A 283,016-nucleotide genomic window follows, 5' to 3' on the forward strand; every position below is an offset into this window, starting at 1 on the left:
GGTCAAGGTCAGGGTAGAGCCAAGGGAAGGGCAGGGGGATCTCACCATGACCTGTTGAGCTCTGGAAGAGCCAAATGCTGAGATGCAGCCGGTGTGTTCCCGACCAACCTTTACCAAGTCCAGGACACATGCAGAGCCCTTGGCTGATTCTGCCTCTATATCCCTTTGGTTTTCAATCCACAGGGTTGCTGGAGAGGCTGTAGGGGATCCATTCCCAGGGTACAGGGGTAGAAGTTGCCCAGGGGAAGTGTCCTGGAGAGCACAAGCAGGGGAGCTGCTCGAGTCAGCTCTGGGGAGAGAATGGGCAGTACGAGGTGTCCCCGTGCTCCTCACCATCCCGTGTCCTGCTGAGGGGGTTGCTCCCCATCCTACCTCTCCCTGCCTCTCTGCCTTTCCTGCTGTTGGGATCCCTTCTATCTGCTCGGGATTGCCCTGGGCACGGGGAATCTCCCTTCCCCTACAACTGTGTAGTTGTGTGCAACCCACAGCAGCAGGTGCAGTGGGTGGAGCAGCGCTGGCAGAGCCCTGATACCATCACAGACCCTTCCCCAGGGCCTTCTATCCTGATCCTCGTGGGAATTCCCTGCCACCCACCAATTCCCCTTCTGATTTACATACAGCTGCCGCTCACAAAAGGGCTTCCTGGGACGGAAACCTCCGGCAGGATTTCGGGGTGGGAAAGCATGTGCAAACCTGCCACAAGGGGCTGCCTGCGAGGCAAACGCCTGCTCCTCCAAGGCTCCTTCACTCCCTGGATCACCACCCGGATCATCCGCAGCACCTCGGCCGTCGGAGCCCCGCGATGTTGCTGACTGTCCTCCCGCTCCCTGGGGAGTAAAGCTGTTCCCAGGGCTCCTGCCTGGCCACGGGCACCAGGGACTGGGGCACATCTGAAGCCTGGACGTCAGGATGGCACACGGTGGATCAGGAGGCACAGCTCTGTGGATCCGTGGCTCATGTGCCTACTGGGTCCCTTCCACCCTCCTGTCTGGGGCTGTGTCCCCTCTGTGGGATGAAGGCTCTCACAGGAGCATGAGGCACTGCAAGAGCTTGGCAGAGCCTATTCCCAAGCTGAGGAGCAAGGGAAGGCACCAGGGCTCAGCAATTCAGCACAAGATCCCCCAAGGCCACTGTGCAATCTTGCACAGCCAGCCAAGGAATGGCTTGTCTTGGAACCCAGGAACCCAGGAGAAGTCTGGGAACACAGGAACCAGGGCAGGTGGAGGTGGTTCATGCCTCGCTCTGCCTCTGTGTGGAGAAGCAAAAAGGTACCTTTGGCCCCCTGTGCACACCCCGGGGTGAGATAGAGCTCACACTGAGGTTGCAGGAACTCCAACCAAGCCTTCCCTGAGGACATGGGCTGTCAGGGTCTGTCTGGGAGATCAGAAGCAGAAAGAGCCCTGGAATTCAGGAGAAGAATGTTCCTGTTGTTTGTTTTTTCAGTAATGTGTTCTGGGTTGTGGCTAAATTCTGTTGGCAGAGTGCTGAGCCTGTTGTGAGAGCTGGGAGCAACCTGCACCCCGAGGCAGGAGGGGGAATCCCACAGCACATTCCTGCTCCCTGGGCAGGCAGCTCTGTGCCCCTCCTGCTCCCCCTCTGGGAAGGGAATTTCTCCAAGGACTGAGGATGGACCTGAGAGCCCCGGGGCAAGTGGTCCCAGCAGGTCCCCTTGGACATTGGGGAACAGATTCACAGCAGGAACGGGGCCTGTTCCTGCCTGAGACACCTCCCCAGCACTGCTCCTGGCATGGGATGAAGCTGGCTGGAGCCTGAGCTCCTGGGATCACAGTTCCAGCACACTTCCGTTTGGGATTCCATTTGGGAATCCATCTGGAAGCACAGGAACTCTCTCCCCAGTTTTCAGAGGGTGCTGAGCCAAAACACATGCAAAACCAGCCCTGCTGTGGGTGGGATCCTGCACCGGGAGCTCTGCTGCTCCCAGGGGAGTGGGAGCAGGAGGTGGCAGAAGGTTCGTGTGTTTTTAAGTGGGGATGCCATTTATCATCCTGAATCAATGCTCTCATTTTCCCAGGGACCCCAGCAGTGACATTTTCAGTGCACATTGTTTGCCAGGTTGCTGGGCTGGTCCCAGGGAGGACACCCCTGCCCAGCCTTGTCCATCCTCCAGGGGCACATGGCACCACTGTCCCATTGCTGGTGTGGGGCAGCCAAAGGGAACCATCCTCCCTTTGCTGCTGAGAGGCACCTCTGTGGCCACAGAGGAGTCCTCCTGGAGTCATCACAGCCCACCCCACTCTCACCAGGGCTGTGTGACGTGATGGAGCAGGGAGGAGATTGTTATAAGTTACTTTTTCTCTGGAATTTTGAAGACGGCAAAAATACCTGCAGGACAAAGAAATATAGCAAGAGATTTTTATTGCAGTGCTGGGTACCCATTTCCAGCACTGGGTGCACCTTTGAATCATGCAAAGAGCACACCGCTGTTTGAAAACCGCGCTTTTTGTACCCTTTGATATCAGTTGTTGAATATTCATTTTACTGTCCACTTGTTGCCTTAAAAGGTAATTTCTCTGCTTTGGAAGTGGGTGTTATCTTTTGGCTGGTTGCAACATACCTCCCTTGGGCTCGTACAGGGGGGTCTTGCATCATCCTCTCATTGCAAGGCATGGAGGGTCTCTCTGTGTATCCACATGGCACAGAGGAATACATTTTTATTCATAATTTGTTCCCTGTTCCCGGCCGCGAAAGATCCCTAGTGAGAGGTCCAGGTAGGACCCTTCACCTTACAGTCTCCACGGTACGCCTATAAGTTAGTAAATATACAGAAAGAGTTCTTTTGTTAGTACCCCCTGTTCATTTTAATTTGCTTGGAATAAAATCAGTTCTTCAATTTTTCACAGAGATGACCCAGGTTCATGCTGGGGTTGCTCTGCTCCTCCCTGTCCAGCACCTGTGAATCCAAGGAGGGTTGCAAGGAGCTCTGAGAGCTGGAGAGGGCAGGGGTTTCCCTGGGGACGGTGCACTTCTCCAAAGGGATCTCCAGGGTCATTTTCTATTGAACAAGAGCTGCTTTAGCCAAGCCACCCTGGATATGGACACCTACCAGGCCAGGACACCAACCTGTGCTGGGGCACAGCTGCTACAAGCCCTGGCCTTGGAGAGGGTCAGATACTCACCCCCACTGTGCTCCCCAGGTCGGGGTAGCCAGGCATGACCAGGGTTCCCAGGTTGGCCCAGCCCCAGCACCCCCAGGAACTGTTGTGCCACCTCCCACCCCTGAAATTCCCCCCATGTTTGCTTTTTGCAGCTTTTCCTGAGGGACACCCACTGTGGGGAACTGGATCCCTTTTCCAGCTGCAGCTCAGGGGGGCACCCACACCACATGTCCCCACATCCCCTCAGCCCCACCCCACAGAAAATCTCCATGAGGCAGAAAACCCCAGGAAAAAGACTCAGGGAACCATCTTATAAACTGTCCAGGGCCTTGTTCCCCTCTTCCCTCAATGTGCCAGGACTCTTGCAGTAAATCCAAGGGTTTTCCCAGCACAGCACTCCTGCTGCCAGACCGAAGCGCTCCACTTGTGCTTTTGTCTCTTGTTCTCAATTCCTTCCCTCCTCCTTTGCTTCCCCGTGGCCTTTGCTGGGAAGTTAGCACCGTTTTTGTTGGGAATGCATCAGCAGTGCTCCCTCAGAGCCCCGTTCCCCACAGCTCCCATCACTGTGTGTGGGACTGCACGGCTGAGGGTGGGAAAGGCAGGTGGGTGCTGAGGGCACTGGCTCCGAGGAGGCAGGAATTCCCAGGAACAGTGGCTGAATTGTCCAGTTCTGCCTTCAATCCCCATGAGTTTTTCACCTCCTCTGGTTTGGGGCATTCAGGCATCCTCCATGCCCAGCCTGGTGTTCCTGCCAGCCCTGGGGCAGGGTGAGGGGGCTCTGCAGAGCTGCCTCAGGCAGGACAGGGGGCAGGCAGGGAGGGCTGAGGTTGTCCCACAGACTGGGAGGCAGATGAATGCTTTGGGGTACAATCCCTTCCCCCCTCCAGCTTCCCCCATGCAGCAGCCAAGCAAAGTTTGCAGCCCCACAGCTCCAGATGCACAGCACAGGTCCTGGAGCCAGTGGTCCCCTCCAGAATGAAAAGGGACCCCAAGGGTTGTCACCCCAGGACACCAAGGGACAGAGCAGTCTGTGCTTCAGCACCCTGTCCTGCATCCCTGTCCAGGGTCCTGGGTGCCCTGCAGGGACAGAGGGCACAAGGACAGCCTTCCCTGGACTCAACCACAGCTTGAAGCTGTCCATGAAGTACCCAGTGTGTTTCCTCTGGGGCTGCTGGGGGGCATCCACCCTGCTCTGAACCCTGTATCCTCCTGGGGTCTGGAGAAATCAGGCATGGAGAAGTGGATGGGCTGTCTGAGGTGACAGCTGAGTCCACCAGTGACAAGCCAGTTGTCCCCATGTCCCCAGACCAGCCAGGCCTGCTGGTCAGCTGCTCCCAGCAGGGAGCATTCCTGCTCCCCGAGAGCCACTCACTCCTGCAGTCTGTGGGGAGGGAATTTGCCTCCACATTTCCGTGTTGGCAGGAAGAGAGTTCGTCTGAAATAGTGCAGGTAGAAATCCTCACTGAGGGTGGCATCCTTGCCCAGGACCTGCTGCAGCTCCACAGTGCATGAGACAGCAGAGGAAATATTTGCTTCTGGGAAAGTGTTTAGGTCAGCCCAGGTGAGGGCATGGTCATGCCCAGACAGTCCCTGCTCCAGGGGTTTGTCACTGGAGAGGGAAGCCAAAGAGTCGGGAAAGGGGCACAAGAGGAAAACTTGGAGCTAAAGCCCTCAATCAGCCCTGCCATGGCTCTCCAAAATCCGAGCTCTGACAGCAGCAAAGCTGTGCAGGTAGGAAAAGGAGGTTGGCTCTGGAGCACAGCAGCTTTGCAAAGTAGAGGTTGTGCGGGAAGGCCCCACCATCTGCTCTCTGCTCCGCCCAGGAGCTGTCCCCAACCTCTGCCTGGGTTTGTGAGGAGAGGGGGCAGAGAAACCACGGCAGAAGCCAAACAATCTGCTGTCCCAGGTTCCTCATTTGAGGGGCAGGAAAGAGACAACTCTTGGCACTGCAGTTCTTTGTCATCCCTTGGGAAGGGCTCTGACACAACATGACAGAACCCAGAGCAGCTCCGAGTCCTGCCTGGGTGGGTGGCAACAGCCTGGCTGCTCCAGCCCCACACCAGCAAAGCAGGCAGAGGGCAGGATTTGATTTTCCCATCCCATGGACTGTTAATACCCCACTGAGGAGGTGGCTCTGGCCCTGGGCCTGCACACCTTCTCCTCCAGCAGTGGCCAGCTCAGCCTGGGCAGGCTGACCCAGGCCAGCTGACATTCCATGAGTGGATCTGGTACCCCCTGCCCTTCCCCTGGGTGCTCATCAGCATTTCTGAGGAACAAACACAGACCCCCCCTGCCCTGCCCAGGGGCTCTTCCTCACTGCAGCTCTGCCACTGGAATGAATCCCAGGTGGCAACAGCCCAAGAACTTCAGACACCTCAGGGGACGCACAACAGGAGGGGTGGTGGCCACGATGGTCCTACAGCAGAGGGGAAAAATCCACCACAGGCTCCAAAGCAGCTCCAGAGTCTTGGAAAGCTGGCAAGATGGGAAAAGAGTAGGAGATGCAGACGAATAGGGTGTGCTGGATTTCTTGCTATTAAATGGTAAAGCAAAGCAAAGCAGTCAGTGTTTCCATCCCACTCGGTGTCCTGCTCATTTGGCTTGGCTTTTCATCGCAAAATGGGATGAAAATAGGACTTACTGCTGCAAGACTGCTCATGTTTTTCCAGTCAGAGAAGAGTGTTGAGACTCATTGATGCTGAACTGGTTAAAGGCAAACCATGCCTGGTGCCCTTCCTCAGACAAGGGGCTTCTGAGTGGTGTGTGCCAAGGTCCCATCATGGTCCCCATAGAGCACTTGTGGTTCCCAGGAGACTCGACAGATGCAATTGAGGAAGACTGGAGAGCATCAGGAGAGAGAATTAATTGTACCCCTCTATATGGCACTTGTTGGGACACTTCTGAACTAACTGGGTGCAATTTGGGGGGGTCCGAGAACAAGAACAACACTGACAAAGTGGAGAGAGCTCAGTACTGAGGCCTGAGAAGGTGTGGGACATGTAACACAGGTTGGAAAGGTGGATTTCCTGAGCCTGGAGCAGGTGAAGGGAGGTCTGGTGGCCATCTGTCTTCAAACCCCTCATGGAAGTGTGCAGGGACAGCAGCAATGATCTCTCTTGAGAGGTAAACAGTGAAAAAGGCACCAGGCACAAGTCACAAACACAGAAATTCTGATGACATTTAGCAAAAAAATCCCTTTCACCATGAGGGTGGGTTAGGGTTAGGATTAGGGGAGCTCTAAAAGGACCTGCCTCTCCTGCTGACTTCTGTGGACCTCCCAGAGGCCAGGACTCACAGGTGGAACAGCAGAATTCCTCTCTGGGAGCTTCCAACAGCCTCTGGTTGGAAAGGTCTAGGATGGTGCCTCCTCACTTGGAGATTTGGGCTGTGACTCCCTGGTTGGGTGTCTGGCTATTGAGAGCCACAGCCCCAGAGCAGGTGCTGGCCTTGAGACCAGAAAACCAGTCATGTTTCACGGGACTCATCCTGCAGAAAAGGCCCAGGGCCCAGAAGTCCCATTTAGCAAAGTGTCCTTCCCACTGGGCTGTGACTGAGCCCTTCCTCACTTCCCAACAGCTCTGCCCTGTGTGTCCACAGCTGCTCTTTGGTGTCCCTGCTGCACAGCAGATGGTTCAGGCAAAGGAATGGAGCAGGCTTTCACCCAGCCTTGCCAGGAGGTTGTCCCCAAGACAGAAAAGGCTTTCATGTATTTCCTAAATGCAGACCTCAGCCAGAAGAGATGGCAGCACTCAATTCCTGGGGTCCAGAGAAGGAAAAGGCAGAGACTCAGCAAGGGGCCACAGTAAATACAGTCACATCCTCCCATCCTGCTCACACGTGGGATCTTCCTGCCTGCCTGCAGATCCCCACGTCCTGCACGGGGCTGGCTGCTCTCTGTACTGCCCCAGCCCTCCCTGGGGGAGCTGGACTCATTCCAGGGGACAGCCAAGCCTGCTCCGGCCTCACAGCTCGGCTTTGCTCCTTGGAGCTGCCTCTCCAGCCCGGCCACAGGCAGGCACTCACCTGGACAGGGCGAGGGGGTCACTGCCTGGGCACGTCCCAGTTGCTGTAGCTCAGGTGCTCTCTGGGAGCCCAAAATCCATGGCTTCATCCCAGGAACCACTTCCAGCCACCACGTGGCTCTTTGCAGATCCAGGGAGACAGGAAACATCTGCACTGTTGCAGCTGGCGGGTCCTCTGTAAACACAGGATACACCCCCTGAACAGCGCGTTCCCCCAGCACCCTGACACCACACTCGCTCTGTGCTCAGCTGGGACAAGTGCAGCCTCCACCAGCCCCACTCCAGCATTTCCTCACACATGCCCTGGCCAAGGGGCTCTGCCAGGGGGGCAGCCCCTCGGTGGGATGGGCCCCTCAATGTGTCAGCCCAGGGTGGGAGGGGGCTGGGGCTCAGAGCACTCCCTGTGCCCTGGCACACTCAAAACTGGGCTCTGCAGCTGCTTCCCTCCAAGGGGGACATGGTTGCTATTGGACAGAGAGTGGACCAGGGACAGCCCCCAGGGAATGGCTGGAGCTGTGTCAGGGCAGGCTCAGGGTGGATCTCAGCAAAAGGTTCTTTCCCCAGAGGGTGGTTGGCACTGAACAGGCTCCCCAGGGCAGTGGGCACAGCCCCAAGGCTGCCAGAGCTGCAGGAGGGTTTGGATGATCCTCTGGGGCACAGGGGGGGACTCTTGGGGATGGGTCTGTGCAGGGCTGAGGGTTGGACTGGATGATCCTTGGGGGTCCCTTCCAGCTCAGCATATCCTGGGATTCTGGGATTCTGTGACAGATGGACAGAGGTCCCCACTGCTCCTACGTGGCAGAGACCTCACCTTCAGTGTCCCACAGCACTGAAACCCCTGCCCAGACTGTTTTGAATGGCCATTCACAAAGGAGACAGCAAAGGCTGGTAGAACCCCCCACCCTGGACCTGAAATGACAGGTCAAGAAAGGCTTTGCATTTGTTTTCTTCTTTGGACTTGTTTTTAGTCTGCAAGGAGAAGAAAATGATTTCACCACCAACCACCACTCCAGTTCCAGCAAATGTCTCCTTTGCCCCCAGAGAGAGTTCCTGCTGTCTTTAATGTCACCTGGGAGTCCCTCAGGGAGATTTGCCTATGGACACTCCATGGCAGAGGGTCCATGCAGGGCTGGGGGCTGTGTGGCATGTGCTGCTCACCCTCTTCAGAGCTAAATGGAGGGCTCTCAGTGCTCAACTAAATTAACCTTGAAAAATTCATTTCACAAATGACTGCAGCAATTAGCTGCTTTTAATGAGCTGCTTCACCCAGGCTGATGTCTGAAGGTCCTGGAGGAAATCAGCATCTCCTGCTCATGCCCCTGACAGCTGATGGCTGATATGAACTGGCAGCCCCTCCTCACCCTCTTCCCAGGGAGGAATTCCCACATTTGTGGCTCCACTTTTCTGCTCACAGCTTTATAAGCCCGAGTGCTCTGAGGAAGGCTCCCAAGCCCAAAGCTTTGCTGCTGTGCCCCCGATTGCCAGAGGAAGAGGAAAGACACTCGTTTTGTATCAGATGTTGGGGAAGGAGAGAGCAGCACAGAATTTTTGTGTCAAATCCGAAGGGAAAGAACAAAGAAAACAGTGTTGGAGCTGCAGCCTGATGCAGGGATGTGCCCTGCCCCAGCCCTGCAGGACCTGCTGGGACCCCCCAAGGGACTTGCCCAGGGAGGAGGAGGGAAGCCTGGTGGGCTGCAGGGTGGGCTGGCTCGGAGCAGGCTCCCTGTCCTGCTGCTCATCCCTGCTGCTCTCGGCCCTTGGATCCTGCTGAGGGGGATTAGCTTCCCTGGGACACCCCACACCACACTGTCCCAGGGCTCTGCCCTGCTGGGAGATCCCTCTCCATGACCCAGTGGAGCCTGTGTTGCTGAAGCAAAGCAGCAGCCTCGATCCTGGGGGTATGGAGAGACATCAGGCCTTGCTGGCTGCCCTGGAGAGCCCTGCAGAAGACATGACCCGCTCCCTGCCCTTTTTCCCACCCCTGGGAACACTCTGTGCCCTCCAAGGGGGATGCAAAGCACCTGCACACACCAGGGACCTGCAGTGGTTTGGGATTGCAGAGGGTGCCAGAGTGTCCTGCTGCCCTCCTGGGTGGGACATCAGCTCAGTGACCCTGGTGGGTCCCTTCCAACTCACAGGGTGCTGTGATCTTGTGACTCTGTGACCCCACCAGTGGGGAACAAGCACCTGTGATGTTCCTCCCTCCTGTGAGGAGCCGGAGCCACATCCTCCCCTGGTTCCAGGGAATCCACGAGCCCACACAGCCCCCAGCACTGCTCTGTGGTTCATCTGAAGCCACTTGCAGGCTGCAGAGCAGCTGAATCGGATGCTGGCCCAGATGTTTGGCTCATCTTCCCCTGCTGGGGGCTGCAGCTCTTTGCTCCCACACTGCACTTCCCTTCCTGCTCCATCTGGGCCCCATCCCACCCCCCTGGAGGGAGCTGGGATTTCTCACCCTGTCCCTTGGAGGCAGAGCTACCCTGAATCAAATCCTACACCCAGACTCAGCCCTGGAGGGCTCCTGTCCCTGCCCCTAGGGCTGTGTTTTGCTTTGGGCTCACAGCAGTGACATCATTCAGGTCCCACTGTGGCTCCACCTGGGACTTGCAGCTGCAAGATTTGCTCCCACAAAAGCCCTGCTTTACCCCAGACCTTGCATTTCGCTGTTTGCAGGCCCAGGTTAGACCTGATTCTTTCCCTGGGCCTCCCTTCTCTCTGTGGCTCAAATTAAGCACTAATAAATCTAATGTGGATTTTTTCAAGTGTAGCCTCCTCTTGTGCATGACCCCAACGTAGCACAAAGGTTCTCAATGTTCTGTTTTAAAAGCTACAACCCCACAAAACCTCACAACAGATTAATATTTACCCATTAACCGCTGGAAGAACACCAATGTTTTATTTTATTTCCTTTTCCCCAGTGCAGATTGCTCAGCTCTGAGAAGCCCCTGGAATGGAATACTCAACACCCTGCTATTCCTACCATGGGCAGTGGGTACTTCATGTGGCTACAGCATTTAGACAAATCTTTTCCCACTGGAAATGGCCTTATCCTGCAACTTCCCAGGCAGTGGCCATGCACAGGAATCAGGAGCAGCAGAGGACAAAATATCATCAGGGCAAAAATACCAACTGTCAGGGGGGAGCTTCTTTCTAAAATCCCCACGTAGCTGTCATCTGTAAACTGGAAAGTGGTGTCATCCAAACCAGATCCCTCCAGCACGGGGCAAACCTGGATGTAATCGAGCCTTGGAATCTGCTGCGTTGTCCAATTCTCGTGCCAGAAGTGTCAGAGAAACAAGAAAAGCTGTGGCAGGATGTTGTAGGGATTTGCTGTGATTCAGCATGAAAAAAAATGTATGCAACAGTTTGATACGTGCCCAGCCAGGATCCAATCTGTTTGTTTTTCCAGAGCTTTGTCATTTCCCGGGCAGTGTCATTAAAGAGGGATTAAAGTATTCCAAACCCACTCCAAATGGGGCAGATTTTGCAATACACCCCAGAGCTCTTTCTAAGTATGCACTTGGCAAGCAGAGTGCTCTGAAAAAGCACAAATTCTTCTAGGTTTGGCATTTTCTGCTCAGATCTACTTTTCAGGAGTTCCTTGCCCACTGCACCACTTCCCAGCGCATTCCTCTCGGGATGGTGTGGCCTCAGGAGCTGACAGTGGCTGAGCCCAGGAGGGATGTGCCTGTGCAGTGGGAAAGGCTGGGGCAGCACATCTGGAACCAGCTGTCATCCCTCACCAAGGCCTGGGAACATCTCAGCTCCTGGGCTTGAATAGACCCACAAGTCTCCTACTTGTGCTGTAAAGTCCTCCTGGACTGGAAATGAGCAAGACAAGGCTGGATCCAGACTGGGTCCAGCACCTCTTTCCTGCAGTTTGACTTGCCTTGAGTCCAGGTTGGTCCCAGACTGGGGAAGAGCCACTGGTGACTCAGCTGAGTGGGCTCTGCACGAGGGGTGGCTCCTCAAAACCAACCCCTTCCCAGTGTCCCAGGGCTCTCCTCCAGGCTGCAAAGCCCCTCCTGGAGGGGGGGGGTTCTCCCTTCTCCTGGGCTGCAGCATGACCTGGGGACCCACATGTCCCACCTTGACCCCTGCATTCCCACCAGCTGCACCACTCCCAGCCCTCCTGAACCCAAGGAATCCATGCCTGCCTTCTTCTGCTGCATTTTGTACCTCAAATCACCTCTGATACATGACTTATTCTTCCTTTTTTTGTGCATTTATTCAGTGTCTGGCAGTGGAGCTGAGCTCACTGGTGACTTTCTCTCGATGGCAGCCTGAGTGTGGGTCTGGTCTCTCCTTTCCCAGATTTTCTTGCAAGAATAAACCATTTTTGACATTTTAATGTCTCTGCTGAGGCTGGAGGAAGTGGTCAGCGTATTCTAGCTGACTGGAGGCAGCAGACAGGCAGGGAGGGAAACAGCAGAACACTTTAAGCCTCTGCAATAAAAGTGTCTTTGCAAACATTTACGAAGAAATTCTCCCTCACTCAAGTTTTTCCAGATCTTGCATTTTTTTCTGTCATAAAAAAAATAAAATTGTGCCCTTTATGACAATAAATATGGATTTACTAATCATTTAGGCTCTGAGCTGCTGGAGGCAGAGTGGGTTTCCTAGTTAGGGAGTTTAGGACCAGGAATAATCAATAAATCCCTTTGTTTGACCTCCCACGTATAACCGCTGTTGGTCCTGTGTTGAGCTTGTAGCTTGTCCAAGGGTTAAATCACACCCTCAGGGAGGTACCCAGGAGCTGGTGCCACCTCCACGGGCACAGCAGAGGGACCCAGGGGTGAACCTGGGGTGAGTTTCCCTGGCACAGGATTTGTGCTGTGCCAGGGCCCCTCTGGCTCTGTCCCTCTGGTGTGAATTGCTCCTGAAGGGAGCTGTCCCAGGCTGTCCCACCTCCTTTTCTGGTTGTGGTGGTCCCTCACTTGGGCTCCAGAGACACCCCTGCTCTAGTCTGGAGGCTCCAGATATAAATCCAGCTGAATTTTCTCTGGGATTATCCCAATAAATTGACCCCAAGCCTTCCTGGCACCCCAGATGTCTATGAGACCACTTGTTCCCCCCGTGCTCCCAGGGGCAGGCAGCTCCAGGCTGTGCCTCTCCCTCTTCCCTGCAGGTCCCAGTCTGCCTTTCCAAAGGTCTCCCGTGGCTGGAGGGTCACCCCTGGCCATGGGATGGCTCCAACAGGCACCTCTGGCAACGGGAAAGTCACCACAGATGGTGTGTCTGGAGGAGGGGAAAGCTCATAAATGAGCTGCTGTGACATCTGACACTGCAGAGGGACAGAGGGGATGGGATGGGATGGGATGGGATGGGATGGGATGGGATGGGATGGGATGGGATGGGATGGGATGGGATGGGATGGGATGGGATGGGGTGGGATGGGGTGGGATGGGATGGGATGGGATGGGATGAGCTCTGCCTGGACACAGCAACAAGCCAAAGGCTGGGCTGCACAGCCTGGAGCTGAGTCTGCTCTGCTATCCCAACCCCTCACACCATGTGTGGACCCACCAGCACCTCCTGCAGAGCTCCAAGAACATTCCTCAGGAATTAATCATCCTGAGGTTCCCAGGGGAGGGGAGAGAGAGGGAGGGGAGGGGAGGGGAAGGAGAGGGAGAGGGAGAGAGAAAGGGAAAGGGAAAGGGAAAGGGAAAGGGAAAGGGAAAGGGAAAGGGAAAGGGAAAGGGAAAGGGAAAGGGAAAGGGAAAGGGAAAGGGAAAGGGAAAGGGAAAGGGAAAGGGGAGGGAAGAGGAGGGGAGGAGGAGGGAGAGGTTATTTATAAGGGCTGAGGTCAGGATTGCTGGATGGAGCACACTCATTTCTGCTGCATGTTCTAAAGGATCCAGAGCTCCAGGGCCTGAGATCAGCCTCCAAATACAGCCTGGGCCCTGGGGGCACTGGGCCACCACTCCAGCCTGGAGTCACAACCTCCTCTCACCAGGGCTTGCACACAAAGGGGCCTTAGAGACAGCTGTGGATTAGACCAGCTCCCAGGGCAGTGGGACAGGAGCCAGGCCCTCAGCTCCAGCCGCCCTGTTCCCAGCACAGTCCTGCCCAAAGCCATGGAAATTCCATTCCCCAAGTGATTCTCTCGATGGTTCCCTCACTGGAGGAGGAGACAGGAGCTCCACAATCCCTGACCCAGCTGGGACTTGGCCATTCCATGAGGAGCAGGGGGCTTCAGGGCTGAGCCAGCTTCTCCCAGCACCAGCAGAGCTCCAGGCAGATCCCTTGGTGAATTCCAGATATGCCAGGCAGTGAGATTCCGTGCTCCCACCCACCCATCTCCTCTGCCCAGCAAAAGGCAGGTGTGGGGTGAGATGAAGCAGAACTGAAACGCTGCATTAACACAGGCTGGTGCTTATCAAGAGCTGATGTTGCACAGCCCGACCAACAAACCTCACCAGGGACCTGTGGGAAAAATGGGATCCACATGGCAATTCACACTCCAACTGCTGCCTTATCTCCTGGAAACGTTATCTCATGCAAGCTGGAGCTATTTTCTTTTCAGCTGAGTAAAAACTTGTCAGTTTTATATTTATATATTAGGCCACGATCCCATGGGAAATTAATTTGCCCAACAGCAGAAATTCTGTCATCGCACGCATCAGTCAGTCTGGGAATGGGGATCTCCAGACCAGGGCCCTGGAATCAGGGGAAGGGCTTAAAATAACAACCACGGGAGGATGTGGGAGCCTGAGCAAATTACAAGAGCTCCTTCCTGACTGCAAATGGATTTTGAGGGTATTTCGTGGTCGGTACAGAAATGCAGAGCTGGGGGGTTGGTGTGATCCCTGTCTCAGTGGGTTCTCCACGGGGAGGAAGGGTCTCAGCCCACACACACCAGGTGGTGGTGGGGGGGGTCCCCAGGCCCCTGGCACTGGCCCAGCTGGGTGTCCTGGGTCTCCCTGCAGACTCTGGGCAGGGCACTGTGGGTCCTGGGCATCCCTGCATCCCCCCCACTTGTGGCACAGCAGCCTTTGGTGCCCCAGAGAGGCTCATCCCACCCTTCCCCAGAGCTCCCACCCACAGTCCAGCCGGGTCTGGGAGCCAGAGGGATCATCCAGCCCCACTGGGACCACTTGGTGGAGAGGGACAGGGACCCCCTTCCCTTTGGAGGTGGCTCTCCTGTGACACCACCACTGCCTTTCTCTGCCTCCCAGCTTTGCAGATAAACTGCTCTTCTTTGTTCAAATCCACAGGCTTCCCTGAAGCCTCCAAATGTTCCCGGGAGCCTTTATCCTTCCCTCCCTGCTCCGGCCATGAGGAGCACACGGGCTGGGCTCGGGCACCATTATCTCATGGGTCAAGAACAGACAAATCCCTCCAGGTTCAGTGAATGAATCCAGCCTGTTTTCTCATGGAGACACTCCCACCATTGAAAGCACCCAGGCTGAGCTGGCAGCAGCCTGATTAACAGCCAAAAACACCAAGGCCACCCCACAAAAACACCAAGGCCACCCCAGCCTCTTCTTCTCCTCCCCTTCTTTTTTTTAAGAGCAAACCCATCCCGGGCACTGAAGGGGAATTGATACAGAGGGAGGCTGGGATGTGCTGATGCTCCTGTTGATACCAAGGCTCTGTGGAACCCCTAAGTTCAAGTTTCACACGGTAAATGGGGACTGGCAGAAGCTGGAGGCCAGAGCAGTGCTGGGAGGCTCAATCCCGAGCTGCTCCAAGGGTGATGTAAGAGCAGCCCCGAGCTGGCTTGCTCACCACATACCTAATTTTCCCATATAAGGCCAAGGAGAGCAATAACTCTCCTGGCAAGCAGATCAATAAAAACAGATGGTGGGCTTACAATTAGAGATTAAGCACATACCAATCCAGAACAAACAGGCCATAAATCATACGTGAAGGAGGGTATTTATAGTTTAGATCACATTCCTTAATTAATTCAAAATGGCCCAGAAAAGAAAATAATACGAAACTGCTCTCTTTTTTTTCTTTTTTTTTTTTCTTTTTTTTTCTGCTTTGTTCCTGCCTTGCTTTTGCAAGGCTGAATTCTTTCCTCGGGGGGTGCAGGGGATGGGGCAGCCACGGGACAGACACAGGGATGGTCCAGCCTGCACTGCTGGGGGAGGAGAGCGAGGGGTTGGAGTCTGGGAAGGAGCCACAGATGAGGCAAAGTAGGGTGAGCTCGATGGTGTGCAGGGAGAGGGTTGGAGCACAGCTGAGCCCTGAGTTTGTCTGCACACTCCTGGGCTCATGGTGCCTCCTCCCCCACAAGCACATCACCAGCACCGTGTCCCCTGACACAGAGATGCCACACACAGGAACCAGCACGGCCAACACAAGTCCTACCAACAGGGCATTTGACCTTTCAAGCAGTGGCCAAGCATGTTTCCCATGCAGCAATGACTGCACTAAACTGACTTGCTCTATAAAATGACAAGAAGCTCGTGGCTCTTGGGGGCACTGCCAGGCTGGAGGCAAACGTGATGTGACAGAGAGAAAACCCCCACCAAGACTGGTTAGTTCTGGACAGGTACCTGGGCCAGAGCTGTGGAGGGTCTCAAGCTTTCCAAAGCACCTCTGTGACTCCAGTCCAGACCTTTAGGATAGTTAGGAGTTATTAATTCTAATGGGAACTGGATACCAAGGGCCCTGGGCAATCCAGACTTCAGCAAGTCCCATTCAGCTGCAAGCCTTGCTCTTAACCTGAAACTCTGTCAGGAGCATGGAGAGGTTTCCTCTTGGTGAACACAAAGGACTTCTCCACCTGACTGTGGGAAGAACTGTGTTGAGCAGAGGATGGGGACAGCGGGGTGACTGCTGTGTAGCAGCACACTCTGTGCCCAGAGAGGGACATCTCCCCATCCTGCCCCCTCCTCTGCTCTCCACCCTCCCTCCCAGCACATCCCCATCCCACCTGCTGACCTCACAGCAAGCTCTCCCCATCTTAGCTCACAGGGTTAGTCTTCTGCCAGGCTCCTGGTTTGACTCAAACTTGGTGGTGCCCACACTGATCCAGGCTGCTCTCAGCCACGGCCTGAAACCCCACTGAGCGGCAGAAGACCCCAGGACACCCCTGAGCAGAAGCTGAGCCCCCACACCCACCTCCTGCCCAGCCCAGGGGCAGCAGGGCTGTCAGGTCACAGTGCAGTGGGAGCAACTCTTGCAGAGACCTGCAAATATAAACCAAGCCCTCTGAAGGTTGTGCTTCCCTCCCTGCTGCACTGAGGCCCTCCAGGACAAGGAGTGAAGGAGCAGAGAGCACCTGATCATCCACCAGCTGCCTCAGCATTTCCCTCTCCCAGCAGCCCCGGTGCCTTGTGAATTGGGAAACAGCCATAAAAGGGCTGTAAATGGTCTATCCTTGCCTAGAGGTGATGGGGATCTGCATTCATTTGCATGAAAGAACCCCATTAGCACAGCCCAACCCAGGAACATCACAAGGGGGTCCACCCTGGAGAACAAAATGGGCCTGTCAGGTCATGCAGAGAGGATCCAAACATCTCAGCCCTGTTGAGGTTCACAGAATCATTAAGGTTGGAAAAGACCTCCAAGATCACCAAGTCCATCCTTTGACCAAACCCTGCCCACTAAACCATATCACAAATTGTCCCATCCGCTTGTTTTTTGAACAGTTCCAGAGGTTGTCACTCCAGCCCTTCCCTGGGGAGCCTGTTCCAGGACTTAACCACCCTTTCAGTGGAGAAACTTTTCCTAATATCCAACCTGAACTTCCCCTGGTGCAACTGGAGGCCGTTTCCCCTTGTCCTGCCTGTCTCTCGTTGCCCGCAGGAAGAGCCCGACCCCCACCTTGCCACAACCTCCTTTCAGGGAGTTGAAAAACTCCCTCCTCGGACAGGGCTGGTTGAAAAATCTCATTTCCAGCCTCCTCCCCGCCGTTCCCGTGTGCCGGGGCTGCAGTGGGGCAGTGCCCATCCCCTGAGGGATCCAGGATTGCCCCGGCACGACCCTCTTTGTTTCCCTGCCACAGCCCTGAGCTCTGCGGGCTTAGGGGGTTGCAGACTCAAAGACACGAGAAGCAACCCCAGCTTGACTCATTCCGCACGACAGCGATCCCCAGGCATTCCCTGACGAGCTAATCAGCACCGGGAGCAGCTCGTTAGCTGCCCGCTATCTCACCGATCTGTTGACAGGGTGGGTTGTGTAATAAATCAGGACTCCGGATCTGGGGCTGGGATAGTCCCTGCTCTCTGCTGCTGGGGCGTTTCAGGCAGCCCAGCACTGACATTCCAGGCATTCCAGACCCAGGGGTCTCCTGCCATCGAGGGCCACCGAGGTGGCTTCATGTCAGACACAGTTCAGCTCTGCACTGAGTCTCCCAGGGGGCTGCACGGTGAAGGCACTCCCTGAGGAGCAGGTACAGGATCCCCAAAGCAAGTGCTGGGGGCTTTCCCATGGGCAGCCAAGGTATCTTTGAAGCCAAAGCCATCCCTGGCCGTGCCTGGTGCTGTGCTTGGAGTTGTGCTTTGCCCCACAGAGGAAGTGGAGATGGCTGTGGTGGATTTCAGAACAGGAAAGTGCTGCCACAGAAGCTGTCCGTGGTTTCCTAGGGTGTCACACCCCGCTGAGACCCGGCAGAAGTGCCCTGGATGACAGGCAGGATGGACTGATGGATGATGTCTGCCCAGGCTTTTGCAATGCCACTCCCATCCCAGCCCATTCCTTCAGCCTGTGGAGGTGGATAACTGGAGTGAGGAGCTGTCAGCGACCCCACCAAGCAATATTTAACAATCCCCAGTCCTGGAGACACAGACAAGGTGTGAAGCTTTGCTGTTTTGTCTCCTTCCACAGCCCTGGAGTGATCCAGGCCCTGGTGATGCCTCAGCTCTGGAGTTGTTCCCTGTTTTCAGCCTCCCCAGCAGAGTCCCTGCCATGGCTTTCACTCAGGCAGACTTTGCTGAGGGAAATGCCACCCATCCCATCGGCACCGTCACGGGCTTCCTCTGCAGGCTCAGATGAACTTCCCCTGGGGAATTCTGGCAGGGAGAGGAGGTCCTGTGCCCTGTCAGTGGCTGTGGAGAGCAGAAGAACCCCCTCCACCCAGGGCAGTGGCGTTGGTGTGACCACCCTGCACAGCCCACCTCCCCCCTCACAGCGTGGGTTATTCCCAGGCTGGGTGAATTCCACGGACACCACACCAGGGATTAAACCCGACCCCTTCAAGTGAACGGTGTGAATTGCTGTGGCAGAGGGAGGGAGCCAGCCCTGCCCCCTCCCAGGGATGGAGCTGGACAGGCTGTGCAGCAGCCTGTGCTGCCCCGTGCTCTGTGTCAGCTCCGAGCAGACAGACAGGTCTGTCAGACGTGTCCCAGTCAGCAGGAACTGTGAGCTCGTCCCTGCTCAACACGCTGGCTGGTGGTGACTGTCCACTCACTCCCAGGGCAGAGCAGCTCCTATCTGGCTGCTCTCATCTGCTGTGCAATCACTCCAGGAATTCTCCTCCAGCGGTTAGTCATCCTCCCCCTCCCTCCCGGAAAGGAAAAAAAAAAAAAAAAAAAAGCTGTTTTGTCAGTAAATGCGATAAAAATCTCCCCTTCATCGAGATTCAAGGTGAAGTTAATCAAAATATTTACACAATCCTCATGATACTGCACTCCCAGGGGTTTTGTGGTGTCCTGATTGCAGCAGGTGCCCCTTGAGCATCGTCCCAGCCCAGAGGAGGAAATCCCGAGGGGGTGCTGGCACCTCACATTGCCCCCCTGTCCCTGTCCCACCCTGTGCTGCTGCCTGCAAGGAGCCACCTCTGTCAGCAGCTGGAAGCCTTGCACATCCATGGGATTGGGGCTGGGGAGGGTGAGTTCTCCCCCATGGATCTGCACATCCCTTGCCCTGCTGAGCCCCTGCCCACCTTGCTCAAGGGGTGTGGATACCCAGCCCCTGGCACCTGGCTGGGTGGATGTTGAAACTTTCCATGGCAGCGTCCCCTGGGCAGGTGCTTGGGCGTTCCTTCCACCTCTGCTCACACTGACAGATTGCAGAGATGGAAGGAGCCACATCCTGGCCAGAGGTGCTGGCAGGGAGTGCTCCCCACTCACAAACAGTGAACCACAGCCATGCCAACCCTGAGCTAGCAGGTAGTGCCCAAGGGGATCTGCTTGTCCCCTCTGGGCACCAGCTCTCCTGTGGTCCAGGAACTCCATCCATCCCACCTCGTCCCACCACACCCAAAGCTCTCTGTCCATCCCACCTTGTCCTGCCCAAACATTCAGCACCTCCCATGGGTTGTGTTTGTTGCCCAGGACCTTCCTGGATGAAATGCCTGACTGCCCTGGTGGCCCCTTCCTCTCAGATTTGCAGAAAGGGTTGGGAATATTTTAGGTCATCCACCTACAGAAGTGAACACGGGCTGCCTCCTGCAACACCCTTCACATGGGCATCATTGTCTCCAGGGAGACATGACCAGGGATTTTTCAGGAAGCAGTGGCAAATCCTGGCTGAGACTGGACCAAGACCTTGTTTTGCCTTCACTGGCAGTTCACACACCTCGTGCTGACTGCAGCACTGGGGTTGGACAAGGTTCCTCAGCAGACAGGAGCTCCCTGCACTGCCACCAGTGTGTGATTCCCCCACAGGATCACAGCCTGGCTCCTCACTTTGCACCCATTTATGGAGCTGTGGTAATGAAGATTAAATGCTGTGTTTCCATTTCCACCTTTCACTGCTTAACTGTGTTAACACTGACAGGTGGCCCAGCCCCTGCTTGGCCAGGTGAGCCACATCCACCCTCAGTGCTTTGGATTTGCATCCTCAGCAGCTGTGGTGGAGGTAGTGAGGCTGCTTTAGACAGCTGAGAATAAAGATCTAGAACAAGGTCATCTTTTTGTTTTACTGTTTTGGGGGTTTTTAACCAGGCAGTACAAAGAAACCTGTGCTACTTTGCTGCTGGAGATAAGCTTTTCCTGCACCATTGTTCCAGGCTGTTTTCCTTGATGTACTCTATTTTTGGCACATGCAATAAGCCCTAACGTCCTTCCCTATCTCTATGTTCACTGGTTTGAAATATTTCTGGCCTTTAGCTTAGATTTTCCAGTGCTGAAGCAACACCATATATCCTTTAGACCATATTTTTGGCTTATGAATCACCAACCTCCAAACAAGCCCCTACTGGGTATAAAGAGCCCCTGCTAAACAGCCAGCAGTGCTGGGGTTATGAGGTAGCAGCTCCCTGCAGTAGCTCTGGCACTGTCTTTGCATCCTGCCAGAGTCCAGACGAGTGTTTCTGCTCCAGCAGAGAGGTATTAGCTCAAGCTCTGGACTTTGCTCCCACACACTTTTATCAAACGCTCTGGGAAGTGCATTTGGAACCACTAAATCTTCTCCTGTTAACAGCCCGTTTGCAGATGGGAAAGGTATTTCTGGAGCCTCGTGGGGGCAGTTTGTCAAGCGGGTTTCATTAATACTGGCTGGCTGTAAATAAAGGCAGGAAGGATTCCCGCTGGTTTCTCCTCCTCTGGGGATTTTGGTGCTCCAGCACCGGGTTGGGCTCGGGGTTCAGTATCGGTGTCCTGGGATCTCGGTGACCGACGGCTCCTGGAGGCATTTGCTCCCCTCTGCAGAAGAACAAAAGGGAACTGTCCATGGAGAAATTCCCACTGGGAGGTTAAAGGGGGTGCCAGCTCCTGTGGGCTGTCACACGTAGCTCCTCGTGGCCCAGGAGGTGCCCCCCTCTATTCCTTTGCATCGTCTCAGATCTCCCTGGGCTGAGACAGTGCAATATCCCTGACCCTTGGCAGAGCCACCAGGCCTCAGGCAGAACCTCCTTTGCCTAATTTTGGGTACATCTGAAACAGGAGGTTGTCCAGGAATGGGAAGGGGCAGGACAGGACAGGAGAAAAGAATTCCAGGGAAATCACAGGTGAGGATGGCTGGAAAATCACAAGCCACAGGAAGATGGGGGAGGAGGAGAGAATGAGGGCAAAGGAGGTACAAGATTTGGTCCGCAGCTACGTGGACATGCCCTCCTGGCAAGGCCCAGGGCAAGATAACCCCTGCCTTGGTGCTGGTCCCAACATCATGGGGACCCCTCATCAGCCCCCAAGCACCACTGGGGTCACTGCAGCCTGGAGCCACTGTCACAGCAGCACTGGAGGGATGAAATAAAGAGAAAAACACTTCCATGGACCCACATGCTCCACCAAAACAGGTTTGCTGATCCCACCCTGGCATAGCCTTCAGCCCCCAGCTCTGCCCAAAGGCCACCCCGCTCTGAGTGAAGGCCCATCACGTGCCACGATGTCTCCTTGTTCAGGAAGAGTTTCAGCTCCTGGAAGAAACAAGTTGGCTCTTTCTTAATGTATTAAACTTAACAAGCTTGGACAAAGCAGCTGCAGGTTTGCCCTGGGGGGATTCAGAGGTGATTTATCGTGTAGAACCTGCCTCCTGTCCCCTGCCAGTGCTGGCCCCCCCTGAGGCTCAAAGTGCTCCTCAGCTCCACGGTGGCTGCCCTGAGGCTGGGCCAGGACCACAGCATTGCTCAGGGGTTTTGTCCCTTCACCCCAGATCCCCAAAGCTCTGTGCAAATATCCCTCACCCCTCCAAGGCACAGAAACTCCACTGCCATTTTAGAGAATAAAACGAGCCACGGGATGCTGAAGAGACTCGTCCGTGCTCATCCTGGAATGGGTCCAGCCAGACCTGGGATACAGGAATTATGGGGGCCCTCAGTTCTGAGGTTGGAGATGGAATTTCAGGATTTTGCCCCAATTCCTAAAGGTTTTCCAGTAACGGAGTAGTTCTAATGAGGCAGGCACCAACTGGGTGTTCAAGCCAGGGAGTTATGTGAAATCCCTGCCATTGCTTCTAGATATTTTTCTTGCTGACCCTGTACTTGTTTCAGAGCTCCCAGGCTGCACCTGCAATGAGTGAAGTGCACTAATTACTAACCTGAAACTGGTTGTGTTTAGGATCATGAATTTATGCTGCAGGGTCCTTTCAAGTTAACTGTAACAGTCTCAATTAATCCTTTATTTATGGAAACAAACGGAGGGGAGGAGGAATGGAGACACTTGGGTTTGGTTCCTTGCTCTTTACCTCTGTCACTGACCCCAGACACGACTTGGCAGAAGAAGACAGGCCTGGTGGGGAAGACTCAAATGAGATTTAGGAGATCTGCATCCACCTCCTGGCTTTGCCGCAGATTCCTTGGGTCAGGTGAGACTCCTGCTTAAACCTAAACCCACACAGCAGCATTTCCAGGATCAGGGTGATCACAGAATCACAGAGTCAGTTAGGTTGGAAAAGACCTCTGAGATCATCAAGCTCAACCACTTTGTCAGCTAGAGCAGAGCACTGGGTGCCACGTCCAGTCATTTCCTGGACACCTCCAGGGATGACAGGGATGAGAGGGATGACTCTCTTATCAGGGGTGAGGCCAATTCTCTGCCTTCCCAGCATTTGGGCAAGTACATTTTGGCCATGCAGACAGAGACCCCGTGGCTGTCTGAGGAGTCCTGCTGCCAATTCCCCAGCTGCCCTCTGGATGAGCATCCCGTGTCCAGCCCCGGGAAGCAGAGCAGTGCTGGGCTGCCAGAGGTGTTCCAGGGCTGCCACACACAGGGGATGCTTTGGATTGTGACTGGGACACTGCCAGTGCCCAGCAGGGGTTGTCACTGGTGAGAAGGTCTCTGTCCTCCCTGGCTGCACTGCCACAGATCCACGTGTGCACAGGATCTCCCCGGTCCCAGGCTGGGCTGGAGCTACAGTGTAGGAGCAGAGCAGGCAGCAGCTCATCCCACATGAAAGCTGCTGCCAGCAAAACCAGAAAATACAGTTGTCTCGCCAGCAACCAGAGAGGCAACAGCCAAACCAGCCCAGCTGGATGGGAACCGGTCAGGCAGCCCTGCTCAGCCCAGTTAGGCTGGGCTGGGAGCAAGGAACGGGCAGGTTTAGGAAACACTCATCAAGCTCCTTCCAGATGCCTCTGTTTGCACAGCCAAAGGCGCTGGCCACGGGCAAGGACGGTGTGTGACCCCTCGGCCCCGAGCCCAGCAGAACTGGCTGCAGCTCCTGGAGACATGGAAAGTGCAGCTTTCTCCCCTGCCACTGCTCCAGGTGCTGGTTACTCCAGGGGCTCAAAGGTGATGGCAGAGCGAGTTTGGCTTGTGAGGCTGCGGGGTGAGGAACAGCAGGAACCCTGCACATGCTGGACAAGCACTGAGGGACACCTACAGGCCCCTGTCTCACAGGAGTGATGGTCTAGGTGGCATTACCAGCTGGGTCTGCTCGAGCAACGCTGGGCTAGAAGGCCTTTTCAGTTTGGTTTATCATCCAGTGGTGATAAAAGTGATGGACATCATCATTTTGGATGATGACTCGTCTTTAGTCATTTGCTGACTCCTGAAACAGCAGCAATGCCACTGGAGCTGTTCAGCCTGGATCAGAGGGGGCTCAAGGGTTTGGAGAACTCAAGAGTTCCCCCTTAAAAATGGAGAGGATCTACTGTTCACCACCTCCTCCATTCCAAAAGCCAAGAGGAGAGGTAGGAGAAACCAAACAAAGGCCAAACAAAGGTGTGGTTCACCCCATGGAGGTGGTGGATCAGGAGAACACCTTGCCAAAGAAGGGGCTGCAGAAGGTTTAGATGGATTCAAGGAGACACTGAATAAGAGATCTGTGGAGATTTGCTAAACCAACAAACCACATCAGGCTCAGAAAATCTTGCAGGGCAAAAGAGGTTGGAGGCTGGGAAGGTGTCCAGGGGACAAAGTGTACCTGCTCATCCTGATCTGACTCTTCCCTGGTCATTTAGGTCCACTGTTTCTACTGGATGTCTCCTGAGGGCTGGGTGTCAGCCCCCCCATCAGTCCTTAAATCTTCCTCTCCTCCCCCAAAAGGGGGTCTTCACAAAGAGAAAATGATGTGATTTTGTGGGATGGCAAAGAAAAGGAGAAGTCCAAAGATCAAACCACTTAAACGGGGGACCTGGGGTGGGGAGACCCCAAGCTAAGTAACCCCCACAGTACCCACCACCCTCAAAGGCTCTGCCTGCAGATGTGGGTGGAAACAGGCTGCACAGTCAGTGGGATTGCCCTGCTGAGCTCCCTTCTCCTGTGTCTGGGGATGGCCAGCCTGGCCAGGGCCAAGGAGCCAGAGAAGATGGTCCTATAATACATAAAAAATATAAAATATTAATATTATAGTAGACAAAATACTATTAATAAAATAATTTTATATATAAAGATGCATATGGATATATATTTATGTATAAATTTTGTTTATAGATAATAACGTATAAAACAATATTTTAAAAATTATACTATAGAAAAATACATTTCAAAATATGGTCCTTCCAATGGGCATGGTACAAATAAAAAGGTGAGGAGAGCTGCCAAAAGGCTGAGATGGGGAAATCAGACATTTTTCTGAATCAGTGTAGCCTTCAGGACATAAAAATTATCCCACACCTCCTGTCACCAAACCCCCCCACACATTGAACTTGCCTCAATCAAACACGTGGCAAGCGAAAAAAATCCCCCCAACCTTCAAGTGCCCTCCTGGAGAGGTGGGTCCAGGCCAGGTGGCAGCAGCACAAGGGGCTCTCTGTGCAGGGCAGGTCCACCAGAGTGGGTCTCCAAGCACAAAATGCTGAGGCAGGGTTGGATGTGGACCCTTTCATCCTGAATCATTTGTGTGGTTTGCTGCTGCCCCCACGGCTAACGGGAACCACCCCCGAGGACAACTCGGTCCCCCTTTCATCTTTATTAGAGGGGCTGCTCAAGAAAACAGCTCTCATGTGTTACAACAAAAGGAAAACTGCACCTCTGGGCACAACCAGCTCTGTGGAGCCCTTGTGGGAGGGAAGTGGGACCCACTCATCCCCACCCCTTGGGCTGGAGCAGCGGGGAAGGATTTGGGACAGCAAAGGGGCACAGGGGTGTCTCTGAACCCCTGGGTCTGCAGAGCTGCCCCTGTGCTGTCTGTCAGCCACAGGATGAGCAAATGCAGCCACGACACCAAGTTTGAATCTTTTATTTCCCATTCAGCAGAAAATGAGGGGAAACGCTCCAGGTTCCCTCAAAAGAACCCCCCATCCATTGTCTTGCCCACAAGACCATTTCTCTCCCATCTGCTACCCCACTGAGATGCAGGAGCTCAGCTTCCTTTTCCAGCCCTGACCTGTCCTTCTTGCACTGGTGGCACTGGATGTTCTTCCAGCTCTTTGCAGGGTCCCCCACGAAGCCCCTGGTATCCCTGGGGTTGGCAGGAGGGTGCAGGGGACCAGTGGCACATGGAGCCCTTCCTGCTGACCCCGGAGGATCTCAAAAGCCCAGTGCAGGCACACGGGACCTGAGCTGGGAACCAGAGGGGTTGTGAGGGGTCCTGCTTCAGCTCGAGGGATTATTTCACTTCTTTTAGCTTAATAGTCATCACTTTTAACAAAAATCTGAAATAGAGAACATTTTCTGTGAAAGGAACCAAAGGAAAAAAACATTTGGGGACAAAACTGTTCTTAGTGGAAAAGCTTTTGCTCTGCTCTGGAAATTGGAGACCTGGCACAACTGGAGGGAACTGATGGGGAGTAACAGGGCAAAGGGGAAGGTGAAAACACCCACAGCCAGGGGAAAATATCCACTCCCAGGGGTCCTGGCTGCACCCCCGTGGCCATGTCCACATCTTCCAGGTCAGTGAAGGTGGGCAGCTGCAGAGGTGGGAGGAGTGTGGAGGGAACCACCCCCCTCTGCCATCCCCTCCTTGCACAGCCCAGTGCCTGGCACTCCTGGCTGCCAGAGCTGGGAAAGCTTGGGAGCTGTTTTCAAGGACTGCAAATAAAATCAGGCCTGTGCAGTCACCCATGGCTTGCCTGACAAGGGATTCCCATTTCAGAGTGGCTGCAAACTGTTGTTTCTGGGAAACCAGGGCAGGGAGCACGGAGCCACCAAAGTGGAGAGGGGAGAATGGCACAGGAGGGACAGAGAATCATTGACAGGCACAGTGGGGCTGCCAGACTGCTGGGAAATGTCTGCTCTGTGACATCCTGCTGCAGCCTGGCCAGGAGGTTCCTGGAGGGAGATTCTGACCACCAACTGAGAGCCTGGGCCAAGTTGAAACCAGCTTGGGCAGGTGGTGCTCAGGTCCTCACTGTGGGGTCCCATCCCAGGAGCTGAGCACAGCCTGGAGGTCTCAGCTGGGAAAACAGGGCTTGTTTGTGCAAAGGGCATTTTGCTGGAAGGGAAGGGAGGCCAAGCTCTCCTCTGCAGGGACTCGGGGCACTCAGTGGTGTGGTTTCTCCTGGATGACCCTGGTGTTCCTGGTCAGCAGGACATGGAGTTTTCACAGCCCCAGGGTCTCTGTGAGCCCCAGGGTCACCTCGAGGTGGGGGCTGCCCACCTGGGAGCCCAGGCACCAGGGCTGGGTATGCAGTGGGGCCACACCCAGGGAAGGCTGCTGGGGGCAGGAGAACCATAGAATCATAGAGTCACAGGATCATGGAATCAGCTGGTTTGGAAAGGACCTCTGAGATCATCGAGTCCAACCCTTGGGACTTGGATTGTGAGAGGCACCAAAACGCCTGGTCCTGGGCAGCAGCACCAGCTGGGCTCCTTTTGAGGCTGGGCAGGGTGGGACTGGGCAAATCCTGTGCCCTTCTGGTCCAAGCTGTCCCCCAGGCTCTCTACAAAGGCCTTTTGGCCACATGCAGAGAGCCCACCCCGCCCTCACAGGGCTGCCCAGAGGTAATGGTGGCAATGGGGAGGTTGAGGCAGCACCCAAGCACGGCCTCTGCTCCTGTGCAGTGGCTGCACAGCTCCAGGATGGCTCCTGGGCACGACTGCCAGCTCTGGGCATCAGCATCTCCTCCTCCTCCCCCCCACCTGTGACCCTCCAGCACGCCCCTGGCAAGGCTCATCCCTGAAGGATCATCCCAGAGGAGGTCAGGGGGGCTGAGCTGCAGGCAGGGCCAGGGGGCTGCTCAGACTTGCTCTCCTGCAGAGGTCCCTGCCAGGGAAGCGATGCCAGCGATAGGAAGCGGCTGAGTGAGCAGGGCAGGGCGCGGGGCAGGAGGGGCTGCTCCCTGACTCAGCCCTGGGCCTCATCCCGCTGGTTTTCCACCCAGGCAGGGCAATTACTCCTGATGTGGGAAAAGGGCAGGGCTCAGCCACGTGGTCCCATCCCAGGCTGGGAGTCAGTGGGGCAGCCTTCCCTCTGCCACTGCTCAGACCACCCCACAGCCTCCATCTGCCCTGGGCACAGAGCCAGCAGGAACCACTGGACCTTCCCCTGCCAGGACCAGGGTGGGAGCTGAGCCACACACACAGAGAATCCCAGAATCCCTGAGGCTGGAAAAGCCCTCCCAGACCATGGATCCCCCCTGTGCCCCATCCCCACCCTGTCCCCCAGCCCAGAGCACTGAGTGCCACGGCCAGGCCTGCCTTGGACACCTCCAGGGCTGGGGACTCCAAACCTCCCTAGGCAGCCCCTGCCAAGCCCTGACCACCCTTTCTGGGAAGAAATTCTTCCTGAGAAGAATTTCACACATTCCACACATGGGTATTTGCCTTCAAGGAAACCTTTCAGGTTTCCACCCTTTACCCACCTGCCCTGCAGTTATTCCCGGAAAACACAACTTTTACAGCAGCAGAGGCCAGATTTTCAGCTGGCATAAAGTGACACCTTCCCAAGCAGCCTCTGGAGCTGCTTCACACCTGCTCACCATGTGGCCCTAGACCAGTATTCTCAAGAAGAGCTCTGCACCACAGCTCAGCAGCTTAAACATATTTAAGGGACTCCTTCAGTGCCAGGAAAGAAAGAGCTGATGGCTGGGAGTCAGCCAGAGCTCCCTGGAGGCGCAGGCTGTCCATGTGGGACTGCTCGTGGCCATGGGATGAGGGGTCAGAGGGCTGGCTGGGCTGGAGGGTGCTCAGATGCCTTTCAGGTCTGCATCCCACCAAGCTGCAGAGCCATGTGTGTGAGGGGAAGAGATTTCTGATTCAAGTCAGTCTTTTCCACTCTAGATCTGGGATATCAGATGAGCTTGAATACAAAGAGAGAGACAAAACTCTGGGGGTTGATTCGGCCCCCGTAACAAATGTGTATGTCACATGCAAAAAGGGTATTAAGCTGGAGTTATGGAGGGGATCAAATATCAGTAGTTTGGGGTGAATAATTGCACAAGGTCACGGCTATTAAGCTAAACCCAAATGTTATAAATCCAGGAAACTCGGAGCTGAGGTTAAGCATCAGGGAATTTCAGGCACGTCAGGAATGCAGAGATCAGGCACAAAACACCTGTAGTGAGACCAGGGAGGGGAGAAACGAAACAGGTCTTTAAAAGTGGGTTACATCTAATCCAGCCACAATGGGTGTATCATTCCCCCGTGGAGCAGGGATAGCACCTCCAGCAAGGCACGGGGAAGAGGAGGGGGGGATACGAGTGTGAATTAACAACTCCATTTGCTCACAGCTCCTGTGCTGGTTCTGTGTGGTCGAGCCTGCCTGCACATGTTCCTCCCCCTGCACAGGCAGCTTTTGGTTATTCCTGAGCAGGAGTGGGGATGTTTTAGAGAACCAGAGAGCCAGGGGACTGAAAAAGAGAGAAAAATTAGGTTTTGTGCTCATGAAGGGAAGGCTGAAGACGTGATGGAGATGGGGGTGCTCTGGGCCCTGGAGTGGCTGGGGTGTCAGTGGGAGGATCACTCCTACTGGGGACCAGTCCTGGCTTCAGACTGGCTGCATCCATGCCCTTTCCCATACACTTCTCATCCAGGGATGCTCAGGGATGAGTGTTCCTGTTGCAGGAACACGTTTGGTCACAGCAGTGTTTGTCACAGTGGGGACTGGCCCAGTAAACACCAGTGGGAGCTGGGGCCAAGCAGCCCATGTTGGGCAGACTGGGGAAGTTCATGGCACTGGCTGGGCAGGGGAGCTGCCAGCCCTGGGCAGGAGGAGCATGTGGGTGTGCAGCCAGGCCCCAGGGACATGGGACAAGTCCAGTGGAGGGGGAGAGTGCATGGAGAGGTGCTGCAGCTGGAATTCCTCTGTGCCCTGCACTGAGGGCATTCCCAACACGCCTGAGCACCCCAAGAGTGATGCCAGGAGGGAAGGGCTCAGTGCAGGCCAAAGATCCAGCACCAGCCCCCGGGACAGCAGCCCCCCAGCACAGCAGGACACACCAGCCAGCAGTGCCTGGGAAGGGGCTTCTCCCATAGACACGTCCCCACTTCCAGCTGTCACCTGCTGTTTGTGTCCAGCCCTGCTCCCAGGGGAGCACCACATGAAGCCTTTGGATCTGCAGTTAATCCCTGGTGACAGTTTTCTCCCTGGATGTGGGAGTGTTAACCCCCCTGGTGGTGTGGCTCCGTGCTGGCTGGGCAGGTGGGCGGGTGGGGGTGGGTTCAGTCAGCACAGCCCCAGTTAATCAGATCGGAATCCGCTTTAATTGCAGGTTTGCCTGTGATCCTTGATTCCTGCTCTTACAAAGTGATGGAAAATGACAAATATTTATCCCCACTTCTGGCAGCGGCCCTTCATCTTCCCACATTGCCATCAGGCTTTTCCAGCCCAGCTTCCAGGAGGGAAGAGTGTAAGCAGATACTATATAAGGGTAAAAGCTGGTTTGGGCAGCTGTCAGCTTTTGCATTCGCAGCATTCCTGGGAGGAGAGGCTGGGGGAGGAGGTGTGAGACACCGAGGTGGCTCATGGACACCCAGGTGCTGCCAAAGGACTTCCTGGGGTTCCCCCTGCCCAGGGTCCCCACGGGCTGGGAGGAGGAGTCCAGAGAGCACGGCAGAGTGGGAACCTTTGGATGGGCACAGAACAGGGGGGAGCAGCTCCTCCCTGCTCAGGGAGATGTGTGTGAACCCTGAGTCAGGAATGGGATAGCCTGCAGTCATCCTCGAGCTAGGGAAAGCTTTCCTGGCTGTTGTGCAGGGATGTGGAGAGGTGAATTGTGCTGCTGCCCCCAGCCCTGCAGTGGGCACAGGGTGGGGTTGTTGGGGTGTCCTGTGCAGGGTCAGGAGCTGGACTTGGTGATCCGATGGTCCCTTCCAACTGAGCATATCCTGTGATTCCATACTGGGAGCACACAGGAAGGCAGAGAAAAATGCCTTTGGGAAGCACAGGCAGGGAAGAGCGAGGCAGGAAAGGAGCTGCAGCACCACACAGGCACATCCTGCTTCAGGTACAGTGGCACTGTGACCATGGCCATGGGCTGTAACGGAGGCCCAAGCCCTCACCAAATAAACCAGGATTTCTCCCAGAGGAGCTGCAGTGCTCTCAAGAGAGGCAGTCACAGCCTGTTCCTGCAGCCACAGCATGTCCTGGGATCCCTGGGGCTTCTCTCACCCCATCTCCCCGACCCCTGTGATCACCAGTGCATCCAGTCCCCGGGGTGCTGAGCCTGGGAGCCCCGATTTTGGAGCTGGAGGCCAAGTGGGATCTCAGACTGCTGCCATTCCCCAGGTCTTCTGAAAAATCTACCTGGTTGCCCCCTAGCTGCCCAAAAGTGAGGGGCTGAGGGGCCATGCCCTGACCCCTCTGCAAAGCCGCTGCCCTCCACTGCTCTCTGGACACAGGGGTGGGTGCAGGGAGAGCCACTGTGCTGCTCAACAGGGTGCTCGTGGGGCATTTGACCACACCACTCCCACTCAAGCACTCCAGGCAGGGGGTCCCTCCATGGACATACCTTGGGAGGGCTGCTGGAAACCCCCTTTTTAGCTGCCTCCTTTGGGAACACAGAGTATGAAACCACCTTCTGCTGAACAGGACCTGCCCAGCCACACCAAGCTCCAGATTCCCCCCCCTCAATTAAAAAAAAATAATACACAGGAGGATTTGAAATCTCACCAGATGCCTTCAAGTAAGTGCATTTTTAAAGATGAGAAACAAATAAATTGCATTCTGCCTCCCAGGGGTCTTTTGGCTACAAGAGCTCATCAGCCTTTCCCTGATTATGGATTGGGATATTACCCCGAGTGGGTTTGTCTCCCAGACATCCTGCAGAATCTGAGCTCCTGTCAAGCTCTGCCTTTCTTTCCTGCACGGTGCTGAGCCCTGGCCAGCAGCCAGAGTCCTTCCTAAAATGTTCCCAGAAGGGCTGGCAGGGATTCAGCCCGAACTCCTTACGGGTCCTGCAGACGTTCGGCTGAGGGGGTGAAGGTTGGGCCTCTTTTGGGACGCTGACAGAGCATTTAAACTGAAAGGGGAGGATGGAGAGGAAAGAGTGCTATGGAAAAATGAAATCCCTGATGGGGATGTGGATCCTAAAGCCCTCCACTGGCTGTGATTCCCGTTGTGTTCCCTGCAGCATCAGCTGCCACTTTTTAAACAGCTCTGGGAATTGCAGGGCTGTGCTGATGACGTGGTTACCCCAGGCCTGCTCAGCCTGGGGATGGTGGGGGCTTTAACTCCCTAAAATAGCAGCTTTTCTCCCCCCGGGGCAGTTCCATCCCCCCAGCTAAGGCAGCAGAGCTCAGAGTGGCCCCTGGGTGCAGGGATTTTACTGGGGATTCCTCATTTCTTTGCTGCAGGGCTGAAATGAGGGGATTCCTTCACCTCAAAGCTTTACTCGTTTCTTCTGCGCTGCTTCATCTCCTTTGGGGTTCTTTGCACCGTGCAAACCCATCATTGCTCAGCACTGTTGAGACACTGCCCCTCTATGCCTATTTCCACAGGATTTTGCATTGAAAAAAATCCCTTGTCTCTCTGTCCTGGAGCCACAGCAGCACCTGAGAGGTTGTTCCAGTAGAAAACAACACAGAAAAGGACTATTTTTTATTATTTTTAGAAACCTGGTTTTGTTTCCACCCTGTTGGTGATTGAATAACAGCACACATACAAAATCACAACTGAGAAATAATAAATAAATAAACCATGACAAAAAAGTTGAGCTACTAAAGAGCCATTGTCGTGGTTTTGTCTTGGCTCAATTTACTTTTATATTCCCACATACAATTATTATCAGTTGAGAGAAGGTTTATGCAGACAAAAAGAGACTGAATTAAAAAAAGTATGAGTATTTATTATTAACAAACTAAAACTAAAGAATTATATTTACAACAATTCTACTTAAGTAAAAGGTATTATGTATTTACAGAAGATGCTTTTCCCCCCACTTCCCTTTATATCAGTCCAAGGAGGAGAAGTAGTCTTTTTCTGTTCTCAGAATTCCAGCTCTCTCTTTCTCCAGTAACTCTGCAGCACTTTCGTCGCAGCTGGAATTTCTTTATTTCTCTCTTATTCTGTGTTGGCCTCCAGGGCTGGGCCTACCCCCCTCCTGGGTTAAAACCGAAGGCTGAGGGTTACCCAGGTCCTGAAGGGTCTCCTTCCATAGACTTGCAAGGGGACACTTGCTTACTATGGATCTTCTTCCACAGGGTTACAGGGGATAATGGTTTAAGAGTTCACCCCTGTTTCCCTATGGAGGTCCCTCCCCATGGGAGAACAGTCTTTGATTGACTTCTCGGCATGGGTCTAGTCTGGATCCCTTACTCAGATCCCAATATCCCACCTGAGCCATTTTCTGCTCCAGCGTAGGTTCTCTCTAGCACCAGCAGCACGGATCCCACACATGGATCCCAACATCCCTACCTGAACCGTTTTGTGTTCCAGCGTAGGTTCTAACACCCGTCAGGGTCATAAATCTTCAACAGCAGCAGCATGGATCTCTCACTGAGATCCCAAGCTTATCTGAGCCGTCTCGCTCCAGCATAAGCATCGTTCCCTTCGAGGGTCACAAAGTCTTTAACAGGACTCTGCCTCATCTGAGCCGCTTTTACTCCAACATAAGGCTTTCTCTCTGTTAAAATCACAAATCTCTGGTGCATCCACAAGCTCCTCTGTGAGCCGCATGGGGGTCTCTTCACCCCAACAAACTTCTACAGGTGGCAGGGTTTTGTTTTTCAGTCTTTACCCTGCTGAAGGGAGGGAGAGTGAAAGGGAGGAAAAAGCAGCTCTCCCCCCTTCGAACTTTTCTTCTCTCTCCTGCGACTGCAGCTTTGACCTTGAAAGTCTTGTTATCTCATGGCTGGAATTCTTCTACAGCGGTTTTTCGTCTAAGCAGTTCGTCTTTTAAACCTTTTTTTTTCTTCACTCTCTCACAAGAGAGAAGAGAGGCTTCAGTGCTACACCTACCCCCCACCCCCGGCCCAAACCGGGGGAGGAGGGGGTCTTGGCCCTCCTCGGGCCCACTACCCTTCTACATGGCTGCTGTTCCTAATTTCAACTGCGCCACAACCTTCTCTTCCGTTTTCTTAAAGATGTAATTAGCAAAAGCGTCACTGAACTTTTTGATTGGTTTTTTGTCCAGAAATCACCTGGACAAAACCATCCTCAACCCCAAGAATGGGCTGGTGGGCAAAACCACGACAGGCATTCATTTCAGCCTCTTTAAACCCCAGGGTGTAAATACAGGAGGAGGAAGGCAGTCTTTGTTAAATATTCAGCACCAAGATCGTTCAGCAGAGGTGGGGGAGGTCGCAGTGGCTTTGTCTCCAGGTGACCTTAAATTCCCGGGCCAGATGGGTTCACTAAACTGGTGCCACTGGGCTATGTGGGCTCTCCCCAGCCGGGCTGTGGGTGATTAAGTGAAGGTGGTTGCTGATATGTGAATACCTGCCCCGGTTACCTGAACCCAACAGGGTTCATCCTCGAGGAAGAGCAGACCTTCCTACAGTGCCTTCCAGCAAAGTCAAAGACAACCAAGGTGAACATGCAGGATAATTAATAGCCTCTTTGTTTGTTTTACAAACAACCTTTTCAGGTGCCCAGACCAATCTCATCCATCTTAAATAGGTGAGGAAAGGCACGAGTCCAATTAAAAACAAAATCAGTGAATCATTTGCAAATCACCCTTGTCTTCCTCGTCCTAAAGCTCGACCAAGCGTCACCTCAGTGGTGCTCAGCCCTCCTCTGTCTGTGAGCAGGGAGTGTGTGCCCCTTTTCTCTATCCCCCTGACATGGGCTGCACCCAGGCCAAGGTGGGAAATGGGAATGCTGCCTGTGTGGGAGCAGGGGGATGGTCATGGGAATGAGGGTGGAGAGAAGACCACGTTGGGAGAACCCTGCTTCCATTATGCTCTGCCCTCTCAGCCCCAAGGGCACACTGTAGGAACAGGAGTTTGCATTTCTGGTACCCATTTCTGTGGTGCCCAGGAGCTCCAAGCTCTGGGCTGTGGTTCTTCCCATGGCAGAACCCCCGTTTTCCACTGACAGAGCTCGAACCGGCACCATTTGCAGGGTGTGAACAAGCACTGGGGGTATTTTAGAAGTCATCTCGTGGCTGAGTCGTCCCTGCTGGGGTTGTAGAGGGCTTTCAGTGCTCTGCTCCAGCCCTTTGCCGATGCTGGGATTGCTCAGGGTGTGTAGGGGAGAACTGGAGGTTTCCCCACCCAGCCCAAGCAGATGCTTCAGGTCCCCACCTCCCAGCTGGGGACACTTCACCACATCTCCACCCTTCCCATCACCAAAGACATTCATACACAGGAGTTCCTGTGTCACCTGCTCCAGGTGACCCTGCCTTGGCAGGGGGTTTGGACTGGGTGATCTCCAGAGGTCCCTTCCAACTTCAACCACTCTGGGATTCAGTGATCCTTTGGGATCCTTTGGGAGCTGTGGCTTGGGGACAAGGGACACCCAGCCAGCACAGAGCCTGGAGCACTGGACACTGCCAGCAGGCTCCCAGTGCTCAGGCCACAAAGGGGGGAGCACCCTGACCCTAACAGGGCTTTGGAAGTTCGTTTTCCCTGTGGCATCGGGCGAGGTGCTGGCACCCATGTGAGGATGGAGCGGAGTTCTGCCGTGCTGATGTGCTGTGTGGGCTGTGCCAGGGCTTAACTGCTCCTCACCCTGCTCATCCTCACCGCCCGAGGGAGTTTGTTCTGTTTGCTGGGATAGCTGGGATCGATCCCCCCCCTCCTCCCTCCCCAGCCCAGGGAAGGGCTTGGCATATGAGTTACAAACTGAACGACCCGCTGATAGCTGAGTATTGGCTTGTTAATTAAACCGGGAGGGTTCAGTCAATCATCAAATTGGATTGAATGAACTGAGTTAGGTGGGGGCTGTGGGCTGACATTCCAGGGCCAGCCCGGCTGCCAACGGGAATCCCTGTGCAGTGTATCCCTACAGGGATGGGATGGGAGGAACACTGCCTGCTTCCCCTTGCAGGAACTTCCCTCAGGAATGATTTATCTTCCATCTGCTGGGTTTCCTGGGGAGAGGGTTTCTCCAGCTGGCAGAACCCAGTGTCTGGAAGTTGGTGTCCACGAGGCCTGACCCTCCTGCTTCCCAGCCCAAGATGAATGCCCAGGGAGGACACTTGTAAAGGCCAGTGGGATCCTTTGAGTGGAATATGATAAAACAAACTGTGTGTGATAAACTGACAATTTATCAGCCCAGCAGACCAGAATGCCAACTGAATCCTGGACCGCATCAAAAGGAGCATGGCCAGCAGGTAGAAGGAGGTGATTCTCCTCCTCTAGCCTGCTCTGTGAGACCCCACCTGGAATACCATCCTGGAAGGTTGTGGAACTGCTGGATCAAGTTCAGAGGAGGCCATGAAGTTTGTAAGAGGACTGGAGGACTTCCCTTTGGAGACAGGCTGAGAGAGCTGGGGCTGTTCAGCCTGGAGAAGAGAAGGTGGTGTGGAGACCTCACAGCACCTTCCAGTGTATGAAGGGGCTCCAGGGAAGCTGGAGAGGGACTGTTCATCAGGAACTGCAGTGACAGGACAAGGGGAAATGGGTACAAACAAAAAGAGAGGTAATTTAGGTTAGATATTAGGAAGAAATTCTTGGCTGTGAGGGTGGGCAGGCCCTGGCACAGGTTGCCCAGAGAAGCTGTGGCTGCCCCATCCCTGGAAGTGTCCAAGGCCAGGTTGGACGGGGCTTGGAGCAACCTGGGCTGGTGGGAGGTGTCCCTGCCCATGGCAGGGGTGGGACTGGGTGGGCTTTAAGGTCCTTTCCAACCCTTTAACGTTCTATGACTCTGATAACAGCAGGAGACCACCCTCCCCTTTCAGGCACACATTGCCATGGCCCTGCACGGAGGGGAACTGGACCAGGACAGAGATCCTTCACACCCCTGAGACCAAGAAGATGGAAAAGCTGAGCTGCAGCATGAGATGCATCCTACAGCCACTGCATCTCTCACAGCCTCTGCTGGCCACAGGGCAGTGAGAGCAGCTGGGACATGCTCCTCTCCGAGCTGTGCTGAGCTGGGAGTGACTGGGAGCTCAGGGCAGGTCCAGCCTGGACCGTGCCTGCTGTTCCACAGCAAGAGCTGCATTTTGCACCCTGGAAGGGCGAAAATCTCCAATCAAAAACCTCAAGACCAACCTTACAGGACAGCAAAGCCACTGATGATCCCCAAAGCAGTGGCTGAACAGTGCTGGAGCTGCTGAGCAGCAGGAGTGGCTCCCTGACCTGTCAGCCCAGACAAACCCCTGCCCTGGTGTTCGGGTCTGCTGAGGGTCAGCTGGAGCTGCTCCCGCTGGCCCCGAGGGTGAGAGGGAGCTCTCCAAAGCCCCGGGAGGAGCTGTGGTGCCAGGCTGCTCCTGAGCAGGCAGCAGCTATAAAAAGCCCTTGCAGTTGCCTTCCAAGCTGGTGATTCAATAACAAAATGCAAAAGTAATATTAAAGCTGCCTGCTGTGCCAACTGCTGGCTGTCTGCAGCAATAAAAATGCCGTAAATCAGCCCCAATTAAAGGCTGCAGAGTCGAACAGGAGGCTCCAAGTGAAGCTGGGAAAACCCCCAGTGCACCAGAACTGCCTGGGCAAACCCTGCACGCCGTTACTTGCCACTTGCAGGGGACTGGGGCTGGTCAGAGGGTGCAGGGCTGAAGCCTGGCCCTGCAAAGGCACATTTTAGAAATGTTGAGAGGGTTCTACAAGGTCAGGAGAGCTGGCAGCACCTGTGCCCCATGTCCAAACACGAGGCAGGGCTCGGGAATGCTTTTCTGTGGTTTTCTAAGCAGACACAAGCTCTTGTGGTCAGGTCTGAAGAAACTGGAGTTGCTGCTGGCCCTGGAGACTGCTGGCAGTCTGATGGGACTTGTTGATGGGCTTGACAATGTCTGTGCCTTCCTCAGGCGGACCCTGAGGAGTTCACACCTTCTCACAAGGCAGGGAGACCTCCCAAATGCATTATTTGCCTTAAAAATGGACCCCAGGCTCCCAAGATACCACAGCAGGCACCAGATCTCCACTCTTGGTGGAAAGTTCTCCCCTGTGGTCTGTGGCTCAGGTCTTGGCTGTTTGCTCCTCACAGTGGACCCTGGGTGGTTTTCTCCTCTGTGGAACATTGGAAGACCCCCCTGGACAGGTGTGTGGGGCTGGGATGTGCAAGGATAGGCTTGGTTGCCACTGTGGGTCTCCTCCTGTTCCAGCTGTATGTGGGCTGGGGGACACCTGGGGCAGCCCTGGCCCAAGTGTCCCCTCCTCCCCCAGCATCCCACCCACCCTGGCACGGCCCTGGCACGTTCCCCACTCCTGGCTCTGCTGTGCCTTTGCTCCTTGTGCAATGGGCACAGCCAGGGCTTCTACCAAGGGGGGCACTGGATATGCCCTGATGGGAACTTTTTTTAGCATTGTTTCCTCTTTGTTGATCCTTTAATTGGCTAAAAATTGGATGGTTTTAGTTAAGTCTCCTCCAGAAAGGAGTGATTGGTCTTGAAAGCAGGTTCTGGCCCGAGAGGAAGGATTTGGTCCCTTCAGCCCAGCCTACAGGGCTACAAATAAACCCCAAGGCCCAAATGTGAGGAGGGGAATCTTTCCCCTGGGGAAAGGTATGTGTGACATGCTCATCCTGCTGGCATCCACACACCTAATCCTGCAGTTGTGCTGAGTAAAGGCCAGTTCTGGACCAGACAGAGGTCCCCAGGGAATGTGCCCTTTGCAAGTGGCTCTATGGGAAACCCCCACTGTTTTCTTTATGTCTTTTAAGCCTACAAACTCCTAGTGAGGTTGAACTAGATGATCCTTTGTGGTCCATTCCACCTTGACTTACCCTCTGATCCTAGGATGCCTAATAAACTTCCTTCTATGAAATGTATTGAAATAGAAAAGCTGTGTGGGAAAAGAAAGGAAAACAGGATTGTTATCAATCAAAAATGATGAAGATTAGAAGACAAGTCCATTTGCTATACTTTAGGATCTCTGAATTCACCCAAAGAAGCCTTTGGAATTTACAGAAACCTTTTATAATACAAAGATGACCCATCACTTACGGGTGTAGCTGCAAGGTTGAACTACTTGCTTGGTCTAATATTTACCATTTACCTATAGTATCAGTTACCAATTCTGATCTCGTTTTCAGTTCCAATTTACATCAGCTGACATCAGCTCCAGTGAGAATGCTTACTGCTGCTTAAAGCTACAGTTCTGCTGACTGAAGGATGTCTGGCCAGTAAGACCAAGTTAGTTGGTCCGTCCTGTGCTTTACTGAGATCTACACTTGGTCTTTCTTCTGGCTTTGCTACTCTATAATGGCTAAATCATTTCCCTTACAAACAACATTGCAAGCAAGAAGTGCTTCTGCAGTGCCAACTGGTGTAACTGGGATGAGAATCCAGCCCAGTTAGACAGAGGTAAGAGGGCAGCTCCCCAAACCTGCCACCAGTGCTTTTCTCGGGGACTGTTTCTGATCCCAGGGTGTGGTGAACGGGGCGGGGGAGGACAGATCTCACAGACAAGATCTTGCTTAGAGGGGGAAAGGGAGGTTCAGATTCCTGGCTGTTTTTAGGCAGAGATTTGTGAATGAGCCCTCCTTTTCCTTGAGGGAAGAGGTACTCATGCCAACCCTTGTGTGGAGGGGGGAAGGCTTGGTTGCGAAAATCCTGCTCTGCCTTCCCAGTCTCCACTCCTTCCCAGCGTGGTGGGTGGAGGAAAGGGGAAGGAAGGGAGACAGCAAGGAGCAGGTGAGCACAGGTCCCCTGTGCATGTCCAAGTCTTGCTCCTGCATAGCTGCAGCGTGATCCAAGGTGGATCTCATCCTGGGTCCTTCACTTCAGCCTTTCCCATCGAAGGGGCTCGAGATGCTCTGTGGGGTGTCTTGGCTTCCAGCACGACCTGTGAAGAAATGTCTGCACGGAGGTGTGCTCAGAGAGAATGCAAATCTGTCACTCTGCTGCTCAGGCCTTGACTCACCCACTGCAGAGGTGGCTATTTCTGCTGATCTGACATCAGGTTCACTGCAGCACGGCCAAACAACTTTTGTGCGACCCCCTTCCGAGAGGAAGGAGCAGACTTTCCATTCCTGATTTAGTGAACTTTTTAAACTACCCGGGACTGAAATATATGCTGGGTGAGACAATGAAGCTCATGTTTGGTGCTGATCCCTGCATGGTGCCCTGGAGAACACCTCCTGTTTTGGAATGTTTCCTATTGACACACGAGATAAAATAACCAGTTTGGCCCTGGAGGACAGTCTGCTGCAAGAAATAAATGTAACCTCATCTTACTGTCATTTAGCACAGCTTGGAGAGCTTTGAAACTCAAGCATTAAGTATGAGGCTTGAATTTCCAATTCCTTTCAAGCTTCTCACACAGAGAAATGTTTATTGTAAAGTAATTTTCTGGTGGAATAATTTATCTTTTATTCCTGCACTTCTCTGTTTTGATCCCACGCAGCAAAGCAGGCAGTTGGTGCGTGAGCAATTCAACCCTTTCCTCCACCTTCCTTCGGAGGGGTCACAGCACGTGGCACAAACGTGACCTCATGTCTGCCATGGTAAATGGGCACAACCAAGTCTCTTCCCTTTGCAGGGTGAGCGAGGGCAGGGGAGGTGCCACGACTACCCAAAGTCACAGCAGGTCAGGATTTGAACTGGAAACTGAATCCACATGGATTTTATTTATGTGTCCCCGAAGCACAAACCTTGTCTGTGCGTGTGCAACTTCTGCGTTTAAATATTTAATTCTAAACCCTGGCTCAGAATTGTTCAAGACTTGAAGTTACGACGAACAAATGTGACCCAGAAAGATGCTCTGCAGTGACATGGGGCTCCTGGGGGAGGCCAGACCTGGGTCTGTCAAACTCCTGGAGATGCCCCCAAAAGCTGCTGCAGACAGGAAGCAGGGCAGGGAGGCACCAGTCTCTGCAGGAAGCAAAAGTGCCAAATAATCAAGGAACGAGGGTTGTTGGGAATATTTGTGGATGCTGGTGGGGACATGGGACAGAACAACCAGCTGTGGGGTTCAGGGTTGTGCTTTCCCCTTGCAGAAGTTCATCCTGCCCAGCACTGTCCCAGGCAGTGGGATGAAGGTGCACATCACCCAGGATGGAAATGAGCTTTCCAGTACATGTCACCAGTAGTAAGACCTCTAAATTAGAAATGAATGGAACATTTTTTTGCCTAAATCCTCCGTGTTGTTTTAAAAATCCCAAGTGCTGCTTTAGCCTTGAGTGGTTCTTATTTACCTGCCTGGTTCTAGCTCTGGAAACACTCACAGGACAGGCTTTGTCTTAAGCAGTGCAGGCCCTAGTAGGAATGGTATTATGAGCCTCCTGTGTAAAGGTATGGAAACAATTTTAGGATTAGGGACCAGCTGAGTTTCTATTTCAAATAAAAATCCGATGAGAAAAATGTTTCTTTTTGCTCTTTCCAGTCTCTGCTCTTTCCAGTCTCCTGGGGAAGACTGAAATATCATCTTTCCCTCCACGGGTTAAAGACATTTAGTGGATTTGGGGAATTCCTTCCTAACACCAGCCTGGATAAAAATAATAGTGTGATAAAAATAATAACCCAATGCCATAACCCTGACACGCTCCACGTGGCATCTACAGGATCCTCCAAGATTTTCCATGGAAATTATTTCCTACAAGAAACTAAACCCTTCAAACAGCTTGTGTCTAGATTAATGTTTTCAGGGTGATGTTTCTATTTCTCTTTAAAAAGTTGCTGTATGCCTAAAAATGGAAGTTTTCTGAGTGAAGCTGGAAGCAGTGTCACGTGGAGGTGTTGAGGTGTGGATGCTGCTCCATCTTTGGCCTCCTCGAGAGGTGACCGTAACTGGTGATGATGGCACTCCTTGTGTCCCACGTCTTTCCAAAGGGAGCAAAACACCCATCAGGCTTCTCTGTTGCAAAGCCTTGGTGCTGCTGAGGAGCTGGTATTGCTCTGGTGAGAGTCTCCTCTCCTGGAAACCTGACGGCTGAGCAAGGAAAAACCGTGAATGCTGGGAAATGCAGCATGCTGGGTGTATTCAGGTAACCCAAAGTGCACGTGGTGCTGGTCTGGCCCTGCTGCCTGTGGCTGCTCCGGGCAGTGGCCACAGGAGTGGCACAGTCCTTGCACAGCGAAACACAGGGGAGGAACCAGTTCAGCCTTTGGGCTTTCATCTGCCAGCGAGTCAACACCCTGATTTTTCGGAGAAACAGGATGTACGAGCCCTCCCACTGACATGGTAATTAAGAGGGAGCTTTCCACAGAAATGCGAGTGCCAGGAGCTGCTCCTGAACTGATTTGTGTGCAGGATGAGCGGAGATGACCCAGTGATTCCCAGCTCCCTGCCAGGAGCCTGGCTCCCCACGGTTTGTCTCCTTTTGAACCGAGCAACCCGTCCAAAAGGGCCAAGTTGCATTGGAATGGCAGGTACTGCTTTGAAAGACTTGTTTGTGCAGGTAATCCAGAGAAAGCCCTGCTTCCTAAGCACAGGAAAAATGGGATGCATCCTTTACTCCTGTCCCCAGCCCTTTCCAGCATCTCCCACTCCAGGTTTGCCCCAGGACAGGTTTGATGCTCCCTCCTGCCGCTTCCCTCTGCTCCTCACCCCGCTCCCAGTCACAGCGATCTCACAAAAGTTCCTTCCACCAAAACAGCTCTAATTCCTGAGCCACCCGTGCGTGTTCGGGCCGGGCAGGGAAAGGCAGCGCCGGCAGCTCCGGGATGGGAACCCCCGAACTCTGGGATGGGAATCCTCGAGGTCTGCGATGGGAACACTTGAGCTCTGGGATGGGAATCCTCGAGGTCTGGGATGGGAACCCCCGAGCTCTCGCCGGCCGTGGATGCGAGGAGGGGCTGTGCCCGCTCCCGGCAGGCTGAACGCACCACGTGTGGTCCCCGGGAAGCTCAGGCAGGGAGGAACCACAGGAAAGGCTTTGGAAAAGGCCGGGCGAGGCCATCACGTTGCTCGAGTCTCCATCCCAACCTCCCCCGCTGCAGCAGGGCTGGAGCTCCTGGTCCCGCAGCCCCCGAGCTGCGACCCCCGAAACCCACCCGGCCCCAGCGAGCCCGTGAGACCCTCAGAGGGGCAGCAAATGGCCCCTCTCCCGGTGCTGCACCTCCTGCCTCCCCACCCGGCCCAGAGAAGGTGCCGGGCAAAGGGCCGAGAGCCCCAAACCCCTGGGGGTGATGTCTGAGGTGGGGAAGAGCAGCGGCTGCGGCGGGCGGGCCGGGGCAGGAGGGGCCGCGCGGGGCCGCTCGGGCGGGACCCCGCGTGTGCGTGACCGTGCGGGGAGCGAGGCGGGAGCGCTCCCGGGGTGCTGCGAGCGAGCGGGGCCGGGCTAGGGACCCTTCTGCCCGCCCGTGTCCCCGTCCCTGTGCCCGGGGCCGCGCGGGGCGGGGGCGGCTCTGCCCGTGTGTGTGTGAGGGGATGGGGGGGGCGGGCGCGCTCCCGCCGCCCCGCGCCGCAGCGCCGTGCGCGCGCCCCCGCCCCGCCCCGCCCGTGCTGCAGCGGGGGGCGGAGCCCGCGCCCCGACGGACGCGGCGGGCGCCCAATGAGCGCGGCGCTGCGGGGGTGACGGCGGCCAACGGGAGGCGAGAGGGGGCGGGGCGAGGCGCGGGAGGGGCGGGCCCCGCGGCGCGGCGTGCGGAGGTTGCTATGGCTGTGGCCGCAGAGCGGCCGCGCCGCGGACCAATGGGAGCGAGCAGAGGGGCTGACGGGCGGGCCCGCGGGCCAATGGGCGCGCGGCGCGCGGCGCGGGGGGCGGGCCCGGCGCGCAGGGGCGGCGGTGCCGGCGCGGCGCTAAAGGAGCGCGGCGGGCGCGGGGCGGAGCGGGCGCGGCGGAGCCGGCGGGAGGGCGGGCGGGCGGCGGCCGGCGCTGCACAGGTGAGGCGGCGGGGCCGACCGGGGGCTCCGCGGCGCTGGGAACCGGCGAGTCGGGGTGGGGGGGAGAGCGCTCGGAGGGGCCCGCCCGCGGCGGGGGTGTGGCGGGGGCGGCGGGCCCGCCACACAAAGACCCCCTTGTGGGGCCGCCCGCCCGGCCGGCGCTGCCGCCGAGGGGAGGGGGCGGTTCGCGGCCATTTTCTGCTTTCTCCGCCGCGGGCGCGGGGCGGGGGGCGCGGGGATGCGGCCGCGCAGGGCCCCGCCGGGCCGAGCCCGCCGCCGCCTCTTTGTCCTTCGGGCCCGGCGAGGCTCCTCGGGCCGGCCCTGCCCTGGGGGCGCCCCGGCCCCGATGTGCCTCCCTTTCCCCCCCGCTTTGTGTCGGGTTTTTTTTTTGGGTGTTTTTCCCCCTTATTCGCACGTCGGCTGCGGGGAGTGCTGGATTCCTGCATGAGAAATGCGCTCATTTGTGTGTTTCATTTGAATGCCATTGTTAGCGGAGCAGCCCTGGGCAGGGTGAGCTGGGGCTCGCTCGGCTCCTGCGGAGGGGATTTTGGGATGGGCTTGGGGGGTTTGGGATCCCGGGGGCGAGAATGACCCTGGGGCCGCCTGTGATCCCCCGATGTTTTAGGTCTGTCCCTCAGGGACTGGGATAAAGCCAGTTACCCCGTTCATACGTGACGGGTGCCTGCAGTTATGTATGAGCACATTCATCTCACTCCTCAGCCTTTAATTCCGCCGGGGGAACGGTAATGATTGATTTGGTCGTGTGAGCTTTATTTGACCTTCAGGTTTCGCTGCCTCTCGGTGTGTAAAAAGCTAGTCTGAGCCTACCTTGGCTGCCTTTGGCTGTGTCACACCTGGCCGGGAGCGCTCGGGACCCGACACGGAGGTGCTTTGGCACACCAGGGTGGCACCGGCGTTCCAGGGCTTTGTTGGAACTTGGGCTGTGCTCTGGCACAGTCGCCTTTCTCTTTTGGGGTTGGAGGCTCAGCTGTTAAATCTATGGGCTCCTTGAGCCAGGTGTAGCCTTCCTCGACTAATATCTTTATTTCCACGGTGGAGGAGTCCAGCTATGGCTTAACATGTCCCCTCAACGTTATTCCTTCTTTCTTCGTGGTAATTTTCTCTCAGAGGCTCTTCTGAAATACTTTTAATGTTGAGTCATCGCATCTTGATTTGAATTAAGCCGTCTGTGGTAACCGGGCTGCTCCTCGCACCTCGGAAGGGTTGGGTGACTTCACGTCGAAGTTGGACAATGTAACAAATCTCTCTGCCGTAGATGGAGACACAATTACCCTCTTTAATTACATGCCCTTCCAAGGAGGATTGGGTTGCAGAACTCCCATCAGGGCGCGTGCCACAGTAGGAAAAGGTGACAAATGCCATGTGGGAAACCTCCCTGGCTTTCTTCCCAAGCTGACCTTTAGGTTACCTGCTGGAAAAGGCTGATGTAACATTCTTCAGCAGAAGAGATGTCGTGTGTGTGTGTGTGTGTGTGACAAACCAAGATATTTACCGTGTTACCAACCAAGATGTTTAATAGCCTAAGTCTGAGGGTTCAGGCTTGACCTTTCTGCTCCTCAAGGAGTTCCAGGTGAACCCTCCAGCTCTGAGAATCCTGGTTGTGACAGCAGAGCCCAGGGAAGGGGCAGGACCCTCTCTTGGATAGAGGCAGGTAAAATGAGTGTGCAGGGGCTCTTGTCAGTCAGCAGTTTTTCTTTCCCCTTCAAATTACCCTGGAGCTGTTGGAAAATCCAGCATCAGCCCTTGCAGTGTGTTGAGCCTCAAGGTAAACTTGAGATCTGGAGACATTTTTTTTGGAATATGGTGATGTCAGCGCTCAGGACTGAGAACAGGAGCAGGCTGTGGAAATGCAGAGTCTCGTGTTTTTCAGGATGAATATGATCAAGGTTTAGCTGCCCTAATGTCTTGCAGAAGCTCCAAGTGTCCCAAGTTCTTGTCTGTAGTTGAGAATCCACATTTTAAACCACATTCTGGTTTCTGCAGCCAGCCACCCACTGAGCAGATTTATGGCTTTGTATCTGTCTCTGTGTTTTTTTTTTTTTTCACTGTTCCGTTGCAGCTGTTAAAATTTTTACTGACAAAATTCTGCTCAATTTGCTCTTCTTCCTTATCTCAGCCCAGGGCACAGGGGTGTGATTTTCCTGCTTGCAGCTCTGGCACGTGCTGGTGCACAGTTAGAACCAGTTCATGGCTTTCCTGCACTGGGTTTGGGTGATACTTGACAGGTCATTTAAGTTTTGTCTGGCAGTTGGTTTATGCTGTGTGAACAGGGGCTTCTCCAGACTCTGGGAGAGATAATTGATGTTGCTTTTTCCAGGGAAGGTGCAGATATTGGTGATGGATCATTTGACTGCTGTGCATGGTTTGTAACGTGCTCTTTGCTTTTCCCTCTCCCATCACAGGGTAACTGAGAGAGGACACCTTCGCTTCCCACCATGGCACAGAGGTTGGGACAGGAGGATCCAGAGAGGTACCTCTTTGTGGACAGGGCTGTGATCTACAACCCTGCCACCCAGGCCGACTGGACTGCCAAAAAGTTGGTGTGGATCCCCTCGGAGCGCCATGGCTTCGAGGCAGCCAGCATCAAGGAGGAGAAGGGGGATGAGGTGTTGGTGGAACTGGCAGAGAATGGGAAGAAGGCACTAGTCAATAAAGATGACGTTCAGAAGATGAATCCTCCCAAGTTCTCCAAAGTGGAAGACATGGCAGAATTAACCTGTTTAAATGAAGCCTCTGTATTGCACAATTTAAAGGATCGCTATTACTCTGGGCTCATCTATGTAAGTACTAATTAGTAGAGTCATTCTGGGTGCTAATTCAGCTGAACTGTCCTGGTTCCCATCCCTTTACTGGGTGAGACAGAGGGGATGGGTCATACCTGTGATTTGACAGCCTAAATACTTGTGTCCCTGCCATTTACATTAGTCCAGAGCCTTTTCCCATGCTGTGTACGGGTCAAGAACTCTGTCATAAAACAAGTGATATAATTCTGTGAGTGTCTTCTAACAACAGGATGTGAAATGGCAGCTCCAGGGGCTCTGCTTGTGCTGCTCCTTGGAGCACTTGTCTCACGTGCTGAGCTGAGCCAGTGAGCAGTGGCAAGTTTGTGTGAGCTGAGGGAGATGGCAAACCCTCACTTTGCTGAGCTGCTGTGTTCAGTTGCTCCTGTGAATGAGCACATGTCGTGTTTTAACTTGCTGCATGTTAAAAGTGGCAGTAAGAGGCCCTGCTGTTACTTAAAAGCCGAAGTTGGAGAGTGCCGGGCGTGCAAAATGTCTTTCTGGAACTGAATATCAACACAGTGGCCAGGAAAGAATGTGTTGGAGTGCTTAAAATAAACCAATAAGATAAAGCTTTTTTTTTTTTTCCCAGTGGTTTTGAAGCACTAGCTGAACATCTGGCTTATCACCATCCTGCCCTAGAGTTGGGAATCAGAGCACTGTTGGTGCTGTCTGACCCTGCTCCTCCCTTGGACACCATCCCAGGTCTTTCCTGTGCAGTTCAGAGCAGCTCCTGGTCTCTTGGCAAACTGATGGCACAGTGATTTGTTGGGTCAGGGAGTCATGAAAATCTACAAGGAGACTTTCTCTCCTAAAAGAAACTGGAACATCTGCTTAAGTGCGTGGTTCACTTTAAAAACACTTGTCCTGAAGCTTAAATCCATTTTACTTAGTCCTGCTAGTTGGCTCATTTTTCCCCTCCATCAAGGTATTAATGGAGGCATCATTTAATTTTTTGCTTGGTACTGTTTGGACTTACTAAAAATTATATGGAACTTCAAAATCCTTGGTTTTATATTTGTTCTTCTTTGTCAGCTTCCTCTGTGGGTTTTTGGTTTTTGCCCTTCCAAGGCCTTACACCAAGGTGTTTACAGCAAGGCTCAGTGAAAAATACTTCTGGAATGATTCCTGCATTAGGAAACTAATTGGATAATGAGTAGGGACTAGATTGAAAACTAAAAGTAAACAAGGTTGATAGGTCAAAAGTTTTCAGTCTATGTATCAATGCTAATGATGGCTGTTATGAAGTTCATTACAACTGTTATAGCCCTATTTCATTGTGAAGGTTACAAGCTGAGGGCCTTAAATGTCACAGCAAGCTCTAGTCCAAGGGCTGAACAGAGTAAACACAGCCAGAAATGCCTCTGGGGGGTGTGAGAACCTGTCACTGGACACACACAGGGGATCCAGGACTGTCTTCCTCTGGGGGGCTGACAAACCTCCCTTTGTGAAGGGCTGGCTGATCATATATGTGGAGTTTGTGGTACTCTGCAGGTGATTTACCTTTTTTCTCTTCCCCCAGCACTTCCCAAAAGGTGCTCCCTGCTTTCATTCTTTCCCTGTTGAGGCAGACTCTGAAACTTGGTTCCTTGGCCTTGTGATGCTGCTGCCACAGAGGAGGATTAGTGCATCTGACCTCCCTGCCCCCAGGCTGGAGGGAGTTGGTTGGGATTGAGGAGCTCATGGATTTGTTGGCCTTTATTGGAAGCCTGAATTCCAGGGACATTGCTGGGGATGCTGCTGTTACCAAGTTCAGGGCAGCTGGAATAATGGCTCTTGTCTGAAATTAAAGCTCAGTTTCTTTTTTGGAGGTGGAGGAAGAGCAATGTGGTGAGAGGTGTTGGAGTAAAGGCTGAGTGCTGCACAGATCCACAGGCCATGGACAAACTTCCTCAAGAACTCCAGCTGGTGGGGTTTTTAGTGCAGTTGTGTCAGGGATCCCTAAACTCCAGGAATGTGGCACTGCCATTGCTGCAGCAGCTGGCACAGCCCAGAGCCATTGCCTGCAATTCCTGCTGCTGTTTGCCTGGTGTAAGGAAAAGAGCCAAAGTTAACTGAGCTGAAGTCAGTTCTGGTGGTTTGGCCGTGACACGAGCTGGTTAAAGGTGTGGTTTGATTTCCACACAGTACTCCCATAAAAACCAAACTGAAATCTCACATTTTGGTGTTGGTCTCGGGCAGTTGAAGTGGAGGGTGGTGAACCTGATTTAAATTTGCCAAAAGGCGGAATGCAGTGTTGCCTTTCTGGGAAGTGGCAGGTGAAAGAATGTCAACTGAAGTAGACACAGGTTTCCTTTCAATCCCTAGAAAGGAAACAACCAGTTGAGGGAATTGGCCAGTGGGCCCAGTCATCTGTCTGTAATCTGCTGCTCCAGGGTGACTCTGCTGGAGGAACAGGGAGGCTGACTAAAGCTGGCTGGTGACCTGGGCAGGGATGCTCATTCCACCACCAAGTTTCATGTGACATCCAAGTAGGGATGGCCAGGAGCTTCTGGAACTTCTACCATCTCCCACGTCTGCCAAGTGACCTGATCTGGGGCTCTGAGTCTCGTTACTGTGCTGGGGGAGATGAACACAAATGGAGAACGTGGAGGATCAGTGGCTTGTAAAAACATATCAGTGCCTGGTCCTGTCTTTCTGTGCTCTGTTCATGACAGCACAGGAGATGTAAAGGCAGCAGGACTCGTGTAAGAACTGCTGGGAAGGATGGTTGTGTGTAAACTGTAGTGATCCCAGTTTTGCTTTGGAGGTGAAATAATTTCTTGCTCCACTTTTAACATCACCTGTTCTGTTGCTTGCCATGAGGTTTGAGTGTAACAAGAATATGTTAAAAACATTCTTTCCTAGAGAAGCTGCAAATCCTTTTGAATATATATATTCTCTCCCTATATATATTTTAACCCCCGAGAATGGGTAAATCTGTTGTTATGACTTTGTCCACTTGGACCTTTCTCCTTAACCTGTCAGTGAATCTGAGTCCTTGAGATCTCTGCTCATGTTTGAGGCTTGGTTTTCATCCAGCACAAAGTGCTGGTTCTGTGAAGGTGCAGCCACCTACAGCATGTATTTTATTTGTTTTCTCATTACTTTTACCTTGGCTTGGAGTTCTCACTCTTCCTTGTGTTTCATAGCTGAACTTTCCCAAATCTTGAGCTTTTCTAGGGGTATGAGCATTTCTTATGCATCATTTGAGTCACTGATGCTCTGAATTGGTCTCATATCTTGCTGGAGTGGCAGCTCCTTGTGTATTTTGGTTACTGTAAATGCCTGTGAACTGTTGATTCTTCAACCTCATGTAAAACTGGACTTTTCTGCCTACCCTGCTTTGGAGCGGCCAACATTAATTTTAAGGCCATATCCTTCAGCTGTAGGTCGGGAACTGGGGGTAGTTCACTGGAAGGGCACTCAGGAGGAATTCCCAAAGGGTTTAGGAGGTCCTTTGAAGATTTGGAATAAACATGATTTTGCTCAGACTGGTTTGGTGGTGGTTGTTGAATATGCCATGATGAGCTGAGTTCCAGATGCCTTTCTGGGGTGTTGCTTTAAGAGAGCGGTCTGGTCCTAGTCAGAGGTTTTGGGTCACCGAGGGCTGTAGCCTGAGTGAGGAAACATCTCTGTTTTTACAAGATCTGCGTGTAAAATGCCACTGTGGAGGCTTCTGGGTAGATCTGGATTTCTACTTAAGTCAGCAAAACATGATTTCATGGGTGGGGAATAATCTTTGACTCAGACAATGAACTGGGGAAACAAAATCCCCTGGAAGGAGTGGATGTCAAGAGTCCCTCAGCCTTGGAGGCTGCTGAGTTTTCAAGACCCCACTTGACTTGCTGCTTTGTCACAGGCTGTGGTCAGACAAGATTGCTGCTCCAATAATTCTCCCTGTCAGTGCTTCAGGAGCTTTGGGGGTTTTCATGAAGCAGCTTCCAAGCTCTTCCTGGTCCAGTGTGGCTTTGGAGTGCAGGGGCTGGGATTTGCAGCCTGCTGTGCTGGGAGCTGTGGAGGTTCAGAGCAGTTCTGCTCTGGCTCACAGGTTTGGGGCAGGCTGTGGGGAGCCCAGGGACTTTGGCTGGCTGAGCCAAAACTGCCTCCCTCCTTCAGCTGCAGTCCTGGGAAAAGGGAGACGCTTCCTGTGGGTCTCTGGTGTTGGTGGGAAGGGTTGGGAAGTGGCACAGGAGATAAGAAGGAGGATTTAGTCTGAAAATAGAGTACCAGGAGGACAGATGCTGCACTTGGCAATGTACAGGGGAGAGATACTTGGGGCCTTTGGAGAGCTGCAGATAAAGTCTGAGAGCTGTAAAGCAGTTTTTGGTGTAGGAAGAGGTGTTTTCTCCATCTTGATACCTTTGCACTTCAATATTAACAATGTATTTATTGGCTTCAGTCTGTTCAGAAAAGCAAAGCTCATGTACAGGCATGTCAGTTATGTTCAAAATGAAGTTTTTACTCAAAGTTTACTACCTAATTTGACTCATGGCTGATCTGAAGGAAGGAATGGTGTCAATAATTTTTAAAAATATGTTTAAGTAGTTTTTTACCATTTTGTTTGTGTGGGACTGTCTGGTTTGTGTGCAACTTGAGAGTCCTCTTCTTTCACTTCAGAGCAAGATGGTTCTCTTTTCTTTTTGAATGTAATTTTGACACAGACTATTCCTCTTCTAGAGCTGCAGAAAGCAAAGTTGTTCTTAGTCACTCTGATATTTCAGTGCTTTGTTAGAGGCACCATTCTGAATTTTGAATTTCTAAGCCATGAAACATGAGACTGGTTTGGGTTGGAAGGGACCTTAAATTAAAGCTCATCTCTTTTGAACCCCCTGCTGTGGTCAGGGACAACTTCCACCAGTCCAGGTGGCTCAGAGGCCCCATCCAACCTGGCTATTAAGAAAGTCCATGAAAAGCAGGGTTTTTTGTTTGTTTGTTTGTTTGTTTTGTTTTTTTTAATCAAAATACAAGTAGTGGATCAGGAATGTAAATACCTCATTTCTTCTTAAATGGAAAGCAGCTTGTTCTTGGTACTGCAGACCCTGGCTGGAATTGGAATGAATAAGCTAATGACTGTTAATACTGCTAAGTCAGGGCTGGGTGACACTTTTCCCAGCAATTCAAAGCTCTGGTTTTGGTCATCAGCTCTTTTGATGGCAAGAAAGACCCTTCCATTCCAGTTTTAAAGCATATTTTAAATTGAAAAACCATAAACTTACAGATATCTTGTTAACGGAAGTATTCTGGCAAACCCAAATGGATGCTCTGGCACACACTGGCAGGGTGGGTCCTGTGCAGGTTTGACACCAAGTACTGATTTTCCAGAGAAATCTTGACATCCAAATTGCAGATGGCTGTATTTTAATGGGCTGCCTGGTGAGTGCAGGTGAATGTCTGAAAAGTTCTGGAATACACAGGATTTTGCCCACTCAGTGGGTCTTATAAATGTTTGAGTTTGATCTTTGAAAGAGGATCTGGGAGGATCTGAAGTCTTTGTTGTGCAGTCAGAAGTTCCCACTCCTGTGGCCACTGCAGCAGGATGGGATGAAGGAATTGCTCACTCAAATGTGGGGTGTAATGAAACCACAGTAAAAATTAAGATATTCAGAATCCAGTGGGCTTTATAAAAAGTTATTTAAAAGAATGTTACTGTTGTCACATCTGTCCTAGGCCCAGCTTTCCTGGAGGAAGTCCACAGTTGATGCTGTGGCTTTCTGATACCCCCATAAATCACTGGAACTGCTCCTTAACTGCTTCCTGACCTCATTCAGTCAGGAGGATTAAAACGAGCGGGATTTCTCCACCGCTTGAGTTGTGTTCACCTGTGTCAGGCTCCAGGTGGCCCCTGGCACGTGTGAGCGGTGTGGGGTGTTGGGGAGCCCCTGACCTGAGTCTGGATGCTCAGGTGGACAGTGTGAGGTGGGGACGTGGACCTGAGATGTGTGTGCTGTAGGGGAAGCCGAGTTAGAGCTGAGTGGTTTTGCTGTTCCTTGAGGAAGGATAAAAAGCTGGTGAAGCCCCTTGAGGAAAGGGTTACATCCAGCTCCACACTCCAATGAACTGTGCATTATCTTCCCTGCCTACTCCTCCACATTTATTTTTTTAGAGACACATTGGGAAAAGGGCTTTGAAGCTGTTTCTGTGAGGCTGAGAGCTCCTGGAACCCTCCTGCTGGTTCCTGCTCTCCTCGCAGATGACTGCTGGGTTTTCTTTCCACCAGCGAAGAGGAAAACGTGCTCACTATAGTGCAAGTAAAAAATACTCCAGCAGGTATTTTTCTGATAATTGCAAGTGTTACCTCTGTAATTGGCCTGCAGTCCTTTTCTTTCATTTTTTTTAATGTACTTTCCATTTTACTGGAGCAGAAGAGGGAAAGAATGAGAAATATGCCCCAGTCCCCAGTTCCAGAGCCTGCTGTGGGTGGGAGCTCTGGTAACACTGCACTTGAGGGGCTGTCTATAAGCTGTTCCTTCTCTTAAGCTGCTGCCTCCTGTGAGGCCAGGGTGTAACCTAGAACAATCTGTGGCATTATATAAGCTTCTGTGTTCTAATTGCTTTAATTTTCCTGCTGGTCCAGTTGGGAATGTTTCACGTTACGGAGTGTCAAAGATTGGTATTGAAAGAAAACTTCAAGAAATAAGAGTTTGTTGCTTGATTTCATCTTTTCCTTACCACAAAGCAGTCACTGGGATCTAATACCCAGCATGTGGCAGAAGAAATGCTGGGCTTCACACTGGAGGTGTTGCTTTGACACAAGAGCTTGTTTTCATATTGACTCCTGATTTTTGGAAGACTCATAAATGTGATTAAGTTGAGGGAGCTCTTTGCAGGGTTTCAGTTTGTTAGGAGTGTCTGAGGGACTGAAGGGAAATCAGTCAATTCCCTCCTTGCCCTGAGGCAAGCAGAGCTATGAAAAAGTGCATGTTCTTGTCAAATATTCAGTTTCTGTAAAAACAGGTAGCTTAACATCCTGAGAAGGAGCAACAGTTTGGGTTCTGGCCTCCTGCTGAAGCGCTCAGTGGAATGCTCTGTGCTGTGTGCCTGCACCAGAACTCATGGCAGCCTGTGCAAAGCTGTCTGTAGAGCAGTCAAGCTCCAACATGCAGCTGTACAGGAGCCCTGTGGAAGGATATTAATACTCCTCTGGCCCTGGTGCAACCTCAGATCATGTTCTAGCTCTGAGCAGTTGCTGTGGCCGAGGCCGTTCTGTCTGAGTGGCTGTGACCCTGAGCCTGTCTGGGAGAGCTCACTGGGCAGGGTAGAACCTGCACTGCTGATCCAGTGTGGGGTTTTCTCCCTCCAAACACATCTCCTGGCAGCTGTCAGTGTGGCAGTGCAGCACTGGTGAGCCTCTGTTCAGCTCCAGCTGTGGAGAATATCCACAGACAAGTCATCCCCAGCGTGGGCTGAGCTTTGTCATGAATAGCTGATGTCTGTGTTGTGCTCCTTCCCTTTCTCACTCTCTTCCTCAGTTTTCCTGAGTAACAGTGGCTCTTGTTCCCCAGCCTCTCTGACCTGAGGTTCCACAGGGGATTCCTTACCCTGGATTCCAACTTTGTGGGTACTGTTGTTTGTTGTGGTTGGTTTTTTCTGTTTTAATCCAGCAGTTTGGGCTTGTACAGAGATGTCTGGGTTATTTTCTAGGTTCTTATCTTGGCTGTGCCCTGGCCAGGGAGACTGGGGGTGGTGTTTGGGGGCTGCCCCTGCCCTGAGGGCCAGCTGGGTTGGAGCTGGGCAGGGGCAGAGAACATGTCCCACCCCAGGGCACAACCTCACCTTCCTCCTCCCTGAGACTCAAGAGCTGCCTGCCCTTCTTTAAGGCTTGAATTTAAGATTGGATAACTTTAGGGAGAAAAGGTTCTTCGTGGGAAAACCATGTCCAGCTCAGAGAACTCAGGAGGTCCTGCAGTGTGGAATGGGAGTCTGTAACCTCAGGAAGGGAAACCAGGCAAGAAAATGCTACGGTGAGGCAATTTATCAATCTGCAGAATGTGCTCTACTCCAGTAGTTACGGGATACTGCTTAAAACACGTATTGCTTGCTAGGCTGGAAACTGCTGGTTTCTATTTCAGGTAATAATAAGAGATGTGGAGATGTTTACTTACTTCAGCTTAATTATTGATGTGGTGATAGAGTAAATCTGTCACTTTTTATATCTGAAGAACTGGAGATAAATGTTGAGCCTGCGTGCTCAGGTGATGCAAACTGATTGCTGCAAATTCCAAAACTTTACCTGCATCTTTCTAATGTGGTGCTTTAAAGGCCTTTTGATGTTGTGGCAGAATAAACCAAGCTAACAGTCCTAACAGCATGTTCCTGGATGCAGGAACTGCAGAGCTGAGCTGTTAATCCAAGGAATCATCCCAGGTTCCCTTAGCACCTCCATCTGTGTCTGCACAGGGAAGGTGTGGTGTGGTTTGAAGGGAAGACAGGCCATGAAAGCCCACAGTCTGGATTTAGAGCCTGAGCTCCCACCTGCTTTCACCTGGGAATCACACACTCTGCTTGCCAGTTGTTCATTTAATCCACTCTCAGACTGTGGGAATAAAATGGAGTTTTCAAACAGACCAGGCCAGGAACCTGAACTCTGCAGTCTGGGACAGCTCACCAAAACCCATATTACTCAGTGATAAACTACTGGATAAAGGCTGGGAGCATCTGGAAACCTTCACACTCCACACTTAGTGTCCTGAAGGACAGCTCGTGTAGCAAACCTCTCCTTTACTGGAGCCTTGCCTGGAGTTTGCATTCACAGACCCACAGGGATCCTGGAGTTCAGCTCTGAAGTGAACAGCCCAGGAGAGGATCAAACCCACACCCCTGGTGTTTTAGCATCCCTCTCTGAGCAGCTGAGCTCATCTCAGGTTATTCCAGCATGTGCTGTTGCTGTTGGTTGATCCTGCCTGCATTCCTGGCTAAAGCAGGAATGTGTTTCAAGCAACCAGCTTGTTCCCAGCTGACCCCATGAGCTCAAGGTGAATCAGCATTTTACTTGCCTGTCAATTCTTAATATCCATGTCAGCTGAAAAACAAATGAAGCCTGGTTCTTCATCCAGACTGGGTGGTTACTGGAGCTTGTGAGTTCTGATCCCAGCTCTGATTCCCATCAGACAGTTCCATCAGAGTCCATGTGCTGCTGGAGAGTATTCATCAAATAGGGTGTCCATTTATTTAAGCACGTGTGCAAGTTGTGATAATTCTTCCTTATGACTGCTCACCAAGAAGCTTTTTGAGGGGTGTAAAACAATCTCAGCCTACTTTTCATGTGTTCAGTTTGCATGCAAAAAGCCTTTGCCTCCAATCTGCTGTCTTGGGTACGGTGATGTACTGTGAGACTTGCAGTTATAAAATAGCTCCATAAGATTTTTGTGCCATTTACCTCCCTCCCAGTTAAATTTGGCTCAATAAAACCTTCTCTTCTGTGTTTCTGTGCCTACCAAGCCATGAACACAGCCCACCAATATGTTCAGACCTTGCTTTCTGCAATAGATGACGGTCAGGAAATGTGGGAGCTGTGTGAGGAAAGCTCAGTTCCATCTTCCTTTGAATAAATTAGGGCTGTGCAGTGTGGTGGTGGTTTGGAGAAAGTGTGATTTTTTTTTTTTTTTAACTCTGCAGGGAGAATGAACTGGGTAGCAGCTGTGAAAGGAATCAAGGTGTTGGAGTTCAGGGTGCTGTGTGTGAAGACCTGTGTCATGGCACAGGCTGAATGGTCTGGTATAAAAGCCCCTCCTTTAGGTTTAGTTTCAAATAATGAACCCCAACACTGGTGAAATGGAGAATTTTGTGCTTCATAAGGTCTAATTTGGCCCTGTTCAATATAGAGCCTCTTAAATTAACCTTTTTTATTTGCCCAGGACATTTGCTGGTCTCTAGATTGGCAGAGTTATGTTGGAATGGTTGGGGCTTTGCTTGTTCTGGTCATTCCGGATTCACAGGTCCATCCAATTCCTGCTTCAGGAGAGAGTCTGGAAAGGCTCCCAGGTTAGGGATCATCCATAGGGGTCTGAAGGATTGTTAAGTTTATTTTTACAAATTATTAATTCTTTTTGTAGCTGAGTATTAGCATTTACTTTATATCTGTACTGGGGAAATAAAATATGCCAAAGTAAGTGGGGGGAAGAGAGAAGGATCATCTTCAAGCAGCTGTTCTAGCCTAACACTTAAGGTTTGTTTTTTTTTTAAATTACTTATCAGATGAGTTTATTTGTGTTGGGGGAAGGGCAGTGATTTTAGGTATAAAACAACAGCTTTCTGTTGGGAACATAAAATGCCAAAACAGGTGGTAAAAGTTTTGGATGAATTTGCAGAGCAACAGAGGCTTTTGAAAGAGTGACTGCAATATAGCTGGTTTATTCAACACCACCCTTGCAGATTAACCAGCCACTGGTTTGGGAGTTCCTGTCCTTGGTAAGATGAGGAACAGGTAAGTTGGAAGTTTTTGAAGTTGAGTGGGTGAAAACCAGAGCAGGGCTCAGGAGTGCTGTGGGATGGGAGCCCAGAATCATCCCAGAGGTGTCTGCTGGATTCTGCACATGTTGGTGCCACTCCACTGGTCAGGGGCTGTGTGGGGACAGGTCTGAAGTGGAGTCTGGGTGTGGGGATTCCTTTGTCTGGACAGATCTCCCCCAATAACTGTGTGGCTGCGCTGCAGGAGCACGGTGGAGGTGCTGCTCAGTGATCCTGAGCTGGGCTCAGTGGACTTGTGCCTTTTTCCTGGTTGTCCTTATTTGAAGGCTGGACTGCAAACCAGGCTTGTGGTGGTTCTTGATGCCTCTGTGTCACCAGCAGTGATGACAGATGTGTGTGGGTGACCTCAGCTGAGCACAGGGAGGTTGGCTGGCCAGGGATGGAGGTCCAGTGCTCATCAGTTAATTGGCTCCTTGGCTGGTTGTACCACGCTGTTAAAATAACTGTCCTGCCTTCTCTCTCCCTTTCAATATCACCAGTGACCATGAATAAGTTGGGGCAGGGAACTGATTATTACCAACCCTTTCTTTTTGAAATTTGTCTGCAGTTGTATCCAGCTTGCTCAGTTACTACAGAGGTGCTGATGGTGGCAAGAGGGACATGGGTAGGACCGTGGAAAGGAACTGCTCACTTGCCAACAGCCCCTATGTTGAGTTAATGACTGATAAGTTGCTCCTTATGCTTGGATCAGTTGACCTGATAACATCTGTTTCCTTTCTCTTGGGGAAATAAATACCTTATTTAGATGGTAAGGCCCTGCAGTGCTTGTCATCCAGCAGATCTGCCCAAAGCACAGGGAGTATTTTCCTGTAAGGACATAAAATGTCCCTATGTCAGGACATCTGGCATAAACCCAAGTTCTTTTTCTTTGCTGATGGTGCTCCTGGCTCAGCTCAGAGATCACCTTATGTTTGTCTTTCCAGAATCCTTTGTAGGTGCAGAAAGAAGAGGGCACCTTTTCCTTCAACTAAAATCTTTTACTCTTAAAAAAATAAATAAAATAGGCAGATCAGAACTTTCAGCTACTGTGATGATACAAATGTAGCAGAAATACTGTTTAAAATTGACTAATATTATAAAAATCATGAGTTATCTGCTCATTCTGGGTTCTCAAGAGATGTTAATGATTTCTGCTTCATTCCTTCTCTCAACCTGCAAAGGTAAGAAGTGTGGTTTTCCTGACATTTAGAGAGATACCTCCTATTTCTGTCAAACCCGGTCTGTCTTGCCCACGTTCCTGAGCTGGGAGTTGCACTGGCCAGAAAGAACACGCTGCCAAAGCACGTGATGAGATAACGGTGAATGGAGAGATTTTGCTTTCTTTAGAGCCCTCGGTTTTGGTGGCTGCTGAAAAGGCAGAGCCATCCAGATGCCTTGGATTAGGGAAACACCCCGGGTGAGCTCTGGTGTGTGCGGGGTGTCTGTCTGGGAGCTCAGCCTTTGATCCCGAGCCAGCCCCTGCTGGTCTGTCCCTCCCACATAACCGAGTGTCGTGGCTGCCTCTGTGAGTTCTTCTGCCGTGGATGTTTCTGTGAGAGCTGCCTTATAACTAACTCGTGTGGAGCAGAGCTGGAGCCACTCTGGAGGAGGCTCTTATGCTTGGATCACAGGGAAGTGTGGCCCTGTGGGCATCTCTTCAGTGTGGACTCAATTCTGGAGCACCTGAGGCATGTTCTGATTCAAAAAGTGCCTCAGTGAGAGTCAATGGAATCAGCAGTGTACAACCTGTGCTGTCCTGGATATTCTGGGAGTGCTGGTACCTTTGTGGAGTGTCAGCTCTGAAGGCAGGGTGTGAAATGTCTGCAGTGCCAGCTGCCAGGCTGTCCATCAGCTGGGCTGGGATGGGGAGGGAATGACTCCCCCCCCCCCCCCGCCGTGGGATTGAGAAGGGCTGATGAGCAGGAAGGATGTACAGATATGAGAAAATAACAGCAGGAACAGTGGTGGTTTGAAATAGGCTTTTCAGATTATTTACTAGAGCAATGGAGATTATCAATTCCTTCAAACATGAAAATACCCTGGAATGCACGTTTTACTGAAGGAGTTGAACATCAAAAGGTGTCCATAAACCCTGAAACTTGGCAAACGGGAGGGAGATTTAAATGTCTGTGGGAAAGAGATCAGATGCTCCTCCTCAAATTTACCTACGCTTATTATCTTTAAATTACTTTTTATGCAGGTAATTAAAGAGCTTTTTAAGAGAACTAGAAACCAATAATTTGAATATAGCATGCACTTTGAGTTGCTCTACAAAAAGGACCTCAATTTTGTTTTCAGATAAATATTACAGAACCTGCTAAAAAATCTTTTTGTTCTTTATGACTCTATTTCAATACTGTTTACTAACAGAAACGTTTTGTTTTGTTTTGTTTTTTTTTTTTCCCCCAGACCTATTCAGGGCTGTTCTGTGTAGTTATAAACCCTTACAAGAACCTCCCGATTTATTCGGAAAACATTATTGAGATGTACAGAGGGAAGAAGCGCCACGAGATGCCACCGCACATCTACGCGATCTCCGAGTCTGCCTACAGGTGCATGCTGCAAGGTAAGGGCCAGCTAATGGGTGCTTAACACTTAATTGGCAACTCTTTGACGATCCTACAACCCTTATCCAGCTACACAGTAATTTTTAACACAATCAGGATATTTTTTTAGTGCCTAAAGGGACGGGGAGAGAAGTGTCTCTGTGTGACTGGGGCACGGCAACAAAGTGACGCTGACTTCGCTCCGGAAGCTGTAGCTGAAATGCTTTGTTCTTAAAAAAAAGAGGGGTTAAGGTTCATGTCAAAAGATGTGAGTGCACTGGCTTGGGGTGAAGGAAGAGTGAAGAAGTGTGATTGAAAAGGGAGAGCTATAGAAGTGCTGTTTTGGCAGCTGACGATCTGAAGTGACAATGGAACAACGGTGTGTTTGAGTTCAAACAGAGGTCGAGGAAATGCTTAACCTTGAAGGAGATTTTTTTTTTCTCCGAACTGGTATATGTCATGTCTATAGTTAAATAGAGAGTGAGTTAATAGAGAACTCATGCTTCAAATTTTGGCTTTAATTTTGTGCTGGACAAACATGAAAACTGAATCTGACGTGATCTAAATCTGTTGAAACAAACACCTGTTGAACTTGCAAGGTTGCACTTCTGACACAGTGTTTTGGAAACACAGCTCATACTATCCAGCATTGATTCATTTTAGGGGCCTGCTTACAGATGTGGGAACACCAGCATGTTGTATGTAGAAAAGTGTGTGCAGAGAGGCAGGTCTGTTTTCTGCTGTAGGTGTAGGTGGACTGGAAGGAAGGTAAGAGCTGTTTGACCTAGTTCACACAAACTGAGAAAAAGCTGTTTCTGCTACCAGGTTAAGCAGCCATTTAAATGTTCATCTTCTTTTTTAAAGGCAGTTTATGTCTTTAAATAATTCACCTAAGTCTTTCTTTCTTCAGTTGTGGCTTTGTCTCTGGGGCTGCTTAATAATAAACTCCAGGTTGCCGAGTGCTCTTTCACCCCAGGAGAGCTGGGCCATCCTAGTGGGGTGATGCAGGGTCAGGCAGCAAATTGGGGCCACCAAGAGCTGTCCTGCTTCCCAGTGGATATGTGGGGCTCTGTTTGCATGTGTATGTGTGAAAGAAAAACTCCAACATCTTGACAAGAACAGCTCTAACAGCTCAGGTCAGAGGACCCCTATTAACAACTCCACGTGGAAGAATAGAGCAAACCTTCAGATTATTTTACTGTAGCAGTCTCAAGTGGTCTGTGGATAAGGGCCTCCCTCTCTGGAAGCACAGTATCTCTTGAAATTATCTCAAGAATGTTTGAGAAGTTCTTGAGACCAATGTCCTCTAAAAAAGTAAGTCAATGTCAGGAGTTACCACACTGCAGGTGCTCTCTATATTTGCTCACATACTGCTGGTACTGATTTGTGTCTCTGGGGATCTTGCTACATGGGCAGATGTTGCTATTTTTGGAAAATGGAATTAAAAAAAAAATTGTCATAGTGGTATATGTTTGGTTACAGTCCTCTTTTCTTTCCATACTCATGCATGGAGGTTTATACTTTGTATCAAATCTTTGTGCTTGCTTTCTTCTTGATTCTTGATAGTCTGAATTCATTTGAAAGAATGAAGGCGTAGACTGAAATAAGAATAGATGAAACCCATGCAGTGAGATTCTTTCATTAGGAAATAACTTGTTTAAGCTTAACTAAATCTGTGTTTCTAGTGCCCTTCACCTGTATGGAGCTACTCCCTGTTTATTTTAGGGAATGTTTGCAGGAGCCACTGGAATTCCCACTGATGATTTGTCTCCACAGTTGCATTGCAAGGATAAGTTCAAACTCTGGAACAGGCGTAAATGGGTCATAGTGAGGGTGACTGGTGAGTGTTTGTATCAGGTGGGATGAGTGGAGAGCCCTGACCCTGCTCCAGGCAGGTTCCTCTGTGCTTCCAGAGCCTCTGGATGGGCCCTGATGCAGAGAGAGACACTTGGGCACCTCAGGGAGCTGAACTGAAATCTCCATATAAATAGAACTTGCAATTACAACAACTGAGGTTTTCTGGTCATTAGAGCACCAGAGAATGCTCGTCTTAACAGCAGCAGGTTTTTTAAATATATGGAAGAATTTTTTTCAGGGAGCATCTTGAATGTATGAAATGCCTTTGATAGGCTCAGCTTTGATGTGATTTGTGACCTGGTCAGTAGTATCTGTGACAGGGTAAGAATTTTGTTGCCCATAAACTGCCAAACAGTGCATATTTCTGTGTGTTGGTAGATGGCACTTTTTGAAATACATTCTTGCTCCTGTAAAAACAAATGCAGTGTCTTTCGTTGCAAATCACCACTGGGAACAGTCCCATGAAAGCTCCTCTGAGATGCTGGTTCCTAATTTTTCCTGAAGTAATTATGGCTTTAAATATTTACTCTTAAGCACATCACATTATTCCACTGATTTTCTGATCAGCAATGGCAACCCAAGGTCAGCTGCTGATGGTAAGCAGAGATGGGTTTTCCCTGCCAGCCAAGTAACTAACACAATGTACAAAATGACTTTAATCTTCTAATTGTGCCTTATGTTTTACCAGGCATTCAGTCCCTAATGAAACAGGTGTATCAGAAACTTTTGGCTGGTAGAAATAGGTCTCTATACCAAGAAGTAGCTGATTAATCAAAAGGCTTCAGATTGAGTCATCAGAGATCTCTGCAATCATTTATTTGCAGCGCAGTCCTCGATCAAAATGCTTTTGCTGATAAGTTACTAACACGTATTTATAAAGCTGTTCCACAGCTCTTATCTGTGTTTGTAGCTGCTTTGGGAGATAGAGATGGGATGGTAAAGAGAGGAATGGGGGAGATGAGTTTTTCCAGTGTTATTGCAAGTCATGTGTTGCTGTTACATTATATTCATAGGCTGCTTTTGATATGGATGACTTGTGTTTCCAGTACTGGACATCTGAAGTTTAATTATTAGGATTCAAACCTGAAGTTGAAACCATAGGAATGCAATTCCTTTGGATAATATGACCTTACTCTTATAGAAATATTTTGGCCACTAATTTAGATTAATGAAAGTGGTTGGCTGGATTTTCCTGGCTTGTTCAGTGGTGTTTTCTTCAGGATAATCATGTTTACTTTCCTTGCAGCTAATCACAAACTACTCATTTTCTGGGTGTTTGTGAGCTTTGTTTACAGTGATTAACAGGATACCTGGACCAGAGCTGTGACTCAGAGCAACCAGATTCCTTAAAAGACGATTTTTCTGTGCAGGGAATCGGGCACAGTGAGTAAAGTTTCACTCAGTGTCTTGATGATTTCATGCATTGAATTCAGAGCACTGATGGTCACAGCTCAGCTTCCAGTTTCTGCTAACAAATAACATAATATTTGTGTTTAAACAAGAAAATGGAGATTTCTGTTTAGATTATGAAAGAAAGGGTTTTTTATGTGAGCAGAAACAACTGATCTCAATAGTTATTCCTTGTCTTAAACATTGCTGGAAACACTCCATGTTCTGAAACACTCTTTTCTGTAAGACTTGTATTAAAAGCTGGGTTCAACGTGGTCTTATTTAAAACAAGCACGACTTAGGCTGCATTCTAGTTATACCAGTCAGGATTTCTCTCCAGGAAAAGAGTCATTACCCAGTGCCTTGACCGCACAGATAATAACCTGCAGTTCAGCTTTACAGGCTGGATTTCCCCTCTCTTCCCCCGTGTAATTATTTTTCAAAGGGCTGTGGTGGGAGGGTGTGACTTCACAGGTGGTTTAGTGGATTTCTCCTGTGCTTTCCCTTCATTTCCCTAAGGAGATGTTGGAGCAGTGAGTACCCATATCCCAGAGGCTCCAGGGGGGATGGATTGCTTGGCCCCAGGCAGGGATCAAGCCCAGCAGTGGGGAGGGCTGGCCCTGGCTCCACAGAACATTGCTAGGCTGAGTTTCTCACAGCTCCTGGACAGTTGACATGGTCATAAGGAATTGGTGTCCTAATCCCTTGACCTTAATTCTGTTTGGTAATACAATTTGCAAGACTTGCTGGTGTTCTTCAGTCCTGCAAAAAATGATTGTCGGTAAGAATTTGCCGTGGATTGGGATTTTCTTAAAGGAAAGGAATTCTGTAGGGCTGATAGCTCAGCTGTGACTGTATTTTACCAGCAAGGGAGACTTGATTGTGCAAAAGCAGCACTAATAAATGTTTGTCTCCCTTTACCATACTTCACTTTCACTTTTCCCTCTTCCCCTCCAGCTTCCCCACTGTATTTCTGGAGGAAGTGTGGCTTTGTTTCATGATGCCTCTTTATTCATTGATATGAAAGTGCTTTGGAAGAAATATTGAGGGAAAACTTGTTGGCTTTTTGCTACTAGAGACCAACTTGCCTGCCAATATGACTCTTGTATAATTATGCTTAGTCTCTCCTTTTTATCCTGTTTCCCTGAGGACATCTTGATGAGCACCAAATTAGCACTGATATTTTGGGACTGCCTTTAATCCTGTTGCAGAGAAGGTTTATCGGAAACAGCGTAAGGCACTTGGTGTTGGAGGAGCCAGAACTGCCTACAGGTGCAATACTTCCCTCTCAAACACATCATATTGATCTATATTTGTAGTTAATCTTGATTTAAGCCCTCCCTTGGGGGTATGTCCACCCCCCCAGGTATGGACAATAAGAACCGAAACTAAAACATGACAACTCTTTTCTTTAAAGGCCTCTTAAATCTTCAAATGGAAGAGGAAAAAATTGCTCTGAATCTAAAAAGCCTGGGAGTGATGGCTGACATTCTCTGTGTGAGGAGTATGTGCAACCTGATCTATATGCCATTAATATTCTTGGTATTTTCATTACATCTTGGCTTACCAAAAGGGGTCCCCAAGGCCTTTTAGCTGGTTGCAAAGTGCAGGAGAACCATCTCAGCAGAACTGGCTGCTTGGGAAATGTCATGGGAAGGCTTTGTAGGTCTCTTTATTGTTGCACTCCGACTTCTGGGTTTTCACTTTGTCCAGTCAGGCTGTGTGGAATATAAATACTGAGGTAGCAGTAACATTAACACCAGGAATGGCTTCTGTACAACAGCACTGTAACATGTAGTGACTGGGTGGAGGGAATAGGGTTCTTGAAGTAAGAAACCAAGTAGAAAAAACCTGAAACACTCCCCTGCCTCATTATTTTTGAATTTGAAATAAAATGAGAAACACCTCTATCAGCTGAACTTGTTTTGCAATATTCCATCTCCTTCCCCTTGCTCTTCTGTTCTGTCTCTTGACATTAAACCTGGGTGCTCCAGAGGCTGAGTTATTGTCATGATTTAAGTGACTGCACCTTGCTTGGCCATCTGTGAATGGCATCAGTGGAAGTTCTTAGTGGACAGACTCAATAGAACTTAATTTCTAGAACTAGGTTATGGTACTCTATAATTTCTTTTTTTTTTTTTTTTTTTTAATTGTTGGAAAAGCTTAATGCTTTGTCAGTACCTGACAACAGATACTGACCTTTGTCCTTCTCTGGGTCAAAATGTGACTGGATCCCTGTTTGTTGGGCTTCAGCCTCAGGGCTGGGCACTTAATTAGGCATGATGATGATATTTACAGTGAGCAACTCTCTCCTTAAGGCTCAGAAGTGTTACTTGAAGTGGCTGACATAATTTGTTTTTTTGTCTAACTTCAGTAACTTTCTTGTATTTAAAAATGAGGCAGGAGTGACAGTTACATAAAGAATCCTTAGTTTTTTGAGTGCCTTGGCTGTTTTCTCCCCACTTGTGAAGTGCAGCTCTGAACGGAGGAGCCAGTTCCATGGGGGTTTTTTTGGTTGATATTTTGGGCAACCGGGGATGACTTTAATTTTAAAACTTGCTATGCAAGCTGGCCTCATAATTGAATTGTGACTGTGCCTACAGACAGGAATTCAAGCCTAAGTGCATCCAACTTGGGAAATCATTCATGAGATGAATCATTTCGTGCGATTACTCAGCCCAGCACCTGCTTCTGCACCAAAGCTTTAGTTGAAATTAAACTCCTTTTATTTCTAGGTAGTTGTGAAATGGATAATTTGCTTCTGCTTGGCTTAAGCCTTCAGATGTCATGCACAGGCAATAATGCCTCGATGGAACAAAAATTAAATGTGTTCTAATCCTGACAGCACGTTGGCCTGTGACAGACACTGGTGTCTGCATTCCTCTGGGGTGCTGAAATAAGGGTAGCTGTGCCATAACTGCTGCTGCCAGCAATTGCAGGAGCTCCTTTTTCCTCCCCCTTCCCCTTGACTTGCGTGTCTTTGTTCTACTCTGGGAAGGAAGCGACAAGCAACAGAGTGATGTTCATCCCTTAGCAGGTGGAGAGAACTGGGGAGAGGCTTTGACCCCGGGATCACATCACCAACACAATGCCAATTTATATCCCAGGATGTCTCCAGCTTCCTTTCTTTTGTCCTGACTTGATGCTCTCAGGTATTTGACTGCTTGGGGACTCCTGGCAGACTTTGTGTGCCTTCCCCAGCTGTTCAGCGTTGCAAGGTGTTCATCTTGAGTACTGTTTCATAGCTCGTGGTGAATAAAAGCTCGTGGTCTTTCTCATTACTCTGAGGCATGAAAATTATTCTTGTTCTGGGGCTTTTTCAGAGTGATGGTAAAGCTAAAGTGTTCATGGTATTGGAGCTGTTACTGCTTGAGTAGGAGCAGTAGGGATGAACCAGATCTGTGGAGATCTAAATGCAACCATCAGCCATGGTTGTAAATGTATAACAAGATAGTACAACATATTACATTCTTTCTGTTTTTGTAATATATAGACTGACAATACACCCCAAGCACAGCTGCCTCCAGCCCTGGAGAACAGCACAGGAGGGGCATGGAGCTGCTGGAGTGAGTCCAGAGGAGGAACCAAGATGATCAGAGGGATGGAGAGAGCTGTGATTGTTCAACCTGGAGAAGAGAAGGCTCCAGGGAGACCTTAGAGCCCCTTCCAGTGCCTAAAGGGACTCCAAGAGAGCTGGAGAGGGATTTGGGACAAGGGCCTGGAGTGGCAGGACACAGGGAATGGCTTCCTGCTGCCAGAGGACAGGGTTAGATGGGCTAGTGGAAGGTGTCCCTTGGCAGGGGGTGGAATCTCTGAGGCCTTTTCCAACCCAAGCCATTCTATGATTTTATCTTTATCTGCACTTTGTACAGCCCTGCCCTGCTTTGGGTGCAGAGGAAATGGGACAGGACACATTGGAAAAACAACCAAAATGAATCAAACTCAGTAAGGAAATGATAATTCAGGTCAGATGTAACTGAGGTCTAAATCTGAAGTGGCACAGGGAGAGAGGGTGATCTTCCCCCACCCCATCTCTTCCTATGCAGGAACAAAGAGTCATTACTTGAGATTTGCAAATGACATGTTCAAAACAACAAAAAGAAGCAATTTTTGTAATAGCATTGCTGAAGTGTGCTAGTCTGTGCCTCAGGATACAGTGGGGGCTGAAAACCTGTGTGAGGAATACACGAATACACGAATTCTGAGGTTAATGGATTGGGAAATTGCAGGGGAATCTGATGGCTGACATGCAAGTCTTGTGGGGATCATCCTTACTTGCTATTTTTGGCCCTTGCTGTTGGGGTGAGATCCTGATTCCCATTCTATGTGGTTTGTCTTGCCCTGTGAGTAACTTTGTTTGTAACCTGTGCATAAAAGAGAAGTGGGTTAAATGGTCATGGCCGGTGTGTTCCTAACACTGCAGGGTTGGGGGTGGGATTGGTTCCTGTGCCCCTCCCTGTGCATGAGGGGACAGGTAAGAGTGCAGGAATCTGCTGCAATTGGCTTTTTGGAAGCTGTTGACACTTGGAAATTGTAGCACAGTTGTTTATTATGCGTGCATGGAGCTTAATTAGTCTGTATTGGGTGCTTTCCACCAGTGGTATTTCTGAAGTGTTCCACAGGCCAAGGAGAGGCAACTGGTAAAATGTCATTGTATCTCTTTTTAAAGCAGCAGCTGATCCTGGTGACATTCAGCATCTCAAATGAAATACAGTTAAAAGATGGGGTGAAGGTTTTCTTCACAAAGCCGTGGGGGAACGTTGCCTTCAGTACAGGAATGAGTTCACAGTAGTTACTGGGTCAAAAATTCCTACAGTGATTATCCTCTTTCCTGTATCCTTGTTTTTCACATACTTGGCTGGAAGAAAGGTGACATTAGGTGCTGAAAATGGGTGGGGAAGGGTTGTTGGTGGGGAGGTGCTGCTGCTGTTTCCCTCCTGCTTCAACAGGGAGATGTTACCTCCCCTTAGTGCAATACACACTTGGTTATTGATGGAAACATTATTAAAACGACAATCAAAGGCATTTTGTAACCAGTTAGGGTTTCTGAGGGAAGGATTCCTTCAGTCACCAGCATATCTGTGTGAAACTGCTGGGTGGTTAGTGCTTTGTACCTGCAGGCACTAATGTTTGTGTCAGGCCTGTGTGCTTAAGAGAGAGAAAAGGGGATTTTAAGGATTTCCCCCCTGTAAATAACATAGGGAGTATATGATGCTTGTGTTTAGATGGCAAAAGGAAGAGGAAAATGTTTGTGTGTGTGTGTGTGTGCACAAGTGCATGGGAGTAAAAGCTCCTTTGACCTTAAAGAACTAAAGGTCAACACCTTTCCTCCAAAGGAATGGAGATCTGAATATACCTGTGACTGTTCCTTAAAGGCTGATGGATGGATTTATGTTGTGCAATTTCAAATTGTTGTGCTGAAATAGAGTTTGAGCACTCAGTGGTGATTCAGGCACAGGAGGGTGGGAATGTGGTGTTTGTCCTCTGACTTGTTGAACTTTAAAAGCCGTGCTGACTTAAACCTAAACCAAATCTGTGTCTGAAATATAAGAAAGAGGAATCAACTTGGGTCTTCTGAGGAAAGGGTTTTAGTGTTTTGAGCTGTCTCATTTGAGATATCCCTCCAGATCTTAATTGTAGACAAATGTTCAGCTTGACCCACACACAGCACATGAGGTGGGTTGTGCTGAACCTTCCCACACTCTGTGTGGTGGCCTCAGCTGTAAAGTGAAGGAAACTCATGAGCTTTTCTCTCCTGAGGGCTGTTAACAGTGGCTTTTGCATGTTCTCTTGGGAAAGTGTTTTGGAACTTCTTATGGTACTCAGTGCTTGGAAAAAGTAGTAACTTGACCCCAGTGCTGAAGAGCAGAGTGTAAGGAGCTCGTGCAGCAAATCTGTGACTGAAAGTATTTTCACATAACCATTTTCTGTCAAAAAGCTTGCTGTGAGACTGAGAAAGTATCCATCAGAAAAATGCTGACAGTGTTCTCAGCCTGGGTATTGCTGGGTGGTGTGCTGGAATCACGGGTGGATGTGGTGGTGGAGTGATGTGGGAGGTGATCCAAGCCCTGTCCTGTGTGTGACTGAACAAAAAGCCAAACCACTGCCCCTGCTGTGTTGAAGTTAAAAAGCCTGGCTATGTGCTGCTGTCAGACTTGCTGTCTTTCCAAACTTGTGGAGTTCAGGCACAATCAAACAGCTTGGGAAAGAGGCCACTGCAGTGAAAGTAAGCTTCTGTCCAGTTCTGTTAAGTGGTTTGTGTTTGCTTATTTGTTTGGGAAGGAGAAGAGGAAAAGTTAAATGCGTGAGCTTAAATGGCAGATCTTACAGTTGAAGGACCTCCTTGAATCATTGTTTCAGTTGACAGTGTAATCTTTGTCTAAACAAAGTTATACTACATGGGAAGTAGAACAACTTAAGCAGGATTGATGGAGGATGGAAACCACTGCTATGCTGAATGCTCAGTAGTCCAAATAAACCTTCTGCAGCCTCTGGCTTGCCAGCTTCTACTAATCTTAGGTTACTGCTAAGCAGAATAGAAATAGGAGTTGAAATATAAGCATAGGGGTGGCCTGTGCTCATTTCTCCTGGGAGCTGCAAATCAGGAATGTGTCTGTGTCGGAAGCTCAGGATCCCTGAGGGAGCAGGTCCTGGCAGCTCTGGCTGAGCAGTGTGAGGAGGTGCTGCCTTATGGGTTGTTACTGCCCTTGAGCTGAGCTGCAGGAAACCCTGGTGTGTGAGCCAGCCCTTGGCTGGGACGCTGGGGCAGTGCCCGAGCTGTGCTCGTCCCTGGGCTGGGGACATCGGCAGCGCTCCCACACTCCCGGCTCCGTCCCTCTCCTTGTGCTGGTGTTTGCACAGCTCAGCTGCCCTTGGATCCGTGCTGGGGATGGGGCAGTTCTCTGTGCTGATTTGTGTGCTCTGCTCATCTCAACTCCAGCAGTCACCCCCTTCAAAAGGCTGGATAAATAAACCCATCCCCGTTTGGATTTGTTAGGGCAGCAACGTGTTAGCCATTCACTGCTGCTCACAAGTGCAGCATTCTGTTGTAATTTTTAAGTTAGACCTGCTAAAGCTTCTCACTGATTGTTAATAGAGGTGGTCAAAGACAGAGAGTGAAAACTAAACCATATTTAAGCTTCTTCAAGCTTATTGAGCTTGAAGATGAAATAAAATTCACGTTCTGTCTGGCGTGTGATGGAGAAGCTGCCCCCAGTTTCACTGGGTGGGCAGGACATAGTCCAGTTTGCTTTGTCCTTCTGTGCTGACTCAGCCCTGGCTGGCAATGCCGAGAACGTCATAGCTTCTCCTTTAGGAATTCGGGGAATTTCAGGCTAATGTTGCAAATGCCTCACTCGTGATTTCTAAAATAGCCTCGATTCATGGCTTGGCTGGTTCCTCTGGTGTTGGGGCTGGGCTGGGACTGAGTGAACAACGAGTGTGGTCACCTCATCTGCTGCAGACATGCAAGAAATCCCTGTGTTCAGTGCTGTGGGTCACTGTACCAAGTCCCAGGGTGAACCATGACTGGGGTTTGAGTGACCTCTGCTATGCTTCACTGGTAATTATTAACTTAATGCCCTCAGCCAGGGAGCGTGGCTGGGATTTATCTCAAATCTCACATCTTCCAGAGTAAGGGATAGAACCACTCTTTGTCTTTAAAAAAAAAAAACCCTTTTGTTATTTTAATTTCACAGATAGATAGCAGGAACATATATAGCATGTTTATCCCTCCCACAGTGAGGAGGTGCTTTATTAGCCCTTCACTACAGGCTTGGAGATCTCTTGCAGTAATTAGACAAAGTAAAGAAAGAGGCAGGGGTGAGATACTGGTTTGTCAGACCAGTGGCAGCTCAGCCTCACAGTTCTCAGACAGGCAGTTTCTGGGCAGAGGAAATGTAGTAGACACTGGCTGTGTCTGTCCTGTATCATTCCATGTGGGAAATACCAGGTGAACAGACAGAGCTGGGAATTGGTGATTGATTTAAAGCAGCACTCTCGGATTTGGCTTTGAAGTGGATGGTGTTGGGCTGCAGGGAGAGGGTTGATGTAATTCCCCATGGAGTGATGTCTGAGCCAACTTTGGGGGCTCTCAGTGTTCTGTGGAAAAAGTGTCTGAGCACTGATGAAGCAAAGCTGATAAATATTATTATTCTGAACCTTAAAACCACTGGATACCCACTAGGAGCAGAGTACACCTGAATTTGGTCTTACTTCTGGTATAACACAAATGTCCTACACCTTTTAGGACAAAGTGAGAATTTCTGCAAGTTCATTGCTTGGCAGTTTCAGAGAATAAGACTTGGATATAAAATCCACCCAACATACAAATAAGCTGATGATGGTAAGGCAAGAAGAAAAAGATAAATACAGTTTGAAGGTGCACCAAGAGAGATGGATTCCCCTGAAATGTCCTTGATCATTTCTGACCTCCAGAGGCTCCTTCCAGCTTTTTGGAAGGATAGTGCAATGATCCTGCTCACCTTTCTTGAAGATACCTGGGATGTTTCCATGCTTTGAGTCACCTGAAACCTCCTGAGGAGAGTAGTAACCTGACAGTGATACTGTCCAGCTGCTTCGGGTGTATTGCATCAGATGCTTTGGGCATGTGTAGGTTCAGTGTCCTTAAGCAGGTGAAATTCAGGTGTTAAAACTTGAAATGTCGACTTTAGCAGATTCCCTGCATTCTGCAAAGGTCCCTGGGGTGTTTGATGGGTGACTGTTGGCACAACAGCTCCTGCAAACTGCCCTGTCTTTGGGAAGGTAAACTCCACTGAGGAGTGACTGAGCTGTCCAGGGAGGTCATTGCACAAGTGCAGGTGGAGGTGAAGTGTTGGATAAACAGGAATCTCTTGGTGACCATAAGTGTGTCAGGGAATATTTGGTGTCCCAGCAAACAAACTTGTGCCTGTCACTCTTCCTGTTGGCCCTTGTTAGAGATGTTTGTCACAAGTCACTTTGCAGTGCTAAGTGTTTGATGATAGTTTATGGGGTAACCAGGCAACATTTTAGAGACAAACAACAAAATAAAAGGCGTGCTTCGTCTCTGTAACCGGATCTCTTCCCGTGCTTATCAGTCCAGTAGGAAAAGAGGAAAGAGGGAAAAAAAAAAGTGACTGGGAGCTTGGAATTGAAGACTGGCAGGTTGTCAGGCCACCTGTGTGCTTTCCATGTCACGGAGCATTTCTGCCCCAGCCCTGTGAGTGCTCTGGCAGCAGCAGAACCTGTGCTGGTGGGAAGGTCTCTTTCCCCAGGGCACTGACCCGTTTTCGCAAAACTTGTCAGGAATTCAATTTTCAAATGTCCTTGAACAGGCGGATATCTGAGCCTGTTCACCTACAGCAGAGGGCACATACACACCAGCCCTTTGGAGCCTGCATCCACAACAAACAAGGCTGCCCACCAGGGAACAGAGCTGTTCCTGGGCTGTGCTCTGGGGCACCTGGGCATGAAATATTATCTACATATAAACAAGAACCCTCCGTTCCCCCTGCATGGGAGCCTCTTCTTAGAAACCCAACAATTTCTCCTATTTAAGAAATATCAAAAAACTTACCTCCTCCATCCCTAAAAAAGCAGGAACTGTTATGGTTGTCTGCTCCAGAAATGGGGCTGGCACTTGACCACTACTGTGGAGAGGGAAAAGGAATGGGTGTGCCAAAATGAATGATCCACAAGAACAATGTTCTTGGGCTTGGGGAAGGACAACCCTTGATGTACCTGCAAATAGAACCCTTTTCCTACTGGCAGGATGTGTGGTAACCCATAGCTTTTCTTCTGGGAAAGCAGGTTAAAACTCTATACATCCATTTTCACTGCTTTGCTAGGTTTAACCTTTTTATCACTTACTTATTGTGTGTTCTTAACTTAAATAATGGGGTTGTGAGACAGTCAGTGTTTGCATGGAAGTTACTGTTTAAGAACTGTAATCAGAGATGGGTTCAAGCTGAAAGCAGGGTCTGTGAAATTCTTTTCATAGATTTACAAATTATTATTAAGTCAAAAAATGCCTTTCTGGTTGGGCAGTCCACTCTGTGGGATAGCTCCAGATAGCCTTTTCTGCTCATTCTGAGTCAAATTGTGAGAGATAAAGGCAGATCTGGGCATTTGCAATAGTTAAAATACAGTAAATTGCAGTACAGTAAAGGGTAGTTGGAGCAAAGCCGGTTGTAGGGGCTGTGTCAGTGTGCTTGTAAGGTCTGTTCTGTGATAAAGTTTCTGTGCTTGCAGTGTTGCTGCCTTTGAGTTTTGGTGGGAAACTTGAAAAGATTCTTGCTTTTCTGTTTAATTGTCTTATATCAATTTATAAGTTACTAGAGTGTGACCAGAGCAGAACAAAATCGTGCTTGTAAAGTTGCCTTTAAAATACAGTAGTTTGTTTTGTAGACAGAGTATAACTTTGAGCTACAGCTCTTCACAGCATCCTACCTAAGCCAATTGCCCAACAAATGTTTGATGTGCATCTGGAGCCTTCCTTGGAGTTACCAGGGGTTTGGCAGGTAAAGTCTTTTGGGGGGTGGGAAATCTAGCTTGGTGAGAGGAGGGATGTGGAGTCAAATGTTTTGTGTTCTGACAGCCAGAACTTCGTGCATCTTGTTCCATCGTCAGGATCTGCCTGTTCTTAAGGAGTTTCAAACCAGAAAACATGGCAACCTTTCTGCAGCCAAGCAACAGGTTTGTCTGAGGAGCTGCCCACTGCTGCCCCCACAGCATGTTCCTGTGGGGAGGCGGGAGCAGAGGAGGGAAAATGGCTTTCTTATTATTCTTGTCTTGTTTTCTGGTGTTCTCCTCGGCCTCCTCAGGGTGTTTGTTCCCTGCATGTGTGGTGTGATGGGTTTAACGTGGCTGCTGCTGCTCCGTCAGTGGCTTTGGCTCCACAGCAGCTGATCCTCCCCTGGGGTGAGATCCTGCCTTTGGGTGGGGGTGAAAGGAGCAGGGGAGCAGGAGTGAAAGAAAGGCTTCAGTGCCTGAGACATCCAGCTGGAGCTGTGTATGAATATATTGTGTGACACAGGGTACGCTGATCTAATGAACAGCCACTTTTGTCTGATCACATATTTTGCCAGGGTTAGTTTTCTGCTGGGATCACTCACTCCTTGGGTCATCATAGGTGAGTGCCAGTGCTGGCTCATGGGAGGCCTGGGAATGTACACCAGGCATGGAGGAGGTGGCACCTTCGCTGGGCAGGGTCTGCAGCTCCCCTGGGCCAGGGAAGGTGCCTTTCACAGTGGCTTTGGGGTGCCCAGAGTGTTGGTAGCTGGTACAAGAGGTGGCTTTCATATTCTGTGTGCTAATTCCTGTGTTACAGACTGCACCAGGGAGCTGATCTGATTGAGCACTAGATTTTGGTAGTTCCTCAGCTACAGTGCAGCTGCTGATTCCAAAGGAGGAATGCCCAGTGTCAGGTTGTATTGCCTTCATGCTTCCAGATTCTTCCATTCCATAGGACCTTTCAAAGCTTATTTCAGCAGCATGAAATCAAGTTTTGTTTTTGTTCACAGCCTCTCCATAACTTTATTTTCAAGTTATTGTAGTAAACCTTGTCTGTGCAACTCGAATGTTTTGGTCTTCGGTGTAGTTTGAAGACCTTGGGCTATATTTAAATCCAAGCTGCAGAAGTGAAGTGGTAGATTCCAATGGGGTTTTCCTGTTGATTTAAAACCAAAGGGGTGTTTTATGATGTAGCTTGAATTAAGAGCTTGGTCCTGTTAGTTCATCCCCACTTAAACATCCTTGCTAACATTCATCTGGTTGGGTTGAATTTGGTTGCTGAGCTGAGTTTAACCCACGATCTGCCAAGCACTGGAGTCTGCTCAGGGGAGTTAGACCTTTCTTCCTTACCCCAGATGACAAATCTGTCAAGAGCCACACATGGGCTTGGTTCTTTCAAAGGCAGGCTGGTGGAAATGGAGGTCCTGCTCAAGGAGCCTTGAGGAAGGGAAGCAGCTGCTTGGAAATCAAAGCTACAGACACCTGGAGTTATTTGGGGGAGGAGGAAATCAAAAGAAACCAACCATAAATAACCCTTCCATTTAGTCATTTTGGGGGTGTTCTTCAGAATGAGACAAAAGGCATCTGGCATTTGACAGCACACAGAGCATCACCCTGAGCTTCACGCTGTAGTTTGTGTTATTGTTCAGGGCTGGATGCTGGAACTGCCCATCAGAAGGCAAAACTTGAACCTTGCTGTTGTCTCACTTCCACTTTGGTAGTCTGTGATGTTCAGAGTCCAGATGGACCCAGAAAAAAGGATTTGGGGGTAACATACTTGAGTTCAGATACTTTTCTTTATAAGGTCTGTGTCAATTCAGACTCCTGGACAGAGAAAATAAAAAAGCTCAGCTGCACTTGCTGGAGTTTCTGGCAGTGAGAAATACATGTAAATGTCTGGACTTGTAGACTTTCTGTTGGACTAATTGGGTAAGAACATTCATTTATCCAGTGTGCAGTGCGTGCTGTGGCACAGTAGCATTGCTAGTGGTAAATGGACAGGTAAAATATGATACAAAGCACTGACAAACACACATTGTCTTCAACTAAACTGCTTTAAACTTCAAGGCAAATGTTGCCCATGTTCTCAAGTATTTCAGAAGTGCTAAACTAAAGAGCTCTGGTTTGGAGGAGACTGTTTTTGGATGAAGTGGCTGAGGTACAGTGACAAAATTAGAGTGACATTATCCCTGGGGTGTAAAAAGGCAAAAATCAAGTTGTAACTTTAAAAAAATGCCCCAATAAATACATAAGCTGGGAAATACTAACTTTAAACTCTACTCATGGTACCAACTTGGCATCTATTCAGCAGTTCCTTCTGGAAGAACAAATGGTTTGTACTGTCCTGCATCACCTTGACTTTTGCTGGTGCAGGGAGTGGTTGGGAAGTGCCTGAGTCACTGTGGTGCCCTGGGAGCAGGGCAGGGGCAGAGCTGTGCCTCTGTCTGTGCTGACAACTGGGCATGGAGGACATCCAGCTGGGCTTGCTCTGCTGCTGGTACCAAAAAGTTATTTTTGATGGGCCTTGTAAGTCCAGGTGCCAGGTATCAAAAGGAGAACATAAACTTTATAGAGCGCCTCCTTAAGGTTTCTCTCATTATACTCCCACTGCTTTTGCCTACTCTCAGCTTTCATTTCTTGCAGTCCCAGGTTTTCCCCTTACTCTTTTTGGTGTGTCTGTACAGGAGCAGCTGAGGGAGCTGGGGGGGCTCAGCCTGGAGAAAAGGAGGCTCAGGGGGGACCTTCTGGCTCTGCAATCCCTGACAGGAGGGGGGAGCCGGGGGGGGGTCGGGCTCTGCTCCCAGGGAACAGGGACAGGAGGAGAGGGAACGGCCTCAGCTGTGCCAGGGGAGAGTCAGATTGGACATCAGGAGGAATTTCCTCATGGAAAGGGTGGTCAGTCCTTGGCAGGGGCTGCCCAGGGAGGTTTGGAGTCCCCAGCCCTGGAGGTGCCCAAGGCAGGCCTGGCCGTGGCACTCAGTGCTCTGGGCTGGGGGACAGGGTGGGGATGGGGCACAGGGGGGATCCATGGGCTGGGAGGGCTTTTCCAGCCTTTATGACTCAGTGATTCTCTATGTTTTTTTAGATGCTGCCTCTCTGAAGTTGAAATTCAGCTTCAAGACTAATAGTTACACCATGAACTCAGCTTATCCCATGGGGAGGGTGATGGTTTCATACAGTGTGGAAAACTGGCAGGGACTCTGTGTAGTCCTGAGCTTTACACATGAGCAAAACAAAGCTTGGTTTTATTTATTATAATGTAATTCATTACAAATTACCAATCAGAACAGAAAATGTGTTTGAAGTTCTGAGCTTGCAGGAGACAATTGTGTTTTCTTGGAGCTGGTGAGAAACAGCTGAAGTGTAAAAACAAGATCTTTGTGATGCAGATTTATGAAAAAGATGTTGAACTCATGGCAAACCTGGCTCAAACAGGGCAGAAAACACCTTCAACCAAAATGCTTTCCTCACTGCAGGTGGATTTGAATGCTTTGATATATAATTTTTAATCTAGAGTGTGTGCTGCTGAAATATATTCTGGGAAGGTCTTGTAATCCTGAAATGCCCCTTGCAGGGTATCAGTGCCCTCCAGGCAGTTCTCTCAGATGGGGAGCACAGCAGTGTCACAGAAGTGCTGAGCCACTGCTGCAGCTCTGGGCTCTGTGCAGCCTTTCCCTGCATGTCCTTTGGACAAGGCTCTCATGAATAAGCTAAATTGTGGAGGCACTTCAGGCCTGCATGTTAATGTAAAAAAAAAAGAAAACAAAAAGCTGTGGAGTAAAGCACTTGTTTGCTGGGGATGTCATTGTTCTTTCCAAGGGTCTGGTTGTCAGTGTTGTGTACTTGAGGCTGTTTTTCTTCTCAGTGAAGGTTTTAAATTCTTTGTGCGTACAGAATAAAAAATGTTAGGTCAGCTTTGTCTCAAAATATGGTTAAAAAGATTGCAGTGGATTATTATTTATTTTAACCAAAATTTTGAATTTTTCTATCTGAAATGGCAGTACTTTAAGCCAGCTTTATCTGAAAATGTAGTTAGGAAGATTACAGTGGGTTATTATTAAATTTAACCAATTTTAAACTTTTATTATCTCAAATGGCAGGACTTGTAGGAACAGCTGATTTTTTTTGGGGGGGTGTGTGAGAACTGGACATTATTAAAATTGCTTTAGAGCATCCTTAGATGAAAAGGTGAATTTTAAAAACACTCATTTAAAGGAAAAACTATATTATAAATTACAGGGCAATATAAACCAAAACCTATAACCATGTTTGTTCTTGTTTTGCAGATCGTGAGGACCAATCAATTCTCTGCACGTAAGTGGCCGCTTTTCATTTGGGCATTTTTGGGAATCTGTGCTGAAGGGGCTCTTTGATACATCTGTGATAGTCAAAGCTTGGTCTCTAACCTTGGCAGGCTGTGGGTAATGATTAAAAATGTCACATAAAGTGATATTTAATATGGGGGTATGGTCTTTTAATACTGTACTTGCCATTATTGCAAGTTTTCCAGGCATGTGCTATTTAAGAAATGCAGTTCAAAAATGTCAGTAAGAGAGATCTGAATCTGAACCACACTGCTTGAAGTTCACACCTCCGAAATGCTGTGCTGTGACTGCTCAGGGGGATGAAGCCTGAGGGAGACAGGACCCAAAAGTGGCTCTGGAGACCAACAGCTTACTTTGGATCTGCTGCAGACAGGGGATCTCTGAAGAAAGTTGACACTAAGGTTCCCTTTTACCTGAACTTGCCCCACCCAGGAGCAAGCTTCTCACCTCAGCTCAAATTTCCCTGGGATCTGGAACTGCAGTGGTTGGGAAGTCAGAATACAAATGCACTTCCGGGTTTATGACACTCCTGAGCTCATCTCTAGGAAATAGGAAAGAGGGTGGGAGGGAGAGATCAAGCAAATCATCATCAGCACCCGTGGATCCAGCGATGTCCTGTTGGTCCTTCTTCACCCTGGGCTTGGAGATGGTGGTCCCACACTTGCTCTTCTGGAGTCACCACCTTTATCCAGTCCAAGCTCTGGGTATCCATGGGATGGTCACAGATGTCCCCATAGCTTGGGGTACCTTGTCTGGCAGCAGTTCTTCCTTTCCTCCAGTTTACCACAGTGGGAGTTTTTCTCTGGATGGATTAACCAGGATGTGCTGACCAAAGCTACCCTCAGCTAGGCCTGGAATCAGTGTCTCTCTGTTGTAAATGTCTCTCTTCTGTGCTTATCTCAAGTTCCCACTATGGTGGCTGATCTGGCAGGTTCCTTCTGTGGCATTGACAGTGTTTTGAGACAGGCAACTGTGTTCTTCAAGTCCTTCCAGCAGGTACAGTGCCCTGTGTGCCCTCTGCCTGGGGTGTGTGACTCCCTGGCCCTGCTGTGTGCCAGGACATGCTTTGGAAGCTGCTTCCTGAAGGAGCTCAGTGGTGGATCAAGTGCTGGAAGGAGTCCTGGGTTCAGTTTCCTTCTTTACATGAAGGGATTCAAATCTGTTATCTTCTTCATCCTGCAGAAGTGCCTTGACTGTCTGAGTCTGTGCAAGACTGAAGGTGGATCCTTTCAAGCCAGGCTTTTCTGCACTGTGGATACCATAAACACAAGATTCTCAGGGCCCAAGGACACAGGAGCAAACCCAGTTCTGTAGTTAAAAGTTGATCCAGTTAACACAGGCTTGTCTAGGTCTGTGGTTCCTGCCCTTAGTGGGACTCCTCTTTTCCTGTGATGACTATTCCATGTGCAATGCACCAGGTAGCCCTCAAAGCAGGGATGGGATCCCAGAGTGAGAAGAAATGCTTTGTTCTCGTGTGTTTGTGGATGCTTTGACAGTCTGTGCTTGCCCCAGGTGAATTTTTTTGAAGTAGCTTCATGTTTTGTGTCTGTGCATGAACCTTTCCCTCCTTTGCATGGTCAGCCGAGCACACAAAGGTTGGAATGACAGTGCTGCAGAATTTGGTGAATGTCTGATCTGTTGAAAGATTGGAAAGCCTCTAGGCTCTCTGGCCTTCATTTTTGTTATTACCTCACCTCTCAGGTTACCATAAACTTCTGATGCTTCTGTGCTGAACAGATACTTGACCCCTGTTTTGCATCTGGTTCAGCACAGTCCAACATGGAATTTGTGGATCTTCTGCTGGGTTCCACGTCTTGGCTGGGCTTGCTTTGCAGAGGAGCTTGAGTCCAGATGGTGGGAGGTGGGGGTGGACACAGATCCTACAGCCAGACCTCAGGAGGACGTGATCACTTCCAGTGTAGAAGTCTGGAGCTGCTGGGGACTGCTCTGAGTGCATCCCAATATTGAGACCTTCAGAGATGGCCTGGAGGACATCTCTTCTGCTGGAAGAAGTGTGAAATGCTTGGTGACAAATCTACTCCATGTAAAATTCCCGAAGCTGGTGCTAAGAGGTTTCCTCACTGGCTGGGAAGCATATCACAGAGCTGGGTACTGAAAGTATTAGTCCCATGACACGAGATGAGTTTCAGCACCTTTAATTCAGTGCCTTGGTTGTATCAGTGTTAAAGGCTCCACAGAACAGAAGTGTGGCAGTCTTAATAAATCTGAGTTTCTGAGCATAGATTCCAGGCTCTGTTGGCTGTCCTGCAGCTTCACCTGGTGTTTCTTGCTGAAGTACTTACACAGCAGCGTGAATTGAAAAGACCAGTGTCACTGAACGCAGTTCTCAAGAAAATATGGATTTCCTCCATAATGGGGAAATATCTGTGGCCTCAGAATTTCTAAGGGCGAGGCATTGTATGTCCAAACTGGATGTACAGGATTAAGAACATCCACTGTGGGTCGTACTTGTCAGAACGTGAAGACACGTGAGGTGATAGATGATGGGATCCAAGGTATTTCTGCCATCCTGGAGTTGGACACCAGAGTTGCACCATAGCCCAGGAGACCTTGCTCACACTGTCTGATGAGCAGCACTGTTTACATGCTGAGGACAAAAAAAGATAGAAGAGGCAGCCAGGTTACTAAACACTTTCCTCTTAAAATCAGTTTCTCTTAGACTGCTTTCCAGCCCTGTGTTCAGGAGAAGTGCCATCAACCCATTAGTACTCCCCTGCATGTCCCTTTTGAACAAATAAAGCCAGCTGTCTGCTGTGGCACTATCCCAGACTGTTTTCCCTCGTGGACTGCATGAGAGAGCCCTGTTATTTTGCAGGTCTGCACTATAAACTGATTTTTGGGATGTTAAATCTGCTTTGTGAGTGGGACAAGGCCATGGCACAGACTCTCTACCTCCAGAAGAAGGTCCCATGTTTTGACCAGGAATCCTGTTTCTCTGTTTTGACCTGGTGTCCAGGACTCCTGTTGCACTGCTGATTCTGGGGAAGAGGTAAACTCTGTGTTTCCCCTCATGCCACTGGTTTTACAGGTCTTAGACTAAGGCAGGAATAAATAAGGTGGAAGGAGTGTGTCTTAACCACACAGGAGGTGGTTTCAGAAACTCCTTTGGCAGTTCATGAAAGGCTTGAGATGTCTTCTCATCCCAAACTTGCTGTCTCAGGACCTGGATCACCTGATTGACCCTGATCTTTAGTAAAGCTGGAAGTCCTCAGAGTACTTTTTAATTTCTCCAGCAGGAGTGGTTCAAACCAGTGGGAGAGCAAAACACCCCTTGCCTTGTGCACTGGGGTGAGTGGACAGTTGTGGTGTGCCTGTCATTTCCCTGTCTCCAACTGCCTTGACCATCATTGTCTGGAGAGAAGTCTCTCCCACTGCTTGCTGAAGGTCCAGCTGGGCAGCACCTTCACCCATCTCCCCCAACCTCTAGTTAACAAAGTTTCCTGGCTTTTTACCTTCCATGGCCTTTAGAGGAGTGGTCAGATCAGTTCTCCAGTGAGAATATTTGAACACCACCTTCCCAGGCCTCTGGATCCAGCCCCCTTTTCTTCTTGACAGCCAGGAGTGCTGCTCTTGAGGGTGTTCTTTCCACTGCCCACCTTTTAGGGAGCCAAATACAGACAATTGTGTGGTTGCAGAGAGTGGCATGGTCTCTGTTTCATTGTGGCACCTCCTTCCCCATCTGTTTGTGTAAGCTGGTGATTACCTGAGCCCAGGGATGGAGTTTGTAGGAGAAACTTCTTGTTGAAATTACTTATTACAGAAAGGCTTTTTTCAGAGTGAACCAAAAGTCCTTCTCCCACATCCAGGAGGACTCTGCTGCTCCATGGAGTCACCCTGATTTCCTCAGGTAGTGATGGGATTTCTTCTGGGCCCTTTGGCATTTCACCAACTGAAAAACCCAAATATGTGCAGAGGCACACACCCCTACAGCTCCTGAATCCACTGGACAATCTGTCACGTGGGTGAAAGCCAGATTATTGCCTGGCTAATGATGAGATGGGAGGAGCTGAACGAACAGTAATGGTGGGAATGTCTGTTCAGCTTTGAAGTTGGATGGTTTAATCTTGGGCTTTAACCACTAACAGATGGTTAGAAAGGTTGCTGGAGCTCTCTTCTGCTTTGTAGTTTAGTTCATCAAGCTTTTCAATGAAAAGCAAACGAGCAGCCCTTAAAACCAGCACTTCTGTGGGAAGCTGGACTTAACCAGCTTCCTTCTCATCACTCCCCCTTGATTGGAGTGCAGATGGAAGTTGATTTTGGAACTTGTGTCTGCAAATTCTTAGTTTGCTGAAAAGAAAGGACAGTACATGTAGTTCCAGCAACTTCATTTCCTGAGAGCTTATAAGTAATATATTATGTTATATTTTATATATATATATATGTATATATAAAATAAGTAGCTCTCAGCCGGTGTTAGCCCAGCATCCATAAGTGATGTGTTACAGAAAGTAGTGCCAGCACTGCAGTGTGCACGTGTCTCCCTGCACATTTCCCCATTTTTGTGGGATGTGAAGCTGTACTGGAGAGACTCTGAGGCTTGGTTTCCTTGGAGAAGCTGCAGCTGCTGATATTTGGCTAAGTTTTGGTGTTTGGCTCTGTTACTGCTGCCTGTTAGTGCTCACTGGCCATGCCAGGCTGCTGGAGACTGGTGACCAAGATGAAGAAATTTGTGCTGTGGTAACCAAGAATCTGAGAAATATTCCAACCTCCCCTGGCTTCAGGCGACTCTTGGGAAGTCAGCTGTGAAAATGTGCTGCTCTGCACTTTCTACAGTGTTTCTGAAGTGGAGGATCTTACCACAGACTTCTGGTGTTCTCAGAACTGGGCCTGGGCTTGATGAATAGGCGTTTAGCTTGCAACTTGCAGCCCTACAAGGATATCTAATCTGAATTGGCTTCCGTAGGAGTGGTGGGGTGTGGAGGGAATAGAGGCTGCTTATTACAGGACAACAGCAGCAAATACCAAGCATTTTTGTATACAACCTCTGGCTGGAGTCCAGCTTGTAACATTCCCTAGGCAAGTGGTGTTGAGATGATGGGAGGCATCAAGAGGGAAAGGAAGCAGCTCCGAAGCGGCCACGTAAATAGTAAAGCCAATTAATGACTCTCCTCCAAACTATCAGTTATACCTCTTGCAGAAAATAAGGCAGGTGATTAAAACATCCTTTTAATTACAGGTCTTGCCTGTAAATATCTGTTAATTTGTAACTGGCAGATGATCTGCTCGGCTGTGTCTGAGAATAAGTGTCTCTTCTGTTCTTTGCAACTGCTGTTGTGAGAGGGACAAAAGCCCATTGTTGGGGCTCTTACATACGCAGTTACTTTCTCCTACAGGCAATTTAAGTGCACATTTCCATGGTTTGGGGCCTTGGGTAAGCGGCTGCTTTAAATGGAAGCTGTGAGTGGCACTGAGAACTTGCCCAGGTGTCAAGGGAGTGGTGCCACTTCTCCACAGGAGGACCTTCTGCTTGCAGGTGAACTTCCCATCCCAGAGCTTGCTACTGATCAGGAAGGATAGAATTAGACTGAAACTCCTAGGGCAGGGAGAGGGTTTGAGTGAACCAGGCACCCAGCCTGTGAAATCTGGGTTATTTGGGTTAGTTTTTCAGTAATTGAAATCACAGAGATGATCTGCGGCGGGACAGATGGCACCAGCTGCATCTGACCATCGTCCTGCATTCCACGTGCTTATCTTCACAAACACTGTCAAGTCAGCAGCAGGCTGTGCACAGGTAGCAAAGTAAAGAGAAGCCTGTCTTTGAATTTCAAAGTTTCTCTGGAATTGTGGGGCTCTGTGTCCTCCTGTCCTGTGTCACTCTCAGCACTGCACTTTGTACCTGCCGGGAAGCTCCTGCTCTGCCCATGGAATTAGTGGCTCTCTGGGTGGGGGTGGAAGGAGGCCTGTCTGTGCAGTGGCACCTCAGTGAGCAATTTTAGACTCATTTGGCTTCCCTAAAATCCATCAACTCATTTGCCAGGTCGGGAGGAGGTGCTGTCACTGTCACAAGGGGTGTAAATGCTTCAAACCTGCTTGGCAATAAGGACAGCAGCTGTTTCCCTGCTGTTTTCCTTCAGAAGCGCTGCTTCCTCTTAGAGTAGGTCTTTCCCAAACAGGTACTTGACCTGTTCCTGGAATAATAACTGCCATTATAAATGGGTTGTGTGGGAAGAGTGCACTGTTCTTCAGGAATTTGGAAGACCAGCTTCCATTCCTGCTTCCTGCCTCTTTGCTTTATGAATTATAAGTCCTGTCCCACTATGTTTTGCCTGTTTTCCAGATGAGAATCTATTCAGCAGTGGAAATGCCTTTTGTACAAAGATTTGGGCTCAAGTTGCTCAGGGAAAAAACTGCAGCTGGTTGAGTCAGTCCTGGTTTTTGGTAACCAAATTGTAACTGGGATAGATTTGCCTGAAGACTTGGCTTTGCTGAAAATGACACTCCAGCTTTACATGCAGTGAATTTCAAACCATGTTAAAGTGCTCATGCTGGCTAAGCTTTTCCTCTTTTAAATGTGCATGGAGCTGCTTCAAAGCAGAAGCTGTTCCAGGGAAAAGCATGACTTGAGATACTGCATAAATTTACCGGGACTGTCAGACTCTCTTTGACCTGTCCCTGCTTCCAAGGGAGAGATCCCTCAGTTAATTGATGGAATAACTTTATACCTTCAACTGGAGGCTATGGCTGAGGAGGATTTGCTTTTTTGGGAGCGCTGTTTGGCACAGCCCGTGACTGGAGCTCATGGAGTGTTTCAATTCAGTCTCATTTTTGATTCTACAAGTAGTGGAGCTGAGGCTGAAATGAAGAAGGTGAAATAATGACCCTGTTGAAATCATTAGCAGAGCTGCCACTGACTGAGGCAAGGCTTTCTCAGCCCAAGGCTGTAGTTGTTTAATTTATGGTAACATATTGAGTTGTATTAGAACAAGGTTTTGAAAAAGTTAAGCTTTAGGTCTGTGACACCATCCCCTTTCCATAAATATAGTACATGGTGTTACTGAGAGTTTACCTTTTTTGGGCAGGTTGATAGAGGTAGAAGATTTTCATTTATTTTTATAATCCATATGTTTGCACTCCTGGGAACGAACCAAAATATGCAGATGTCATTATTCCTATAAATGCAAAGGACTTTATCCTAAATCTTTTCGTTCTTTTGTAGGATATGGCAGCAGAGCTATCTGACACTGTGCTGCAGGAAATATTTGGCATATTTGTAAGCTCCAGGGAGCAGAACTGGGATGATAACATCCCTTAGTGTTGCTTTTGAATAAGAACTTGCTTAAGGACTTCTCTCTAAAAAACTAAAGGCTTTTTAGCAGGAGGAATGTATTGCAAGCTTCTGCCCTTCCTGTGCTTGTGCAGCTTTACTGGTTGTGGCCACAGGAGCCTCTTCCCAAACCCTGTGCTGCCCTTTCCCAAAGTCAACATCTGGGCTGTGTTTATTGTACCAACTTCTCCTCAGTGCACATTGTAGATTTTCCTCCTTTAAAAATTTAATAAACTTTTTTTTAAAATAAATAAAAATTAATTTTAAATAGAAATATTTTTCCTCCTTCAAAATTTAATAAACTTTCTTCTTGTAATTTGACATTAAAGATTATTTCTCTAGTTTTAAAGGCACAGCTAATAACGTGTTCCCAAGCTCTGCTGACAATAAGAACAAATTGTATTGTTTTAAAATGTAAATGTATATTTTGCTGTGCCTCTTTTCTTACTTCTCTTACCTGCTGGAATAGTTTTAGCATTAGCATATTTTAATACACATCTAGAAACAGGCAAAGCTGCTTTTATTATTGCTTGTGGTCACAAATTATGTTAATGGCAACACTGCAGTAAAAGGGAAATGAGAAATAAAGACTTGAGAAGCAAGAGTTGACATCTGATGGTTTGGGGTGTGTTTTCTTCTTGTCAGTGTTCACATTTGTGTTGTATGTGGAGTCTCTGGGCTGGGTAGAAATGGCATTTTTCATGAAGTCGCAGGGTGTTGTTCCACTCGTAGCGGTCCCAAAGTACAGCCAGTTTCTGTGTTGCACATTGATGGTATCTTGGCAGAAAGGAAGCCCAGTTATCCATTAGCAAACTCTGAGTAATCTCCTTTCCAACCAGCTTTTCAGGTAGGACCTTCCAAGCTTCTCCATGCACTGAGCAAAGCCAGCCCAGCTGAGGAGTTTCAAGGGAACTCCCCTCTCTGTCTCTGGAAAGCCTTGAGTGATTGAGTACAGTGACCTCTCATCTCTCATATTCTCTGTTTTTTTTCAATGACTGGGAGGAAAAATGGTCTGAGGCTGATGTAGTTGTTTCTGAGGAGCAGATGCCACCAGCAGAAGAGTTAACCCTTGGTTTCCCCTCTCGTATTGGAGGCCACAGTCTGGTAACCGAGGCTGTGCAATATCCCACAGTATCTTTGAAGAATTATTTGTCCAGTTTTTTCAGTTAAAGACTTTTCCCAGCAAAACCTGGGGGCTGCTGCTGTTCTTCAGGTCAGACAGAGGCTGTTGTACCTTGTGAGGAATTCAGTGAACTGCTGTGAATGAAAGAGCTGCTTCAGCCCCTGTCACTTCTTGCTCCTGGATGGAGAAATGGCCATCCTGCTGCCCCTGGTCCCCTCTGCTGGGGCCATTCTCCTGGGGGGTTTCCATGATTTAAAAGTGTTGGAAGGTGAGAAGAAATGAGAGTTTGAGCCCATTCTCCTGGAAAACCTCTGAAAATCAATATCCTTTCTGTAAAGGCAGAGTTAAATTTCAAGTGCTGTATCATCTCATTTTTGCAGTGGTTGAGTGCAGTGTGAGGGTGCTGCTAAGCTCTTATCTGATCAAGAAGTGTAGGTCTGAAGGTACTAAATCCCTAAGCAAATGCAGATTAGCTACAACACTGGGATGTACAGCATGCTGGAGGAAGGTATTTATGAAGACAGCAAAAGAATGTGCTTTAATTCCCCTGGAAAATGAAGATTTCCATTCTAAGTAGCTTAGTGGAGAAATACCCAAGCACAGAGAATGTGTGCTTGTCATTCTTACGAAGGGGTTGGCTTCCAAACTGTTAATTTCTGAACAACTCCTGAATGACAGGAGTGCTTTCACTCTTTCCATGCAAATCCCCACAATAAAATCCTTTTTAGCTTCCCACACCTCAGAGTTGCTCGAGGCAGTCGCTGTCTCCCTGGAAATGGCATCTTCCTCCCGTGGTTTGCAGCCTTTGACTCATGCCTAAGTCAGGCCTGAATCCCTTTGGGCTGTGGATTTGTCTGAAGACCAGACTTAGCTTAAAAAAACCATACCCCAACTGTCATTTTCGGGGCTGCAGTAACATCATTTTGATGGCAGGGATGTGAACTTGGTCGCATTATTACAATTCTCATGTAAACTTCACAGTAAATACTGTCTAAACATATTCTGCCTTCAATCCACCTCTGGCTTAACAATGAGATGTGCATGTGCTGTCCTTGTTGTCTGTGAACTCTCCCACTCTGCACTGATAAACTCATTTTTTAATGAATTCATGTAGCCCCGTGGCCTTAAATATATTTTTTAACCTTGTGAAGAGTCTGAGTGGAAAGAATCTGCTTGTTTAAAGTGTGTCTTACTGCACTGTGAAACTCCTCAAGGTACTGAGTGTTTCCATCAACTTGGTAATTCCCATAACCATATCCTGGAATATAAAATTAGGCTAAATATAAATGTGTGTATATATATGTCATGACTTAAAAATATAAATGTAACTGCACCCTGAAAAATTGTGTCTGCAGTGGTCAAGGCAGGGGACAAGTGTTTCATGTTACTTTGGGTGGCAGAGGAGTTCAGGCAGAAAGCCAAAAGCTCTTCATCAAACTGATGGTCCCCGTTGTATCAACATCTCGGTGCTGCAGAGATCTTTGGGGTGAAGAAAGTATTTTAAACAAATACCTCGTAGGATTTGTTTAAAAATCCCTGCAACTTCAGTTTGGTTTGAGGTGGTTAGTGAAGGTCTGTTGCATAGTTGAAGCCATAAATGGAATGAACTGAGCCTGCTGTAAACAAAGGGTTGAGAAGTTGTTGAAAATGAATTTTGAGGGAAATGTCTGAAATGTTTTGCAGGGGTGAATCTGGTGCCGGGAAGACTGAGAACACTAAGAAGGTCATTCAGTACCTTGCTCATGTTGCTTCCTCCCATAAAGGAAGAAAGGACCATAATATTCCTGTAAGTTGGGGTATTTTCTCAATTTTTTAATTGCTTTTTTTGAAAACTACCATCTTTGCATTAAAAAATCATGACTTTTTTATTAAAGATAAGCTGTAATGTATAATCCATGTAATTTTGTCTCAACCATTATTTTCTCTTTAGCAGTGGCTGAAATGAGCAGTTACACTAAAATTTCCAGTCTGTGTCAGCTGTTAAATTTATGTTGTAAAATTAAAGGCTTTATGCAAATGGTAGTAAAGCTTTCTGAGATAGCAAACCCCAGTTTTCCAAGAATTCAATTAAACTTGGGCAGTTCTTAGTGAATTTAGTTCCCACTGGATGCAGTTTTTGGTGCTACATTTACGAACAAGCTTTTTGTTCTTGGAAAAATTAACTTGCAAATGGGAAAAAATTAACTTGTAACTGGGAAAAACCATCAAGCTTAAAAACTGCTGTAGATTTGCTATATCTAGAAGTCAGCATCTAATAAAAAGCTCAGATTTTATTACACTACAAACAGAGAGTATACACTTTTATGTCAGAGAATATTGAATTTTTTGGTAACTTGAAACCAGCTCTGATTTATGTAGAACTTTTTTCAGTTTTCCTGCCAGGCTTCAACATTTGCACTGAATTTTTAGCAATTCTTTGCTTTATAAGAATACAAATGGGTTTGAATATCTGTTGTTATGAGCACTGGGATCTCTTTGCAGTGAAGTCCTAGCTCAGCTTTGCTACAGGCAAACAGCTTGGTGGAATCAGTGCTGGTTTTCCAAGTAATGCAGGTGTCTGTGGTGGGTGGAACCTTCAAACTCCATCAGCGGACTTGGGGAATCATAGAAAATACCTTCAAAATCAAGTCCACTCCCACTAAACCATATCACCAAGTGCCACATCTCCTCGTTTTCTGAGCACCTGCAGGGCTGGGGACTCCACCACCTCCCTGGGCAGCCCCTGCCAATGCTTGACCACTCTTTCAGGGGGAGAAATTTTTCCTGATACCCGATCAGAACCTGCTCTGCACAACTCAGGGCCATTTCCCCTTGTAGCTGCAACAACTTTTAATGCACAGCACTTAAGGCCGAGACATTCTTGATTGTGTCAAGACTGAAAACTCCTGGAAGAACAGGAGATGACTTCTGAAAAGTCTGTGAAGGAAAAAAAAAAAAAAAAAAAGCAAGGATTTGGAGTGGGAGAGAAGGAAAGACTGCAGGTGAATCTGGAGAAATCCCATGAAGTGTGTGAGAAAACTTGAGGCTTTGCTTTAATCAAGAGCAGGTAACATGGGCCTGTGCATTGATATTTGTTCAAACTGGTGCTGGTTTATCACACAGAAGAGATGAAAATTAGTCTTTCTAAGTATTTCCTGAGCAGTCTGAGTGTGCTGCAGTTGTGGGGGGGGGGGGTTACAGGCCTCACAAGGAAGTTCCTTAGGAGTGTTGGCAGCATTAGGGGTGTTCATGGCACTGTCAGGTGTGCTGGGAGGACACTATCTGGGGCATCATCCATCAGAAGTTCTGTGTAGTGTTTGATTTATGAATATGCTTAGCTTTACCACTGCACAGCCTTGAACAAACCCAGTGTTGTGGGTTTTTTTGGTGTGTTTTTTTTGTTGTTTTTTTGTTTTTTTGTTTTTTTTTTGGGGTTTGGTTTTTTTTTCCCAATTTTTTCAATTTTTTCAATTTCTGCAGAAGTAAAATTGCCAACAGGCAATTTTGGAGAGAAGGGAATTGTGCCCTTTTATACCAAGTCCTTCTAAATATGCTATTGACAACTTGGAATAGCTCAGGCTGGAAGACACTTCTGGAAGCCTTTTGTCCAGACACCTTTCAAAATGTGCCTCCCTTCAAAGTGAGGTTACATTGGCCAAGGCCTTGTAAAGCTGAGTTTAGCTCATCTAAATCTTGAGGGATGGAGATGGAACAGCTCCTCTGTGAGTCTGTTCTAGTGCTTCACCACCTGAAGCCCTGGTTGTACCCTGGGTGTGTTTGGCCTTCCCTGTGCTGTGCCAGAAGTACCCTCATGAGAGATTTGTCATCACAGCAATTCCTGGGGCCACTCACTGGGTTTGGAGGCTCAAAAATAATGTCCAGAAGAAGTCCATCTGACCTCAAATGGAGCAAGTTTCCTCCACTGTCTGTGTGGCTGCATCAATGGTATGAAGTGAAGGCACAGAAAAGATGGGATTGGGATGGGGAACATCAGTGAAGGGCAGGATGAGGTGCCCTTTTCAATGCAGTGTTGGCTGATTCCGTTTAAGTCTCTGGTTAAACTGCAGCCTTATTTTCTACTGACCAGTGGGATCTGATGGGGTGGTGATGGTCATCTCAAGAGATGGATTTTATAATCAGCTGCTTCATAAACCATTAATGACTATCATGATGAAGACCAGAAAAGTTCTTAAAACACAGTTTAGACACACAGAAAGAGTAGGGTGGTGTCCTGAATAAAACTCTGATACTTGGATTGTGCACATCATTCAATGCAGTGAGCACTGAACTAAGTACATATCCCTGAAAAATGCAGGATATTTGTGTAACCAAACCACTTTTGAAAGTAGGAATGAGTGTCCCTAGTTCTGTAACAACTACTTTTTATTTCTGTATTGCAAATAACGGATGTCTAACCTGCACAGCTCACGTTGGAAAGTGTCAGAGTAGGGGTTAGAGGTGCAGCCCTAATTTGTTCCTGTTTGCATATTCATCAGAGAGCTGTAGAGGCTGGTGGTGATTCTCAGTCCCTATCTGCACAACTGTGCATTATCCTGTGCACAGGAAGATGCTAAACAGGCTTGTTAAATTAATCCATGACTGGCAGTCTGTGTGTACCCATCCTGTTACAGATAATTATCAGTGTCATGCATATTTCTGAGACTGTTTGAATGCCACATTGATTAGTTTTTTTTAAAGCAGCAATTTGTATGCTAAATCTAGGGTTAAATTTGTTTTCCCTGGCAGTGCAGTAAAAGTCTTAACAAGCAAATGTAGCCCCAGTTTGACACCTGAGAGCAGCACTGCTGTTCTGCCGTGTCACACGTGCTCCCCAGGGACATTTTCCAGCTGGGATGGTGGGGGAATGCTCAGCCTGTGTGAGGAGCATCATGTGGGAGCTCTGCCCATCTCCTGGACAGCCTCGTTCCTTGTCCATGAGGCTTTTCTTTCCCAACAGCTCTTTGTTCCCAGCTGGAAGAGTCCTGCACAGCCCTTGGAATGTCGTCCCTGGTCAGGTGGGGAATTAAGCCAATAACACATGGCAGCCACAGGAGCTGGAATTACAGTGCTGGCCAGCCTTAAAACTGATGATTCCTGATGTTTGAGTGTTGAATCTGCAGCCCCAGTGTCTCATTTCCTGTCTAATCCCGAGATGTTGTCCTGGGCACTGCTCTCGGAAGTGTGGGGAGGTGCTGCTGGTGGTAAAAACGTAGAGGAGAAACTTTAGTGATTGTGGGATTTGGCAGAGCCAGGTGAGACCGCAGTAATTCCTGAAATTGGGAATTGGGGCTGGGCTTTCTAGAGCCAATCAATGGAGGGGAGGGAGAAGTGCTTGGCAGTGAGTTCTGAACATGAGCTTTTCTAAAGACCGAAGGTGGGGTGAGAGTAAACCTGAATTCTTGGCTGCTGTGTGCTTGGCTGAGTGGCAGGACTGGCACAGGGACGGTCCCTGGTGGATAGCAAGGGATGGAAGATGGAAGGTGTCTGTTGGAAATAAGTGAAAGTTTCACATCCAGCAAATCTGAGTTCTAAAGGATATGAGGGGTTGAGGTGGTAACCAGTAAAGCTGGATTTTTGCCAGTAATGCTGAATATTTTGCCTGCACGAAGGGGGCTGTGTTTTATTCAGTTGTTAACCTGCCACACGTGGACCAGCTTTGTACAGACCAGCACTGAGCTTTAGCTTGGGCACCTCAGCCCAGAGCTGACCCTCACTGGTGTCTGCTGGGCTGCTCAGCTGTCCCAGGCTCCTGGGAGCCTCCCTCAGCTTCACTCCCAAGGATTCCTCGGGAGGCTCAGGAGCTGCTTTAGTTTACAAACTTTGTGGGTTTGGATGGAGAGGGAAGTCAGTGCAAGATATAGAAAAAAATAATAAAAGAATTACATACATGATTTTCCAGAAGAAGTGCTGGTTGTGCCCTACTGCCCAGGGACTGCCAAGACCTTGCATGTTGTGGAGGCTGGGTGAGTTTGGGGGATGCCCTTTTGCTGCTTCTCTGGGCTGTGGAGGTACCTGGGCCCGATTCATGGTCAAATACATGAAAACAGTAGAAGTTTTCACTTGTGGGAGTGTGTGGAGTTGTTGAGTTCTATAAATAACTTCATCCATGTGCCAGTGCTGTCTGCACTGCCAGTTATCCTGGTTCTGTGTGCCCCTGGTTTGGATGAATGGAACCAGACTTCAGTTTGATTCACAGAATTATGGAATGGGTTGGATCGGGAGGGACTTAAAACTCACCCAGTGCCACCCCCTGCCATGGGCAGGGACACCTTCCAGGGATCCAGGGGTAGCCACAGCTTCTCTGGGCAACCTGTACCAGGGCCTGCCCACCCTCACAGCCAAGAATTTTTTCCTAATATTCAACCTATCCCTGCCCTCTGACAGTGGGAAGCCATTCCCCCTTGTCCTGTCACTGCAGGCCCTTGTCTGAAGTCCCTCTCCAGCTCTCTTGGAGCCCCTTTAGGTACTGGAAGGGGCTCTGAAGTCTCCCCAAAACCTTCCCACCCCAAATTGCCTCTGTTTTCACTAAAATCCAGCTTTCACTTTGGTGCTATTTTAAACTTTAGAACTAATTACTGGTGCTTTCAGGTTAATGATTCCTTCCAGTGGCTGCGTTTGCCTTGGTAGCTGAAATGCTAAATTGTTTAATTTGTTTTATTAATTTCTAAAGAAACAGAATTAGTCTTGAAGGACAGAATCATGGGGAAGTTCACTCAGGCTGAAACTCCCCTTAGTGGGAGTTTCCCAGGGGAGCTTTATCTGCCCTGATTTAACCACAGAGAGTTCAACACGTGTCTGATTGTGCTCAGTTCCGTTTCTAGTGAGGACAGGAATGGACACCCCGAGACTGCAGCTCATCTTCCATGAAGGGAAGCAAACAAAATACCTCTGAGGCTGCTGGGTGTGCCTGTCTTGCTCCATGAGTGCAGGAGTGGTATTTCCATACTGAAATCCTGAACCTTCTTTAGCTGCCCAGGTTTGTTTTCCTGGCAGGAATGGGGCAGCTTTGAAAATTCACATTACTTACCTGAAAATTCACATTACTTACCTGAACAAGCCAAACCTTTGCCCGCTGCTTTCCAGACCTCTGTCAAACTTTGTTATTCTGCACTAAACCAGTGCTGGTTGTTTAAAATAAGAATCATAAACAGGGGCAGTGCATCTGGTTTGGTATAACAATGTCTTGTGTGTTTCTTCACAATATTTGCCCCTGGGCTCCTGATATGAAGCTCAAGATTATTAAACTTGCAGTTTGACCCAGGGAAATAATAGTGGATTTGAAAATTTCTGCAGAAACTGTGCAAATTTGTATTTTGAAGGCATTTTATTTTACTTTATTACATTCGTGTTCCCTTTTCCCTTCTTGCTGGCAAAATCTGAAGATTTCCCAGTTCCTTAAGGTTCTGCTCATGTGGAATTAAAGAAAGCAACAAAGCTTTGGTCTTGATTGTGGGCTTGCATTTCTTAAATACTTGTAGTGCAGTGCAAAAACAACCCTCAGACTCTTTAGGTGTTGCTTCCCTCTCTGTTCTCTCATGACCTCTGTGATTGTTCATCCCATCCATACAAACCACCTGGCAGTGCCCAGGGCTGAGGAGAAGGAGACTCAAGTTCTGAGCTTAATTTCGTTACTGTTGTTTGGCAAGACTGGAGAGCTGTGCCCAAGTAGTGAAACTCTTGCCCTTTTCCCTGCTGCTCAAGAGGCATCTGTCACCTTGGCTTTAATCTGGAATTAGTCCTTTGCATAAACACAGGTCTCAGTATTTTGAGCATGCCATAACTTCTTTTCTAAGCTGAATTTGAAGGGTTTCTATGAAGTGAGTGTTCGGTTAAACTAAACCTCTGACAGTGATAATGTGGGATGTGACAGCTGGAATTCCTTGCTAACTTATCATTTGTTTGTTTGCAATGAACAGCCCGAATCACCCAAACCCGTGAAACACCAGGCAAGTGTGGTTTTTTTAATGCTTTTAAAGTTATGTAGGAGAACTGATGTGTATTCTTCTGTTTGCATTTGTGGTGTGGGAAGCCTTGGAGTGGTGTAGAGCTAACAGTGAATTTAGTAAGTATTTAACTGGCTTTGGGAGAGTGGACTACCGAGCAGCTTATGAGTTTCTCAGCATTACAAAGGACTTGTCACCACTTCAAAGTGGTGTTACCCTGTCCTGAAGTGGGAGGTTCACCCTCTCTCTAGCCAACCATCTCCAGGATGCTGTGTGTGTACTGGGTAATGTGCTGCTGAGAGAGCTCAGAACACTTTTTAAATATTAAACAAAGTGGTAAATAAGAGATGGATTAATGGAAGCTACAAAATCCTTTTGATTAACATACTGTTTTGTCTGAATATTTTTATAGTGTTGCAGATAACTTGATAAAGACTTTGATCTCAAGTGTCAAAGGCTTGGCATAACCAACATCTTCTGAAATCAAGTGTTTCCCCTGACTTTCTAGTCCAAGTGGTGTGAGCAGTGTGGGATCTGAATTAATGTTTCCTCATCTGAGCTTCAGCTGCTCTTACTCAGGTGCTGGAGCCCCTGTGCAGATAATTCTGCCCTCTGTCCCTGGGGCAGCAGCACTCGGTCTGTTCTATCCCACCTCCCTGTGAAAGAGTTTTAGTACTTCCAGTGCTCTGGAATCTACCTGAGAAGGACCTTAAAGAGGAGGGTTAGGTGGTAGTTGAGGACAAGACTGTGGAAAGAGATCAGCAATTGTTGCCATGTGTTCTGCAGGATAAATGCTCTGCTCTAACCCGAGCTGGTAAGTGGTGCCTTTGTCCTGAGCACCAGCTTTTAAATAAAGAAAAAGCTCTGGCATGGTGTAACCAAGGCTTGGAAACCGAAGAAGCTGCCCTGAGTTAGTTTAGCTGGTTGTGTTCTTCCCTTACATTTCTGAGAGATGACTGGTGCAACATGAACTGTAGTGGAAAGGGAAATGGTAAAGGAGCTTTCAAGCAAGTCTGGTATATTGGAAGCCAGAAGCGACCCCTGGACAGCTGCGATGCCTCTGGTAGTGTGTGTTGAACCTTGTTAAACCTCTGTAACCCAATCATGTGTCTGAGCCCATGGTCTCATTTTCAGAATAAGTCACAGACATTCTTAGCATTTAACTTAATCTTCCCTCCTTGCAAACACCAGTCCAGTCTAAGGGTTTTTACTGAAATATTTCTCAGTTCCAAAATCAGACGGAGCTTTAACCCTCCCTTTGCTCCGAGTGTCAGGGTTGACATGAACCGTTTGTTGGCAAACATTTGAACTGTGTCCGTGGCAAAATGCTAATCCAGAGCTGTTGATATTGCATAAACCATGGAATCATTAACATCTCTGTTTGATGTCATTCTGAACTCCAGAGTGGATCCCTGTTGTATGTGAGTAGCATGTGGCCTCCCCTGCCTCCCCCAGGCTTCGCTGCGAGACACTCACTGGGATGCTGGTTTTTTCTGAAACTGAGACAACAACCTGTCCTTGTCTTCATGTTGCCCTGCATGAACTATTGCATGAGCTCACTTTCCCCACAGTGCTGCCACACTGCTTTTTCCAAGGTCTGGTGAGGTGCCCACGCAGGAGATAAAAGCCCACAGGCCAAACTGGGGCGCTCCTTCCAAAACACTGAATGCTTCGAAAAGAGAGTTGTTTTGGGCTGTAAAGCTGTCCATCTAGACGTGAAAAGTGCCCAAGCAGAAGCCTTTTTCCACAGCGTGAGAGGTTTCCCCACGGTGTGAGGTTTGCTTTGCTTGGGGATGGCTGTGAGGAGTTGGTGTGGGCTCGTTCCCATGGTGTTCACCCACAGTGAGGATCCAGCTGAGTGATTCCATCAAATCCTCATTGTAAAAACGAGCTACTGAGTCCTTTCTGCCTTCACTGGGAGAATTTGAATAAATTCTGCAGAAGTTGCTCTGCACAGGCCCAGGCCAGGCTGTGGCCTGTGGGTGCTCCCTGAGACACAGCGATGTCCATGGAGGAGTCGGTGTGGAGTCCTTCACATTTTGCAGCCACAAAGAGGACTTTACTCAGTCTACTTTGTCTTTGCACATTATTGCAGGCAAGTGTTTTAAAAGGCTTTACTCTCAACATTCAAATGCTGAGGAATCTTGTGCTTTTAATATGATTACAACACAGATTTTTGAACAACTGCAAGAATGAAAATGTTACATCTACTAACCAATTTGTCTTTAAAAAAAAACAAACCTACAAGAGATACTAATCAGTAGCAAGTTAGATTGCTTTCCAGTACGAACAGGCTTGAATTGAACAGCTCAGACCTGGATCAGGATATTACAGTGCAGAGGTGTCAGTGTGTGAAGTGCCAGCAGCGCACGAGCCTCCCTCCTGTCCCAAATAAGCTGTTTTCCTTGTCCCAAAAGATGATAGAGATATTTATATTCTTCCAGAAGAGCTGTAGAGTTTGCCCTGTAAGCTGTGACAGCCCTGCTGCCTTTCCTGTACACCCTGGGGTTTATCCCAGGCTGTGCACAGCAGGGTGAGGAGCTTCTCCCTTTCATCTTGGTGTGTTTGAGGAGCAGCGTGTGGGGAGGGGGGAGTGGGAGGGATGGTGGGAAAATTCCCACTCTCTGATGTGTTTACATGGAAAACTTGGAGAATATCACTTGCAGACAGCACAGAGTGGGTATAACAGAGATCTAGTTTTATTCCAGCTGTGGATTTTTTTCTAGTTTAAAAGTGCTTCTGAGAACAGTAACCTTGGCAGAGCTGACAGTGCGCAGCCCCTGCAGCCTCAGCAGTGTTTAGTGTGCTCTGGGCTCACACTCACATTTATTCCTTCTTCAGTTACTTCAGAATCCGGAGAATTTGTGGTCCCAAAGGGAATGTATGTGGAAGTAAGCAAGTTTTGAGCAGATAACTTCAGGTCACATTAAAGCAGGAGCAGCCATTAATATCGAGGAGGGCTTGAAATACATTTAAATATACAAATAAAAGCCTCTTTTAGGTGTTAACTGGTGAATTTTTAGAATTCCTGTCTAACAATTGACCTCATGTGGAAGCCTTAAGAGACTTAACATTTCCTGTTCTTTGATGCTCAGTCTGGGACCTTTATTCATCAAGGCTATAAATAATTGGAAAAAGCAGGTTTATGAACACAGACATCACATTTTGAGACTACATTCCAGACAGCTTCACTTTCTTTTTTTGGTTGGTTTTTTTGTTGGTTTTTTTTTTTGTTTTAAACCATCCTTCAGAGCAGGAAGACAGTATATTTTCCTGTGTACATTCATGCCTCCTGGGCTCTTGGAAGCAGCACAGACTTTTTTTTGTTCCCAGTCCTCCTCATGGACAGCAATTGTAAAAGCTGTTGTGCAATTTCCTTAAGATAAGCACTTTGATTTCTAAATCCGTTGGCTTGAATTTACAGAAACATTTTAAAAAAAAGCATTAAACATACTGAGCAATGTTGGTGGGATTGAGCAATTTGAAAGCCATGTTTGTATTTGGGGTTGCTCAGCTCTGCAGTGCCGTGCTGGCCTCGTGCTCAGGTGTGGTCAGGTCAGATGTTGCAACGATCCCGAATTTCAGTCTGGTTGACTGAGGGGGGAGGGTTTTTCACTGATTTGAAAGTAAGTTTGAAAAGAGGTATTTGTGAGTTTAAAAACAGGTGTTCCAAAGTAGCTGTATTGCCAGGTCACTAAACCTGAAGTTTAACTGCTCTAAAATCTTTAAACAGTTAAATTAGTTTCTGCTCTGAAGCACTCAAGGTCTGTGCCTAATTTCATCAGCCCTAAATGTGAATTTTCTTTTCCATCTTCAGTGACTGTCAACATCCATCAGGTCTTGTTTGGTCACTGCTGTGTTTGTGTGTGTGTCTGTGTGTGTTCTAATAAACAACCCCAAACCAAAAATCCACCACCAAAAGCCCCGCACTGGATGGAGGAGTCTCGGCAGATTTAGGAGTGAGGGGAAGGTTGACACCCCCCTTGTGAAGGTGCTATCACTGCCACAGCCAGGGGAAAGGACTGTCAGGAAGAGGCAGAATACAGGAATACCCTCAGTTGCAGGTGCTCTGTGCTCATATCTGTTCATTTTTCTGCTTGTGTGGTTTTTAGGGGGAGCTGGAGCGGCAGCTTCTGCAGGCCAATCCCATCCTGGAATCCTTCGGGAACGCAAAGACAGTGAAAAATGACAACTCCTCCCGCTTTGTGAGTAACTCCTTTTCTCTTTAGAGTCTGTAAATCTGCATTATGGAGAAATTACCTTTTTAGGAATTTATGGAAGTGGTATCCACAGCTTTTCCTGTTCCCTTCCTCCATGAATCCAGGTTCTCTTACAGTACCTCCTGCGATGTGTTGGGATTCTGAAGGCACATCCTCACTTGGATCTTGGCGAAACTTTCATTTTATGCAGTTTCTGACTTCAACAACCCTTGAGCTGACAGTTGTTTATAGTCTGACAAATACAGCTGTGCTCTGGAGCTGAGCTCTGACTTGTGTGCACAAATCACTGCTGAATTGCTATAAAGTGGAAAAGACTGTGGCACCAGCTTGGACTTGGGCACAGTCTGTAGGCTTCTTGTCAATAGCTGTGACTTTATCAACTGCCTGTTTAAAGAGAACATCCTGAATTTCCAAAAAAAGCACAGAGCTTGCATATAAAAACCTGTCTAAATTTACTGATTGACTGCAGGGAAGTCCAAAAGCCAATGTGACCTATCCCAGGTGTCAGGCACTGCCGTAGCTGGTTGATGTTTTTGTTGGGTAAGTGCCTTCTGTTCACAGAGAGTTTTGGTGGCTGATAATCACTTCTGATGGGTTCTGTTGTTTTAAAAATCATGGGGAATAAATAGCTTTTTGCCACTTCTTAGAACTTCCTTTCCTTTGAAGGGAAAAAAAACATCTCCTGTTTCAGGGGGAAGATGTTTTCAGTATAACTTCAAAACTGTATAGGAGGTATTAAATCTTTTTTTTTCTGGCGAGAACAACACTAAAATTTACAGAACAAATGAAAGATTTCTGGTCTGCCTTTGACATTTCAACAGTTGCTTGGATTTATAATGCATGAACTCAACTGCAGTGATAAGGACTCTGGAAAACTCCATGACTAAGTCCCTTAGCCTTTCCAGTTGGGAAGGGAGAGCAGAGTACTGTGGATATTCAGCTTTGATAATTTTATAGCCATGTTATTTACAATATTGATGCTTATGTAAGTTGGGTATAGGATTTATAATATGAACAGGTTTCACTGTACAATAATTCTATCTTGAATCCATCAAAGGCTGGACTAATTTAATGAGGATACTTTTTCCCTAAAAGATGTCAGCATCTGGTTTGTGTTATTTTTGAGGGCTGCCTTGCCATCATGAACATAATCACTGCGATGGCTCCAGCCCTGTTTTTATAAAGGAGCAAGCATAATGCATTCCAGATGGTCTCATCTCATGCAGAAAAAAAATAATCTTTTACAGCCATTTTAAAACCTGACTTAAAAAAAAAATCTATCCTCCCACAAAGTGAGAAGTGCTGTTGTTCAGCCACATAGGCTTGACAGGCTTCACTGTGCAGCACGAGGCTGCCAGCCTGTCCCTGCTCACTGACAGCACCAGACAGGGCTCAAATAAGGCTGGTGTCCAAAGAATTTCATTTTATCCCCTTTTTTCTTCTACCAAAGGCAGTGTTTCAGGAAATAAAATCTCTGGTTTGCATTGGATAGGGCAGTGGCCTTGCTGCATTGACATGGCAGAGCTAATTGCTTCCTTCTGATGTGGTTTTTCCAAAGGCTGATGGTGGCAACAGAATTCAGCCCTTAGATGAGCACCACTGCAGTCTAACTGATAAATTAAAGATTTCATAGCAAGGTTTGCCAGTGCCAGCTGAAAGGATCTATTAATATTGTGCTTTTAAGAAGATTAACTAGACAAGTGATCTCTCTAGTCCAGACTCCAGTGATGCCTGAACTTTGAAGCAGGGAGCGTGTGGGTCCCCTCTTCTGATGTGTAATGACTGCATTTCCTCTCAATTATTTTTGCTCATGGAATTGGTAACTTGACAGCAGAAGCTGAGTAACTTTTAAGAGCGAAACAGTGTAAAGTGGTTCCAAAATATGTCTGAAAAAGCCACTGCCTAGAGCTTCTGTAATGGTTCTTGTTTGTTTTCACACGTGACAAGGCAAGTTCAAGGCAAGAAGGCTCTGTGGTACCAACTCTGGGTAAAAAGTCTGCTGCCACTGTTGACATGCTGACATGTGCATCATATATCTGCTCTGTGGCCTGAATTTCAGTAAAATGTCATTTCATTCTTTGTGCCAGTTATAAAGAGAACTTTCTGGAATTGTTCCTGAGCAGAAAGTCTAAATGCTGCAGTTACAAACTGAGCTGAGGGTGTTGTGTCTCTGCATCCTCAGCAATCTGTGTGCAGTGCTGCTCCCTGACAGGCCATGCCTGGAAACAACCCTTGCTCCTTGGCATGGGGGTTTTAGTGCCAGTGGCTCAACAACCACACTGGAACAGTAGGGAATAACCACTGGAGCTAATTTAAAGTGTTCCACCAATTTTCTTGCAACCCAGAGACCACACTTTGAGCTGAAGCTGCACAACCACGGTCCTGGAGCAGTGGCTTTGCTCTGAGATTGAGTCAGGGTAGGGCTGGTGGGGAGGTTGTGCCTTTCCCTGCATTCACTGAGAGGGCTGGGGGGAGAAACTTGGTCTTGTGCCCATAAATCTTGATCTGAATGGGCTTTATTAGGGCAGGGAGTTCTGGTAAGGAGCTGCAATAGCACAAATGTAGCAGTTTGTTCAGCCTGGAAATGTGCCCCCCAAATTATACACCGACCAGGTTGGACCATTCCTGTCCTTCCTGACCCTACAAGCTTGGAGAGTAGAATATTTAATCAGAAAATCAGCAGCACACTCCCTGAGCTGAATGGATGTGCCAAACAGGAGTTCACTGGAACATGCTGATAGCACTAATCAGGCTGCAGATAAGGGAGGGTTGGGATCCAGGTTGTAAAAGCGCTTTCCAAAGGGCTCCATAAAAGTTATCAGTAGGTGGCTTTGTGCAGGTGCCACCAGAAGTGTTAGGACAGGTGTTAGCAAACTTCTGTCGTGCTCCCTGATCTCCAAACCTGTTTGTGTGTGGATAAAGGACTGTGGAAATTGGGTGCAATGAAAATGGAGAGCCCAGTGTCATCACTGGGAATTCCCACACAACCAGGGCAGTGCTGAACAGCTCCATGAGCACACACTGGAAATTCAGTGATGGTGCAGATTAAATGGTCCAGCTCCAAGCCAGTTGTCCTGCTGGGAATGACAAATCAGATGGGGGAACTGATGTGGCTTAAAAATGATGTAATATATCCATTGGCAACCACCTGCTCTCCAAGAGCTGCTCTGTATGTGGGAAGTGGCTCTTTATTTGAGATGTAGGTGTGAGAAATGAGTGTATTTCTTAGTTCTTTCTTTACCAACTGCTGGAGAAGAGAGGCCATAAAAGAGAGCAGCCAGCCTGGTTTGGAATGGAAGGGGAGATGTGATGGGCTGGGCAGAACCTGAGATTTGGGATTGCTGCAGCTGGAGCACCTTCAGGCACTGATAAGTTTGCTATGGAAATGTGCACATGTGGAATCTCAGCATTTCTTCCAACCTCAGTGTGAGGAACTGAACCTCACGTTCAGAGAAGTTTGTCCTAAATCTGGATTACAAACATATCTGGACTAAGAGTTCCTTAATCCCTAGAGTGTGTTTGTGTGCTCCACTGAAATGATGGCTGAGCACATGGATGGGCAGTGATTTCATTTGATCTTGGGAAATGCTTGATCCATTAATGCATTTGGATTGTATTTTATATAGACAGCATTGTTTAATTAAAAAAAATAGTAATCATGAAAAAAATCTTCTTTCCTTTGCAGGGCAAATTCATCAGGATTAACTTTGATGTTACTGGTTACATTGTCGGGGCCAACATCGAGACATGTATCCTCCTTCATGCCACATCCTTGCAAAATGCAAGTTTCCTGCTTTGTTTTGCTTTTAACCCTAGAATTCATTGGAATGCAGTGAAAGGACATTCCTTTGACAGCATCCATCTCTTCCTTTGTTTCAAAATAACCGATCGAATATCACAAATTCAGCGGCTCAGAAATCCTGCACTCCCCAGCTCAGCACTCTGAAACCTGCTGGATTTTCAGACTGGCCTTAAAAACAGGGTGTGCTAAAAAGGGAAACCCTGTAAAATGTGCTTGCTCTGTGAACATTTCTGAAAATACCCCACCGCCTTCCTAATCAGAAGCTGAGCCTCTGCATTGTGCCAAGAGCTCGGAAGGAGCTGATGCTCCTTATCAAGTGACAAAGCTGGGCCACCTTCTGCCTTCTTAGGCCTTCTAGACACCCATGTGGGTTCAGTAACACAAGACCTACCATTGTAATTAATTAATTATAATGAATACCGAAGCCTGATGCAGTTTTAGCTCTGAGGTTCGTTCTTATTTGTGATGGTGCAAGAACAAACACTTGCACTGAAAGCCCTTCTTTGCAGTTGTTTTCTTCATACTAAAAATGTGTGTGTAATTTTTAGTGTAGCCTGTTTTCTGGGGGAATAGCAATAGGGTGGTCATAAAATGATGAAACTGGAAGTCTTAGTAAACAATATGAAGTGGGTATTGATCATAAACAATGCTGCAGTTAAGCTTTTGTTCTGCTTCATCTGAAGTGCATTGAATGTTTGGAACTCTCACAAAGTATAATTTCCCAATAAGGCTGGGAAAGGTCTATAGTTATTCAAAATATGCTTCAGTGATAAATGTTTTCCTTCATTCACCACAGCACAGGAATGAAGGCAGCTTTTAGGAAAATTCAGATGAATTGTTTTGCCCAGAGCTTTGTGAAAACTGAAGGATTTAACTCCTAGGGAATTTTTTCTTCATCACAAGAACTCATCCTCACCAGTGACCTGTGTCATTGCAAATCCCTGTCCTGCATTTGCATTACAACATGGAATATCTAGAAATAAAAGAATTAAATAACATTACAGCTAATTAGACACTACCTGCTGCAGGAATTACAACTGGGAGCTGTTTAGAGGCAGTGGTGATTGTGTGGAAAAATGCAGTGCTGGGGAGAAATGACAAATGCACTTCAGATGACAAAGTATCTCTGAGCTGAGCAGCTGCTGGGGTTTTGGTAGTAAAAGTTCAGCTATGCCCTTAACAGAAGAAGGATGGCAGCTCCTCTTCTCACCAAAACCGTGGCTGATCCATTCCAGACAACTGTTGGCTGCACAGAGCAGGGAACTGCAGGGAAATGCAGGCAACAGGATGGGTGTGCTGAGATTAATGAGTTTGCTGAGATTAAAAGTGGTTTTCTACCAGTCTGAACTGGAAATCTCTCACTGAAAGTCACTAAAGGTACATATTGGGTCTGGTCATAGAATCCCAGAATGGTTTGGGGTGGAAGGGACCTTAAAGCTCACCCAGTCCCACCCCCTGCCTTGGGCAGGGACACCTCCCACCAGCCCAGGTTGCTTCAAGCCCCGTGCAACCTGGCCTTGGACACTTCCAGGGATGGGGCAGCCACAGCTGCTCTGGGCATTACTACTAAAGTTCTGTTTGGTCTTAAAGTAATTCCATAGCCTGCTTGGGAACTTTTGTTTGCACTGGACCCTTTTAACCAAGAACTGTAGCTGATCCTTGACTCCAGTTGTAATCCAGACTTGTTGGAAAAGTCTCGTGCTGTTCGTCAGGCCAAAGACGAGCGGACGTTTCACATCTTCTACCAACTACTGGCTGGAGCAGGAGAGCACCTCAAGTGTAAGCTGAGAGTCTCTGTGTGCTGTGTTTGTTATTTCAGTTTAACAGGGTTGGGTTGGTCTCAGTCACCAAACAGCGAGTTTTAAACTAAGAAGGAAAAGCCAGGTGGCTTTGGTTGGAAATAACTCCAGTGCTTCTTCAAATGTGCTGGGAAGCCACTCTGGTATTTCAAGCAAATGTCTCCCCCATGCCAAAGCCCAGTTTGGGCAGTCTCTGGCTGGAAATCCCTGGATAGAACCTGCAGTGTTCCCTGGGGAGAAAAGCAGCCATTTAACCAAAACACAGTTAAAGCTCAGTGGCTTTCTGCACCACTGCAGTGCTGTGGTGGTTATCTCAACTCTGTGTGAGTTTTTTCCCCCTCCTTGGTAACTGGGAATTTCTGTTGGGTTGTGATAAGTGAAACTAATGAAGATACAGACATCAGAGAGTCGATCCCCTCTTTGTTCTCCTGTGTTAGATAAGCTGGTGTTTGGCACCCTTGATGTTGGTGATTATCAATTCCCAACTCCATTTCTGCTTAAGCCTCCTATTTCAGTAGAGATCCTCCTTTTGGGATATTCCAGATGGGGATTTGAGGTGGTGGTAGATCTGAGTGGGGTAATGCTCTGTGTACAGAGATGCATTAAAGAGCTTGTGTAGTTTGATACAGAGAGTCTGTGAATCTGCCTTCAGCTTGGAAGGCACACCTGTATTTTTAGGGGTTTCATGAGCTGCTGTAATGGCACATCTGAGGAACTGTTTTCTTGAAGCAGAGTTTGGGCATTTAGAGAGAACAGAGTATGGGTGGGTGTGAAGAGCATTCCTTTATCTTATTTTTCTGTCTCTTCCTTCCCCCCAACACAGCTGACTTGCTGCTCGAAGGATTTAACAATTACAGATTTTTATCTAATGGCTACATCCCCATTCCTGGGCAACAAGACAAGGATAACTTCCAGGAGACAATGGAAGCCATGCATATCATGGGGTTTTCACACGATGAGATCTTGTGTAAGTTATTGAGCCCTTTGCATCTTCAGAGTGTGCTTTTCTCTCTTACACACCACACACTTGCTAACTTTATGTCACCAAATTTAATGTTGCTTCAGTGTATTGAGAGCCTGAAGAAAATATAATATTTGCTTAACTTCAACTAGAGTTGAATTAAAGCCAGTTGCCCAAAGTACAGTGCAAACTGTATTTCTTTTCGGAGCTCCTGCTTTGAATTTGGAAGGAAAGTGACACAAGTAACAGAAAAAAAATTTGCTAAGCTGAGCCCTCTTCCAATAAACTGATGCACATGTCTTTTGTTAACACAGCAATGCTGAAAGTGGTGTCTTCAGTGCTGCAATTTGGAAACATTTCCTTTAAGAAGGAGAGAAACACCGATCAAGCCTCTATGCCAGAGAACACCGGTGAGTTGATCACGTCTGTGTGGCTTCCTCTGACTTGTGCTGGAGTTTTCTTCCTGCCATTTGTCCTGTGCATATCTTGAAAAACACAGAGCAGTCTGCTGAGCATCCCTGATAGTGTTCTGTGCCAAAATGGGGCCAGGGCTGGGGTGAGAGGAGCCAACAGGCAGTTACTAAAACTCCCCTCTTGCATCCTCATCCTGCAGACAGATGTAAGTGTCCATCAGGGGGATTGAGTTAGTGCATGGCTGCTAAGCCTGGAACACGTATTTCAGTTGTAGTCTTGTTTATTGCCCTCTCCGAAGATTAAGCCCTCGGAAGGAGTCCACGCTTCAATCAGTCTGTTTGCTTTGGTTCTTGGCAGCGGTTTTGTTGCCAATGATAAGAGCCCTGGAGCCAAGCACAACTTCCCCAGAGCAATGGCAGAACACAGGAATGCTGCATTTAGAACAAACTGATTCCTGGAGTGGCCTGGCAGCGTGGCTGGGCTTGGCTGTGTCAGTGCCTGCAATGCAATCACCATGTGAGGAGGATAGATTTTCTTCACCGAAAAAAAAAGCTGCTGAGGTTTTTATTTAGTATTTAGTACCTCAGTACCAACCTTTTAAATGCTCTCATGGAAAGTCAGCTTGGAGAACTTGGGAACCCGTTCATTCACAGGAGCTGCTGCACGTGCACAACTCAGATGCTTCTCTGTCTCACTTTGGAATTGTCCCAAATTGGTGTTCATGGAGATCCCTTGCAGTGTCCCAAATTGTTCTCATTTCTGAGGTGAAGGTCAGGAGTTATTGGCTTGAGAACTGGATTTTTGCTGTGAGGGAAAGAGGTTGGGTGAGGGATTAGTTTTTTAGGCTTTTCCTGCTGGCTTAGAGAACTCATCTGAGTCCTGGTCCATGTAAGAAGATAAAGATACTTTTTGCTTCCTGACTCTCTTGGTTTCACTTGTATTACCATTGGTTTTTGGACTTAAATTTTGAATTGTAATGCTGGCTATAAATATTCTGATCCTGTTGGGTGTTTATAGTGCTGGATACAAAATGCTGAATTATAAAGCAAAGACGGGGCAAAGCTCAGGTCATAGTTAAAACGTATTTCTGTCCTCTTGTATTTTAAAATTGGGATTTGTGGTCTGTTATTGCATCTTACTGAAGACACTGGGTGTGACTGATCTCTCCCTTGTCACCTGTGTTGTCACATCTCACTGTGAGAGGTTTCCCTGCATCCTCTGCAGAAATCAGCGTCCTGACAGGCATTCACCTTTTAGAGGTGTCTGATGTAGGCCAGGTTATTGTCTCCAGGGATGGGAAGGAGTTTGTGTGGGTAGTGGAGATGTGACCTGAGTCAAAGAATATGGAAAGCAAATTCTGCCTTGTAGATTATAGATGCAGATAAACAAATAATGGTTTCAAGGACAGATGCAAGAGAAGGCAAAGAAAGAAATAGAACCTTTGTGTATGAAGAGGAGGGAGAAACTGTACTTAAAAAATCATTTCATGCTCACCAGATTTGGAAGAAATCTTTCTGCTGAGAGGGCAGAAGTTCATAAGCAATCTCATAAAGCTGCTGTTCATCTGCGATGGGAGGTTTTCAGTATCTTGGCTTTGTAATAATTCAGGAAGTTATATCAAAAACCCAGTAGCAGTAAAACGAGTCAGGATAGTCAGGGCTTTGTCCAATTACACCTTTTCAAGAGTCTTTTCTCAGTTATAAACAAGGTGCCCCTGCCCATGGCAGGGGGTTGGAACTGGATGAGCTTTGAGGTCCCTTCAAACCCAAACCATCCTAAGATAAATGATGCTTTTTTTTGAAGTGCAGGATGAATGAAGCTGAAATTGTGTGACCCAGTCCTGCCCTTAAAAGTGACAGAGCTTGGACTTGAAAGTGGGTTAGTTTCCTTCAGGGGATCCTCAGAAATGCTGTCTCCAGCCTCCTTCAGTGGCTTAGCAGATGGGATTTTTAGTTCTACATCTGCTATGGTTTACTGTTGTTATTCTTACCTAAACTACAGTTTATTACAGACTGGAAGGGCTGGGGCAAAAATTCCACACTACTGGTTCAGGAAAGGAGCTGAGTGTGGTTTTGAAGCACTTCAGGGGGGAAAAAAACCCTCCTTCCTTAAACTGTAATATCCTTTATATCGTATCCATTGTGCCACTGTACCAAGCTGATGCTCATGGCTGCTTAATATTTGCAAGTTCTTTGTTTTTGGTTTTTTTTTTTTCCAAGATCCTGATAGCACTTATTACTTGACCCCTAAGATAGTAAGTTTTATCTGATGTGCTGATGTATATTTTTATCCTCGAAGCACAGAAATGCTTCTGTATGTAGCTGAAGTGAAAGGAGGGCTCAGTTTGTGACACCCCCTGATTTCACTGATCATGTGTCAGTTCGTGAACCCCTCTAATGAATGTGTGGCCAGTGAGAGAATCTCAATATTAAGAGCAAATAGAGGTGTTTTTAATACTTAAAAAAAAAAATGCGGAGGAAGCTTTTATAAACTGGTATGAAATTACAGAATCTCACAATCCCTGAGGTTGGAAAAGCCCTCCCAACCCATGGATCCCTCCTGTGCCCCATCCCCACCTTGTCCCCCAGCTCAGAGCACTGAGTACCAGACCTTCCTTGGACACCTCCAGGGGTGGGGACTCCAAACCTCCCTGGGCAGCCCCTGCCAAGGACTGACCACCCTTTCCAGGGGTAAATTCCTCCTGATGGCCAACCTGAGCCTCCCCTGGCACAGCTGGAGGCCGTTCCCTCTCCTCCTGTCCCTGTTCCCTGGGAGCAGAGCCCAACCCCCCCCAGTCCCCCCTCCTGTCAGGGATTGCAGAGCCAGAAGGTCCCCCCTGAGCCTCCTTTTCTCCAGGCTGAGCCCCCCCAGCTCCCTCAGCCCCTCCTGCTGCTCCAGCCCCTTCCCAGCTCCGTTCCCTTCCCTGCACACTCTGTAGCACCTACTGGAAAATTCTTATTTTCCAATGCTAATTTGTAAAAATAGGTGGTTTTTTTCATTTTGACAGTAGAACAACAAGCTGTCAGGTTACAAGGGGCTAAGCAGTTACTGAGGACTGTGGAGAGCTTCCTGCTAAAGGGCAACACTTCCCCAGCCCTAAAAATACCTTTGGCGTCACGTTCATTTTTAGAAATGTGGAAATCATAACCACCCAACTCCTGGGATGTGCGTTCAGAAAAAGGGGTTGATGCAACAGGAATGTGTAGGGATGGCGTGGGTAATGCACTATTTAAATAATAACACGGCATCAGGAGGCTTCTTGCTGTTAAAGACAGTGCACTGCTGCTGGGGTTGTTATTCTGTATGAAATACTCAGAATCACACACTGGGCTGGCTTGGGAGGGACCTTAAAGCTCATCCAGTGCCACCCCCTGCCATGGGCAGGGACAGCTTCCACCTGGCCTTGGACACTGCCAGGGTTGGGCAGTCCTCACCTCTCTAGACAATATCACAAACCTGTGTTTTACATTGTTTAAGTGACACATTTGGGCATTACACTGGACACCTGCCTGAATTGAAGCATGTTTTAAGCACCCTTCAGTATGATGGCTTTGATGTGTGATGTCATCAGGCTGTACTTTTTCCTGGGGATAAGAAAATGGATGTTCCCTTGTAAAGTAACTAAATGGGTGCTTGTACCTGAGCTGTGGGCTGTGACATGACCTGCAGTCCCAGGAAATCCAGTGTTTTCCATGTTCCCCCAAGGAAATCCAGCTGTGTCTCTCTGGAGAGGTCCATCAGCCTTGGGGTGTGATGGGGTCTGTCCCAGGGCTCGTGTCCGGCTCCCCAGGCTGGGTTCAGTTTTCCTCTGGCCCAGGACAGCCTCTGTCAGCAGCAGCAGCTTTCCCAGGCTCTCTGGCTGCTGGGGAGGATTGCAGTGCTCCTTTTCATGTGTTCTTTGCTCTCCAGTTGCACAGAAACTGTGCCATCTGCTGGGAATGAACGTCATGGAGTTCACCCGGGCCATCCTGACTCCCCGCATCAAAGTGGGCAGGGACTACGTGCAGAAAGCCCAGACCAAAGAACAAGTAAGTTTGGGTGTTTTAAAGATGAAGCTGGGCCTCATCCTGATTAGCTCCTAACAAAGAAAATTGGGATGAAGTGTGTGCTGCCACTGACTCTGATTAAGCTTTGCTGTCTTTATGGAATGTTCTTTTATGGTAAAAATCGGTTGTAAAATAGAGGAAACCTTTCCCTTTCCTTGACCTTCTCCTGGTTTTCATCCTTTGTATCACTGTTGTGACATTATCAAATACTCAGAGACCTTTTGTTTTTATGGAACAGTTTAAAAAGAAATTTTTCTTACCATTAATCAAACTACTGCTTCTACTGCTTGTTTTCATTCCTCACTGGTATGAACTCCATCCAGCTTCTTCTTTTCCTTAGTTATTTGTGATAACATCCATGTCTGTGTTCTTTTGATGGCTTTTCCAGGGTAAATAAATTTTCCTGTTTGGATTTTTCAGGCGGACTTTGCAGTGGAAGCTCTGGCAAAGGCCACCTACGAGCGCCTCTTCCGCTGGCTCGTCCACCGCATCAACAAAGCTTTGGACAGGACCAAACGTCAGGGAGCATCTTTTATTGGCATCCTGGATATTGCTGGATTTGAGATCTTTGAGGTACTTGGAAATCCTGCTGGTCAGGTTTTTCTTTCCCCTGGTAATGTGTGATCAGGACCCACTGCAGAGCCGCTGAATGCAGCGTGTTCCAAGGCTGCAGGAGGGGTTTGTTTGGAGCATAAAAAGGCTTTGACAGCCCAAAATTACAATGCCAAAAAGTCATACTTTAGTCTAAATCCTTCTTTTAAGTGTGGTGGTTGTTCCTACTATGCATTAGTTTAATTATATGTAGCAGGGAACATGAGAGATTTGTGTAGTTGTTTTCCAATTTTCTCTCCGTTATATTAGAACTTTGCAGAGTTTTGGAGAATTTCCTTATAAAGTCAAATTTTTTGACTTCCAGATACGTGATATCTTGTCACTGACTCATTCTTGCATGCTGATGTTATTCTTGTAGTTGAACTCCTTTGAGCAGCTCTGCATTAACTACACCAACGAGAAGCTTCAGCAGTTATTTAACCACACCATGTTTATCCTGGAGCAAGAGGAATACCAGCGAGAGGGGATCGAGTGGAATTTCATTGATTTTGGACTGGATCTGCAGCCTTGCATTGACTTAATTGAAAGACCTGTAAGTTTGCACATGAATAGTGAGGTTGGACTGCTGAGTTTGTCTTTTACTGCCTGCAAATTAGATATTTCTCCTGGAGCTGTCATTAAAAGGGAATTAACCAGAATGCTCAAGTCCAAAGTCTAAAACACTGTGTATTATTAGCAAAACGATTAATCCTGAGGGGATTTTGCCCTGATGTTAGTGTAGAACACTGAGCTCAAGATATGGAGCTGCTATTTTTATACTTTTTTCCCCAGTACTAATGAAGTCACTAATCCTGTCACTGTCACTAAACTGTGCCATTGTGGGCTCGGATTGAAACCTTTTCAAGACTTGGGGTAAACTTTTTTCATTTGAAAGCAATAGCAAAATTCCTGACACTTCCTTTTTTTCCCCCCACAAATATGCCTTGTAAATGGAAAGCAGTGTCTTAAAAGTGGTTTTAATCACTTTGCTTTTAACTTACTCCCCTGGCTGCTCAGTTTAGGGAGGCTGAAGAGCCCTTCAAAGAGCAGGAGGAGCAGAGGGGGAGAACAAGGATTGTTAACCCAGAAAGTTTATTGTTCTTTGCCCCTCTGAACCTCTTTTAAATTCCCCCTGGGGCATTGCAGTTACTCCTCCCTGCCTTTCTCTGTGTGCTCTGGAATACAGGTGAGCTGCCAGCGATGCTGGGCACCCTCAACAGCTGAAAAGCCCATGAGCTGCAGCCTTGTTTTCCTTTGAGAAAAGGGGAAATCTTGTCTCAGTTTTCAGAGGTGTGTGGAACTTCAGAAAGTTCTGCCACCTTGGAAGGTGAAATCTCCTCCAAAAGCCTCGTGGGGGCACGTGTGGGTGCCTTCAGTGTGCACACGTTTGGGTGAACATCCTGAAATGCGTCATTATTTGAAAAACAAATCTCAGTACCTTCACAGTTGTTCTGTAAATGTGATACCAGGTAGTAGAAACATCTCCCTTCAAATGTGTGGGCTTTGCTTTCCCTAGGAAGTTTTTAAGGATAGGTCTTTAAATTTTAAAGTATAACTCCCTTACAGCCCTTTTCCATTGCTTCCCTTTGTACTTCAGTGTCTCCTCTGAGGAAAGTAATCCTGACAGATGATTCTGCAGCTGTAAAACACAGACACTGGTTGTTCCCTGCTTCATTTTAAGAAAATATAAACTTTCAAAGAGGGTGCTTAAATTCCATGGGGAGAGGCAGTGTACAAAGCTGTGCTGGATCTGGGAATGCTGCTGGATACCCACCCACGGTTTGGCAGGGGAGGCTCAGTGGCTCCACAGGAGTGTCCAGGGGCAGGGAGGGATCACTGGTTGAGTTTGTCTCACATTAAAACAGGACATGACCCTGGAAATGTGGATGAGCTACTGTACCTGTCACAGAAATGTTGGGAAGGTGACTCTGGAGATCATCCAGTGCAGGCCCAGCTCAAAGCAAGGCTCTGGTCAGCACTGGATCAGGTCATGTCTGGCTCCACAGACATGGCAATGAATTTGTTTGACCTGGGCTGCCCCACAGCTTGTTTATCTGAAATGTAATTTAATCATTTTAGACTAATTTTATTGTGGCATTCAGTGGTGTGTTGTAAATATTAAACTTTTAAATATATGTATATAAAAATATTCACAGATTAAACCCAACTGCATTTCAGGCAAATCCTCCTGGTGTGTTGGCACTGCTGGATGAGGAATGCTGGTTCCCTAAAGCTACTGACAAGACATTTGTGGAAAAGTTGGTCCAAGAGCAAGGAACTCATTCCAAGTTCCAAAAACCAAGACAACTAAAGGACAAAGCAGACTTCTGCATTATTCACTATGCAGGGAAGGTAAGGATTAAATGTAAAATTCTATTGATTTGGGGAAATTGCTATGCAGTATAGCATATTACATTTTTATATATATATAAATAAATATATCTATGCATATATTATTCAGTATAGCTACCAAATTTAGAAATACTTTTACCTCGTTTAATTTTCTTGAACATATTCAGGAGAGCTTTTATAGAACTTGTGTTACCAAATGAACAGAACTGAAAATTATGAATTACTATTAGATAAAGCATATATTTTGGTTTCCTTTACCTTTTTTTGCCAGGTTTTACAGGTGGAGTTTTTTTTTCAGGACGTTGTTGAAAGGAATCTCTTGCATATCTGGGTTGTTAGGTTGATGGTAGTGCTTGAAGCAGGGCTGTGTCAGTACCATCTCCACATTCATCTTCACATAACACTTTCTTTTAGAGTTAAGATGGGACCTTTTAATTTTTGCTGTTGGCTCAATCCTCAGTCTCCTGCTGCAGGGACAGAGCTCAGGTGCAGCTTCAGGAATAACTGCAATTCCTGTACTTTGCAGATCATCCATGATAACCAGGGATATTCTGTAGGCCCTGCTTGTAAATATTTTCATAAATGGTTAAAACTTAATCCTGATTTTTTACCTGATAGTGAAAGAATCAGATTATGTGAATGATTCAGAGCTCTTCTTCAATTTTCACTGCAAGTACTCCTGGCTTGTTGTTACCTTGTTGAGGTCAGTGCTGCCAACTAGGTACTTGTAGCAAAAAGTGAAATAAATTACACATTTTGTTGTATCAATATTTCAAACAGTTACTTAGGAGTAATGCAGACATCACTCTTGCTGCAGTTAATAGATTGCCTTTGAATAATCAAAGGAGAGTAAAGCAGCTTGGTGTCTGGCTACTGGAAATGATTGTTCCAAAGAATGGTTTATTTCTGCCAAACTGAGTGGGCATCTTTGGAATACTGGCATTCCAGAGCTTCCTCTGACAGAAGGCATTTTGCAGTTTCTGGTCAGAATGTGTTTTCCTTCAAAACTGGAATAATTTCCTGCAAGAACTCCTGAGATAATGATCTGTTTTGGTTTGGGATGCTGGAAGTATTTAAATGTGTCTTTTCTGCCAAAGCCTTTATCCAAAAATAGAGAACTTTTGGTTTGATTGAAGCAAAGCCATGCTAATCTGTACAGAGGTTTTGGTGGAATTAGGGCATTTTAGGGCTCTCTTTTGGGTTGGAATGAAACCCCTGTTGCTCTCATTGAGTTTTCAGCTGCTGAGCTGTGGTTTAATTGGAAACCACGGGTTTGGTTCTTTCGAGATAAGAGCTTTGTTTTCCTTATAGAACAAAGTGTTTAAATATAACTATTATGGGGAAATTAATTTATTCTCTAGTGATTTAGATAAGTAAAATTAGGATCTATCCTAGAGTTGGTTTTATGTCTTCACAGTCAGCCTTACAACACCAGGCTGCAAATGTACACCTGGCTACGAGCAAGCAAAAAGATTGCTGGATTTTTAAGAGAACTCCCATTTACTCTTTCAAAAGAATAACAACCTTTTGTGGTACTTTGAGCTGTTCTTAAGAGGCCAGCTATGGACACCCGAGGTTGGTGTGGGCAAGCAAGGCTGGACTCTGACCTTGGACCTCTTTTCCAACCTTAATGGTTACGAGCGTTGAGAACAGGAGAAAAACACCGCTGTGTAGTGATCTGAAAGCTGTTCCTGGTGCTGGCCAGTACCAACCTGCAGCTGGTTGTCCCTCTGACCCTGCAGGTGGACTACAAGGCAGATGAGTGGCTGATGAAGAACATGGACCCCCTGAACGACAACGTGGCCACGCTCCTGCACCAGTCGTCCGACAAGTTCGTTGCTGAGCTCTGGAAGGATGGTAAGAGATGATGCTCTGAGCACGTGTTGGTAGTGATTTAACCTTGCTGGATGAGTTTTAAGTTTTTTTTGTGCCTCCTCACCCTCCACCCTCTGCACTGTAAATATCTACAGCGTTTTCTCTCTGATTTCGTGCCAGAAGTAGGACAAGGAAGTTGGGTTGCACCTCTGGTCCCTTGCACATGTACCATTTCTGAGTAGCTGCTTCTCATGTTCATTATTTGAACTGATATTCACTTATTACTTGTTACTCTGAGTTGAATTTCATGTAGAATCCTGTCCAAAACTCTTGGTTGGGACTTGCTGCAGTAGAGTCCTGAATGTGAACAGCTGGAGTGGTTTTTCCTGTTAATAAAACATTGTCTTATGTGAGCACCAGCACAGTTGTTTCATGTGCAGTGGTGGGGGATGCCCTGGAAATCCACATCTCCTAAAATGAATTCCATTAACAGCCATAGCAGTGCTGAGCTATTACATTTTAAAATCAAATGCAGTGTATTCCTGTTTTAACTGTGCACTGCTGTTCAGCCAGTTTACCTGCACATCACCTGAAAGTATTTATCAATACTTTTACCAGAATACTCCAAGAAGCAGAAGTAGCCAAATAAATACTTAACAGGGACTTTTCTAGTTTTAGCACTACAGTGTGTTAATTGGAGTATATTTACATGTCACAGTATATAAATCCTGTAGTTTGTTATTTGAGGAGGAAATGAAGCTTGTAATAAAGATGATGCCGTAGGTTAATACTGAGTTTCCTTCTTTCTTGCCTCAGTCACAGAGATCAGCTTTAATGAATAGATAAAGAACTTTTTGGTTGGGCATCTGCATCTGCTCCTTTCTTTTTGAGTACCCACACAAGTGTTTTGGTCCAAATATTCAAAAGCTGCTTCCACAGATAATTGAAATGTGCATGGAATATGTTGTGGCCTAATTGCTTTTGTAGCACAGTTAAGTCTGTTTGCAATTGATGAACCTGTTGTTTTTACTAACTGAAGTGTCTTGTGTATCTGCTCTTCTGTCTTTCTGTTTCTGCTGTTTCTCTGCCTTAGAGATTCAGAATATTCAGAGAGCCTGTTTCTATGACAATATTACTGGTCTTCATGAGCCACCAGGTGAATGGATATAAAACAGTAGGCCTACTAAAGGCAGGGCTGTTGTATCTACAGGAAAATCCATTTTTGCTCGTAGGCTTGCATGAACTTCTCATTTCATGCTGGGTTTAGGTAAAACCCCCACAGGCCAGCAGTCCCTGAGTGCTCCTGTCCAGCTGCTGCTGCAAACACACATAGCATCTCCAGTTATGCATTGCAGATGACAAGGTTTGTTGCTTCCTAGTTCCATGGGGAGATGTAGAATTGCTTCTTAAGTGACAATTCTGGTAGCTCCAAGCATTTGGGAGAATGCATAAGCTTTGTAACACTTATCAAGCTTCTTTCTGCAGTCCAACATTGACAAAACTCTGCAATGTTCTAGAACGTGGCTGTGTGCTTTTGGGAGGAGAGCTGAAGAATGTGTTGAAGTATCAGAATGAGTGCTGCAGTTGTAGTGGGGGTAGTAAGTGAAATAAAACTTCTTCCAGACTTGTTGGAATTGTTCTTTTATTTAAAAACCTCCTAATTTTAATATTCCCCGTTGTATAAACAGCACGTGTTTTTTGAGGTATTGAGAAATCAACAAACCCACTTGCTTGGAATGTCTTTGAATACACTTTCAATATTTTATACAACCTCCTCATCCTCCTTGTATTCCTCTCCCCAGGTTTAGAAATATTGAAGGTTGTGCCTTCAGACTTTCAGCCTTTACTTGGGTTTATTTTCCACTGCTCCTGGTACATCCCATCCCTGAGGAGGCTCATGGTGTTCCTAAAGTCATTCCTGGAGGGCTCAGTTTCGGGGCCTTCAGCCAGGGGATGATGGTCCAGCCCTGCAGTTCAGGGACTGCTCTTAAACTGTAGGCAAAGCTTAGATTTAATAATCCTGGTGGGAATAGAAATGACCCTCTTCAAGCTGGAGCACAGAGGGGAGCAAAACAAAAGTGCACAAGGATCAGATCACAAGATCAGACCAAATTTCAAAAGTACCTCCCAAACCAAAGCTGGGGGTTCCAGCCCTTAGTGGGGCTGGTGGGGGCAGGTTCCGAATATTCACAAGCTGTTATCCTTCTCTGGGACTGACTCCCATTAACTTCTGTCCCATGTCTGATTTAGAGCAGAATTCTGCTTCAGAGTAAAAATTCGGGATATGATTTATGAACACCTTGCCACCTACTTATTTTTCCAACTTTTATAAACTGTAGATTCTTGTGTTCAAAACCATGTGGAGGAGCTGGGCTCTGCTCTGTACTCCAGCCAAGACCTACAACTGATTATTCAAACTTGTTGCCCTGTGTTTTTCTGCTTTTAATTTTCTTTTTTTATTTTAATAGACTTTTGAAAGCCAGCTGAGTACAAGGAGGAAATAAAATAGTGTCACTTACCTGTCAGATACAAAACTAATTCTGGTAGCAAAGCATAACTGCCTCTGCTTTGGTTTAAATGATAAAATAACTTCACAAAATTGAAGCTGTAGCCTACAAATAGCTGCTTGTTTCTGGCTGGCCAGTTTGGATTTCATTGGGAACCCACATATTTTGGGTGTTTGTTCAGTATTAAGAAGCACCAGCAATAATTATTAAAGGTGTTAAGCCACCACTTGTACCTTTTAGTAAACTGTTTATATAATTCATGGCATGCACCTGGAATCACCTTCATGTTTTTGGCCTTAAGGTTTTAGTGTTGGCAGTCAGATTTCGAATTTGTGCTTCTGAAGAATGAACTGTAGGGATCCTCACCCAAAATGTTCAGAAAAATCAAAGAAAAATCTCCACTCTGATGCTTTATGGCAGCTTTGAAGTGCTTTGGTGTGGAGTGTTCCCTGTTTGAAACTTGTTTTTTTTGACTAGGGATTTCTTTGTAGTTGTAATAAAATGGAAAGAATTCTTCAAAATAGCAGCCCAGCACAAGTCTGCCAGATACTTTTCCCCTCTCATCATTAAAGTAACAGTATTTCCAATTCTTCTGTAAATTTTTATGAAAACACGTTTGAATACTCAATGAAACTCAGATTTAATCTATAGAATTGTCATAAGTGACTCTTCACTTGAAGCAAATATACACAGATGTGCCATTCCAAATGTTCAACCCAGAAATATTTTGCATTGTGAGAATTCCAATAATTGCCGGTTTCCAGGCAGCTTTATTTTATCTCCGTAAAGCTGACTTAAGACAAAGAAAATAGCTTCTCTGGTCATGTAGAACTGCAAGTAAAGAGCTGGATATTTCAGTCTGTACCTACTAAAGCTACACTCTTCTGCTGGATAAGTTTGTGGCTTTTGTTCCCAAAGCTTGTGCACAGCGTCCCTCGTCCCCGCCTTGCCTTCCGACGGCACCTCTGTCATTGTCCCGCAAAGCTTCTGCTGCTGCACTGTCGCTCCTCCTGCCACCTCCCTCTCCTCCTGGCAAAGCTCAGAGCCCCCTGAACTCTGTTCTCTTGTCCTTCCCAGTGGATCGCATCGTGGGGCTGGACCAGGTCACTGGGATCACGGAGACGGCCTTCGGCTCGGCCTACAAGACCAAGAAGGGCATGTTCCGCACCGTGGGGCAGCTCTACAAGGAGTCCCTCACCAAGCTCATGGCCACGCTCCGCAACACCAACCCCAACTTCGTGCGCTGCATCATCCCCAACCACGAGAAGAGGGTATGGGCTGCACACCCCTCCCCTGCTCCCTGCTCCTTGTCAGTCTTCACCTGCCTTTCCCCCTGGGTGTGGCTCTGGGAAGGCTGGAAGGAGGAGGAGGAGGAGTCTGGGTCTTTCTTTTGAAATCAGAATCCACAGATCTCACACTGATGAATATCCTCTTGGTATTCCCTGCACATCCCCTGATTTAAACCATTGTCTTTATGGAGAGTAGCTTGAATCACAGAATCATAGAATCAGCCGGGTTGGAAAGGACCTCTGAGGTCATCAAGTCCAACCCTTGATCTTCTACCACTCTGGTTCCCAGCCCATGGCATTGATGCCACATTCAGTCTCATCTTAAAAACCTCCAGGGACGGAGAATCCACCACTTCCCTGGGCAGCCCATTCCAATACCTGATTACCCTCTCTGTAAAGAATTTCTTCTTAATATCCAACCTAAACCTCCCCTGGCAGAGCTTAAGACCCTGCCCTCTTGTCTCACTGAGAGCTGCCCTATTGGAAAAACAAAGTACTGAGATTGTCTGGGAGGTGTGAGACCCCAGGCTTGGTGCTACGAGCTCGTCAAAGGGCTTTGACTTAAAAAACGTATACAAGGCCTTGAGTTGGGCCAATCCAATAATCAATATGTAATAATTAATATAATAATAAAATTATAAAATAAGTCAAAGGTTGGACTTGATGATCTCAGAGGTCTTTTCCAACCTGGTTGATTCTGTGTGATAATCCAGTGCCTCCCAGGAGGTAATTGGGTGGCTCTGTTCACTGTGTGCTATGCACAACTTGCCAGTGGTTGAAGACAGACTCGTTGGGTGAAGGCACAGGGTCAATCCACAGCTTGGCAAGACAGATCCCTGTGTATACATCCTCTAAAGGTAAATGTCTGGTGCTTAAGGAGACTTTAAAGATATTTTCTGCTGAATCTCCATGAAAAAACATATCACAGAATCCCAGAATGTGCTGAGCTGCAAGGGACCCACAAGATCATGGAGTCCAACTCCTGGCCCTGCACAGGCCCATCCCCAAGAGTCACCCCCTGTGCCCCAGAGGATCATCCAAACCCTCCTGCAGCTCTGGCAGCCTTGGGGCTGTGCCCACTGCCCTGGGGAGCCTGTTCAGTGCCCAACCAGCCTCTGGGGGAAGAACTTCTGTCTAATCTCAACCAGTTCCAGAGCAAATAAAGGATAACGTTCACTTGGATACAAGTCAGGTGGCAAATACCACTTGCTATCCTGGTTCCTATTAGGGGCAAAACATCTCTCAGTAAATGACCTGTAAAATACTTGTGCCTCGTAGGAAGTTCTGGTTTCAGAAACTTGTGTACTAAATGTTCATTATTGACAAAAATCAGTTTTGATAACATATGGAACTTGTGAACACTTAGTTGCAACCCAGCTCATTCCCAGCAGAGTGTTAATGATTAAATTAAAGCAGATGTCCAAGTATTCTTGTTAAATGATGTTGTGGCACTGTCTCTTTTCCTCTAGGGTGGTGCTCTAGAGGTATCCATTTATCTTGATGCACAAAAATAGGAACAGTTTGGATTTCAGGTGTCAGGCTTTTGTTACCCCAAGTGTGTCAGATAGCATGTCCACCTTCCACCTGCTCTGAGCAGTGTTAAAAGTTAGGAGTTAATTTTTCACTAATATGAACTGAAAGACTAAAAATAATGCTTGTTTTGTTTTGTCCAGGCTGGAAAACTGGATCCACATCTGGTTCTAGATCAGCTCCGGTGCAACGGTGTTTTGGAAGGAATAAGGATCTGTCGACAAGGATTTCCAAACAGGATAGTGTTCCAGGAGTTCAGACAGAGGTAACAGCAGGAACAGTCTTTTGAGTTATTAGGAACTAAAATTCCTTGTTAAATAATTGAAGAAACCCCACACTCCTCCCTCCTCCCCCAACCCTCCTCAAAGAAAATCAAAACCCATGTGGGAGGTCAAACTTGAAGCAGTTGAATACTCCAAGTTTATTTTGAAGGCAGTAGGGGAAGGGGAAACAAATCTGCTGGAAAAACTTCCTGGAGAAATTCCTTACCCATGCACTTGTCACTATAGCCTTATGCTATACATTTATACTATAAATAATACAGCTTCTTGTTGAATGTAAAAGTGCTTTTTCATTTGCCTTAAAGGTACGAGATCCTTACTCCCAATGCAATTCCAAAGGGTTTCATGGATGGCAAGCAAGCCTGTGAGCGTATGGTAAGTGTTTTTTACCTAAATATTGACGAAGCACTGAAAAGTTGTAACAAAAATTGCCCTTTTCGTGGTGTAACAACAATGTGCTCGCCTGTCCCATTTAGATCAGAGCCTTGGAGCTGGACCCCAACTTATACAGAATTGGCCAGAGCAAGATCTTCTTCAGAGCTGGTGTCTTGGCACACTTGGAAGAAGAGAGGGATCTGAAGATCACAGACATCATCATCTTCTTCCAGGCAGTGTGCAGAGGGTACCTGGCCAGGAAGTACGTGTGGTTTGATCTTCTTTTGGGTCTCCTAAGCCTCTTTGATAGGGAGCTGTGCATCCAAACTTCCATTTCAAGAGAGATTTTCTTAAATGTCTTTCCTGATAAACTGTAGCTGTGTTCAGGATATCAGACAGTTTTTACCTAATAAGAATTTGCACCTTCATTCCTTGGTATCTCCTTTCCTCACTCATGTGACACATGCAGCTCTTTACAGTGGCTGCAGAGAAAGCCTCTCTTCCCGTTCCACTGGAGGTTCCAAGAAATACTCTGGAAAGCTGCTTTTTTTGAAATCAAAGTGTCTAATCCATCCTGATTTAGTCTTTTTTTTTTTTTTTTAAGAAAAAAGCCTGTTAAGAGTAAGAATAAATAGCATTTGTGGTTGTTGTTCTGGAAATGGTGATTCCAGCTCTTGCTCTGACTCTTCACAGGAGTGAGAACCCAAATCATTGTAACTCATAAACAAGCCTGTTCATGGTCTGCAAGTTTTCTAGAGTTGGGACACGTGATCAGCTTCATTTAACACAAACTTTTTGCTCTGTCCATCTTTCAGGGCCTTTGCAAAGAAACAGCAGCAGCTGAGTGCACTGAAAATCCTGCAGAGGAATTGTGCTGCATATTTAAAGCTCAGGCACTGGCAGTGGTGGAGAGTCTTCACAAAGGTTCCTGATGTTCTCTTCTGTTATATTCACCTGTAAATAGGTGAGTGCAGGTTCTCACTTGTTCTTCTCAAATCTTTGCAGGTGAAGCCTCTTCTTCAGGTCACTCGTCAGGAAGAAGAACTTCAAGCCAAGGATGAGGAGCTCATGAAGGTGAAAGAAAAACAGACAAAAGTGGAGGCAGAACTTGAAGAAATGGAAAGGAAACATCAACAGGTTGGTGCCTAAGATCAGCATTTGATATCTAGGACATGAGTGATCCCATGGAACCATGTTGGGAGACACTGGGGAGCAAAAGCACTGAGAATCAGGAGAGCTGAGTCCTTTCACAGTCACCAGGAATATGGAATAGGAAGATACAGCATGAGCTGTTCCTGCAGGGGTGCAGAAACATCCTGTTTCCTGGTTTACAGGAGAGCTTCAGTAGCAGTGTCAGCCTGTGCGTGGGCTGGGTGAGGAGTGGGGAAACACTTATGACAACTGTCCAAACCTGGTGGTTTTGTGTGGTGGGGTTACAGTCTTGGTGGAGAAGGGAAGAGCACCTGGTGTCATCTACCCGGGCCTGTGCAAAGCTCTTGACACGTCCAGCACGACATCCTTGTGTCTAAACTGGAGACACATGGATTTGGGGGGTGGACCCCTCACTGGATAAGGAATGGGCTGGATGGTGGCACTCAAGGAGTTGCAGTCAACAGATTGATGTCCAAGTGGAGGCCAGTGAGAAGTTGTATCCTCAGGGGTCGGGATTGGGACTGGCAGGAAGTCATGTGTTCCATGGCACTGCTCTGCCACTGCAGGGATGAGGGCAGGGAACAGTCCAGGAAATGGGCAATTCCTCCATCTTTTTGCTGCTGGTAGAACAGGGAAGGTGGAGGAGGTGCAGAGAGATTTGTTCCTTAAACTGGGAGGACAAGCAGGGAATGTTGCTGTAACCTCATTGCCACAAGTGGTGTCTTCTGAACTGCAGCTAAAATCCCATCTGAAAGTGTTTGGTTTGGGATGTTGACCAGGGAGTCAAAAATCGGAGCAGAACTTGGTCTTTAAGTAACTTTATCCTACGTATAATCTCTCACGAGAGACATTCAAGTGTCATTTTTAAGGTTTTACTTCATTTGTGTGTGTTTGCAGCTTCTAGAAGAGAAGAACATCCTCGCAGAGCAGCTCCAGGCTGAGACAGAGCTCTTTGCAGAAGCTGAGGAGATGAGGGCTCGCTTGGCTGCCAAAAAACAAGAGCTGGAAGAAATTCTCCATGATTTGGAGTCCAGGGTTGAGGAAGAAGAGGAGAGAAACCAAATATTGCAGAATGAGAAGAAGAAAATGCAGGGCCATATTCAGGTATGGTTCTCAGGAGCTGGAAATGGAGTTAAGGGTGGGGAAGCTCCCTCAGCACCTTCACAGAGTGGAATAAGTGCATTTTTTTCTCCTCTCCCTGTGTCCAGTTTGATGAGCTTCATGTGTCTCTAGATATATGAGGGTGAGGAGAGGAAGAAAAGTCAGGATGCCCTGTTGGTATTTAAAGGAGGAATTCTTTAAAGAAGAATTCTTTTAAGAATTAAATTCTTTAAAGATCTTTAAAGACAGCAAGTGCTTCTGACAGGGAAGGAACCAGGAATGACCAGACTGACCACATGATGTCACTTCTGAGAGAAATGTTCCTTTTTGACTTAAATCCAGTGAATATCATGAAGAATATTCCTCATTTGACTTTTACAAAACTTCAGACAATGTCCTCTCTTCCAAGTTACTTGGTTGGGGTATTTTGTGAAGATCATATAGATGCTTCCTCATGAATAACAGGGTCTCTGAAAAAGGGAGTACCTGAGAACTTACCTGTCTCTTAAAATACTTGTCATTAATTACATTTTTAACATTTTATAATTGGAATTAAAAAGGTGAAAGGCTGTTGAAATGGGCGTGTGTTTCCTAGACAGCACATTTCAGTCAAAGCTGAAATACAGAGCATAAAAAATTCCATGTGTATCACAGGACCTTTAATTTCATTCCCAGATCATCGATACTGCAAATGAATCTAACAAAGCAAATGTGGTTTTAGTGTGTGGTTGGGCAGGTGGCTTTTTAAAATAATTCATCTTTGTCACTAAGTTTAAAAAAACCAAAACAAAAAAAAGCTACCATATGGATAATGCACAGATGCTGTTGCCTTTCTTCCCAGGATCTGGAGGAACAGCTTGATGAGGAGGAGGGAGCTCGACAGAAGTTGCAGCTTGAAAAAGTGACAGCTGAGGCAAAGATCAAGAAGATGGAGGAGGAGATCCTACTGCTGGAGGACCAAAATTCCAAATTTTTGAAGGTGAGACCGCTGTGCATGGTGGAGAGACTGCACACAGGGAATGGTGGTGCCAGGTGCCTGCTCTCAGTTGGAGCCTGTTGTGACATTATCTGTAAAGGATGCACCTGAAGACTTGTGGACACTGGAGATTCACTTGAACTGACATTCCCAAGGGAATTATTTGTCATGCACTCTTTCCAGTTTCGTGATTCTTCCAAATCCAAGAGCTGGAAACTATCACAGCTGCCATTTTTCTTTGCAAACAGGTTTCCAAAAGCTGTCGTAAAACCAGGCCTGCCATGAGTTAAATTCCAGGTCTCTCTTGGAACACAAATGTTTGTGTTTCTAAACAATTCCACTCAATCTTTAATATTGATAATCACTTGGAATGAAATCTGTATGTGCTGCAAGAGACCTCTCTGTTGGTTTTGTATGCTCAGGGCCTCTTCAGGTGATGTTTTACAAGTTGTTCTTCCCCTTCCTCCCAACCAGGAAAAGAAGCTGATGGAGGATCGAATTGCTGAATGTTCTTCTCAGCTGGCTGAAGAAGAAGAAAAGGCCAAAAACTTGGCCAAACTCAAGAACAAGCAGGAGATGATGATCACTGATTTGGAAGGTTGGTTCTGCCTGGCTTTGCCTGTTAACAGCCTGGCCATTGTGCCAGGAAGGGATGGATCCCCTGGGACGACGTCTGCAGTGTCTGCTCCGCTCTGGGAAGCAGAGCTGTATCTGCAGATACCTCACAGCTGGTATTTGGAGCCAATTCTTGGAGGAAATTTGTGTCTTCTGTAAGACATGTGGCATCTGGCTGCTCAGTCTTTCTCCTGTTGAACTTGTCAGGTTTTTGTTTTTGAGAATCCATTTCATTTACAGAGAAATTTAGAAATCCCTGTTGTTCCCTGCATCCTTTAGGACTGAGGTAAAACATCTTGGGAAGTTGCTTCACTTTTCAGAGCCATGTATTTCTGGAAGAAGGGCAGCAGGATTCATTAGACTTACCCATATTTTATTTTTTTTAACAAGCAAGTCTCCATTTTTTTGCTTTTCTTAATGGTTTATCTGCATTATACTTCTATAAATTATTTATTTTATCATTGAGCAGCCTGATCTAGTGGAAGGTGTCCCTGCCCATGGTAGGGGGTTGGAACAAGATGAGCTTTAAGGTCCCTTCCAACCCAAACCGCTCTGTGATTCTCTCTAAAAGAGTTCCATTTCTTCATCCATTTATTTCTTATTGTTTTGCCTGTGTTGTCACAGGCTAGACCTGCCCCATGTGTAACCTTTCTTCATTTTATGTTGTTTCTTTTTCAAATTGCTTATTGTTGTAAATAGACATTTTGCAACGTTAACGAACTGCCAAGTCAAAGTTGCAAAATATAAAGCAAAGTTGCTCTCTGTGCCCTAATTTGGAAATAGTTTTTGCACTTTGTGTGTTATGGCCTGTCTTGCTGCATATTTTAAAGCTGATGTGCTTATGGAAGAACAGCAAAGCCTTATCAGTATAGGAAAGTATTGGACTGATAGGGGTAGTAAGTGACTGATGTACTTTGTCTTTAACAGTTGTATTCAGAGACCTTAAGATGGGTCTAAGTAAGCTTTACTCACTGGAAAATAATGCTTGAGTAGCTCGTGCTTAAATCAGGACTAGAGACCTGACAGATGTGTTTGGTTACTGTGCCATTCCAAGACTGATGACCTTAGAAATGGAAATTAGAGCTTAAATATAAGGCATGCAATTTCTTGGCTAGTAAGGCCCAGTAAAATGATATTTACACTTGGAGATGGTTCAAGAAGCTATTAAGGTCTCTCTGCTGGAGTCTTGGCACTGCTAGGCAGTGATATTTGGGGAAAAAAAAATTAATTCAGTTTGCTAGGAACTTTCTCAGTTACAAAATTGGGTCTTGTGACACTGCTCCAACTGTCACTGACCGGGAACAAAATGGAAAAACAGAGGGAAAAGTGCTCTTTTTTTGGAATGAGAAACTGTTTGGAGAAGAACAGTGTTACTTTAGGGTGTCTGGAAAATCCCAAATAGCCCTGGGTGGCTGTTAAGAGGTGATTCTTGACCATGATCCTGATCCAGTAGCGGGCTTAGGAAGGGTGTGAGAGAAATCTCTGCACTGGGGATCCACAAAGTGTCAAACAAGTGTAATAACTCCAGTTTATGCCACTGCATTTAGAATTACGTTAATGCTCTGCTGAGCAAAACCTTCCTGGGACTTAAATCTCTTCCATCCCTGCTCGTTAGGTGACTATGAACAATTCAGCCAGGAATTGTCTCAATCAGACACCAGGCAGGTCAGCTGAAGGTGCTGGATGGCACTTGGGTTTTCACAAGGAATTCCTCAGGGCAGGAGTGTCTTGGCCACGCGAGGAAATTACTGAGAGGAAGCTCCTGGGGTTGCAGAGTCTTGCTAAATATCCCTGGGATGTGAGTTAGTGGCACAAACACTTGGAAAAATGGTTTAGCCAAGTTTTCTTTAAGCTGTACTCTTTTCCAGAAGACCTTTTGGAGTCTGGCCTAGCTCTTCCAAAGCCATTTTTTTCCCAGCCCATAGTTTATCTTCATCTTTGAATGTTGATGTCTGTGATTATCTGGCCTGACAACTGCTCTGTTAGATCCTGCTCCTTTCCTACCAAGATGAGGTTATGTTTCTGTTCCATCATCTCAAATTTTTTTTGTCCATTCTCAGGCTTTTCCTTGACTTTTTGACTCAATCACACAGTTCTGTGTTTCATTTTTCTCGGCCTGGAGAAAGAATTGAGACAGCATAAAATAAACTTCCCACCCTTCCTGCCACCCCATGGCCCTGCCCCCAAACCTTCTGAGGGTGACAGGAGAAAAAAATTATTTATCAATAATCATCCTTTGCTTCCTCAGAGCGCTTAAAAAAGGAGGAGAAGACCCGCCAGGAGTTAGAAAAAGCTAAAAGAAAACTGGATGGTGAAACAACAGACCTGCAGGACCAAATAGCAGAGCTGCAAGCCCAGATTGAGGAGCTGAAGATCCAGCTGGCCAAGAAAGAGGAGGAGCTGCAGGCTGCTCTGGCCAGGTCAGGGCAGGGGCTGCACAACTGGGGGGAAAAATCTGCTTTGAACCAAAACTTGCTTGGCTGCACGTTGGAACTGGGAATGTTGGCCCAGGAGCCAGTTCTCATTCGTGCTGGAGCATCTCTGGGCACCTGTGCTGTGAGTAGACAGAGCCAAATAAAGGAATTCAGTGCTCTCTCAGCATCCTTGCTCTGCAGAGCTGCAAAAAAACCTCCCCAGAAGTTTCACCCCAGTGTAAAACAGTTTTTGGGCTCTGGAAGCTTTTTAGTCTCACAGAATTCAGCCTTAGGAGGAGAAAAACGTGCAGTTCTTAGTGTGTCTTCCTTTAAGAGAGTTCTGTCAGACATTTAGCAGGACAGGCTTTATCTGCATTTCTGGGGTGGTGCTGCAGTCACATGTTATGATGTGAGCTAAACATCTTTTTTTTTGAGGTTGGCAGTTTTGTGGGAAGAGAAAATTGTACAGGTGGAACATTTTTGGGACAGTGTTGAGATCTACAAAACTGGAACATTTGAGTGTAAACTAAAGCTTGATCATTCTGAGAATGCACCTGTAACCTGCAGCATTGTGCTTGAGAGTGGGATTTTATCTACCATATCTATTACCTATCCCTGGAAGTGTCCAAGGCCAGGTTGGACAGGGCTTGGAGCAACCTGGGCTGGTGGAAGGTGTCCTTGCCCATGGAGGGGGGTGCATTGGAGTTTGATGATCTTTAAGGTCCCTTAACCCACATCATTCTGGCATTTTTTAGAAGGTCTGTTTTATTCTAATGGAAAATTTAAGATCTCGTTTATGCAGATAATTTAAATAGATTGTTCTGAGAGCAGGTGAAATAGCATTAATTGTTGGGCTACTATTTACCAGAGGTGATGAAGAAGCAGTTCAGAAGAACAATGCACTGAAAGTGATAAGAGAGTTGCAGGCCCAAATTGCAGAACTGCAGGAGGACCTGGAGTCTGAGAAGGCCTCACGTAACAAGGCAGAAAAGCAGAAAAGAGATTTAAGTGAAGAGTTGGAGGCTTTAAAAACTGAACTGGAAGATACTTTGGATACCACTGCAGCACAGCAGGAGCTGAGGTAGGAGCACATGTCTGTGTAAGAAGGCACCACTGAAATTCATCTTTAAAAAAAGGACTGAAAGGCTGAGTTTTTTGCTAACCCTTGGTGCTTCCTCTAGGACAAAACGTGAGCAGGAGGTGGCTGAACTGAAGAAAGCAATTGAAGAGGAAACCAAAAACCACGAAGCACAGATCCAGGAGATCAGGCAGAGGCATGCCACTGCCCTGGAAGAGCTCTCTGAGCAACTGGAACAGGCCAAAAGGGTGAGAAGAAAAGGAATTTTCTGCTTTAGGAGTTTTTATAAGTACCAAAGGTGGTGTGGTCCCTTCCATGCTACCTGCAGAGCTGAGTTGTGTCTAGTTTGTGAAATTATAGTCTGGGTCATTCACAGATGTATGTGGACAATTCATATCCTGTAATAATATTATTTATGTTGGGAATATTTCACAAGCTTCATTAGTATTTTAAACTGAGAAATGTAGCAGTTAAACTCTGCTTTTCACCAGCTTTATTCACCTGAAGATCTCATGCATGTCTTCTGCTCCTTATTCATTAAATGTTCTCAATGAGAGCACAAAAAAATGGAAAAACACCCTGCAATCTGAACAAAGGGTCCTGTGACAAGATGATGTCAGTTCTGGGGATATAGTAAGAATCACACTTTAACATCCCTTATGCCAGTTACTGCTTTTTAAAAAAGCTTTTTGACAAATGTCAGTGCAGTGCTGAGAAGTGCTTTGTTCTGCACTTCCAGGCTGCTCTGCCTACTCAAATCAGGGCAGCTTTGGTTCATATCTTCCCTTTTATTTCTGTGAGATGAGCCATGCTGAGCTGGTAATAGGCACATTCCTTCCCACTTACAGTGCTGCTAAAACAGTCATTTTACAGCACTGAAATCCCATCTTGTATCTCCTGGTCCTCCCTGGTACCTGTGATGTGTGAGAGCAGAATAACTTGCATTAACTCATCCTGGGCTGACACACACACAGAATGTTCCATGGCAGCATTTTAAACACTCCCTCTGCTTACAACTTGCTGAGCACTTAATTTATCTCTGAACTTGCAAACCTGATTTGCAGAACAGTTTGTAGCAGGAAATAGCCACCTGTAGCAGAGGATTGAATCTCTTTTGTCTTTCCCAGTTCAAAGCAAACCTCGAAAAAAACAAGCAAGGCCTCGAGTCCGACAACAAGGAGCTGGCCTGTGAAGTGAAGGTGCTGCAGCAGGTCAAGGCAGAGTCTGAACACAAGAGGAAGAAACTCGATGCTCAGGTCCAGGAGCTGACTGCAAAGGTCACAGAAGGGGAGAGGCTCAGGGTGGAGCTGGCGGAGAAAGCCAACAAGCTGCAGGTAAGGAAGTCCTGAACTGCTGCAAAATGGGCAGGAAGCTAAAAGCTGTAGCCATGTGCAGAAATGGCCTGCAGGGGACATGGCAGGTCACCTCAGACTAGAGGGGCCTCAAAGTGGTGATGTACCTCAGGTGGAGAGAGCTGAACAAACTGTGATGTTAATCCTGAACTTGCTGGGCTGTGTGAGAGTTAAAGTGGCTTTTAAATGGCTTCCACCCCAGAGAGCAACTCCTGTAGGAAGCCCAGCTGCTGACAGCTGGCCTGCAAGTTCTTTGCTTGTGGAATTGAGTAGATTAGGCTGAGCTTTTCCATAGGTATAACCAAAAATGATTGATGGTGGCCACAAGTTTGCTTTTGTGCTTCAGAGGTGGGAGCTTGACAGGTAGGGATTGCAAGGACAGGCCCAGTTTCCTGGGAAATGGAGAAAACAGGCAAAGTTGAGCCATGGCTGACATTTAAACCCAGCAGTGTGTACTTTAGGTAAATCCAGCTAAAGTACTTCAAAAGGAGAATGGCCCAGTTCTCTTTGGAGGAAGGTTTCAGGCTGTATCTCACTGTATATAAGAGTAGCATAGCCTAAAATACTAAGACTTGGCACCTGGCAGTAACCTTTTCTCTTGCTGCCACCCTGGTAATCCCTGGATTAATGATTTCATAAAATATATGGACCTAGAATTAAAAATAGCCTTGAAGTATGAATGCAGGTATCAGAATGTGCTGTGCTAAGTAGCTGAACCTAATAAGATAAGACTTGTTTTGTGGTATCAGTTCAGGACTGACATTCAACTTGAAGTTTCTGGCCAGACTTCAGTATTTTTAGCTGGTTCTCTCTCTGTTTTGGGATCTGTTGTTGTCTTGCCATACCTGGAATTTGTTGAGGTTTTGTGTTCTGCAGTTCCAGCTCCCAGTGGGCTTTGAGGCAGTGCTCACCCCTTACCTTTACACTGCTTGCTTTGCAGAATGAGCTGGATAATGTCTCCAGTCTCCTGGAGGAAGCAGAGAAGAAAGGCATCAAGTTTGCCAAGGATGCTGCCAGTTTGGAATCTCAGCTTCAGGATACGCAGGTGTGTGTTCAGCAGAGCTTGAACTTGGCACTGGAGCTTTGTTCCTCAAGGAGATGCTGCCTGCCAACAGAAAATACATTTTCATTCACGGTTTGGAAAGTCCCTGGGGTAGAAGCTGCATTTCTTGTCAAGTCCAGTGAAAAGTGATGTATAATGATGGCTCAGCTACACGTGGAACCAGTTTTTCATTATCTAGACTTCACTCCCTGATAGCTGGTAGCCTTTCAATTTCTCTTTTATATCTAAGTCTGTGTGGGAGACAAGAAACAAATAAAAAACCCCTTTCCAAGTAGAATATTAATGTCAATAATATTCTTGGGGTATATGGAAGACATGAGGAACAATACCCTGGGTCTTATACAGGGTAGAAGTTCTTACTGTTTTAAGTTCAAACTGTCAGGTTTTGGTTCTGAATTTTTAAAAAATCAGCTTTCTGCAGGTATTTATCACTTCTATATACTCTGTTTTCCCTCTATAAAAGTGGCCACTTAACTACAAAACTCCTGAATATTGTTAATCACAATTGGAGAGGTTTACAAGGAGCAGGATGGGGGACAGGGGATGGGATGTGGTTACACCTTCCATTAATTTTTGCTATGGCAAAAGTTTTCACTGCCATGTTACAGCTGCCTGTAAACTGACCTTTATATTTAAACAAAGCAGAAAAACTTGGAAGCATGCTACCACTGCAGGATTTGCTGCTATATGTTCTTCCCAGGTGTTTTAAAACAGAGGGTCTATATGCTTGTCTGAAGGTGCTTTCTGTGCTTGTCCTTTTAAAGACAGAAAAATTAATTTATAGCACAGCCCCTGGCACGGATTCCCTGGTCAGAAATATGCTTTATAAAGGTTTCAGTGTGCCCCAAATGAATGATCGGTGTCTTTTTGAAAACCCAGATTACAGATGTCTTCATAAGCTTGTTCTTGTACCAAAATCTGGGAGAAAAATAATCAAACCTGGAGGTTTCAGGTGCCAGCTCCTGCCACAGTTACCACACTGTGAACAGGCTGAACTCTGACTGTGCCTGTGTTCCAGGAGCTGCTTCAGGAGGAAACACGCCAGAAACTCAACCTCAGCAGCAGGATAAGGCAGCTGGAAGAGGAGAAGAACAACCTGCAAGAGCAGCAGGAAGAGGAGGAAGAGGCCAGAAAGAACTTGGAGAAACAGATGCTGGCCTTGCAGTCACAGGTGAGCTGCTGTGAGTGGCAGGACTTGTGTAAGGCCTGCACGCCCCAGGTGAGATGAGTTGGTGTCCCACACCTTCAGGAAGCACATCATGTAACTCACACATGTGCCAGACCACATTTGGGAATAAAATACCCTGTGGTCTTTCTCCCTTGCAGTAACGAGTAGGATGACCTGCAGCGGGCAGGACTTTGCCCTGCTCCCAGTTTTTGTGTTCCTTCAGCTTCCAGTGACATCTGTTCCTGGTTCTGCACTTTGGACCCCGTGCCTTTCTCTCCCTCTTGTGATGCACTGAGGGACGTTCCTCTCTTGTGTTAAATTTCAGTTGGCCGATGCCAAGAAAAAGGTAGACGATGACTTGGGAACCATTGAAGGCTTGGAGGAAATGAAGAAGAAGCTGCTGAAGGACATGGAGTCCTTAAGCCAGCGCCTGGAGGAGAAGGCACTGGCTTATGACAAACTGGAGAAGACAAAGAACCGCTTGCAGCAGGAGCTGGATGACTTGATGGTGGATCTGGATCATCAGCGCCAGATTGTCTCTAACCTGGAGAAAAAGCAGAAGAAGTTTGATCAGGTACTCCAGTTCCTGCCATCTTGCTGCTTTCCACAATTTTTAAGTGGCATCTTGTTTTGATTGTCACTGAGCCTTGTACAAAGAAGGGTCTGACTGCTGTGGTGATTGATAAATCTTTGGTGAGGAGTTGGCCTTTGTTAAGAGGAACTTCTCACTTCCAGTTTCAGTGAGCTAAACACCATCTCTGAGACTTGTTAGATCAAGTAATAAGCTCTTCCTGTACAAAAAAGAAATTATTTTGGAACAAATCCTTTTGAGTATTATTATAATCCCTTAAGACAGACTAAGAAAGGATCTGAAGACTGAAAGATGGAAATAATATGAAACTTATTACTAGCTTGCTCTCCTCCTCTCATCTCAGAGTAGCTGTAGCTGTTTTCTTACTGGCACTTAGATCAAGACTGAGAGACTAGACAGCTTCTGGAGGCCAGTTAAACTTAGAGCATTAGCCACTAACTGAATAAAACACCTGAGGCAGGAAGGACCTGATCACAGAGCTTAAGAGATGGATTAATTGTTTCTTCTGTTCAGATGCTGGCAGAAGAAAAGAACATTTCTGCCAGATATGCTGAGGAAAGGGATCGTGCTGAGGCAGAAGCGAGGGAGAAGGAAACCAAGGCACTGTCTCTGGCTCGGGCCTTGGAGGAAGCCCTGGAAGCCAAGGAAGAGTTTGAAAGACAGAACAAGCAGCTGCGTGCAGATATGGAAGATTTAATGAGCTCTAAAGATGATGTGGGCAAAAATGTGAGTATGTTTGCACACCCTGTTTTGTTATAAACCTCATGCTGGGAACAACACGGGAAACCTCCCTGGCTGGGGAAGTGTGTGTGGCACAAGGATAGTCATTCCCAAGGTGACTTGTGACCCAAAATGCTGAGGAATTAATGCTCAGAGTAAGGGGGTGATCCTTATTAGCATCAGGCCTCTTCCAGAGTTGTATTCTCACCCTCTGCATGAAGGATTCCAAATGTGAGTTTTACACTTTTGCAGCAATGGAGGTGGGACTGGGGCCAAACATAACTGGTTACAGGTTGCTGCTGTCACAGATGGAGGGGCAGCCCCTTCATCATTTTCATCTTGGTGGGTGTATTTTTTCATAAGTTAGTGAGGGATAATGAGGATTTCTGTTACCTTTGGTCAAGCTGAGTTCCAAGCCGTGGTTGAATCAAAGGCAGGACAGAGCTGACCCTTCAGTGTCCTCCCTCCTTCCACTGGGGCAGCAAAGATGGCCTGACCTTCGCTGAGAGCCTTAGCTCCCCTCCCCCTGTTACAGCCCCACAGCACTGTCTCCTCCAGGAACCAGATTTACACTTCTAACAGGCCTGGGTAAGGGGGGTGAGCGTGCACTGAGACAGCACTGGGTGTGAGTGAGGCCTCTGCTTCACCCCAGACACCGTTCAGTGGTAAAGCCTTGCCTGATGGTGCGAGCTGAGCTCAGGTGCAAGTGGCTCAGGTCAGGTTCCTGCTCCACCAGCCTCATCAGTGCTGCACAGCAAGCCTGGCCGCTGCCCACAGTGGCTGGTGGCACCTGCACTGGAGTTAAGGGCTTGCCTGGCTTACTTTTATTCACTACTCTTTCTGTGGCACTGCACAGTTCACCTGCACAGATGTTTCTTGGGTTCTCTGATACAGACTTAGAGATGCTGCTCTGCCTGTTCTGATTCATTGCCCAGCCTAGAGCATCACACACTGCACTGAGTTCATACAGTGACTTGTTCTGCTGTTAGAAATTGCTGATTTGAGGTACCTGAAGGAGAGGGTCTGACCAGTGTTTGTGGCTTAGGTCCATGAGCTGGAGAAGTCAAAGAGAACCTTGGAGCAACAGGTGGAAGAGATGAGGACTCAGCTTGAGGAACTGGAAGATGAACTGCAGGCCACAGAAGATGCCAAGCTGCGTTTGGAGGTGAACATGCAAGCTATGAAAGCCCAGTTTGACAGAGATCTGCAAGCCAGAGATGAGCAGAATGAAGAGAAGAAGAGGATGCTGGTGAAACAAGTACGTCTGTTTTACTTGTGCTTCATGGGCAGAGGGGGGTGAGGGTCTTTTGCCACAGCTCTGTGCCTTCTGTGCTACCAGAAAAAAAAAACTCTTTGCTTAAAGATTCCATCCTTTAAGAAATCCCAAGCCCTGATCTTAACAAACCATAGAATAGTTCTTGCTGAGGGTTGACCACTCCTTGTGTCAGGCTGCTGCTGGTGGCCTCCAAAACCCCTCCCCAGGCAGGCAGAGGTTTGGCTGTTGCTGTCTGGGTGTATTTCAAGGACAAGGGTATGTTATTTGCACTTTCAAGCCAGTCCTCTGATGTCCAGGAACGAATCCATGGATGCCGAGATAGACTCAAAAACTGTAATTAAGTGAACAGTCTCCTAAATGAAAATTGTGGCAGAGCTTCCAGGTTTGCTAGACTTGAGAATTCTAAAAACACAGAGCAGGCCAGAAGAGACTCAAGAAATGACTTTAGAATGTCATGCTTGGAAGAGAAAATAGTTCTAAATTGACATTGAGTGTTGAGGAATAAAACACACAATATTTCAAGATTTATCACAATAAAACAAAAACATGCAATGACTGAGAATCACCAATATAGGGGTATAAACATTGCCTGGAGAGCTTTTGAAGCATTTTCACTGCAATGCACAGTTGCTTTTATCCTGCACTGGACAAGAGCTCCTGACCCTGCACAAGGAGGGAGATTGCCTTCAAAACAAAATATATTCTTTCATGTTGGTAACCTGGTTTATTTTTGTATAGATTTGGCTCAGTCTGTGTTCACTTGCTGCCTACACACACTTTTGTTTTGGGAAAAGTTGTTGGTGAATAAATGCCAGTAGCAGAGCTGTTCAAAGGGAATGGTTTTATTGTTTTCTTGAGAAAATAAGGTGATTTTACATTTTATTTTCCATCAGAATTAGTGGCATCTTCCCTAGAGCCATCCCTGATGGTTAGTGGGTGTGCTGGGCAAGGGGCTGGGATGGACACACTTCAGAACACCGAGTTTTACCTTTGGTTTTCCATTTGGCCCCTTCAGACATCTCTGCTTCCAGTTTGGGGATTTGGTCTTGCCATCTGCAGTGCCTTCCATAGCCTTTTCCCCATGTGTTAGCCCTGCTCTGTGGAGGCCCTTTGGAGTCACCAGCCCCTGGTTTGGGGTTGTTTGCTGCTGCAGGACTGAGCCTGTGCCCTGCTGTGTTCCCACAGGTGCGGGAGCTGGAGGCGGAGCTGGAGGATGAGCGCAAGCAGCGGGCGCTGGCGGTGGCTGCCAAGAAGAAAATGGAGATGGATCTGAAGGACCTGGAAGGGCAGATTGAGGCTGCAAACAAGGCTCGGGATGAAGCCATCAAACAGCTGAGGAAGCTCCAGGTGGGCACAGTGGATAATGGAGCTGTTTCCTGTCCTGGGACATGGCCCGGGGTGTTGCTTTTCATTCAGTGCGTCTGGAGCTTGAAGGCAAAAGGAGAATTGGACTCCACTGATGTGTCAGAGGGTGTCTGGACACAGATATCCCCTGCTCAAAACTCCTCTCATCCCTTTATAGAATCACTGAATGGTTTGGGTTGGAAGGGACCTTATTGCTCATCTTGTTCCAAACCCCTCTGGCCACAGGCAGAAACACTTTTCACATCCCTGGAAGTGTCCAAGACCAGGTTGGGCGGGGCTTGGAGCAACCTGGGCTGGTGGAAGGTGTCCCTGCCCATGGCAGGGGGTGGCACTGGATGGGCTTTGAGGTCCATTTCAGCCCAGGCCATTCTAAGATTCCACTCTGATTCTGTGGTGAAGTGATGTGAGGTGAAGTCTTAAGAATGTGATATTTCTGGCAAGGAATTGAGGGATGGAAAGATGAGAAAATGAAGTTTTCCTGTGAACAGAAGAACTGGAAATGCATTCAAGTGGAATGAAGCCACTTTGAGAGCAAGACCTTATATCTTGAAGGCTGGAATGCTTCAGAGCTGCTGATAGATGTTGTGATTGTCCTAGTGCAGCATGGCTTTTCCTTACCCTGCTTTCCAACTGCAGGCTCAGATGAAGGACTACCAGCGGGAGCTAGAAGAGGCCCGTGCATCCAGGGATGAGATCTTTGCCCAGTCCAAAGAGAGTGAAAAGAAGCTCAAAGGTCTTGAAGCAGAAATACTCCAACTCCAAGAGGTGAGCTTGAAATCCAAGAGATTTGTTTTTCTTGCTAGATCAGAGAGTAAAAAAAAGTAAAAATCAGTCTAGTGAGTTGGACAGAGAAATGGGCCAGGAGTATCTCAGTGGACCATTTGAGTATGTGGAGGTTTATCCCTCTGCCCTCTCAGGTTCTAATCCCTTTCTCTCACAGCCATGTTTGCCCTTCCTGCTGGCAATTTCTGCAGAGCTCCAGATCTCTCTGATCTCCCATTTCTCTCCCTGGTCTGCCCCAAGGTCAGACAGCAGCAGGGTTGCCTTGTGCCTCTCTTTTGTCTAAATTAGCTACAGGTGAAAGCTTGAAGTAGTTGCCCAAACTCACTACACTTACACTGGGGTCTGTTTGAGACAACCCACCACTGGCTGGAGCTTCTCCAGGCGGGCTTTGTGGCCTTCAGACAATCAGTCAGGCATTTAATTGTCCTTCTTAGCAAATGCTTGGGTGTTTCTGCCACTTGATGCAGATTTATAATATGAAGTTCACTGCTGTTTATACTATTGTGCTGAAGCTTTTTTGGTTTTTACTCTTTCCTTGTATTCTTGCTGTGTGCTCGATAAGATCCTAAACCATTTGTTAATTTATGCCCCCTTTACACTGAATGTGTCTGTTAGAGCATTGCCAGGATGGTTTTTCCTGCTGCTGAGGGCTTGAATCTGATCTCCACAGATTTTTTTTTTCCTTTGCTTTGTATGGGGAACATTTCAGGGATGGGGAGAAGTAACTCCACTGCAGTCAGATGGCATTGAGGGGCTTGGAATGTCAAGCTGGTGTGTCCTGACTTCTGCAGCTGTTGCTTCTGCTTATCCATTAAAATCCCTCAGGGATATCCCACTTCACAGCACCTCCTGGAAGTTATTATAAGGCTGAATGGTTTGCAGAAGTTTTGAGATTCCTGAGGCTGTAATGGATGTTTTCCTAACCCTTCCCAGGAGTTTGCTGCCTCCGAGCGAGCCCGTCGTCACGCGGAACAGGAGAGGGACGAGCTGGCGGATGAGATTGCGAACAGCGCTTCAGGAAAGTGAGTCAGCAACTGCAGAGCTGCAGGAACAGCAGCCCTGCTCTGAGGGCTCACAAGTGCTGCACTGTCAGGCTGCATGATAAAAGCTCCTTGTTGTGATGAAGAGAGATACTGACACAATTGCTGCTCCTGACGATTTGTGTCTGAAGTATCAGAAGTGAGGGGAACCCTCAGAGCGGCCTCCAGATTCCTGGGGAGGGACAACACTGAGCTCTGCTCTGTGTGAGCAGGGACAGCCCCCAGGGAATGGCTGGAGCTGTGTCAGGGCAGGCTCAGGGTGGATCTCAGCAAAAGGTCCTTCCCCCAGAGGCTGGTTGGGCACTGAACAGGCTCCCCAGGGCAGTGGGCACAGCCCCAAGGCTGCCAGAGCTGCAGGAGGGTTTGGACAATGGACAAGGTGGGATTGTTGGGGTGTCCATGCAGGGCCAGGAGTTGGACTGGATGATCCTTGTTGGGTCCTTCCAACTGAGGAGATTCCACAATTCTAAATAAACTGCCCAGTAGCTCTGTTGGCTCTGGACACATCCTGACCCCCCTCCCCTCTCCAGGTCGGCGCTGCTGGACGAGAAGCGCCGGCTGGAAGCTCGGATTGCTCAGCTGGAGGAGGAGCTGGAGGAGGAGCAGAGCAACATGGAGCTGCTCAACGAGCGCTTCCGAAAGACCACGCTGCAGGTGAGCCTGGGGTGGCACCGTGGGGCTGGTGAGCAGCTCGGGGGGGGCTCTGGGTGGCACGGAGTGACCCTGTGTTCCCCTCCGAGGTGGACACGCTCAACTCGGAGCTGGCCGGGGAGCGCAGCGCGGCCCAGAAGAGCGAGAACGCCCGGCAGCAGCTGGAGAGGCAGAACAAGGAGCTGAAGGCCAAGCTGCAGGAACTGGAGGGCTCCGTGAAGTCCAAATTCAAGGCAACGATTTCCACCCTAGAAGCCAAGATTGCACAGCTCGAAGAGCAGCTTGAGCAGGAAGCCAAGTAAGGGATGAAATCTGGTTACCTGTGTCCGTTTAATGCCTGAGACTTCCATGCCTGAGCTTTCTGTAGGACTGAGATGTGAACTCAGAGCACAGGTTTATTGTCTGGAAACTGCTGCTTAGGGGACACACCTTAACGAGGCAGCTGTAAAATAACTGGGCTTGAAAGTTTCAGAATCAATTTGCTTCCTAACAGCTGAATGAACTCTGGGACATGTTGAGTGATGTCCCAGGAGCCACAGGGTGCTGCAGCAATTACTTGAGAGGAGACGAAATGTCCCCTTGGGACCCCTGGTCTCTTGGTCAGAGGAACAGCTTAGGTGGGCCAGTTTGAGTTGAGATGAATCCTCTGCTCTCCAGAAATCTTTCTGCAGGGAATTATCCATCCTTGCAATCCTCATTCTCAAAATTAAATTTTTTTTAGCTGGCTCCTCCCCGAATCTGTAGGTGGGGGCTGTCCTACCACCACCTGTGTTCTTTCTATGCTCTGGGCTCTGCAGCAGAACCATGTTAGTGCTTAGCAGCAACTTTAAAGTTGCTCTGTCCAATCTCCTTGTGAAGGCACCCTCTGAGCCCTCTTTCCATGCACACATCACCCCAGGGCTAAGGCTTTGTGCTCTGAGAGCTGCAGGAGTAATGGGTACAGATTGAAAGGGGAAATTTAGGGGAGATACTAAGAAGAAATGTTTCACTGTGAGGGTGGGCAGGCTCTGGCACAGGTTGCCCAGAGAAGCTGTGGCTGCCCCATTCCTGGACATGTTCAAAACCGAGTTCGATAAGGCCTTGAAGAACCTGGTCTAGGGGAAGGTGCCCCTGCCCATGGCAGGGGGTCTTGGGTTTAAATGATCTTTATAGTCCATTCTAAATCCTTAACATTGTACAATCCCAGCCAGTCCCTGGCACACCAGCACTGACTCCATCCCACTGCTGGTGCCGGGCACGTTCAGAGGACTCTGGTACCAGTTACACAACGAGAGCCTTCAGGAAGGACAGATCTTGTATTCCCAGCCTTCAGGTGCTGATGGCTTTTGGTTATTCCAGGGAGAGAGCAGCTGCCAACAAACTGGTGCGGCGCACGGAGAAGAAGCTGAAGGAGGTGTTCATGCAGGTGGAGGACGAGCGTCGCCACGCCGACCAGTACAAGGAGCAGGTGGGTGGGGGGCTCAGCTCTGGGGGCTGTTCCTCTGAACAGGCCAATAACACCTCCTTTGGGTAGGAGGGGCTTGTGAAGAAGTGTAATGAAAATATCTGAGGGGATCTGCCGTGGTGACCGAGCCAGGCCCGGGAGCTCCGCGGCGTTCCGGGGGTCCAGGCTGAGCCTGCAGCGAGGCCGGTGGTGCAGCCCCAGCTGGGGTGGTGATGGCTCATTGGGGGCAGCTTTCTGCTGGGATCCCAAGTACTTGGCTTGGTGTTTCAGATGGAAAAGGCCAACGCCAGGATGAAGCAGCTCAAGAGGCAGCTGGAGGAGGCGGAGGAGGAGGCCACTCGGGCCAACGCGTCCCGGCGCAAACTGCAGCGGGAGCTGGACGATGCCACGGAGGCCAACGAGGGGCTGAGCAGGGAGGTCAGCACCCTCAAAAACAGGCTAAGGTGAGTGCCAGCAGGGAGTCATCCCAGCCCTTGGGAGCCCACAGGCTCATCCTTGTGACAGAGGAGGTGGCTCAGCTGTGCTTCTCCAGTGGCTGGTACCGATCCTGTCTGTCCTGGGAGTGTCACAGCAGTTCCTTTGAGAGCAGGTCTTTGGGATCAGGGGGTGTGTCAGGGACAGGGGGAGGCAGCAGGGCTGAGGCAGCTGCAGCTCACAGGCTGTGTCAGGAGGCACAGAGGGGCTGAACTGCTAGGCCTGGCTCAAGGGTGCTGAGCTGAGCTGAGCTTCACTAAGGAGCTGTTGGAGTTTTTGAGAGAACCCACTCTCTTCATTGCTTGTTCTGTGCTTGGTGCTCCTACAGAGACAGCATCTTAAATTATTTGAGACTTGAAAAATTAAGGTGATGGCATAAACCAAGCAGGAATGCCAGAGGTGGTGGAGCACACTGTGCTGGCTCCTGGGGCAGGGGAGAGGTTTGAGACTCCTGTGGAAATTTTCCCTTTGGGTGACCTGGAGCTGAGTTGCCACATCCCTGTGGGGTTGAGCAGGGAGGGCTGCCAGGGTGACCTCACTGTGACCTTTCAGTACCTGAAGGGGCTCCAAGAGAGCTGGAGAGGGACTTTGGAGAAGGGCCTGGAGTGACAGGACAATGGATTTAAACTACCAGAGGGCAGGGTTAGGTGGGATATTGGGAAAGAATCCTTCCCTGCAAGGGTGGGGAGGCCCTGGCACAGATTGCCCAAAGAAGCTGTGGCTGCCCCATCCCTTAAAGTGTCCAAGGCCAGATTGGACGGGGCTTGGAGCAACCTGGGCTAGGGAAGAGCCTTGTTTTGAAGCCGTGTGAGGACACTGAGGGCACTTGGTGTGTTCAGCTGGAGAAGAGGAGACTGAGGGGAGACCTCCCTGCAGTTCCAACTGCCTGGGCAGGGGCAGAGGAGGGGCAGGACTGAGCTCTGCTCTGGGGGGAGCAGGGACAGCCCCCAGGGAATGGCTGGAGCTGTGTCAGGGCAGGCTCAGGGTGGATCTCAGCAAAAGGTTCTTCCCCCAGAGGCTGGTTGGGCACTGAACAGGCTCCCCAGGGCAGTGGGCACAGCCCCAAGGCTGCCAGAGCTGCAGGAGGGTTTGGATGATCCTCTGGGGCACAGGGGGTGACTCTTGGGGATGGGCCTGGGCAGGGCTGAGGGTTGGACTGGATGATCCTTGGGGGTCCCTTCCAGCTCAGCATATCCTGGGATTCTTCAGTGGAAGGTGTCCCTGCCCATGGCAGGGGGTGGGAGGAGATGATCCTTGAGGTCCCATCCAACCTGAACCTCTCTGGGATGACTCTGTGGGCCGGGCAGGGCCCCCCAGCAATCCCAATCCGTGTCTGCTTTGCAGGAGGGGGGGCCCCATCACCTTCTCCTCGAGCCGCTCGGGGCGGCGGCAGCTGCACATCGAAGGGGCCTCCCTGGAGCTGTCGGACGACGACGCCGAGAGCAAAGGCAGCGACGTGAACGAGGCGCCGCCCGCCCCCACCGAGTAGAGCCCCCCTTTGCATGCAGAGACCTCTCCAGCCCCGCCGGCAGGAGCACAGGACTGTCCTGCCCACAGAACTGCCTTGTGGCCCCAAACCTGCCTTACGACCCGTCGGCATGTGCTACAAGGCTCCTTATCATAGGTCAACCATGTCTTAAGGCTCTCCAGCCTCACCACACTGTACCCTGCTTCAGATATAGGTACAACCGCTTTTTTTATATATAGCGAACAACCGGGATCGTCTCTGTTCAGTGCATCTCTTTTTCCAGATAACTCATTGTAAAGCCATTTTCTAAAAGCATCATGTGAAGGATGAAACTTTTTTTTATCAATCCAGAAGCGTCATTCCCAGCGGGGTGGGTGGCCGGGACAGACCCCTTTGCCGTGGCTATGCATGCCTTGTGTCCAGCATCCTTCCAGGCTCCCGGGCTCGCCGGCCCCTGGCTGGGCTGAGTCTCTCGGATCAGTGAAGACCAAACCGCACCCGTTATCTTTTCTTTTCTCCTCCTCGTTGTGATCCGCACACAATCCGTGAGTGAACTGTGAATCGGCCTTGGGAAGTGTTAGAGGGAAGTGTAGGGATGAGTGAGTAGTGTCCATTTTTTTTAACCTGCAATACCATTTGAAGTGTTCTCAGCACCTGCTCCATCCGTTCGTGTTCATGCAGTCCAGGCACACCCAGGTGGGTCCCCGTCCCCCTGTACAGACCCGTGAGCCCAGAGCCCTCCCTGTAGATATCCAGGCTCCTTTAATGTGAACACCAGTGGGAATTAAACACACAACACAGGCAAAGCTAATTTATTAACGTGAGGCCGAGCCAGGCCGTGGAGCCGAGTGGCTGCACGTGCAGGAGGCTCTGGGACCCCCTGGCAGCCCCCCGGGAGTCCTGCGGGCCCAGGGGGGCTTGTGGGGGCCGGGGCTCCCGTGGTGGATGGATGGATGCTGCCTGCCTACGAGTTAACATGCCAGTGGATGTGAATCCTTTTTTTTTTTTTCCGTTGTTGTTTTGTTGTTGTTTTTTTATTTTGAGCAGTATTACAGTGAGTAGTTAGCGTTCTTTTTGTTGAAATAGCTGAAAACTGACATTACAGAAAGTGCCTTAGACACTACAGTACTAAGACAACGTTACATATATAATTTGCCTATATAACAATGATTTAATGTATTAATTTTGACTGTGCTTCATATCATGTACCTCTCTAGTCCAAGTGGTATTATTGATATTAGTGACAATGAATCAGTGTTAACTAGGAAACTTCCTCTGCCACATGCTCAAAACCCATGGATTTCCCTTTTTTTTTTGGTTCAAAGCTTTAACATCTGTCGCGAAGGTTTTGTTGTGTGTGTTTGGATATTTTTAATCAAACTGGCTGTTGACCACCAGGCGTCTGACTGCAAATATCTTGTTTTCTTGTATACCCATATTTCTAGACAATGATTTTTGTAAGACAATAAATTTATTCATTCTAGATGCGGCCGCCTGCTCTGTTTACTTACTGGAAGAGCTCTCCCGAGGCTGGCATAGACCTTAATAAACAAGATATGACTGGAAGCTGCCTTTTCCCTTCTTCCTCTTTTATTTGCTTGGGGTTTTTTTTCCCTTTTGTTTTGATCTCAATACAGCATCAGCGGCTGGGTCAGAGCTGAGCCTTTGAAATGCCACAGTAGCACAAAGGGAGCTCAGGGCACAGGCACAGCCCCCCTCCCTGCTGCCTTTAGCAGGGTCTGAGCTTTGTCCAGGGCAGTTTTGGGAGGTCCTGGGGTGCAGAACCTGCCTCGGGTGAAGGCAGAGCTGGGGCAGGAGGGAGGGGCAGCTGAGGCCGAGGTGGCAAAGCTGCAGGGGCTGGTCCTGGGTGGGGGCTCTGGGCTGGGTCTGGGACCAGGGGGGTGCCCGGGGTTAAAAACACCCTGAGGGCAGCTGGAAGGGGCTGGGGGGCTGCATCTCCCACCCTTCCCATGGTAGTTCCAGCAGCCCGATTGGACCCCGGGAGCCTCCCGGCATGGAGGGCCAACCTGGGCAGCAGCCCCGACCCTGGGGAAGCTCTCCCGACGGGGCGGGCAGGGGGGACTGGAGAGCTTCCCCAGGATCGGGGCTGCAGCGCCGCGTCCCGGGAGTGGCAGGGATGGAGCTGATCCCGGGCTGGAGCCGATCCCTGGGAGCGGCAGCACCCGGGGCCGCAGCCAGGAGGGGATGGAGCTCCCCGGGAAGGGCCCCAGCGCGGCTCCTCTGCAGAGCAAAAACATCTTCCAGCTGCTCCAAAAGGAGACAAAAACGCCCGGCTTGGCTGCTGGAGCTTCCAACTCTTCCCCAAGGTTCATCCCCAAATTAAGGATTGACCCCACCGGGTTCCGCTGCACCACTGGGGAACTCGGTGCCAGTGGTAGAGGCTGGTGTGGGCCAGGTGGGACAGCAGTGGCTGTTCCCGTGTGCCCAAACTGGGCTGTGGAGCAACATTCCCAAGGGAAAAACCATGGGATAACAGGAGCACCTCAGCACTGGCCCCCTTTCCTTGCACTTGTCAAAAAAACCCTACGCGACAAAACAGAGCCACAGCCACCAGTTCTGCAAAATCCACTGATTCCACATTAAAAGAACTTTATTTTTGGAAGATTGCTCTCATTTGTTTTCATTTTTTTTTTGAAACCACATCATGGCTGTGGCACCGGGGTGGAACAGTACATCCTACGGAAACATGCCAGAGAGAGGCTGAATAAATAAAGCTACAAAGCCCAAGTTATGTACAAAGACCTCAGGCAAAGGTATTATGTTTACAAATCTATGTACAATAAAACAAATGTAAACAGTCAAATGCAGCAGAGGATGCACAGGAAGGAAGGACCACACAAACCCTAAGGGCCAAGGGGCACATCCCACCTCCCCTGCGGGGCCAGTGGTTTTTCTCAGCTCGTAACTAAACCCCCTGGAAGCTGCAGAGCCCCTGAACGTGCTGGACCAGCCCAGAACGGGGAGTTCGGCACCCCCAGCTACCACCCCCGGCTCCCTTCGCTGGTTCAGGCTGAAAACCCACAGACCCCGAGGCACGTGGACAGAGAAATCCCGCAGATGTGTCGCTCCAAGGACCCACAAGGTGCCACAGTCGCCCAGCACTGTCACAGAACCTGCAGGGGACACTGGACACTCTGGTCCTACACGGGGCAGAGCAGGGGGTGGGGGGTCCGTGGGCAGTGGGGGCAGCTGCAGCAGGGGCTTCAAATGTTCTCCTGGAGCTGCTCTGCAGCTGCGAGGGGGGAGGGCCGGGCCAGTGGGGCAGGTCCAGGGGACACCTGAGGGCACAGCAGAACAGCTCAGCCCTGCCAGCTCCCCCCAGGGCATCTGGGGGAGCTGGTGACAGTCCCCCCTCTGTGCTGCCCCCTCCCTGCCCCGAGGAGCCCGGCCCTGCTGTGTGTGCCCACCTGTGCCAGGGGATGGGCCCGGCCAGGCCGGGCTGCCGGATTCGCTCCAGATCCGCTCCGGATCCGCTCCGGATCCGCTCCTCCAGCCCTGCCGGCTCCAACACACCCAGCGGCGCAGCCGGGACTGACACACCCCTCAGACACTGCCCGGCTGCCACCGCCCCCAGCGCCATCGCCCACCCTCCCCCAGGGCCTTCCCAGGGGTCTGAGCCTTCCCCCGAGGGCAGAGCTGCAGGGACAGCGGGAGCCTGGACGAGGAGCGGCCAGAGCTCGAGTCAGAGCAGAGAGGAAGGAAAGGGCCGAGGGCCGGGGAGCAGGACCCGTGCGTGTCCCCAAACACGGCCCTGGGAGTGGCAGCTCGTGGGGCACAGAACGTCCACTACAGCGACAGAGAAAACAAACTGTATTGACAGGACGGGGAGGGCCGTGGGCTCGGGGTCTCCTCTCGGGGTCATGTTCCAGCGGGGTGGGGAGGGGAGGGAGCGGGAGCGGTTCTTCTCTTGCTGGGCCGAGAAAAGCGAACACAAGTCCAAGCGCTCCCCCCGCGGCTCATACGCTCAGGGGGAGCATTCCCGGCGCCGAGGACGGTCGGGAGGCTCCCAGCCCGGGGGGACCTTGGTCAAAGCCGTTCACCGCCCTGGAAACGACAAGAGAGAAGCGTTAGGGCAGGGATCGGCACAGGGACGGGACACTGCTCACCTCCCCCTCACCAGCAGCTGGAAAACCGACCCCCTCCTCTCCCCTCATCCCTGGCGGCCCGGCAGGGCGGCAGCAGGGCCAGGATATGGCCGGGACGGGGGTCCCACCTCCGGCTGCCGGGGGGATGCCCAGCCCTGGAGCAGGGATGTGCTGGAGAGGGTTCCTGCCCAGACCCCGAGCCCTCCGGCGTTCTGTGGGTCTGTGCAGCTCAAGGGCCGGGGCCAGCAGCTCTCGGGCTTGTTCCCACTATCCCTGTCCCTGTCCCTTCCCTGGCACTCAGCGGGCAGAGGCCCCTGGGGAAGGTGTGGCCCCGGGGCTGTCACCACGGGCTGGGGACAAAGGCTCTGCCCCGGGATGGCACAGACACACTCCCAGAGCAATGTCTGCCCACGGTGAAGCCCAGCAGAGCTCCCTCTGTGCTCCACTGATCCCACCGGGATCAGCAGCGGCTCCGGGTCCCTCCACTCCCGGGATCCCCCAGGATGGTGCTGGAGCTCTGGAGAACCTGATCCTGGTGGGCTGGGAGAGCACTGGGTGGGTCTGACAGCTCTGCCATCTCGGGGATGGCTCTGACAGACCTGCCTCCTGTCCAGCGTCACCATCCCCGGAGCTCCCCCCGCTCCACCAGGAGTGATTCCATCCCTGGAGCATCCACCCCACTGCTGCCCCAAACCAGCCCCTGCTCTCATGGGGGGTCTGGGGAGGGAACCCTCACACCCCTGAAGGGCAGGGCAGCTCCTGCCTCGATGTCCCCCCCTGCAGCACTGTCCCCAATGTCCCCAATGTCCCCAGCTCTGCCTGGGCCAGCAGCACCCAGAAGGTGCCACTGGGATGTGTCCTGGAAGAGCTGTTTGTGAGGGGACACTTGAGGAGACAGCCTGGGCTGCAGGGGAAAAGGGAGCAGGAAAAGCAGTGTGAGGGCTCTGCTGATGGGGGAACCCTCCTGGGAGTGGGAGGCTCCAGGCTGAACCTGGAAGGCCACATTGATGCCACTGCTGCCTCAGGGACACACGTGGTGGCAGCAGCTCCTGCATGGGGGACTCCTGGCAGTGACCCCAGGGCAGGGCAAGGCTGTCCACAGAACCTGGGAACAGGTTTGGGTGGGAAGGGACCTTAAAGATCATCCAGTGCCACCCCCTGCCATGGGCAGGAACACCTTCCATTAGCCCAGGTTGCTCCAAGCCCCGTCAAACCTGGCCTTGGACACTTCCAGGGATGGGGCAGCCACAGCTTCTCTGGGCAACCTGTGCCAGGGCCTGCCCACCCTCACAGGGAAGGATTCCTTCCAATATCCCACCTAACCCTGCCCTCTGGCAGTGGGAAGCCATTCCCACGCTCCCTTTAGCACAGCACACCATTCCCATGCAGCTGATGTTCCCTGCTGATGTTGCTCCTCCTGGGTCAGGGACACAGAAACCCTTCCAGCACAGCCAGGAGGGTGCTGCCAGTGCAGGGGCAGTTCCCAAATCCTCCCAGAACAGCAGGTGAAGAGCTAAAAGCTCCCTGCTTGCTACAGCAAGGACACATCCACAGCCTGAGCCAGGCTGCTCTTGTCCCTCCCTGGCTGGAACATTCACATCCCAGCACCAGATGAGAGCAGGGAGGAACCCCCTCTCTCACCTCCTCCTCATTCAGCTGGAAACTTCAGCTCCCATTTGAGTGTTGCTGTGCTACAATTCCAAGGCAAAACCCTCCCTGCCTGCAGTGAAGAGCTGCTGGAGAGGCTGGGGGACAAATGTATTTCCCTGATCCTGTTTGGATGGAGGGCACAGAGCCAACCTGATCCCAACATGACTCTGCAAATGAGTTACCAGCTGGAAAACACCCCTGCCAAGTAGGACAGGGGGAAAAAAAAACCACCACAGAAAAGCCAACACCAAACAGGATTAAAATGTGGAAAGGGCTGGAGAACAGAATATCCACCAGCAGGAGCCTGCAAGTGTTTGAGGGGTCGTGGTGAAGCTCTGTGGATTTACCACATTCCCTGCACTAAATCCAGAGCCACTGGGACAGTGCCTGGGGCTGCAGCTCAGCCAGGCCAGCACTGGCACCTCCTGGCATGGCACAGTGGGATGGGCAGCTGGGCAGGGCCACTGCTCCCCTCCGAGCCCCCAGCCCGGGCAGGAGGGGACACATCCCCACAGGGCTCAGGGCCTGGCACTGCCCTCTGCACCAGCCACTGCCTCCAGAGCCCCTGCCACCCCCCTGGCCCTCCTCCCACATCCCTGGCACCCCTGTGTGCCTGCCCCCCTGCTGTGCCCCTCCCTGCTGGGTTTGGGGCCCAGCTCCTCCCAAACTGGGCTCCCAGCACCCAAACTGTGCCCCTGGGACACCTTCCTGTCCCTCCTGGCTCTGCAGCTGCTGCTCCCTCTGGGTGGTGACACTTCCCTACCAAACAAGCCACGAAGGCACCAGAGGAGCAGCACAGACACGACCACAGGGACCTTGAAGATCATCCATGGGCAGGGACACCTTCCACTAGCCCAGGTTTGCCACACAGACATGACCAGATGCCACAGAGACATTACAGAACCCTGCTTAAATCCCAAATAACCCAGTGATGCCCCAAAGAAGAAGGGCCCGGGGCCCCAAATCAGGGCCAGGGCAGCAAGGGCTGTGAGCACTGAGTGTCCCCAGTGTCCCCCAGCACGAGGTGTGGAGAGCTCCCAGCACCACATTGCACACAGAAACCTCTCTGCTGAAGACGGGAAAGGCAAAAATCCTCTTTAGAAACCTTTTGAGGTTTCTCCCTTGTTTGCTAATTAAAAAATTAAAGCAGCAAGGCAGCTCCCCCCAGGAGTCACCTGCCTGCACTGCTCAGCACATCCCACCAGCCCAAACTTGCTCTGGGTGCAGAAATAAAGGTGCTGGGGCACAGCAAAAGCACCCAACAGCAGCAGCAACTGGGGGGTACTGGAAGCTGGCACTGGGGCTGAGCTTAGGGAGGTCTTACCCAGCCTTGGATTTCTGGTGGCAACATGAAAACACACAAAAAAAGGGAAAGAAATCAGCATTACTGCAGGGAGAACCAGAGTGAAAGGCAAGTAAAACACCTTAAACACAGCAACTGTTAAAAATAACCAATAAGATGTCCTGCCTGAGCTCCCAGAGCTGGGAAGAGAAGCCCTTGTGCTTGGTCTCCAGGGTCTCAGACGGGAGGAGCTGCACAGAGATCTGTCCTCAGGGATTAACCACAACCTGATCCCTCTCCTGCTTGTCCCTCAGACCCTTCCCAGCACACTCTGTGATGTGCCCTTGCTCTGGGCTTCCCAAGAAACCAGGTTCCAGTGCTCCAGACAGGCAGAAGCAGCTGGCAATGCCCCTGCAGTGGTTGCTGGTGGGTGTCTCTGTCTGCCTGTCCCTCCAGTGCCATGGGCTCTGTGCCCCTTTCCAGCCACAGGCTCTGCCCTGACTGCTGAGGACAGATTGTGACTCACTAAACAGCATTTCAATCTGTGTTTTGTGCTTAGCACCTGATCTCCAAGACTCCCTCAACTCCCAGTATCCAGCAAAACCTCAGCCCACGATTCTCCTGGAGCTGAACGGCCCGGCCTGGAGGGTAAATGGAGCTGCTCAAAGCACACTTGGAGAGCAGACCCACAAAAAAACCAGAGGGAAAGCGAGTTTTGAGGCAGGGCAGGGCTCTAACACACATCTCCTCCTCTCCTGGGCAGCAGCAACAGCACCAGGAGGTTGAGGAACACCCAGCAGAGATGTGAGAGGAGGAGCAGGATGAGGCTGGCAGGAACCTGCCCTTTTGGACAGCACAGGGAACCCTCCACACTTCCTCCAGAGGAGAGAAGGGACCAGGTGGGGCCTGTGAGCCCTGTGTGCAGGACCCCCATCCCCAGGGGCCTGGGCCTGCCCAGCCTCGCTGGCACATCTGTGCTCCCAGCTGCTTCCAGCTGTTTCCAGCTGCTGACACCCAGCAGGGACACTGCTGTCCCTCCCCACACTGTCCTCCCCCCCTCCAGCCCTTGTTTGCCTCCCCTTCAGCCAGAAGCACATCACCCACACATCAACAAGTCCAGAGCCCCAAAATGCTGCAGGAAAACCACAACCAAAGGGCGAACTTTGCAGATGAACTCCATCAACCAGCAGCAACGTTCCCCTCTGTGTCCCTGCTGTGTCCAATCAGAATCATGCAGGTATTGGAAGTATTAATGAGATCAAGAAAGCAGCAGCACTCAGGCTTATGTTTGCAACAGGTCACAGCAGCAGAGAGGTTTATTTACAGTCAGGAGGAGGAGAGATTACAGCCTGGGGCTCTGATCAGGGCCTATTAGTGTGTGACACTACGAACTACCTCGTGCAGTTAGCAGAGCCCAGCTCTGCCCCCAAGCCCCAGGTTACAGCACATGCAGCAGATCAGTGCAAATGAATTCATTTACCCATGACCAAGGTGGGGAATATGACCTTTTCACGCCTAGTGGAGAGAAAGGGAAAGTTTATGTACACAACAAAGACATTCCTGAGCATAACCCTTGATGCAGGAACGGGGGCAGAGAGGAGGTGTTGAACTCGACCTCAGCAAACCTTCTGAGCTCTGCTCAGGGAGAGCCTGCTCTGCACAGGCACATTCCAGGATTACTCACCTGAGTCAGCCACAGCTCCCTCTTTGCCAGGGAAACTTTTCATAGGGCAGACCAGGGACCCAAAGAAGAGCCCGAATTCCCAGCCTGGTGTGCACAGACCAGGGCTGTGGGTAACAGAGGCACCCTTTTGCTTCGTGGCACTGCTGCAAGTGTGCAAGGATCTCCTCGCATTCAAACTGCAGCTTGTTTTATTAAAACAGAGCCCACTTGATTCAGATAAATAACTAAGAACAAACATCAACTCCAAGGACTCTGGCATTCAAGAGTGCAGGAAGGGGAACAAGGAGTTAATGCCCTGAGGAACAAGCACCCCAGTGCCAGGACTCTGCAGGGCCCTTCATGGCCAGAGCTGCTTTGTTCCCAAACTAGACTTGACTTAAATAACCAATTAAGAACAAGTACAACAGCAAAAAGCCCAAATATCTACCCAAGAGCATCTCCAGGTGCTGTTCTGCCATCCCCTGGCACCTGGACAGAAGCAGCACGTTCCTGAAGGGACAGGTCTGCAGGAAACTCATCTTACACTACTACAGCAATGCTGCCCTGTTCCACCTCCTGAGGGCAAAGAGCAGGGGCTTGACAAGAGCTGGAGACTCCTCAAACACTTCAACCAGCAAAATGGCAGAGCAAGGAAAGCAAACAGAGCTGTGAGGATGGGGCTGAGGTCCCTGTGCCCCAACCCCCCCACCCATCTGCTCTTCGGGCACAGGCTGCAGGTTGGATCAGATCCACCACCATGTGAGGCTGGTTCAGGGTCCAGCACCACTCAGGGGAAGGGAGGAGAGTGCAGGGGGTGGAGAGGGAGGAGGAAAGGGCAGAGGGAAGGGCAGAGCTCCCCTCAGCCCCTCGTGCCCACCCAGCATGGCCTGAGCTTAGGCAGTGACCCAGAGCAGGGAGCTCCCACTGCCAGCACCTCCGGGCACAGCTGGGACACCAAGGGGAGCAGGAGCCAGGGTGAGGGACAGCCCTGGGCCACCCACCCTGCTGGGCCAGCACACAGGGGTGCAGAGGACAAGGACAGGACAAGCTCCTGCTCTTCCAAAATCTGAGCACTGAGTGCAGAATTCACCCCCCAAAAAGGGTGAGCTCTGACCAGCACAACACTTGTGGGTATTGCTCTGTATCTGTGCATAGAAACTTCTCCTAATTACTTCCTATCCTTCACCTTTGGGTGTGGATGTTTTCCAGTTGAACTGTCGGCAGTTTTACCGTTTGGACAGGAAAGAGAATCCCAGATCTTCAAAGGTGAGGGAATAAGTACAGCAAAACTCCGTGGAGCAGAGGTATCACCACCCTGCACACACACTGGGGCACAGCCCAGAGCTGACCACACTGTCCTGCCTTCTGCAGGCCCAGCAGCTGCAGGGAGCTAACACTGATCTCGTGGTCCAGGGAATCAGTTCACTTTTTTTATTTTTATTTTTTTTCTTCCAATTCAAGGAGCGTGGCTTGGCCAGCGAGGAACTGGCAGAAAAGGAGAGGAAGGGAATGAAGGACTGCTTTGAGTGCTACCAAAGGTCTGGGCTGCAGTAAGCAGGACTAACTCAGACATATCTGTGTGGTTTAACCTGATTATCTAGCAGGGTCTCCACCAACTCGCACATGAGCCCATAAGTCACTCCCACCCCTTTTCCTGCCCAACAACACCCACCTCCTTCAGGGGCCAGGGTTCCTGAGCCTTTTTCAGCCACAACCTGCTCCTCCTTGCAGGCACCAGCCCAGATAACAAAGTGATGACAAGGTGGGTAATTCAGAGTGCCCCCCACCCACAGAGCAATCAGCTTATTGGTCACACCACACCCAGTTCAGCCCTGTTGCCTCCTCAGAGCTGCCACAATCCCCCCCCCAGCATTGCTGGGGGGCTGCAGGGCCCCCTCAGCACACACACAACCCTGAAGTCTGATTTGCACAGGACAATGACTTTGTTACATCTCCAAACTCTCCCAATTCCAAACAGCAGCAACTCCAAAACCTCTGAGTGCCAGTTTGGAAGATGCAGCTCTGCCTGCCTCTCTTCAGACTGGGAAAGCTCATCTCCTCCTCTAAAGTAAATGCAGGATTGAGCATGTGCTGAGTATCAGCATTAAACTGCACTGGGATGAGCTTTAACATGGAATGGTACCACGGTGCAGGGAGCAGGGAGGGTGTTTTGCCCCCAGGACCACTGTGCTTTTCACCCTCATACACCCACAGGGCCTTGTGCTCCCAGGAACTGGGGAAAATCCCCCTGTGGAACCACTTCCCACGACCCCAGAGGAAGCTCTGACCGGGGGCAGGTCACATGAGGTACTTTTTCCTGTGCAAGCAGTTCCTGTCACCCCCCAGCAGCCACAATTACACCATCAGTGACGTTTCTCTTTTCCCCTAGTGCAGAGGGAAGTGAGCACCCAGGGCTCCACCCTCCAAGTGAACACTCCTGCCTGCCCTCAGCTGTGCCAAGCGAATCCCCACATCACATCCCCAGAGCACACCAGGAGCTGTGGCAACTCCAGCTCTGCTTCCCAAGGTGGCAACTCCAGCTCTGCTTCCCCGAGCTCCTCTCAAAGGATCGCCATGCTCACCACCAGCAGGTTTGCTGCCTGGGGTTTGGTTTTACAGCCACCAAAGCTGAGGCAGCAGCAGGACACAACAGGCACTGCCACCCCACCAGCTCAGCCAACCACACTCTTTGCTTTCCCGAAATCAGCACCTTCCCCGTGCCCCGGAGGCTTCGGCCCCAGGAATTATTTGTCCTATGGGATGGAAGCTGTGGTGGGCAAGGAGAGGACAAGAAAGAGTCCTGCTGAAAGGCAGTTCCCTGCAGGGCAGAGGTGTCCCTCGCTCACCCTTTGTCGAAGAAGGAGGTGTGCCCTGGGTGTGGGTACTTGGTGCCGTTGCTGCTCATCACGGCGCTGTTGACGTTCCCTGAAATGTAGGATTTCCGTGACGCCTGGTCCTTGGCAAAGTTCCTGCAAGCAGCTAATTTGGATTCTAAGGCCTGGGAAAGGGGAGAAAAAAAAATAATGTCAAACCAGTAAAACCACTAAGAGGAAGTATTTTGAGGCTGGAGGTGAGGCTTTGCCAAGACCTCAGGATGGCCACGATCAGGGCTCTGGTGTGATCACCTTTGGCAAAAAAATGGGAACGAAGCTGTCATTTCCTCTGTCACCCAAACCACAGAGGAAACACACAGATGCTGATGCAGACTGCCAGGCATTACTCAGCTCCACGAGGGCTCAGATTTTAGAACATATGAACCTTGAGATAATTACCCAAGATAAGGCAGCCAACTCCAGCAGAAGTTACCAGAACTCCTTCCCTCAGCAGCTGCAGCGAGGCTGCCATGAGCTAATCTGAGCCTAGAGCAGAATTCTCGGGTTTCAAGAGGGACTGTATATTTAGGAAGTTGATTTTTTCACCAGGACAATTTCTCCTGGCATTTCTTTCTTGATCTTGGCCTGCAAACCAAAGTCTGTAAAGCTCCACTGCCACACCTTAGAACAGAGGTGTCAGGACAAAGCAAAGGCAGCAGCTGAGCCATGGAATCTTCCATCTCTGTACTCTCATCTCTGGTAATTCCAAGCAATTCTGGTGAGATCTTTTCCCTCTGCATAAAGTGACAGTCTCTGCCTCATCCACTGACTCCTGGCAGGAGGAGGAGCAAAAATGTCCATCTGGTCTGGCAGAAACTCCTTACTCTTTCCACCCTCCCTGTGCATGGAGCAAATCCATGGACTGGAGACTAAAACTTGTCTCCAAAAACGTGGGGTTCAGTCCCGTTCCACAAATATTCCAATAACAGGTCCCTGACGTGACGTCACAGCGAGCACTGTACACTCTCCTAGGAATCCATGGAAGCTTCCTTAGGGAATATGGGCTACACAGGCAGCTCCAGGCAATCCCTGTGTCTGGGTGACACAGCAGCTGTCACTGCCACTGGGATCTGGGCCAAGTGATTCCATCTCAGCTGCAAGCAGGAAAGCTGAGGGGAAACTTCCTGCAGAGACAGGGAGTCTGAGGCTTGGGATGAGGCCCAGCCAAACCCAAAACAGGTCCTGAGCATCCTGTAATTGTTGGTAAGAAGTGCAGGGGCTGGAACCATGTGTCAGTGGCTGTGTGAGGCAGGCTGGGAAGGAAGCATGCTTATTTGGCATTTCCTGTCCTTGCAGAGTAATCATATGGGATTGTTGTTAAGCTCCCTAAATCCCCTGCAGACTCTTACTCACAATGATCCCCTTTTAAACATGTCACTCTATAACCCAGGGCTGTCCTGCTGCCCTTTCAAACCCAGGACAGGCTCACTGGCTCCAAATGGCAGCAGCAAAGGCAGTTTTTCATTCCCAACTTTGCTAAAACAACTGTCTGCACTGCAGCTCCTGCCCAGCTCAGGGTGGGTACACACACAGGGCAGAGCCAGCACTGAGCTGGCCCTGCTTCCACTCCAGCACCTCCTCACTCATCAGCCACCTCCTCCAAGCTCAAAACTCATGTTCTTGTCCAGCTGAAAACCCTGAACAACACTGCAACAGATGTCTGAACCACTTCTTCCCTGCTTACAGCACTAATCCCTTTAAAGGCTCATGCATTTCACTTCCCCACCAACTACAGATGGGAGTGTTTGGCTTTCTCCTGATTTATTTTCTCACTTTCTTACCAAAAGTTTCTAGATTTTTCTTTTTTTTTTTTTTCCATTTTCAGTTTAGTTTTCAATTCCTCTGCCCAGAAGAGGAGATCTCACATGAGGAGACCCTGATGTCAGGTGTCAGCAGGCACCCAGAGCCCGAGGACAGCGGGAGCTGCAGCCCCAGCTGAGGGCAGAACAAGCAGCTGACAGTGCCTAACCCTGTCACCCACGTCCTTGAGAAACTTTGAACTCCAAACATGAATTTCATCACCCCAAACCGGCATCAGAACTCGCTTCGCAAATCAAAATAATACAAAAAAATTACATTATAACCCACTAAACGCAGTGTGGATGGTTTGGAAGGTACAGCTTGTGCTCAGCACAGGCCAAGGCTGTGATTGAGCACAAGGACAGAAGCCCCAGGGACAGCCCAGAGTTCAGAGCACTCACCCCCACTTTCCGTAGCAGGTCTCCCACAATGTTGAGTGCAGATATTCTGGCTGAAGGAGTAAGTGGGCTGGTACCAAACCCATTTGGTATAGCTGCAAACACAGGCACATGTTATTCCATGCTCCACTCCCCCACAGTTCAGGGGGTTTTAAACATTTAAATAAATCAACTTCTACATTAAAAAAAAAAAAGATAAACCTAAAACCCTGCTGCAGACACTTGATACAATTACCCCACAATAACTGCATGATCAGCTGCCATGGAAAAATGATAGAGCTTAATTCCTGCCCACTGCCCTCATTCCCATTGGCCCCACACGCAGAGTTCATGCACTCTCCATCTGTAGGGCTACTGACCACAATCCATCTAATCCAGCCAGAGCTCCTGCTGGAACCTGCTCCTTCTCATTTGAAAAATCATGCATTAATCCCTGTGACTGTCCCGAGCCTTCCAGAGGGGGAAGGGGACTGGCCTGACATCCCACTGCCTCAGGGAGAAAACAGCACCCCCAAGAGTCAGTGTGGGAACAGAGACTCTGGAATTCCTGGCACACTTCACCCACCACTGCTGCTCCACACTGGAGCAGGAACATCAGTCACTGCACTTCCCTGCAATCCCAAATCTCCTCAGTGCTCCACTGCAGGCACCCACTGCACACTGCAAACCCCTGTCCCCTGCAAAAGCATTATCTGAGCTTCAGTGCCCTTCTTTTCCATGCTTTTTTCCTTCTTTTCCTACTCCTTAAATGCACCTGATGCTGTCCTGGAATTTAAACACAGGTGTGGGATCCCCCTATCCCCACAGCCACATTCCCTGTGGAGCATCCATGGTTTGCTGCCAGGCTGCACATCCTGCCAAACAGCCAGACACAGCTCCTGGGAATGGTACCTTTTGGGGAAGGAAAACTGTTTTCTGATCCTTTTCCAACAGGTGTGGCTGGCAAGGAGAGAGAGGCCTGGACAGCTGAATCCATCTTCTCACAGTCCAGAGTGGGAGAGCTGGGAGCTGATTTTCGGGTCACCTCTTGCTGCCTTTCCCTCACTGCCAGCTCTTGCCTTAAGTCTGAGGATGGAGAGAAGGAAAAAAAATCCACCAAAACCATATATTAGAGACTGATTTCTCTCACAAACACTCTCTCTGTTCATTTAGGAGAGAGGAAGAGGAGACAACTTTGCAGCAATCCTGGATTGACTGGATTCTCCAGCACTGGGGACACCCCCCAGAACAGTCACAGCTCAGTCCCTGGAACTGGGTGGTCCCTGTGCTCATGGCAGGTGACTTTCCCTCAGGAATTCTGCCCATTTGCAGCGTGAGCTCCATGGAAAGAGTGTTACAGAAACTGCAGCTGGACACAAATGCTGCAGCTGGGCCACACTCAGCTCCTGCTCCAGGAGAGGCTGGAAAAACCAGTGGAATGACCTATCCCTGTGCTTCCAACTCCTATGTTATTCTTCCAGTCAGTAATCCCCAGAATTCCACACCAGCCCAAGACAGTCCAAGGGCTGCACCCAGTTTTTGATGCCTTGACAAGTGGAAGAGCAGACTGGAGACTGGGCAGTCCAAAGGGAAACAGCCTGGAGATGAGCCAAGCCAGGCTCTGCTCTCACCTCCTCCCCAGACTGCAGCTTATCCTTACCCCACCCCTTCCCATTTCCACATCCTTTTGCTACAAAGAGCATCCAGCACAGCTCAGCAATGGATCTGTAAACACTCAGAAGGGTCTAGATGCAAAAAAAAGATGACAAAGGAGTCGTTCCTTTTTGTTCCAGTTGTTCCTGAGTTTCCCCAGACCTCTCACTCCTCGCCTTAATCTGCTACAACGTGCAAGAGCACAATTAACTGCACATCACAGCTTCTGAGCTGCCACAGGTGTTTAGAACTGATTTTAGGTAAAACAGCAGAGCTGAAAGGAAAACCTGGGCCCCCAGCAGAGGATCTGAGGCTGTTCCATCAGAAATGCCATCTCCTGAGTTTGACATTTTACCAGTTCTTTTAATGGCTACTGTTCCTGCTTGCTGTCAGGGGGAACAACAAGCAGCTTTGCTACGTTAACATATGCTAAAAATTTCCAAATGACTCATCTGAAAAACAAGATGTCTTTTTGGCTGATTATTTCAGTGTTCTAGAAGACAGTCCCCTGGGTGTTGCTGTTTTTTCCAGTATTATTGCCCTCGCCTCAAATGACAACACACATATTTCATCAGAAATATTTACATTGTGTAAAACTTTACATACTGGAAAACTTCCCTCTTGATATTTATTACAGAAAAACCCTGTGCTTCCAATAAAGCTTTTAATTCCTGGGGCACAAACTTGGCTTTCAAAGAGGTTCACAGCCAAAAAATCCCGGCCTGTTCAGGTGAGTTTTCTTACACTCAGGCCCAGGCCTGAACTGAGGAATTATTTTAGGAAGTTTCACTTGGGAAATAAAGTTGAAAACCACTAATCTCTAGACTTATTAATGGCTGGCACAAGATTATGAGCAGATCATCTCCATTATCAGAGAAATCAGTTTTACCCAACCATTAAAAAACCTTTCCCCAGGATCCTCAATGTGAAATCCACTGGGGAATTCCCAATTCCTGCTCATATCCCACAGCACTGCCCCAGCCATCTCTGATCTCACAGGTCTAAACACAGCCTCTACTGGAATATCTTAAATAAACCAGGCAATTTCCAAGGGGTTTAGGAGGAACACAGGAGACAGGATTTTTCAAGACAATTACTTAATCATTTATCCTGTATTTCCCTGTCATTTCCTGTGCTTTCCCTCCCTACACAAGGCATAAAACCATAACAAAAAGGCACTTTCAAAGCACATTTCCTCAATTCTATGGTATCTGTGGAACAGAGTATTTCTGTACTCCCCTCTGTTAAAATCCTGAATTAATCTGATATTAATTCTGCCCTAAGTGAGGAAATTTTTCCTCTTGACTACACAGGACATATAAAAAACATACTGTTAATGGTATCTAATGCATGCAGTTCAAGTTTCATCATGTGAGGCTTTCTAGAAACATGAGCTTTGGTTGCTACACCTCTCTTTTAGCAAACCAAGACCCAGAACCAACCAGACAAGCCTTACCTCTTGCTTCATCCTTTAATCTCTGTACAGAAACCAGCAGTGACTCCTTGTCATCCAGTTCACTTTCTAAAAATGCATTTCTCTCAATAGCTTGGTTCAGCCTCTGTTCAAAGTCTTCCAATGAAACTATTGTTGCCCTAGAAACAAAATCCAGAATATTGGGTTCTTCAGCTCAGCCAACATGAATGTGTATTATCCAGAAACATAATAGAGGAAAAATGTCAGCAGGGCCTGCAGTCACACTGAGCAGCTGAAAGCCACGGAAACGCTGCCTAGAAAGGAATAATCAACTCCAAAGAAACAGGAGAAAAAGATGCAGAGATCATGATAGCATCTGGATCTCAGGGATGCACCAAAGGGGTGGGAAAGAGCCAGTCCTGTGCAGCCCTGCCCGTTTTTCCCAAGCTGTACACTGAATGAGGGCAGAGCTCTGGGCAGGCAGAGCCCAGCGTGGAAAGCAGAGCACTGGGATATTACCCAAGAGCCAATTCCTTCCAAACTCCTTGTCAGAAGTTAGTCATGAGCCTTGTGGAAACAGCAGCTCAGCTCTCAGATCTTTTTTTTTTCCCAGATAGCCAGAGGCTCATTCCTGCTCTCCCTGAATCAATGGCAGAATTCCCATTCAGCAAAAGGGAAGCATGACCTCCTCCCAAAGTGGGCGTTTCCAGAGCAGCCTGTTCATCCCAGGCCTTACAAAGGCCAGGATTGTTCCCTACAGCTGCTCTGGAAGGGACCAGGAGACTCCTTTGGCCTGGTTTGTTTAAAAGGGACTATGTAAAGCACGAGCTGCTGACTTCAAAGGGGTTTGGAGCCACCAGGACCACAAACAGAAGTCATTTAGCTGGGGGTACCAGAGGCAGTGGCTCTGCTTGCACAGCTTGTTCCTCTCAGGAGCACGAGCCACGCTGTCCCACTGCCCCTCCAGCTCTAATCCAAGGACCCAGCTGATGGAGGCCAACTCCAAGAGTCTTGGGGTTGGTTGGGGTTTTTTGAATGTACTTCCCCTTTTAAGGAATAATAAAATGGGCAATCTGAAAGGATGCAGTGCAAGCTCTGAGGGAAGAGGAGGCTGGCAGCCCTCACCTCTTTGCACGCTCCAGGTCATCGTTGGCCTGCTCCAGCTCCCTCACATATTTGTGCAGCTGGTCTTTGATGGCCCTGGTCTGGCTCAGGTCATCCTCCAGCAGGGACACCTGCTTGTAACTCTGGGCATACTGGTGCTCCAGCTTCTCCTGGAAGAAAGAATTGTGGGGATAAACAGCAGGAAAATGGGACAAAGAAAGTATGACGCTCTTTGCAGGCTGCTGGTTTGGGGATTGCTGGAAATCCAGAGGAAAAATCAGAGAGGGAGAAGGAACAGGCTGTGAACATCAGAGCTAGACAAAGCCACAGCCATCTCTCCAGGACACAGCTGGCTCTCAGGGATGTGTCCCTGCATCTGCTCCCAGCAGCCTGCACTGACAGCTGCTCCAGGGCCTCAAACATCCAGGAAGCCAGAGAGAAATCCAACTGCACAGCCCCCCCTTTTGCCTTGACAACAGCCACTCTGAGACCAAACACTGGCTGACGTGTCCATGAGCAAAAATGAGAGCCACTGGCATCTGTTACAAAACCTCCAGGCCCACAAACTCATCTCTGGGAGAATTCACTGCCAAACACTCTCTCACCAGCTCTGAGGGCACAGATGGAGCCCTGTGGAGAAAGCAGTGACCTCATAAAGCATGTGCTGACCTTACAGTACAGCTGGGAATGGATACACAGAGGAATCCCATAAACCCTCCTTCCACTGAGAGGATTTCTAACCTTTGTCTTCACTAACACAAGCCAAGACTACCCAAAATGATGCTGTGGCAAGGTTCCAAAAGAGGCAAGAACTGGTTAACACAGAGGCATCAGTTCAAAGCCACCCTGTGCACATGCAGATCCCCCTGCAATTCCTGGCTCCACAGAAATGGCTGTTAAGAATGGATGAGGAGCCTCTCTGAAAGATGGCACAGATCACCCACTCTGAGCCTTCTTCAGGGTCCAATAAAGCCAAGGAGACAAAGACTGGTTTGCAAAGACAGGCAGCTCGTGTTGTCCCCCTGTTGCTATGCTGATGTTCCCCGTGTAACCAATAAAGCTCCTGCTTGGCACAGCCTCCAGAACGCAGAGCACAAACTCCACAGCCAGAGCTGCATGATGTGACCAAGGAAAATTCTGCCAGGAATTTCCCTGCCTTATTTGGAGGACGTGCCTGGTCCTTAAGTCTGGATCATAAACAGACGATTCCTTGACTTCATTTGGATATTCAGTGACCAAGAACAGCCCAGAGGATCTCCAAGGAGATCCTTCCAAAAGAAGCACCCACCTTTAATGTTTCCACTTCATACTTCAGTCTTTGGTTATCTGCTTGCAAATCTCTGTTCCTCTGCTCAGCTTGCACTAGCTGTGCCTCCAACTCTGCTTCTAATTCTCTGCTCCCCTCCTGGAATTCAGCCAGCTCTTCACGAGCCTCCTGGAAGCTGTAAAGGAGAGAGGATTTCATCAGTGGGAAAAGCCAGCATCCCCCAAGTTAAAATCTGCAGCTCTTCTAAAATAAAAAAGCTGAAAAAAACCCAGGAGTTTTGAAGTGCTTAAGTGTCGTGGTAGATTTCTAAGGGGGAAAAGAAAAATGGGGAAATGGAGAAATTACATTAAGCTCAGCTATTAAAGGAAATTAATTCTCTTACATCAAAACCAACAGCTGCCTCAAATGCCTGTGTGAAATCAAGGCTATTTACAGGATTCATGGGAGCCTGAGAACCACTTTGTACTCCACTGGCTTCCACTGGTAGGAGATTTGCTGGAGACAAGGAATTAAGCAAACACTTAACCTGATTTTGGTCAAAAACTGAAGAGGGAACAACAGTTTCTGCATCTCTGCACTACCTGGAAATTTAAGGTTCCTAAAAATCATGGGGAGTCAGGAAGCCAGCACATACCTGCCTCATAGCACTGACAGTTATTAAACACCAGGAGTAGCCACTCTGCATACTTTGCTTATTAAATTTGCATCTTTACCACAGGTAACAGCTCAGCCCTCAGCAAACAGCAGGGAAAACCAACAAGGCTTCAGGAAACAACATATTGGTGTCTCCCACAGAATGCTCTGACACCCAAGAACAGCTCAGGGTTCTCCACATGGACAGGCTCCTCCACATTCCCAACCCCTCCCTCCCCAAAACAAGCCCAAACTGAAAAAAAAAAAAAAAAAAAAAGCAGCCTGGGCTCTTTGGGCTTGAGAGAGGTTTTAATTTCAGCTCAGCTGCACATGGGTTCCACTGAGGGCACATAAAGCCTCCCCAAGAAAATGAAGTGGGAGCACTCCAAAGAAACCCCCTTAAAAAGCACAAAACTACTCAATACAACAGCCTCTCCTGGCACTTTTGGTACCCAAAAAGCCCTGTGCCCCCTAAAAGGTGCAAACCCCTGGTACAGGAGGTAAAATCCACTCCAGTAAAATGCAGCAGACACCAAATCAGCCACTTTTCATACCAGTAATTCCATTACAAGAAGCTGGAGGGAACAGGAATGACACCAGGAGAGCCCAAAGGCGCCTTCTTATGATAAAACATCAAGATACTACTTAAGGCAGCACTTTAATTATACAGAGGTGCACATGATCCTAAAAGGGTTCTGCTCTTGCTCAAACATGCTCAGAACATAGCCTGGAGTTCCTGGCGTGGAGACATCGGGCAGGAAACACTCAGCTCCCACAAAACTGGGAATTTCAAAGCTAGAAATTCTTTACAAATTCTCTTTTTAGAGATCCTAAAATACTGAATATAATATAATATAATAATCTTGGTGTGGCCTTGCAGTAAACAAAGCTGTGGTCATTAAGAACCAAACCCAGCCTGCAAATCCACCATACCTTTGCTTGTACTTCAAGGAAAGCTCTTTCCAATACGCAGTTTCCTCCTTTGGACTCGAGAAAGTTGGGATTTCTTCACTGTCCATGATCAACACGACCTGCAGGGCACAAACACAGGGACACGCTCAGGATAAAACACAGACCCCAAAGCTGCTCCCGAATCCTGGGCTTCACTGCCACAGCCTTTCCAACAGCAGCACCAGCACTTGGCACCTGCACACAGGATGTTAATGATCCCTAACAGGAGTCACCCAGCACAGGGACCTGCCCCAACAAGCCATGGAATTTTACCCAGCCTCTGGAAGTGCTTGTGCAGCGAGAAACAGGTCCAGGAGTTTTGGCTGTGTTTTTTATCTGCCACACCAGTTGAAGGGCCCACTTTGGATCACAGTTGGTAATACACTAAAATTTACAGCTATCACAGTTTCCACTTTAGTTCCTAAAACATTCTTAAAGAGATCTTGCCTCCTGCCACCAACACAACAATAGCACTCCAGCAGCTATTAGAGCTGCAAAGGTGAATAGTGAAGGAGGATGAACACAGAGGGAACCACTAACAGTGTGTGTGGAGATCAAAATTCAATTTAACCCTCCGGTGTTGAGTCCTGGCTCACTCCTGCTTGTGTAAAACAGGCAGCTAACTGAAATTATCCACATAATTTTGCTCCCTCAGACACACAAAGGAAGGATCAGCCTCTCCTAAAACCACCTGGTCACATCACACAGGAGGAGTTTCCAGCCTGGAGGTGTTCAGAGGAGCAGAAGACCCCCTGCTCCATGAGGACCACCCTTCCTGGAGCTCTGGGTGCCGCTGGCAGCACCGCTTGGCTCTGAGCCAGCACAGGAAACACAACCCAACACCGACTTTTATCCATGGGGCAACCCAGTCCAGGGGACACGGGACATTCACACCAGGCCCCAGAGCTGCTGGAGGTGATGATGGGGGGGCTGTGGCCCTGCCATGCACAGCAGGAACTGCTCAGACCACGGGGAAAGCACCACTGCTGAGCCCTCCCCAAGCAATCCCACAGCTCTTCTATAAAAACAGGCACCCTTTTTTTCCCTCCTCAAAAAGCCAAGGCTTACATTTTGTCATTAACACCCAGAAAAAGAATAAGGTGAAACCAACTCCTTCTGTGCTTAAAGCAGAGGCTGTGAACAACATCAGGCTCATTGATCAGGAATAGCTGACCTGGAAGTCCTGACTTTCACACTCTATCAGACATCATTGTCCCCTCTCAGCCAACTCTGTCCCTTCAGGCTAAAATTGTCACACTAATATGTCCTGCATCGCAGTGACCCACATTTTTGATACCTAAAAGTGGGACAAAACAGTCCCATGCTTTCATCAGAGGGCAGCCAGGCTGGCACTGAGCTCAGAGACACAGCCAGGCTGAACTGGCACGTGGGTTCCAGCTGAGACTGCAGCTGACACAACCCAAGGGCCCACATTTATCCTGAGGGTGCCAAACCCATCCCAAATCTCACACTGTGTCTATTTAACTTCACAGGGTTATGGGAGAAGCAATTTGTCAGGAATCACATCTCCACAGTGCCCAAGAGAACTGACGGCGTTTCCTTTTTGTACTGACAAAATCAAACACACCTGTGGAGCCATTCCAGGAACGAATTCCAGACACAGGTTTCTTTGGGAGCACTTGCTCAGCTGTCAGCAAGGCACCTCCATCCCCCCACAGGGACAAATCCCAAGTCCTGTGCACAAGCCTTTTCCCAAGGGATGTGGAGCCCAAACTGTTGCAGTTCCCCCTCGGGTGCATCCAGGTGATCCAGAGGCTCAGGAAGCTCCTGGACAGGGATTCCATGTGCCAGGACAAGGCAGAGGTGACCAGCTCAGGCACTGCTGGGTGTTGGTCAAAGCACTGGTCCAGCACTGATCAAACCCTTCCATAAAGCCTTGGACCTTTCCCTGCACTCGTCTCCAAACTGGCACACTCCGGAGGGCTGGATCAGCAGGCAGCACATTCATCCCAACATAAATAAAGCACAACCCAGGCTCAGCTCCCACAGCTCCAGAGGTGAGCTGGGCTCAGCAGGTGAGCAGCCACGCCAGCTGGCAGCAACACTCAGGATGTGGTTAGAAAAGGGCTCGCACAAGGAAGCTCTGACATCATTTCCGAGCCGTGGCGAGGGAAGGTCCAGGACTCCTTCCTGTCTGCTCAGGGCACACCCTGGGACACACCCCCCAAAATCCCTGCAGGCACAGCAAGGACTCACAAGTACAGGAGGGATTTTCCCCCCCCCCCCCTCACTCCTTTGTCCAAAGACCCTTCCAGACACCAGAGGGAGGAGATTCATCCCTGTGGTACTTCAGGAACTCTTCCCTCCCAAACACACCCAGCAGGAGCGAGTTGACCTTTTCCAAGTTGGTTAAACGGGTGATAATTCATGATTGCCCCTGCTCCACGTCTGCCACCGTGCCCAATGCTACCACCAGGGATTTTGGATAAACACCTGCTCCAGATGCCAACACCAGTGTGCCCTGCTGAGCTCCAGCATCCACATCCCACTTTTGGTATACAGTTGTCCCACTTGCCTTCCCTTCCAAGGAAGTACATGGAAGCACCTGACATCTTTTCCTGGAAGTGGCTGAGATGAGGTCCAGGACTCCCTTCCTGTCTGCTCAGGGCACACCCTTGGAAATAAATATCCACAGAATCCCTGCAAGCACAGGAAGGGCTGCCTGGCACTCCCAGGTACAGGAGGGATTTTCCCCCCCCCCCCAATCCTTTGTCCAAAGACCCTTTGAGACAGCAGAGGGAGGAGATTCAGCCCTGTGGTGCCTCAGGCCCCTCGGCAGGGCTCTTCCTAGTCCTTCCTACATCATATCCTGGAAGTGGCTGAGATGAGGTCCAGGACTCCTTCCTGCCTGCTCAGGGCACACCCTGGGACACAAACACCCCCAGGATCCCTGCAGCGCTTGCAGCGCTCCCTCATGAGGGGCGCGGAAGAGAGAAGAGCACACACAAACACGGTGGGTCACGGCCCAAACACCAGTCTGAGAGCTGGGAGATGCCAACAGCCTCCAACCCTGCCCCTGCCACACCCGTGGGCACAGGAGGATCCCTTCAGTGTGCCAGGCTTTGCCCATTCCCTCGGCTGATGGCACAGGAACACGGGTTTCTCTGAGCCTGCAGGGGAGCCATTCCCAGCCCTTATCGCAACACAGCCAGAGCACGTGAAACATCTCCCGTGTGGGAGAGAGGATGCCCACGGAATACCGAGGGTTTAACAAAAGCTGCCAGTTGTCCTGGGATTCTATGAGGAGTTGAGAACCAGCACGGAGAGTCCTTCCTATTCACAGGCTCCTTTGCATACGTGGCACTTGCAGAATCGAGCCTTTGACCAACAACACTGAGGCTTTCAGGGCACAGACAAGACAATGCAGCAGCGTCTTCCAGGGAAAATGAGAGCAGGCTTATGCTGCTGCCCACTGGAATTCATTCCAACACAGCTTAGCATTCACACAGTGCCCTGGGAAAGCACAGCTCTGTGGGCACAGCTCCAGCTCCAAGGCAGCTCCCAGACAAGGGCTACGTTCAAAACACGGGGGATCCTTTCAAGCCCCCCCCCCCCAAAGTCAGCAGGACAGAGGAACTCTGCACTGGGAAAAGGAAAGAACTTTTCCACGCTGAAATCACTCTAAAAACTGCCGTGTGTAGTGGGGTTTGTACAGGACAAATCTGTTTTCCCACCTCCAAAGGCATCCCTACAAGCGAGATGTGCAGTATCCTCTGGATATTACAGGGATATCTGAATCCAACCTGTGGCAGAAATAACTACATAAACACACATTCCCTAAGTACCTTTGGGAATCCTGCATTCCGGGCCAAACTGAAATCTCTGCTAAGCCACGAGAACACAAACACAGCCTGAAGTGTAACACGGTGTAACCTCGACCCAGCTTCCCGGGCTCCCCGTGTGCCGGGAGGCTGCTGGGGAGGTTTGCATGAAATCTAACACCAAAACACTCAGCTTGAAACACAACACGATGTTTTTTCAGCTTCTGCCCACCCCTTCCCACAGTCAGGAATTCACTCCTCGCGGCTCTCAAAGCGAAATGAGTCACTGACACATCCCAGGAAGGATCATCCCGAGCGCTGCTCACAAGCTGCTGCAGTTCACCCCGGGTGTACCTGCAGCATCTCAAGTGGCTGCAGAAAAGCATTCTCCCTGATTTTAATTGCCTCACAGTCTCCCATTTGAAACCAGCTTATAAACATTGCCGTGGAAAGGGAATTCATCTTACCTAATGTTCGTTTTTCTGCGTGTTTTTTCCGCTTTCCTCTTCACAACCCTGTTTGCTCGGTGTTTTCAGACACCAAAAATCACCCAGAGGCAAACAAACACATCAAAGCCCAGTGCTGAACTCCTCCACCTGTGCTTTGCTGGCCCCCCTTCCCCTGCAGGCGATGGAAATGTCCAGTGTGACCTTTGGAATTAAACAAGTAACCACCTCAAACAGGACTCAATCGAGGAATTCCACCCAGCTCACGTGGCCTTCAGTTCTGGAGACAACAACTCACCCTGGCTGTCACAGAACTGCCCAGGGCCTGCTTTGTGCCACAGCCCCCCCGTCTCACCCCGTCACCCAGAGCTGCCACCACCCAGAGCTGCCACCAAGAGCAGGAAGGACCGTCCCCAACCAGCTCTTCTTCCCCTTTTTTGCTGATTCACAGGCAGAAAAGCAGAAGAAACCTTGTTCCCACCGTTCTTCACCTTCTCAAACCATGAGAACCAACAGGTAACCCCCAAACCCCTGAAGTTCTTGATTTTTTCCCCCCTAAAATCAAGGTTTAAAGCAAAGGAACCTGAGCCCTCCAGCCAAAACTTAAAGCAAGTGGACATTGCCATGCACTTATTAGAAGATAGAAAACAAACAAACCAACTAAAGGCACGGATTAGATTTCAGCAATCAATTTGTGCTTGTTTTGCTCATCCTGGAATAGGAGCTGGTGGATTTCCATACATTTTGGATGTCTGCCTGCACCCGTCACTGTTAGAAACTGAGCCTCTGTGAACTCAACCTTCTCCTGCAATCCTATTTTTGAACTGAATGTTCTCAAGTGAACCACAACAAATGCCTCCTTGCCTCTTGCCACAGCAGCACAGGAGCTTTCAGGGAAAGAGGAAAGTCACAGAGCACAGAGTCAGCAGAACACTCCTGCTGCTGCCACCATAAATCCTGCATTTCCAATTTGGGCAGCACGGGAGAACCAAATCCTACCTGCAGGAACTTTGTGCCAAGTTCAGACTAAAAGCCTTTAAGGCAACCCAGCACCACACAGCAAAGCCTCAAAGGCCTGGTGAATATATGATATCAAATCATAATAAAACACCCTTGCTGAGCGAGCCAGCGCTGGGGTGGAAGCCTTGAAACCAGAGGAAATGCACTGGTGCAAAGAAGCCTCTTTTCAGCAATCAAGCTACAGCTACCAAAGGGAGCAGAATTCAGGATTAAAAATCATGTTCACCCACAAGGGAAGTTTAAGACACTCGACCTCTATTTGTTCCCACCAAAGTGCCTTAAAAAGGAAACCTGAAGAGGTTGGTGCTCCTGATGCAGGTTCAGTGCCTGCAGAGATGAAGGAAAGGAGATGGGAATGTCCCAGAACAACCTGGGCCTGACCATGAGAACAATTCACTCCCGGCTCCACAGCCAGGAACCCCAGAGGGATGAACCCACACAGAGCAGGAGGTGTGGAGTAAACAGAGAACTGAGAAGGAAATCCAGGCTGTGAAAAGAACAAGCTTCCTCCTGATTGAGCCTCTGCTCCCTGGAAAACCAAACTCTAGGAAGGTCTGGGAGAGATGCTGAGCACCAGGAGCACTGATCCTGATCCCCACCACGGGCTGCAGGTGGAGCTGCCATGGACCTGAACCTCCCTCTGGAGATCACCCACCCAGCTGCACCTTCCCCCAACTCACAGCTGCCTGGTTTCTCCTCACACCTTGAGGAACCACAGAGCAGCCCCCCCAGAAGCAATGATTTACCCCAGAACTTACAGCACACCCAGCCCAGAGCCTGCACCAAACGACAGCACCAGGTCCCCTGTGAGCTCAGCAATTGACCCCACCCCCATAACAACATTTCCTGGGAAGGAGAGGCCAGAGGGGAAGATGCTTCTGGACATGAGCAGTGACCAAGGAATTCCAAGGGAAAAGCACTCAGCATGGAGTTCTGACATGAGCAGGGAATTCTGTTCTTTTTCATCCTACCAGTGCCAAGGGAGGGGAGAATTCATTTGAAAACACTCCCCAAAAGGTGTATTTTCAGCATTTATCCCAGACCAGCCCCCAGAGAGGGGCTCTGCAGTGAGCACTGAACAACGGGAATGTTAAAAATAAAACTCTGTGCTGGGAAGGAGAAGGAACCAGCACAATCTGCTACTCAGCTGAGCCCTGGAGGGACACAATCACATCAAGCAAAAGCTGCTCTGCTGGCTCTGAGTGGCTCTGCCCACAGGTCAGGGCAGCACAGCAGGGCAGCCAGTTTGCTGGACACGCTCCACAGTTTATCTTGGTTATTTTTGTGGTGTCACACAAACATCAAGGACTGCAAAAATACCATTTCCTTCCTCAGCCCGACTTTCCTGGCACCTCAAAACCAACTGTGACAGACTGAGGGAATAAACTGCACTTTGTTGCTGCAGTTTTTGGCAGTCTGCTCCCAGCAGTGACTCCAGAGACAAGACTCCTTGTGGCACCAAGGTCACAGACATCATCAGTCTCGTGCTTTCTCTCCACTTTCATATTTTCCTTTCTCTTCTCTTTCCTTCTGCACCAGAAGAGGAATTATCTTACATATCTGCAACCTCTAAAGAGTCGGGAAAAGAAAAAAAACAAAACCACCTGAGGGCTTTCCCCTGAATTACTCAAACAGGAACTCAAACACTTTGTGTCTGAACACATCCTTCACCTCTGGGACTCCCAGTGGCACACAGGATTAAATCTCCACACGTGCAAAGGGAGAATCCCTCCATGTATACAAAGTAAATACATAAACACAAAGCCCAGGCAGAAAGCAGGACACAGGATCCCCTCCGGGGCAGTCCTGGCACTGTTAATCCAAACCCCACATTATCTACCCACATCTTTCATACCCTGCACAGCCACAGTTAACTGGCACTGCCAACCAGCCTGTCTGTGCACTCACACTGCTAATACACCACATTTACATGTAAGTTAATAAATACAGACTCACAGAATCAGAGGTTGGAAAAGAGCTCTGAGACCACCCTGTGCCCGATCCTCACCTTGTCACCCAGCCCAGAGCACAGAGTGCCACCTCCCTGGACACCTCCAGGGGTGGGGACTCCACCACCTCCCTGGGCAGCCCCTTCCAAAATGCACAAAATGCTCCCAGTCTCTTTTCTGCCCTGGGACAGCTCCTTCCTCTCACAGTTACTGATATCTCTACCAGAACACTGACCTTGACAAGGCCACCAGCTCTCCACAGTGTCCAGGAATTGTTTGTTGTTGGGGGGGGAGGGAACAAAAAACAAAAAACAAAAAGAAAAAAAAATTCCTCAAGGATCCAAGGAATTCTTCTCCAGCAGCTTCACATATCTAAGCACCTCTGAGGGCAAGAAGTGCCCCACAGGCATCCCAAAGTGCCCCCCACCTCTGTGCACTCGGGACAGAGTGAGGATGGTTCCAGAGGGAGCAGGGAACGCCTGAGTCACTCCCAGCGCGGGCTGTGGGAGGGGAGGACAGCTCTCCTCCCCCCGGGAAGGACGGGGCTGTGTCAATGGGAGTCACTCCGTGGGGTCTGGCTCCGGTGAGGGATCTGCTGCCGTGTCAGGGCCGCTCATCCCTCACACCCGTCTGTGCAATTCGGGTCACGCTCGTCACCCGAGCACGAGGGGGTTTGTAGGAGACACAACAGGGCGCTCCGAGCTGAGAGGGAGGTGGGGACAACCTCGGAGAAAAACCCGCAGGGAACTACAGAGAAATACTCAGTAGAGCTCCCGGAATCATTCGGGTTGGAAAAGCCCTCCCAGCCCACCGAGTGCAACGAAAGCCAAAGCAATGGGCAAAATTCACACCCCTCCTGCCTCCCGTTTTCACTCCTCTGCTGGAAGAGGGAAGTCATGGACAGAGGAGGGGGCACATTTCTGCCATCCTGGTATAGAATCCCAGAATCCCACAATCCCTGAGGCTGGAAAAGCCCTCCCAGCCCATGGATCCCCCCTGTGCCCCATCCCCACCCTGTCCCCCAGCCCAGAGCACTGAGTGCCACGGCCAGGCCTGCCTTGGACACCTCCAGGGCTGGGGACTCCAAACCTCCCTGGGCAGCCCCTGCCCATGCCCGATCACCTAACCCCGGCAAGAACTGCTCCCTAAAAAAGGCCCCACTCCGCGGCCACCGGGTCGCCCAAGGATTTTATGACAACCGAGGCGAATCACAGCTCCGGCAGCCTGTGGGTGATGCCGAACTGCTCTCCTTGGGGGCGATCCCTGTCCCGGGGTGCGGGGCAGCCCCAGCCGGTAACGCCCGGCGGGTCCCGGAGGGTCCGGGGGGGCCCGGCCCGCCCAGGGCGGCGGCCGAGCCGGGCCGCGCCCTGACTGACAGTCCCCTCCGCCAATCAGCGGCCGCGGCGCGGCTCCGCCAGCCAATGGCGCGGCGCGGGGGCGGGCCCTGCCCCGTTGTCAACCCGCAGCCAATGGCGGCGCGGGGCCCGCGGCCCCCCCGGCCCCCCGGCCGTGATCATCCCGCGTCCCGAGCCCCCCGGGCCCGCCGGGGCTGTACCGGGGCTGTCCCGGGCCCCCCGGCCTGCCTGGCCCGGCCCCGCGCCCCGCTCACCGCAGCGCATCCCCTGTCACCGCCGCAGCACCCGCCGCCGCCGGGGCCGCCTCATCCGGGCACCGGGGGGCGGATGATGCAATCGCGGGGGCGGGGCCGGGGGGGCGGGGCCTGGGGGAGCCGGGCCGGGATCGGTCCCTGTCCTTGTGCCTGTCCCTGTCCCTTTCCCCGTCCCTATTCCTGTCCCTATCCCTGCCCCTGTCCCGGTCCCGGTCGCTATCCTGGCCGTTCCTTCGTGTCCCGTCCCGGGAAGTGCCGTCCCCTCGCGGTCCCCGCTCCGCCCGGCGTGGGGACCCCCCTCCGCTCACCCCCATCCCACGGGCCACCCCCTGTCCGAAGTGGTCCCGCCTTTCTTCCTTTGCCGCGTTCGGGATCTGCCCCTTCCCCGTCCCGTCCTCCGCCACCCTGTCCCCGGTGTCCCCGGAGGGGCGGACCCAGGAACGGGCCCCTGAACCCAATGCCTCGGGACCTGTGGATATCCATCCCTTGAGGCATGTGGAACATCCATCCCTCAGGCCCCTGGACATCCATCCCTCGGGACCCTGGACATCCATCCCTGGGGGCCCTGGACATCCATCCCTCGGGACCCTGGACATCCATCCCTGGGGGCCCTGGACATCCATCCCTGGGGGCTCTGGACATCCGTCCCTCGGGGCGAGCGGCGGGGCGGGCACGGGCAGCTCCTCCTCCTTCCTCCCCATCCTGGGCCCCGCGAGGCTCGTCTGTCCCGCCGAGCAGGGAACTCGCTGCCGGCAGAGGCTTTTGGAACCTCCCAGGGACCCCCGCTGGCCCTGAGCCGAGCTCAGGAAAGCCCACAGCCCCCGTGCCCACCCCTGTCCAGCCCGGCTTTCTCGTTCCCTGCCTCGCCGGCACAGCGTGCCCGCTGCTGGGGGGCTCCCCCTCTGCCCCACTGCTGCCCTGTGCCCCCCACTCGTGTCCCCGCAGCCCCCTGGCCGTGGGCAGGGCAGGACAGTGTCCCCGCAGCGTCGCTGGCACTGCCCTGATACTCGAGCTTGGTTTGCGTGTTTAATTGCCTGCCCCTGTAATTAGCTGCCCTGTCATTAGCGGCGGGCGGTGCCGCTGGGGTGCCCTCGTGCTTCCCTCGCTGCCGAAACCGCAGCCGTGCCAGCTGCCTCTGTGGGGACAACCAGGCCACCAGGGCCACCTCTGCCTCCACCTCTGCCCCCGCAGCCTCTCCCCTGCCGTGTCCTGCGTGTGGAGTTATCCAGGGCTGGTGCTTTTCCAGCTGTTCCCGGAGGTGTTTGCAGACACCCTGAGGATGGAGAACACACGCTGTCCCCCCCCAGCCGGGTGCCCAGGCTGTGGCTGTCCCCTGACATCTGTCCCCTGAGCCCTGCACAGGCCTCTCTGGGTCACCCTGGGTGACCTGGGTGTTGCACAAGGCCACAGGTGCTGCCTGGCAGCGTCAGGCGCGGGACGTGCAGCACAGCACGGCCCCGAGACACTGTCCTGGATTAGAGGCTGTGAGAGGAGGGGAAGCCACAGCGTCCTGTGAACACTCATCCTGGTGGCAAACTGCCCTTGGAGCTGCCTCATTGTTCCTGGAAGCGCAGCCTTGTTCCCACTGGAGCACCCCATGTACCCCGTGCCCATCACACCTGACTGATGCTGGGGCTGCTCCCAGCCTGGACCCCCACACATCTCCCACCTTCCCCCTTCAGCTGAACATCCCCTTGGCTCCCTGCAACCCTCTCTGGGGGGCAAGGAAGGGAGATCAAGGTGGTTGTGCTGGAGGCCTGGCTAGGAGAACATCTCCTTTCTCAGGATCCAACCTTGTGCTGCTCCAAGTTGGGAGCAGCCAGAGTCGGTGGTGCTGGGTGGGTGCACAGCCCAGCTCTGAGCAGGCTGGGTGCCACTGCCATGCTCTGGAGCTGGCTGGGCACCTGTTCTTGTGCTCTGGGGGAGGCTGGTGCCTACCACTGCAGTCTGGAGCAGGTTGAGTGCCCACTGTTGTGATCTGGAGCAGGCTGGGTGCTCAGTTTTCCCACATGCTCTCCAGAAGCTGTAAGGAAATGCCGTGCACTGTTTGCACTGTGCATCCTGCACGGCCTTGGTGCAGTTTTATCCTCGCTCTTCAGTGACAGAGCAGCCCCTCTGAGGGGACAGAGGGGGGTGCAGCCACCTGACAGGCAATGGGGAGCCATAGGGGTGTGAGGGCTCTCTGCACATCCATCTGCACCTCTGGCTGTTCGTCTGTGGGAGGCAGGGGCAGTGCTGCTCCAGGCTGAGAGCTCTGCTGGATAACCATCCATGCTGGATGTGCATGGATCTGCCACCTTGCTGTGATCAACACAGAGATCCCACCTTAGGAGGCAGCTGGAAATGAGCTCTGAGGGCGAGGGGGGGGTTCTCCTTCATATAAGAGCCAAGGCTGTATCTATTCATCCCTCAATTAATTCCTCAAGGGGCATCCACGGAGCAGCCCATTCCTGGCTTCTTTTGTCTCCAGCGGGATCCTTCAAACACAATTTTAAATTGTTCCTCAGTTTCTGTTTCCCAGGCGGGGCACTTGAGTTAAAAAACACTCTTTGCCTCTCCCCACACCCAGTATGACCCCTGTCCCATCCGACGTTGAGCAGCATCTCCAGGAGCAGGGATGATGCCACCAGCTCCACCCCCGTTACCAGCCGGCTCTGGCGGCTTTGCCTCCGGTGACAAAGCCCCAGCGCTGGTGGGGGCTGTGTTTCCCAGGGGTCCCGGTGTTCCTGCCTGGTTAACAGCGATTTTAAGTCAATGTTTGCTTTGAGGTCACCCCCATTGTGTGGCGGGGCTGTTCCCAGGCGGCTGCCGCGGAGCGGGCGCTGCCGGCGGCACAAAGGAGCAGTCACTCAGCATTAGCGGCTGCACAAAGGGGCCGGGGCTGTGTTTCCCCAGCAAATCCCCCTCGCTGAAAGGCCAGGGAGAGACGCAGATCTGAGCACAAGGGGATCTCTCACAGGGATGGGGGAACCCGGCGTGGGCGGGAGCCGGGGGTGTCCCCTGGCCCTGGTGTGGGGCTGCCAAGAGGTGAATAGACCCTTCTCCCTGGAGCATCTGCCCCCAAAGCCCTGTTGTTTCGCCATTCCACACATGATGCCGTGGATTTCCTGCCGGGAACCAGCACTCCAAGGGGCTGGGCTGGGCTATGAGGTGGTGCAGGGGCAGGAAGGGGGGACATGGGCCAGATCTTGCCACTGCCACATCCATGGGGGTTCATCCAGCCCTGGTCTTCCTTATCATCCCAAGGGCTGGCATTTGGGCTGACCCCAGGCTCGCTCAGGGCAGTGACCAAACACCTTGTTTGGTGAGGGGAAAACTCTTGGGGGGGGGGGGGAATAACTTGAAGGAGCCCCTGGAGATGCGAGTTGCCCTCCTGGGCATGGGAAAGCCCCGTCACTGTGGGGCTGTGTGGCTCTGCACCCACTGGATGGGGAAGATCTCAAAGATTTGGTGTCAGAATAGAACTCCAAGGGAACCCATAAGACTCACACCAGGCTCAGGATCATTCCCAGGAGGATTTTTTGCCAGCAGGTGAGAGCTGGGACACCAGTGCAGGTTCCCCTCCAGCATCAGACAGGAGAACAGAGATCACAGAAAGATTTGGGGACACACCCAGCTGTTCCTTGGTGTTGGATTCATCCCACGAAATGGCTGGATTTACATTTCTGATCGGCAGGAGGAAGAGCAGATCCCATTTATCCTGGCGGGGAAGAGGCAGCGTCCCAGAGCTGGTGGGGATCAGCTTCACACCTTGGCACTCCCAGGCGTTTTCCCAGTGCATCCTGGAATGTTTTCCTGGTGTCCAAAGCACATCCGAGAGCACCACCTCGTGGGCTCGGCGGAGAGCACCGGCAAGAAGCTGAAGGAAGAACTTTCCTTACGCGTTTTGGGTCGTTTTGGGTAAATTGGCATCCTGATGGGTGGGTCTCCATCCTGCCACGTGCCTGAGGAGGAGGATGAACACACCCAGAAGGAAAATCCACTGATTTTCCCACTCTAATTCAAGCAAAACAAGTGGAGGGAAGGTGGATGAGCTTGGGGGCACCCAAGACCCTTTCAGGAGCTTGGGTGCTCCTGAAGTTTTTCCAGCTGTGTGAGTTTGACAACATGGAACTGGGTATAACTCAGACATGGCCCTTGGACCTCCCAAAAGCCCTGGGAAAGGAATGTTTCTTCACTGAGCTTCTTACCCAGATGGGAATATCTCCTGGGCTGGGATCAAACATGGATTTCTTTTCCTGCCCCCCCAACACCAGGGATGTGAGACATGTCTTTTCTCCTTGGAAATGTCCCCACTTCAGTGGTTAGGATCTGGGGAAGAGCAGCATGGACTTGATATGGAAATATTGAGACCTACAGTGATTATTTGCCTGGCACCAGGCTCACATACAGAACAATCTGCTGGCTTTAAATACAATAAAAAATAAATATAATAAATGCATTGTCCCTCCTCTACACTTGGTCACTGAGAGGGGGAAGTTTGGGTGATGCTGTGGAGGACAAGGGCTGCCTCTGCAGCACCTTCCTGTCCCTGCAAAAGGCTGCAAAGCTCTGCCCAGACGCTGCTGTGGCTGCAGGGAAGGGACCTGGGCCACCCCAGATCCTGCAGTGAGGGCTGTGTCCTCCTCTGGGTCAGAAATGTTCTTTATTCACTGGCAGCCACCGACCACAGAGCAGAGAAAGAGTCACCTGTGGTCTCTGGAGAGGAGCTGAGCCTGGTGCCACCTTCCTGCCTGGATCAGAGGGTCCTGGTGTCACTTTTCTTGGATTAAAGGATCCCAGAGCCCTTGGGTTGAGAGGGCTGAAAGACTGGCTGTGAGATGGACTTCTTAAAGCCTGGGAAAAAATAAAAGACAGGCAGTGTTTAGGGCCTTGCTTTGCCCCTGAGCTTGACTTCTGGTCCTTCAGGCACCGGCAGACTCGACTTTGTCACTCAGGAACGACGCTGCCACACGTGGAAGTGGAACAGAGGCACAGAGAAAAGCCAGACCTGGAAAAGAAGGAACTCTCTGCCAGAGCTGGGGCTGTGATATGCCCAAACCCCTTTGATTTTGGCGTGGTCAGAGCAGCAGAGGGAGGCAGACTCGTTTTTCCAGTGCCTATGTATAGAGCCATGAGCTCATAGTTCCACAGGCAGAGAGCATTCAAAGCATGGGAAACAGGAATTTCCACCCCACCTCGGTGCCAGCAGGGAGCACAGGGAGAACGGGGAGATGCTTGGCTGCCCCAAATCTGCTCTCACTGGCCCACATCGATGTTCAGCACTGGGGATCTTGGGTAGCTGCACCTCCAGCAGCTTCCAGGAGGGACCAGGGGAAGGGGATGGCCACTCCAGAGGGGACAGTGCAGCCCCAGCCCTGGCACAGTCTGTCTGAAGGAAGGATTTCAGCCTCAATTTCTGCTCCTCTCAAAAAATCTGGGAGAACAAGTGGAGTGTCTTGGTCTCCCAGCCTAAGAGAGGTGTGGAAGGTGTTGATGTGCTCAGGGTCTCCCTTCCAGTGAGGCTTCATGGCTTGAGAGGTCACCCCTGGGGGCACCAGGGTGGCCTGGTGGGGCTGCACCCACCCTTCTCCTTCCAGAAACCAGCCCTGTGTTGTAACCACTGCAACTGCTGCGCCCTCGAGAGGCTGATACTGCTGCCCACGCCTGAGCCTGGCCCTGCCACGGCACCCGGCACGTGGAACCACCCCTGCTGCCCACAGGGGCACCCCAGGGCCTGCCTGGTTGGCTTTTGGGTCCCCACAGACCCTGCAGGACCCTGGGTACCTTCTGGAAGCTGAGGGAGCACAGGGCTGGGATTGCTGGTGCAGAGCAGCTCTGCCCCGAGGCAAAACCTTCCTGTATCAGAGAGTCACAGAGGGGTTTGGGATGGAAGGGACCTTAAAGATCAACTCATTCCTATCCCCTGACATGGGCAGGGACACCTTCCACCAGCCCAGGTGGCTCCAAGCCCTGTCCGACCTGGCCTTGGACACTTCCAGGGATGGGGCAGCCACAGCTTCTCTGGGCAACCTGTGCCAGGGCCTGCCCACCCTCACAGGGAAGAATTTCTTTCTAACATCTAATTCAGTCACTCCAGGCTCTCTCCATCTTTTCTGTCACTCCTTCAGGTCCTGGAAGGCCACAATGAGGTCACCCCAAAGCTTCTCCTCTCCAGGGTGAACAATCCCAGCTCTCTCCCCTTTCCTCCCAGCAGGGCTGCTCCATCCTCTGCCCATCTTGGTGCCTCCTCTGGACTCTCTCCAGCAGCTCCCTGTCCTTGCTGTGCCGTTCCCCAGGGCTGGGGCAGCTCTGCAGGGGGGTCTCACGTGTCTGGGTTTCTCCTGAAGGCTTTCCCTGTTGAAGACCCCAAATTTCTGGGGCATTCAGGCCCCCTGGCAGTGCAAACCCGGGGTGCTGTGGGGGCATGGCCACAGTGAGGGAACCCAGGTGGGTGTCACCCTGATGTCACCCCTTGGTCTGGGGGCCTCCTGTGGATGTGGCAAACAGGGCCCCCTGTGGGGCCCCTCACAAGATAGAGTGTGGGATGGCCACTGTCCAGGCTGAGTGGCCACAGGGTGCCTGGGAGGAGCTGGGATCGAGGCAGGAGTGATCCAACCTGCCAACAGTTTTTAGAAGGCTGTGCAGGGAAGGTGCCTCTTGGCTCCTTGCCTGGGATGGGCAGCACCCTGGGAGCAGGGGAGGCGACAGGGAACCTTCTCTGTGTGGGATTCCAGCCTGCACGTGGCTGGCTGGTGACCCAGGATCCACCTGCAGCTGCTGACACAGCCAAGCCTGGGGGTCCTGCCTGCCCTGAGCCCACAGGGGTGGGTTGGCCCACGGCTCACAGGGGTGCTGGAAGACCCCCAGGGCAGAGCAAAGCAGCAGTGCCCCCATGCCTGTCAGAGGGTCTTTGCTGGGTCAGGACCTATCACAGCAGGGTTCTGGTGTGCAGGGCTGGGGGATGAGTGTTTGGGGGATGAGGAGGGGGCTTGGGAAGAAAGAAGTGGCCAGGGTGAGGGCCGGGAAGGTGAGGACAGTGTGACAGGAGCCCGGCCCTGGTGCAGGATGCTCCAGCTCACCCCTCTGTGCAGCCACACAGGGTTTTGGGGGCCCAGCACCCCCTTCAGTGCCTGTTTCCCTGGGGTTTGACCCCAGGGATGAGTCTTCCTTGCAGGAGGGAGGGCAGGCAGGGCTGTACTCCTGCCCCTGCCCTGCCTGACGCCACCTCCTCGCCCACTCCCTGCCCAACCAGGCCAGTGTGGGCCCTTTAAAACCCGAACGAGTTCCTCCACATTCACTCCCCGGGAGCTGTCCCTGTCCCTGCTCTGCTCGTGCACCGCCCTCCTGAGACACCCAGCCAGCCCCTGGGTGTTACACAGGTGCCCTGGTGCCCCACACCCGGGTGTTTTTAGGTGCCCTGGTGCCCTCCTGGGCCGTGCTCAGAGCTGGGGCACAGCCAGCCCTGGTCAGGGGACAGCAGTGCATGGAGGGGCCCCTGTCCTGGGGCCCTACAGCAGGTAAGAGGATGCTGAGGCCTGGAGGAGCAGGAGATGGGGTTGGGATTTCTTTCTGCAGCACTCTGGGGGAGCATCGAGTCTCTGATCCCTCCGAAGCCAGAACAGGAGAGTGGAACTTTCTTCTCTTGCCTGGGGAGGGGGTGGCTTGTTGTGTTGTTGTGGCCATTCCAGGGCAGGGGGTGACTCCTCTGCAAGAGGAGGGAGGAGGGCAGGCCCTCCAGAATCAGCTGGGAGGGTGTCCATGGACACAGTCACGCGTGAGAAAAGGGGTGCAGGCTGGGTGGGGTCTGAAAATCAGACAAGGTCTGGAAAAACCTGCAGGTTTTTTGAAGTTCAAGTTCCTGAACTAGTCTAAGAGAAGGGAACTGAGCTGAGCATTCCTCTCCTCCTCTCCCCTTTCCCCTCCCTTTTCTCCTCTCTCCCTTCTCTCTTCTCCCCTCTCCCTTCCCTGCAGGCACCATGGGATGCAGGGCAGAGCTCCAGAGCCGTCCCAGGCTCGGGTCTGGGGCTGTCTCTCAGCATCCCCACATCCCCCTGCACCCGGGGCCAGGGCTGGGCTGGCTGAGCTGGCTCTGCCCTCCTGTCTGACTCAGAGCTGACAGTGGGCTCCAGCCTTGCTGTCAGTGGCCTGGCCACCAGTCTGGGACACCCCCCAGCAGCCTGGAAGGAGCCCGGAGTGGGTGCCTGCTGCCTGCCCTGGGTATGTCATGTACCCCCTCAACACCTGTGGGGCCCTTTGCTCCCACCTGCCCCACAGAGCTGCCCTCCACCTGCTCCTCCTGGCCCCTCTGTTTTCCCTGGGATGGAAAAACCTCCCTTTCCTTGGCAGGTTTCGCTGTGGGATGGAAGTTCCCACTCCCAGAGCACAGAGGCACTTGTGGCACAGGCTGTCCCTGTCAGGCACTGAACAGGCAGACACAGCTCCATCCAGGGGCTCGTCCCTCTTCCTGTGTGATTTTGCAGCCAGGGATTATTGTCCTTGAGGGGTCTGGAGCTGAGATCCTCCTATCATCTCTCCCGAGGGCCACACTGAGAGGATTAACGTTCCTGGGAATGCCTTGTGGAGACAGTGCCTGGAAGCCACCCCCTCCCTCTGTGAGGGGCAATGGCAAGGGAGCAGGGAGGAGGAGGAGGAGCAGAGATGAAGAGATGGATTGTGCTTATCATTGCCTCCAAGACCCTGATTTGTGGGCAGTTTTAGGCACCACAATGTAAGGAAGATCTGAAGCCATTGGAGAGTGTCCAAAGGAGGGAAGGAGGATGGGGAAGGGCCTGGATTTGAAGGCGTGTGAGGACACTGAGGGCACTTGGTGTGTTCAGCTGGAGAAGAGGAGACTGAGGGGAGACCTCCCTGCAGTTCCAACTGCCTGGGCAGGGGCAGAGGAGGGGCAGGACTGAGCTCTGCTCTGGGGGGAGCAGGGACAGCCCCCAGGGAATGGCTGGAGCTGTGTCAGGGCAGGCTCAGGGTGGATCTCAGCAAAAGGTTCTTCCCCCAGAGGCTGGTTGGGCACTGAACAGGCTCCCCAGGGCAGTGGGCACAGCCCCAAGGCTGCCAGAGCTGCAGGAGGGTTTGGATGATCCTCTGGGGCACAGGGTGGGACTCTTGGGGATGGGTCTGTGCAGGGCCAGGAGTTGGAATCGATGATCCTCGTGGGTCCCTTCCAACTTAGCATATTCTGTGACTCTGTGCCTCTCCCTCACAGCTGGGGAGCTCCCGTGGCCGCTGGCACAGGGATGTCTGAGACCTCCCCCAGCAAGGAGGGTCCCCCGCCCGAGTGCCCCGTGTGCTACGAGAAGTTCCACCCCCTGGAGGGCACGCACCGGCGGCTCAGCTGCGGCCACACCTTCTGCCACGACTGCCTGGTGAAGTGCCTGCTCTCGGCCAAGCTGGACGGGCACGTCCAGAGCAGCATCATCTGCCCCGTGTGCCGCTACGTCACCTTCCTCAGCAAGAAGAAGGCTCTGTGGCCGCCCAGGGCGGGCACCAACCCGCGGACCCTGGAGGTGCCTCTGTCACCCTCCTCCTTGTCCCACCTCACCAAAACAGAGGCCAGCAACACGCTGGTGGTGCCCAGTCACTTCGTGATGCCGGTGCAGAGCTTTGCCCGGTGCTGCAGCGCAGGGACGAGCCCCGCGGAGCCAGCGGGGCTGCCGGCAGCGCTGGCACGGGAGGCTCACATCTTTGTCATCAGCGACCACGGCATGCCCCTGGTGGACACGGACTGCAGCTCCCTGGGCAGGAGGAGCAGGGCAGACACGGGCAGCTTGGTGTCATCCAGCTCGGCCCTGGGGGTGAAGTGCTGCCAGTCCCCCATGGCCCTCGCTGTCCTCCTCATCCTCACCGTGGCCATGCTGGCGGCCGTGCTCCCCTGGCTGCTGCTGGTCAAGAGAGACTTGTAGCAGAGATGGGATCTGCTTGGATGCCTGAGTGGTGTCACTGACGCTGGGACAGAGCCAGGGCTGGAACCCCTCAGAAGGTTCCTGGGAAAAGCCCCGAAGGAGCTTCAGGCGAAGCTCTCTCAATGGGCAGGGACTGAATGGACTCTCAGATCTTCCTACAGATCTCCAGGTGTCACTGCTGGCTTTTGCTGCCTCTTTTGGCTAAAATCTGGCAGATCAAACCCCTGCTAGTGGGTTCCTCCAGTGTCTCAGTGGGGGGATCCTCCTGCACCCCGTGACAGAGCGTGCAGGGGTGAAGTGCTGGTCCCTCCCTCCCTCCCAGCTCCCACTGGGCTGTGACTGTGGCACCCAGGTACCCAGAGCCCCGGGAGAGCCAAGGGCTCTGTGTGTTGGAGGATCAGGGCTGCTGATGGGGCTGCTGGAGGTGCCCAGGCTCCCAGGCCCATCGGGGTATGTGGTGCAGCCAGCCTGGAGCAGGAACTCGTGGCTTTGCATCCCAGAGATGGATAAATCAGAGCCTCCAGCTGCCAGGCACGGGGACAGTGAAATCAGAGCATGGAGAGAGTGATCCTGGGTACCATGAGCTCCCCTTCCCCTCTGCCAGCCAGTGCTCCCCTCCCTGCTGTGCCGGGGGGTGGGAAGGGATGCCAGCTCATCCCCCAGGCAGTCCCAGCCTTGCCCTCCCTCCCCTCTCTCGGAGTTCCCCAGGATCGTCCTCCCAGTGTCACAGGATCCCTCCTGCCCTGGGGGTCCAGGGACAGCTGCTGGGCTGTGGGGCAGGGGGTGAACCAAAGTTCTGAACTCTATAAGGGGGCAGATTTGGGAACCCACCCTGCTCTCCTTGCTGGAGCCCTGTTCCTTGGCAGAGTGACATTCCCTTGTCCCTAAATCCCGCTCCCAAGGGTTCACACCCTCACAGTGCTCATTTGCAGGTCAGGCATTGCTCAGCATCCCCCTCCCCTCCTGGCTTTACCCTCTTTGGGACTAGCCCCAGCTGAGAGAGTCTCATCCCCTCATCCCCTTTGTCCTCCTGACCCAGACCCTGCTCCCGGGGGTGCTGCTCTTGCCCCGTCATCCAGGAATGTGTCCCCAGGGCTGTGGCACTGTCATGGGCACCCCGACGCGCGCAGGTGGGAGGTGGCAGTGGGAGGGGACAGTGGGTGGGGACAGTGGGAGGTGGCAGTGGGAGGGGACAGTGGGTGGGGGGGCTGGCACAGGGTTCCCGTGCTCCCAAGGGGACGTTCTCGTTCAAGGTGGGACAAACAGCGTCCCCAGCTTTGGGATCAGCCAGAACATTTCAGGGCAACAAATAAGAACCACTTGGGGTTGGAAAAGGGGGAGCGATTTGGGCCAGAGGAGCTGATGGTGCCCCACCCCATCCTCTGGGGTTCCACCCAGGGCACCCCACCCTGATGTGCTGCGGATGGGTGGCTCCTCCCTGGGGTGTTCCTGCACTCCCTCCCACCCGTGGCTCAGTTTCCCCACCCACTCCCGGGGTGCAGTGACCCCGCAAAAAGTGCTTGAGACACCGCACAGGAATGGAAACCCTGTTTCATAAGAAATGATGACCTGACAGTGACGTGTCCCCGCCCCATTATTTAATAATAAACCCTGTTATTAGTGTGTCTGGGGAATCAGTGCAGGTGCCGGGGCACCAGCCCCTTGCAGACCTGCTGGGAGGGGGGAGAGGGACCCCCGGGGTGGCTGCAACCCTGGAGAGGTTTGGGCAAGGCAGGGGGGACAGGGAAGAGCTTCAGTGGCAGCACTGGGGTGGGATGGGATGGGATGGGATGGGATGGGATGGGATGGGATGGGATGGGATGGGATGGGATGGGATGGGATGGGATGGGATGGGATGGGGGTGTCTTGTGCTGTGTTGGGGTCATGCACAGGACTGGGGAGAGGGGACCAAGGGTGGTGGTGGAGGGGTCCAAGCCATGGACCTGGAGGCGTGGGGTGGGGGTTCAGAGGCATCACCCCCTTCAGAGGCACGGAGGGTGTATTCCACAGGGTGGCACTGCTTGGCCAGGGACGGCCATCTCTGATGTTGGAGATACCGGGGAATGCTGTGCTGGGCATCCACTCGCTGTGCCAGGGGTTGCATCTCCTGTGCCACGGGCATGACCCAGGGCCTGATCCCAGGGGCATCTGTCATATCTGCTGCCCAGGGCCAGCTGTTGCCCACAGTAGCCATGTCCTCACCAGCCCCACCAGCAGCTCCTGGTCGGTGCTCCCAGAGGTACCTGTTGTTTTAGGGTGGAATCTGCTGCATCTGGGAAAGCTGCTCCCACACTGTCCCTGTGCAGATGGAAAAGCTGCCATCATCCTGTGTGATTGCTGTCAAAGCTGCTGGCCAGAGCCAGGCCTTTCTGAGCCCTTTTCTGCTGAAGGTCTCCGGGAATATGTTTGGATCTCCAGCAAACCACAGCCCCCAGACACACTGCAGTTCATCCTCTCCCCAGGCCTGTGTCCATGAGAGGATGTTGGGGCCATTTCCAGCTCACTCCTGAGGAGCTCAGTGATGTGGATTGTCATGGTGACCTGATGCCCTGAGGATAACTCGTGCCTGCAGCACTGGGACATGGATTTCATGGAGTAACAGACTGGTTTGGGTTGGAAGGGACCTCAAAACTCATCATGTTCTACCCCAAGCCATGGGCAGGGACACCTTCCACCAGCCCATGTTACTCCAAACCCTGTCCAACCTGGCCTTGGACACTTCCAGGGATGGGGCAGCCACAGCTTCTCTGGGCAACCTGTGCCAGGGCCTGCCCACCCTCACAGGGAAGAATATTTTCCCCAGTATCCCACCTAACTCTGCCCTCTGGCCATGGGAAGTCATTCCCCTTGTTCTGCCACTCCAGGCCCTTGGAAATATTCCCTCTCCATCTGTTTTGTAGGATCCTTTCAGGCACTGCAAGGCCTCAATTTGGTCACCCCAAAGCTTCTCTTCTCCAGGCTGAACAATCCCAGCTCTCTCCCCTTTCCTCCCAGCAGAGCTGCTCCATCCTCTGATCCTCTTGGAGCCTCCTCTGGACTCTCTGCAGCAGCTCCCTGTCCTTGCTGTGCTGTTCCCAGGGCTGGGGCAGCTCTGCAGGGGGGTCTCACCTGAGGGGCAGAGGGGCAGAATCCCCCCCTGCCCTGCTGGTCCCTCAGAAATTCCAGCACGGAGCTGTGGGCCCCTGGTCACTCACATGAATGGGAAAGGGATGTGGTTTTATACTGTGGTTTTATAAACATGACAATCTGGAGGAAATTCCTGTCACCTGCTGCAGGTTTTGGGAGGTTGCTGAGGGAGTCTCAGGCCCACGCAGAGCTTTCTGAGGCTCTTCTCCCATGAGAGGAGGGGTACAGATCCTTCCCATCAACGTGTCCTCTCAGTCCTGAAAGAGGAATCTGCATTCCTGCAGCCTCCACAGGAACACCAGCCCCACCATGGTCACGAGGGTTTCACAGTCTCCTCTGAGGAGAGAGCACCAAACCCACCCCAGGGCTGAGCTCAGGGGGTGAGGATTCCCCCATGGAGCACCAGCTTGAGCTGGAAGAACAGTTGGGTGATGTGGGAGATGGATGGATGGGTGGATGGATTGATGGATGGAGGGATGGGTGGAGGGATGGATGGATGGAGGGAGGGAGGGATGGAGGGAGGGAGGGATGGATGGAGGGATGGATGGATGGATGGATGGAGGGATGGATGGATGGAGGGATGGATGGATGGAGGGATGGATGGATGGATGGATGGATGGAGGGATGGAGGGATGGATGGATGGATGGAGGGATGGATGGGTGGATGGATGGATGGATGGAGGGATGGAGGGATGGATGGATGGAGGGATGGGTGGATGGATGGAGGGATGGGTGGAGGGATGGATGGATGGATGGATGGATGGAGGGATGGAGGGATGGATGGATGGATGGAGGGAGGGATGGGTGGATGGATGGATGGATGGATGGATGGATGGATGGATGGATGGATGGATGGAGGGATGGAGGGATGGATGGATGGAGGGATGGATGGAGGGATGGAGGGATGGAGGGATGGATGGATGGAGGGATGGAGGGATGGATGGATGGATGGAGGGAGGGATGGGTGGATGGATGGAGGGATGGGTGGATGGATGGATGGATGGAGGGAGGGATGGGTGGATGGAGGGATGGAGGGATGGATGGATGGATGGAGGGATGGAGGGATGGAGGGATGGAGGGATGGATGGAGGGATGGATGGATGGATGGATGGATGGAGGGATGGGTGGATGGATGGATGGATGGATGGAAGGATGGATGGGTGGATGGATGGAGGGATGGATGGATGGATGGATGGATGGATGGAGGTAGGGATGGATGGATGGATGGAGGGATGGAGAATCAGGTCAGAAGGGCTGTTAGATGGAGGTGCCTCTGCAAGGATGAAAGGCTGTGAGGTGAATGGATGGATGGGAGAGTCTCCACAGCTCTCCATGTGGGATGGCCAGTGGATAAAGTGGACATGGGGATGATCCACAGTGTAACCTAAGCCATCATGTGACACTGTGACCCTCATGAACCCCCTCTTTGGTCTTGTGGCACCCTGAGCTGTGCAAACAGGTTTATGTTTCCAGTTCCAAGAATTCGGTTCTGGGATGTCCACATGGACAGGAAAGGGTGACAGGAAACCCTGGGCAGTGTTGCAGAGGGACAGAACCCACCCAGCTGAGAGCCTGGCAGGTGTTCCTGCTGCAGCATTTAACACTTCTCCTGCAAAGTGTCCTACCAGCAGCTTTGCCAGCCCTGAGTCATCTTCCACCACTGCCCCCAGCCATCATCCATGGCATCTGCTGCTCCCAGCTGGGCTGTCCTCCCTCCAGCACAGACAGGAATCCTGGCACATCCCAGCATGTGCCATTTCCCTGGCTGGAGAGCACACCCTGCCCTTCCCACGCTGACAGATCTTTGCCTGATGGCAGCAGGGCTGTAACCCCCAGTAATGGCTGCCTAATGCATCATTAGCAGGAAAAGGTGGCATTTTTATGGCAGGGAAATGGGAGAAGTGGGAATTCCACAGGGCCCAGGAGTGCTTGCTGGCCAGAGCTCGGCAGCAGGATCCATTAGGAACCAGCCTCAGAGAGCCCCAGCTCCATCAGCAGAGATGTCTCCATGAATTATTGAGGAGGAGGCTCCTCCAAGCTCCCTGCCCTCCCCTCACCCACCCTGGAGAGCCAGGGGCAGTGAGGGGCTGGCTGCTCCAGTGTGGGCCACAGACAGGGTGGCTCATTGGGATGAGATCCCCAAACCCTCAGCTGAGGGGTCCTGGGGACAGGAGCCATCCCGTGCTGAGGGGCTGGTTTCACTCCCCTGTTGGCAGCCCAGCCCAGCAGAGCTGTGGTGCACACCAGTGTGTGCCCCTGCACTTGTGGGCATTGCCTGGCATCAGCACTCTGGCACACATCCTGCTCAGCGGCCCGGGAAGCTTTTACACTTCCCTGTGTCATCCTTACAGATCCTTTTTGTCAAATCTCAGTGATCTACCATGAAAAAAAACCCTGGAATACTATCAAAGGCCTGCACTCTCCTTCCAGTAATGGCTGGCAGAGAACAGCAAGTGCATTTTCTGGGAAGAACGGGTTTTGCCTTAAATTATGTCCCATTTTGCAGCAGCAAACTGAGCTGGTGTGGTGGGTTTCTGTGGCTGGGTTTTGGTAGCAGGGGGGGGAGGTACAGGGGTAGCTTCTGTTGGAAGCTGCCAGAAGCTTCCCCTGTCCCATGGAGCCAATTCCAGCTGCTCCAGGATGGGATTCCTGCTGCTGGCTGAGGCTGAGCCCATCAGGAGCAACAGGAACACCTGTGGGAAGCCCAGGCTGGAGCACGTTTTTCCAGGCAGGACTTGTGGCCCCTGTGGGGGACCCATGCCAGGTCAGCTCATCCCTGAAGGACTGACCCCATGGAGGAGGGACCCACGGGACAGCAGGGTGGGAAGAGCTGCTGCCAAGGGATGGACTCACATTAGAGAGTGCCCAGGGATGCCCAGGGATGCTCAGGGATGCCCAGGGATGCCCAGGGATGTACAGGATTACCCAGAGATGCCCAGAGATGTACAGGGATGCCCAAGAATTTACAGGGATGCTCAGGGATGTCCAGGGATGCTCAGGGATGTACAGGGATGCCCAAGGATGCCCAGGGATGCCCAGGGATGCCCAGGGGTGTACAGGGTGCCCTGGAGCAGCAGTCAGCCCCAGGATGAACAGGGATATCCCAAGAGACCTCCAGCCTCCTACTGCTACTGCTGCCCACAAAACCACCCCTGACTGAGCAAACCTTCACCCTGGGGATGTGTTGAACAGGCCCCTCTTGCCACTCCCTGATAGTGGGGGACAAGCATAGGAGCTCCTGCTGCTGTGGACCCTGGAACCCTTCTCTCCAGGATTCCCACCGGGCTGATTCCCCCCTCTGGTGTGGGATTGCTGATGTCCCTGCTGCTGGAATGAGCCTTGGCTGCCTGGAGGAGCAGGGGGATGGGGCAGGCACTGGGATATTGAGAATGTGCCGTGCCTGCAGGTGCCACACACGACCAGTGACAGCAACTGAACTGCAGGAGCACTGGATGGGGACAGAAAAAGCAGCAAGTGCCTGGTCCTGAGGAGTGTGAGGAGATGATCTGAGGGTAAAGTCAATGCTGGCCCGGTGTGCAGGGGGTGGGGGAGCTGCTCATCCTGCTGCATCCCACCCCACCCATCAGCCCCAGGCACCTCCATGGCTGGGAAGGGTTAAATCCCGGTTCAGAGCCCACTCCCTCCAGCTCAGCAGCTGTGCTGGAACCAGCTGGAACCAGGGACTGCCTCCAGGACCAGGCATCCCACTCCTCCAGCCGGGGCAGGGTGGATGCAGACAAGGATCGCTGCAGAAAGGTTGGTGCAGTCTGGGAGAACCAGTTACTCCAGGATGTACAAATCCTGCTCGTTCCCCCCATCTCCATCCCCTGGGTACAAGGGGCAGGTGGAGTTTGTGGTCTCTGTCAGGTCAAGCAGTGCTGGTCCCTCTCCACCCCCAGATGGATATGTGGCAGGATGGATGTGGCTGGAAGGCTGCCCTGGGGAAGTTTGGCTCCTGCCCAGGGCAGAGGGCACTCATTTGCACAGATAACACAGTTGCTGATCTCAGGGTTATGTTGTGATCTCCTGGCCCTGCTCCTGCAGTCATGGGAACTTGTGAAAATCTCAGAGATCTTCTTAATATGGTTTTATCTTCGAAGGAAAAAGAATTCATTGGTGTCCCACTGCTGCACTGGTTGCAAATGCAGAAAAGCCAACAGCACCTTTAGAATTTTAAAGATTCTTTTTTAAAAGTTTACTTGCACTGTGGAGGGGCTTCTCCACATTGCCAGAGAGGGGTTAATGATGCTCATGTTTTCCACTGATGTTCTGACTGATTTATCCCACGCATTGTCCAGCTCCCTTGTGTGAGAGCTGCTCATTCCCAGTGTTCCTGCAGCCAGAGGTTCCTGCTTCAGCCCAGCAGCTCCTGGCAGGACACAGCCAGCTTTGGAAAAGGAAGGCAGAAACTTTAATGGAACAGTCCCAGACATGACACCAAACTGGTTGTCCCAGAACTGAATAGAACAGAACAGAACAGAACACTGCAAACACCCTGGGCAGGCTCTGCTCTGCTTTGCATCCTCAACCTTGTGCCTGCTCAGTGTGCTTGGTGGCACCCCTTAGTGTGACAGCTCTCTGATGGACATTCTGGGGAGCTGGGAGGTGGCTCCTGTCCTACCTGGGACAGAATTTTAGGGCACAAATACAGCTGGGTTTCAAACTGGAGTTATTTTGGGGCTGTGGGACCTGCACAGCACAGCTGTGAGGTTGAGCAGGGAACCCTCCTCCCAGGGTGGGAGGATAGGATGGTTCCATGGCTACAGGGGACACCAGGTTCCTCCTCATGACAGGGATCCAGCCCTGCCACCAGCCTCATATCCTTGGAACCAGAGACAGAGAAGTTGTTTCCTCCCCAAACAGGAGTTCCCACCCTGAACAACCCTCCCACAAACCCCACTGCCCTTGCTGCTGGTGCAAAATGCCAAGTCCCTGAGGGCCAGCGCTGTCCTGTCAGCTGGTCTGCAGAGAAAACTGAGGGCAGCATCAAAACTCATCACAAATGCAGGTGGTCCAGGACAAGAAATCACACAGAAATAAATCTTGGTGAGGTTTTAAATAGCTGAGAAGAGGTGTCTGTAAAGGAAAGTGCTAAACAACCTATTTGATAGGTCGTTATGTATTTGGTAGGTGTTATAAATGTTTCCATCCTACACAAGAGTCTTCATGGTCAGCATCAGGAACACAGGAGAATGGAGACATGGGTGACCAAGAGGTCTCCTCTCACCTGAGCTTTGTATTTTGAGTCAGTCAGAAGGTTTGTTCCTGTGTGGAGCCACCAAGTTTTGGCAGCTAAAGCATTAAATCCTTTCCTGCCCTTTGCAGCTCTTTGAACCAAGGTCTTCTGAGTATTTCACTAAGAGCCTCTTGCAAAGTTCCTGGCACCTTGGTGAGATGAGGTAAAACATTTCCAAGACATCCACCCAGGCTTTGCTCTGGATTTTGCTCAGGAAATCCTCTGGCCTGCCTGATTTTGTGGTCTCTCCCTGGAGAGCACCAATGCACAGAGCAGGTGCCCAGCCAGGGGGCTCAGCTTCACCTCGGGCAGCCCCTCTTGTTTCACCAGCTCTCCCATCCCTTGGGTGAGGTCTGCAGAGCTGCTCCAGGCTGCCAGCTGGACCCTGTGGATCTGTGGCCCGTGGGCAGGACAGTGGGCAGAGGCTGCTCTGCCACCAGGGAGCTTGTGCTGTGCCCTCTGAGAGAGCAGCAGTGGGCAGGAGGTGAGAACAAGGTGCTTGGAGAGGATGCAAAACAGCTATTGATGCTTCAAGGGGTGTCTCCAGTGCCCAGAGCAGTGACAGGGTGCCCAGCAGGGCAGGGTGGCACAACTCCTGCTGGGTTTGAAGGGGTGGTTTGGCAAGAGCAGCACAGCAGAGTCCCTGTATGGTGCTGCTCCTCTTCCTCTGCTCAGTCCTCACATCCACGCTCGTCCTTCCCTGGTGCCCTACAAACAGACAGGGAGAAGAGATGTGAACACTTCAAAAGACCCTGTTGATAGCTTAGAAATTCAAGATCTCTCCAACAAAGGCATCTAAAATCATAAGAGTGGGACTCAGGGTACGGTTTCCCCCAAGCCAGATCCCACACCAGGAGAAGCAGCCAATTTCTGGGTGCAAAGGGGATGGCCAGGATGTCCATCTGTGCAACCATCACCTTCTGAGCTGGACCCTGTGAGCTGCCCAGTGATATCCAGGATCAGCCCAGGTCAAGCAATGAGTAAGGCTGTCAATATTTGGTCACAGAAGGAGGATCTTTTCCTCTCTGGAAGATTCAGGCACATGAGCAAACACCAGATATTACTGGGATGGACAGTGCCAAGTGGGGGATGCCATGGCTGCAAGGAGGGCTGAGAGAGAGCTCCTGGAGTGCCCTCCCATGGCACTTGGGGGTTGAAGAATCAGGGCAGGAAACATGGGAGGATGCTGGTTTTTGGGGAGTGGGGTGACTTGGGAAGCCCAGCCTGGTCAGGGGGTGGAGGGGCACTGCTGGTTGCCAGTGCCTAGCACAAGTGGGCTCTGTGCCACAGCCTCTGGGCTCTGCCATGCCCAGGGCTGGGAACACCCCCAGCAGCCTGGAGCAAACACACTGAGTACAAAACCACAAACCCCAGCAGTGGAAGATAAGCCCTGGAGTCAATACCAGCCTGGGCTTGGGCCAGACCTGCTGCTGCTGCTGCTGAGGGACAGGGACTCACTGACACCTCCCTCACACCCACCCTGTGCTCTGCCCCAACCACTGCTGTCTGGGGACAGTGGGAGAAGGGGGGAATTGTGGCCCTGGGATGGAAAGGACTCTGGAGACCATCAGAGCTGGTGCCCTGAGGTGCTGGGGTGGGGGTGCCCACCGTGGGAGAAGGTGGGACAGGGAGGCAAGAGAAATCCCATGGTGTCCCACCCCAAGTGGGAGTTTTCCCCTCTGTTGCTGGGCCTGGCTGATTGCTCCAGTTGAAGTCACCCTGTCCTGTCTGTGCCCTGCAGGAGGTGAAGGATGCTGGAGACACCTTATACACACACACAGGGTTTGATTTGTGCCCCACATGCCCACGTGCTGGAGGGACAGCTCTGCTTGCAGCCAGGCGAGCTGGGTGACTGTCACAGACCACAGAGAGGCCAGAGAGGGGCAGATGTGCAAGCAGGAACATCCCACAGGGAATGCAGCATCCTTGGGGTCTGCAGCACCCTGGCAGGGCAGGGCTTGGGCTGAGCCAGTGTGTGGTGGGTGAACTGGAGGTCTCTGCTCACCCATGGAACTGAGTGTGGGCTCACCAGGGACTGCCAGGAGGTCTGGGCACAGGGCTGAGCACCTTCCATCACCCTCCACCCCTCACCATCCCCAAACTGTCCCTGGGGATGTGATGGATCATCCAATGGTTTTGCTCCCCAACAAGCTTCATCCAGGAGTGTCTGTGCCACCAGCCCAGGAGGGACCGGTGGGGACAGGGACAAAGCACCACTTCCCGCTGTGTTCCCTGGGTGACACCAACGGCTCCCTGGATGTTGACCCTGAGTGACACACCCAGGCACTCACCCGGCAAGGGACAGACTCTGAAGGGTGACAGAGCCCTCAGCCAAGCTTTACAGGCTGGATTGACAGGCTCAGCACAAGTAATTAAAAATCCCAGAGCAAATAAAGGAGGGTGTTGGTTGCTGCTGCCCTTCCTCATCTAGAGCTGCAGTAACCAGCTGATGCTTGGTGCAGGTTCTTATCCTGAGGTGCATCAAGGAAATTCTTGGAGTAGGTTGTCCCAAGGGCACAGGGGTGGAAAAGCACCCTGAGACCCAGTGGAGGGTAAAGCTGAACTCCTGGCCTGGGCATCCTGGGCAGACCTGAGGGCTGTGAAGCACCCTGACCCACACTGCAGGTTCCACCCTCCTGGGGCGGCCAAGAAAACTTCTTGTCTGTCTCTTGTGGTCACTGCCAACACAACAGGAAATAGAGAAATATCAGTAAATAATAAAAAAGGATGTTTCTCATTGGTTGTGAGAGGCTTTATAAAAAACCCTGCAAGGAAACCTCCCTCTTGTGACTGGAGGGTGGGGATCGTGTCCCTGGCAATGCTCCTGCCAGTGGAGGCACCTGCCTGGGGGCAATGGCCTGGCTGAGGTGCCAGAAGGGAAGAGAGGTGAGTCTGGACTCTGCTCTGTTATAAAATCACCCATGCACTGTTATAAAATCATCAGCTCCTTGGGTGAGTGTTGGCTCTGGGTGATGGTTCCTGGTTGGAGCATCCTCCTACTGTCATCCCCCTTTTTGCCATGTACCACACAGCTCCAAGCACGTTAAAAAACTCGAGCTAATCGGCTCCACCAGCCTTGCCACCACAGGAGGAACATCCCCTTGGGGTGCTGGCAAGGAGGTGGGTGCCATCCCTGCAGTGCTGCTCTCCCAACACACACACATTGCCACCTCCCTCAAGCTTTGCAAAGGTGTTGCTGTTCACAGGTGGGCTCAAAATTCAGCCCTTTGAGGCAGCTCTTGGCTGCCCTGGGTGGCCAGGTCACCCCCAGCCCCTCCATGCCCTGCTGATGCTCAGTGTGGGGGTCCCTCCTGCTCATGTGCTGTAGGGCCAGCCAGGGCCCACCTGCCTGATCTGTCTGCCCTTTGTGTGACTGCCAAACAAACCAGGCATGTTCTAGAGTGGCCTGAGATTAAGAAGGCATAATCTCAAAGCCAAGGTTCAAACATGGCACTTTGTACCCAGTCTGTGTGTATTCAGCATTTGTCACAGGGCTGTGTACAGCACATCACCAGTGCCTGCCTGACACAACTTTCACTTGCTTTTCCCTCTTACTTCACTGGAAAAACATTCCCCCTCCTGGCAAAACCCTCCCAGCAGTGCCCACAGAGCTGTGGGGGCACACCAGGGAACAGCTGGGTTTGTTCACCCTGTTTACACAGAGGTTTGGGGCTAAAAGCAGCCTGGAACTGGATTATTCTTATTGAATATTTGCCCAGGGTGTATTGCCAGGAGACACCTCTCACTCCTTGTCCCTCTGCCACACAAAGCTGTCACAGGAGAGCAGCAACTCTCCAGGACCCTCAACCCCCACATCAGTTGGTGGGAAGAACTGAGCAAACAACCCCCAGATTCCAGCAACCTCCAAATCCCCCCCAAATCCCCCTCCCCACATTCATCCCAAGACTCATCTCATCCAACTGAAATTTCTACCCATCATTAATCCACTCCAGAGCATTTTAAACTCTAGTTTTACTCCTGGCAGTGCCTGTCACCAGCAGGAAGGTCTGGCTGCCCCGACAGGACCTCTGCATTCCCCAACACCAGCAAAGCATCCCTGTAGGTACCTTTCCCCTGAGGGTCCATCTGGCTGGCTGATGCTGTGAGAGCCATCAGGCCCTTCCCTCTGGTCTTTTTGGGATGCTCTTCACCCTCTGAGTGATGTGTTGGATCTTCCCAGAGCGGGATGTTGCTCCTCCGAGTGCAAAGTTTCCACCCTGGCTTTGCCACGGCTCAGCTCAGACCCAGCTCCCTGAAGGGCACCTCGATGTTGAAGGTGTACCAGAAGACCCAGAAGAGGAGGCTGAAGGCCAGCAGCAGGGCTCCCAGGTACACAAAGAAGTCCCAGGAGCTTATAGGAGCAAAGATGCCCAGGAGGAGGATGATGAGCCCCACGACATCGCAGAGCAGGCCCACGAGGGCGATGGCGGCGCAGCGGCCGAGCAGCCTGAGGAGCCCCATGGTGGAGCCCCCACCGAGACCCTCAGGGAGGGGCTGGCAGCATCCCTGCGCTCCCTCCCGCTGCCTCTGCTCCCAGGCTGCCAAGAGGAAGTACAAATGTCACAACACACCTTGCAGAGCAATTGGGAGGGAGCACACGATACAGCTTTAACCCTTTCATGGCCCCGCCACGGCCCCGGCCCCGAGAGGATCCCATTCCATGGGAGCCCTCCAGGGAAGGCACTGACCCCCAGGACACCCAGGGGTGGGTGCATCACACCCAGTGTGTCCCAAAGGGCCTGACCCAGCCCCCAGCCAGGCTGTGTCCTGTGGTTTGGGATCCAGGGCACCTTGTGTCACTTTTGGGCAGCACCTGCCGTGCAAGGAGCCCAGTGCAGGCTGCAGGACGGTGGCTCTGACATCCCAGTGGCAGCCTGGAAACATCCTGCTATTCCCCTCTCTTTGTGGGTAAACTGAGGCACTGGAATACACCACCTGTGAACTGAACAACACCAAGGGAAACACAACACCTCTGCTACAGCTCCAAATCCTTGCTGGGAAGTCCCACATGAGACAACCTGTGTCACTGCCCACCCTGAGAATGGGAGCCAAGCAAGGCAAAAATCCCCAGAGCCCCTGGCTTGTCTCTGCACACCCAGTATGGCTTTGTGGGATCCAGGGCTCCCACCTTCTCCCCCCGGGTCATGGTGTGCCACCAGCAGCATCTTCCCTCTCCTGCCTCCCTGCTCTGGGTGTGTCTGACACACAGGGGGAGTCTGGGGGAGGTGGAGCTTCCAGGGAGCCCTTGGCTCTGGGAAAGGCATCCCAAGACACCAGCAGTGTGGAGGCTGTGGGGTGACATCTCCTGTCCCATCTCTTGGCCATGCAGAGGATGCCAAACTTGGGACAAGATGTTGGGGACAAGGTCATTGTCAGGGGCTGGAGCAGGGCCCTGCTGGAGGTGGCCTTGGCTCCAGGGCTTGTCTGACATCAGGAGTGTTCTCCCTCATCCCCTTGGGGCATCCAGAGCCTGTTTGCCACCTGGGCAGCCCCACCACTGCTCATCCTCTGGTGAGGTGATGGTGGAGGGGGAGGGAGGACATTCCCTGCCCTCCTCTGCTGCCCAGGGAATCCCAGGTGATAAAACTCACTCCAGCCTCATCCAGCCCACACAGACAGCACTGGACAAGCCCTCCATTCCTGTGTGCTGCTCCCTCCCAGTGCCAAAGGTCTGACTGATCCAGCAGATGTTTTCATTTCCCCTTGGCTGAACAAGGAAGGCTTTAGATACACAAATAAACGACTCATCTGTTATTCAGCCATGATCACCTTCTCAGGCTTGGCTTTGCCAGCCCAGAATCAGCTCTCCAGTAATTGCCAGAGGGCTGGAGAGGTTCAGCTTCTTTCAGGATTTGTTCTCCTCGTTGGCAGGAATGCTCTGAAATTTGCCTTTGTGGGTGCTCAGATAAAAAAAATCCAACATCCCTTGCTGTCAAATCCAGTCTTCAGTTCCCAAATGGTCTTCTCAGCACCTTCAGCTGAGTTGGACCTGCTGGAACCTTCCTGTATTTGTTCAGTTTTTGATCCCCAAAAGACTTTTCTTTCTTCCTTCTTATTTCTGGCTGTTTTCTTTCATTCTCTTCTCCCCAGGCCTCTTTTCTATTTTGATTTCTTTGTTTTTGTTGTGCTTGAGGAGACCCTGCAAACCTTTCCTCTCCACAGTGGGATCAGAGAGGTAAATCCACGACCCACCGGAGTCTCAGTTCTCATTTGAGCCAAAGTGAGCTCATTTTACCTCCTTGCCCCTGAAAGGCTCATCAGTTGTCCTGCACGTGCCAGGCTGGAAGCAGAGCTCGAGGAGCCTAAACCAGAAATGTTGGCATTAACAGGAGCCAGGACTCGGCCTGGAGCAATAAGTGACTGATGGAGGAGCCACAGCAGCTTCTCAGCCTTATCAGAAGTGACTCTCCTTCCAAAGGCACCCTGTCACAGCGTGGGTGGACCTGACACACCTCTGCCCTTTTGGACTCCACCACTGCACCTCCCTCATCCTCTCTCAGGATGTCCAGCAGGGAGGGAGAAGCATCTGAAAGGTTTTTGTCTGCTGGTCCTTTTCTGATCTCTCTGCAGAGCCACTTTGCTCTTGGAAAGTAATGCAGGTCTAGAAGGTGAAGTCATGTGCAGACAAGTGACTTCTTGGGAGTAAAAATAGAACTCCTAAAGCAAAAACCCACCCAAAGCCCTACAGTGGTTGTTGTCCTGATGTTGTTTTCTGGTATCCCAAGCCCCAGTTCCTCCTCCTGCCTCTGGAGCTGCCCATGGGTGCTGGAAATTCTTTGGCTGATGGACAGGAATCAGAGAATCATGTAACATTCTTAGCTGGAAGGCCCACAGGGATCATCCAGTCCAACTCCTGGCCCTGCACAGACACCCCAACAATCCCCCCCTGTCCCTGAGAGTGCTGTCCAGGGGTTCTTTGAGCTCTGTCAGGTTTGGGGCCGTGACCACTGCCCTGGGGAGAGGCATCTCCAGCCACCTCCTCCCTGAAGATGTCAGTGAAGTTTTCAATCATAAATTCCAGCAGCAGCTCCACCTGCACAAATCAAAACCTTGGTGTCAACCCAGATGTCCTTCCAACCCAAACCAGCCTGTAATTCCACAGGAACACTCAGTTTTTATTGTAGTGGCAGAGCTGCAGAAGATGCCTCAGTGCTTTTCTGTCCTTTCCAGCCTGATCCCTAATCCCAACAGGCATTTTCCATGGGGGCAGAGGGGACAGCAGCCCAGGAATCCCACTCAGACCATGGGCACCCTGCAGAACAGTGGGAAGGGTGGCTCTGATGGCAGGACCTCAGCTCCCAGCAGGTGTGCACAGCCACACAAAAGGCTTGTGCCACCTCCATCTCACCAGAGCAGCCCAAGAACCTTCTCCCAGGCTGCATCCCTTGCCTGAAGCAGCCCAGGAATGAAAAGCAGAGCAAGAGAACTTGGGGAGGTTGGTCAGGACGTGCCCCATGCCTGGACCAGCCCTTGGGGTGCCACTTTGGGCTGGTGTGCTCGTGGATTATGCCAAGTTTAATGCAGTGCTTGGGGTCGGGATGAACCACAACCCTCCTTCCAGTTCTGCTTGGTTTCCCCCCACCCAAACACATCCCTAAACCCCGGGTTTTTTAAATCCAGGTCTTTTAAATACCTCCAGGAATGCTGATTCAACCAGTTCCCTGGGGAGCAGGGAACAAAGTTTTCCTAATATATAACCTGTAATCTCCCCGGCACAATTTGAGGCAGTTTCTGGTTTGCTTTGGTTTTGATCATTTAAGATCAAATCTGAGATCCAAAACACCACCAGACATTGGTAAAAAAAAAAAACAATTTTTATTATGGTCAATTTGCCACTCTCAAATTTAGAAGTGTAACTAAGGACTAATAACTCCTGCATTTGTACACAAAGTATTATGTTCAGTAAGATGCTCCAAGGAAGGATTTTGAAAAAGGACCCCTGACTACAACTTGGTAACTACAGCCAGCAAAATGAATTTAGCTATAATGAATCCTTAAAAACCATAATCCAACACACTCATAACGACAACAAATTTGAAAAAAAAAAAAAAAAATTAAAAGTTCATTTAGGATTCTGAAACTCCAGGGTAGGGAAGGGATGGTTGGAAACTGCAGGCCAGTGCATCCAGCACTTCCAGGGTGCTCCTCAGCTGCCCCAATCCCAGCTCCACAGGTGTGTCCATCAGGAGCTGCCCAGGGAAGGCAGCCCTGGGCACCAGGGAGGAGGAGGAGGAGGAGGAGCAGAGAGGAGCTGCCCCAGGGCACTGCTGGGAGCTCAGCTCAGGCCTTCAGCTCCTGGGGCTGTGAGTCTGAGCCAGCTCAACCTGCTGAGCTCCTGCCTGTGAACCTGCTGGGACGGTTTTACAGCTGTGCCTGGCAATGCTGACACCACTGCTGACACACAGGAGCCTCCTTTGAGACTTGTGAACCTCAGTGTTTAACCTGCCTGGTCCAAACTCCATCCCTGGGTGGCTCAACCCCTCTCTGGTCCAGTGACAGCCCTTCCAGCACGTGCCAGTGTGATCTGCAGGGCTTCCTGAAGGCAGGCAGAGAAATGCAGCTCTTCCACCTCTCTCTTGTCCTCAGGAGCATCTTCTGCTCTGGGGGAGTGTTTGGAGATGCTGCTTTCCACTGCCATGGAGCCTCCAAAACCTTGGGACAGCCAGGGCTCAATGCTGGGCACAGCCCTGGGGGAGGGGGGCTGGACCCCCTCTGCTCCAGGGCTGGGGGGCTGAACTGACCCAGGCAGGGATGGGAAGGGCCCTGTGCAGGGTGTGGGGGCTGTTTCAGTAGAAGGGGGTGTTAAACCCCCACGTGTGTGTTAAAGGAGTGTGAGTTAAACCCCCTTGTGCTGGGAGGCTTTGAAGGGTTGTTCTCTGTGGGATGATCTCCAGGCAGGGCTCAGCAAGGAGGGTGTGCTGGACAAAGGAGCTTTTCCTAACTCAGTGCTATTCCTGCCTGGGCTCCTTTCCCAGAGGGGTCTGTGAGGTGCAGTCACTCCATACCTATCAATCAGTGTCTGCAGGGGGGAGGTGCTGGTGTTCCCATTCCTCCCCAGAGAGCTGTCCCAGGAGTTCAATGTAAATTGCTCTGAGCTGCTTTCATTCGATCCAGGCAGCTCTTCCCACCCCTAGACCCTGCAGGTGAGTGCTCAGAGAGCTCAGAGAGCAGCTCAGAGAGCAGAGTTGCTCAGAGAGCAGCTTCTCCCCCAGAGACACAAGTCCTGCAGCTGAGACACAACCCCAAAACACTCCAGCCCTGCAGGGCCGTGCTGACCCCGAAGGAAAGCAGTCCCCTTTTTGGAGGTCCTTCCCTGGGTTGTCTCCACATGGGGCAGTTGAACACGGATGGGCTGGTTCCCTTCAGCCTGAGATGTTGTCAGACCACTTCCATCTGTCCTCTCAAATCCTGACTGCTCCCTGCTAATATTTGGGAAGCAACCTCGCTGTTCCCTGGGGAGAACTGGTTCCCTCTCGCCACATTCTCCTGCAAACCTGCCCAGGGCCAGCCCCAGGAACCCGTGTTTTCCACTCACATTGTCTTTTCAGCCATGGTAGAACTGGGCTAGAAAAAGGCAGAAGAGGAACCCAGGTTTTACTGATCTTCCTGAAGTATTTTTGGAGCAAAATGCATCTTTTTCACTCTTCTGAGACATTCATTGGAGACAAACAAATGTTCCCATCTAACCCTGCTCTCTGTCAGTCTGAAGCCATTCCCCATTGTCCTGTCACTCCAGGCCCTTGTTCAAAGCCCCCTCAAGTCCCCTTTAGGTTCTGGAGCCAAACCACAATTTAACACCCTCAGAGGGAGGTTTGCAACACGGCTGTGCAGCATCTTTGGGGGGTTTGACTTCTGCTGAGGCCCAGGAGTGAAGCAGCAGCTCAGACACCCCAGAGCAGGTGTCATCCCCAGCAGGGCTGGTTGGTTGGGCTGACCTTTGAGACGCAGGGAAACATTTCCTCCTTGAACTGCTCTGCAGAGATAATGACTTCTTGAATGGATTTCCTGTTCTTTTTATAGACCAGGGGAAGCTGGCAGATCACATCCTAGCTGGCTTTACTGAGAGCTGGGCATGGTTATGTTTGCTGGAAAAGCTGATCTTCTCTTTAACCATGTTTTCCTCTGGTCTAATCCAAAGCATCACACTGGGATTCCAACAGACTTCAGTGGGAGCAAAGAGGAATATTGGGGAGTGTAAAACAGTGATTTGTGGGTGCATGGGAGCAGCCCCAAGACCTGAACTGCCCTGTGTTCTGATCAAAGGTCCAGTGGTGACTCCAGCAGTGGCAGGAGGAGACAGCACGTGAGCCCAGGCCCTCCTGGCATCTCCAGCACCCACCACTGATATGCCACAGTTAGAGGGCACATTCTTCTCTCTTGCTTCTGCTGTGTCTTCCTCTATCTCTTGTCCATAAAACCACTGTGAACCCATGGATAGTCCCTGCCTGCCTCCCACATCCTGGGGAGGCAGAGATTCACTGGGTTAGGGATTCACTTCTCATCAGCCCTGTGGGGTTTTCCTGGGCCACAGCAGGAGAAGCATTTTATGTCAGCTCCTGATGAATCCCTTGAGAACAGCCTTCAGGACACCCTGCACCTCTGTTTCCCTGACTTGCTGCAGCTCATTTCAAGGGAGTGATGGAATTCCCAGCTCTGGGAGCACGGATTCAAAGTCCACCCACCTTCCCAGCAGTGACCAGGCACTTACACCCTGTGTTACGAAGTGGAGAGTTCCCACTCTGTTCCTGGAATTCCATCTGCACTTATCTCCAAGCTGTTAATCTGACTTTCCTTTCAATTACCATTCCTCTCCCTTTCCCTCCCTGTCCCACCACAGATCTGGGCAGCCAGTGGTAAAATCCACCTGATAAATCCTGTCCTCAGCTGATCCCTAGGCTATGTCCTTTACCATCACCTGGGCATCTCCATCCTCTTGCCAGGCACTTTCCTGTGCCACCCTGGTGCTGCTCACACCTCCAGAGGTGTCCACTGAGCCCCCCAGCCCTGAGATCCTCACCCAGCACATGGGGACAGCACCAGGACAAACCTGCAGCCCTCTCTTCATCTCCCTCTTCCCAAGTGAGCCCCTCCCTGTCCAGAGGGTCCCACCCTCTCACCTGCCCCAGACCCCTCACCCCCCCAGCCTCCCCTCCCTCCCCACAGGCACAGAGCAAAGAGGAGACCAGAGCAGCCACGTGCAAGTCCCTTGGGAAATTTTTCCTTTAATGAAACCTAATATTCCTCTTATAAATGACCAGCCTGGAATCCAATTAAATCCTTGGTCTCAATGACTTCTTATCATATTAACATTTCACTGACCGTGTCCCCATCCCTGGCCACGAGGCACAGAGAGCAGGACCCCTGTTCCCTCTCTCCAGGTCTTTTGGGAGTTCTGTCACCTCCCTTTGGGCAGCAGCCCTGGCTGAACAGGCATTTCCAGGTGCCTCTTCCAGGCTGTGCAGCTTTAGGACTCCACCTGTGCCCAGATCTGCCTCCAGCTGGGACCCTGGGGATGCTCTTCATGCTGCTCCGTGATTTCCCCCTCTCTAATCCTGATGTCCATCTGTTTTTCTGGCTGCAGCTGCCCCTGAGCAGGAATTTTGGATGAGTATCCTCTGGCCATGGCAGTGAAATCAGCAGAGGCTGCTCCTTTTGCCAGGGCAGGATTGGAAAAACAGGCAAAGCCTGGAACAGCACAACGAATGGCTGAGCTGGGTTTGGTGCCAGAACAAACACCTGGGACACCCCCAGACCCGGCCCTGGCTGCCAGGGACACACATCTGCACACCCAGGACTCCAGGCTGAGCCTGGGGCAAAGGCTCTGTGCTCAAATCCTCCTAAAGCAGCTGTGGCAGCTGCCAGGCTGGGATGTGCCACCTCCAGCTCTGCCAGACTGGTGGAGGGGATCTCCAGGCAGGTGGCACTGGCCAGCCCTGGTCACAAGCTGGGGGTAGCCTGGCAGCAGGGCAGGGTGAGCCCCCTGTCAGCCAGGTTGTGGAAGCCCAAAAGCTTTGGGGTGTGGGCATCTCGGACCATCCCTGCTGGCAGAAATGCTGATGTGGCATCAGTTGCAGAAATAAGGGAGTTCAACCTCAGTTTGCCAGGAGGAGGTTCTGTATTTCCCAAAGGAATCAACTCTCAGCCCTGAGCACAACTCCACAGCTCCAGCTGGATGGTCCTGGGTGACAGAGGACACATCTCCCTGGTCACTGCCCTGCTGGCTGGATCTGGGCCCCTCTGCCTCTGCTGTGTCTCCTGATGCTGTGCAGAGCTTCCAGCCTGTCTGGCAAATTAGGGAGCTGGGAGGAATTGTGGCTCCAGGAGGCTGCAGACACCGAGAGCACAAAGGGGCAAAAGAGGAGGAGGTGGCTGTGTTGGCTCTACCAGTGGCTGTTCAACAGGGAGCTGAGCAGCCCCTGCCGTGGCTCTGAGCTGCATTAGCTGGGTGCCAGCCAGGAGAAGGACAGTTGTCTGCACATCCCATTCCTTGTGCTTTCCTCCAGTGCTCCCTGGGAGCTGTTGGTAAATGGAGGATATTGGGTTAGAGAAAGCTGAGGGCTTACATGAGCTTCCTCTCATCAGCACCTGAGGGAGGTTATCAAACCCTGTCTGCCTGGAACCAAACACATTCAGATTCTCTCCCTGCCAACCTCCCCACCTCCCACAGCATCTGGAAGAGCAGCAGGGATGCCTCAGCTTCCCTGGGGAGGTGCAGACTACAAAGGGAAGCTTGGTGGGGTCTCCTCTTCTCTGCTTCTCTTTGCTTCTGAAGCACTGACCACGTTCTCACCCCACAGCAGGTGCCAGGGCCTTTGAGCTGTGCTGGGAGGGTCCCACCAGGCTGAGGATGCAGATGGGATCAGCACTTCTGGAGCATCAGCCTCTCATCAGTGCCTGAACCCAGAACTGGGAGCTGGACATTATGGGCCTATTTATATCAGCCCAGATCTCGCTGTCCAGACTGAGCCCAGCTCTTCAGACTGAGGGTTTCTATTCCAAATTTGTCTTTTAAAGTAAATCCAGCTGGCTGAAAATACAAAATGAAACCAAATCCGTGCAGGAAGGATCTGTGAATTGGGTGAATTGTCTCAGGCACTGATTTATTAAAGGCAGGGTGGAGGTAGCAAACACGTCTCTCTCGCCTGTGGTCCAGTTCTGGTGGCACCAACAGGCTGATGGTCGGGGTTCATGGGGGGCTCTGTCAGAGACCACCAGTGCAGATGGACAGATGTCAGACAGCTCTGGCCCTGCAGGCTTTGGGGAACAGCCTTCCTTAAACACCCAGAACATGAGGGTTGTGATGCTGCTCCTCACTCTGACCCTTTGGAGCAATAAATACAGCCTGGGAACGCCCCAGTGGCTCAGCAGTCGCTGTGACAGGTCAGTGGAAGTGCAAGAAAGATGTTGAGGGGCTGGAGGGCGTGCAGAGAAGGGCAACAGGGAAAGGGCTGGAGCAGCAGGAGCAGCTGAGGGAGCTGGGGGGGCTCAACCTGGAGAAAAGGAGGCTCAGGAGGGACAACTCTCTACAACTCCCTTAAAGGAGGGTGTGGGCAGGTGGAGGTGAGGAACTGACAGGACAAGAGGAAATGGCCTCGAGCTGCACCAGGGGAAGTTCAGGTTGGACATCAGGAGGAGAAAGGGTGGTGAGGCCTTGGCAGGGGCTGCCCAGGGAGGTTTGGAGTCCCCAGCCCTGGAGGTGTCCAAGGAAGGACTGGAGGAGGCACTCAGAGCTCTGGGCTGGGGGACAAGGTGGGGATGGGGCATAGGGGGGACTCCATGGGCTTGGAAGTCTTTTCCAACCTCAGCAATTCTGTAATTCTAGGAATGACAGGAATGTTCTGGCCATGGGCATCACGTCTGGTCCTCCTAAGCTTTGGTGATGTGTTCTGCCCATTGTGGTGGCCTCTCCTGATACAAAGTGATCTGGAACTACACTGTCCTGCTTCTCCTCTCCACTACCTCTGGATGAATCACATCTGGCTTCTCAGCTTCTCTACCCAAACTGCAGTTTGCAGCAATGTTCACACCAGCTTGGCTCACCCTCTGCAGTCAGATGGCTCCTCTCTGCTGATGTATCTTGCAGAAGCTTCTGGGGGTACCCAGGTAACTCTGGAGCTTTGCTTTAGCCACCGTGTGCTGTTGGGTCACTCATTGACCCAATGACACAGAGAGCTTGGAACTGCCTTGCTGGACTCAGCTGGAAAATCCTGCTCCCTTTTTTTCTGACGTTCCTTGGATGAAATACAAAGTTCATTTTCACACTGGAGACCATGTAGGGAAGAGACTTACTGGGATGAAATCCTCTAGGAGAGTACAAGAACATGTTTCTTTTTATGGCTAATCAGCACAGCTTGGTAGATGGGAGGGGAACCTTCCCAGGAAGGTCCTGGGCTGCTCTCAGCGGTTAAAGAAGAAGGACTTGAGGCTCTGTAGGAACTGTGACTTCTGCCTCTGCTTCTGCTTCTTCCTGATGATGGGGATCCACACAAGGCCACAAACAAGGAGCATCAGCCCCAGGGACAGGAAAGCCGGGCCAGACATTTTGTAAATGTTTTTCTCGTCCTCCAGGAAGCAGGACAGGCTGATGATGACCGTCCCGAAGAGGAAGATGGCTGCTCCGACAGACAGCACGATCACAGGCTTGTGGTAGATCTCCCACTTGCTCCTGGGGGCGCTGGTCCAGACGGACTCGCTGCGGGAGCTCATGCAGAGGGTGCTCCCCGTGCGGCTGGTGATCAGCTCCCTGGACGGAGGAGACCTCTCGCTCCCATCAGGGCTCTTGGGGGGCATTTCCACGGTGGTGGGGTCTGAGGAGGTGACCTGTGATGGACAGAAGAGAAAACAGAGCCGGGCAAGTGATGGAGGATGGAGGTGCTTCCCATTTGGTCACCAGCGAGTGCAGCTCAAAGGAAGTGGGGGAGGTTTTGAGGGTCACTGCAGGGAACGAGGAGCATCGGACCTGGGAGAGCAATGGAATGTAGGAACTGGTGATGGGGAGCTGCAGGTAGGCTGGACAGAAGATGCCTGTGAAGTCCCACTGCCCACCCATGGATAGTGGGACTCCTGCAGTGCCTGTCCCTGTCCTTACACCTTCCAGCTCCCCAGCTTCCAGCTCCCACAGGGGTTCCATGGTGGAACCCATGACCTTGAACCTCCCAGGGCTCTTGGAGGGTGCTGCAGGCAGGGCTGGTGATGCTGGCTCTGTCCTTGGACCTGCCTTCCCTGTCAGATCCCAAATTACAGCTCACACCTCGTGACAAGGTCGTGTGTTCCTTCTGCTGGTGCAGAAGCTGAGACACGGGAGTGTCACGTCAGGAACACTCTGTGGGACAGCAGAAAGCCCCTTCCCATGGGCTGAAGGTTCCTTCAGGCCCCCAGGGCTGGATGTTCCTCACTGCCACATCCAGCCTTGTAGCAGCTGCAGCACAGGAGCTTCTCACTTCTACCTAAATGCTCCGATGGGAGGTGGGAAGTGCTGGTCCCACAGGACTTGTTTCTCCAGCTGTGAGCTGGGGCAGGTGCTGTGGGAGGGCTCCAGAGCTGGTCAGGACACTGAAATGCCCTGCCCTGTGACAGCTGGCTCAGCAGTGTGGCTTCTGGCACATTAGTTTTTCATCAGCTCAGGGGGTAAATACATTTTCACAGAAATGAAGTGCCTTTAGCACTGAGGAAACACTGTGGTAAATGGGAAGGGCTGAGCATTATGGTCCCCACTGTTTGCTCAGGGCTCTGCTGAGGACACTGCAGGGGTCTGGACTGGGAAGTGTTCCTGCTGCTGGGCAGCCCAGCAGGGATGAGCTCGTGCAGATGCCAGGGCTGAGGAGGGCAGGAGAGGGACGTGGATGCCTCACACCTGGGAATCAGATCTGGTTTTGCAAAACAAACTCCTGCCTGAGCTGCCAGGTTCCCTCCCAGGGCCTCAGTGGTGCCAGGAGGGCTGGGACTGCCCTGTCCTCTTCTGTGCCCACCCCTGGGTGCTCTGCAAGAGCCTGGAGCATCTCCCTTGTGCAGTAGCACCGAGCAGAGCCTGCTGGTTGCTGCCAAGCCCCAGCTGTCCCCATGGGGCTCCCCTGTGCTCCCAGCAGTCCCCTCCACGCTGGCCTGGGCACAGGACCCCAGTGGGGCTCTGTGCCCACTGCACTGCCAAGCACAGCTCCCCTGAGCACAGCACAAGCTTCGAGCCCAGGTGGGCTGGATCCTGAGCAGGTGATTCCCAACCCTGCTTTGGGCCTCCTCTGTCTGTGTGTTTGCTCAGCCCAGCCCTGCTGCTGGCCCGTGGGGTGGCTCTGCAGGAGCTTCACACCACGGCTGATCCCAGGCTGGGTGTGCAGCCTGCCTGTGGCTGCAGCAGGTGTGGAGGGGCAGCCCCAGCTCTGTTCCCGTTGCTGATGATCAGTGGGAGAGCAAACACCACCTCAGTGCAGCCACACAGGGCTGGCACAGCTCCAGAGGAAACATCTGAAGGAAACCTGCCCATATTCCTACTGGGCCCAGTGCCCATCTGAGGATGCTGATGGCTGGGTGTCAGCCAGCACCTCCCCTGCTCTTTCACTGTGTCCCTATCAAGGTTTGTGGCTCACCTCAAGAAGAGACAGATGTAATTTTTCGGTTTAGTCCCTTCCAGCACAGACACTGGGGCAGATCTGGTGACCCAGGTAGGCCATTTCAGTGTCCTGCTGCTGCCCAGCCCAGGAGCCCTCCCACAGCACCTGCCCCCACTCACAGCTGGAGAAACAACTGGTGCCCCATCCCCACCGTGTCCCCCAGCCCAGAGCACTGAGTGCCACGGACACCTCCAGGGCTGGGGACTCCAAACCTCCCTGGGCAGCCCCTGCCAAGCCCTGACCACCCTTTCCATGAGGAAATTCCTCCTGATGTCCAACCTGCCCCTCCCCTGGCACAGCTGAGGCCGTTCCCTCTCCTCCTGTCCCTGTTCCCTGGGAGCAGAGCCCGACCCCCCCCGGCTCCCCCCTCCTGTCAGGGATTGCAGAGCCAGAAGGTCCCCCCTGAGCCTCCTTTTCTCCAGGCTGAGCCCCCTCAGCTCCCTCAGCTGCTCCTGCTGCTCCAGACCCTTCCACAGCTCCACTGCCCTAAATACACAATGTGTCTTCTACAGCCATTGATCAGGGATCACCAAGGACCTGACAAGGCAGGGAAGTTTGGTCATAGTAGCAAGTTGTGGTGTCTGTTTTTCTTCCTTTTGAGCTGCTAATCCCACCTCTGCAAGTTGGACTATTGCTGCTCCTCCTCTTCTAGTGCAAATCAGACTCCTCCTGAAATGCCACCCCGGGGTGCTGTGGCATTTTGTGCCTTTGTCCTTGTAACATCTCTCATGGAGAGGTTTTATGATCAAAACACAATTTTAATTTGGCTCTGCGGTTGGAAATTTGCTTTATTCCCTGGAATAATCCCTGGATCTCACACCTCAGCAGTCTAATCCAGGCTGTCCTGTCCCATATTTAGGCACCCCACTCCCTGCTTGCCCGTGGGCTGTGTCCTTCCTCTGCATCCAGGGGTGCTCTGAGCTCTGCCAAGCACCTTCCTGTGCGTTGTGCAGGGAGATAATGTCAGGCTGCTGCAGGAACCATCATCTCCCTTTCAGCTTTCCATTTCCTCCAGAGTGGATTTATTCCCTCCTTTTATTTTCTGGCAAAGCCACCCTTCTCACCACAATTCCCAGACAATGCTCATTTTTCCAGCACTTCCTGGCAGAGCATCCTTTTTTGGTCACACTTTTCCCATTGTTGGCTGGGGAAGGATTTCACTCCCTGCCAGTGCCTGGGAGCTTGTTTGGAAGCACTGAAAGGATCTGCAGCTCTTGGGAGAGTTAATGCAATTCCAGTTCCTGCCTTGCCCGTGCTCCATCCCTAATTCATCCCAGATGTGCTCAGATTTGATGGTTGGCCTGAGCAGCCTGGCAGCAAAGTGCTATTAGATTTCTCCCAGTTTTTTTAACCACTGTTGTTGGAAGGAGAGAATCAGCAGATGACTCTTTGCTGTCCTGTCTCAGATTTCACAGCTGGTGTGTCTGCTGTGCTTCTGAAACCCTGGCAGCTCCCAGAGCTGGAGGCAACACCGGGATCTTTCCTTCCCCACTCCATCAGGAAGAGCCTCACGTGGTTCTATTTCTGCCCCCTTTGCTCTCCCAGTGCTTTGTGTTTGGTTTCTGAACTGGGAAATCTGGGGGTCCTGTTGGCTGGTGCTGCTGGGGACCCCAATGCCAAAGCACAGCACACCCCTGGGCACCACCCTGGGGACACTGGGGACATTCTGTGGGGGTGCTGAGGGGGAGCTTTGGGCTGAGCAGAGCACCTGAGGGCTCTGTCCCAGGTCCCTCAGCCCATCCCATGGGTGGCATTCCTCACTTGCCAGCCCCCTGGAGCAGCTCTCAGCCCTGACATCCCAGCCAGGACCTGGGATGCTGGAAAGGACCTGCAGACGTGACCAGAGCTGTCCAAAAGTGGGGCATAAGCCCCGTCTGAAGACTCTGTCCCTGTGCACAGCCCTGAGCCATCCCAGCCATGCAAGAGCTGGATTTACTCCCCCAGTCCAATCTTCAGCCTGGCCATCTCCTCTCCATTTGGGGAGGCAGCCCTGGTTCTTCAGCAGCTCCTACATCTCCTCTGAAGTCCTCACTGCAGCAGTTTCTGATGCTTCCTCATCCCACTGTGCATGGCTGGGCACACCAGGGCTCCCCCAGGGACTTGTGTCCATCTCCAGCTGCATCTTCCTCACAGACACCCCTCTCAGTATCCCAAAGTGCAGCTGGTCTTTGCCCTGGCACTAAGCAGGTGCCATCCTGTGTGGACCTGCCCTGGTGCAGAGCTGTGGGTGCTGCTGGGATGCAGAAAGGCTCCAGATCTTGTCCTGTGTTCCACCACCTAAACCACTGAGGGAAAAGCCCAGGAATTTGCAAACCAACCACCCGATATTGCTGCAAATCCAGGCCCAGTCTATGGATAAATTTTGCTGCCTTGTCTGCTATCAAGCCACTGCCCTGAATAAAGTTCCTCACTCCTCCAGGCAGCAGCAGAAACTCCTCTCCCAAACCGGGTTTCCCTCCAGCCCCACATCCCTCTGGGAATCAACAGCCTCAGAAAAGAAAATTTTGAGGAAACCCAAAGTGAGCTGAGCACTCTCTGGATGTGGTTTACCCTGATTCCTACTGGGGACAACCAAAGAGACCAACCTGGATTGAGGGCCAGGCTTTTCCTGAGGGCTCAGACCCTGCCAGCTGTCCCCAAGAAGACAAAGCCAGTGAGTCCCGGCACCAGTACCCCAAAATTGGTGGGTCTGGCTGGGTGGCAGCTCCAGTCTTATGGAGAGGTTGGGTGGAAGTCACCTGGACACAGGTGTGCACACACTTTCCCCCCCCGGCTGTCCAAGCTCTAGCTGGTGCCCCCCAGAGAGGGACCCCCAGACCCTCCCCGTTGCTCCACAGCTCTTCCAGCAGCCTCCTGATGGCTTGTGATGGTCTCCTGTCAATCTGCAGCATCAGGTGCTCTGCAGCAAAGCCTTGGGGAAAGACCCAGAGGGTTTGTTTGCCCTTCAGCCAGAAGATGTGCCCAGTCTGCCACCCCAATGGGGCAGCAAAACCCTCACTGGTGGGTCCCAGCTGGAGGGAAACTGGGGAGTGGAGGAAAACCAAGATGCGCTTTTTTGGGGCGTGGCTTTTCCTGCTGCTCTGGGGGGTCTCAGGCAGACTCTTTAATCAGTGCCGATGTTCAAGCTCAGCACAGACCCCCTGAGGTGACACTCATGGTCTGTGTGTGCCAGGAGCCAGGTTTGCTGCTCTGGGGGACCCCTGGGATGGGTGGGGAGGGGGTGGCTGCACTGAGGGACACGTGCACACACACACTCAGCAGAAACTTTCTGTTAGATGTCAGTGCTGCCGAATTTAATGGAGAGTGGCTGTCAGGCAGGTACATTCAGGGACCCAGCACACCCGAGGATGGAGGTGGGGACCTGTCCTGCCCGGTGCTGCCCCATGAAGGGCATCCCCACAGCCCCAGGTCTGCCTGGGGTACCTGCACATGGGGAGGGGCTGGGGACAAACAGCTCCCAGGTCCTGTGCCAGGGCAGGGAAGCCCCACGAGGGACAGAGTGTTGAGCCCACTCCCCATGTTGTGCCCCTCTGAGCCCTCTCACCCTGCTGTGCCCCCCTGACCCCACTCCCCACACAATGTCTCCCTGAGCCCACTCCCCACACAATGTCTCCCTGAGCCCACTCCCCACGCTGTGCCCACTCCCCACGCTGTGTCTCTGCTCCCACTCCCCCTGCTGTGCCCCCCTGACCCCACTCACCATGCTGTGCCTGTGTCCTGGCTGTCACTGGGGTGTCCTGGCTGGCTGTGGAAGGGCAGGTGGCCCCTTGCCCTCACCATGCCCTGAGCACTCCACGGAGGGACCCGACCAGCGGCTCCTGCGGGCAAAAGAGCAGCAGTTCAGAGCACCCAGCAGGGCTGGTTGTGCTGGGCTGGGCAGGCTCTGCCCTGGGGGAGGGCAGGGACGCTGTGCTGGTGCCAGGGATGTGCTAAAGCCTCCTGTCCCCCTGCTCCTGGAGAAGGAGGGGCTGGTGCTGCTCCAAGACCCAGCGTGGGGATATGAGGAAACACATCAGGGGGTTTCACGTCACCTACAACCCCACCGGGTCTCAGGTGTGAATTGAGAGTCCATTTGCTGCTGAAGTGCAGCTGGGCTGGGCCCAGGCCCCTGCATGCTCAGGAGCAGCTCTCCAGCATCACACAGAGTTTGGATGGTCCCAGCAGCACGTCCAGGGACGTGCAGAGTGAACAACACCCGCAGGTCCTTTTAGGGGCTCAGTGAAAAGATGACCCCCAGCCTTGCTGTGCTGGATCCCCTCTGCCTTTCCACCACCCCCAGAGCCAAACCCATGGGAACTCATCCTACTTACGTGGTGAGCAGTGAGGGCTGGCTGCAGCAGGAGCTCTCCCTCTCCAAAGCCAGGCTCATCCCAAGCCCCACATCCCTCTGGGTGTTGTCCACTGGGCTCTGTTGAGTCTCATAAACAATGGAGCATCCCAGCTCTGATGATCTCACCAGCCTATCAGTATATTGCTTAACTCCTTCTTGCCCTGCCTCTGCCTCCTTGAGAGCTTCCCTGGGAGGCTTTGCTAAAAGGCTGTGGTTTGGGAGGCAGGCCAGTGGTGTGGCAGGAGAGGCAGGGTGGGTCGGTGCCTGGAGCAGGACTCCAGAACTTGGGGCTGATGCTGATCCAGACTGGGATCATCAGCAAGTTCCTGGAACGTCTCTGAACTGCAATTTGTGCCCTCTCAAAGCAGGGAATCAGAGCCAGCGACTGCAAAGTGCTTTGAAGCTCATCAGTGAGACATTAGATGGATGCAAGATATTAGCAATTATGTATTAATTAACATCCTGAGTCCATTATTGGGATGGAGGAGAGAGCTGGCTCTGGAATATTGCCTCCTTTCAGGAACCCACAGCCAAACTTCAATCCCCTCTTACATCAGTGTGAATCCACTCGCTCAGGGAAGGGATCCAGCCTGGATTCCACACACTGCTGGTGTCCAGGGCCTGGTTCCAGTGGTGATGGGGCTGCCTCCATCCCTGGGGGCCTGTTGTTGGTTTTGTGCAGTGAGTAACAGTGTCCAAGGTGCACCACAGACCCGGCCAGATGGGCTGGGGTGGGATGGGAAGAGGCTGTGGAGCTCCCACAGAGATGGGCATGGCCCACAGGGGTGGTCAGCTGGGCACAGAGCATCCCATGGCAGCACGTGGGGATGAAAGGGGGGTCCAGAGGGTCAGGGTGGGGGGACACCAGCTCATCCAGGTGTTGGGAGCTCAGCCAGGAAGGCCGGAACCTGGTTGAGGTGCTTCAGCTCAGCTCTGTGTGGATCTCTGGCAGGCATGGGACAGGTTATGGAGCTCTTCAGCAAGAGGCAGAGGTGGGATGAGCTCAGGATCCTCATCTGTGGTCTGTCATCACCTCCTGCTGGGAGGTGGGTGCGTGCACTGAGCACAGTGGCTCTGGAATAATGGAGTGAACTCCACTATCCACTGATCTGGGAACCTGCAGCCAAAGGAACCAGGTGTTTTGGGGGTGTCCAGGGAGTGTTTATTGGAGCAGAGAAAAAGATTCCCTAGAATGGGGGACTTGGGTTCCCCAGTGCAGGTCCAAGGGTAGAGGTTTTCTGACCTAAGGGAGAAATTGGCATAAAAGTAAATAAAATAAAAACAGAGGTGGGAGGGCTTCATTTCAGCACGTGCAGCATCACTTCACACCCTGGTTCTACACCATCCCCAGGCTGAACTGAGCTGCTTCTGCCCTGCTGGGAGACATCCAGCCCTGTGCTTCAGCAGCATCCTGTGCTTCAGCAGCTGCCCCATTGCCAAATGCTCCCTGCAGTGTCCCTGGGACCCCTGTCCTGCCCCAAGGACCAAGCAGGGAGCAGGAGGGGGCAGGTCACCAGCCCTGGGATGCCAAGGTCAGCTGGGGAAGGCACCAGGAGCCGGACATTCCCCAGGGATGAGGCTCCTGCCGCCGCGGGGCTGAGGAGCATCCACGCAGGTACATCCCTCGAGGGCTGGGACATGTCCCGTGGGGCCATCCATGGGCTGGATCGGCTGAATGAGCGGGGAATCGCTGCCAGCCCGTCCCGCAGTGGGTATCGCACCCCTGCCCGGGCAGGCTCCTCCTGCCCTTCCCTTCCCCTCCTGCCCATCCCCGTCCCCTCGAGCCTCCCCGGCCGCGGCTCCTGCGCGGGCGCTGCTGCCACCGCCTGGGGACACGGACCGGGTGAGCCCGCCGGGGATGGAGCATCAGAGATGGATCAACAGAGCGCCGGGATCTGCCCCTGGAACGGGACAACAACGGGCGGACCGGGAATGAGAGGCTGGAGAGCAGTGCCAGGAAAGGGCCCTGGGGGTGCTGGTGGTGCCAGTTGTCCCTGAGTCAGCAGTGCCCTGGCAGCCAGGAGGGACATCCCTGTCCTGGGGCAGCAGGGAGGGGATTGTCCCGCTCTGCTCTGCCCTGGGGCGGCCTCACCTCAATATTGGGGCAGTTTGGGGGGACACAATGGAAGGGAGAGATTGAGCCATTGGAGAGTGTCCAAAGGAGGGAAGGAGGATGGGGAAGGGCCTGGATTTGAAGGCGTGTGAGGACACTGAGGGCACTTGGTGTGTTCAGCTGGAGCAGAGGAGACTGAGGGGAGACCTCCCTGCAGTTCCAACTGCCTGGGCAGGGGCAGAGGAGGGGCAGGACTGAGATCTGCTCTGGGGGGAGCAGGGACAGCCCCCAGGGAATGGCTGGAGCTGTGTCAGGGCAGGCTCAGGGTGGATCTCAGCAAAAGGTTCTTCCCCAGAGGCTGGTTGGGCACTGAACAGGCTCCTGGGGATGAAGAGGATGAGATGAGGGATCCTCATTAGGAGGATCTCCTGAGTTAGAAGGGACCCACAAGGATCATCCAGTCTGTTATAAGTTAGTATAAGAATTTAGACAACTCAATTCCAATTAAACATTGATAAATTTATTAAGCAAGCGATAATAAAGCAAAACAGCGCTGGGTGGCCTGGAGGGCAAGTGCCCTGCCGAAGCACACACCAAAATGTAGTAAATGTTCCTTTTTATACATTTCCAAGTCCCGAGTTTTTAATGTGGCTGCGTTGAGGCTTGAGTTTGTAGCTCATTGTTAAGTGGTCATCTGGTATTTGTCAGAGATGAAAGGTGCAGTTTCTTATCAGTTGTAAATTTTACTGATACTGATACTTGTTTGCTTAGCAAGATGTCTGCAATTATTTTTACTGATACTTGCTTGATTAACAGGATGTCCATGAAACTTATCTTGTTGAATTATAACAAAAGTTCCTTATTCCCTCATACACGTAAGATTTTATGAACAAAGTTAACCCTTCTATTACAATCCCCCATTTTTTTTTTTTTTTAAACATGGTAATAATTTTATTAAAAAATACATGGTTTAAATGTTAGTCTTAAAAGTAATAAAATAAGAGGTTTTGTAATAATTGACAACAGAGTAATTAACCAAGGTGCATAGTAGTATTTAAAGGGTTGATGATTATTAGTTATTTTTGTGTTTGTTTTTGAAATGTTTACTTTTAAATTATTGGTATATTGAGTACATAACGATATAGAAATGCTCACTTTAAAATTATTGGTGGAGACCTTGAGGAAGTATAACTGAGGTTCAATTTTTTTTGTTGTTGTTGTTTGGCTTTGTCCTTTTTATTTTACAGGGTGTTAGTTTTAGTTTAGGTTTATTGAGAGGATTGTCATATATTTACAGACCCACTCTAGTACGTCTCTGCCTCCCTTCGCCTGACTCCGTGGCATGGAGCAGCGAGGTATTTTGTAATCTTCTCGGCAGCAGTCGTATTCTTCAGGGTTTATATGACGTCTAAGTTTAAGATGTTTTGAAGGAGAAAAAAAAATCCACACTCCCAAAGTATTACACACAAAGTATTTCAATCATTATTGTTTGTTTTTTTTTTTTTTACTTTAAAGGGTAGAATAAATTTTTTTCCTTAGGTGGCACTTTATAACGTGCTTCCACCAATAATTTTATAGGTGTATATACTTTATAGACATTTTTCGTGTTCTTGGGACTAATAGTTAATATTATTTTTTTTATTATATTATTGACAAATTATTCATCTTTTATGATTTAAATGGGGATGTTTTAAACAGGGTATGCCTCTAGGTATTCTATGAAGTACAGGAATATTGGTTTTTATTTTATAACAGTGGGGCAGATGGATATGGGTTTCTATTATTTTAAAGATTGCCCCTGATTTGAGAGGAATTACGTTTGGATGCTAAGGTATATAATGGGTTATTTGTAAAGTATATGAAGGAGGTATTTGGAATCCTTTGTACAGCAGGGGGGATGCTTCCTTAGAAATTTAGGAATGAATCATTATTTATTCACCAGTCTTTTCCTTCTCAAGATTAATTTCAGATAGTCCGTAGTTCTTTCTGTAGTCCAGCGGTCACTTGGGAGAGGTTCTGTCATTCGGGAGGGATGTGTCCGTCTTTGCTTTGCAGTAGGCATCACAGTCTCCCTTGTGTGCAGTTCCTGGAATGGATTCTCTCAACAAGGGGTTAAAGATGTTTCCTTCCCAATTCCCAGGGTTTATCCTATGCATCTTGAAATTTAAGGGTGCTGTTTGGGTTAAGGTCCCCCTTTGTTTTCTTTCCAATTCTGCTACAGCTCCCTCCAGTTTTACACTGAGTTCAAGTAGGACATAGAAAGTACGAATACTCCCAGGCTGTGAATATGCTAGTATACAGGAATTAATATCATTAGTCTCAGTCACCACAGTGATCTGCTGAGAGTCAGCAGCAGGCTTTAGGTCATAAATATAATTCTGTTTACTTGGGGTGTCACATCGTCTCTTTTCATTTTTAACAACATGGGTTTCAGTATAAAATAAACGCTAAAATTACTTTTTACTTTAAGGTTGTGTTTAGGAAGGAAAAAGAAAACACTTTTTTTTTTTTTTTTTTCCCTTTTTATCGCAATCTATAGAAATGAAACTTGATTCAGGGCAGCTGCATCTGCCCTGCCAGGCAGCCGCCCACCAGAGTTCCCTCCAGGCCAGGAACTCAAAAGAAATACGCCAAATAAGTTTATGGAAAAGAAACAAAAAGAAACAAAAATAAAAACATATGTATTCACTATACAAACTCCAAATTTTTTCCTTCCCCCCCCCTTTTTTTTTTTTTTTTTTTTCCAACCAAGGTCAGTTCAGTCAGTTCTTTAAGATGTGTTTACGTCCCATACAGGGCAATATAAACAGATCGGCAATATAAACAGATCGGTAATAAACAGTGTGGAAGTTATTCTACAAGGTTAGTGAGAAGAAGAAATATTCTCCTAGTGAAATTAGGGTAGATTAGGTTTAATGCAATTAATGGGCACTCAGTTTACATACATGATGTATACAAAGTCTTCTCCCCAGGTGGAAGGGAGAAGAAGTAAAGGCGATATTAATATTGAAGTTTTTGTTAAAAGTATGGCTTTTCAGTACAGAATACACACAAAAATTATTTCCGTGTACATATCTTATGATAACAAATAATTGGTAGCACTCTAGGTTTGTGAGAATATTTAAAGGCACAGATACATGCAATGAAAGCAACACTATTTTACCATTTAATACATTTACACGAACTATGATTACAATAGCCCATGATATTAACAATGGCTCCGGTGCATCTCCTTTAAAAATGAAGTTTTTAACAGCAAAATTATACAACGTTTTCTTATGTCACACTGGCAAATATAATCACAGAGTTATTATATCAGAGTTTCTAATTTGAATTCAGATTCTTTTAATAAAAGTACTGACTAATCAATTAATTTGAAATCCCATCCTCTTTCCCTAGCTCATCTGGAGCAGGGAAGCACTATTCTCCTCTTCCCTCTGACTTTCTCTTCTCAATCTACTACATGCAATTCTTTCTTTCTTTATAGATTCTAACACTGTTCTTATCTTTTTCTTTTAAAGATTACAACAGTAACTTCCCTCTTCTAAACCATCAAAATTAAAGTTGCAGACTTTTCTTTTCATCACAGTAGACACCGTTTCTTTAACTCTCTCTGTCTCTCCCCCCTCCCTTTTCTTTTCTCAGTTTTCGACACTGTGGTCTCAATTTTGGCATGATTTTGTTCTTAGATTTAAACTTGTTTTATGAGAAGCTTAGTAAATTTTTCCCCTTTTTTTTTTTTTTTTTTTTTCATTTATAATAAAAAACATTTTATTATTGGGACTTTCGGGCTAATTTGCTGAGGCCTGTTCATGTATACTTTTTGGGCTTCTTTTAGTAAGTTTTTGAGGCCTCTGTTTTGCTACTCACTTAATTTCTTTAGGGTTTTTTTTTTAATATTTATTATTTTAGGTATGATTTATAAAGTAGATTATTAGTAATATTTGACTAGTTGGGGTGTTAGGATTATTGCCTAAATATTGTTGTAAATTTTTCTTTAATCTTTTTAACTATGTTTTAGGTGTTTCATTTTTTTTTTTTCATTAATATAATGCTATTATATTTTGTTCATGGGGGTTAGTTACTTAAAGTCCCCAGATTAATGAACTATAATAATTAGTTATGTGTTACCAATTTAGGGCTGAGTTACAGTTCCCACTGGGAGGGTCGTTAGATTGTATTTTCTCCCAGGAATAGATATTAGGTTTTAAAATTTGGTTTAACTGTTTTGTTACTCCCAAGAGGTTTTCTAATAATAAAGTTCTGACTTCTCTTGGGGTTGTTTATCTCCTTTTACGAGTTTTAGTGCTTTCAGGATTTTCACACCTCTGATCTGACAAGGCAGTAAGATCTGCAGAGGGGATGGGGGGGATGTGTAACAGGGGATTTAGCAGTGCTGTAGAAACAACAGCTGAAGGAATTTGAAGAGGAGTTTGTGTAAGGAGGGGTTAATGAGGGATTTAGCGGTGCTGGGGGGGGTAATGGGGAATTCCACTGTGCTGCGGGAACAGTGACTGAAGGAGATTGAAGAGGGGTTAGTGGAAGGGGGGGTTAATGAGAGGCATGGCGGGCCATAAGGGACCTTCATTTGGGTTTTTAGGGCTTGTTAGTCCTTTTTTTTTTTTTTCTTAAGGCAAAGAGGTAACTTGGTTTTCACCTTTGGGGTATTTATAATGCTGCATAATCATTTTCCTCATGGGTGATTGGGGGTTTTTTATTATTTATCTATGTGTTTAATTGCTGACATACCCAGTCCTCAGAAGACCCGAATACGGGTCATATAATATGGGGATTAGAGAGTGACTTCCCTTCCCAAACCTCGATATAATAATATATCATTTTTTCTTAGATTTATTCTTTTTCTTGGATGAAATATCCCAGTACTTTATCATTTGTCCTAATGGACTGTTTGGTGGTATATTCAGTAATCTATTTTGCATTCCTGTTTTGTTTTGGTTGTTTTTGTTTTTTTGGGTTTTTTTTTGTTTTTTTTTTTTTTCGGGGGATCCCATCCCCATGGAATCAGAGGGCTTGCTTTTCTTTCCTCTGTCCCATCTTCTAAGGTGCCTTGAAACGTACACACACTCGCGTCCTCTCGGTCGTGACTCACGCCCTCGTGGGCCATGAGAACTGCACTACAGGAGAGTCCACACTCGCTTGGTCTCGTATCGAGACCTCTCACACAGGCACACCTTAGGATCACCTCCCCAACCAAACGGCTCACCAAAAAAGAAAACTCTATACTTACCCCTCCCTGGGGTCTTCGTTTGGTCTTCGTGCACAAAATTTAAGGGGTCTGCAGATTTTTTTGCTTTATTATCGAAATTTTATTAGGTTCTTTGATCCAGAGTTTGGTGAGAACAGCTTTCAGAGCAGGGCTATCCGGAGATAGGGCGCCTCCCTGTTCTGCAGGAGTCCACACCAAAGCAAATTGGATCCCGGGTTTCGGCACCAAAATTGTTATAAGTTAGTATAAGAATTTAGACAACTCAATTCCAATTAAACATTGATAAATTTATTAAGCAAGCGATAATAAAGCAAAACAGCGCTGGGTGGCCTGGAGGGCAAGTGCCCTGCCGAAGCACACACCAAAATGTAGTAAATGTTCCTTTTTATACATTTCCAAGTCCCGAGTTTTTAATGTGGCTGCGTTGAGGCTTGAGTTTGTAGCTCATTGTTAAGTGGTCATCTGGTATTTGTCAGAGATGAAAGGTGCAGTTTCTTATCAGTTGTAAATTTTACTGATACTGATACTTGTTTGCTTAGCAAGATGTCTGCAATTATTTTTACTGATACTTGCTTGATTAACAGGATGTCCATGAAACTTATCTTGTTGAATTATAACAAAAGTTCCTTATTCCCTCATACACGTAAGATTTTATGAACAAAGTTAACCCTTCTATTACACAGTCCAACCCTCAGTCCTGCACAGACCCATCCCCAAGAGTCACCCCCTGTGCCCCAGAGGATCATCCAAACCCTCCTGCAGCTCTGGCAGCCTTGGGGCTGTGCCCACTGCCCTGGGGAGCCTGTTCAGTGCCCAACCAGCCTCTGGGGGAAGAACCTTTTGCTGAGCTCCACCCTGAGCCTGCCCTGACACAGCTCCAGCCATTCCCTGGGGGCTGTCCCTGCTCACACAGAGCAGAGATTGGAGCTGCCCCCTGGGAGGACCTGCAGCCGCACTGAGGTCTGACCTCAGTCACCTCTTCTTCATCTAAACAAGCCAAATGACCTCACCTACTCTTCATGTGACCCCTCTCGGCCCTTGACCACCTTCCTGTCCCTCCTTTGGACACTCTCTAACAGCTTTACATACTCCTTGTATTTCTTATATTGGATTGACAACATTTATGCTGCTGTAAGGACATGCTCTGCCACATTCATTTCCCATGATTGTGGAACTGCTGGAGGGCATGGCCAGGACAAGGGAGAAGGCCCAGGCTGGATGGAGCTGTGCTGGGTAACAAGAGGGAACACACCTGCCCAGCTCTCGTGGCTCCTGCAGCAGTAGATGGTGCTGTTGCCCTGCAGGATCACAGCATCACAGAATCAATGACGCTGGAAAAGACCTCTGAGATGATCCAGTCCAACCCACAACCCAACACCCCCTTGTCACCCAGACCATGGCACTGATGCCACATCCAGGCTCTGCTTAAACACTCCAGGGCTGGGGACTCCACCCCCTCCCTGGGCAGCCCATTCCAGTGGCTGATCCCTCTCTCTGGGAAGAACTTCCCAATGTCCAACCTAAACCTGCCCTGGGGCAGCTCAAGGCTGGGCCCTCTTGTCCTCCTGCTGGTTCCTGGGAGCAGAGCCCGACCCCCCCCGGCTCCCCCTCCTGTCAGGGAGTTGCAGAGAGTGAGAAGGTCCCCCCTGAGCCTCCTCCTCTCCAGGCTGAGCCCCCCCAGCTCCCTCAGCTGCTCCTCACAACACTTGTGCTCCAGACCCTTCCCCAGCCTCGTTGCCCTTCTCTGGACCTGCTCCAGCCCCTCCATGTCCTTCCTGAGCTGAGGGGCCAGAGCTGGACACAGCACTCGAGGTGAGGCCTCACCAGTGCCCAGTGAGGGACAGAATCCCTGCCCTGCTCCTGCTGCCACAGTTCCTGAGCCAGGCCAGGATCCATTGGCCTTCCTGACCACCTGGGCACCCCTGGCTCATGTTCATCTTCCTGTCAAACAGAACCCCTCCAGTTCCTTTCTGCAGGTTAAACTCAAATCAGCAGCTCAGGAATACTGGATCCATCCCAGGCTTCTGCCAAGGGAACCTGTACACCAAGAAGCCTCTTGCAGACCCTCCTCCCCCTCACCCTTACTAGCAGGTCCTCATGGCACCAAGTGCAGCAGAGGGGCTTCCAGGAGAGACAGGACTGAAGTATCACTGCCCTGCAAGGCCCAACTCTCTGCTCAGGGAAATGGGGGGCTGTGCCCTTAGTTCAGCTGAGCAGACTCTGTGTGTGATGCTGAGCTGTGGCAGGATCCTGTATTTGCCAGGTTCAGCATTTCAGATGTTCCCAACCCACAGGGAAGTGTTCTTTATGTTTGAATTACTACAGGGGGAGAGATAACAACTCCATAATTAGGTTTGCACCTTTGAAATCTTATATTTCTTTTGCAGCTTGAATATTTATGCAATCACAGAGCTGAGCATGTCCCAGTTCTCCACATTATTTATTTATGTTCAACAATAACTGTAGTTGTTAAATCACAATGTTTTCAATAAAAAAGAAAAGAGAAGAAGAAAAAGGAAGAATAAAAAACTCACCTCAAGCCCAGAAGTGTTTTTTCCTCTTCTCCCCCAGGCTTCAAGCCCTTACCTTGGATCCTTTCTAGTTTGAAGCCCCAGGGATCTGTCAGCTCCAAACTCAGGATGTGTTGTACAAATACAGAATCATTTGTTTCTCTAAAGGAGAAAAAGGCTTGGCCAAAGTGGGAACTGGGGATTTCTTGCTGAGGAATTTCAAACCCAGGTTATTGTAGTGATGGATTTGAGCCCTGCACACACAGAGAGTCCCAGTGAGCTCAGCATGAGGCCTCGCCAGGACACTGAGATGGTTGTCAGAGCAGATCTCCCCAGCACTGCTGTGGAACTGCCCCTTCAGCCTGGAGCTGTGTCAGGGCAGGCTCAGGGTGGATCTCAGCAAAAGGTTCTTCCCCCAGAGGCTGGTTGGGCACTGAACAGGCTCCCCAGGGCAGTGGGCACAGCCCCAAGGCTGCCAGAGCTGCAGGAGGGTTTGGATGATCCTCTGGGGCACAGGGGGTGACTCTTGGGGATGGGGCTGTGCAGGGCTGAGGGTTGGACTGGATGATCCTTGGGGGTCCCTTCCAGCTCAGCACATTCTGTGATTCTGTGATTCTGGGGTGGGAGCTGAGACAGTGCTTACACACTGGGAGTACAGGAGGTTTTCCCGACTCCTCCTCAGTGTTGTGTGTCCCAGCAGAACTGGAGTGGGAGCAGGATGCAGGTCCCTGCAGGTCAGGGGGGATGCTCAGTGCAGGGAGGCTGCAGTCAGGAAGAAGGAAATCTGGAAGAGCATCAGCCACACTGAGATCAAGTCAGTACAGTCAGGGATGAGGAATGAATGGGCTTTCTTGGCCCTTCCACTGCAGTGGATGTGGCTCCAACCAGGGATGAGTTGGGCTCCTCACAGAATCCCAGAATGACAAAATGTGCTGAGTTGGAAGGACCACAGGGATCACCAAGTCCAACTCCAGGCCCTGTACAGACACCCCAACAATCCCGCCCTGAGAGCATTGTCCAAACCCTCCTGCAGCTCTGGCAGCCTTGGGGCTGTGCCCACTGCCCTGGGGAGCCTGTTCAGTGCCCAACCAGCCTCTGGGGGAAGAACCTTTTGCTGAGCTCCACCCTGAGCCTGCCCTGACACAGCTCCAGCCATTCCCTGGGGGCTGTCCCTGCTCCCCCCAGAGCAGAGCTCAGTCCTGCCCCTCCTCTGCCCCTGCCCAGGCAGTTCACATCCATGGCAGGACACAGCTGCCAAAGGAAACTTCAGCCACAGTGCTGTGATGTTTCTGCAGCTTCTCAAGAAAACTTGTCCTTCAGGATTCCTGCTTTCCCACCTATCCTATCAATCAGCCAAGGCTCACACAGTGTCACTTGCTGCCCACAACCTCTGTCATCCATGACTATCATTTGTGCAGGGCACAGAACAGGCAGCCAGTGAAAATTGGGAGCATTAGTGTTTGGGATGATTTCTGTTTGGAAAAGCTTTGTCTATGGATTAGGGATTAAAATAAATTGATGAGACAATTACCCACTGCAATTAGGTGAGGACATTGGAACACATTTACCCACTGCCTGCTCTTGCGTAACTGGCCTGCAGAAGGACAAGGCTGCTTTAAAGTGGCTCCTGTATTTATCTCTTTAATCACTTTTTTAAGCATACATGGTTTATTGCTTTATTGATTGAACAGAGCTTTGAATAATCAATATGGCTTTAAGCATTCACTGGGAATGACAGAATTGCAATTAAGTAGAGTATGTGGAGAGAGCGTTAACCCATCTCATTAATTAATGAGGTCACTTTTTCAAGTGTTTCATAGGAGCCCTTGGGAAAAGAAGGTGGAAATTTATTGTAATCCCTGGATATATTTTTTCTCCTTCTTCTTGCAAAGTTATCTCCGACTCCCTGCCCTGTGCTGGTGACCTTGGTGTGTCCTTCTGCAGCCTCTTTGTGTGCAACAGAGAACAGGATCAGAGGAATTTCAGCCTGTTCCAATGCCAGGGACTCTTCCTTTGTGCCAGACAAATTCCTGGCCCTGGGTAATGCCCAGGACCGGTGGAGTCAACCCCTTCTCCTCCCTGCTTGTCCTGGGGAGAGGCAGTGCCTGCTGACACGTCTGTGAGTTGTCTGTGAGGTGTCTGTGAGCTCAGAAAGGCTGCAACATTTTGGGTTATACAAGTTTATTCGCGTGCTTGTTTGAAAAAAATAAAAGTGGATCCTGGCCAGCTCTGGCTCCCACAGACCAAGGCAGGTGTTTCATGGGGCAAAACGTGTTTGGGAACAGATTGGATTGTCCCGAGCTGGGTTGATGGGTCGTGTGTGACCTGGCTGGGAGAGCAGGGCCACTTTTCACAGACTGCTCAGAACAACCCCCCAGAGCAGCTCACTCCCCCCACAGAGGGAAACTCAGGAAGAAGAACCTGATGGCTCCTTGAGCCACCTGAGCAATTTAGGGAAAAGTGATTCATGCTTCTATTTGCAAATAAAATCATATTATGCCTTTGCTTGCACTTTGCAATCTGTGCATTGCTCAGGTAGGAAGAAAACTGCTGATATTCCCAGGAAGGTTTCCAGAGCAGGAGCATTTCACAGCCATTCTGTTCCTGCTTGTCCAAACATCCCTGTCACAGCCTCATTATTCATCCTTCCCTTGCACAAAACTTCGGTCCCCTCCTTCTAATAAGGAGCTAAAAAGCACTATTTTAGGCTTTCTCAGTGAATTGCTGGTGATTAAAGAGATCAGTTGGGAATAGTCTATGATGTTGAGAAGCCTCTGTATGAAATATTGAGCAGTGCTTAAGAAAGTCAACTGTACTGAGGTATTTGTGTCGTGGAAATGGGGCTGGTCTGAGAATGACAATTAGGAGGAGACGGAGTCTGATGACTCATGAGGAGAAAATGGTTTCAGCTGGGCCAGGCTGAGATAGATAAAGTGTCTGGGTCAGGTTGGGCAATTGCCTTGATCTGCTTTGTGAGGGGGTGGTGGTGTGGAGGGAGTCCTGCACCTCGCTCTTAAAATGTGATAATACACTTTATTGATATAAAACTGTGAGTTAACAAGGGTCAGTGGTAAATGAAATGATAATTTAATAAGATTCAATGGCAAAATACACTTGATTATTTACTGCATGGAGGAGGGGGCCAAGCAGAACTGTCAGGTAGACCCTGACACTGCCACAGGCAGGTCTTAAGCAAGGGCTCAGGAAGTGCCACTAGACGTGTGATGGCAGTGAATCTTCAGATTTTCTAAAGGAAACAGGCTTGTGATTGGAAATGGGGTTTGGATATTTTGAAAGTGTTGCTGAATGGTTTCTGGGAAAAAAAAAAAAAAGGGGGGGTGGTGGTGTTACCCTGGCCAAAATGGAGGGGTTTTTATTAATTTTGATGTAAACTGGATGCCCTGCTGGCATTGCTGGGCTAAGAACATTGTGCCATGCGAGCCCCAGAGCTCCAGGATGGTGGAGATCCACATTTCACCTGGAAAGGACCTTTGGGCACTTAGGGCAGGCTTTGGTCTGCACTCAGAGCCCGACATAATGGCAAGAGAAAACCCTGTCCATGAGTGGTGGGATCTCCTCAGTCTGGTGTGGCTTCAGCAGTCGTGGAACCCTGACAGTCCTGCCCCACCTGCAGCCCTGTACGAGGGCCCTGGGGATGTGGCACTTGCTGACATGGTTTAATGGGCTTGGTGCCATTCACAGGTTGGACTTGATGCTCTTGGAGGGCTTTCCCAACCTCAGTGATTCTGTGATTCTCTGATTCTTGGGCTCGAGGGGCTCTTCTGGAGAGGACATGCCCAGTGCTGGTGACCTGCTTGCTGCCAGGTGCAGAAGCCCCAGCCCAGGCCCTACTTTGAGTGTTTCTGAGAGCAGCCAGAACCAGTGGCAGCTCCTGGCAGCGAGCTTGTAGGGCACAGTTACGTCAGAAGCCTGAGAACTGACTTTCCTTTGATATATTCCCTTCCCCAGACAGCAGGACTGACGTAACCAGCACAGTTCCTCCTGCTCTGGCAGGCTGATGCACCCAAAACCAGAGCTGCTGCAGGGTGACACACTTGGAAATGGGAAGGGCCAGTGAGAATCTGAGCCACAAGAACAAGAAAAAGTAAATATTCTCTTTATTGACATTCTTCCCTGGTGGCTTCTGATATTTTATTGATGGCCACTGGAGGATTCACTAAACCCAACAGAGATTTTTGCATGTGGATTGTGCAGGCACACACTTTTTGCACTGGGGTGACAAGATGGGTGATAAATAGCATGGATTAAATACATGGTGGCTGTGGAGAATCAATCCACCTCCTCTGGGAGATTGGCTGTGCTGAGGAAGGGAAAGGCAAGAGCAGGCAGGGCTGGGGCAAGTCTCCAGCCCTTCTGATCCATGGACAGGCCTGTCTGTGGCCTGGAAAGGGGCAGCCTGGCCCAAAGGGAGAGCTGCTGCTGCTGGAGGGTCCTGGCTGGGAAGGTGATTCCCAAGTAGGAGCACAATGAACATCCTGTGCTGGCAAGTGCTGCTTAAAATCACGGGATAATTCAGCTTAGGAGAGAGCACAGGTGGCTGGTTGGTAATTCTCTGGCTCCCTAACTTCACCCTTTTCTGCTTTTCTAGAACATCACTTCCAGCTCTCCCATTTTCCATGTATTTTTTCATCTTGGCTTTTCATTTTTCCCAGTTTATTCCCTATATTTCCAGCAGGCATCAATGAGAACCACGTGGAAACCAAAAGCAGGTTAGTGGGACAAATTAATTCTCTGTGTCCTCTGTGCTGAGACTTTCTGACAAGTGGCTAATCATCTCTGATTCCTCTGCTACTCCTGGTAATAACATTTGCCACGATTAACTCATTTAGCTCATCTGTGGATTTAATATCTAATTCAACAGCACATCAGAAGAGAACAGGCAGAGGAAGCAATAACCCCTTTTTCATGTGCTGGCCCTTTTTAAAAGCAGTTCATAATGACCTTTTGGAATGAATCTATGGGTTGTGAGAATCTGTTAGACCTCAGCCATCAGGTTTTTGCCTCGGGGTCCTCCCTGATGAGTAACAGCAATTAGTGCTTCCAAGTAAAGGGCAGGGCAAAGGGAATGTCTGGCTGGGCTCAGGAAGCCTCTTCACCCTCGTTCACCACCCGTGGGGCAGGATGAGACCTGTTATTGCCCATCACCACCAGGGACCTCCCACGGCCTCTCATTTCTCCTGGGTCCACAGCCAACACCTTCCCGTGTCCTGAGGAGAGCTGTGCTTTGGGCCCATCTTCACTCCTGTTGGGCTGAGCTCTGCAATCTGCTCCAGACACCCCAGGATGGGGGATAAAGCTGAGCCTCTTGCAGCTCCAAATGACTCCATTGTATCTGCTTTACATAAGGAGCTATAAATACCCAGCCCTGCTCTCTGCTTGCTGTGTGCTGGTTTCCTTGTCTGCATTTTTAATTGTGGCAGCTGTGGCATTTTCAAATTCAGTGGGGAGATCTGTCTGCCTGGGATGTGCTGGGAGGTGTCTGAGTCCCTGCAGGCCAGGGGGACAGTCCCCAGTGTGGTCAGGTCGTGGCCACCGCCCTTAGGCTTCAAAAGGTTTGGCAAGACAGAAGGAATGGGATCACTGAGTTTATGCAACTGTCCCTGTCCAGGCAGACCCCAGCTATGGCATCTTTGCTTCCATCTGGACATGAGGACCAGCTTGAGGTGTCTTCCCCAGCTTGCTCCAGACCCAGGGGCTTTTCCATGCTGGTCTTCAGAGGACTTTGATTTGCTGAGCAGGTTCAGTCAGCAGCACTTGAGCCTCATGTGTTTTGGTTTGGAGCTGGGGAATCCTGAGGAAGCCCAAACTGTGCAGAGAAGCTGTGATTGTAACAGGGACTGAGGAGAGAGGAACATCTCCCCTGTCACACTGCTGGGAATTTGTGGATGGAGGCAGAGGGCAGAACGTGGGGTCAGGGTGCATTTGCAGTTCAGCTGAAGAGGAGAGGGGCTCTGGCCAGCAGGGACTCTCTGCCTTTGCAAACACACATGGCCCTGCTTTTCTGTCTCTGCAGCCCCACACAGAGGCCACTTTGGGACCAGCCAGGACGGTTCAGGTCAGATGTGGAAAGGATGGAAGCTCAGGAAATAGGAATACTCAGATGGCAGCAGCGACAGATCTGCATTTCCTCAAACTATCCCTAGACCCAGCAGCCAAAGCAGGAGAGAGCAGCCCCAGGCACACAGAGCATTTCCTCCTGGATGCTGCCAGCTGAACACTGCCCAACCCCTGCCCATCTCTGTGAGGTCCCCATTGCTCTCTGCACAGACTCCTGAGCCACAACAAACTGCTGTCCCCTGGGGCTCTGGGGGGGCAGGAGGCAAAGGCACATCAGTCCCCACTGGTCCCCTCCCCAGCACTGACCCAGGCAGCTGATGGGGGCACAGCCCAGCCCCAGGCTCACATTCCCAGGACCTGCCTCCTCTGATAACAACCACCTTTAGGTCAACCTGGACCAGGTGAGACAACGGTCAAGACTGACCTGCAAGCTCAAGGCTGTCCCTGGAAGTGTTCAAGGTTGGATGGGGCTCTGAGCAACCTGGTCCAGTGGAAGGTGTCCCTGCCCATGGCAGGGGTGGGATGAGATGACATGAGATGAGCTTTAAGGTTCCTTCCCACCCAAACTGTTCTGTGATTCCATGATCCTTGAGCCACGCAAGCTGTCCCTCCCAGCTGTCATTGACAGCATCCTTCTCACCAAACCCTAACCCTAACCATCACAGACCTCTGGGAGGTGGCCTGACATTTACATGAACATTTGCATTGGTCAGCAGTAATGCACCAAACAATCCAGACTGCTCCCAAGGCCCAGAGGTGAATCTTGTACCTCCTTGCCCCTTCAGCCAAGCTGCCCTGCTTTGGAAGGGACCAGCTTCAGTCCCCTATCCCTGGAGGTCTGACATCACAACCTTCACCTCAGCCCCTGCCTCCATTTCCCTGTTGCAGCTTGGAGCTGTCCCAGCCAGAAGAGGAGCTGGGAATGGCTTCTGTAACTCCCTGCTCTGTGGGGAAGTGGGGGGAGAGGGTTGGGAGCTGGCAGGGAGCTTGGCTTATTTATTCTTTGGGCTGGTTGTTTAATCTGCAGAAAAGGAGGCTCAGGGTGACCTTATCCCTCTCTGCAACTCCCTGACAGGAGGGGGGACTGGGGGGGGTTGGGCTCTGCTCCCAGGGAACAGGGACAGGAGGAGAGGGAACGGCCTCAGCTGTGCCAGGGGAGGGGCAGGTTGGACATCAGGAGGAATTTCCTCCTGGAAAGGGTGGTCAGGCCTTGGCAGGGGCTGCCCAGGGAGGTTTGGAGTGCCCAGCCCTGGAGGTGTCCGAGGTGCTCTGGGCTGGGGGATGAGGTGGGGATGGGGCCCAGGGTGGAGTTGATGATATTGGAGGTCTTCTCCAAAGTAAATGATGCTGTGGTTTAAGGGTTCTGTGACCTGATGTGGGCTTGTACAGGACCTCTGCATAAGGGGAAGGCTGGACTCTGCCCTGGCAGTACCAAAGGATGCCCTGACCCTGGCTTTGCCCTGAGCCTCCACCCAGACCTGCATAAGCTGCTCCTGGGCAGCTCTGGCTCAGCAAGGGTGGGCAGGAGCTGCCTCCAGGGGGAAAGGACCACCAGTGAGAGGCCCACACGCCTCTGTAAATCACAGCAGTGACAGGAGCTTGTTTGAGAATGGTGTTAACACAGACATCTTGCATAATTAAGACATCAATTAAATTCTTGAAAATTAGGTGGAAATATCAGATAACGCATTAACTGGAAAATTTCCCACCAGTGTATCCTGTGGCCTTGGGAGGGGTGGGTTAATTAGCCCTCATGAAACAGGCCTGAAATCAATCTCAATATCTCTCTGTCATTTTGATTTGGTGAAGGTGGTGGTGCCAGCTGATTGTTTTCCCAAATTCTCTGCTGCTGTCCCCGAGGTGGGTCTCAGGTGAGGCTGCCAGACATGATCTCTCCCATGCCTTGTGTCCCCCCCCAACTCCCCCAGGCAGCACTGCACCCTGCCAGGAGCTCTGCATCCTCTCCCTGAGGGACAGGAGAGAGGGCTGGAGGTCCCATCCCCCTCATGGCATGACCAGACCTGGAGAAATGGAGCAAATACCCCAATTTCCACGTGCCCATGAGCTGCCCACAGACAGCACCAAGGTCATCCTCTACCTCTGTCCTGCAGATCCTGGCCCTGCCCTCAATATTAGTCCCTCTAAATCACAGTCTTGCCCAGGTAGGGATTTAAGGGTCACCAAAAAAGTCTTTCTTTTTGAAGATCCATCCTTGAACAATCACAGGCCAAAGGCAGCACCCCTGGACAGTCCTGGAGCTCTCAGTGCCCAGCCTGGCTCTGGCCCTGCCAGCAGAGCAGGGAGTCTGTTAATCAGCACTCTGTTTTTAGTAATTACAGAAAAAACCAGAATCATAATGATAATCACGAGAAAGAAATCAGCCTGGCCAGGACCAGGCTGTTCCTTTGGCTGTGTTGGGTTGGACAAGATCACTTTGTGGAGCATTTTCCTTGGAATGGTTGTGCCTCGGCTAAACTCCCTTATTAAAGGCTGGCTGCACTGCCCCTGCTGAGCCACTGCCTCAAGGTCAGCACATGGAGAGAGCAGTAATGCAGGGCCTGGGGTCACCCCAGAATAAACACACCTTCCCCTTGCTATAAATCTCTTTTATTCCATGTGCTCGGAATGCAGCCGCTCCCCTTCGGCTCCAATTTGCAATTTCTATGCCGGTGTTTTCACTGCTGGGAGGATCAATACACCTGGACAAGGCTTGGAATCAGCAGCACCCAGTCCTGACCAAAGCAGGAGGCTGGAATTTATCTGGAAGGTGAACTCCAAAGCTTTAGCTGCAAATTAAATTGTGGGGAAGAGCTGGGGGGGCAGGGTGAGGGGACACAGCCCCAGGCCACACTCTGGGACAGGGAGACCTGTCAGGTCCAGCAAGGTCCTGACTCCCATCCCATCCCATCCCATCCCATCCCATCCCATCCCATCCCATCCCATCCCATCCCATCCCACCTCAGCTGTATTTCTTGTGGCTCCACAACTCAATTTCCCCCAGGGCTCGCCCCCTCCCCCATCACCCTGGGGCTGCAGTACCTTGGCTTCAAGTCTTTCTGAGTTACCAAATCAGAAAAATAATGAGGCAAAATAAAAATAAAGAAATAAAATAAAATAAAAGGCATCAGTGTTTTGGGGAACAAAAAACCTGGGAAACATAAAGCTTTCCATGCCCCCTCAGGCTGCAGCCCTCTGCCCATGGCTGTGGCTTCCACGTGAGGCATCTCCAAGCTGCACTGCAATCCCCTCCCCCCGAGCAGAAGGCATTCCAAACAAACAAGCAGATCTCAGAAAACTCAAAGGTGGGTGATTATTTTTAAGCGTTTCCAGCCCTGTCACCTCCGGTGGTTTTAATTGCGAGTTCTGAGACTGGGGAGGTTCTTTCAGCCCTGGGATCAGGCTTTGTTTTGTTTGGAAGGAGTGGGGGTGGAAAATACACTCTCTGGGTGGTTTGACACCGGAACAGTCCCACAGAGTGTGCTAAAGAGGAGTTTCTTCCCATGTGTGGCTTTGTAAACTGTAGAATCCTCAGTTCTCCGCAGCTCCCAACAACCTTCTTTTATGATTAAAATATTCAGCCAATTATTTCAGGTTTTAGCAAAGACTTTTTTTTCTAATTACAGACTTGCAATATGGAGCTTTCTAACCTGAGTGAATGCTTGGAGGACAGCAGGGGTGGGGAAGGATCACAGCATGTCGTGGTCCAGCCCTTCACCCCGGCACATGAATGTTTCCATTTCTTCTCCTCTCTCCCAGCCTGGATCTTATTTTTTTTTCAGTTGAAACCCATTGTGCCCTGCCCTTGATGCACTGGAACCCCTGCTCTGTCCCTCTTTGCAGCTCTCCCTGGGGACACACAGTTTTCACTCAGTCTCCATGAATCCAGTTCATACATTTGTCTTCCACAGGTCTGGTTTTCTTGCCTTCCCCTCCTGATTTGTCTTGGACTCTCCAGTTTCTCCTCAGCTTTCCTCTGTCACAATGTCCTGCTTCTCCAGTGGTTCTCTGCCAGACTGAGGAGGGAGGCAGATCCCACAAACCCTACAGGTGGTGGTGTTGCTCTACAGCCCCAGGAGATGCTCTTCTTCCTCCAGCAGCAGGACCTCAGTGCAGATCACAAACTCATGGAATGGTTTGGGTTGAAAGGGACCTTAAAGATCATCCAATTCCACCCCCTTCACTAGCCCGGGTTGCTCCAAGCCCTGTCCATCCTTGGACACTTCCAGGGTTGGGGCAGCCACAGCTTCTCTGGGCAACCTGTGCCAGGGCCTGCCCACCCTCCCAGCCAGGAATTCCTTCCATGTATCTCACCTAAATTTCCCCTCTTTCAGTTTGAACCCCACCTTAATGGTTCTGTGATTCTGTGATCTCAGCCTGAGGTCTCTATGATCTTCACGATCTCAGTCAGGTTCCTCAGGTGGGAACCACCTGGCTGGACCAACCTCAGCCCATGTCCAAACATAAGGACGTGTCTGGTGGTGACCTCCAGGTCCCTGTGTGGAGCCTCCAGCTTGGAAACACCCCCCAGATGGCCAAACCCATGGCTGAGAACCATTGTTTTGGTTTTCAGCCACCCAGAGCAGTGAGCACAATGGAATCACCTGTAGAGCTGGTGCTTCATCTGGAAGAAAAGCCCCCTGGGGTTTAATTGTGTGCCAACCACTAAAGAAGGGCCATTAATTTTCCTCCAGCTCATAAGATAAAGTTTCCCGCTATAAAAAAAGCTTTAATAAGATTACCCATAAACTTTATGTGTTTTTAGCAGTCCAGGAAATTACAATTCTCCTGTGCTTACAACAGAATAGCTGATCCCATCAACAGGAAAAATGACATACCATGCAAAGGTTCCCAGATAAAAATCATCATTAACTTATGATGTAATTTAATGGCATTACAGAATTATTAAGGTTGGAAAAGACCTGCAAGACCATCAAGCCCAACTTCTGCCCCAATACCCTGATGGCCACCACACCATACCTTAAATATCTAAAATGTCCTCCTTCAGGCTTCTGAGGGGAGACCTCCCTGCAGTTCCAACTGCCTGGGCAGGGGCAGAGGAGGGGCAGGACTGAGCTCTGCTCTGGGGGGAGCAGGGACAGCCCCCAGGGAATGGCTGGAGCTGTGTCAGGGCAGGCTCAGGGTGGATCTCAGCAAAAGGTTCTTCCCCCACAGGCTGGTTGGGCACTGAACAGGCTCCCCAGGGCAGTGGGCACAGCCCCAAGGCTGCCAGAGCTGCAGGAGGCTTTGGATGATCCTCTGGGGCACAGGGGGTGACTCTTGGGGCTGGGTCTGTGCAGGGCTGAGGGTTGGACTGGATGATCCTTGGATTCTGTGCTTTAGCTGAAGGTGTTCTCTCCCCCAGTCCCGGCTTTCCTGGGAAGCTGTCCTGTCCCCCTCTGTCACTAGGTGGGGATCTTTAGTTGTCCACTGGCTCTGCTCTTTCGTTCTCTCCAACCGGGAGCTGCCGAGAAACTCGGCTGATGAATTTTCAGCTGCTCTCTCAGATCTTTAATTTTCCTCTGGGATGTACAGCTCCCTCGGCCCAGAACATATGGGCTGACAGGAAATAGGTCTTTCTGCGGTTCCACTTTCAGAATCCCGTGTCTGATTTTTATTATTTATTGGCTGATGGGAACGAAAACACTCGAAAGAAGATTTGCCTGACAAACTAATGAAAAGTAAACGAGAGCATAAACAAGGAGTGTGAACAGCTCTCTATTACAAGAGAGACCCCGATCTTGTCAGAACAGCCTCCCACAGGGGTTCTCCAACACACCCTGACCTAAGCAGGGCTAAAACCCAGCCCAGGCCCTCTTAGGCTGAGCTGTTTCAGAGTTCCCTCTTAAGCTGAGCTGTTTCAGAGTTTTACCACATCACCATGAGCAGAAATGGTACTAAACAAGCTCTCTCTGAGCAGCCCCGAGCAAGAGAAGCGGTAGCAACGCTCGTGTTCCTTCGGAGGGAGCTGGGATTGGCAGGGCCAGCAGGATTAAGCATCACTCTGCTCCAGATTTCTAGCTGGAGAAAAATGAGATCCCATGGGTGAAAGGTCAGTGTTTCTCCACGATAATTCTCTGCACTGCAGCCAGGAACTAATTAGGAGACCAGCTGAACCCTGAGTGTTGTCAGAAGATGAATATTAAACTGGCCAAACTTGCCTGCATGCTGTCTTGAAACTGAAAAGAGCATTTCTTATAAAGCAAAACATTAAGTGATAAAAAGCTCAAAAAGATGGGGCAAGCACACAGGGCAGATTTCTGGATTTTTGTTTAGGGATTCCCATGAAAATTTGGATGAATATTCAATAAAAAGGAATGTTTTAATTCTTTTTTTTGCCATACGGGAGCATTGAAATGTTTCAAGATCTTCCCTGGAAGGCAGAAATATTAATATTTTGTCAAAAATGTTTTAGAAAAATATAATTCTGAGGCAAATCTGTTCAACTTGTTGGTGGAAGCGTTCCAAGCCCTTTTTTTTTTTTTTTTTTCCCAAAGAAAAACTGAAAAATTGATTGTGGGGGGGATTTTTAGGATGCTGGGATGAGCTGGTGAGTCTCCCGTTGTCCTGGCAGCTGGAGGAGAGGGACTGGGATGCAGAAATGCTGCCAGACAGGGATGCAGAGATAAGGAGTGAAGGGAAGAAAGGCTGCAGAGCTGAGAGGAAATGGGATGAGGGAGCTGGACTAGAGGGGCAGGAGCTGGGGCTGGGCACAGCTCCGAGCTGTGATGAGGCTGCCTGGTGGATCTCAGGGTGCAAACCTTGCTCTCCAATCTTCCCAGCACAGGAGAAAGGCTGTGCTTTTAAAAGAAAACAACATTTGCTGGGATTCTTTTCTTTTTTTTAATGGACGGTACAAAAAAAAGTCTCTCTTCTCTTCTCTTCTCTTCTCTTCTCTTCTCTTCTCTTCTCTTCTCTTCTCTTCTCTTCTCTTCTCTTCTCTTCTCTTCTCTTCTCTTCTCTTCTCTTCTCTTCTCTTCTCTTCTCTTCTCTTCTCTTCTCTTCTCTCTCCCTCCTTTCCCCCCCCTTCCCTTCTCTTTCCTTCCCTTTTCTTCTGTTTAATTTTTTTTCCCCTCTTCCCCTCCATCTTTCCCCTCTGCAACCATCTCCTTGCCTTTTCCTTATTTTACTTTTCTTTTTTTTTTTGCTCCTTTTCCTTTCTTCTCTCCCTGCACTCTCTCTCCTGGAACCAGCAGCTCTGGCTGTGCTGAGATGCTCAGACAAGGCAAATGCATCTGTGCTCTCTGCAATCGTTTCTGTCAGAAAGACTGATGGACATGTGCAAATGAGGGAAGACTGAGAAATTACTTTGACTCTGTGCCACGGATCTCTCGGGCCTCTGGAAATGCAGGGCACACAACGGGCAGGAGAGGAATGGATTTGGGTGTTTAATTCAAAAGAGGAGAAAGATAAGGAAATGGAACACCTCAGAGTGCCAACAAACCCAAGAATTCTTTCTTTTCCTTCCCGTTTAGCTCCATTTCCATGCAGTTAAACGTGGGGATGAGGTTATTTCCCAGGAATTACCCTTCTCGCAGACCCTGGAGCGTCTGGGGAGAGGCTCAGTTCCTTCCAAAGGGTCGTTCCTCCGTGGATCCTCCTCAAAGCATCCTCTGTCCGGTCACACTTGCTCCCTGGATGTGCCCGTGTTCCTGCGGTGACTGCAGGGGGAGCTTTGGCACCAAAATTAGGCTGGACAGCATTCAGACAGCGCAAAAGAACTCACCAATTCAGCTGGAAATACGTGAACCCAGCCCCGAACGGGGGTTAAATCCAAGGGTACAGTCACTGGCCAGCCGTGCTCGGCTCTCAGAGCGGAGCTGCTGCCAAGGCAAAGCAGGTCCCATTTCTCAGTGTGCTCTGAAAATAAACCAGTAGCTGCCTCAGAACACCCCCAGTTAAGCTGAGCATTAAGTTTTCAAGCCTTGGGAAAGGGGGAGCAACAGTCCCTTTGTTACTCAGCTTCCAAGACCCCACAAGCAGAGAGATGGTGTTGGAGAAACTTCCACTGGGAGAGCACCCCATTCCCAGGGTTTGTGATTCCCAGGCAGTGCCTGTCACTTTAGCAGCAGTTTCTTGTGCTATCTTCAAGTATCCTAATTGATGAGAGTCTGGACTAAAGCTCCAAGAAGGAGCAGACCCAGGTTGTGTTTGAGATCCCAGCTGGTTTCCATCAGCAGGGAGCAGTTTATCCATTTTGGGTTGCACAGAGAGATGCAGGAAAAGCAAGGAAAGCTGCAGAAATCGGTTGGGTTTCAGAACAAAGCTGGGCTTTAATGAAGGAACAAATTCAAAGCTGAAAACCACAAAGGGAGAGGAGTTCCTGTTACAAACTTTCATAATGAGGAGCCTCTGCATCCTTCAGACCACTTCTTCCTTGTGAGGAACAGGAGACTGTTGGAAATAAGGCACCAGCTTTAGTGGGATTTTCAGCACTGGATGGAAGTTGTGCTCTCCTCAAACCCTTACATCACCTCCTTTGGTGATGACAAGATCCAGTCCTGCATAACTGGATCAAATTCTGCTGCCTGGGGCACACAGGAGGCCACAGAGGAAGACTAAAAAAGTTTCTGGATGATCTTTGAAGAAACCTTCTTGGTTTTCTTGTGTCCTGCCCCAGTAAGGAGACAATCACTTTACTGGAGAAATGCATCTCCTGTGATCCTGAGGCTCAAAACAGCTCAAGAGACAGGAAACAGCTGAGAACTCTGCACAGAGACCTGGATCCATCCAGAGTGGGACTTCCCAGATCAAGTCAGCAGAGGAGGAACATCAGCATTTGGAAGTAGGAGTCTGAGAACTTCTTTCCATCTCTGGAGCAAAGAAATCCCAAAGAACAGCTCTGTAGCAAACTGGTGAGCCCCAGACTGGATTAAGATGATAATTTGGGTATAAAATTGTCTGGAACACTTCAGGTTAAAGGATCTTACACAGTACAAGTGATGGTTGGGGAGCTGCAGCACCCCCTGGGCTGGTCCTGAGGGCAGGACTGTTCAAGGTCTCCAGTAAGAGTCTGGATCATGGGATGGATAAAAGCACCCTGGGAAGGGTAGGGCTGCTCTTCAGGTGAACCTCATGACCAGGAAAGGACCTGGAGGCACCCTGGGAACACACTCAGTGTGCTGGGAACACAGGTCAGGAGCATGCTGTGGTGGAGATGGTGGCCAAAATCACCTTGGGCTGTGGTGAAAAGGGGAGGGAATATTCTGCTTTATTGCTGATGTGTGAGAGCACATCTGGAAACTGTGTCCAGCTTGGAGTCCCCAGAGAAAGACAGGTGTGGAAGAGTGGTGCTTCCCTCTTGGGAAGAGGGAAGGGAGAGAGGTGTTATCACTGTCTTCAACTCCAGTGGAATGACAGTCCCTGCATTCCCTTGGAGGTGCCTGGAGTTTGGCTAAAAGGTAGCAGAAAATAGTTTCAGTGCAGGAAACACTGATTAGAAATTAGGAAAAATATTTTAAGTCTGAGTGCTCAGACACTGGAACAGGAGCCCAGTGGGGCTGTGGGATCCTCATTCTAAAGATCAGAGAATTGTTGAGTCACAGACACATGGAATGGGTTGGGCTGGGAGGGACCTTAAAGCCCATCCAGTGCCACCCCCTGCCATGGGCAGGGACACCTTCCACCAGCCCAGGTTGCTCCAAACCCCGTCCAACCTGGCCTTGGACACTTCCAGGGATGGGGCAGCCACAACTTCTTTGGGAATTCCATCCCAACCCCTCCCCACCCTCACAGGGAAGAACTCCTTCCCAATATCCCATCTCTCCCTGCCCTCTGGCAGTGGGAAACAATTCCCCCTGTCCTGTCTCTACACACCCTTTTGCAAAGTCCCTCTCCAACTCTCCTGGAGCCCCTTTGGGCACTGGAAGGTGCTCTAAGATATTCAAAGCTCAGCTTACAGGAGCAAACTGCTCCAACTGACAAATCTGTTCAACTCCAGAATCCCATGTTTTGATGATTCTCATCTTGCAAGCACCAAGCAGAGAACAAATGTTAGAAGGAACAAGAGCAGGGGTTTCTGTCTGGAGGCAGGAACAGGCTGTTTATCAGTCAGGTTGGGTCTCCTGCCCTTCAGGAGCTCCACAAATACGCCATTCAGAGTAGATCTGCTCAGGGAAATCTGCAGAGAAGAAGAGGGACCTGACACGCCAAGGTGAGGCTTGGGATGACTGATTGGCATGGATGGGCAGATGCAAACTGGGGCAGCAGTGCTGCTTCGAGGCAGTGCATTGTAACTGAGAATGCTTTTGGATGAAAAAGAGCTGTTAATCATACAGGAGAGTGAGACTAAATACAAAATTGTACTACTCTGGAAAGAAAACACCTTTAGAAGTCCCTGCTGAAAACTCTCACTGCTCTCTGAATCTCACCTCCTGGAGATGCAGCAAATCCCAGAGCCCAACAAATGGTACTTTTTCCCTGTTCTCAGCTGGCTGCAGGGAGGTGGAAGAGGTTTTTGTGCTGTTCCCCCCAGCAGGGCAGGATGTGTGCTGGAAGGATGTAAAGCCCCCCATCCTGCTGCCCAGCATCCCACAGGGATAATGCTGAAGGAGCTGAACTAAATGCTAAACTGTCTCTCCCTGAGGCTTGGCCTTTCTTTTATCCTCAAGCCCAGCAGGCTGCACTCATGGAGTGGGCCAGGCTCTGATGTCCTACTTCAGCAGCTGTGGAAAAGGGCTGCAGGAATTCCTGGGGCTCTGCCCTTCACCCTCAAATTCCCCCTCTCCTCTCCCTGTGTCCCCAGTCCCGCTGGGAGCCAGGGACTGGGATCTGTGCCCTGTGCTGTGCTCTCAGAGCACACAGGGCTGTGCTGTCTGAAAAAGGGCATTTCCATCTGGGCTGGACTGGGAGGCAGCTGGAGACTTGTGGAAGAACTTGCAGCAGTCACCACCTTGCAGGGTGGATGTTCAGACCCACAGTGTGATGCTCCAGGGAGGGGTGCTCTGGGAAAACAGATCCCTTTGGGATTTGTGTTCTCCAACATGCTCAGTAAAAACAGTTCTTGAGGCTCCTGTGCAGCCACAAACTGTCCTGGGCAATCAATCCACTGTCATTCAGTCTGAACATGGAATGCTCCAGCCATTCCAGCTGGGCCATCTGCACAGGACACTTCTCCACTCTGCTTCCATGGGTCTCCCAAGGGTATTTCTCTGAGGCTGAACCAGGAATGTCTCTCCAGGGTGCTTTACCCGAGCACACCCTCCCAGAGCTACAGCAGAGCAGCCCCTCAGCTCCCTGTGTCGATATTTGGGGTCCAAGGGCTTGCCCAGCCCAGGGCACAGAACAGAAGAGAAGATCTGAGGTCCCAGGAGCCAGAACTTCACTGACCTGGGGGTTTGTCCCTGCCAGGGGAGGTGGATTTCATGTCCCTGAGCTCATTGACCTGAGGTTTCATCCCTCTTTGTGCCTGGGAGGTGGGGCTTTAACAAATAATCTGACATAAAGGGAAGAGGGCCATGAAGTTGTTGAGGGGACTGGAGCACCTCCCCTGTGGAGACAGGCTGGGACATCTGGGGGAGTCCAGCCTGGAGAAGAGAAGGTGGTGTGGACACCTCACAGCACCTTCCAGTGTCTGAAGAGTCTACAGGGAAGTTGGAGAGGGCTGAGAAGGCTGAGAGATGTTCCTGCTGTTGCCTGAAGGAGGTTGTGGGACAGGTGGAGGCCCTTTGGTGGAGGTTCATTCAAAAGGACAGGAGACAACAGACACAACAAACAGGAATCTCAGCAAATGTAAGGGAGAATGAACACTTCACAAGGAGGGACAGGCAGCCTTGAGGTAAAGGCACAGAGAAGGGGGTTATCTCCATCCTTGGACGATGAAGATTGACTGCATGAGACCCTGAGCAACCTCCTCTGGCTTTGATGGTATCCCTTCCCTGAGCAGAGCTTGGACTGCAGACCTCTGGCAGTCCATCCTGACATGAATTATTCCAGGAATCTGTGATTTTAAGACTGCCTGGGGAGAAGAATGATCCTGGAGACCTGATGCAGGCAGGGGTGAGTTGGCTCAGCCTGTAACTAGAGAGGAATTGCTTTCTTGGTGTACTACCCCAGCTGTACACTTCATCTGCCTCTTTGCTGCAGGAGATGGAAAAATAACTGATTCCTTCATAGAGGAAATTCAATTAAGCAGCAGAGCCAGCTTTGTGAATATTTAAAGGGCTGGAGATGTGCTGTGAAGGGCATTGGTTGGGCAGCTGTGCAGAGAAAATCCCTTGGAAGTCTTTAATAAAACTTTATGAGGCAAAGTATGGGGTCTGGTAACACCAGGTGCTGCAAAGCATCCTGGGGGTTGTAGTTCTAAGTACTCTGTTACACATGCTCTGTTGAATGCTTGTATGGGATTGGCTTAAGAAATTACCTGTGTGACGTGGCAGCATTTGAAACTGCTATATAAGCTGGGACTCCTGGAATAAACGCTCTCTTGTTACACACCACGTTGGTGTCGCTATGGTCCCCATGGGACTTATTATTTATTATATTAATAACTGCTACATATGGCGCCCGAACAGGGACCTAAGCCTTATCCTGAATCAGGAAGAAATACGGACCAGACGTCAGGTACCAGCCTATATTTAACGCTGAGGGACGTCCGCCGTGAAAAAGAAAATAACGCCAGGTACCAGAGGAAAGGAAACTCTGATGGGCGAAGGCGGGAGAAACCGCGATTGAGCTCGAAAAAAGGCCTGAATTCGGTAGGAAATTGCCTACGTTTTGAGAGGACGCTCTCGAGAAGAAAAATCTACGTCCCAGGTGAGAGGGCGGGAGAAAAAAGAAAAAGAGAAAGAATGAAAACTTTTAATTCACATGGGCCGCAGAATGTTGCAGGGGCCCTAAGCTTGATATTGAAAAGACTTTGGAGACAGGTTAACAAACATGGAATAGCTGGACTTTTAAAATTGATGAAAATAACTGTTTTAGGACTGCTGATATTTACAATTCTTAGTGAAATTGCTTGGAAAGAGGGGTGGAGAAGCAGAGAGAAAACAGAAGTAAAAAAGGTGGACACTTTAAAACCCTCGCAAGAGAACTCGTCCACAGAGAGAAACTTTGAATCTTCCCCTCCCCCAAACATTGTAAAGCATGGAACTCCACGTGCTACTGCAGTCTGGAAAGGGGGAGGGGGTCCGAGAGTACGGAAGAAAAGCCTTAGAATATACCCTTTTGTACTGAATTTTCGCGGATGCGTGAATTCCGGGAAGAAGGCGCGTGTCGCGGGTTATGTGACTGGTAAAAGGGAACAAACTTTGAATCCCCAAGCCACTAAAAACCTGCAGACACGTGGAGACCACGCCGGAGCATGGGCGGCGCCATCTTGCCCATGCCGGGAGCGGGAGGTAGTGCCGTCTCTTCCTGTCTCGTGGCCATGTTGCGGACTGCCTCTACTGGAGGCATGCATGGAACGTGGTCCGTGCTGGGAGCCGGTAGCTAAGCAACAGCTGCTGTGCCTACCAGCAACAGCGGCGCGATGTTTAAAAAAGATACGTAATAACCGCTCGACGTTGCGAGCGGCGAGGCCGGCGGCGGGCACAGAGCGCGGGGCTGTCGGGACGCTCGCTAGCCGCAGCGAGTCAGGCCGGGGACGGAGCTGCACACGGCTCCGCAGGACTGCTGGCGGCGGGCGGCGACTCCGGCCCCCCCGGGGCGGGCGGCTCCGGGACGGGGCTCGGCAGCGACGGCGACCTCCTCTCGCGGTGCCGGCTGGTGTCGACCAGGCTGCGGCGGCGGTTCCTGCGCAAACCCAGACGGCAGCGGCGGTGGCACCACCAGGAGCGACGGGCCCGGCGCACAGCGTGGAGGGAGCCGGGCGGCCGGAGCGGCACCGCCGCGGGACGCCTCTGTCCGGAGCCCGCAAGCGGGCCAAGGTCCGGCCGAGGCGCGGCCGAACGGGAGGCGGTGACCCGAGCGCGGAAGCCCCGCCGCAGCTGGCGGCGACTCCCGCCGCGCCCCCGACCCGCGTAGAGCTCCCGACGGAGCTCCGCGTGGAACCCCGGGCCGGGGGGGCGGCCGCCGTGCCTGAGGAGAAGCCGCGGGGCGGCCCCGCAGCCATCCCGGGCGGCCGAGCAAGCTTGCACCGGGACTGTGACACAAGTTTGTAAATACAGCTGGAGCGGCGCGGGCCGCCGAAGGCGGCGCGGCGGCTTCGGCGAGCACATGTCGGCGGCGCAGAGCTGCGAGGCCTTCGCCGCCCGCCTGCACCTGGAACGAGGGCAGCCCGTGGCACCGGCGGCCGGGCCGTGCCTGGAACTGACGGCTGCGTTCCACTACAGGAGCCAGCCCGCCCGTGCCGCCGCTCCCCTGAAGCGGACCCCGCGGCCGCAGCAGCGCGGCCCGGGACAGCCGCACATGCGGCACAACGCCGGCGCCGAGCCGAGGCCCGGCGGCGATGACCAGCGACATGGCCCCGTGAACGGGACGGGCCACGGCCGCAGCAACTCCGGGAGCCTCAACAGTGACAACACCGCCTCCCCACTCCTGTGAGAGGGGCGGCGGCCCGGGCAAGGACCCGGGCCGGGACCAAAACTATACAGACACTATATTACTGACTGTTTTTACATGTTTTACATATAAGTCTTTAGAAATTATTACAAATGTTTTTGTCTAAAATAATTTAGTTAACTGTCTTTAGTTTTCTATTTAATAAGAGAAAAATTCAACATTGCCTTATTAATACATTTTTAAGTTTCTAATTTTCTTGTAACTTTGTTTAAATTACTAATAATCACATTAACTGAGTATTGTTTGAAATTGTTAAGTTCTTAAATGTATCTAAATAGGTTTAAGTTTGTAACTATCTCGTTTAAGTAGTAATTAGCATCTTTAAGAATTTCTATTGTTATTAACAGATTGTAATAGTAACCTACCTATTCATGTCTCTAAGTACACACTCAGAAATATACACACTACTTACCACTCTTATACCTTTAAATTCATTAACTTTCCATATTCACAACAAAAGAAGGGGAGTAGACAGAATATGCATGTAATTAAGTAAGTAAATTCTGAGTCAAACAATTTTCATTCTGACCAAACACTACATAAAAGTTTAAGTTGTATAGCTAGAATATGAAAACAAAATAAAGATTACATGTATGCATGAATGAAAAATGATTGGGGTGGCCACCCAAATGAGTGAGAGATTGTGTGAATGTATGAATGTATGTAAACCATACTGCACCTTATATATGAAACAAACACAACATACACTACCTCTACCAAATCTCATTGAAAAAGAACTCAGAACATAATGTTCCTCCTTTAAACTTTTCCTTGTGTTTTAATAAAGTAAGTTTTCCCTAGTTGTGTGTAAACCCTCAGATAATAAATGTTTTTGTGCTACCCAATTGCATAGACCTCTTAGGTAAATAAGGATTTTAATTAATAAAGTTTTGTTATTATATAGAACTCTTACGTATATAAGGTTTAAACAAGAAATAAGTTTACTATGTCAAGTGAAAAACGTTTTGTTAAGAATTGCACTGTTTTTTAAATTTACACTGTCTTGTTATTAATAAAAATGGGGGAATTATGGGGTCTGGTAACACCAGGTGCTGCAAAGCATCCTGGGGGTTGTAGTTCTAAGTACTCTGTTACACATGCTCTGTTGAATGCTTGTATGGGATTGGCTTAAGAAATTACCTGTGTGACGTGGCAGCATTTGAAACTGCTATATAAGCTGGGACTCCTGGAATAAACGCTCTCTCTCGTTACACACCACGTTGGTGTCGCTATGGTCCCCATGGGACTTATTATTTATTATATTAATAACTGCTACAGCAAAGAGCAACACAGAACTGAGGAGTGAGATGTGATTCCTCCAGGGAAGGGAGCAGAGCCTGTGACCCACCCTGGGCTGGGCTGAGCTGGCCCATGTGCTCAGCATGGCTGTAGATGTCAGGGCAGGGGTTCAGCAGGAACATCTCCCTGCAGGTCAGCTCCTGCCTGTGCAGAGCAAAGCTCCCACAGCTCCTGGTTGCTGCTCCCCAGCCTGGGTTTTATATATTTTCGTGTTCTAACTGATGTATCACCCCCTGGTGTGTAAGGTCAGGGGACAGGAGGGAGTCCAGGTTGGAGAGTGGTGGGATTTGAGCTCTTTGGCAGGTCCTCATCAGCAGAGCCACAGAAAACACCTTGTCCAACTGCAACCTGATGGTGGCCTTTAGCCCCCCCCCTCTGCTGACCAGGCTGCTCACAGACTGGCACAGCTTGTGCCCCAGCCAGGGGTCCCTGAGGTGGGATGCAGCACGAGGGCTCACCTATCTCCTGGCAGCTCTGTCTCACCTCTCCTTCACCCCTTCTTTGGAAGCTTCAGTTTAGGGTTTTTCCTGAGCTTCTCTATCCGTCCTCTTGCAAGCTCAGAGGGCAGGAACTGCCCAGCAAAGGAAGAAATGGCAGCTCTCCAAGGACAATGCAGCAGGATCTCCATGTGCTCCAGCTCCTCTGTCCTCCCCACTCCACAACCCAGTGACCCAGGGAAAGCTGGCCCTGACAGGCTGAGCCTTTGGGACACATCCAGAGCCTGGTGAGCTGAACTTCCAGAGCCCACACAAGGCTCAGACAGGAGGAATTCGAGAGCAGAGAGTCCCTGTTTTATAATTTTCTGTCAGTGACATGTCCAGAAGCAGCATCACCACGTCTGTGAGCAGCCCAGGGTCACACCTGCCTCCAGTGACAATCACTGTGGTGGCACCACCATGAGCAGCAGTTGCTGCCCAGTGAGTTCCTGCATGGGCACACAACCCTTGGCACTAATCAGTCATAATTTAAATCTTATTCAGTAGCTCACAAACAGTTTTTCAAGCTGCTGGGGTGTGTAAAGATGATTTAAAGGTCACAGAGCTCTGCTGCACGGCAGAAAGCAGCTCACCCTGCACTTCCATGGATTTCTCTCCAGGGTTCTGGGAGGCAGACACAAGAAGGCAGGAACAGGGTACCCAAATGACCTTCCCAGTGTCTCTGTTTGCTCTTCCCTTGTCACCTGTTCACAGCAGTTTTCAGTTGTGATGTATTTCTGATTTCAGAGGAGGCCTGGCACCAACCCATGGTTAATTCTTTAGGCATGTGGGGGTTTTTGGGTTTTGTCAGTCATGCTTCTCCAAGGGAAGCACCTGCCAAGCAGAGTTTGTGCTCAGAGTGTCCACACTGTCCATACCTGTACAAATGACAATACAGAGACCAGCAGTGACAGCCAGCCCAGAGTCCTGCCCCTCTGCAGGGAGTGTCCAGGACATGAGGACAGGACCAGGTCACACTTTCCCAGAGCACTTTCCCCCATCCTGAGACAGAGTCCAGGGTTTGTTCCAGTCTGGACTCCTGGGACAGGCTCATTCCTTGCACAAATGAGCTCTGCTGTCAGTGCAGAAGGTCCCATCATGTTCCAAGGGCAGAGTTGTCCGTTAAAATCCTCACCCCAGCAATCTGAGTGAGATTTAGAACTTGGTATGACACAGCTCAAATTACCTGTCATGTTCCTCCCCAGAAATGTCCTGGTGCATGAAGTTCTGCCTGGGTTGATCATCCAGACCCATCTCTAGATCTCTCTGTCAAAGTCCAACTTTTGAGAAGAGTCCTTTGGTCTAAAAGGTGCTGAATGACATCATTATTATCTATCTGCTCCTGAAATTAAAATCAGCTGCTCCAGTGCTTTGGAGAACTTCACTGCATTGGCCTTTGAAGAATCATCTCCAGGCAAATCCTTCTCCAGCTGAAACCTAGGATTTAACACACAAAAGCTGCCCTTAGCTGGGGGAGGGAATGTCTAGGAAATGGACCTTGGAGCAATAAGTAAATGCAGCAGTTTCTCCTGGTGTGCAGCTGCTGAAGCAGTGAAAGACAGAGAAATATGAAGGACAGGCTGCTGTAACATATGAGCTCTGTCAACAAAAGAAATGTCATGTCAGCCTTGGATGAACACACTCAAATCAACAGCAGACACTGGATTGACTCAGCTGGTGTCAGGGTGTCCTATTAGGAGATGGATGAGTTCAGAGGGAGAATTTCTCAATCCATTTAGATGAAGAATTCGCCTCTAAATTCAAAAGGAGGTTCTCAGCAGAATTGCTTTAAAATTTATAACCCAGCATCTGTATCTCCTTTGTTTCCCTGCTGAAGCAGGAGGCAGGAAGGTGAAATATTCCCAGAGCATGTCTGGACCTCAGACCCTCCACAGCCCTCCTGCTGCTGGGACCCATCAGTCCTGTCTCCTCCCGTCCCTGGCACTTTCTCTGCTTGAGCCAATATAATCCAGGGCTGGATCATAATTCCTGTTGTGGGTTTGGTCTCCAAACAACTCTCGCCGTGGGATTTGGGAGCTGCAGGTGTCTTTTATCTTGGATGGCTTTCCTGTCCTGAAAACCGCAGGTCGGAGAAAATAATTTGCATTGGCTGGCTGGGAAGGAGGATGGGGAACTTCCACCTATCCCTGAGCCCTTGGATTTTCACAGAGTCTCCTTCTTTTCTAAAATCCCAGGCCGCCACACTTGGTTTTCCATTCTTGCACTGGTGAAAATAAACATCAGCTAAAGGAAAGTGGCTGAGTTCACGTGGCATTGAGACACCCGAACCGAGGCATCAGTGTCACTCCTTCACCCTCATTTAAGCCTCTTGGGAGCTGGGCTTGGAGCAATCCCAGAGATCCCTCTGGAATATGTTGTGCATGGTGAGGAAAGCCCTGGAATCACTCAGAGCTGTGTGAAGGCTGAACCCTCCCTGAACCCTGGCACTTACAACACCTTCCACCCCAGCAGGAGAGGCACCAGAGTGACCACAGGGGTGATGGAGGTCACTGAGGGTTTCATCTGAACTGAGGAGACCTTTGCTTGGGTCATTGTGAGGGTTTAACCTTGAGGTGGGCTGGGCTCTGAGCAGCATTCTCCTGCTGTTCCTTTCCATGGGATGACTCGTGCTCACAGGGCCCAAAGAGAAGGTCCTTCACGTGCCAGATGAATTCAGCCTGAGAGGGGTGGGGAGGAGAGGACAGGCACACCTGGGCTTTTGACCTTGCCCAGTGAATGTTCCAAGTGCTTATGAGAGGATCCACTCCAAAGGGCCAGCCCACCCTCTTGTCCCTCCCAGCTCCTTTTCCAGCAGGCAATCCTGGAGCATTCATTCCCAGTCCCTTATTTACCAGCTGCAACCTCAGCACAGCCTGGCCTGGGCTCAGCAGGCCCTTGTCCTCTGGCCACAGCCAGTTCTCCTGACTTCCCTTGTTCCTGAGCCATCACATGGTGTAAATGAGCTGGACTTTCCTGGCCTTGGGAAAATGATGTAGTGTGGGTGTTTTTCCAGCAAATGCTCGCTCTGCCTCTGCCATTTCTGCTGGCTTTCCTTTGTGCCTCAGCCTGAACCCTGGTGTCTGACCTTGCTGGGACAGAGCGTGGGGACAATAAGAAACTAGAGCTGATCAACTCCAGAACAGAGGATGAGGGGTTATTACTGTACAGTTGCTCCTTATGTTGGTGGAGAAGCACCAAGGGAGTGCCAGGAGACCCCTGTGCAGAAGGTGTGGTGTGGAAACTCTTCTGGCCTGTCCCATTTTTACCTTCCTTCCCTGAAGGAATGACTGTGGAGTGCAGAAAGGAAGCACAGACAGAGCTACACAAGTAAAAATAATAACCAAATAAACCCCTGGAAATGCTGGTGGCAATTATTGTATGTTAGAAGTTCTGAACTGAAGAGAACTGTCCCACTGAAACATCTGGGAAAATCAGTGGCTGGCACAACAAAGGGATAATAAAGCATAAATCTGGATGTATATAATGAAATAAATGTGTTCTGAATTTGGGAAGGAGTGGGGTGAATAGTACATGAGGATGATGAACCATTTTTCAGCACTTTGACAGAGAAGGATGATGTTAAACCACATTTGCCATCAGTGAACATATTTATATCAGCAAGCACAGAAAATCTGAGCTAAAGAGGTTGGAAAGGGCTGGTTCCCTTGGCCAGTGGGCCTGGAGGTGCTGGGGAGGTCTCTGAAGGTCACAACTGTAGGTGAGCCAGGGAGATTTGACCCCTGTCAGAGAAACACTCTAAAAACTGAGATGAGATTCCAACAGAGAAAGAATGGGAATATATTTTACATTAGTCAACAACCAGAGAGAAAGTAGGTCTCATCTGACTGACCTGATCTCTTTTTTTTTTTAATGATATGCAAAATAGATTGATAATGATATCTAAGAGGTGTGGAAAGATATTTCATAACCCTGGGATGGCAAACCAGCTCTGCAGAATGAACAAAGCCCAGGATGAGGAAATGAGGGAGTCAGAGCCTTCTGGAACAGCAACAACACTCTGATTTTCCTTCAACAACCACAAAGCTGATTCTTTCAAAGCCCATTTACCTGCTCAGTATCACAGTTTGGAGTTAGTTCTGCCTCTTATTTCTACCTGTTTTGTAGCACAATCAAAAATTGTTTTGCATTTCCTTTGTAGTATTTGTCTCCTTCTCTGGAATTCGACTTCTCCTTTATCATGGTAATATTTTTCCTCAGCCCTGCTTTCTCTTCATCTCCCTGTTTCCATTCCTGCCTTCGGGAGGTCGTGTCCTTAGCAGTATAATTTCTGTTTGGAGACACCCAGGGCAGGATTCATCTCAGAGATTTAGATGTCTGCAATGCAAATATTTACTTCTGAGCTCGTCCAGATTCCCTTTATAGCTGACAGAAGTGTTTGAATGTACACTCAGCTCATCCTTTGGTGAGTGTCTGTGCTGGGGCAGATGAATCATGTTCCAGAAGTGTCTCTTCCATCCCCTGGTTGTTGAGAGAGTCAAGGATGACGAGCTCAGATGTTTTCTGCAACGAGGTGACAGACAGAAAACGTTCCCAGCCCTGAAACGAAGATTCTGCTTCCCAAAACAACTCCCAAATCAGCCACACAGGGGTTTGTTCTACCTCTCCAAGTGTCCTGCAGTAGAAATGGTTTTCTCATCGCCCGATCTGAGTTTGAGAGCTCTTTGGTCTGACTGGGCTTTCCCATCCATGGTTCTTGCACTTGGAGGTGCAGTGGCAAGTCCTGTGTCACTGGTCAGTGCTGAAATGGAAACTAAAGGCTGAACACCTGTTCAGTGGATGCAGTCACAGCTTGGAAGGTTTCTGAATATAAATTTGTTCCTCCCTTTCTCCTTTGTGATTTCTTTCTGCGTTGCTGTTTTCATTCCTTCAGGATTTTGTAAAATGACTGTGGGGGTTTTGCAGCTATTTGTCCAACAGCTCTTTTAGAAAAAATAAAAACATATATATACAATCCTTTCTTCTCTAATTGTTTGTTGCTGTCCTGCCCTTGGAATATCCTCTTTTGATTTTCCTCTGCACACTCCTTGTGTTTTGACAGCTCAGTCACCTGCAGCTTTGTTGTCTTTCTCTCCCAAAGTCCTTAAGACAATCTCACACTGTCTTGCAAAAAAAAACCACTGTGGTGGTTTTGTTAAATATAAGTGAGGATCCAGTTTTCTAGGGTTGGATCCCCACTGTAATTCCTTCAAATTCAGAACTCCACCAAACTGAGACTCGCTCTGGAATCTGCTCTTTCCAAGCTTTCCAGTTCCTCACTGCCCCTTGTCTTTCACTTTGCTCTTCTTCAGCTAAAATGGGTGCTTTGTCCATTTTCCAATACTCCACTAACCTTTGTGAAAAGACAAAGCACTCCTTGAATTTCTGCCGGTTATCTGCTGCATTCCTGGAGACCATCAGCTGCTCCTGTACCCTGAGCTTCTCCCTGTGCTCTTCCCTCACCAGCCTTTCCCCTCCTGTGTTTATTTGGAGGAGGAATTTGTGAGGGAAGGAGAAATTCCTCCTGAATTGAAGATGCTCAGGATGTCTGAGCATCCCAGTTGCCTCTACACAGCAGAGATAAATCAAATCCTTTCCAGTGAGAAGGACTGGGAGGTCTTTGATTCAAGAATAATAATTATTTCCCCTCCCTAATTCAGCTTTTAAGGTGTGTGAGTAAATACCATCTTGCACTGCATACTACTACCAAGAACAAAATACTTCCTTTCTGCATTTTATTTAGGCAGTTACAGAGCTGAACACACATTTCCTAGGATTTTTATTTTGCAAATTTGATTCACACTCAATTATGCATCTTTATTGATGGTTTGTGTCAAGCTCACTTGAATACAAATTAAAAGTCAATCAAAATACATTAAACCAGCATTGTTAAATGGACTTTAAATTAACCATATGCAGGGAAAAATCTATCTAAACTTGGTCTGCACTTCAAATGGATTTATCAAGAGACTGTTATGGTCAGGAAAGACGTGGAACCAGGCAGGTCCTGGTTGCCACATTCTTCAAAACTTGGGAATTATTACCAGTCATCCTTGGGCCTCTGCACTTCTCTGCAGAGAAACCTGCTGGTTTTCTCGACAAACATCACTGATTTGGGACATTATGAAACCCCTTTCACTCTCCATTTTTCGTGTTTTTGGGAACTGAGAGGAAGAGAATGTTTTGAAGGAAGATACCAAGTAATTCTCTCGGATAATTCTGGGGCTTAATTAGATGTTAATGTCTTTTCCTCAGTGTAGCAACCTGTGTTCTCTATCAAATGAGAAGCCTCTTCAAAGAGGTTAATTTGGGAATATCTTGTAGTAAAGATGAATATTTGTATAATAAAATCAGTATATCTGTGTCCTGTGAGAGAAATGCTTAAATATATGAGTTTATCAAGGTCACTTGATGCTGCAAGTGCTTGTTAAAAGAAGAAGTCATTTATGTGTAAACATTAGTTATATTAATTGGGAAATTACTGAGTTATCTGACAGTGCTTAAGCAATTTTCTTACCAAACTCAGAAAGAACAGAGAAATCTCTGAAAAGATAATTAAGACGAGACAATAATTTAAAATTTAGACTTTAAAAATAATTAATTGTTCTCAGAAAGGTCATTTTGAGAGCTGGTGGACTTTGCACACAACAGAAGGACCTGATTTAAGGTAGAACATCAACTGTTTGTTAAGATCTGGTAGGATTGGAGGTAGATCCCAGAAAACAGAGTGATCATGGAAGAAGCTCCATTTTAATGACACTTCAAGAATTTCCTGCAGAGATTTCTTAGGAAACATGTCCAGAAATTGTGCTGAGGCAATGAAACAGTGACAGGAGTCATTTCCAACATCTGCCTCGGAGCTGTGTCCTTGCACACATGAGAAGAAGGAGCACAGACCTCTCGGGAGCTGCATGGGGTAAATTCCTGAGCATCCCTGTGCCTCTGGAATGGGCTGGGAGGAGGCAGGATGGAGGCACAGGGCAAACTTCACCTCCTGAACCTTCCAGCTTGGGGCCAGAGGGCATTCATTGCCAGGGAGTTTGTGCTGGGCTGGCTGTGGTGGTTTCATTGGGATGTCACAGTTTATGGTGTTCCAGCTCCTCTTCAGCACAAACTGCTTGGAAAAGGAGGGAGTTGGGCTTCCCTCTGGAGAAGAGAAGGCTGGAGGAGCCTCAGGGCAGTTCCACACTGCTCAGAGGGTGGGGATGGTGAGAGCAGAGCTGGGGGCACAAGGGAGGGACAGGGTGAGGTGGGCACAGGCAATGTCTGCATCAGAGTGGCTGGGTTTGATGTCTCCTCATCCTGGGGAGTTTTCCAGATCCATGGCTGACCTACCCCCCTGCTCCCAGGATGCTGGACTGGAGGCCTCCAGCAGTCCCTGCACATCAGCATTTCCATGTTTCTATGGTCCTTTTACAAGCAGTGAAATGCTCTGTGCACCCCTTCCAAGCTGGCAAACTCTGCTCTCCACTCTCCTCTGCTCATCTTGCAAACCAGTGACTGGCCACAGAAATTTTGGTCAAATCTGGGGAGAGAGAGAAAAATATTTCTGCTTCTCTTCAACACACAGAAGCACCAAGGCACAGAGGGATGAAGGTCATCTTTCCAAACCTAGTGCTTAAACTAAGGACCAAAACTGGTAGTCCTGCCTTCCCTGGGAGACAAACCTCTGCTGGCAAAACAACTGGCATCCAGCTGTCCTGTCTTCTGAAGGATGCACCACAAACTGCCTTTTAGCACAGCAAATTTCACATCACAATCAACTCCATTCTAATTGTTTGCAGTTCAACAACTTCATGGCCATCACTGGATGAAATCACTGGAAAGGGAACCCAGGCCACACCTTTGCTTAAAGGATTGTGCCCAGTGGGAAGTGGTGGGAAGCTCCTGGACCTTGGAAAGGAGGTGGCTTTCCAAGGTGAGGATTCCAAGCAATGCCCAGGAAAGGGTGGCAGCCTTGGCTGGGAGCTGCTGGTCCTGGGAGAGCCCTGGCCATGCCAGCAGGGATGGATCCCCTGGGTGAGGAGCACAGTGGTGTGGGCAGGAGGAGGCAGTTTGTGGGGGCTGATAAGAACTCCTTTACAAGAGAACCAAGTCTACTGTAACACTTTATTATGCCTAATGCAAGGGGAGGGTAAACAGGGCTGAGGAGAATTCAAATCAATGGCATTCTCCTCTCCCCAGCAGTATCAGCTCGTCAGTAATTACTTGTTTGTTGTCTTCATTGTGAATCCCAACAATTCCAAGGTTGTTAATGCTCCAAGAGAGAAAATGAAATTACATATTCAATTTATTCTGCACAGAAACAAATTACCCAGAAGAAAAGGGGATTTATTTGCATTCCTGCGGTGGAGTTGGTGACATCCTCTGGGATGGAGCTGCCTGCATTCCCTGGGGATTGGCATCCCGCACCAGCTTCACTGGTGCCCAGCTTGCCAGAGCTGTCTGGGGCTGGGAGTCACACCCTTTGCCCCTTTTCTGCAGAGAGAGAGGGTCTTTTTAGGGGTGCCTAAAACCACAGTGAAACCAGACTGTGCTGAAGTCATGGGGGGATACCCAAGGAGGTGGCCCAGATGTGCTTTGTGATGCCCAGAGCAGCCAAACCTCTGTCCCTCACACTGGGATCACGAAGCACTGGCTGTTTGTCCTCGTGTGGGGACCCAGGGAGGAGGGATATTGTTTCTGCAGGAAAGTATTTGATTTAGCTTAAGCTCTTTACTGCAGGAAATGGTTATTCTTGATCCAGTTAATTTCTACTATGCTTAAATTTATCTTTCTGCAAATCTGACTTAAATATTAATGATGCTTTGCATTTCTTTCATCTGATGATCTCAAATGTACTGTTGGAAGAAATAGTGGTTGGGGGTGGAGGTTGCTCCTAATATCTTATATAGGTACTAAAATGTGATAAATCATGAGAAGGACCTGCTTCCACCCAAAAACACCCTCCTGGTGCCAAAGTGCAGCCTCAGTGAGCCCGCCTCACTGTCTGCTGAGCAGTGCAGGACAGGACATCTCAGCTGAGGAGGGCACAGAGCTTTAACAGCACCTCTGATAATTAAATCTGGATGTTCCTTGAGCTGAGATGTAACTGAGTGAGACACCAGAGAAAAAGGGTCTGCTCCAGAGAGAAGGTCACTGGTTGGGTGGCCAGGAGGTGGGAGTTGGGCTGCACGGAGACCCAGGGCAGCTTGGAACCTGTTTGGCAGGAAAAGTCAATGCACAGGGCAGTGAGAGGGGCATTTATTCCTCTGGGAATAACGTGTTGTACACATGGGGAAGGAGCTGGACACCTGGGGCAGAGGGATGGGGAGTTTTTTCGCTGGGGAATGAGGAATGAATTCAACTCTTACATCTGCAGCTGGGATGGGAGGAGGTGAAGGTGGAGCATTGCAGAGATGTCCATGCTGGCAGAACAGGCTCTTGCTCTGGGCCAGGCCCCCCAGAGCTGGAGGGATCTGTGCCTGTGCAGGGGCAGTGCTGGGTGGGAAGTGGGAATTGGAGGCTTTTGGATCTCCCCAGATGCTGCAGGGACTTGGTCACAGCCTTGGGTGCAGTGTAGTGGTACTGACAACCAGCTGTGCCAGCTGTGCCAGCCAAGCCTCTTCCAGAGACAAAAGCTGGCAGTGATGTGTGCCCAATCCCTGCTAAATCCCACCCTGAGCCCCTTGGCAATGGTCTGGCTCCTGGATCTGCACCAACACCCCTGATTTGGGCCCTTTGGACCACTGTGCTGCTCTTGGCACCCCCCTCAGGGGGTGAGGACTTGTGGCAGGTGATGATCCATCGACTGCCAGGGATCCACTGAGGGCCTGAGGTGCTCCCAGGGATCCAGCCCAGGAATCAGCACAGCCCTGAGGCTCCAGGGGCTGTTCAAGCAGAGCAGCTGCAACACGTTGAGTTTGCTCCAGGCCCAGGGAAAATGACGAAGAGGGAAAGTTTGCCAGAAGGTTTGCAGAACTAAGCGGGGAAAATACATTTTAATGAAATGCAGATACGTTTTCCAGCATCTAGGAGAAAATTAAAAGCATAGATAAAGAAGTGAAAACTGGGAGCAAGTGTTTAGCACCAGATTTGGAGCTCTGCTTAAAGGGACAGACCCAGCTGATGCTGCCTGGGCAGTCCCTGCCTCTGCTCCCCCCCACATCTCACAGGGTGTTGGAGAGCAGGAGCAAACACTGCTGCTGGCTTTGCAGAGGGTTGTAGCTCTTGCCAGCACCACATTTCTGGAGACCCTTTCTATCCTGTTCGAGCTCAGGTGACTCTAAAGTTTGACTTCAAAATCTGAGGGGAGTAAATTGCATAGAATCACAGAATGTGCTGAGTTGGAAGGGACCCCTCAGGATCACTGAGTCCAACTCCTGGCCCTGCGCAGGAAACCCCAAGAATCACAAAAATCATCCATTTTGGAGAATCCATCAGGCAGAGGAAAAGCCAGTGTATGTTCTCCCTCCCTGGGTTCACCCCTAGACCCTTCTAGCTCTGTTTGCTGCAGGTGTCACACGAGTCCTGCTCTGTGGTTTGGCTGGGACCTCGTAGGGCTTTTTGTTGTTCCCACCCCCACGACATTCCCAGACCTTGGCAGGCTCTGAGGATGAATCCATTTGTCCTGTTCTCTCTTTTCTACCTATTTAACCTCTTTCTCTGCCCAACAACAGCTTGGCTCATGCACTACCCGTGCCCCAGCTCAGCTCCAAGCAGTGAGGGCAGCAGGATGCTCCTGTTCCCATGGATTTCTCCTGTCCCCCTGGATTGCTCCTGTCCCCCTGTATTTCTCCTGTCCCCATGGATTGCTCCCTGCTCCACAGGGGCAGGGGTCAAGGCCAGGGATGGAGGAGGGAGAAAGCCCCTCCTGCAGCCTGGCAGGGCCGTGCTCTGAGCCAGAAGTGCTCATTTCTCTGCGTGGCTCCTGTGCAAATGTTTTGCCTCTCCTGCCCTGATTCAGCACTTCTGCAAACCCCATGAGGTTCCTGTTGGGAGCTTTAGGCCCAAATAACTTTGCAAGTGTTATTTTCCGGAGCAACATTATTCCTGCTTAAGACTACCCTGTGAGCATAAAAATCTCTCATAATGATTTCCCCGTCAGCTGTTTCTTTTCAAGACCTTTTTCTCCTTCCTAGAAATGCATGACACACTATGGAAATTATGTAAAAGCTCCTGCTCTCCGTGGCTATGAATAGTGTTTTCTATTCTGTATTGGTTTATATTTGGGTTTGATAATCACACTCATATTTTAAGTTTAACCAAGGCACAATTTCTCTAACAAGGGCAGCAAACAAAGGAAGGAGTTTTGAGCTGAGCAGGAGTGTATCCTTCACTTCCTTAATGCTTCCTTGCTTCAAATTATTCCCTTTAGACAACGGATACAAATGATTTGTAGGAGTTATCCACCCCCAAAACATAATAACGCAGCAGGGCTGTGCCGCTCGCAGCTCCAGCTCCGCGCTTTTGTGTGCAGCCCGTGCCCATTTGTTCTTTATTAAAAAGAAAATTAGCATGAAACCGGCTCTGAGCTTAATAGGCTGCAAAGCTGCCACGCAAATGCTTTTGTTAAACCAACACAAAGCTCGGCTGTAATTCTGCTTCCCCAAATGGAAGAGGCACACGGTGTAAATTTAACTGCTGCCCGTGACCAGGGAGAAAACAAGGTGAGTGTGCTGGGCGAGTGTTGTTAGTGCTGAGCACGTCGTGGATTCCTGAGCTGATGGGAGCAGGAAGAGAGGGAGGGATGGAAAACAACCTGACGTCTTCCCTGTGGGGACCAGGGACAGGACCCTGGAGAGGAGGAGGCTCAGGGGGGACCTTCTCACTCTCTGCAACTCCCTGACAGGAGGGGGAGCCGGGGGGGGTCGGGCTCTGCTCCCAGGAACCAGCAGCAGGACAAGAGGGCACAGCCTTGAGCTGCCCCAGGGCAGGTTTAGGTTGGACATTGGGAAGTTCTTCCCAGAGAGAGGGATCAGCCACTGGAATGGGCTGCCCAGGGAGGGGGTGGAGTCCCCATCCCTGGGGTGTTTAAGGACAGATTGGATGTGGCATCAGTGCCATGGTCTGGGTGACAAAGTGGGGTTGGGTCAAAGATTGGACTGGATCATCTCAGAGGTCTTTTCCAACCTCGTTGATTCTTTGATTCTGTGACCTGAGGGAATGGCTGGAGCTGTGTCAGGGCAGGCTCAGGGTGGATCTCAGCAAAAGGTTCTTCCCCCAGAGGCTGGTTGGGCACTGAACAGGCTCCCCAGGGCAGTGGGCACAGCCCCAAGGCTGCCAGAGCTGCAGGAGGGTTTGGATGATCCTCTGGGGCACAGGGGGTGACTCTTGGGGATGGGGCTGTGCAGGGCTGAGGGTTGGACTGGAGGATCCTTGTGGGTCCCTTCCAACTCAGCATATCCTGGGATTCTGGGAATCTATGGCTTTACCCTCTCCCCTTTACCTTCCAGCAGGCACCAGTGTGCATTTAAGCAAGGAAAGCTTGGCCTTCCAGGCATGGCAGCAGAGCATGGGATGGCACACCAGGCTTGGGTGATCTGCATCTTCCCTGGCTCAGCACAAGGGAAACCTTCAGCATCCCACAACCTTTGTTGTGTGATTGCAGTCCTGCAGCTTCAGACCCACAACACTGCAGGGATAGGGGAGGGATTAGTGCAGGGAAGCTTGGGAACGTGTTGGTCCAATAGATCAGGACTCAATGCACTAAAGAAGGGAGTGTTGAGTGCTAACAAAACCAGGAGTTATACAAATGCTTATGTTGGAAAGTCTGGGCCAGGAGTTGGACTCGATGATCCTTGTGGGTCCCTTCCAACTCAGCATATTCTGGGATTCTGGGATTCCAGAGCCTTTCTATTCAGGCTGCTGGGATTTATGTGGGCAGTGAGAAATCTTGAGGCCCCTCAGAAGGGTTTTGCTGTGTCTGTCATAAAAACAACCATTCTCCAGCAAATCAGCCTCCAGCTTTAAGCCATTTGTAGATACTCCTGAGTCTGGGCTGGAGGTTCCTTGCTCTCTGTCACCAGGAAAGGAAAACCTCGAGTGGTCTTTGTGCAAAGGCAAAAACTGGCCAGGGAAAGCAAGACAGAAGTCTTGGAGCTCAAGCTACTCAGCTGCACCAAGGATCACAAATTTCTGGGGTTATTTCATATGGAAAATGGTTTGTGATGCTCCAGAAAGCCCAAGGGCTGCACCCCCTTGCATGAGCTGCAAGTCTCAGGTTTGCCCAAACCACTGAGGGAATGTTATGGAATATCCTGAAGTGGAAGGGATCCATCCACAAGGAACATCAAATCCAACTCCTGACCCTTCACAGAACAGCAACAAGAATACCCCCATGTGCCTGAGGATGGAAATAATCTTCGTTTTTTAAATCCCAAATAACTTTCCTCTACCCAAGGCTGTAAGGCAGAGAGTTAGTGTCCACTTCAACCAGTTTGGACATTTTTTTCTGGGAATTTGAGTTTCAGAAGGAACTGGTTTGTGAAAGAACAAGAGTTCAATGAAAAACTTTCATCAAGTTTTTTTTTTTCTTTCTGTTTTACCATAAGGAAATTTAAAATCTGAAGAAGAATTCTGTACTTTCTTGGCCAAAGTTTAAAGCCAAATGTGATTTTGTTGTGCTTTTTTCTGATGGTTTTGCTCAGAAAGTGACAAGTTTCCTTCTTCCTTACCAGTAACATTGTCAGCTGGGCCTTGGGAGGACTCACTCATTTTAAAGACATTTTGCAGGGATACATCTCTCAGGACCTAATTCTGCATATTAATACTGACAGAAGACAAAGCACTTTGGAGCATTTAACTTGCCTGCCCTGGATTCTTGGCATGGGCAGCCAAACCCCTCCATAAGTCAGTGCCCAGACAGGTTGTCTCTCTCCCTCTTGCCTTGACACAAAGTTGACAGAGAAACATCTCTGAAAACCCACTTTGGAAAGTCTGATGAAGCGATTCCTTCTTTCTCTTCCCTGGTTTGAGGGCAACTCTTACCCTTGAGATGAGACCTTGAAGGTCAAGTGTTGTCCTGAGCTGCCTCTGCTGCCTCCTGGACTCTGGATTTGACCTGACCTCTGCCAAGTGAGATCTGTCAAAGGGGTTGCAAATGGGTGATCTTTGAGGTCCCTTCCAACCCAAACCATCCTGGGATTCTCTGATCAGACAAACCAGCGTTAATTGTTGTGTTAATGACAGGAGTGTCACCTTTCCCCACCGAAGGCACCTGATATTGGTGTTTTTGGGTGCCTCACTGTGGGGTTTGCAGGGAGCTGGGTGCACTTTGATGGGTAGATTTATTAGGTGGGGAGAGCCAGCACATCCTGCAGGTCCCAGCTCTGCCCAGGACAGTCAGCAGGTGACAGAGGCAGCTGGAGCAACTTCTCTGTTCCAACCCCTCCTCTGGGGAACATTCCTGAGGGAACCTTACCTCTGGGATGCAGCTGAGTTGCTGCAGACAGGGCAAGAGCATGAAGAGAGACAGATGGGTTTGGGGACAGCAGGTAATGGGCTGTTTCATTTCCCTTTTGGGCTGAAGCTCTTGCAGTTGGTTCTGTGTGAATGCACAGGTGAAATCCCTCCTGCACAGCTCCAGCCTGGGGGCTGCCTTGGCAAGAGGGTTCCATCTGGGGCCGTGGAGATGGTGAGCATTGAGGATGTGTCCCAGGAAACCCGGGATAATTTATTGCTGCCTTTCCTCTGCTGGCTCCCAGCACTGCAGCCTTGGCTGAGATTGCTGAACCCTCAGCAGGAAAAGGTGTTTGCTTGAGTTCCAGCCACTTCTCACTCATCCAGCGTGTCCCACAAAGCCTTTGAGGGCAGCCCATCCAACAGCAGAGAGCTGCTGACATTTCTAATGCACAGAAAGATCCCACCTACCCTCCTGTTTGTTGCAGGTCTCAGGTGTGACCTGTGATTGTGGCTCTTCACAGAGGCTCAGCCTGGGCAAACGTTCAGCAGCCCTGCCTGGTTCTCATTATTTACAGACTGCAAGCCAAAGGGCACAAAATGTTCCTTATATTCCTTCCCAACAGTCAGGGGAGCTCCCAGCTGCTCTCAGGGAGTGAAGAATGCGATCACCACACATATTTCCGCTCATTATTTTGGTGCTTTTTGTACTGCAGCAGATGGATCTTCATTAAGCTGAATAAGAGTTCTAAGGTGAAGATGCTTTCATTGTTAAAACAGCTCTTCCAGTAACTTCGGCTGTTTTATTGAGAGTTACAGGAAAATGACTGAGAAATACAATGATAACATAAAGATGCCTTTAACCAGATAATGGGAAAGTATTTCCTTCTCTTCAAAGGTCAGGCACGGTGAGGGGGAAATGGATCTCAAGTGGCTCTGGCTTGGGATGAGTACCTGAATATCAGGGATAAATCACAGACAGGTATCTCTAGAAATACCTAAAACCCTCCCCAGAAAATCAGGATAGAAACCCCCAGGATTCCAGTCTTTGCTGAGGGAGCAGGGCTGGCAGCCACGAGGGACAGGCAGTTTGTAGAGGGACTTCTTGGGAACTCAGTTATGACCTGGAAAATGTCTGTAGAAGGTTGCAGGTTACCCTGGCTGAGCAGAGGGAGGGAGAGCTGCTCCCCACCACACACAGGGTTCCCTCAGTCACCTGGACTCCCCATGGAAGTGGTTGGATGTCTCCTGAGTGAACGAGGCTGGGTCAGGAGCAGCCTGAGATGCTGAAGGCTGAGGGTCCAAAAGCAGCTCACTCTTGGGGCTGCCACCCCAGGACATCTCTGGAGCCTCAAGCTCAGCCTTGATGGATCCTTCAGGTCCAGACCAGCTGGTTTGGAAACAACTCTTCCTTAGCACTTGGCAGGGGAGAGGGTCAGGCCAGGGGTTCCCTTGCCCATCTGAGCACAGAGAGGAGGAGAACCCCAAGGTGACCCAGAGTGGATCCCATCCCTGGAAGTGTCCAAGGTTGGACAGGGCTTGGAGCAACCTGGGCTGGTGGAAGGTGTCCCTGCCCATGGCAGGGGGTGGAATGAGATGACCTTTAAGGTCCCTTCCAACCCAAACCTGTTCCATGATCCCATTTTATGGTTCTGTGACAGTGAGGTGACAGCAACAGCTCTCCTGGTCCCAGCACTGTGGGGGTCATTTCTCCTGGGAGTTTTCCCATTTATCAGCTTTGTCATTGGCAGGAACACAGGCTGGGCTGGTTCAGCCCTGGCAGGTGCAGAGGACACCAATCCTGCTTCCCTTAATGCAAGGGAAGCCAACAGGACAAGACAGAGAATTGTAGAATCATGTAGTTTGGGGTGGAAGGGACCTTTAAAGGCCATCTTATCCCCTCCCCTGCCACAGGCAGGGACACCTTCCACTACCCCAGGTTCTCCAAGCCCCATCCAACCTGGCCTTGGACACTTCCAGGGATTCAGGGGCAGCCACAGCTTCTCTGGGCAACCTGTGCCAGGGCCTGCCCAGCCTCATCATAAAAAATTCTTCCTTATGTTGAGTCTAAATCTACCCTGGTTTAGTCACAAACTCTTCCCCTGGCCTCCTCCAGGAGCACTGACTGGTGAAGGCACTGACTGGTTCCTGCCCCAGGAACTGTGCTTGGAAACCCCCCCGAGCTGCCCTGCCAGGCCAGGGGAGCTCTGTCCATCAGCGAGGGGTGGCCTTGGCCATTCCCTGCAGGAATGTTCTGCTGTCACACCAATTGCTGAGCAGCCCAGACATGTGGCTCCTGGGGTGCTTTCCATCCGCTCCCTGAGCTGCCCTGGGCTTTGTTTCTGTTCAGGATCCTTTGGCAGCCCTGGTTTTTTGGGCTCTGCATGCATCACTCTTTATCAGCTGGAACTGCTCTGTGTTGAGACAGAGGCTGAGAAATACTGTAATCACAGGGGGCTCTTTCTCTGAGGAAAGAGTTTTGGAACTACTTTTTTTTTTTTTCTTTTTCCTCATTTTTCCTAGTTTTTTTTTCTTTTTTTCTTTTCTTTCTTTTTTCTCTAAGTGTCACATCTTGTATTATTTTAGCTTTCCCTTTTGCAGGGGAAAAAAGGGAAACTTTTTTCCTCTCTGGAAACACCTGCTGAGGCAAAAGGGAGGGGGAATGAGGATGATTTGCAAGTCACACACAGCTCTGAGGACAGAGATTATGGCAGTGAAGATGCCTCTCTGTAAAAACTGTGTCCTGGAGTTAGGAAATCCTCCCCTGGAAGGACATCCCTGAGGTTTGGACCTCATAGAACACTTTATTTCATCAGCTGTTTCCCAGGACAAGGTTTCCCACTGTTTTGTGGTGGTGAATGTTCTGTCCCGCTCTGGACACTTCCACAATTGCTCCTCCCTCGAGCGTGTCGGTCCCAGCTCCACCTGCAGCCAAGGATTGCTCCAAGCAGAGCCCAGCTGTGGTACAAACATCTTCAGACTCATATCTACCTGGCTGAGAGGCTGAGCCAGGAACCTCCTGCCCAGGACCTCACAGTTGGGTTGATCTGCTCATCTGCAGAGCCCATTTCCCCCTGGGAACCATCGCCCCCAACCGCAGTGAGGTCATGGAGTGGGAATCAAGGAGAGCAAAACAGGGCAAAGGCCCCTTTTCTGCCCTTTCTGGTGCTTTTTTCTAAAAGAATCTGATGCTTCTGAAAGCATTTTCTGATCCTGCTTCTGCCTGCACTGGACCTGAAGAGTTGAGGTCATATCCTTTATTCATCCCATCTGCTTTCTCTTATGTGATGTTCAGGCTGAAAGAGCTGGGGCTGTTCAGCCTGGAGAGGGGAAAGTTGTGTGGAGACCTGACAGCACCTTCCAGGATCTGAAGGGGCTGCAAGGGAACCAGAGAGGGGTTGGTCATCAGGAACTGGAGTGACAGGACAAGGGGAAGGGGTTCACAAACTGAAAGAGGGCAGGGTTAGATGGGATATTGGGAAGAAATTCTTCCCTGTGAGGGTGGGCAGGCCCTGGCACAGGTTGCCCAGAGAAGCTGTGGCTGCCCCTGGATCGCTGGAAGTGTCCAAGACCAGGTTGGAGCAACCTGGACTGGTGGAAGGTGTCCCTGCCTGTGGCAGGGGGTGGGACTGGATGGTCTTTAAGGTCCCTTCCACCCCAAACCATTCTATAATTCAATGATTGCCTCTGCCCTGGTTCCTTTATCCCTCCTGTTGCTGCCAGATTTCTCTCAAGGCACTGTGAAAAAACTTTCAGACCATGAAAAACAATCATTTGAAGTCACCTCTTTAGACAGGTCATGTTCCATTGTGAGCTGAGCTGCAGGTGTGACATACCCCAGAGGTGACATCGGCAGGAGATGCTTCATGGGGAGCACTTTGCAGTCAACAAGCTTGGCTGGCCTAAGGGGACCCTTCTGAGGATCTTCCCATCTGTTTATTAACAGATATTTTTCAGCTATTTGTTATTTTCATAATCCAAGAGAAGTTTCTCCACCAAGAGTGATGATAATTCCTGGGAGCAGGCAATTTTTATTCCTTTGGGTGCAGGGAGAAACTGAGCTGCTCATGGAGCTCAGCAGCTTTCAGCATCCGTAGGAAACCTCCCAGCATTCTGCCCATCCTTCAAATCCAGCTTTCACTCCTCTCTGGAGCTGCAATGTCCTTGGCACTTCCACCCTGATGGGTGCCACATGTGAGGACAATGGTGCCTCCATGATTTAGTTGCCTCTTTAGGATCAGTTTTCCTTTTTTTATTTCCTGTCATCAGATTTTTATTTGCTCCTTTATGCCCACCTCAGTAAGAAAGGAAAACCTTTGAACAGGGTGCTGACTAAATACTTCTGGATCTTGTAGCTTTGCCTGCTTTGTTTTGATCCCATTGCATGAAAGGATCAAAAGGGAACAAGTTTTCTCCTGGAAGATGACAACAACAGTGCTGAAAGTGCAGGGAACATTACCTCAGAGGCACAACCTCACTGGGGAAACTGTAAACATCCCTTTTAACTCCGAAAATAATCGAGGGGCTGCCACCCCCCATCTCCTTTGATCTCTGCCAGCAGTTTCAGCTCTGTGTGATGGTGCCAGGGGGAATGGGACTTGTCAGAAGAGTGGAACAGGGAGCAGGGTGGGAGAGGAGGATGAGCCAGTGTACCCAGCTCTGGGCTAACCACACTGGACAGGACCCATCCCACAGAGCAGGGATTCCCTGGGGCACAAACCTCAGCCCAGCAGCCTGAAATGCAGGATCTTCATGGGGGCAACACATCCCAGGCAAAGGAAGGAGCAATAAAGGCCACTGCCATGCCCTCAGCCCCTGTGCTGTCAGGGCTACCTGGGAGGGAGGCACAAGGGCCAGTGAAAAATCTGATCTGTTCAAGAAAAACAACAGCAGCAACAGCAAGAAGAAAGCCAGAGCCAAGCTGCTCATCTGGGTGCCCTGGGGCTGAAACAGGCCTGAGTGGTTCTTCATCAGGAACTGCAATGAGACAAGGGGAAATGGGTTCAAAGTGAAAGAGAGGAAATTTAGGTCAGACATTAGGAAGGAATTCTTCCCTGTGAGGGTGAGGAGGCCCTGGCACAGGTTGCCCAGAGAAGCTGTGGCTGCCCCATCCCTGGAAGTGTCCAAGGCCAGGTTGGACGAGGCTTGGAGCAACCTGGGCTGGTGGAAGGTGTCCCTGCCCATGGAACGAGACGAATTTTAAGGTCCTTTCCAACCCAAACCTTCTGTGACTCTATTCTGTGATTCCCCTCATGAGGTGGGAGCAGGGGCAGCCTGGGCTGGGGTGACACTGGCAGGGAACAGGATTCCTGTGTCCCAGGACAGCTGGAGAGTGACACAGAAAGGTGGTGCTGAGAGCAGCTTCATGTGAAGCAGAACAGGCAGTGAACTACTTATCACAAGCCCAAGAGCTGCTCTTGGTAAGCCCAGGGTGGATTCAGCAGCGATGCAAAGTGCTGCGTGTGATGATGGTGGGTATTAGAAGGTGCCCTGAGGGCTGGTTAATAAGTGCTGCCTGCTATTCCAGCATGGGAAATCAGGCTGCTTTCGAGGCAGAAACCTTTGTTAAATCAAGCTGTGACCTTTGGGACACCTTGGCAGACAGAGGCTGCTCACACAGCACAGGGGGTGTCTGGTAATTGCTTCCCCCCGGGGGCCCTCACACCCAGGGTTATCATTTCTCCCTCCACTTAACAGCAGTTAGAGAGGAGCTGAGCTGTGAACTTGTGGGCTGCTGCTTCTCACCCTGCCCTAAAGACAAGCAGGAGATGCCTTTGCTCCCCCTCTCTCTCTCTCTCAGATGTTTCTGTCCAAGCTAAGAGCTGTGTGGGGTTGGTGATCACAGGGATGCTCAGCTGGGAGGTCAGGGCAGGCAGCACCTCACAGTCCCTGGCCTGCAATAAACCCTCCTGGGATCCAGGGCACAACCCTTGGAATGTGGCTGAAGAGCTGAACTGGTGCTTGTGACAGGCTGGGAGAGCTGGGGGTGCTCACCTGGAGAAGAGGAAGTTCCAGGGAGACCTTCCAGGACCTAAAGGGGCTCCAGGAGAGCTGGAGAGGAACTTTTCAAAAGGGTGTGTAGAGACAGGACATGGGGGAATGGCTTCCCACTGCCAGAGGGCAGGGAGAGATGGGATATTAAGATGGAATTCTTGGCTGTGAGGGTGGGGAGGGGCTGGGATGGAATTCCCAGAGAAGCTGTGGCTGCCCCTGGATCCCTGGAAGTGTCCAAGGCCAGGTTGGATGGGGCTTGGAGCAACCTGGGCTGGTGGAAGGTGTCCCTGCCCATGGCAGGGGGTGGAAGGAGTTGATCCCTCAGGTCCCTCCAAGGCTGGCATTCCATGGCTGTGTTGCACACAGTCAGATCTGTGGCAGGGGGGATTTTCAGGAGCAGCATTTAGGGCAGAGCAGTTGGATGTTGTGGGAGCAGCTGCTCCAGTGAGCAGGACGGGAGATGGGAGGGATTTTGCAGGGCAGAGCAGTGGGAGGGAAACCTGTGACACTGTCCAGTGATGACCAGAGATGTTCCACCCATCTGGATCCAGTCACTGCCTGCTTTAATCTTCCTGCTGGTTCGATGGAGGTCAGAACCCCCTCAAATCCTGGCTCTGTGCCAGCCCTGGCTCTCTGTCAACACTGCTGGGTGAGGGATGGTGTCACCTCCCCTCATTTCAGCCACTCACCACCAAATGTCACCAGGCAGGTCACATGTGGCTGCTTTTTTTTTGTCACCCCCCGTTCACCAATAAAAGCTGCACCTTTGGCTGCACAGACCCTGCTGTGATTCTTCTCCTTGTTGCTGCTTGAGCCCATCACAGCTTTTTAGGACTCAGTTTCCCCCCAGCTTTCTTTTCCCCACTTCCTTTGCCAACAAAACGCAGCAAAGTCAGCAAAAGGTTTGTCATTCTGCCCCAGAGATTAAAAAATGCTGGTCAAAAATTCATAATTTAGGAGGAAAACCAATCCAGGCATTGTTGTTTTTTTTTTTTCTTTCACAATGTTCATATTCCTCAAATTACCTGTTGGAGGATTGTTTTCTCCTACAGAAGTTTGTTACCTCTTTAAGTACCACAAAATGCTGATTTCCTCCCCCCATTTTTTTGCAATTTTTATTGCCACTGTTCTATTTTCCTGCAAAACTTTGCCAGCACTGGAAGACTGGCAGATCTGTGCAGTTTCAAAGCCCTTTGTCACTCTGCCACCACACAACAGTGAGGATTTGGAAAAGGCAAAAGGGGGGAAAATAGGGGAACACTTCCCTGCAGCTGAGGGATGAAAAGAGATATATATATATATATAAATACAGCTTCAAAGAAATGCAGAATTAAAAATAAATCTAACAGTCCTGCTCATTTTTGGGAAGTTTTGCACTGGAAAGTCTGGTTTGCAGCCTCAGGAGTGTTCTGCAGAATATTGCAGCCCTTTGCAGCTTCACTGCAGGTCCTTTGCAGATGAGTTTGTTTGTGGGTGTGAGAGAAGCAAAAGTCTTTGTTTAAAAAAGCTTCATGTCTTGGTGCCCTGGTGTGCAGATGATGTCTCATGAGACCACCTGCAGGTGCAGCAGCCTCTGGAACAGCCCTGCAAAGAGGGAGCTCCGAGTCACTCAGCAGATTTGGGGTGGGTTTCCTTTTGTTTCCTTTTCTCCTCCCATAATCGTTACTTTGTGGAGCTTTGAAGGCTGAAATCATTGCCCAGAGCAGCTGTGGCTGCCCCACCCTGGAAGTGTCCAAGGCCAGGTTGGACGGGGCTTGGAGCAACCTGGGCTGGTGGAAGGTGTCCCTGCCCGTGGCAGGGAGTGGCACTGGATGGGCTTTAAGGTCCCACCCAACCCAAACCATTCCAGGGTTCTGTGATTGCAAATCTCTTATTTAGGAGAAGAGAGTTCACTCAGGGAATATAAACAACGTTGACTCCAAAGTGTTTCAGGACAGGCAGTGGGAACAGAAGTGTGGTTTGAGCCTTCAGGGTGACAGCTCTGGGGACAGTGTCCTTTCCTGCTGTTGGGACTGTGTCCCCTTGTACATTCCAGGCTGTGGAAAACTGTGGATGACTCTTCTGAACCAGAGAATCCCCAGCTGTATGTGAGGAGACATCACTGCCAGTTTGGCAATTCTCACTCTGGAGTTTGTAGGAAGCAACAGTTCCTTTGGCTGTGGGGTTGCTGAGAACACAGAAGCCACCCCATGGAGTTCCCCACTGTGACCCCTCGCTGAGCCAGCCAGGCTTCATAAGGAATTCCTCCTTTTAGGAGGGATTTCTTCACAGAAAGGCTGATTAAGCATTGGCAGGGGCTGCCCAGGGAGGTTTGGAGTGCCCAGCCCTGGAGGTGTCCAAGGCAGGCCTGGCCGTGGCACTCAGTGCTCTGGGCTGGGGACAGGGTGGGGATGGGGCACAGGGGGATCCATGGGCTGGGAGGGCTTTTCCAACCTCAGTGTTGGATCATGGGTTGGGCTTGATGATCTCAGAGGTCTTTTCCAACCTGGTTGATTCCGTGATTCCTCTGGGTGCTTTCTGTACCAAGCTGATGGGTTTAAATGCAGCTCCTGCCACACCTCCAACAGTCCTGCAGGAGAAATGTTGAACTCTAAACCAGATAAAAACAGACCTCTGTGGGTTACAAAATGCATTGAAGACACCAACTGCATTTCCTCTTCTTCTCTGGAAAAATGGAAAGCGAAGGAGCAGCTTTGCTGTCAGGACATGAATAAACCAGATGCTGTCAGGGGGACAGGTGGTGTCAGCTGCTGTGCCCTGGGAGGGTGGGCAGGCCCTGGCACAGGATCCCAGAGAAGCTGTGGCTGCCCCATCCCTGGAAGTGCCCAAGGCCAGGTTGGACGGGGCTTGGAGCAACCTGGGCTGGTGGAAGGTGTGATGGATGAGCTTTAAGGTCCCTCCCAAACCAAACCATTCCATGATTCCATGAAACACGGCCTGCCCAGGAGCCCTGTCTGGAACAGCAGCTGCTGCTCCGCTCTCCTCCTGCTTTACCAGGAGCTCCCTCTGCATAAATCCCTGCTGTACTCAGTGCTGAGTCTCCCCAGTTATCCACAGCTCTCTCAATGTGTTCACAGGCACTACAGAAAGTCCCATTTCTGGTTTCCAGCAGGTACCAATGCAGGGAGGGCTCATGTGGCAGGCGAGTGTTTCATAAATGCAGGGCACTTGTGAGTGTCTTGTGCCTCATTCCAAGTCTATTTACAACCTCATCTTCCGAAGAGGAATGAGGAAAAACTGCCATATAACACCTTTCCCAGGAGTGACCTCCATCATGCCGACGATGTTTCAGTTGTTCCTCTGCCTGGTTATCACTTTCCCTTCAAGTCCACGGCCCTTTTTTTGCTCACAAATCTTTTTTTTTTTTTTTTCTCTCTTTTCCTCATGCCCAGCAGTTTTTTATTGCCAGCTGGGTGCTGAGGCTGTGGCCCTGCACAGCAGAGGGGGTTGGGGGGCAGAGAAGTGGGGAGGGAGAGGCTCCAGGGGCTGGTTGGGAACTGCAGGAGGGAGGATGGAGCTGGGAATGCAGGAGCTGAGAGCAGAGAGCACAGGGAGGGAGGGAGAGAAGAGAGGGAGACAGGGAGAGAGGGAAGGAAGGAGGGAGGGATGCTGCTGGACTGCCCAGCTCTCTAACTAACTCTAATCAGATCTCAGGAGGTTTCCTCTGGCCTGTGGAGCAGAGATCTGGAGATCTGGGAAGCTCGCTCAGCAGTGCTCTGTCTGAATCCCCCCCGAGAGAGGCTCTGCCATCCCTGACTCCTGGTCCCTGCTGGCTGGCACATCTGGGACATGCCACTGCTTCCTGGGCACCCTCCCTTCAATAGATTCCCTCCAGCACCATTATTTAACCCCCCTAAGCTGGTTGTCTTACACAGCCTCCCCTGGATGCTCACAGTCCATCACACACCCTCCAGATGCCAGGGCAGTCTCAGGGTGATCCATCACACACTGAAGCCCTGGAGCAGTGGGAACGTCCTCTCAGTGCCCCCCATCTCTGGCAGGACCCTCCCTGCCTGGGGACAGCACACACCAGGGCTGGGAAGAACAGGGCAGGTGCCCTCCTGCTGTTTGGGGACAGCAAGACAGGGTCCTCATGGCTTGGGAAGCACCAAGGATGCCCCAGAGTGAAGCAAACACTGCAGAGGGTGTTCATTCCCTGGAATTCCTGCAGCACAGACCCCCCAGTGCCTGTACAAGGACAGCAGAGCTCTGAGGGTTGATCCATCACTGCTGTCCCAAGGTCTGGATCCAGGCATCCAGTCCCAGATGCCTGGATTATCCTGCTCCCTGTTGTTCCTAAAAAGCTGCTCCTTTGCTTTCCATTTTTCCAGAGAAGAAGAGGAAATGCAGTTGGTGTCTTCAATGCATTTTGTAACCCACAGAGGTTTTATCTGGTTTAGAGTCCAACATTTCTCCTGCAAGACTGTTGGAGGTGTGGCAGGAGCTGGATTTAAACCCATCAGTTGGTACAGAAAGCACCCAGAGGAATCACAGAATCAACCAGGTTGGAAAAGACCTCTGAGATCATCAATCCCAACCCATGACCCAACCCCACCTTGTCACCCACAACATGGCACTGATGCCACATCCAGTCTGTCCTTAAACACCTCCAGGGCTGGGGACTCCACCCCTCCCTGGGCAGCCCATTCCAGTGGCTGATCCCTCTCTCTGGGAAGAACTTCCCAATGTCCAACCTAAACCTGCCCTGGGGCAGCTCAAGGCTGGGCCCTCTTGTCCTGCTGCTGGTTCCTGGGAGCAGAGCCCGACCCCCCCCGGCTCCCCCTCCTGTCAGGGAGTTGCAGAGAGTGAGAAGGTCCCCCCTGAGCCTCCTCCTCTCCAGGCTGAGCCCCCCCAGCTCCCTCAGCTGCTCCTCACAGCACTTGTGCTCCAGACCCTTCCCAGCCTTGTTGCCCTTCTCTGGACCTGCTCCAGCCCCTCCATGTCCTTCCTGAGCTGAGGGCCCAGAACTGGACACAGCACTCGAGGTGAGGCCTCACCAGAGCTGAGTCCAGGGGCACAGACCCTGCCCTGCTCCTGCTGGACTCTGCCTGCAGGTTTCTTGGGGCTGAGTGAGATGATTCTAAAATTATTATGGTGGGTTTTGTGAGGGCTGAAGGAAAGCACCAGTCAGTGGTGGGTGGGTGTCTCCAGTGTGCTGAGGAGTGTTCCTCGTTTCCCTGCTGCTCCCTGCCCACCACATGGGACCCCCTGGGTTTGGGGGTCCTGGAGGACGTGGCCAGAGGGGAAGGGGGGTCTCGTGTCTGTGTCCCATCCAGGAGGTGCCCCAAGTTGTGGAGCAGCATGGTGGGACCCTCTTCCCGTGTCTCCAACACACTCAGTGCCACCCCCTTCACAGAATCCCAGGATCACTGAGGTTGGAAAAGCCCTCCCAGCCCACGGAGCCCACCCTGTGCCTGATCCAAGATTTTATCCCTTTCTCCCTCTGAACAAAGGCTGTCTCACCATGGCTGAGGTACCTGAAGAGCAACCAGTGTTGTGACCTTGGCTCTCCAGAATGCAGCACATCCTCTGCCCCTGTCCAGGGTGGGCATTTCCTGGGGAGATCCCACAAACTTGTGGAGATCCTCTCAATTTGTGGAGCTCCTGTTGTCCATCCCTCCTTGCCTGGTGGGTGTGACAAGGTCCTACCAGGCTGGGAGAGCCTTTTCCCTGCTCATCTGGGATTCAGGGCTGGAGGATTCCCCTTTCCACACTTGGGTCAAGTCCACTGACACCATGTCCCTATAAAATAATAATAATAATTAATAATAATAATAATAATAATAATAATGATGCAATACTTCAGCTCTGAACCTTCTGCCACACCTCAGGTTGCTCCTCCAGAGCCCTATTTGATATAAAACACCTCCTTGTTCCCCCACCCCTCGTGAACAGGGAGAAATGAGATCTCCAACTCTGCAGCAGATCCTGCTCCTTTTGCAGTGGCTTCTCTCATCTTTCCTTTGAAATTAAAACAATGCTTAACCTTGCTAATCTGTCACTGAGGCTTCTGAGGGAAAAGGCCGGGGAATGAATCGTTTGCTCCAGCGTGAAATTGAATAAATCTGAGCGGAATCACAGGGTGTTACTTTACAGAACAACAGCAAATGGGCTGTGTGGTTTATTGTTAAACAAGAGCAGAGCTCTGGAAACGAGGTTAAAAGGGAGGCTCTCAAGGGTGCCTCGTGCAGCTGTTTCCCTGGCACGGCAGAAAAGTGTGTTAAAGAGGAATTAGGAGGGAGCATTTATCAATTATGGACGGGAAATAAGCCTCTCGGAAAGAGCTGGAGGATTAGGTCAGGAAAAAAAAAAAAAAAACCCAAACCAGACAAATCAAAGAAATTCCAGCTTCTTGGAATGGTTGCAAGGCTAACAGTTTTTGGGCCCTCTCTCCATCCTTTCTGGTTCTTCAGGGCCAAATTTTTCCGAAGTGCTGGGGAGGCAGGAACACAGGGACAGGGGCAGGAACTCGTGGGAGCTCCCTGGTTGGGGAGGAAGAGAAGCTCTCCCTGCTTTCCCCACAGCCTGTGCTGCCTCTTGGCGCTGTTTGCTCCACAAATCAGCTCAGAAGTTTCCAGGCTGCGCAGAATCTGGGAGATGAGCAGATTTAAAAGATCTTTGAGGAGTTTTCCAACAGTGTTTTACGGTTTTTCTTCCATCTGAGGAGGAACAATTTGATGCCAGCCCTGCCTGCCAGGGCTGGAAGGGAGGGCAAGATTCTTTATCAGTAGTTTCTACTTTTAAGAGTCCTCCTTTTCTTCTTTTTGTAGAACACACAAACCCACAGAATTACAATATGAGCCCATTTAGAAGAGATCCCTTTTAAAACACAGGCAAAACAATCAGGCACAGACCTTCCACCCTCTCAAATAACAAAGTGTACAAATTAAAGATAAAAATAAAAGAATCAAATGTGCAAAAAAAAAAATAAAAGAAATGTTAGTTGTTATTATGGAAGTTTGATATAGTGCACTTAAAAAAGAAACCTCTGTGGGGGACTTCCCACATGACAAGTGCACCCAGTGAGACGTGAGATAAAAAGAGACAATTTCTGCAGCATTTCTCAACAACAGTAGACACCAGAATTTTTATAACATATCCTAACTATATATTATATGTCCTAAACCAACCTACTCTTATCATCTGTGAGAAAATATGAAGTAACTGTGGTAGTGACAGCACATTTTGGGTCCCAGGTGACACCCTTGGCAGGGCCTTTCCCTGCAGGCAGTGCCAGGGAGAAGCTGCAGCCACAGGAACAGGAGACCAGGGAGCCATGGGATGATAAATTCTATGGATACAGGCAAAACTCCCTCCATGGGAAGTGCACAGGAGCACAGACAAGGAGAGCTTTGCTTTGGAGACACATCTTGGTCAGGGGCAGCACCCTCAGCCATTTCAGCCTCCACACAGTTCTTTCTGAACAGGAAGTTTCAACTTGGAGCAGGGGAAGAAGTGGGCACAGAAGGTCCTGTGTGTCAGTGCTGGAACCCTGTAACTCAGCTTTAATTCCTGGAAAAATAATTAAGGGAAGTAGTACCTGGAAAATAAGTGGAGGTGAGTAAGAGTCTGCCTTGATCATCAGAAACAAATCATTTAATTTTCTTCAGAGATAACTGAGCTTCTGGGCAGTGCAAAGGCAATACATTTTATCTGCCCTGTTCCAGCAGCACTTTTAACTCTCTTGCTCATTAATTCCCCACAAATAAGCTAAAGAAATATGTGGGAGATGAATCCACCATCTGGGGATTGAGAACTGGGCAGCAAACCAGGATTGGAGAGCAGCTACCAGGAACTTTTTCAGCCTGAGACAGCTGATCCACAGGCCCTTCCCTGGGCCCTGGGCCATTCAACATCCCTGTCCAAGAGCTGGACTAGAGAACACAAGATGCTCATGCCCCTTGCATTTGGTCAAGGACTGAAAAGGACTTTAAATGACCTTGAGACTGAGGCAAAAGACCAAAAAAACCCTCCAGTCCAGAGTTCAGTAAGGATGATGTAAAACCCCCCTGTCAGGTGGATCCACCCTGAGGGGGTTGTCCTGGCTGTGTGCAGGCAGGGCTCAGACACCAGGACCCTCCAGCAGGAGGAGATCCAGATGGGACACTGTGCCCAGTTTGGAGTGCTGGACACCTGGAGAAACCCAGCATTGTCCAGAGGTAACCTAAAATCTGATCTGATCAATTGGGGTTGTTCAGCTTATATGGCATCATAGAATGGTTTGGGTTGGAAGGGACATCAAAATCATCCAGTGCCACCCCCTGCCATGGGCAGGGACACTTTCCACCAGCCCAGGTGGCTCCAAGCCCTGGTCTTGGACACTTCCAGGGATGGGGCAGCCACAGCTTCTCTGGGCAACCTCACAGCCAAGGATTCCTTCCCAATATCTACTCTAAACATATTTTCAGTTTAAAGCCATTCCCCTGGTCCTGTCACTCTCTGCCTGTATAAAAAAATCCCTCTCCCTCCTTTTAATCCCTTCAGGCCCTGGAAGGGGCTTTCAGGTCTCCCCAGAGCCTTCTCTTCTCCAGGTGAACCCCCCCAGCTCTCAGCCTGTCTCCACACCAGAGGGGCTCCATGGCCCTTTGGGGCAATCCTATATTCAGACTTGGAAAAGGCTGCTGTAAAATTGGGCCCTGTGCCGTGTCCTTGGTGGCCAAGACATGTTCATCCAGTGGTATAATCACAACACCTGATAAACTGCCCAGGGAAGATCTTAATCCATCAGGAAAGTCTTCAGGAAGGAGCTGGTCAAGAGGTAGAGCTGCTTTTATCCTGGGGAAGGGATGGCACAGGTGGCTCTGAGGTCTATGGGATGCTGTGCAGCCACCTCTGTTCCCTCCTAGAAAATGCCAAGGTCCTGGAGCTGCCCCTGCATCTGCCCTGAGATGGAGTGAAAAGAGGTGAAGAGCAACCCAGGACACAACCTTTCACTGGTCATTCCTGAGTCAACGAGCCACACCATCTTTCTGAGTCCCCCAGGTTGTCCCAAGTCCCTCATTGTGCATTCACTGCAACCAAGAGAGCAAATGTTTCCTTCCCAACCAGGGCAAGCTCAGCTCATGCTCCATGTTAAGCTTTTGAGGCATCCAGTGACCCCACACCTCAACCCCTGCTGTCGCTGGCACCATCCCTCCTTGTTGGCTCCTGGGAGGAAAACATGGGAATAGCCTCTCCCAGGCACACAAACAAACCCCATTCCCTGCAGCAGAGAATGGGGACAAGCCCTTCAGCCCCCCAGGAGCTGCTGCAGGGCAGGGCAGCCCAAGTGTGAGCTGTCTGACCCAACTGTCCCAGCGTCCCCAGGAGCTACGGGGTGGAGAGGTGACCCCTGCCACTGATGGAGAGGTGACCCCTGTCACTGATGGAGAGGTCACCCCTGCCACTGATGGAGAGGTGACCCCTGTCACTGATGGAGAGGTCACCCCTGTCACTGATGGAGAGGTGACCCCTGTCACTGATGGAGAGGTCACCCCTGTCACTGATGGAGAAGTGACCCCTGTCACTGATGGGCTCCTTTTGAAGGGCTGAGTCCCCAGGGTCTGCCAGGCAAGTCTGAGCGAGCCCTCAAAGCTCAGCTGCACCTCTCAGAGGAGGGAATGGTGTATGTACCACTAAGGCTCCTGGTATTTTCTGCTCTTCCAGGGACAAGCCAGGCTGGACACCTGCTGTGCACAGCCATCCCTGAGTTATTTGCAATTACTTTGCCACGTTGGGCACTGACCCAGAAGACCCGACAGCATTAACTTGCTGTGCAGTCAAAGCCTGCCACACACTGCTCCAAATTCCCTGAAAACACGACTTTCCAGTCCCTGCCCGCTGGTGCCTCCTGTGCCATTCACACTCTGAATGCTCACCCAGGTGTTGCCAATGGGTTTAGTTCAAATCTGTGTAAGTCTTGCTTCCCTGTCCTGCCTAATCCCCCTGCAACAGCTGAACGTGTTTCCTTCACGCCACATTTACTGTTCCAAGGGGCATCCCAGGTAATTCCGCCCTTTTACTCCTTGGATAGATGTGCAACCACTTTTCTCCTGCCCACAGCACTGCCTCAGGTTAACTCTGTGCTTCAGGTAATGGTGGAACTGTGAAAATTAAGGGGCCACAGAGGTGGTTGTACAGGTTGCTCTGAAATAAAGCTGGGAAATATCTGCAGGGAAAAATAACACCATTTCCTTACCTCATTCCCTCTTGACTACGAGCAAGCCTTGTGCTGAATCTTCCCTAAAAATTGCTCTGCTGGGCTTTAGCAAAAATACAACAAAAATATATTCTGGGCAGTGAAAAACTCTGTGGAAATTGCTCTACAGGTGGTGGCCTAGAAGCCAAATTTAGGAAGAGCTGCCCAGCTGCTCTGAAATGGTGCCAACTCCTGAAGCAAAGCTCCACATTTTTGGCATCTTGGTGATTTCATGGCAAGGCTGGAAGTGGTCAGGAGGGAAAAGGTTTTGCTCTTCCCCCTCTTCATCTGAGCTGGACAAAGCCATAATATCATGGCAATGATCCATCAGAGTATCCAGGCAAAGGCAGGGATGGGAGAATGTAGAACCACCTGGTTCAAGGCCATCTAAGGCAGATGAAGGTGCACAATTCCAGTGGGACCTGATGGTAATACCTGCTCCAGAAGGCTCCTGGTTGCTCTACAGCTTCCATAGGTTTGCTCTGTAGCACACACAGTTTGCTTCAAGCCCATCTGATAGTTTGCCTTGTCTGGGACACTCCTTTGCTGCTGAGGAAACTCAAGGGTGTTTTAAGCTTCCAAAAAAGCGAACTGTGCACACAGAAAGAGGTGTTTGCTTTAATCCTGCCTGATCTGACTGTGCTCCAACTCCTACCAGTCAAGGACTGGTTCTTCTGCCTGACCCCTGAAACCTCAAACTCATTAAAAGACCTCTAATAGAGACATGACTTAATCCTGACTTAATGGGAAGAGTGAATCCAGTCTTTTTGGAGAGGATCCTAAAGCATTTATTCCCTTGAACCATCCATGCCAATCTAGAAGCAGCAAACTTTGAGAACAGGAGAGAATGATTATAAAACCAGTGTGCTTGGGAAGTCAGAGCAGCCAGCACAGTCAGTGCTCAGCTGCCAGGCTTGGGAGGAGGAAACATGGGAATAATCAAGAGAACAAGCAGGAATAAAGCCAAATGTTCCTTTAAGGCCACAGGAAAAGGACCAGGAATGTGCAGTTTCACAGCCAGGACACATAAGATCCTTCCATTGTGGCACAAGTGCCACTGCTCACTCCAGGGTCTTGGTGGCTCCCTGACCTTTGCACGATTCCAGAATGGAAAACCAGCATGTTCAGGGTGTATTTAAGGAGGGCAGAGCTGAGGGACCTACAGGATCAAGCTGTGTGACCTCCTGTGCAGGGAGAGCACAGGGCTGTTCTGTACCCATATTTCTGTCCCACCTGCTGACCCCAGAACACAGCACGGCATCTGCACTGGGTGCTGACAGGGCTTTCTCTCTGAACTCCCTCCCAGCAGGGACAGAGGTCAAGAGTGGGACAGAAAAGTGAAACAAGACTTCAGGGAGTGAAGGCTGAGCAGCTGGGCACCCCCAGGGCTGTCACTGTGTCAAGGGCAGGGCTTGAGTGGCTCTGAGTGTTCCAACAGCAGCTGGACCCAGCAAAACACAGCTCAGCAAAACACAGCTCACATCCAGGACTCCAGATGGACCTGCTTCCTCTCTGGAAGTGAGTCAGTGACAGTCCCCACTGCTCTGCAGGTAGGACTCAGCTAAACACAGGCATCTGCTGCCATTTGGGATGCCCTGGGATATCCTGCTGCTCTTCCAGCTGTCTTCCCAGAAAGGCACTCTCCTGAACATACTGTGATCTGTCTGTCAGCCTTGGGCATATGTCTTGCTTACTCCAGGATTCCTGAAAAGGCACCAGAGCCCTGTGGTAACTCAGCACCTCAGTGACTCAGTCACAGCACAGGAGAGTCAGTCCCAGCTCCAGTGGAGCAGATGTTTGGCTCTAAATCACAAATGTTTATCATATATTTACTTGGCCTTTCTGCACTGCAGGGTCTCACCAGCAGAGCTCCTCAGGGGTGTTCAGGACTCTCTTTTTTCACTGAACATACTGTCAGCAGCTTGAAGGCAGCTGAGTGCTCTGGAGTGGCAGCTGAAATCAGCTTCTATGGCTCTCATGACCTTGGAGATGACATTTAACCTCTCTGTGCCCCTGACAAGGAGGATGGAGATGAAGAAATGCAAGACTTTCCTACTTTGTGTGCTGCAAAGTGAAGTTCTTGGAGGAAAGGGTGAGCTGTGGGTACAGTCCAGTTGGCAAAGAGGAGTTCACCCTTGCTCTAGGAGAGGGTTCATTCATAGATTGACCTCATCAGAATTAAAGGCCAAAAGTGCCTCACTGCAGCTGGAGCATCTCTTCCACTCTAAGGAGAGCAAACACTGATCCCCCTTGAGCTCCATTTCCAGCATCAGTAGCTGATACACCTCGTGCTGACCAGAAAAAAGACATGAGCTTAGTCCAAAGCTGTACAGAAATGACAGCCAGAAACTCTCAGGGCTCTCATTTGGGAGCTAATTTACTTTCTGCTGATGCTGCAGCAAGACCCACCTCCCACAGGCAGAGACATAAGTTCTGTCAGGCTGAGTGACCTCTCACATCTCTGAGAAACATAAATATTACATAAAACATTCCTTGGAGCCCACAGTTCCTGAGACACACAGCAATCTGTGAATCAACAACGTGTGTGTGTGTGCACAGCTCACAGCCAGACGTGCCCCCTGACTGCAGGCCCAGGGTAGTGGCTCAGGACAGGTCTTGGTGGGGTAGAAAAAGTGGAAAATTCAAACAGGGAAACTGCAGAATAGAACAAAACATTTTTGCTAAAGTTCCACGTGGGAATAAATAACTTCATGAGACTTTGAAATGCACAGACATTATTCACATCTCAGTGTCTTCCAGGAAATGCTTAGCATTTTATTAGCCTTCCTAAAAGGAGACCTCACACATTTAGTATTGGAAGAGTTCTGAAGTTTTCCTGCTCCCAAAAGAAGGAGCTGTTGCTGTCACATTCACCTAAGCTGCCACTGTAGTTGCTGAAAGGTTTTAAGCAACCTGGAGCCCAGCCCTGGTTAAACACCCCTGGAATTGATCTACACACGGTGTTTTAGACACAGAAAGGAGGATCAAACAATCACAGAATGGGTTGCAAAGGACCTTAAAGATCATCCAATTCCACCCCCTGCCATGGGCAGGGACACCTTCCATGGAAACACTCAGGAAGATGGTGGGTTTTCCTTCCCAAGCTTTGAGCTTCTCTGGACTGGCTCTGATGAGCTCCAGTAAACAAAACCCCAGGGAGGTGAAGATTGAACATCTGAGATCTTAAATCTATGGTCCTTCAAAGACATGTTGGAGTAAGAAGAGGATACAGAGGAGAATAACAAAGACATCACAGCCTGAGAGCTGGAGACTCTCTGTCTAAGGAAGAGTGATAGGAGAAGCAAAAAATGTGGACCAAATTAGCCAGTAAAAGATACAATACCAATTATTGAAGAGAATTGTGGAAATTAGAACCAATGAACATTAATTTGTTTCTTTGCTAAAATGTATAAAGATGTGCAAAGTCTTGAAAGGACTCATATGTAGCTGGAATGATCTGCTCCCTATCTCTGCCCAGAATAAAGGAATGCCTGGCTCACTGACATTTAAAAGGTGGGGTTGGAAGGTTTAATTTCTTCCTGATGATTGTTGTGATGCTCTGAGCAGAGCTGGGTCACTGCAGGCTGTGCAGACCCCGTTGAGCACAACCCATGTCCACCCAGACTGGAGGCTCGGGCTGCTTAAACACGATCCTGCCACGATCACTTCCTTTCCTCTTCAAGGACCACAAATATCCAGGGATTTCTCCTTGTCTGGTAAGTAATACCCCTCTAAAGTGACCTTGACAGATCACACAGAGGCAGTGTAATGGAGCATCATAATCAGGGCAGTGTGTTGTGTGCTGTGGGAATTGAGAGCTTCATTAAACACGAGACAGGCACTCAATTAAAGCAGGGCAGACAGGCAGGGGGGCAGTGTAACAGTGTCACAGGGCACTGGCTCTGGGCAGGTTGCCGTGGCCTGACTCAGGCTCCCAGACATGATTTTAGAACAGGCTGAGCCACCCCAGAGCAGCTGCCCCTCCAGAGGAAAGCTGGAGAATCCCAGAATCCCAGAATCTGCTGAGCTGGAAGGGACCCACAAAGATCATCCAGTCCAACCCTCAGCCCTGCACAGGCCCATCCACAAGAATCATAGAATCATAGAATAGATTGGGTTGGAAAAGACCTCCAAGATCATCAAGTCCAACCCCTGATCCAACTCTAATTACTATATCATGACACTAAGGGCCATGTCCAATGTCTTTTTAAAAACCTCCAGGGATGGTGAATCCACCACCTCTCTGGGCAGGCCGTTCCAATGCCTGATCACCCTCTCTGTAAAGAATTTCTTCCTAACATCTAACCTAAACTTCCCCTGGCAGAGCTTGAGCCCATGTCCCCTTGTCCTGTTGTTGGTTGCCTGGGAGAAGAGACCAACCCCCACCTGGCTATAACTTCCCTTCAGGTAGTTGAAGAGAGTGATGAGGTCACCTCTAAGCCTTCTCTTCTCTAGACTAAACAATCCCAGCTCCCTCAGCCTCTCCTCACAGGACTTGTGCTCAAGTCCCTTCACCAGCCTCGTTGCCCTTCTCTGGACCCGCTCCAGCACCTCAATATCCTTCCTGAACTGAGGGGCCCAGAGCTGAACACAACACTCAAGGTGTGGCCTCACCAACGCAGAGTACAGGGGAAGGATCCCTTCCCTGCTCCTGCTGGCCACACTGTTCTTGATGCAGGCCAGGATGCCATTGGCCTTCTTGGCCACCTGGGCACACTGCTGGCTCATGTTCAGCTTCCTGTCAATCAGCACCCCCAGATCCCTTTCCACCTGGCTGCTCTCCAGCCACTCTGTCCCCAGCCTGTAGCGCTGCAGGGGTTGTTGTGGCCAAAGTGCAGGACCCGGCACTTGGCCTTGTGGAACTTCATTCCATTGGAGTCAGCCCAGCTCTCCAGTCTATCCAGATCCCTCTGCAGAGTCACCCCCTGTGCCCCAGAGGATCATCCAAACCCTCCTGCAGCTCTGGCAGCCTTGGGGCTGTGCCCACTGCCCTGGGGAGCCTGTTCAGTGCCCAACCAGCCTCTGGGGGAAGAACCTTTTGCTGAGATCCACCCTGAGCCTGCCCTGACACAGCTCCAGCCATTCCCTGGGGGCTGTCCCTGGTCCCCCCAGAGCAGAGCTCAGTCCTGCCCCTCCTCTGCCCCTGCCCAGGCAGTTGGAACTGCAGGGAGGTCTCCCGTCATAAGCCTAAATGTGGACATTTGAGTGCAGATGCCCCGATCTGACCTCCCTCCTCGTGCTGACATCTCACTGGCCATGAGGAGTTGGACTGAACCCCTCGAGATCCTGCCCTCTGTCTGCTGGCTCAGTTTGCATCATCCCACCCCACTGTCGTATTCGGGAGGTTGATCCTGATATTCCTGGCGTGTGCCTGCAGCTCCCTCCTCTCCTCCTGCTCTTTCCCAGGACTGGAGAACCCTGCACACCTGTTGGCAGCAAATTTTATTCAGGACTAACCCTTGTTATCCATTTGCAATGCTAATTTGGCAGGAATTGTGTGCACTGCTAATGGGCACTTAATGGGCTGTCTAAGCTTGGGTCCCTCTCAAGGCTGAAGTCTGCAGTGACAACAAAAGCTGAAGCAGTTCACAAGGTCAGTGAAACGGTGGCACTTTGCCAAATGACACTTTCTCCTCACTGAGAAACTGGGAAAAGTGTGGGCGAGTGAATCTTTAAAAACCACCCGGCTCGGTTGGTCAGTCTTTGCTCTGAAGACAAATGTGCCCTGCTTTGATTTTATTCCTCTTGTGCCCTGGGTGGGTTTAGTGGCTGATCCTGAATAACTTGAGAATCACAGGTATTTTGGACGAGTTAAAGGAGCAGCCACAACCCCTTTGTCCGTCTCAATAATTATCAATTTACTCTGCCAGTAAGTCATCAAGTCGTATGGAAGAGGCATGAAAAAATGTCCCTTTTTAAAAGAAAGAGGGGAAAAAAAGGAAGAGGGAAGACAGTGCCTGTCTCCCAGCTGCAAACTTTGCTGCTCCTTGCTGTCACATGCCTGCTTAAGGAGTTATTAATCCCATTAAATACCGAATAAAGACAGGATCTGCCAAAGGATATGAGCTGCTAATAAACTGTAATAACTAATTACAGTCACCCCCTTATTTTCATTTCATTTTAAATTGCCTTGGCTCCTTAATTGTGCTCAGCACCCTGTGCAGAGCCCAGGTAGCACCGACCCCCCGGGCGCTGGGAGTGCCCCCAGTGCTAATTGCCTGGAGAGGCTTCACTAAATTAGCTGTAAATGGGTGTTTAAAGCCCTTGAAAATTCTCTGTCTCAGCTCTGAGCAGCCATGGAAAAGGAGATTTGGAAGCGTGAAGGAGGCTGGGAGACAGCTTGGAGATGCAGGGGGAGCTGCTTGGTTTTAATGGGCTCGAGGTGCTTCTGGTTTGTCAGGACGATTCAAAGCCCACGAAGGACCCTCTGGAGTCTTCCCCTTCCTCAGCACTGAAGTTGTGCTGGAGAAATTTTGGACACCAGTGTCCTGTTCAGGGTCTGGGGAACAGGACAGTCCCATCAGTGTTATCCCCCCAGCCCTTCTGGAGTGGTTATTCAACCACAAACCTCTGCAATTCCCCACCCGCGGTGGGAAGAGATGATCTACCCCTGCTGCCAGGCCTCCAGCGCACCCAGAGACTGGAATTTCCTGACCACCCTCCCGTGGGGCCTCTTTCCCACCCGTCCATGGCCCCTGGAGAGCCACTGGAGCTCAGCTGGGGCTGTGCTGTGGGAAGCTTCGTGCCTGGTCATGCTCTTACATTGTCCTGTGCAGCTGATGGGCCTCCCTGGACCGACCCTGGGCTGGTTCTCCTCACTCTGAACATTCCTGATGATTTCTGGACCACTGGCTGAGCCTGCTGCTGCTGGGGGACCTGCTCTGCTCCCCTCGAGTGGGTGCTGGGGGACTGTGCCCCCTGTTCAGGGCACCTTCCTTACCTGCCCTGGTGCCACTTGTGGCTCCCAGATTGGTGCACCTTGTGGGGCAGCCCCACTCTTGGTACACCCTGGCATCTGCAGATCGTTCTGGACTCCAGGAAACTACTGGAAAAGACTTGCCCTACTGCCTGAGCAGGCAGCACCCCCCAAAATTCCTGACATGGCCCTTCTCTGTGGGCTGTGGCTGGTCACCTGAGTGTCCTGGCCTTGCCTGTGTGCCTGTGGGGCTGGTGCAGGCTTTCCAGTGAGGGTGACAATGCTCAGAGAGCAATGATGCCACCAGGTTCCTCGGACAAACATGAACCAGTGGTTGCACTCACCATCATTCCCATCTCCTTTGGTCCAGAATCTCCTGCTTGTCCATTTTTTACTTCTGTATCTAACAGAAACAATCCCAAGCCCTTATAAAATGGGATTGTGTAACCCCAGAGAAGCCCAAAGCCACCACAAACTGAGCACTGTAGCAGAGATCCTGGCTGACACTTCTTGGTGCTCTTCCTCCTCTGAATCAGCTCTTCCTGGGCCTCATCTCCCTCTGCAAAACAGGATGGAACCTTGTTCTGGGGAGGGCTGTGTTGGTATCCTGGAGAAACTCCCACTTCCCAGGAAAGCAACCATTTTTCTCATGTGGCTTTTTCCTTTACAGAGGATTCAAGTCCAGCCAAACTGCAGTATCTGTCCAGTAGGGATGTGATGTTTCTAAAAGCATCTGCCAGTGCAACAAGACTTTGCTGCTCCCTGAGGGCCCTGCCAGCACCCACCGCAGCTGCTGCCCAGAGCTGGCTCCTCAGCAGTGCACTTTCAGCACTTTAAATTTCTTTCTGAGAAGTTTTAGCTGGGAAGTGTAATCTTTGTTTGTCTACCTTCCTTGCAAAGGAAATGTCAGAACCTCTGCTGGGCAAGGAAAGCTGCTCTGCTGGAGCAGGAACTCCACTCTCTGAGCAGTTCATGGCACAGGGAGAAGGTCAGTGTGGGGTGGGAGGTCCTTTCCCTGAGCTTGTGCCCCTGGGACAGCAGATGATCAACAGGTGGGACTCAGTGATCCTGATGGGTCCCTTCCAACTCAGCATATTCTCTGCTTCTCTAATGTGATTTTCTGTGGTTCACAAGAGTGAAGGAGATGCTGCCAGTAAGAGTTTGGGGAACACCAAGATAAGGTGAAGGACTCAGACCAAGCCAGGCTCTCCAGGACTGACCAGAGCCTGAGCTGTGAAAGAGGCAGCAGCCTGGGGACCAGCAAAGCCCACAGTGGCCTTTGCCCACTGATCCCAACTCCCCTGCACCCTGCATGACCAGAGGAGGGGCAGGACTGAGCTCTGCTCTGGGGGGACCAGGGACAGCCCCCAGGGAATGGCTGGAGCTGTGTCAGGGCAGGCTCAGGTTGGATCTCAGCAAAAGGTTCTTCCCCCAGAGGCTGGTTGGCACTGAACAGGCTCCCCAGGGCAGTGGGCACAGCCCCAAGGCTGCCAGAGCTGCAGGAGGGTTTGGATGATCCTCTGGGGCACAGGGGGTGACTCTTGGGGCTGGACCTGGGCAGGGCTGAGGGTTGGACTGGATGATCCTTGTGGGTCCCTTCCAGCTCAGCACATTCTGGAATTCTGTGACTCTGTGACCCTGGCAGGGAGGCAGCACACAAGAGCTCCGTGCCTGATCTTCCTGTGGTGAAGGACACCTTCCCACAGTGATGGGAAGGCTTGGCATGGTGTAGAAAAGCTACAGACATGGCTGGTTCCAGGCACATCCTGCAGCTGAGCCATTCCTGTCTGGAATCAGGCTGAGCCCTGGGCTGGGAGCAGTGAGCAGAGCTGAGGGGACCATCAGGGTGGCAGAGGAGCTGGGACAGCTTGGGCTGAGGCTCCAGGGAGCAGCAGCCTGGCTGTGGAGCTCCAGGAAGGGTCTCCAGAGCTGTGTGGGCACCAGCACACTCCTGCTTTCTGGTTACCTTCAAATCACCCTGAACTCAGGGCAAAAAGTTCCGGGAGAAATAAAGTGCAATTAGAAAGTGCAAATATAGGTGACCCAGTTCCAGCCTGTCAGCAGAGCCCTGGGAAGTCTCTCCCTCCATCAGGCACCATTCAAGCTGTCAGAACATCTGACCAATATCACCCTGGGGATCAGGCTTTCGTGCAAGAACTCTTCATCCTAAAATTTCCTCTGCACAAAAGAGACAGAGGCTTGGGAACATGTGCCATCTTCATCCACACACCCTGCCCTGGAGTTTCTGTTTGAGTTAGAACCCTCCTGCTGCCCTGCTCCAGGGGCTCTGTTCATGATTTAGCCTGGAGCACTCTCTGAGGTGCCCAGAGCTGCTGAACATGGAATGGGAGATGGGCAGGAATATGGAGCCATCCTTGGAATGGGGCACAAGGGGCATCTCCCATGGTGTGGGTACCTCTGGTGCAGATATTGCCGAGCACGGAGCTCTGAGTGTCCCAAAGGACATCAGCATTCCCGGGGTGTGACTGATTTGACACATAAAAGCAATCAATCAATCAATCAATCAATCAGTAGCTATTGGTTTGCATGGCTGGTGGATTCCTGCCTACTCTGACAGGTGTCACCCCCATCACCACAGCCACGGCAGGTCTGGCAGGAATCACCTCTAATCCAGGTTTTGAGGGACACTGTGACATTTTATCTTCCAGAACTGCTGTGCTTTCCCCCCAACTCCAACTGCTGTCACACAGCATTAGCTTCCTGCAAGTCCTAAATTGTGTGTTACGTCTAAAAGGGGAAATAGGAAAGAGCAGAAGCTCTGGCAAGATTCTTGTAAAATCATAATAAGGGAGGCCAAGGAACATTTCTAGGAACGACTCGCTAACTGTGTAAGAAATCCTAACAAATCCTTTTGAAACACATCAGCAGCAGGAGCACTGCCAGACAATCTTCAAGGCCAGTAAATGAGTGAGGCATGAAAGGAGCAGCTCGAGGAAGATAAGGCTGGAGCAGAAGAGCTGAATGAATTCTTCATTTTGAGGTTTGCTGTGGAGGAGCTGAGGAGAATCCGAGCAGTGGAACTTCTCCTCGTGGGTTATGAATTGCAGGAGCTGTCTCAAATGAACAAAATGAGCTGTTTGAAATCCCCACAGGGTTTGGAAGTGGCAGGGTCAGGGATAAATAGGATAAAAAGTAGAGGCATTGGCACAGCATTTATCAGGGAAGTCTGACTTGCACATCCATTAGTGCTCTTTAAGGGAGAAACGGAGGATAGGCAGAAGGATGACACATGGATCATCCAAAATCTTTCAACAGCATCAAGTAGGTGCAGAACTAGGAAAATCCAGGGATGGATTTTCCAAGAAAAGTGTTCCAAAATGCCCCACGATCTTCACAGGGGGAAGAGGAAGCTAAAGGGAGCTCTTCCATCAGGAAAAAAAATATCCTGGGAGATACAGTACGAGTCCTCAAAACTGTGAGTGGAAAACAGATGAACAAAGCACTAAAAGTCTGTTTCTTATAACCCCAAACCAAGAAGGAATAATTTGTAACACACATCAGCAAGTGAGGGGGAAAAGAAAAAGGTATATTTTCCATTCAACTTATAATTAAACTGTGGAACTCTTTACTACAAGATATTTTGAGGACTCAAGTGGTGCATGAATTCATGAAGCAATTAAAAGCTTATGAAGTTCTGTTAAATAGTAATTTATATTCTCTTGCTCAGAAACTCCCTGAATCAGAGACTGAAAGCCAAGTGGAGGATTTAGGGAAAGCCCATAATAATGAAATGCTTTAATTATGAACCCTGACTCCTTCTAGACACGGGGACAAGGGGAGATGGGCCTTTCTTCAGAGCCAAGGCACATTTCTTTCCTCCTTGTGCTGCTCCTGAGTGCTGAGCTGAGGGGTGTGAGCTGGGAGTGCAGGAACCACAGCCCTGGAAATCAGTCCTACGTCAAGAGCAGCTTGCAGAGATTTTTCTTCAGAGCAGGAAATTAATTCAGATTGTTGTAAAACTGCAGAAATAGTTCACTAGTGTGCAACAGGAACACACAGGACACTCAGCAGAGATGTGCCCAGCACATTCTGGGTGTGGTTGGTGTCTCTGAGGGGTGATGGAGACTTGGTGGTTCTGCATTCCATCTGTGGGTCCCCATTTTCTCCATGAGGTGGGAGATATAACCAATAAATACCCTGAATGTTTCCTGCATCAGTCATTTGGATTTCCCAGCAATCCCTGCTGATCCAATCTGAACAACTGGGACACATTTTATGGGATGAGGCCTCTGCAGAAGCAATCACAGAGTCATTATGGTTGGAAAAGACCTCCAGGGTCACCAAGTCCAACCCTCAACTCAACCCCACCACCAAACCATGGCCCCAAATGGACATGCATCACCCTGAAATACTGGCACCCTTTGGCAGCATAATGAGGAAATCCAAGGTTTTTCCTACACTTTCCCAGATCAGGGTAGGAAAACTCCAGTGATATTTGGACTTCATGGATGAAGTGAAGTTTTGCACAAGAAGTCAGATAACTGGAGAGTGACCCAGGTTATTTGCCTGGGAAAATCAGGAGTTTGGATTCATCTCTGAGTTCTTTTGCAGCTCTTTCTTTCTGAGGAAGGAAAATCATTATTCTGGTCATGTGCATCAGTTTTACTATGGCTGAAAGAACTCCAGTTCAAGGC

At 50.4% G+C, this 283,016-nt stretch overlaps 4 protein-coding genes across 10 annotated transcripts; 2 read left to right on the forward strand and 2 right to left on the reverse strand.

Moving 5' to 3' along the window:
* Positions 1-43,086: 43,086 nt before the first annotated feature.
* Positions 43,087-141,551, forward strand: MYH10 (myosin heavy chain 10). 4 transcript variants are annotated; one of them, XM_050319516.1, is made up of 43 exons: positions 43,087-43,104; positions 45,528-45,905; positions 58,743-58,899; positions 76,903-76,930; positions 87,033-87,135; positions 93,245-93,274; positions 97,384-97,476; positions 101,177-101,240; positions 102,974-103,072; positions 103,916-104,059; positions 104,368-104,463; positions 108,377-108,495; positions 108,934-109,086; positions 109,484-109,657; positions 111,283-111,456; positions 113,199-113,313; positions 114,365-114,427; positions 116,856-117,049; positions 118,741-118,862; positions 119,184-119,253; positions 119,355-119,515; positions 120,069-120,177; positions 120,259-120,390; positions 121,303-121,509; positions 122,348-122,485; positions 122,957-123,080; positions 125,346-125,517; positions 126,380-126,592; positions 126,693-126,837; positions 127,717-127,923; positions 128,882-128,986; positions 130,023-130,175; positions 130,498-130,746; positions 131,278-131,490; positions 132,530-132,742; positions 133,946-134,107; positions 134,762-134,890; positions 135,842-135,930; positions 136,479-136,602; positions 136,689-136,897; positions 137,938-138,046; positions 138,314-138,486; positions 139,862-141,551. In XM_050319516.1, the coding sequence occupies exons 2-43, from the start codon at positions 45,561-45,563 to the stop codon at positions 140,004-140,006; spliced, it is 6,024 nt and encodes a 2,007-aa protein (XP_050175473.1). In that variant the 5' UTR covers positions 43,087-43,104; positions 45,528-45,560; the 3' UTR covers positions 140,007-141,551. The 4 variants fall into 4 exon arrangements, with proteins under 4 accessions (XP_050175473.1, XP_050175475.1, XP_050175474.1 ...); XM_050319518.1 differs by lacking the exon at positions 114,365-114,427; XM_050319517.1 differs by lacking the exon at positions 93,245-93,274.
* Positions 141,552-142,560: 1,009 nt separating this feature from the next.
* Positions 142,561-169,639, reverse strand: NDEL1 (nudE neurodevelopment protein 1 like 1). Of its 4 annotated transcripts, none has more exons than XM_050319559.1 (9): positions 169,565-169,639; positions 160,741-160,838; positions 159,196-159,349; positions 157,929-158,077; positions 156,846-156,982; positions 154,649-154,822; positions 153,761-153,852; positions 151,533-151,684; positions 142,561-144,050 (listed from the first exon to the last, which is right to left on the reverse strand). In XM_050319559.1, exons 2-9 carry the CDS (start codon positions 160,824-160,826, stop codon positions 143,963-143,965), a joined length of 1,032 nt encoding a protein of 343 aa, XP_050175516.1. In that variant the 5' UTR covers positions 160,827-160,838; positions 169,565-169,639; the 3' UTR covers positions 142,561-143,962. The 4 variants fall into 4 exon arrangements, with proteins under 4 accessions (XP_050175516.1, XP_050175517.1, XP_050175518.1 ...); XM_050319560.1 differs by lacking the exon at positions 169,565-169,639 and adding an exon at positions 168,191-168,880; XM_050319561.1 differs by lacking the exon at positions 169,565-169,639 and adding an exon at positions 165,008-165,241.
* A 9,158-nt stretch (positions 169,640-178,797) lies between these two features.
* Positions 178,798-179,463, forward strand: RNF222 (ring finger protein 222). Its single transcript, XM_050319569.1, has one exon. It carries the CDS (start codon positions 178,798-178,800, stop codon positions 179,461-179,463), a length of 666 nt encoding a protein of 221 aa, XP_050175526.1.
* A 22,759-nt stretch (positions 179,464-202,222) lies between these two features.
* PIRT (phosphoinositide interacting regulator of transient receptor potential channels) lies at positions 202,223-202,955 on the reverse strand. The gene is made up of 2 exons (XM_050319633.1): positions 202,914-202,955; positions 202,223-202,645 (listed from the first exon to the last, which is right to left on the reverse strand). Exons 1-2 carry the CDS (start codon positions 202,953-202,955, stop codon positions 202,223-202,225), a joined length of 465 nt encoding a protein of 154 aa, XP_050175590.1.
* Between the last annotated feature and the right edge of the window lie 80,061 nt (positions 202,956-283,016).

This window comes from Myiozetetes cayanensis, unplaced genomic scaffold (assembly GCF_022539395.1).
Source record: "Myiozetetes cayanensis isolate MyiCay16 unplaced genomic scaffold, myiCay2020 scf22, whole genome shotgun sequence".
Taxonomy (NCBI): domain Eukaryota; kingdom Metazoa; phylum Chordata; class Aves; order Passeriformes; family Tyrannidae; genus Myiozetetes; species Myiozetetes cayanensis.

Excerpts from the sequence above, each read along its gene's own strand:
- PIRT (XM_050319633.1), bottom strand. The coding sequence starts at position 202,955 with ATGGAACCCCTGTGGGAGCTGGAAGCTGGGGAGCTGGAAGGT. Across the intron at positions 202,646-202,913 it reads AAGCTGGGGAGCTGGAAGGT|GTCACCTCCTCAGACCCCAC; the intron begins GTAAGGACAGGG and ends TGTCCATCACAG.
- NDEL1 (XM_050319559.1), bottom strand. The coding sequence starts at position 160,826 with ATGGACAGTGAAGAAATCCCAACTTTCTCGAGTCCAAAGGAGGAAACT. Across the intron at positions 159,350-160,740 it reads TCCTTGAAGTACAAGCAAAG|CTTCCAGGAGGCTCGTGAAG; the intron begins GTATGGTGGATT and ends TCTCCTTTACAG. Across the intron at positions 144,051-151,532 it reads ACCTCCTTCTTCGACAAAGG|GGCGGTGAACGGCTTTGACC; the intron begins GTGAGCGAGGGA and ends TGTCGTTTCCAG.
- RNF222 (XM_050319569.1), top strand. The coding sequence starts at position 178,798 with ATGTCTGAGACCTCCCCCAGCAAGGAGGGTCCCCCGCCCGAGTGCCCC.
- MYH10 (XM_050319516.1), top strand. The coding sequence starts at position 45,561 with ATGGCACAGAGGTTGGGACAGGAGGATCCAGAGAGGTACCTCTTTGTG. Across the intron at positions 109,658-111,282 it reads TTGACTTAATTGAAAGACCT|GCAAATCCTCCTGGTGTGTT; the intron begins GTAAGTTTGCAC and ends ACTGCATTTCAG. Across the intron at positions 135,931-136,478 it reads GCGAACAGCGCTTCAGGAAA|GTCGGCGCTGCTGGACGAGA; the intron begins GTGAGTCAGCAA and ends TCCCCTCTCCAG.